We start from the raw sequence: 288358 nt of genomic DNA, 5'->3' as shown, positions 1-288358 counted from the left end.
TTAGTAGGAGCAATGCCAACAGAACAAACAATGTCCAAAGTATGACCCTTGTTATGCGTGGGAAAATTTACATTCTGAGCAAAATCAAAACATGTGAGCAGATCTAAAAAACTTTTAGCAAATGAGCAGTTGTCAGAATCAACATGAATGTTGAAATCACCAAGCAGCAGCACATTAGGGTACACCGGTATAAGAGAACTGAGCATGTCAGAAAATTCAGTAATAAAACCCTGTGATAATTTCGGTGGCCGGTAAATGAGCAAAATCAACACAGATCTGGAGGCAGAAATGAGCAGTGCAAGACATTCAAAAGAAATCAGAGGGGGAAATGGAATCGTTCTAACTTTAAGATTAGATCTGTACACCACAGCAAGTCCCCCACCCCGACCCGATTAACGCGGCTGCGATACGTATAAATAATCAGCAGGTAAAGTTTGGTTGAGTGCGATAAAATCATTAGGTTGCTGCCATGTTTCAGTCAGAAAGAACAGATCAATATTATGCTCCACAATAACTTCAGCAATGAGTGATGCTTTGTTATTAAGAGAGCGTACATTCAATAGCGCAGATTGAACGTTAGTCAGTGTTCAGTGGAGGCAGATTTATTGTTTGAACATATTGTAATGTCCGACCACTAGTTTGTGTAGACGAGTCTGGCGTTTCCAGGGTAATGCTTGGATGACACGATGACCAAAGTGTGGGAATATTGTTCAGATGCGGTTTGTAAATGAATGTGCGTCCAGAGCCTCGGTGGCAGTATTTAGGTCTCCGTAATATGCCGAGGTGGCGAAGACCTACATCATCCAATTGCACACCCGGAGAGCCAACCGCAGTTTTAGACCTGCAGTTCTAGACCTGCAGTTCTAGACGTGCCGTAGTTTTAGATGTATGTAACGTAATATCCAGATAGTGTTTTAGTATGTCGCGGGAGCAGATGGAAGAATATTTATAAGCAACAATAATATATGATAGATATATGATAATGTCTGAAGGTAATTTTTGGGTTATCGTAATGTTTATGTCATGAAGGATGAATCTGACTAGCGTTAGTGTGTCTTGGTTCGTTAGTTCTGGCTACCTTTATGGCTACTTAGTAGCTACTTTGATTAAATTTGAAACAACTTAAAGGAAGGAAATTAGCACTTACTACGCTACTATTAATACTAAAAGTAGTAAGCAAGCTAAAGTAGCATTTCCCCATCATTATTAACCCATAAGAACCCAGACTATGTTCTGAATATTGATACAATTGAGCATATTAATATATGATACACATATATTTAGTCTGCTAAATGCCATAAATGTAAATGTAAATATGATCGGTCTGAAGGTCATTTTTGTGTTATCGTAATGTTTATGTCATGAAGGATGAATCTGGCTAGCGTTAGTGTGTCTTAGTTCGTTAGTTCTGGCTACCTTTATGACTACTTTGTAGCTACTTCGACTTTGAGAGAAATGCTAGTCCTGCGAACGTAAATTTTTGCCGGGGGGGGGGGGGGGTGGTGGCGAACGTAAAATGGACAAAAATTTGTATTATATTGCGATCGATCGGTCGCCAGCGAACTGGTAACTCATTGAATCATAGATATGGATCAGAGGTAAATAAACTAGATTTTTTTTCGGCGTGAGAAATCGGATGTGTGGCGTGTGAGCGAAAAACCCCAAGTATCACATAATATTTGCTAGTTGCATGCCAATGAAGGTATACGAGTAAAATAAATCACTCCTAACATTCTGGAAACGTATGCTTACTCACTGAAAGCATCCTGACATTATGCAATTTTTGCTGATTTTTAATACAAAATAGCCTATGCCAGTAATCCAGTTGTTTAATTAAAAATAAAATATCTTCAGGAGACAAGCTGTGTGTGTAAATGACAAAATTAATCAAAACTCCCTAAAAGAACAGGGAAAATGAGGCGTACTACTTCTATTTAAATACAAAATGTGGTGTACATTATCGTTTAAAACTTGTCAAATGTTATAGATTTGGCTAAAACAATTCAGAATCAATGGGCTTATTTAACAAATAAACAATGGATTATTACAATATACAAGCCCCTGAGCCTACGGCATGCATTGGAACTGCTGGTCTAGAACTGCGGTTGGCTGTCGTTAGCTACATTCCGAGCCGCTAGGTGGCGCATGGCTAAAACTACAGCACGTCTAGAACTGCAGGTCTAAAACTGCAGGTCTAGAACTGCAGTTGGCTCTCCGGCTGTGCAATTGGATGCATCTCGCGAAGACGACGAAATGAATCAGGAAGTTTATAGTGAGTGTTACGTAGAGCGTGTAATTCACTAAAAGAGTACCTTATAGTCCTTGCAGCCATGCTAAACTCACACAGTCTTATTAACACAAACAGAAGCAGCAGCAGAAATGCGTAATCCATAAAATAAAATAAACGCCGGTAAAGATCCACGCCACAGGTAAGAACAGGTGTAGCAGACTTGAGCCGGCAGAAGCTGCCCAGTAAGAATACGATCCAGCACGAGAATGAACAAAAGGAATAAAAATACAAGCATCTAAAAAAGTATTACATTTTAAAAATACCGGAGAGGTGAACAATTTAAAAATAATAATAATGAAAATGCAAATTAGCGGGGGAGAAGCGGCAGCCAAACACGCCAGCGTACTCTCGCAACTCGGAAGCCCCAGTCACCATCACAGTCACGTACACTCACACACGTACACTCACACAAGTACACACACACACACACTTACAAGTACACACACACTTACAAGTACACACACACACGTACACACACACAAGTACACACACACACACAAGTACACACACACACACAAGTACACACACACACACAAGTACACACACAAACAAGTACGCACACACGTACACGCACACACACGACACACGCACACACAACACACACACAAGACACACATACACACACACACGTACACACACACACACACACACACGTACACACACATTTGTCCTGTAACTGCTGCCATATGATTGTTAAGTTCAGTAAAATGGTTCAGAAAAAATAAAATGAATGTTTTTATACTTTTGTTTTATGTTCTCCAAGTTCATTGTGATGTTATGGAGCTGTGGAGGTGGAATAAGTGGAATTATTATCACAATATGAAAGTGAACCAATAACTCTGTGTGTGTGTGTGTGTGTGTGTGTGTGTGTGTGTGTGTGTGTGTGTGTGTGTGCGCGCGCACGTGAGCTTGTGCGTGGGAGGCAAGGTGTGTGTGTGGGAGTGAGAGAGATGTTTGTGTTCCCATGTGTTGATGTGTAAGTGTGAGTTTTTCTCCTTCTCTCTACAGTCTGTCTGGCTGCAGTATTAGAGAGGAAGGCTGTGCTGCTCTGTGTTCAGCTCTGAGGTCAAACCCCTCATCACACCTGAGAGAGCTGAAACTGACCTACAATAAACCAGGAGACTCAGGAATGAAGCAGCTCTCTGCTCTACTGGAGAATCCACACTGTACACTGGAGAAACTAGCGTGAGTTACTGACTTACTGACTCTTTATACACACACATATCCCCATACATAAACACACACACACACACACACATACAGGATCCACACTGTACACTGGAGACCTTACAGTGAGTGTTTACACTGATTGAGTTTGTGTATAGAGTGTGAAGAGTGTGTGTTCATGTCGGATTCTGTCCCATTCTCTGTCTTACAGTATCAGACCACTTCAGTGAAGACACTCATGGGGCAGTCATGGCCTGGTGGTAGGGAACTGGTCTTGTGACCAGAGGGTCGTGGGTTTGATTCCCAGACCTGAGGCCATCTGCTCCTTGGGCGCTGGGCTAGGGCTGCCCACCGCTCTGGGCATGTGTGCACCACAGCCCCCTAGTAATCACAGGTGTGTGTTAACTGCACAGATGGGTTAATTGCGGAGGACAAATTTTGATTGCTGTGTAAAAAATCACAATTGACAAAATATGGCACTTTATACAGCGAAGAGGACAACCACACACACATACATACACATACACACACACGTGATTGTGATGATATTTTTATACTTTTGTTTTATAACCATCAACACTGTGAGAGGTGGAATAAGTGGAATTATCACAATATGAAAGTGAACCAGGAACTGTGTTTGTGTGAAGATAATGTTGTGTATTTTACTCCAATCTTTATAAAATGTAGTCTGAAGGTAATAAATATATATGAATTAAACACGTAAAGCCCAGTGTAGACCACAATTTAACCTTTAATACAGGTATTGACATCAGTTCATCCATACACACTTTACCATTTCAATGTTTCTCTTGTCCACAAATCACCAGATGAAAATCACATGCATGTAGGTATGTTTTTAGACTCCTGCATCATTAGATTACTATGAATGAATGTGTGTGTGTGTGTGTGTGTGTGTGTGTGTGTGTGTGTGTGTGTGTAGATAACTGTACATGTGGAAAGACTGTCCTGCCAAAGAGGCAACATGCAGGAAATGTCACAAACGAGGACACTTTGCAGCTGTCTGCAAGTCTAAGCAGCCTGTACACGAGGTGGCAGATGAAGAGGAACTCTGCCAGGACAGCCTGTTCCTAGGTGAGGTGAGGTCAGACAGCACTGGCTGGTACTCAGACGTCAAACTGAATGGCACAGTAGTTTCCTTTAAACTAGATACAGGGGCAGCGGTGACCGCCATTCCTACCAGACTGTATAGCTATAAAAGAGACGGCCCCCTACTGCACGCCCCCCAAAAACAGTTTGGCCCAAATTCTGCCAGGCTGGTGGTGGTAGGGAAGATTCAGTGCAGTCTTGAAAGCAAGAACAGAGATTCGACTCAGCCAGTGTTTGTCATCGATAATTTAGCCAGGCCACTGCTGGGCTCACCAGCACTTACAGCACTACACCTTGTTGAGCGAATGGAGGAAATTGACACCGGAAGTGAATGGGGAACCAGAGAAAACATTCAAAAAGAAATTCCCAAAGGTGTTCATGGGATTAGGGAGACTAGAAGGTGACTACCGTATCCGCCTGAGAGAAGATGCGGTCCCCTATGCCCTTACAACCCCTCGCCGTGTGCCAATACCCCTAACTGAAAAAGTCAAAGAGGAACTGAAAAGGATGGAGGAAATGGGGGTCATCTCCAGAATAGAGAAACCCACTGAGTGGTGTGCGGGGATTGTAGTAGTCCCAAAACCCAATGACAAAATCAGACTTTGTGTTGACCTCACCAAGCTCAATGAAAGCGTGTGCAGACCCAGGTCTTGGCGGGTCTTAAAGGGGTTATATGCCATGCAGATGATGTCCTTGTATCTGGAGAAAATACAGCAGAGCATGATGAGCGGCTCACAGCTGTCCTGACACGACTTTAAGAGGCAGGACTCACACTAAATGAGAAATGCACCTTTGCACAGTCGGAAGTTGTGTTTGTAGGACATAAAGTGAGCGCAGCAGGCATTGAACCTGACCCTGACAAAATCAGAGCCATTACAGACATGCCTGTCCCAAAGAACACAGCAGACATTAGGCGGTTTTTGGGGATGGTGACATATGTTGCGAAATTCATTCCTCACTTTGCAGATTCGATCAAACCGCTCAGAGATCTGCTGGAAAAAGACAATGATTGGACCTGGAGTCATATACAGCAGACTGCCTTTGACAAGCTCAAGAATGAGCTGACATCACCAACGGTCTTGGCTCAATACAGACCACAAGCCAAGACAAAAGTGTCTGCGGATGCATCGTCCTTTGGCCTTGGGGCAGTCTTAATGCAGAGAGAGGAAAACATGCAGTGGAGTCCAGTTGCCTACATTTCTCGGAGCCTTTCTGAGACAGAGCAATGATATGCCCAGGTGGAAAAGGAGGCACTGGCCGTGACGTCACCTGGGCCTGTGAGAGGCTAAGTTCATACCTCATTGGATTACAGTTCACAATAGAAACTGACCATAAACCCCTCCTCGCACTGTTAGGGACAAAAGCACTGGATGACTTGCCTCCCAGGATTCAGCGACAAGAGGAGCTTCTCCAGCAACTGAAGACTTATTGGGTTCACCAAGGGGAGTTACACATGAATGGTGATCTTTTGATGAAAGGACAACGTATTGTCATTCCAGAGACACTGCAAAATGAAATACTTGCCCGATTACATGAGGGACATATGGGGATATCCAAATGCAAATGCTCAGCAGTCTGTGTGGTGGTTAGGCCTGAGTGCTCAAATCACAAAAGTTGTGGCCCAGTGTGAGATATGTGCTAAGCACCAACAGCTACACCCAGAGCCGATGATACCCTCAGAGCTGCCTAAGCGGCCTTGGCAGAAAATCGGCGCAGATATGTTTTACTGGCAAAATGACTCTTATTTACTTGTAGTAGACTACTATTCAAGATATATTGAAATAATGAAGACACCTATAACTACGTCAGCAGGGGTAATTAATGGCTTGAAATCTATTTTTGCTAGACATGGGGTGCCTGAAATTTTGCTAACAGATAATGGACCTCAGTTTTCTTCTAGCTCTTTCTCCTCTTTTGCTACAGACTACGACTTCAGACACGTCACCAGCAGCCCATACTTTGCCCAGAGCAACGGGGAGGCAGAATGGGCTGTTAAAACTGTGAAAAGCCTCTTGAAGAAGAACACCGACCCCTACAAAGACCTGTTGGCATACCGGCTCACACCGCTGCATCAAGGCCCTTCACCGGCTGAACTCCTAATGGGCGGAAGGCTGCGCTCACCATTGCCAGTCTCACCGGGACAACTTAAACCACAATGGCCAAACCAAAAGAAATTTGCAGACAAGGACCAGGAGTTAAAACAGGCACAGACACTGGCCTACAATAAAAGGCATAGAGCTGGGGTCAGGCCAGAGCTAAACGCAGGTCAGCGGGTCTGGATTACAAACACCCACGAGCCTGCTACAGTGCTGAGAGAAGCAGACACTCCCCGTTCCTTTGTCGTGGAGACCGATTCGGAAGAGGTGAGAAGAAACAAGGCACATCTCAGACCCTTACCAGATATACAAACCCCTGCACAGACTGCGGGAGAGACAGAACAGACAGCAGGACCAGAAGAGAGAGAGGGAGAACAGGTGGAAAGGGCTCAACCAAGGAGGGAGGTGAAGGCACCAGCATGCCTAAAGACTATGTACATTAGTAAGACAGAATAATTGAAAGGGTGTGAAATGTTATTTTGGGTTTTTTCTCAGTAGTCCTGTTATAAGTGTCAGACTATAGGTTTTCAGTAGTTCATGTTTTTGTTTAAGATTTTATCACTACGTTGGGGAAGGGGAGATGTGGTGAGTTGTGGTCCTCTGGGCGTTCTGTACTGAAGGCGGGATTATGTACATGTATGGTCACAGGTGGAAAAGGAGAGTTAAGTAAACTATGCCTGCCGGCTAAAGACAAGCTGTAGTCCGAGTCCTTCCTGACTAATCTACAAATTACTACAATGTTAATGCATTTATATGCAGAAAATAGATGTATGTTGGTGCAATAAACATACAGATCTGAATTCATTTAAAATGTGTTCTTATTGAGAATAACTTGTAGTGTCTTTCATATCCAATTATTTGAAGAGTGTGGTCATGTGACCCTCCAATAATAGTGCTGAAAAAAATGTTGGCCCTCTTTATCATGGAAGTTGCCCATCCCTGATGTAGAAAATGACCAACGTCTTTACAATCTGATTTCGTTCATCTGCCACCATCTAGTGGTCAAAGGGGGCACAGCGCTCCATTTGATCTGGGCTGTTGGGCAACAGGTGTTTGTTTGGGAAGAGTGAAATAAATGTATCCTAAATAAAGTACTGAACTACGTATTTCTAATGGTTACAGATGTCAGTTATGCTGTTTATGAAATAAACAAACTGTCTCACTTGTCCTTATTGTTCACCCAAAGGTACAAAGTGAACTTCATTTCACAGGTGTAGAAAAAGGCCCCTAGAGCTCAGAGGGTCTTTAAACAGCTCAAAGCACAGCTCAAATCACAGCTCAAAACACAGCTAAAGCAGCTCAAAACACAGCTTTAAACTCAGCTTTGAACACAGCTCGAAACTGTTTTAAACACACCTTTAACCACAGCTTTAACCTTATACTGCATGCACTATCCGTGGCGGCCATTTTGAGACATTCTTTACGTTTTTCAGATTCTTGTACTAGTTCACTTTAAAACTAGATATCTCAAGTTGTGCATATAGGAAAATGATTATTCAGGGCTCAAACTGAAGCAGATAGTAGGGGGAACATATTGATTCACTTCAATATCATATTCCCATAATTTTGTTTTATTTTAGAGCAGGGCTGGTGCTAGGGGGGGGGGGGGGGCTGAGCCCCCCCAAATTGTGTCTTTGCCCCCCCAAGCACAATGCAAGCAACGGCTATTTTTCTCTTAACCAATCGCAAAAAATGCATTTTGCTTTACAGCGTGAAGATATTTCCTTGCTTATTCCTGATTGGCTCTGAGTCATATAAAAGTTGGCAGACCGCCCCAAACAGTTCAGTTCGGCAGTATATGTTCTGTTAGTGTGGGCGAAAGGCAGGTAAACACTGGTAAACTGAAAAATACTGGTAAACACTGGTCAGTGTTTAAACTGATCACATGGTGATATTTGCTTAACTGTGGTTCTTCGTGGCTTTAATGTTACTTACCTCTTACATAGGTGTTGCTTAAATTATTTTATTAGCCGTTAGCGGTTATTAACTAGGGGTGGGTATCACCTCTGATTTCCCATTTCAATTCGATTTCGATTCACAAGGTCCCGATTCGATTCGATCCGATTCAATATCGATTTTTGTAGGGACATTTCAGTTACAATAAAAAGTGTAGTTTGGGGGAGGGGGTCGCAGGTTTGATTCCCAGACCTGAGGCCATGACTGAGGTGCCCCTGAGCAAGGCCCTAACCCTCAATTGCTCACTTGTATAAAAATGATATAAAAATGTAAGTCGCTCTGGATAAGGGTGTCTGCCAAATGCCATAAATGTAAAAATGTTGCCAACTTTTCAAGATCGCTTGGAGTGAGATTTGAACCTGGAGGGGGGTGGCGGTGTAAAATGGACACAAATTAAGTATTATATCGTGATCGATCGCTCGCCAGTGGTTGGCGCCAGAGCGAACTAGTAACTCATTGAATCATAGATGTGGATCAGAGGTACATTTTTTTACTCTTGCTGCAGCCATGCTTAACTGATCACCCCAGCCAAGTGACGGTGCTCGAGAAAATAAAATGATCTCGCGAGATAAAACGCGAGCCGTTAAAACGGTACGCATATGCAGGGAAAATGGGCTAATTCTAAAGATCGATCTCAGGTTTCATAAATCGATATTGAATCATTCAAATGAAGATCGATTTGAATCGAAAGATCGATTTTTTAAACACACCCCTAAACATAAGTTTAAACATAAGTTCTTTTCATTAGGGTTCTGGACCCGTAGTATTGTTAACCTTTTAAATCCTGTAAGGCGCTTTGTGACAACATGTGTTGTGAAAAGCGCTATACAAATAAACTGATTGATTGATTGATTGATAAGTACATGATTACACTGAAACACACTACTTCAGTATTGTAGTCCTTCTGCTTAGTCAGAATGACATGTACTAAATCATAAAGTTCATAATGATCTCTTATAATAACTAAACATGATCTAATCAATAATTTCTGTCACACTGTACAGCCCATTAGAACCTCAGACCCAGTAAAGAAACGATTTGGGTCATTATGAAGCCTCACATCTGTCCTGAGTTTCTCAATATAACTCACGTTCACACTGTTCTCCTCACAGCTGCAGCGCGACTTCTGTAAGAACAACACAGCAACATCAGCAGCAACCCACACAGTGGACCAGATTTTAGGAACATGATCAATCTTATGTAGAAACCCCAGAGGGATAAATGTGTCTTGCACTTCTCACCTCATCCATAGGAGGGCAGCAACGAGTACCAGAAACAAACCCAAAAACCAACCCAGCCAAGCCCACAGGAAGTACATATATAGACACAGACTACACGTACATACACAGACAGCCAAGCCCACAGGAAGTACATATATAGACACAGACTACACGTACATACACAGACAGCCAAGCCCCAGGAAGTACATATATAGACACAGACTACACGTACATACACAGACAGCCAAGCCCACAGGAAGTACATATATAGACACAGACTACACGTACATACACAGACAGCCAAGCCCACAGGAAGTACATATATAGACACAGACTACACGTACATACACAGACAGCCAAGCCCACAGGAAGTACATATATAGACACAGACTACACATACATACACAGACAGCCAAGCCCACAGGAAGTACATATATAGACACAGACTACACGTACATACACAGACAGCCAAGCCCACAGGAAGTACATATATAGACACAGACTACACATACATACACAGACAGCCAAGCCCACAGGAAGTACATATATAGACACAGACTACACATACATACACAGACAGCCAAGCCCACAGGAAGTACATATATAGACACAGACTACACATACATACACAGACAGCCAAGCCCACAGGAAGTACATATATAGACACAGACTACACGTACATACACAGACAGCCAAGCCCACAGGAAGTACATATATAGACACAGACTACACGTACATACACAGACGGCCACTCCCACAGGAAGTACATATATAGACACAGACTACACGTACATACACAGACAGCCACGCCCACAGGAAGTACATATATAGACACAGACTACACGTACATACACAGACGGCCACGCCCACAGGAAGTACATATATAGACACAGACTACACGTACATACACAGACGGCCACTCCCACAGGAAGTACATATATAGACACAGACTACACATACATACAAAGACAGCCACGCCCACAGGAAGTACATATATAGACACAGACTACACATACATACACAGACAGCCAAGTCCACAGGAAGTACTTATATAGACACAGACTACACATATACATATGCCTGAAGGGGTCCGGGGCAGAACCATGACAGGTTTAAACCTGCGCTAAGTACTAAGAGCAATGGAAGGCTGAGCTTTAGGTAATATATAATACGGATTATATAAACAGATGCTAGAGATTAATGCTGTGGAAATTTGGGTGGGGATCTCTACACCTTAATGTATAAATGATACATGTGGTGAAACAAATAAATCATTAATAATAATAATAATAATAAACTTTATTTGTATAGCACCTTTCATACATACATGCAACTCAAAGTGCTTTACGGAATAAATTTAAAACATTAAAAGTAGGCAAAGATAAAAAGACAAAGGAAAATATTAAGAAATGAAAGATTAAAAAGCAAATAACATAATAAAATAATGTAATAAAGTGAATAAAGTAAATAAGATGGAACAGATTTAGAGTTGCTTAACTAAAACTAAAAGCTAAAAAGCAGATCTAAACAGGAAGGTTTTGAGACTCTTCTTAAAGCTGTGCAGGGATGAAATGCCTCTGAGCTCTTCAGGAAGAGAGTTCCAGAGCTTTGGGCCATAGTGGCTAAAAGCCCCCTCACCAATCTTTAATCGGCTTTTAGGAATCACCAGTACATTACTGTTTGAAGACCTGCGAGACCTGACTGGAACATATCTAACCATCATTTCACTGAGTTAAAGAGGGGCAAGACCATTCTGACAGGTAACCAGTGCAGTGAGTGGAGTGCAGGTGTAATATGATCTCTCTTTCTCCTGCGGGTCAGAACCCTTGCAGCCGCGTTCTGAACTCGCTGTAGGTGCGAAATGGAGCTCTTTGGAAGAGCAGATAGAACAGCGTTACAATAATCTAACCTTGATGATGATTATACTTAAATCATTATACTTTCCTAGAACAGCCATTCAAACATAGAAAAAAAAACATTTCTACAGTACATATAACTATACCAATAACAAAGACATACTGTACAATGCACTCATGTTTTGAATTGTTACGAATTGACCAGGCAGAGAGGGATCCAAATGCGGAAGAACACCGCTTTTATTGAAATGAGACGCTGGTACAGAAACAGGCAGGTGAATCACGAGTACTAGGATCAGTAGTAACAACGTTTTCTTGGCGTGGTCAGGACAGTCCAGGGTCATGCCGGGGGAGCAGAAGTCAGGAGGTACAGAGGGACTAGACAGGAGACAAGGTCGGGGACGTAAGCGAGGGTCAGGACACAGGAGAGCAGACAGGTAATAGAAAGGCTTGGTACGCGGCATGAGTCGGCAATACTTCGCGACTGAGACGTGCTGGGGAAGGTGTATAAGTGTGACTGAAAGGGGGCGTGGTAATGAGGGGCAGGTGAGGCTGGTTAGGGAAGATCAGGTGGCATTCCTTACATGAATTTACAGTCTTCTGAACTCCCAGCACTCTGCAGTGTTCAAAACCAGACAACACCAGTTTACTCCAGACACTTCAAATGAGTCACTACAACACACATTACATTATCATTCCACATTACAACTAAAATACTACCAACATAATGTCCAGTCATGGATCACACAAGTCTGGCTGCATGCTTGCATAATGAATATTACTGACACATTTCTAACATACACACTGTTGTTAGAGAGGAACAACCAAAGACCTTTTACGGTAGTAAAGTGGTCCAACGTCACCAGAGTCGGTGAGGGTGTTACGCTGCTTATGTGTGGGGTTTGCGTTTATGGACCAGGCTGTAGATCTGAGACGGGTCATCAGCTCCTTCAGATCTGTGGAACACACAGAGAGGATTGTGTCACTAGCAGAGCGGAACACATTTATGTGTCATTTCTTTGGGAAACGTAATCAGCTGCAGCATTGTAAACATTAGTTCCCTGGTCTTGTGAACGGAGGGTCGTGGGTTCAACTCCCAGGCCTGAGGCCATGAATGAGGTGCCCTTGTGCAAGGCACCTAACCCCAACTAATCCCCGGGTGCTGGGCTAGGTGTAACGACGGTGGGTAGGGACGAACACACCGCGTTAGAGAGAGCAAGGGAGAGGTGGAACCAAGTGCCACAAAACGGCAGAACTAAAAGGAGCACCTAAATGGACGCGGACTTCTCAACGCGAAAAAAGAAATAAAGCAAACCAAGGACGCCAGGGGAAGTAGCTGGCTGTAGCAATAAAAGCTGCTCAAACAAAAAACCCTTCCCACACAAACAGCAACGGGATAGGAAGGGAAACAGGTTGAGGAAAACTTGAGAGAGGTCAGTAAGCGACGCAGGAGATAGCAACTCAAAAAGAACAGGGAAAACAGACAGGAGAGGTAGGTGATGGGACACCTACAGACGTAAACGTAGCAAGAGAAAACAGGGAGAGGCTGAGAACGCAACGGCATAACCAAAACGAATCAGCAATGATCTGTCTCCACGAGCTTCCTTAAGAAGCCATGGCAACAGGTGAGACAGATCATTGCTGATTGCGTTGCTGGAGTCTGGGGCTGGCTCGGGTGCTCCTTGTGGAGGTAGATGGTGCGGCGTCCGAGTCAGGCCTGGCTCGGGTGCTCCTTGTGGAGGTAGATGGCACGGCGTCCGGGCCAGCCCTGACACTAGGGCTGCCCACCGCTCTGGGCATTTGTGCACCACAGCTCCCTAGTAATCACTAGTGTATGTGTTCTAACTGCACAGATGGGAAAATGGGGAGGACAAATTGCGGTGAAAAATCACAATTGACAAATATAGCACATTTTACATTTAAAATTATAGTAGGTGTAATGACATAATATGCTCACTGGGTGGCAGCAGTGTGACTGCCAAAGTTCATCTAACCACATACTGAAGCGCCAATACGTCTGGAGGACAGAGACACTTCCTGTGTGGGGGTGCAGGTGAAATAAACGATGGTGTAAATGTCATCCTGGTCGTCTATGAAAGCCACCTGCATGAGGTCAGAGGTCATGGTCAGAGCTGAGATGTCAGATATGTGTCATGCAGAGACAGAAATACTCAGGACAGAATGGAACATGAGATTTCAGATGTTCTCTGTGTGTAGTGATGTAAAGTCTGTCACTGTAAAGTCTGCCACTGTAAAGTCTGTCACTGCCTGTACAGTCCAGTAAAACCTCAGACCCAGTAAAGAAACCATTTGGGTCATTATGAAGCCTCAAGTCTGTCCTGAGTTTCTCACTAAAACTCACGTTCACACTGTTCTCCTCACGTCTGCTCCTGGGAGCTGCAGCTCGACTTCTGTAAGAACACCACAGAAACATCAGCAGAAACATCTGACCCACGTAGTGGACCAGAGTTTATGAACATGATCAATCTTATGAAGAAACCCCAGAGGAATAAATGTGTCTTGCATTTCTCACCTCATCCACAGGAGGGCAGCAACAAGTACCAGAAACAAACCCACAGTGACTCCAGCAGCTGTAAACGTCACAGCTGTGTTATCTGCAACAGTGAGAAGACTTTACACACACGTGTAAGACTTTACACACACGTGTTACACACGGTCAGTGACAGACGGGACTCTGGGAGGGTCTCAACATGTCACTGAACATATTACACTCCCAACACAAGAGGATCTCACACAGCAAACTGCACCTACATAACACGTCCAGCAGGGCGGCGGTGGAGTTGTGCTGTCCTAGCTGGTTGTGAGCGGTGCAGTAGTAGAGTCCACTGTGCTGGGAGTTGATGTTGGTGATGCTGTAGTTCTGGCCTGTTCCCAGCAGTGTGTCTGCAGCTGCTCTCTGCTTAAACCAGGAGTAGTTGAGAACAGGAGGGTTTAAATCACTGCTGCAGGTCAGAGTCACTGAACCTCCCTCCACTCTCTCTCCAGAGGGAACCACCACTGCTCTGGTGTCTCTAGGGGAATCTGTTTGGGAGATTAATATAGTTTTCCATGTTATTGTTGTTAATGAGGTCCTTTAGTTACAGCACACAAATAACACAAGTAGTTGATCATTTTGTGTGGGTTGTGTGTGTTGTAAACTGCACTCACACACTGCAGGAGAGGTGATGTTCTCATGTCCTTCAACACAACAGCTGTATCTGTCTACACATCTGTCTGCAGGTACAGAGCAGGAGACGGATGTGCAGTCAGACATTCGCTGTCCGTTCCTGAACCAGATGTAGGTGGGGTTGTTGGACAGAGCACAGGTGGAGCTACAGGTCAGGTTATTTACACCACGCCCGTCTGACACTGTAACCGTTAGACCTGTGAGTGATTTTATTAACAAAGTTTAGGTATTATTTCATAAAACATTTTTGTGATAAAACATTTTAGTTCATGTTATTACCTGTGAACATGGACGTAATTTTGATTTCAAAAGTGGGGGGGACATGGATTCGTCGCTATTTAAATATTTGGTTTTAACCGTAAAAACTGGGGGGGACCAAAGCCGGCTTTTGAAAAAGTGGGGGGGACATGTCCCCCCCGTCCCCCCCCAAAATTACGTCCGTGCCTGTGAACAATTACCTGTGACAGACAGAGTGACTCCAGGTTCACCAGTGTATTTACCCGTAGGATCATCAGTGTAGAATCTGAACTTGTATGTGTGAGCATCACTCTCTCTCAGGTGAGTGAGTGTCATACTACTGGTGTTCTGGGAGTTCTGTCTATACTGCACTCTCCCAGAATACCCCTCTTCCTGTCTCACATCCACAGGGTCAGTACCAGACCTGTTAATGACCCAGAATGAGTTTGTCACTGTGAGTCCTGCAGGGTATTTGTAGGAGCAGGAGAGCTGAACAGATGATCCTTTGAGAGCACACACACGTTCATGAGTGTAAGTTACACCCCATATGTCTTCACCCAGCACACCTGGAACACACACAGTCTCAGTCAGCACAAAATTACAATTATGATGGCAACATTGAAACATTTATGACTGAAATAAAAAAATGGTGTCTGGTGAAGAAACAAGAGACTCATGTGTAACACGTTCTCTGTGAATCTACAGGTGAAAATGAAGATTCTTTATAGTCAGAGCTGGCCCCAGGGCGGATCCTCCAGTCGCCACCAGGAGGAGCCCACGAGCCAGACCTCAAGCTAATCAGCGGTGATGGCCTGCACCTGTCGTCCTGGGTTTATTAGGATGATAGACACAGTGCCTCACCGCTGAGTTGTCTGCCTTCTATGTCGTCAACCTCCAGCCCTTTTCTCTGTTGTATGTTCACAGTGTCTCGTCACCCTGCCTCTTGCTTGTTGCAGTTATTTTGTTTATTACACTGTCTACTCCCACTCCCTGGCCTCTCTCAACTTTCCGCTGTTATTCTTCCTATCCGTTTGGTTTTGGGGAAGGGTTTTTTTTCTTTGTGGCGTTTGACAGCTAGCCAGCAACTTCCCCTGGCGTCCTTTGTTTCTCTTTGGTTTTTTGTTTCTTCTTCCGCGATTACTTTTAGTTCTCCCTCGGCGTCGGCACTGAAATACAGCACGACGTGTCTTTGTTTTCTCGCCCCTGTATGATTGTTCAGTGCACGGACAAGGCGCTTGGGTCTGCCACCTTACGAAATCCATGGGGGATTCTGTCTCATTCCTACATCTCCCGCTCTGACACTTTATACAATTTTCAGGTTGTGCCTCTTTTTTTTGGTGTTGAGTCTTTTCACCCGACACCCTCATGTAATATGATTGGTCTAGATAACATGAGTCTACACAATAATACATAACCTGATTGGTTACAAAATACATCATCAGACCCAAACACAAAGTTGTGAGTTATTTATTAACTCATTCATATATCTTGTTGTAATGCCTGTAGCATCAAGGAGCGATAGAACGGAGACGTACTAGAACAAAGAACAAACAAGCACAAACCATAATACAACACTGAAGCGCAAACACGATTGTGGCTGAACGAGCGAACACCTCAAACATTAGCAACAACAATGACCAGCATAGACAAGACAAAACAATGGGTTTAAATACACAAGACCAAAGGAGCAACACATGATTACACTAACGAGGGGGCCGGGCTACAAAATACATGGAGGGACAAAGAATGACTGAACATGCACATGGCTACATGAACAAAACATACAAGATTGACAGCTGGGGGAGGAGCTAACCATGACACTTCATCACCAGACTACAGGACAGGGTGACCCACCCTGACAGAACTGACTTTCCATGTTCAGTACATGATTATTCTATCATGTTATGTTATGTTATTATATTCACATTACATTATTACTGCATTCTTATTTACTGTTTTAATATTGAATTTATTTTAATATTTTATGTCAGTTCTCAGTAATTGAAGCTGTCCTGTGCACATCTATCACATTCTGGATCAGAACAGACTGCACTGAACACTAAAAACACCAGAGAAGATAATAATAATAATAATAATAATAATAATAATAATAATAATAATAATGACTCATCTGTATTTCTGCAATACTTTTCATACATGCATGAAATTCAAAGTGCTTAACAGATTATAGACAATGTATTTAACGGTAGGAAGACAACTCAACACAGAGGGATCCGGGTGCAGAGAGATGTATTTATTGACACTAGTCAGAGCAGGACAGTTGGAGTTAGCTGATAATGGGAAAGAACAGTACAGGGTGCTGGAGTGTTAACCGAGAGATGAAGGCAGGCAGAAGTTAATCCTGGAGGGCTCAGGATCCGTGAGGGGGACAGACTGGACGTGTAGTGTAGGGGTGAAGAACAGGTCCATACACACGTAGACCACACAGAGGCAGAAGTTAATCCTGGAGGGCTCAGGATCCGTGAGGGGGACAGACTGGACGTGTAGTGTAGGGGTGAAGAACAGGTCCATACACACGTAGACCACACAGAGGAAGAAACACTCGGTACGCAACATGGTTGTCAATACATCGCAAAGAGAAGTTCAGGCTTAGGACTTAAATATGGGAGGGGTGACGGTAATGAGGAACAGGTGTGTCTAGTATTCCGGCGACAAGGACCCCTCACCCCCTGGACACGACTGTGTTTAACTCCTCTCCTCCTGTATCACTGAACACTGTAGACCAAAACTACCAGATACAGGAGCAGTTTCTCCCCTCAGACCCTCATCAAACTACTACTGTCACTCACTGTATAATACACACTCACTTCACTCCTGTACTAGAGTTCCTCACAGAACAAAATTCCATGTGTATATTTGGCCAATGAAACCTAATATGATTCTGTGTATTCTACTGTGTTTGTAGAAAATGTAATGTAAAAACTTACCTGTCAGTAACAGTAGGACTGAAATATTTCCTGATGTTCTGGGAGACATTGTGACCCCCCTCACACACACTGCTGATACCTGAACAGCCTCAACACTCACTCACTTAGTTTCATGTAAAATATCAAAGAATGGGCCACAGCTATAACAGACTAACACACACGTACATCCTATATCAGACTAACACACGTTGCACAGCCTATAACAGACTAACACACACGCACATCCTATAACAGACTAACACACGTTGTACAGCCTATAACAGACTAACACACACGTTGTCCATCCTATAAGAGTCAAACCCAGTGGAGTTTCACACCATCAGTGAGTCGTGTGGTTTCAGATATTTTCAGCATGTCTATCACATATCAAACGCACAGACGTTTAACTCACGAATTAGCCTGATTAACTCATCTAACTAAGCCTGACCAATTATGTGTGACAGGGGACCCTGTCACACATACTAGCAGGGTGTCAAACAGCTCTGGCCCAGGGGAGATACAGGTGGAGGCATGACCAGGTGCTCCGTGTGCTCGCTGACATCCTGGAGCAGGCCAGGAGAAGACCGCAACCACCCAAACCACAGGTACCAGCTGTACAGTTCATCAGGGCAGGAGAGCAGACGACCTCTGTGAAGAGAGCGAGGACCAACATCCTCCAGGGGGCACAAGGATGGGAGATGTCAGCTGACCTGGGTAGGAAGCTCACTTTCCCCCCTGTTGTCCAGACCACCTTGAGGCCCGACATAGTTATCTGGTCTGAGCAGGCTAAGAAGATCATCCTGGTGGAATTAACAGTGCCATGGGAGGAAGGCTGTGATGAAGCCCATGAGAGGAAGAGCCTGAAGTATCAAGACCTCATCATGGAGTGCAGGGAAAAAGGCTGGCAAGTGTGGTTATTTCCAGTGGAGGTGGGGTGTTTCCAGCACAGTCTGTATGGTCGGTGCTCACGACACTCTGCGTTGCAGGCAGAGATCACAAGGCAGCTGTGTGCAGGACTGGGGAGGCAGCAGAACGGGCCTCTTGTGGGCTGTGGTTTAAAAGGGAGGAGGAGGGCTGGAGGCCTGGAGCTGATGGGCAGTGACCTGGCCACCACTGCTGACCCGCCAACTGGAGGGTGTAGCGGTTAAGGGTCAAAACACCCAGAGAAGGTTGGGCACCGTCTGATGAAGTTGGCTCCAGGCCAAAAGCCACAGTCGTTTAAAGAGCGGCTGTATGTACGGCATCATCTGATATATGGAACAAGACGCTGTAGAACTCTCCATTAATGTTTAATTTACACAACAGACCAATATTTAACATGCAGATATCACATACTGACACGACTAAATTACATTTATGATTTTTTATGATTGTCCTGCTGGACAAGTTTTATTTCTCTCAGTAATATTCTGGAGTTCATTGTTGTCTCAATGACTAAGTTTCAAATATCCTGTGACTGCAAAACAAGCCCAACTCATCACACTGTAAGACAAGATGTGTGATAGAGGTGTTAAAAACATTTGAAACCACACGTCTATCACACATCTTGTCTTGTTACAGTCATGCCATTTAACTTGAAGTTGCAAAACTCTTCATTAGTGATTAATTTGGACATCAGGCCAATATTTAACATGCAAATGTAACTCTTATGTGACATCTGCATGTTAAATATTGGTCTGTTGTGTAAATTAAACATTAATGGAGAGTTCTGGAGCGTCAAGGCTAATTGGTGAGTTAAACGTCTGTGTGTTTGACTGATGTGTGATAGACATGCTGAAAATATCTGAAACCACACGACTCACTGATGGTGTGAGAAACTCCTCTGGGCTCCTCTGTTAGTAGCAGTTAGCTGAACAGCTCTTGTTTGACTCTTATAGGCAGTACAACATGTGTGTTAGTCTGTTATAGGATGTACGTGTGTGTTGGTCTGTTATAGGATGTACGTGTGTGTTAGTCTGTTATAGGATGTATGTGTGTGTTAGTCTGTTATAGGATGTACGTGTGTGTTGGTCTGTTATAGGATGTACGTGTGTGTTGGTCTGTTATAGGATGTACATGTGTGTTTTATAGCTGTGGCTCAATCTTTGATATTTTACATGAAACTAAGTGAGTGAGTGTTGAGGTTGTTCAGGTATCAGCTGTGTGTGTGTGTGGGGGGGGGGGGGTCACAATGTCTCCCAGAACATCAGGAAATATTTCAGTCCTGCTGTTACTGACAGGTAAGTTTTTACATTACATTTTCTACAAACACAGTAGAATACACCGAATCATATTAGGGTTCATTGGCCAAATATGCTGACACACACACAATGAATTTTGTTCTGTGAGGAACTCTAGTACAGGAGTGAAGTGAGTGTTGATTATACAGTGAGTGACTGCAGATGTTTGATGAGGGTCTGAGGGGAGAAACTGCTCCTGTATCTGGTAGTTTTGGTCTACAGTGTTCAGGGATACAGGAGGAGAGGAGTTAAACACAGTCGTGTCCAGGGGGTGAGGAGTCTGTAATTATTTTACCTGCCTGCTTCCTGGAGGGAGGACAGAGGAGCACTGATGATCTTCTGTGCTGTTCTGACTGTTCACTGATGAATTTCTTGCTCTAAATGTCAATAGCTGCATGTTCTCTGTGTCCTGTCCTGTGTCCTTATCAGTGGCGTGCACAGACATTTTGGGGGGCAAGTGCTCGGGGGGGGGGGGGGGGGGTGAAGGGCACTTTTTAGTGCACGTGGAACACTTCATTACAAAAAAAATTACAAGCACATGTTGAATGAAATTTGACATTTTATTTGTAACATTCTCTAAATGTGAGTTTTCAATGGAGAAAAGTCACGCAGCGAACTGATAAAATTTAAAATTCATATCCAGTATTAACTATACTAAGTCATGTCATTCAGTTAACTTCTGTTTACCCTCCACTGTCTGCAGGCCTTGTTGCATATATTTTGCAATTAGTAAATCAATATAGGCCTACAATTAAGACAGTAAAAGACCATACATTAGGAGAAGGAGTTATAGGCTACTGAGTGTTGTCATTACATGAATGCAGATGGGCATTTTTCACAGGTAATGGGGAACTTCCCGTTTCTTCTTTCACAAACGAATGTGTTATTTTATGTTGCCTAACAAAACCTATACAACAGAAGACGTTCAGCTTAACACATAGATTTGCAAACTCTACCTTAATTATTTGTATGTGGTCGTCCTCACATTATCTATCATTGATTTGGGTAGAGCGACTAGTTTATCAGGTGACCAGTCGGCTAAAAATGCTTAGTAGTTTGGTGCTGTATGAGACATTTTACTGCACAACAAAATGATTTCACGTTGGGTTTAGAGGGCAAACGGTACGATTTGACTTGATGTGTATGTGACCTGGCTGGTGGGGACGGGAGAAGAAGTCTATCTGTGAGCGTGTGTGCTGTGCTGAAGACGCTTCCTTCCACTCGCTGAACTGAACTGCTGCTGCAGCGCATCTGATGTTAAAGGAAGAGAGAGGTCGGGTGTGTGAGGTGGTGGCTCATTTCAGGGCATTGTTTTTAATCGCTCAGGTTTTCAAAAGATCATTTCAAACCGACCTCAGTAAAATGATAATAAAACAAAAAAAAAAAACCCCGAAGTTTTTCAAAAGGGCACTTTCGTTGATAAATGGCAGAGTTGGTGGTGCTTTAGTTCATTTATCAATTGTATGTAGTTTGTAAAGCACTTTGAATTTCATGCATAAATAAGGAGTCTATTTCTCTAAATGTATTGTCAGTTGTGTTTATGAGAATTGTCTTGTTTTAGTTTTCTTTTTCCTTAGTGTATGTTGCATGTTTTAGTTTCATTTATATTTTATTTCTTTATTTGATTTTGTAGTTTGATTTTTGTCTTCAGTCCTCTTGCAGTTCTGTCCTGTGTCTTTGTATTTTTTATTTTAAATGTTTAACTTGCTGCCTGCCACTCTTAGCCAGGACTCCCTGGAAGAAGAGCCATTGTGGCTCAATGGGATTTTTACCTGGTTAAACAAGGGTGAAATAAATAAAATAAAAAAAGGATTATGCACAAATAAAGATTAGTCATCATTATTGGGGGTGACTGATGCAGCAGACGTGGTAAATGGTGCCGTGGTTTCCATCGCACAGCACAGTACAATTAATAAGAAAACAAAGGAGCACAGCTCACAAACAGTAAAAAATCATTTTCAAAAAAAAAAAAAAAACAGCTGAAAAGCCGTTAGAAGCTGGGCAGTCCATACTGTCCCAGGGTGCCCTGCGTGTGCCCTGCATATCAGCTCACTGTGCTGTTCCCGCTTGCTCTGTGCTGCTCTGGACATTGAGGATGTGGGTTTACGTGCCACATTGCACAGTCCAGACTCCAGTCCACCGGTCCGAGGAAGCGTTGAGAAGGGAGCACTGTCCCTTTGTAGGTGGAAGTAGCGAGACGATCGTATTGTCGAGAGAGTGAGTCCGCCCTCGTATTCTTCTCACCTGGTCTATAAGTTATAAGAGAATAGTGATCACCGAGCCTGCCTGGAGTTCAGCCTCTTGGTGTTACGCAGGTTCTTATGGTCAGTTCTTACAGCAGCTCCCCGTCACCTACCCCATAATTTATCTCCGCTGGTGTGAGCCACCGGCCGTAGGCCTCCTCTCCTCTTCGTCCACTGGGACAGTACACTTCCTACTCCAACATCCGAGGCGTCAAAACAAAGGGTATACCTCAACAAAGAAAGGGTAGTTAGGGTTAGGCTGCTGCAAAATAGGGGCAGAAGTAAACGCTGCCTTCAGGTCCTGAAAGGCTTTTTCGGCTTCTTCGCCCCACCTGAGGTGTTGAGCTCCTCCATGGAGCAGGTCTGTGAGAGGCCTAACCAGGGTGCTAAGTGACTGGAAGAAATGCCGATATAATTTGGGAACACCAGGAACCACTGGAGCTCACGGCATGTCTGGTTCTGCACTTACGTGGCCACTCCCCCTCTCCTTCTGCGGGGGAGATGATAGAACGGGCGGACGGGTTTTCTTCACCTAGCGGAGTGGTCTCACTACACGGCGTAGGAAGTGGGCGTGGCAGGGCACCGCGTTTGTGTCCTGCTTACACAACAGTTCAGCTGAAAGTTCGGCTCTGAGTCCATAATAAATAAATGCGATGATAAGGGCCGGGTCATTCTACCATGTACACGCCACCATAGTGTGAAAGTCCATGGTGCACTCTGTGGTGCTACACGACCCTTGTTTAAGCAGCAGCAGCGACTGGCCACATACTCACCCCTGACGAGGGTGGTTGAATACCTCCTTAAACTCTGCAACAAACCCAGTTTAGTTCTGTAGGAGAGGTGAGGAGGTTGAATACAAGGTGGACCACCAGAACCTCGCTCTTCAGGTCAGCAGCGAGATCATAAACGCCACCTGAGCCGGATCTGGCAACGCTGGCTGGTAAGCAAAGTATATTTCACACTGCACCACAAACCCCTCACACTGGTCCAGATCCGCAGAGTAATGATCTGAACAGGTGATGTGACTTCTGGACGGCGAGGGGCTCGTGGTGCTACCAGACCATAACGGCTCTCCTGGCCTATTATTATTATAATTAACAATTATTATAATCTTCTCTGGTGTCTTTAGTGTTCAGTGCAGTCTGTTCTTGTTCCTGGTTAGTGGCTGCTCTGAACCAGAATGTGATAGATGTGCACAGTTCAATGATTGAGAACTGATATAAAATATTAAATACAATATTAAAACAGTAAACAAGAATGCAGTAATGTAATGTGAATATAATATAATCAGTACTGATGAAAGGAGAGAGTGGGTCACCCTGTACTGTATTCTGGTGTACAGGATGTATATGTACGTAACTCACAACTTTGTGTTTGGTTCTGGTGATGTATTTTGTAACCAATCAAGTTATGTATTCTTGTGTAATCTGATGTTATCTAGACCAGTCATATTACATGAGAGTGTCAGGTGAAAAGAGGGAACACCAATGTTATTTGGTCAGGAGATGCATATTTTAGAGAGCCATACCCTGTATCAAGATTCTTCATTTTCACCTGTAGATTCACAGAGAATGTGTTACACACATGAGAAGAGTCTCTGGTTTCATCACCAATTAGACACCAATTTTTTTCAATCATGTTTCAATGTTGCCATCGTAATTGTAATTTTGTGCTGACTGAGACTGTGTGTGTTCCAGGTGTGCTGGGTGAAGACATGTGGGGTGTAACTTACACTCAAGAACGTGTGTGTGTTCTCAAAGGATCATCTGTTCAGCTCTCCTGCTTCTACAAATACCCTGCAGGACTCACAGTGACAGAGTCATTCTGGTACATTAACTGGTCTGGTACTGAACCTGTGGATGTGAGACAGGAAGAGGGGTATTATGGGAGAGTGCAGTATAGAAATAAGTCCCAGAACACCTGTAGTATGACACTCACTCACCTGGGAGAGAGTGATGCTCACACATACAAGTTCAGATTCTACACTGATGATCCTACAGTTAAATTCACTGGTGAACCTGGAGTCATTCTGTCTGTCACAGGTAATTATAACATAAAACATTTTAGTTCATCATCAAAATGTTTTATGAAATAATACTAAACATTGTTAATAAAATCACTCACAGGTCTAACAGTTACAGTGTCAGATGGACTTGGTGTAAAGAACCTGATGTGTAGCTCCACCTGTGATCTGTCCAACAACCCCACCTACATCTAGTATAAGAACGGACAGCCTGTATCCAACCACAACACATGTGACCTGCGTGTGTCTGACAGTAGTGATGATGCAGGCAGCTACTCCTGTGCTGTAAGAGGACACGAGGAGCTCCGTTCTCCTGCTGTCTGTGAGACGCCCACTTTAAACTGATTCTGGTTATTTATAGTAAACATGTTCAGAGACACTTTGCTGGGTGGTGCTGATGTCAGAGTTGTGGTTTAATATTCTTGGTGTTTCTGGTTTTATTTTCCTTTACTTTCTCTGTTTCAGGTGTTTCTAAAGATTCAGATCAGAACTGCTGGAGTGTGACTTATTCTGCCTCAACTATCTGTGCTCTGATTGGCTCATCACTGGATTTACACAGTTACTTCACTTTCCCTAATAATAAGAAGGTCACAAAGTCATTCTGGTTCATTAACTGGTCTCCTGGTTCTGAGCCTGTGGATGTGAGACAGGAAGAGGGGTATTATGGGAGAGTGCAGTATAGACAGAACTCCTGGAACACCAGTAGTATGACACTCACTCACCTGAGAGAGAGTGACGCTCACACATATAAGTTCAGATTCTACACTGATGATCCTATGGGTAAATACACTGGTGTACCTGGAGTCACTCTGTCTGTCACAGGTAATTATAACATAAAACATTTTAGTTCATCATCAAAATGTTTTATTAAATAATACCTAAACATTGTTAATAAAATCACTCACAGGTCTAACGGTTACAGTGTCAGATGGACGTGGTGTAAAGAACCTGATGTGTAGCTCCACCTGTCCTCTGTCCAACAACCCCACCTACATCTGGTTCAGGAATGGACAGCCTGTATCCAACCACAACACATGTGACCTGCGTGTGTATGACAGTAGTGATGATGCAGGCAGCTACTCCTGTGCTGTAAGAGGACATGAGGAGCTCCGTTCTCCTGCTGTCTGTGAGACGCCCACTTTAAACTGATTCTGGTTATTTATAGTAAACATGTTCAGAAACACTTTGCTGGGTGGTGCAGATGTCAGAGTTGTGGTTTAATATTCTTGGTGTTTCTGGTTTTATTTTCATTTACTTTCTCTGTTTCAGGTGTTTCTAAAGATTCAGATCAGAACTGCTGGAGTGTGACTTATTCTGTCTCAACTATCTGTGCTCTGATTGGCTCATCACTGGATTTACACAGTTACTTCACTTTCCCCAATAATAAGAAGGTGACAAAGTCATTCTGGTTCATTAACTGGTCTGGTGCTGAACCTGTGGATGTGAGACAGGAAGAGGGGTATTATGGGAGAGTGCAGTATAGGCAGAACTCCCAGAACACCTGTAGTATGACACTCACTCACCTGAGAGAGAGTGACGCTCGCACATATATGTTCAGATTCTACACTGATGATCCTACAGGTAAATACACTGATGAACCTGGAGTCACTCTGTCTGTCACAGGTAATTATAACATAAAACATTTTAGTTCATCATGAAAATATTTTATGAAATAATATCTAAAAATTGTTAATAAAATCACTCACAGGTCTAACGGTTACCGTGTCAGACGGACGTGGTGTGAAGAATCTGATGTGTAGCTCCACCTGTGCTCTGTCCAACAACCCCACCTACATCTGGTTCAGGAACGGACAGAGAATGTCTGACTGCACATCCGTCTCCTGCTCTGTACCTGCAGACAGATGTGCAGACAGATACAGCTGTGCTGTTGAAGGACATGAGAACATCACCTCTCCTGCAGTGTGTGAGTGCAGTTTACAACACACACAACCCACACACAATCCACACGCAACCCATACACAACCCACACAAAATGATCAACTACTGGTGTTTTTTGTATGCTTTAACTAAAGAACCTCATTAATAAAAATAACATGGAAAACTATATTAATTTCCCAAACAGATTCCCCTAGAGGTTTAGAGGTTGTGTTTATTTTTAAAGTTAACACCGTGTTTGTGTTCAGATCCCCCTAGAAACACCAGCGCAGTGGTGGTTCCCTCTGGAGAGAGAGTGGAGGGAGGTTCAGTGACTCTGACCTGCAGCAGTGATGCAAACCCTCCTGTTCTCAACTACTCCTGGTTTAAGCAGAGAGCAGCTGCAGACACACTGCTGGGAACAGGCCAGAACTACAGCATCACCAACATCAGCTCCCAGCACAGTGGACTCTACTACTGCACCGCTCACAACCAGCTAGGACAGCACAACTCCACCGCCGCCCTGCTGGACGTGTTATGTAGGTGCAGTTTGCTGTGTGAGATCCTCTTGTGTTGGGAGTGTAATATGTTCAGTGACGTGTTGAGTTTCTCTGCTCTTCAGACCCTCCCAGAGTCCCGTCTGTTACTGTTCGTGTGTCTGGGGACTTGATCACCCTGCTGTGCTACAGTGACTCCAACCCCAACAGCACTTACACCTGGTACAGGAAGACAGGAAGTGATGTCATACCATTTGGAAATGGCACCAGCTTAAGTTTAAATGCAAGTACAGTTGGACCTTTCTACTGTGAGGTGAAGAATCGCTTTGGATCATCCAATTCAACAGAATGGCCCTTCACATCAGGTACGGTGTGGGCTGGACGGAGTTCCTACACTGGTTAGAGACACTCAGCATGTAGACTGAGGTGGTCTTGATCTCTCTTCTCTGGTTCTGTTGCATTTGAGTTCACCAAGTTCTGTGACTGATTGCATCTGTGTGTAAAGTCTTACACTTGTGTGTAAAGTCTTCTCACTGTTGCAGATAACACAATTGTGATGTATACTGCTGCTGGAGTCACTGTGGGTTTGTTTCTGGTACTCGTTGCTGCCCTCCTGTGGATGAGGCAAGAAGTGCAAGACACATTTATCCCTCTGGGGTTTCTTTATAACATTTATCATATTAATAAAATCTGGTTCACTATGTGGGTCAGATGTTTCTGCTGATGTTTCTGTGTTGTTCTTACAGAAGTCAAGATGCAGCTCCCAGGAGCAGACGTGAGGAGTGTGATATCCGTAATATCAGAGTACTGAAAACACTGACCAACGATACCTTTGTGTTGTCTTTTATTTAACATGTACTAGAACTCACAGAGATAACGTATGCTACATTTCTCCCACCTACGTGACTGAACTAACGCTAGGTTCAACTAACTCTTCTCTACCCTTGAACACTCGTAACAGTTTGGCTCTAGGGCCCCCTACTGGTTCCCCACCAATATGACTATTTACACAATCGCGATACTACATATTTCCTTCCTCTTTAAGATTTAACCTATTGGAAAACCAAAACAAACAAAAAAAAACATTTGTTGTAATATTTCTTTCTTTCGTCCTTTTACTTAACAGTATTTATTTTATAGCTCATAGTCCTGAAAGTGAGTAGGTTTTCTCACAGTCCTTTGAGACCGCCGCAAAGTCGTTTCACCGCCCAGGAAGTTGTCAGAACTATTGCGACCACTCACGGATGGCCCTTCCTGATGTACAATCCCAGAGTCCACGACAAAGTCCTTTGTCTGTTCCTCTTTTGAGACTTTAATGGTTTCAGTTCAGTCTGTGTCCAGTGATGGTGAATTTGAAACACATCAATCCAATCTCTATCTCTCTGACCTCTGACTGTTCTCATGTCTAGCCAATACCTGATCCACATGTGTTTGCACAATTTTGCCATCACCCAGTCTGATTTTGTAGGATACCAGACCAGTTACTTCTACAATGACTCCTGGAATCCATTTAGGACCATGACTGAAATTCCTTGTCATTACCACAACTCCTTCTTTGAATTCCCGACCTTGACATTGCTAGTCATGGCTTTCTTTCTGCTTATCCTGCTTACGAACCACTCTCCTCTTTAAGTCTGGATGTACCAGGTCTAGTGTTGACCTTAGTTTTCTCCCTTGTAACATCTCTGCCGGGGACTTCCCTGTTGTAGACTGTGGTGTAATCCTGTAACTGACCAACACACGAGACACTTTTGTAGAGATGTTACCTTCTCCAGCTTTTTTCATCATGTTCTTAAATGTCTGCACTGCTCTTTCTGCCAGACCATTTGAGGATGCATTGAAGGGTGCAGAAGTTACATGTTTAATTTCGTTCTTTGTCATGAATTCCCTAAACTCTGCACTCATAAAGCAAGCACCATTATCTGAAACTATCATTTCTGGGAGTCCCTGGTTGCTAAAACTTTTGCGCAGACATGCAATGGTGACAGATGAAGTAGCTGCATGCACAGGATAGACATCTAACCATTTGGAATGAGTGTCAATGACCACGAGAAACATTTGTCCCATAAGTGGTCCCGCATAGTCAATGTGTAACCGTCTCCATGGCTTATCAGGCCATTCCCATGGGTGAAGAGGAGCTACAGCTGGACATTTTTGCATTTCCTGACACATTAAACAACTTTTCACCGTAGCTTCAATGTGCTCGTCAAGCTTTGGCCACCAGAAATAACTTCTCGCTAGGGTCTTCATACGGGTAACTCCGGGATGGCATTGGTGCAGTTGGTCTAGGAGATCTTGGCGTACCTTTTTTGGCACAACCACACGAGCACCCCTCAGGATACAACCGTCGTGGACACTCAGTTCCTCCTTTCTCAACGCAAACGGAATGAACTCAGAATTCAACATTTGCTGTGGCCAACCTCTCATGATGTATTCTCTCACTCTGGCCAAAACAGGATCTCTAGTTGTCGATTTGCGCACATCATTGTCATCCACAAGTGCTATTTCCTCCAACATCAGCATACTCGTAAGCTCGCAGTGCTACTGACCACCTTTGTATCCTTGGTGATACCATTTGAGGAACTGCTTTCCTTTCATTGAAAAGGGACAAAAGAGGTTTGTGATCTGTGCATATGGTGAACTTCCTACCATACAAATACTTGTGAAAGCGTTGCACTCCAAACATCACAGCCAGTCCTTCTTTGTCCAACTGAATAATAATAATAATTGTGAATAATTTCGCTCTGCGGGTGTTAACGTTCTTGACATAAAACTAATCTGATCTGATGTGCATCTGGTGTGATAATACAGCCCCGTCCCCATAGGGGGATGCATCACATGACAGAATGAGGTCCTTCTGACTGTCATAATGCACTAACACCCCAGATGACTGGATACGCTTCTTAGAGTTCTCAAAAGCAGCCTCCTGCTCTTTTCCCCAGTGCCATTTGGTATTTCTTTTTAGCAGCTGGTGTATAGGAGCTAACAATGTTGACAGGTTTGGCAAGAACCTGTTATAATAATTCAACAATCCAAGATATGCCTTAAGCTCTGTCACATTTGTTGGTGCAGGTGCCTTCTGAATAGCACTGACCTTGTTTTTCAGTGGATGCAGACCTGTAGAATCCACTTTGTGTCCCAAGAACTCTGCTTCTTTGCCCATGAATGAGCATTTGCTTCGTTTCAGCCGCAAGCCTGCATCTTCCAACCTTTTTAGAACCTCACTTAAGGTTGTTAGATGCTCCTGGTCATTTCTGCCCGTCAGTAATATGTAATCCAGATACACGGCTACATTGGGAACTCCCTGCAGTAAACCCTCCATGATACTTTGAAAGATAGCTGGACTGGAAGAAACTCCAAAAGGAAGTCTATTCATTGCAAACAGACCCTTATGTGTGCTGATAGTGACAAAGGGCTTTGACGCTTCATCTAGAGTAACTTGTTGATAGGCATGACTTAAATCTAACTTAGTGAACTTTTCCCCACCTGCCAACTTTTCAAAGAGATCCTCTATTCTTGGGATTGGATAATGCTCTAACTTGGATACTGTTGACAGTTAGTTTGTAGTCACCGCAGATTCTCACAGAATTGTCTGGTTTCAAAACTGGCACGATAGGCGCTGCCCATTCTGCAAATTTCACTGGTTCTAGAATGTTCTCCTCTACTAGCCTATCTAACTCTGCCTCTACTTTCTGCTTCATTGCAAAAGGGACTGGTCTTGGTTTGAAAAACCTCGGAACGGCTTCTTTGTCAACATGTATCTTTGAGGGAGGGCCATTCCATGTTCCTAAACCTTCCTTGAACACCGTGCCATGCTGTGCAAGTACCTCCTGCAATGTCTGTGTAGTCCCAGCAATCTGGTTTACAGCACACCAGTCCACAGCCAGTTCTTGGATCCAGCCACGCCCTAATCAATTTGGACCTCTGCCTGCCACTACTACTACAGGTAGCTGTTTGACAATGTCCTTGTACACAACATTGACCTTTGCTACACCTAAGGTCTCTACTCTTTGTCCTGTGTATGTTTTGAGGTTTACTGAACATTTGCTTAACTCTGAAATTTGTCCCTTGTCTTCTAGTTTTAAATATTCTGCCTGTGTCAAAATGGTTACGCTACACCCAGTGTCTACTTCAAAGATGACATCGAAGTCATTAACTTTGAGCTGAAGCTTGATGGGCTCTACTTTGGGAATGTTTGTCTCTGTTAGGTTGTGCATTGTGAATATCTCTTCACTTTCACTTTCTGAATTTGGTGAGCTGACTGTTTGTTTTCCCTTTTTGTATAATTTTTTTTCCACCCCCTTCAGGTTTAGCATGATCGACCGGGAACCTCGCTCTGCACATTTTGTGTCCCAATTTTTACATTTGTGGCACTTTTCTTTTGCAATACGGCACTCCGTTGCCACGTGTTCACCTCCACATCGGTAGCAACCTGTACTTGGACGACCGCCCTCTCGTGTTTTTGGTCCTGCAAAGTTCTTGTACACCCCCATCTGCTGGTTGACCGCCATGGCAGTGTGAGACTTGTTCTGTCCCTGAATATTCTGAATATCTTTAGAAGCTGTCTCTATTGCTTGAGCGAGCTTAAGGGCTTTGTCATAGGTTAGCTCTGTCTCTGCTAACAACCTACGTTGCATGCGATCATCTGCAATACCGCAAACAAGCCTGTTCCTTAACATCTCCGCTAGCTTATCACCATAATTGCAGTGTCATGCTAGTTTACGAAGTACAGCCACGAATTCAGACACAGTCTCGTTTGGTTTCCTATTCCTAGAATTGAATTTGAACAGCTGCACGATCTCACTGGGCTTGGGGTTGTAATGTGCATTCAACAGTTCCACCAGCTCATCATAGCTTTTCTCCCCTGGCTTGATAGGGCTTAGCAAGCTTCTCATGAGGCTGTAGGCTTGACTTCCCACCGAGCTAAGAAGAATAGCACGTTTCTTAGCAGAATCCGTAATCTCGTTTGCCTCAAAAAAAGGTGACAACACTTCACAATACTCTTCCCATGACTGTTTTCCATTGTCAAAAGGAGTAAGTGTTCCTACCATTGCTGCCATATTTTGTTGTCTTCCGAAACAAAAGCCTTGTACTGTCCCAAAAAAAATTTTTTTAAAGGCTGAATCATTGTCCCAAGCTCAACAAAATGCCGGTTTCCTCGTCACCATGTGGGATATCCATAATATCAGAGTACTGAAAACACTGACCAATGATACCTTTGTTTTGTCTTTTATTTAACACGTACTAGAACTCACAGAGATAACGTATGCTACGTTTCTCCCACCTACGTGACTAAACTAACGCTAGGTTCAACTAACTCTTCTCTACCCTTGAACACTCGTAACAGTTTGGCTCTAGGTCCCCCTACTGGTTCCCCACCAGTGTTAATTTTGACAGAAATTTTTTATTTAGTTTTAGTCTTAGTCTTTTGACTAAAATGTAATTTAGTTTTAGTCATAATTTAGTCATTGATTTGTTTTTAGTCTTAGTCTAGTTTTAGTCGACTAATTATCATTAGAATTTAGTCGAATAATATCAAAATAATTTAGTTGACTAAAATATAAATGGTGTAGTAGTCATTATATACACTTGCACAAAATGAAACATTTATTAACCAGTTACAGAATATTATTTTTTGTATGTGCAATATATACAAAAACAAATTTCCAAACAACTCTATTGACCTGAACTTATAGTTATTGAGCATAACAATAACAAAACATTGATGACCAGTAGGTCCGCTCTACCTGAAAACATATGGAGTTTATGAACAATGCATATTAGATTCTATATAAAACTGTGCGCCGTAAAACAATGCCATAGCCCGCAGATGTCGTTTCATTTGTCGTATTTGTCCCGACATCATCATTCCTCATGGTTTACACAGCATCTTGTTTTTCTCAAAGTCAAAGGAGAAATGTGTCCATATATCGCCGCTCATCTATCTCCCTGCTGACATTGTCGAGTTAACGTCGAGTTTAATTTCATGAGTGACCACAGTTCACGGGCTAGTTTTGTCCTAACGGGTTCTGCGCGATGTGAAGACGTTAGTTCTGATTGGATGGTTACCCGGTTTGTCCCGCCTCTCCGTGTACGCTAAAGTAGTTACGGTTGGATCTCTTCTTAACTTATCCCTACCTTTCACAAAAATAAATCAGGTCTGATTGAATGTCGTCGCTGGCCAATATTTTCGTCTCGTTTTTATTCGTTGACGAAAATGTCCTTTAATTTCGTCATCGTTTTTATCCCTTCGTATAGTTTTAATTTAGTTATCGTCTCGTTTTCGTCATGAAAAAAGGTTCGTTGACGAAAACTATGACGAAAATTATTCGTCAACGAAATTAACACTGTTCCCCACCAATATGACTATTTACACAATCGCGATACTACAAGGAGAATAGTGTGAACGTGAGTTATGTTGAGAAACTCAGGACAGACGTGAGGCTTCATAATGACCCAAATGGTTTATTTACTGGGTCTGAGGTTCTACTGGGCTGTACAGGCAGTTGCAGACTTTACAGTGGCAGACTTTACAGTGGCAGGTTTTACAGTGGCAGGTTTTACAGTGGTAGGCTTTACATCACTACACACAGAGAACATCTGAAATCTCATGTTCCATTCTGTCCTGAGTATTTCTGTCTCTGCATGATACATATCTGACATCTCAGATCTGACCCTGACCTCAAACCTCATGCAGGTGGCCTTCCTAGACGACCAGGATGACGTTTACACCATCGTTTATTTCACCTGCACTCCCACACAGGAAGTGTCTCTGTCCTCCAGACGTATTGGTGCTTCAGTATGTGGTTAGATGAACTTTGGCAGTCACACTGCTGCCACCCAGTGAGCATATCATGTCATTACACCTACTAGAATTTTAAATGTTTACAATGCTGCAGCTGATTACATTTACCAAAGAAATGACACCCAAATTTGTTCCACTCTGCTAGTGACACAATCCTCTCTGTGTGTTCCACAGGTCTGAAGGAGCTGATGAACTGTGTCAGATCTACAAACCCAAACCCCACACATAAGCAGCGTAACACCCTCACCATGAGCTCAGAGCTCTGGTCTCTAACAGCAGAACATGCAGCAGCAGAACATGCAGAAACGTTGAATTTCAGTTTTTCAACAATCACCGTTCAGCCAGACAGGAGGGAGTCTGGTGACGTTGGACCACTTTAGTACCGTAAAAGGGATTTGGTTGTTCCTCTCTGAACACATGAGGCTGATACCAGTGTTAGTACTGGACTAGTGTTCATGCACTGAACATGCTTGAATTGTGCTTAGTTGTTAGATGTTACATATGTATCCACAATATGTTAGTTATGTCTGGACATTCTGTTAGTTTGTTGTAACCATAATGTGTAATCAGTACACAGTGTAATGGCATTCGTCTGGTCTTGTAGTAAACTCTGATCTTGGTTGGTTTGGGCTATTGTAAAGAACACTGTCATAGTACCGATTGCTAAGATAATACAAGTATGAAAATATAGTGTGCATAATGTATATTAATTTTTAGTGCTAAGTAGTAATTCAGTAGTTAGTGTTTTGCAGACGTGTGGACTCGAGTCACATGACTTGGACTCGAGTCTGACTCGAGTCATTAAACTGATGACTTGTGACTTGACTCGACAACATCACTGAAGACTTGCGACTTGACTTAGACTTTACCTTTACTGACTTGGACTTGGAATCGGACTTGAGCTTTAAGACTTGAAAATACTTGAAAACCTCATTTTAACATAATAAATAAGTAATATAGAATCACATAACTGGATCATTTTGTATTAAATGGTGCTGTAAAATGTGAACTGCTCAGCTCAGTTTATCCGTAACCAATCGGGGGAGAGGGGAGAGGGGAGAGGGGGGAGGGGGGGAGGGGGGCAGCAGCGTTGAATTTGTGCGGAGATGACAAGCAACATGCTCCCAAAAATGATCCTGTTCAATTATAAAGATTATGCTGTTGTGAATAAAATAAGAACTGCGACATGCAAGACATGTGGAGTCAGGATAAGAGATGGAGATGCAACCACTTCAAACTTTGTTCGACATTTGAGGCTGCACAAACAAAAGTAAGTCTCTGCTATGTATATTTAACATAATGCTATAACGGTTAGCTAGCTAGCTGGGATGTGATAACTCAGGGGTCGAAAATTAACTTTTACAAGGGTCCACATGAGCAACTTGACTTGTGTCAGCGGTCCGCACCAACGATAATACGAAAGCGGGGACGACGACGGACGAATGAACGAATGAAAGTCACGGGGGGGGGGGGGGGGGGGAGGAGTGACGACGACGACAATTGCGACGACATTTCAGTCAAGCGAACCGAAACACTCAAACGCCTAACGTTAGTTAGTCTGACTAACTTAATATACTACTAATCAGCTGCATCAATTGTGTTAAATATTGAAATTACATCTGGTGACTTGGGACTTGACTTGAGACTTGATTGTATTGACTTGGGACTTGACTCGAGACTTGATTGTATTGACTTGGGACTTGACTCGAGACTTGATTGTGAAGACTTGAGACTTACTTGTTACTTGCAACTTAGTGACTTGTTCACATGTCTGGTGTTTTGTCTACATATAAAGTATAAGAAGCATTTCTATATATTTTTTAATATTTTATTTGCAGTGTGACTTGTGATTTCTATAATTTGAACTTTCAAAAATTAAAGTAACTCACTTTTCAACATCACTGATTATTTCTTACAGTAATTTTGACTCTGGCTGGTTTTGCTTGGATTGTGTTTTTGTGGTTTGACCTGGACTGTTTTTTTGACCACACTGAATTCCACTATTGGCTGGTGGTAGACGCCATGCAGAGGGTTATTGTCCCATCATGGTTCCTGATCCTCCTCGTTACCATCCTCGGGTGTGAAGTTCTCACTTCAGTGTGTTTGGATCTTGGTTGATTCATCCTATTGTTGAAATTCTGTAACCCTTAAATGGTGAGCACAATAAAAGTCAGAAGCAGTTGGGTAAGATAATAGAGTAAAATGAATTTATTAAGCAAGCATGGATTTATTAAGCAAGTATGGATTAATTCCATAGACCCCTGTTACATATGCACAAGGTGTCTGCTACAAAGAGCTAATCCCCCCCTCCGAACTCTCATCTCTTATACTTTAGTTCATAAGCACCCAAGGTGTTCACGAGGTGAACATGAGGTGAATAAAGCATATGATTGGATGAACATAACGTAAATCACACATGATTGGACAAATGTATATTGGCCTCTCCCTGCAGTTCTGATGAAAGAAGAGAGTGGTTCCCTCTGGAGAGAGAGTGGAGGGAGGTTCAGTGACTCCGACCTGCAGCAGTGATGCAAACCCTCCTGTTCTCAACTACTCCTGGTTTAAGAATATTAGGGAATTCTCCCAGTTGCAGACTAGGGTGCACACACCAGTGTATTTTAGTGCCGGTCCCAAGCCCAGATAAATAGGGAGGGTTGCGTCAGGAAGGGCATCCGGTGTAAAAACTGCACCAAATCAAATGATGCGGATCAAAAACAGAAATTCCATACCGGATCGGTCGAGGCCCGGGTTAACAACGACCGCCACTGGTGCTGTTGTCCAACAGGGCATTAGTGGAAATTGGACTACTGTTGGGACAAGGAGGAGGAGGAGAGGGGGGAAGAGGGTTCTGAAGATGAAGGAGAGAAGGCAGAGCAGGAAGGTGGAGGTTAGAGTTAGAATAATGGTGGTGGTGTTCTGGATACCTGGGATGAGACTTCAAATGCAGTTAGGGATGTGGCTAGGAAGGTACTTGGTGTGACCTCAGGACAGAGGAAGATAGACAAGGAGTCGTGGTGGTGGAATGAGGAAGTTCAGGAAAGTTTGAGAGGAAAGCGGTTGGCTAAAAAGAATTGGTATTTTCAGCGAGATGAAGAAAGTAGATAGAGGTACAAGGAGATGTGTCATAAGGCAAAGAGAGCAGTGGCAGAAGCTAAAGAGAAGGTATATAGCAAGCTGTATGAGAAGTTGGACACTAAGGAAGGGGAAAAGGATCTGTACAGATTGGCCAGACCGAGAAACCATGATGGGCAGGATGTGCAGCAGGTTAGGATGATAAAGGATAAAGATGGAAATGTGTTGTCTGGTGAGGAGAGTGTCTTGGGAAGGTGGAAGGAGTATTTTGAGGAACTGATGAATCAAGAGAATGAAAGGGAAAGAAGGTTAGAAGAGGTAGAGGTTATGAATCAGGAAGTGCCTCAGGTGAGCAAGGAGGAAGTAAGGGCTGCAATTCAGAGAATGAAGTGTGGTAAGGCAGTTGGACCGGATGATGTTTGGAAATGTTTGGGAGAGACAGCAGTGGAGTTTTTGACTGGGTTATTTAACAGAATCTTGGAAGGTCAGAAGATGTTTCTGACCTTCAGGTCTTCTGGATCATCTCAGGCAAAATGATCTTTTTGAGAAGTTCCAATCAGGTTTCCGCTCTGCCCACAGCACTGAAACTGCCCTGATCAGAGTTACAAATGACCTATTAATGGCAGCAGATACTGGCTCCCCTTCACTACTTGTCCTCCTGGATCTGTCTGCAGCATTTGACCTGTTGACCATGGCATACTTCTGAACAGGCTCTGCTGCATCATTGGCATCAAAGACACAGCATTGGACTGGTTTAAATCATATCTAATGGACAGAACAGAATTTGTTGAGCTTGGGAAAGCCAGATCTCAGACTCACTTAGTGACCTGTGGAGTTCCTCAGGGATTGGTCCTTGGCCCTATCCTTTTTATTCTGTATTTATTACCACTGGGCAATGTTATCAGACGCTATGGAATATCTTTTCATTGTTATGCTGATGACCTACAACTTTACCTGAAAGTTGGCTCTTCACCATCATTAATGTCATCAACTTCTCAGTCAGCGACCCCTCTCACTAAACTTCATGGCTGCTTGGAGGAAATAAAAGTGTGGTTGGCTCATAATTTTCTTCAGCTAAACAGTGAAAAAACTGAGGTAATTATGGTTGGAACTCAACAACAGATCCGGCTATCCCATGTTTCCAGAATTACACTCTTTGGACAAGACATTTCCTTATCCTCTACAGTCAACAACCTGGGTGTTAAACTGGATTCACAGCTCACTTTTGATAGTCATATTAAACATATTTGTAAGACTGCCTATTACCATCTCAGAAATATTGCCAAGGTGCGTCCTATCCTCAGTATGTCTGATGCTGAAAGACTGGTCCATGCTTTTGTGTCCTCAAGATTGGACTACTGTAATGCTCTTCTCTTGGGGCTTCCTAGTAAGAGTATTCAGAGATTACAGTATGTTCAAAACAGTGCAGCCAGGGTCTTGATGAAGGTACGCAAAAATGAGCACATTACACCTGTTCTTCAGTCTCTTCACTGGCTCCCTGTGACTAAGAGGATTGGATACAAGGTTCTCCTTCTTACACACAAATGTGTTCATGGCCAGGCTCCCTCTTATTTAAAAGAACTGCTAGTACCACAGACACATTTACGAGCCCTTCGTTCTGTGCATCTCCACCGTCTTCTTCCAACCAGAACAAAACTTTGTACCATGGGTGACCGTGCCTTCTGTTCTGCAGCTCCACGCCTTTGGAATGCCCTGCCTGACCATCTGAGGAAGCCTCAGACAACTGATTCTTTTAAAAAGGGACTAAAGACATATCTTTTTAGGAGGACCTATGGTCAATAAGTATTATATTTTATTAGTATTATTATTTTTTTGTTGTTTTCTCTGACTATTATCTTTTAATTTATGTTTTACTCTGTAAGCACTTCGGGATTTACTATAATGGAAAGTGCATTATAAATCCAATGTATTATTATTATTATGTTTTGTTTGTTTAAGTGTTTTCGCTCCTGCGCTGCTCTCTGCCCCATCTCATGCCCATTGAAGTTTTCCTACGCTGTTTGTTCCTCTGTCCAGTTTTGTTGGTTATTTTGGAAAGGTTTTTTTGTTTTAGATTCTCTTGTTATACTGTAGAGAAACAGCTACTTCCCCCAGCGTCCTGAGTTTACTTTCTAGGTTTTGTTCATTTTTGAGGTTTCCGCATCTGTTATTTCTCTGTTTTTGTCCGTACCGTGAACAGTGTTTTTCCATTCCTCTCATTTCTTGCATCGTTTTGGCAGGTTTCAGTTCTTCATTTATTTTGTGGTTTGGCGCTTGGATTCGCCCGTTTCTGTTATAACCCTTCCAGTGTTTTTGCTACTGTACAAACTACTACGTCACAAAATGTATTTATATGTTATATTTAAACATACCGATTTCACTGTTTCATTAGGACAAAACTGCACCTACATAACACGTGGTGGTGGAGTTGTGCTGTCTAGAGGTCTGCGCGGGACTGCTTTTTTAATCCCGCTCCCGCTTGTTTTAGTCCCGCTCCCGCCCGCTCCCGCCAAAAAATCGCTTGTTTTAATCCCGCTCCCGCCCGCACCTGCCAAAAAATCGCTTGTTTTAGTCCCACTCCCGCCCGCACCGGCCAAAAAATCGCTTGTTTTAATCCCGCACCTGCCCGCCACATACACATTTCTGTCGCCCCCGCCCGCAATCCTAATATGAATTGAATTAATTAGATTTAGTACTTGAAATTTTCTTATGTATTTATTAAAACAGCAATATAGCGATGGATCGCGCTGTCCCATTTACCACAGTCCAAACACATGCCGTCAGGTGACGTACACCAACACTTTCTGATATCAATCACAACAAGCCGATTTCCCTCTCCATTAATTACAATGGAATATGACTTCCATACATCAGACTTTCCTGTAGTTGGCTTAATTGTGGTGTATTCGCCTGTTTTAATAGAATTTTCCACAGCTGAAACTGGTTGACCGTCTACAGCAGGGGTCACCATTGGCACGAGGCATAATCACTGGCACGCGACACGCTGGACCAGCATCAGCAAAAATATATATAATTTAATATAAATTATTATATTAATGAATTATACTTTCGCGAGTGACCGTAGTGCGCGACTCCGCACGCACACCTCGCGCGAACGGCGGAGGCATTTATACTTGGCGATCGATCACGATATAATACTTAATTTGTGTCCATTTACACAACAACAATTTAAACTCGCTGCCATAGTGGCACACTCATTGACTGGACATGTTAAAGTTGGCACTCCATGTCTCAAAGGTTGCCGACCCCTGGTCTACAGTCTCTGCCATTTCTGTATCAAAATGACGCACACTTCATGTTCACGTGATCAGTTGCTTAGCCAATATTTTGAATTAGTTTATTGCTTACTTACTGAATGATTGGTTGTTTTCGTCCTGTTCCTTATGCATGGAAATCATTGCGTTGTTATTATTATAATTTTCTAGACTATTAATTTGCGGGATTTTTCTACATGTATATGTGGTCCCGCTCCCGCATCGCCTGGACTAATTCAACTCCCGCTCCCGCCAATAACAATTAAATTCTGTCCCGCGCCGCAAGATATTCTGTCGGGTCCCGCGGGAGTGCAGACCTCTAGTGCTGTCCTAGCTGGTTGTGAGCGGTGCAGTAGTAGAGTCCACTGTGCTGGGAGCTGATGTTGGTGATGCTGTAGTTCTGGCCTGTTCCCAGCAGTGTGTCTGCAGCTGCTCTCTGTTTAAACCAGGAGTAGTTGAGAACAGGAGGGTTTGCATCACTGCTGCAGGTCAGAGTCACTGAACCTCCCTCCACTCTCTCTCCAGAGGGAACCACTACTGCGCTTGTGTTTCTAGGAGAATCTGTTAGGGAGATTAATATAGTTTTCCATGTTATGTCATGAGGACCTTTAGTTACAGCACACAAATAACACTAGTGGTTGATAATTATGAGTGGGTTGCGTGTGTGGGTTGTGTGTGTTGTAAACAGTGATGTCAGTAACGCGTTACTCAAATCTTACCACTTTTTTCAGTAACGAGTAATATAACGAGTTACTATTTCCAGTCTAGTAATCAGATTAAAGTTACTTATCCAAGTAACTGTGCGTTAATATTTTTTATTTTCCTTAGTAAAAATGTTTTTGCTTTCTTCTTGGCTCAGTTCTACTTTTGCGTCTGACCGTAGCGCTCGAGCCTGTGAGAGCACGAGCGCGTTCACGTCATTCTGTGCAGTGTTCTTTGTAACGATGTGATAGTGTAAAGAAATACCCCTCAAAAACAGGAGAAGGAACATTTACCTGACGAATTTTAATGTTGCATTGTGTACCAGGTTTGAAAAGTGCTGGAATTTTGCTAACATAGCCTACTTAAACATGTTTGAAATTCTAGTGTATTTCGTTTCACAACAAATAGCTGTCTGACTGAATAGTTCGCTTGTATTACGTTTACAAATAAATTTACAAATAATACCACACAGCAACACAAACGTAATGTCAGGAGATACATTGTTACTCATTTTGCTGCTGAATGTAGCTATTAAAGTAACTTGTAATCTAACGTAGTTACTTTTTAAATCAAGTAATGTGTAACGTAACTAAGTTACTTTTTAAAGGAGTAATCAGTAATCATATTACTTTTTCAGGGTAACAACCATCACTGTGTCGGGGTTGGACCCAGACGCGTTCCTCCTGCCACCACCAGGAGGAGCACGCGAGCCAGACCCGGAGGCAACCAAACGCGATAGGCTACAGCTGTTTGTAGCCTATTTAGAGTGGGCAACTTCAGATCATTGCTGAAGTTGTTTGTTGCCTATGCTCTCACAGCCCAAGCCATTTGTCTCTCGCTCTCTTCACTCCTGCGTTTCATTCGCCTGTTTTCGTTTTTCCTCTGAGTGTTCAGTCTCTCTCTATCTCCTTCTCCTGAGTTTTTGTCTTACCTCGTTTTTTCCTGTTTCCTCTCTTTTCTATGTTGGTTTGTCTGCCAGTGTTCTGGCTGACAGACCGACGGGTAACCCCGGTAGAAGTTCACGGACTTGTCCCTGAACTTCACTTCTCCTCCCTCGTCTCTTGTTTGCCTTATGACACGTTAAGCTGTACTCTGTGTGTTTTTCGTTCTCCCCCGTTTCTTCTCTGCTACGACGCGTTGATTGTAATCCGCATATATATTTTTTTGTTTACTTACCTGGTTGTCTCTGTACTTTGAGATTCCACCGTATTGTTGAGTTGTTTCCCGTTAGGGTTTTTGTTTTGTATTCCCGCTATCGCGGAGGTTTCTGTTTGCCGTTTTTGGCATTTATTATTTTGGGTTTGCACTTGAGTCCTACACACCGCAAAACCAGCGCGACACCGCCGTGTTCGGGGGTGACGCGTTACACACTGGTTGTAAATTGCACTCACACACTGCAGGAGCGGTGATGTTCTCATGTCCTTCAACACCACAGCTGTATCTGTCTACACATCTGTCTGCAGGTACAGAGCAGGAGACGGATGTGCAGTCAGACATTCGCTGTTCATTCCTGAACCAGTTCAGGGGTGGGGTTGTGGGGAGTCCTCTATTCGGGACTCAGACACGGTCTCAATGTATAAATCTCGACTAAAGACTTTTCTGTTTACTTTGGCCTTTGATTAATCTGTTACATGTTTACCACATCACATATCTTTCTTCTCCGAGGTTCAGCTGGGGAGTAATACTGCAGTCGGAGTCTACAGTACCAATATTACTGCTCTGACACGGAATGAAAACCTGGCGTTCATCACAAGACATTTACAGTGACAATATCAACACCCAGAATTTTTCATTCTAGTTACCTTATACTTAGTCTGATTGTGTGATTTGTGTGTGACTTGTGTATTCATCTGTATAATTTGTTTCTGTGTAATTTGTGTGTTAACGGGCCGCCCAATGGAGGATGAGTTCCCTTTTGAGTCTTGGTTCTCCCAAGGTTTCTTCCTCAGGAGAACCTTCCTATTTCTTCCAGCTTTCGAGAGAGGCGGTCGCACTTTATCTCTGCTTCTGCACTCCCTCCCTCCTGCCCTGCTCAGCTTAGATTCTCTGTCTTGTCTTAGTAACCTGACGCTGCTCTTCGAATTTTAACAAGAAAATGGATTTGATCAGGTGGTCTCAACGCAATTGACACTATTATTTCCACGAGGAGTCATGGTGCGGGAGAACCCACATGTCTGGACGGTACGTTCACATCATGGGGGACCTGGCGTAGTTTGTGTCTTGCGCCTCTCTCCCTGGAAGATGTTGAGGACGTGTTCTTATTTGGAACTTTGATCGCGGTGGCTCTGCTGATTGGATTAGGTGTTGCCCTGGTGTATCGGAAAGTTGATAGAGTGGAGTCAGCTATTGAGCGTCCACGTCAAGTGCCCCACATGATTGATGCGGTGGGTAGAGCTGTTGGAACACAGACTGTGACTGTTGGAAAAAGCCTGGAGACGATTGTGGATGGAATCAATGCTCTACGTGCGAAGTTGGATCAGTTGGGAGACAGCCGACTTTAAGAGGAGTTCGTGCTCAAATTCTCAAGGACGAGCTCCTTGCTAAAATTCTTCATTCTTCTTATCTGCATTGGCGCCCAAACAAATTTCTCCCAGAAGGTCGTCGTCTTGGTTACCTGCTCCTACCCCCACACAGAGACTGTCAGAGATGGCTCTCGCCTTCCACCGCGAACTTTGACACAAAAACTCTGTGCCAGGCCTCTGGCTCCCCCTCCCTCACTGAATGAATCACGCCTCTCACTGCTTACTGTCTGTGTTATCAATGCTGTATGTGCTATGGGGATTTTTTGCATGCACATGAACTGTTGTCCTGTTCGTGAGAATAATCTGTGGTCATATTTTTTTGTCTCCTCCCAATGTTATCTCTGTGTTTTTCTTTGCCTGTGAAGGTGGCGCGTCTGCGTTTGTACGCTGCGTTACGCTGTCACCGCTCTGGTTTTCCGGTGCTTAACACTGGGCCCTGGGCAAGACAGCATTTCATCTTGTACTTGTACAATGTATGATCAATAAAATCTGATCTGATCTGATCTATTCCCCACCATCATAGGGAGTTTTTCCTTGCCACTGTCACCTTTGGCTTGCTCATTAGGGATTTGGACCCATACGATTGTTGTAGCGGATACATATGTTAGTTTATGGATTATGAACAGGGCACCATCCTGATTGCTCAGGAACCAGTATTGTGATAACGGAGATAGGTGGAATATGGTTTAATCAGTCTCATTAACAAAGGGTTAAGCTCTGATTCCGCGCAGTGACCTAATACCATCAATCAAAATATGTATTTACCACCGTGACCAGATTAATGAACAAATATCAAAATTTATTAAATGGTTAATATGACAATTGATATAAAGGATAACGTGGGATGATTTGGCTCAAAGTGAAACTAAACCTATACGTGAATCTACTAATCAAACCAGATACATAATGGTAAACAACAAAGAATAGAACATTAAACAACAACAGCAAATAATCAGCAATTATATGGATTATAGATGTTTTAGAAAGAAAGTAGGATAGTATGAAGTGAAGATCCGGGCATAGATTACTATAGTAACAGCTATTGCTAAATCGGACTGGCAGGTAGAGATATAATTGGTCGATAACAGACGAACTTGCAACCCCAAACAGCACGTGAACTCTGGGTCTGACTGTGACGTTGCCCGGCATGTCCGTGCGTGAGTCCGGGGGAGGAAGGCGTGTCGACCGACGCGCGTTCAATGTCCGTTCACTCCTGAGGTGGCTGGGTCAGCTGAGTCTGTCTTTCAAGACGCTAAGACCTGGCGATGACGTCACAGTCGTGGCTGGAGGGTAGCAGTTCACTTGATGAGATGGACTTCGAAGTTAAACTAAAGTTAATTTCTATCGGCCAAACAGAAATAACTCGAATTTAACTAAGAAAGGAAGATGAGCTTGACTTTAAAACAATGAAAACAAAAGTAAGTTTGACAAAGACACAGACTAAATAAAACACTTTCTCGAGAAATAAATTATAACGAAGATCTCCTAGAAGTTGGATAAAGTTCGAACTTAATTGCGGTCTCTTGGCATCACTCCAACTCTTCTTTTCACTTCTCGAGGGACGCCTTTTAAGCAACATTTAGGGGCGTGACTGTAGTTCCCCATGAGTTGCTATTCTGGTGATCATTGGACTCTGATTCCTGAATATGCATAATCTCTGCCCGGACAGGAGGTAATCCGAGAAAGGAGAGAGAGGGAAGAAGGGAGAGAAGGGGGTTTGTGACCCTGCCCGTCTCTCAGAGATTTAGTTAATGGGAGACAAAAGCAGACTATTACAATTTCAAGACAATTGGAATTCTCTGATTCCTAAATAAATTGATTTGTATGCTCTGCCTAGATAAGTATTAATTTTTCTCTACCAGCCTATACCTTGAGCCATTCTTAATTTCCACTTCTGGACACTGAATGACACATAATGCACAGACAGGTATAAATATGAGGTCACAAAAGCACATATGAACATGGTTACATTTGGTAAGTGACACAACTTAATACATGTATATGTATATGCTTACTATAGCACATTACATTTTGATACTCGGATAGATATATAAATCTTAATTAGACATTACACTGGACTACAAGTGTATTGATAGATCTCAAATAATGTAGCACATGGATATGAGAATATGTAGGTCTCTATGACCTTGTCACGTCCAGCCCCTCCCTCCTCCCTGGTCCCGCCTAGCTCCCCGCTCCCATTCGTTCCTTCCTCTGTCTGTCACGCCCCCCTCGTTAGTGCCCACACACCTGAGTCTCGTTTCACCGTCTTGTCTCTGTGTATAAAGAACCCCGAGTGTTTCATTCCCTTGTCGGTCATTCCCTGTACGTAAGTTCCTCATTGTTCCTCAGTGGTACCTTGCTATTTGTTCATGCCTTTGCCCTTGTACCCTCTCTGTTTTGTTTCTAGTCTTTGTATGTTGGTTTGGTTCCCCCCCGTGTTTCATGCTTGTGTTTACTTCGTGCTTGTTCCTCGTCTTTGGTAATCTCTTGTAGTTTATATTTCCTTGTCTGTTTAGTTTGTAGTCTACGCTATTGTTGTCCCAGCATCATTGCTCCCCTCATTGTATACCTCCCCTCACATATGTTTCGTAGTTCTCGGTCCATTGTGGTTTTTGCGTTTACGTTTCTCTGTAGTTTAGCTTACCCGTGTCATTGGTGTTCTCTCCCTATCGTTAGCCTAGCTCCCTCTGCCTTCTGTGGTTAGTCGTGTTTGTCTCTCTCTTCATTAAAACCCTTTAAATTCTGCAATTGCGTCATGCCTGCCCGTCACAAACGTTACAGAATGACCGACCCGTTTAACGCGACGCAGCAGAACGACAACACGGTGGTTCTGTCAACACAACCGTTCGACCGAGACGCTTTCAACGAGCGGTTGGATTCTATCCAAGCTATGCTTGGAAAAGACGCTGAGGGGAAACCGGTGGCGCTACCCTCACTCTGTCTCGTCCCTGAGGTGTACGACGGTGAGAAAGGATTAGTCAGGAGCTTTCTCCTCCAATGTGAGGGTTACTTGCGATTCCTCACGGTACCCCCACCACCCGAGAGCATACAGGTCGTATTCATGCGGTCACTATTAAAGGGAAAAGCCCTAGAGTGGGCTAACATTGTCCTAGCGCACCGGGTTACGGATGCATGGACTGTGAAGGGATTTTGTCGGACGTTATGTGAAAGGTTTGGTGGAGGTGTGTATGAGTCTGCCCCTCAGTGTCGACGGGAGATACCTGCTGACCTGTTGGTCAGTAGTGGGATCGAGACCTCCACACCTCCCGACGACGCCTGCACAGCCGCCCGGCCTCCCGACGACGCCTGCACAGCCGCCCGGCCTCCCGACGACGCCTGCACAGCCGCCCGGCCTCACGACGACGCCGCCACGGCCGTCCCAGCCTACGATGACCGCATCCCGGAAGCCACTCCCCGAAGGCCCCCCAAGAATTTTTTGGGGGGACGCAGTGGCCACTCACCCCAGGAGTGGCCAGCTCGGGCCCGTGATTACGTCGGCCCGGTGGACACGCCCTCCGATGACGTCGGCCCGGTGGACACGCCCTCCGATGACGTCGGCCCGGTGGACACGCCCCCCGATGACGTCGGCCCGGCGACCTCGCCCCCCGATGACGTCGGCCCGGCGACCTCGCCCCCCGATGACGTCGGCCCGGCGACCTCGCCCCCCGATGACGTCGGTCCGGCGACCTCGCCCCCCGATGACGTCGGTCCGGCGACCTCGCCCCCCGATGACGTCTGCACGGCGACCTCGCCCTCCGATGACGTCTGCACGGCGACCTCGCCCTCCGATGACGTCTTCACGGCGACGCCACCTGTTCCCGCTCCCCGCCAGCGGGCCACGCCTGTTCCCGCTCCCCGCCAGCGGGCCCCGCCTGTTCCCGCTGCCCGCCAGCGGCCCCCGCCTGTCTCCGCTGCCCGCCAGCGGCCCCCGCCTGTTCCCTCTGCCCGCCAGCGGCCCCCGCCTGTTCCCTCTGCCCGCCAGCGGACCCCGCATGTTCCCTCTACCGGCCAACAGGTCCTGCCGGTCCCTGCGACCCGTCGCCTGGCCTCCCAGGCCCCTGCGGCCCCTCCGCCGGCCTCCCCGGTTTCCGCTGTCCCTCAGCTGAACCCGCCGGTACCCATGAACCCTTCCCCAGCTCCCCTGAACCCTCCTCCGGCTCTGCTGGTTCCCCAGGACACTCCTCAGCTTACGCCAGCCCCCACAGTGACTGCCTTGCCCGCCTGTGGGCCTGGGGCTGGTCCCATGCTGAACTGTTCAGACACTGACACTCATGTTAACCCTGTTTTACACTCGCCTGTGTTCCCTCTTTTGCCCTGTCCCCTCCCTGGTTTCCTGTTGGTCCCCGTTCCTGTGTGCGTTTCTGTCCGCGTCCACGTGCCTGTCCCTGTGTCCGTCCGTGGTAGTGTCCTCCATGTCCCTGTTCCCGTCTCTGTTCCGCAGATCGTCACCCACTTTGTTCCCTCGTCCTCCACCTGTTTGCCTCTGCATCTCAGTCCTCCCTGGTGTCCGGTCCTGTGCCCTTGACCCCATCTTGTCCAGCCCCCTTGGTCCCGCCTCCTGTGTCGACCCCCTGTCCTGTGCCGTCTGGTCCCTTTCCCACGTCACCGCCCAGTCCTTGTCCCGGTCCTCCCATACGTCTGGAGTCCGGGCCATTGTCTCCATCCTGCCCCGTGTCTGTTGTCCCTGCCCCGGCCTCGCCCGTTCGTTTCCCTCTGTGTTATGGTGTCTCTGTCCCCAGCGTCTGTCCGGCCCTCCCTGGTTGGCGTGCCCCGGAGTTGCACGCCTTGAGGGGGGGTTATGTCACGTCCAGCCCCTCCCTCCTCCCTGGTCCCGCCTAGCTCCCCGCTCCCATTCGTTCCTTCCTCTGTCTGTCACGCCCCCCTCGTTAGTGCCCACACACCTGAGTCTCGTTTCACCATCTTGTCTCTGTGTATAAAGAACCCCGAGTGTTTCATTCCCTTGTCAGACATTCCCTGTACGTAAGTTCCTCATTGTTCCTCAGTGGTACCTTGCTATTTGTTCATGCCTTTGCCCTTGTACCCTCTCTGTTTTGTTTCTAGTCTTTGTATGTTGGTTTGGTTCCCCCCCGTGTTTCATGCTTGTGTTTACTTCGTGCTTGTTCCTCGTCTTTGGTAATCTCTTGTAGTTTATATTTCCTTGTCTGTTTAGTTCGTAGTCTACGCTATTGTTGTCCCAGCATCATTGCTCCCCTCATTGTATACCTCCCCTCACATATGTTTCGTAGTTCTCGGTCCATTGTGGTTTTTGCGTTTACATTTCTCTGAAGTTTAGCTTACCCGTGTCGTTGGTGTTCTCTCCCTATCGTTAGCCTAGCTCCCTCTGCCTTCTGTGGTTAGTCGTGTTTGTCTCTCTCTTCATTAAAACCCTTTAAATTCTGCAATTGCGTCATGCCTGCCCGTCACAAACGTTACAGACCTTAACACACAGAACTTAATGAGCATGCATATCTAAACAGCAGAACACACAAGAATATGTATATGCATGCATGCCTTCACGATATAATTCAAAGCTACAAAGATAGGTGTATCTAACTACTGAAATTATAGTAATACATGGATATGCATCAATGTGGTGTGATTATATAACCACAAAGATTCTGATAACATTACTTAATGCTGAATACATGAAAGATCACGATTGGTTTCTTTATATCAACCACAGATCACATATTGTTCAATTAAGAGGTACTCTGTCCTGGTGCCTGAAGGCTGGGAAGCTGGATATTGGTTCCATGCATAATTGTCCTTTCCTTGGGTGAAAGATAGTCATGTTTGGTGTCTCTAGACTGCATCCGCCGAGCTGGTTCCTGTAGGCTGAATTCCAATTCCGTGTACAGTTCAGATTTGGAGTTACAAGGATTTCTAAAATATTGCACCTTTAGTTCTGGGTCTTAACACAAGAATTTAAGGTGTTATAAAATGGGGTCAAACCTTGGGGAATCAGATAGGCCTGTGATTTAGGTTTATGAGTGTAGACCCTTCCTGCTCTCTGTGCTCTGTGTCCTCCTGAGAAGGGTTGATCCTGGCCAGAGCACGTTAAGAGTCTTTGTTTTACTCTCAGACGATCAGATAAGTTAAGTCTTCCTAAGCTTTTTGGAGAGGAGAGCCATTAGGAGTATGAATTCCTTGGTGATTGTTACCGAGCGAAGGATCAGTGTTTATGTTTACATACACTTAAAGAGCTGTGGATGGGTTAGTCTCTTGCCTTCCAAGGTGAAAGTAATCCACTTTGTGATTTTGCAATGTCTTTGGCTGTCTCCGTTACATTGTTAACCTTGGAAATCCTTTAAAGATTGTAAAGCTGCTTTGTGACAACATGTGTTGTGAAAAGCGCTATCAGGGGTGCACTATATGACGATATAAAATCGTGAATGACTCTGTCACTGTGAGTCCTGCAGGGTATTTGTAGAAGCAGGAGAGCTGAACAGACGATCCTTTGAGAACACACACACACGTTCATGAGTGTAACACCCCACATGTCTTTACCCAGCACACCTGGAACACACACAGTCTCAGTCAGCACAAAATTACAATTATGATGGCAACATTGAAATATTTATGACTGAAAAAAAATTGGTGTCTAATTGGTGAAGAAACAAGAGACTCTTCTCATGTGTGCAACACGCTATCTGTAAATCTACAGGTGAAAATGAAGATTCTTTATACAATTTTCAGGGTGTGCCTTTCTAAAATATTCATCTCCTGACCTAATATCCTGACCTAATACCACAGCCTATAACTATCACACACGTACATCCTATAACAGACTAACACACACATACAGCCTATATCAGACTAACACACATCTACAGCCTATAACAGACTAACACACACGTACAGTCTATAACAGATTAACAAACATGTTGTACATCAGGGGTGCCCACAGTTTTCAGCTTGCGAGCTACTTATAAGATGACCAAGTCAGAAAGATCTACCGGGGGTGGCGGCGAACGTAATTTGTTGAGCGGGGGGGGCGTGGCGAAATTTGTTGAGCGGGGGGGGGGTTGGGGGGTGGCGAACGTAATTTGTTGAGCGGGGGGGGTGGCGAACGTAATTTGTTGAGTGGATTGCAGATTGGCTACCGTGAATGTCAATCAAAATACAACCGTCAGTGCAGATGTGCGATTCATCTACTACTATTTTATGTGACGCGATCTACGCACATTCCTTCGCGATCGACCGACACTTCCTTCGACGTAAGGAGCACCCCTGTTGTACATCCTTTAAGAGTCAAACAGGAGCTGTACAGCTAACTGCTACTAATAGAGGAACCCAGAGGAGTTTCTCACACCATCAGTGAGTTGTGTAGTTTCAGATATTTTCAGCATGTCTATCACATATCAGTCAAACATAGACGTTTAATTTAACAATTAGCCTGCAGAACTCTTCGTTACTGTTTCATTTACACAACAGGACAATATTTAACATGCAGATGTCACAGTGCTGAGAATCTCACACCAGTGTGTGTTAGTCTGTTATAGGAGGTACATGTGTGTTAGTCTGTTCATCTAACTGCTAACTGCTCCTAAAAGAGGAACTCAGACTAGGTTATCTCACATCAGTGAGTTGTGTGGTTTCAAATGTTTTTCAACATGTCTATCACACATCTTGTCTTGTTACAGTCATGCCATTTAACTTGAAGTTGCAAAACTCCTCATTAGTGATTAATTTGGACATCAGGCCAATATTAACATGCAGATGTGACTCTTTTATGATTTAAATTCACGGTAAATAAATAAAACCCCCAGAACCCCAAACACAGACCAAAGGAACTGTCATCCAGTTACTGCACACTGACACGTTTCTCATCTCTGGATTATTGGTGACATCTGTTGCTCATTCATCTGTTTAAACCTGCCTTATTGTCACTGAGATGTGTTTCTACTGTTCACTGTGTACTGAACACTTCGTTGTCTGTTTTTTATTCTGACTTCTCTGAATCACTGACCATGTGTACCAAGAACACCATCACCTGAGTACGAAGAGTTCACACCTGCTCCTACCTAGAACCTACATACAGAGATCCTCCTGTTCTCACTCACGCTGTACTCACATTTACTGGGCTGTCTTCAGTGGGAATATTGTTTACTGGGCTGTCTTCAGTGGGATTAAATCATTTGGACTAGAGTGGAGGTGTGGAGGTGTGTGGGTGGAGGTGTGGGGTGGAGGTGTGTGAGTAGAGGTGTGGGGTGGAGGTGTGGAGGTGTGGGGTGGAGGTGTGTGGGTGGAGGTCTGAGTGCTGATGCGGGGTTGAAGTGTGTGGGTTGTGGTGTGAGTGGAGGTGTGTGGGTGGTGGTGTGGGGATGATGGTGTGTGTGTGACTAGAGGTGAGGGGTGGAAGTGTGTGAGTAGAGGTGTGAGTGCTGGTGTGGGGTGGAAGTGTGTGGCTGAAGGTGTGTGGGTGGTGCTGTGAGAGTGGAGGTGTGTGGGTGGAGGTGTGGGGGTAGAGGTGTATGGGTGATGGTTCATTGAGACAACAATGAACTCCAGAATATCACTGAGAGAAATAAAACTTGTCCAGCAGGACATTCATAAAAAATCATAAATGTAATTTAGTCGTGTCAGTATGTGATATCTGCATGTTAAATATTGATCTGTTGTGTAAATTAAACATTAATGAAGAGTTCTGCAGCGTCAGGCTAATTGGTGAGTTAAACGTCTGTGTGTTTGACTGATATGTGATAGACATGCCGAAAATATCTGAAACCACACGACTCATTGATGGTGTGAGAAACTCCTCTGGGTTCCTCTTTTAGTAGCAGTTAGCTGTACAGCTCCTGTTTGGCTCATATGTACAACATGTGTGTTAGTCTGTTATAGGATGTACGTGTGTGTTAGTCTGTTATAGGCTGTACATGTGTGTTAGTCTGTTATAGGCTGTATGTGTGTGTTAATCTGTTATAGTTGTGGCTCAATCTTTGATATTTTACATGAAACTAAGTGAGTGAGTGTTGAGGTTGTTCAGGTATCAGCTGTGTGTGTGTGTGTGGGGGGTCACAATGTCTTCCAGAACATCAGGAAATATTACAGTCCTGCTGTTACTGACAGGTAAGTTTTTACCTTACATTTTCTACAAACACAGTAGATACTATTATGATTGACCCCTGATGAGTGCCAGTTGACCAAGAGAAACAAGAATATAGAATCATATTAGGGCTCATTGGCCAAATATGCTGACACACACACATGGAATTTTGTTTTGTGAGGAACTCTAGTACAGGAGTGAAGTGAGCGAGCACTATACAGTGATCACTGTAGTTGTTTGATGAGGGTCTGAGGGGAAAAACTGCTCCTGTATCTGGTAGTTTTGGTCTACAGTGTTCAGTGATACAGGAGGAGAGGAGTTAAACACAGTCGTGTCCAGGGGGTGAGGGGTCTATAATTATTTTACCTGCCTGCTTCCTGGAGGGAGGGCAGAGGAGCACTGATGATCTGTGCTGTCCTGACTGATGAATTTCTTGCTCTAAATGTCAATAGCTGCAAAGTTCTCTGTGTCCTGTCATGTGTCCTTATGTTTGTTTCCTTATATTTGTATTTATTTTATTTATTATTTTTTAGCTTATATATAAATTGTCTATAGTTTGTAAAGCACTTTGAATTTTATGTGTAAATAAAGATTATGCACAAATAAAGAGTAGTTGTAACATTGAGGGAGACAGGCATGACGAGGCAAGTGCGTTGGGATCAGGGGTGGAAAGTAACGAATTACATTTACTCACGTTACTGTAATTGAGTAATTTTTATGAGTAATTTGTAATTTTCTGAGTAGTTTTTTGAAATATGTAATTTTTACTTTTACTCGAGTAAATTTTGACCTAAGTAGTTTTACATTACTGAGTAAAAAAATATTGATGGTGAAAAATTAAATGCAGACAGAAATTTAAACTTCTGAGTCCCGGAACTGAAAGTCAATTGCGTTGTCAGGGCTGGCTCGGCCTCCGCTCCTCCTAACAACACTAGAGGCACCTGAGTCAGTCCTAGACTCTCCAGGCGCAATCAGCAGTGATCCGTTGTAGCTGTCTCTATGGCTTCTTAAGGAAGCTTAGTGAAACAGATCACTACTGAATCGTTTTGGCTCACCTTCACATCCTCAGTCCTTTCTCTGTGACCTCTGGTTGCGTTTCTTGTGTTTAGGTGTCTCCCCACCTTATGCTCTCTCTCATCTCTCTTGCTTTTCTACTACTTATTCGAGTAACTATCTCCTGCGCTGCTTACTAGCCTACATCAAGTTTTCCCCCTGCTTTATCTCTTCCTATCCATTCTTTGTTTATTTTGGGAAGGGTCTTTGTTTCGTCGTCGCGTTCTGCCTGCTGCCAGTTACTTCCCCTGGAGTCCTAAGTTTCGTTTTCTCGCGTTGAGTTTTCTCTGCGTCTTTTCTATTGCATTTTTCTCCCATGTGTTTTGCGGTCGAGTTTATTTTCTATGCAAGTTTATTCTGCGTCTCGTGTGATTTTGCTGCTTATGTGTGTGTGTGTGTGTGTGTGTGTGGACGCACACACACATTTTGCTCTTTGCGTTTTGTCGGTACTTGGGTCTACTACTCTCTTGGTTTTGATGCGGTGTGTACTTGTTGGTACACCTGACGTTACATGCGTGGCCTTGCCTTGCACGCCCTTTCCATTGTCTCATAATCAGGCCATAACCCGGTGCACTTTTTTCCAAAAGGATGAGATTGTTCTATCTTTAAATCTTCCATCTATCAGGATCTGTGGGATCCTGTGGACATTTTATTGTGAAAAGTGGAATCCTGTGGGCACTGTATTTTGAATAGTTGGATCCTGTGAGCGTTTTAAATAGTTGAAGCCTGTGCACATTTTGTTTTATTTTGAGATGTGGCATCCTGTGGGCATTTTATTGTGAATTGTGGGATCCTATGAGCATTTTTTTATTTTTGAGGTGAGACCCTGTGGGCATTTTATATTGTTTTATTTTGATTTGTGGGATCCTGTGGCATTTTATTGTGAGTAGTGGAATCCTGTTACATTTTAGTTTGATTTGTGGTATCTTGTGGGTATTTAATTTTGTGTGCATTTTGTTTTTTGAATAATTTGTAATTAAAATTTTTTTATTCTTATTATAGTGTTGTCCGTTGGACAATAGGACTGAAAATTGTTTGCTCTTTATGTCAGGGCTGGCCCCAGGACGTTTCCTCCTGTCGCCACCAGGAGGAGCCCGCGAGTCAGACCACAGGCTAATCAGCGGTGATGGCATGCACTTGTCATCCTTCCTTTATAAGGACAGATGCAGTGCCTCACCGCTGAGTTGTCTGCTTCATGTCGTCAACCTCAAGCCCTCAAGCTATTTGTCTGTTCTCGGTGTTTCGCCACCCTGCCTCTCGTTTGTTTCAGTTATTTTGTTTATTACTCTGTCCATTTGAGTACTTACTTCCTGCGCCGCTCCCTGGCCTCTCTCAAGTTTTCCTCCCATTGTTATTCTTCCTGTCTGTTTGGTTTTGGTTTTTGGGAAGGGTTTTTGTTCCTGGCATCCTTTTTTTCTCTTTGGTTTTCTGTTTTCCCCATTACATGTGTCGAGTATTTCCGCGTTTGTTTTCTGTTTTCCCCCGTTTCACGTGTTGAATAGTTTTGCAATTGTTTTCAGTTCTTCCCTATTATACGCATCGAGTTTCTCCGCGATTACTTTCAGTTCACCCTCTACATTGGCACTTAAAACACAGCGCGCCGTGTCTTTGTTCCCTCACATGTGTGTTATTGTTCAGTGCATGGACGAGGCGCTTGGGTCCACCAAAATAAAACATCCGCGTCTCCTACATTTCCCGCTCTGACACTTTATGGTACAGGTTGTGATTGTCCTTGTGCTGTGAGGAAGTATGTTCCTGAGCCCAGCTGATCTTTTGCACGTGTGGATGTGCACTTAAATACGCTTTGAAATCGATTACAACAACTTGTGCTGAATTTAATTCATGACATCCTTTTTTGCATTAAATAACTGAAAGTGACCTTTACTCAAATTACATTTAAAATGAAGTAATTTTGTACTTTTGCTCAATTACAATTTTTCAGTACTCTTTCCACCTCTAGTTGGGACACACGTTTATTCTTCACTATTAAGACGCGTTCCATGGATACAGCAGCAGTTGAAAACCAAGCACACATACTCGTTCGCGTGAGAGGGTTGAGATTAGTACCAGCGTAGGCAAAGGAGGTCTGGGCATACTCAGCATACGCAAGATACGATGACCAGGTGCTGGGATGCTCGTGGTACTAAGCCCAAAGAAATCGGATGAGTTCCTGATTGGCACGTTTGGCCTGACCGTTTGCTTGTGGGTGATACCCTGATTTAAAACTTACTGTCATTTCCCTCAACCCACTCAACCCCATCGCGTATGTGGATGAGGTTGTAGGCACCGCGTAGATCAAGTTTGGTGAAGTACCAGGCCTCCCTCAGCTGTTCTCAGCTAACAGTGGGTAGGGGTGTTTCACCAAGAGGGAACTGAGCCCTTGGTAATCTACACAAGGCCTTTAACAAAGAAGACACTGACAGATCTGGCGATGTGGAAGGAGGATGTAACCCTGAGCTAGAACCTCCATGATGTCCTGCTCCATTACCTGCTCCTCTTCTTGTGACAACGGGAAGTCAAGTCAAGAGGTTTTATTGTCATTTCATCTACATATGGAGTACACGGTGAAATGAAACAACGTTCCTCCAGGACCATGGTGCAACATAAAACACAGTGCAGACAGAACATAAGTGCAACGGACAGACTGTACACGATACAGACAGTACAATATACAATATACATAGTGCAAACAGACACTTCACTAGACAGAGAAGTGTAAGACGTAGGTTCGGTTAATGCAAATTGTGCTGTGTGCAATACTGGGAGGTGATCAATTCCATGAGTCAAGTTGTCCATCCTGCTCATAGCATGATCCATGAGATGGCTGGGAGACGCTGTAGAGACACATCTGGGCAACAAGTTCACTACTGGGCAGTTCTTGAACAGTAACTAAGGTTAACCAAATGAAGAAAAACAATGAAAGAATACTAATGCATGGCTTAGATTTCACTTGGCTTTATAGAAGGGAAACAAGGTCACATGCAGGGTTAAATGCCTTTGATGGAGGAGAGGAAGTACATCAGGCATGGAGAAAGGTGTGGAGTTAGCACATGTTGGTGTTAGTCTGTTGGCTGGAACAAACCTAACAATGTTTTAAAGAAAAGATCTTGTTATATATATTAGTATAGGGCCCCTCATGTCAAAGTGACAGGTTGACCTCTAGTTGAACCCACCCCCCCCCCTCCCCCCCACCACCCCCCACCCCCCTACATCACCCCACCGTGTGACGTCATCACATCAATCAATGTCAAGACGATCAAAGTGTAAAGCAATGCTTTGATATTTTGTTTTGATAAGTTTTGATAAGCTTAATTAAAACATTATTTTGATCTTCTTTGATGTCGACTCTCCGGAGCTGTGTAACCCTAGCCACCTGCGACACACACACAAACACGCACACACACACACACAAACCCCTAGTCCACACAGAACAACGCTAAAGACACACACACACACACATACTGATGCGCTCGCACATGACCTTGACTAGCGCTGTAGGGAAACCGTTATCTGCACACACGCACACACACACACAGTCACACGCACACATACACACACGCGCCCTTAGTCACACACACACACACATACAAACACACACACACACATCCCTAGTAGCACAGAGCCGCGCATGCGCACACAAATATGCTTACTTTGAGTAACTTCAAACAAAACTCTGATGAACCAATGAGGAGGCATTCTCAACAGACCAATCCGGGGTGCGTGTCTAGCGCGCGAGCATTTAAGGAGAGAGAGGGGGAACGTTTCCTTGAGGAGTCAACATGCATTCGACTGCGGTATGCGATTGTCCGTATGCTCCTAAAAAACCTTTCACATTTCAAAAAAGAATAATCGATCCGATGTCACAGGGCGACACTCAACGCTACTGGCCTCTGAAAGATGACAGGGGTAGCGGAGGGTACCATTTTGACGAGAACACCTGCAAGGTTTCCTTCTTCACGATCCCAATTCCGTGCGTCCTCTTACCTGAAAAAGCTGCCGAGAAAGTGGAATACGATCTGTACGACTGGAAGGAGTTCCGAAGATGGCGCACAGAGTTTGAATACATTTTGGAGAGAGGAGAAGTGCCGCTTCATACCATTAAGGAGCACGAATGGAAAGGTTACAGAAGCCCGTACCACGTTTTCAACATCCGAGCGTGTATGCTCGCCGAGGGAGTAGTAGACCTCTGTTTGGCGGTGACTTGCTCGCGTAAACGCGGGGCTCCCGGAGAAGACGTCGGGAAAAATGGCGAGGTGAAGTTCGGGCGTCTCAACTGGTACCAAATGCTAAAGTATTTCGCCATGGTCGATAATCTGTTCATGAATATGATGAAAAACATGGGCATTGAAACTATTAAGACGAATCTGTACAGCATGTTTGAGGAGTGCAAAGAAGAAAAAGTCGTGCCTCTGCCGCAAGTCATCGAGGAACCCTACGAAGAAGACTCCTCCCACTCCTCATCATCCGATATAAATGAGCTGACCGTTCCCGAGCAAGACAAACTGGTCATCATCGACATGGCGAACCTAGAGGAGGATCTCGAGACCTCTTCCTCGTCGAGCTCCAATGACGGCGAAGGACCCCCTCTTTCAGATCCTGAAGATAAAGAGAACGTGCCTCCCGAAACACCTTCAGTCGAAAAAACGGCCGACGAGATAGACGGCGTTCTCAGCACGAAGGTGCTAAAGATCATTCGAACCGTGCTCGGAGCCCTGCTGGATGGGATTATCGCTAAGGATATTAAGGAAAACTGCTACGGATGCGCTATCGATCACCCGAGTCAACTTCAGCACCAATGCCTGAGTGACCCTGAACCGAGCTATTTCTATCTCAACCTACCCAAGCTGCTTAAGAAAGTGTTCAAGCCGTGGTTCCCGCAAACGGTGACCGTAGCGCTGAATATGTGCGGTATCACAAATCCTCCTCCTCACAGCAAGATCTCCGCCGCTGCTGAGGCGATGATGATGGAGCTAAAAGACGAAAGTAACATCAAAGACGCTCTGAGAGAGATTGAAGAGCAAAGTCAGGATCTGTGCGAGAACGAAGACCTGCAGGAGCGCCTTAAGGATGTCTGGACGCTGCAAGAAACCATGGCCCTTGACGAGTCGCCTGAAAAGAAGCCTCAGCATTCTGAAAATTGAGAAAACCTTGTGAGCAGGCGTGACGGTTCTACATCCGAGAACAATCAATTAATAAGGGACATGATCTCTTTGTTCAGCAACACCGTCAACGTCACAGCTTACGGACTCGCTGATGAGAGCGAGAGATTATCTGCTTTTAAAAAAAATTTTTTAACTGATGGAAATGTTCTAAACTATGGGAAACCTTGTGAGCAGGCGTGACGGTTCTACATCCGAGAACAATCAATTAATAAGGGACATGATCTCTTTGTTCAGCAACACCGTCAACGTCACAGCTTACGGACTCGCCGATGAGAGCGAGAGACTATCTACTTTAAAAAAACTAATGTGCTTAGTACGGGAATCTAGCGACCTATGGAGTTCTCTGATCTCCGAAGCCGGTAATACTAGTTATCCGGCACACACGTATATATCAAGCATTCTTTCTTACATGTTTGAAAAACCCCTTGTATGTAGAGACGCTCACCTATTATGCATTTTCACATTTGTAACCGACGTGTGTGTTTTGAAACTAAGTAAAGATGAAAAGGTTGATGTAAAAGAAGCCTTTGAACTTACTCTATCAATATTAATTGATCATAATATAAATGTAATCTCATTTGCCAAAAGTCTGTTTATAAAACTATGAAGCAATGTATTCTCAAATGTAACCTCATTTGCCAAATTCTTTTTTATAAATCTATTTTTTATTTTATTTTTTATAAATATGTATTCTCAAATGTAATCTCATAAGCCAAATTCTTTTTTTTAATTTTTTTATTTTTTATAAAACTATGTATTCTCAAATGTAATCTCATACTCCAAAAGTTTGATAATAAAACCACGAAACAATGTATTTGTTGAATCATTGTAATCGAGTCAACATGACAGAACGTTTGCTGAAAAAGATTTACTATACCCCCTCAAACCCAGGATCTTACTGAGGGGTAGAGGGTCTGCAAAGGAGCGTTGAGGAGAAGACCGGTAAAAAGGCAGATGCCAAAAAAATCAAAACCTGGTTAGCGGCGCAGGATGCGTACACGCTACATAAACCGGTCTCTGGGAAATTTAAAAGAAACAGAGTAATCGTGAAACACATTGACGAGCAATGGCAAGCCGATCTGGTAGACATGTCTGCCTTATCGGAGCATAACGACGGCGCAAAGTTCATGATAACATGTATAGATATACTATCCTAACATGTATAGATATACTATCCAAATATGCGTGGGTGCGCGTCCTAAAAAACAAGACCGGCGTCGAGGTTACCAAGGCCTTCGAATCGATTCTCAAGGAGGGTAGGGTTCCTAAAAAACTTCAGACCGATGAGGGAAAATAATTCTTTAACAACAGATTCCAGACATTAATGAAAAACAATAACATCGTTCACTTTGCTACCGGGACCGGGCAAAAAGCCTGCGTGTGTGAGCGGTTCAATAGGACGTTAAAAACCAGAATGTGGAGATACTTCACGGCAGTCAATACGAGAAAATACGTAGACGTGGTGCAAGACCTGGTTCACGCCTACAATCGCAGCTATCATAGCAGCATCAAAATGAAACCCGCAGAAGTGAACGAGGAAAACTCTTTCAAAGTTTTTAAAACCTTGTACGGATTGTTTGCACCGAGAGAGCAAAGAAAAAAATTGAGTTTCAAGTTTAAAGTCGGCGATACCGTTAGAATTTCGCGATTAAAACATCAGTTTGAGAAAGGTTACGTGCAGAACTTTACGGATGAATATTTTACAGTGTCTGAACGAATAGGGAAAGATCCTCCCGTATACAAACTGCAAGATTACGATGGAGAGAATTTACAAGGAACCTTTTACGAGCAGGAGCTGCAAAAGATTGTACTCGGTAAAGATAAAACTTTTAAAATAGAAAAGATTATATCTGAAAAGACTAGGAACCGAAAGAAGATTTGTCTGGTCAAGTGGGTCGGATGGCCGGACAAGTTTAACTCGTGGATTCCTGCCGAGGAAATCCGCGACATCGTGAAAGGATAAAAGGAGGCGTTGTACTTTTACATAAAATTATAACGCCGTAATCATGGAGGAAAGCGGATTCTTCGTTACTCTCCCGAGCAACGCTTCGAAAGACATATACCCCGATAACAGAATTTCGTGCTACAGGACGCATTTCTTAAAACCTATAGAGTTGTCTGGTGAGTGGGAGGTAGCTCTCACAGAGGTGCAATATCCTAACACGTGGTTCAATCTGCACGAGAAGAATGGCGAGGAACCTACCTTTGTAGTTAGAAGGGTAGACGGTGTGATCACAAAGTTTTTTATTCCGCAAGGGTATTATGACGACATATACCTCATCGTAAAGGAAATGAATAAGAAGCTGAAAACTTTGGACCCCGAACTAAAGTTAGAATACCGCCCGCTGAAAAACAAAATCCGACTTTCAGTGTCCTCCAAAAACTATTGTTTAGAGGTTAAAGGTAACCTTTCGCTTATTCTCGGGCTGGGGCCTCACAAATGCCTCACACAGGAAATGCCGGAGGCACCCTACCCTACGGACCTTCGCGGAGGGATTTACACATTGTTCATGTATAGCGATATTATACAATATCAGAGAGTGGGGGACAGCTTTGTGCCGTTGCTGAGATGCGTACATATAGGGGGGAATAAACACGATTTCGTCACAGTATCGTATGATAAGCCACACTACGTACGTGTTACCAAAGCTCTCATAAACGATATAACCGTCGAAATCAAATCCGACCAAAATATCGAAGTACCTTTTCAATACGGGAAAGTTATAGCTAAACTTCACTTTAGACCTGTAAAACATTCATTCTGCATTTGAAGAAAAGAAAAGAAAGAATGCATCGAACGAGTTACGGAGATCCTCAGATCTATGTGGACTACTATAAGCATCAAGCCGGAAATGGTCTTCCGGGCTTCCAAGGGTCCCCGGTCATGTATGGAGCGGGGCTCGGAGGTATGTTCAAATCGCTTTTTAGGATGGCGGTTCCCCTTATCAAAAGAGGATTCTCTATAGCAACGCCTCATTTAAAAACCGCCGCGAAAGGGATAGTAGGCGACGTGATTAGCAACTTTGTGGCCAAGAAGCAAGAGGGATCAGGACTCGCAGCCATTGCCCGCAGGAACGCTAGGTGTCCTCCCGGAAGACGCCTCACGTCATCGTATAAAAAACGCGACGTCGTCGCGAGTAAGGTCAAAGTGAAGAAAAAAACCAAACGAAGAAGCGGTAAACGATCTTCCTCCGATAACAAAAGAAAGCTGAACATCTTCTAGAACAGCTATGGCCTTTCTGCATAGTATGTCGGCCGAATGCGCCAAAACAGAATTGGATATCTTTACTCTGCCTTACACTCAAACGAGTATCGAAAAGTACGCGTACGTGGAAATACCGCCGCTTTCATCCGTTGCTGACGGAGGGGCGCCGATAGATTTTTACGTAGCGGGTAATAGCGACGATTACCTGGATCTCAACAACACTTTTTTATACCTAAGATGTAAAATCACAAACCCTGACGGAACCGACATAGCCGCCGACGCAAAGGTCGGCGTCGTGAACTACCCGATAGCCTCCCTTTTTTCACAAGTGGACGTTATGCTAGGAGACCGCCTCATCAGTCAGTCGAGTAATACGTACCCTTACAGAGCCGTCATGGAATGCCTCATGAATTACAGCAAGGACACGCTGGAGACTCAGTTTTCAAGCGGTATGTTTTACAAGGACACGGCGGGGCATATGGACGCTACGGACCCGGCGGCCCGGAACATGGGTCTCAGAAGCAGAGCCGCGTTGAGCGGTGAAAGTAGACCCTTTGATCTGATCGGATACATTCACTCCGATATATTTTTTCAGGATAAATTTTTACTGAACGGAGTCGATCTGAAAATTAAATTTGTAAGGAGTAAAGACGAGTTCTGTCTGATGAAAGAAGGACAGACGGACTACGTTATAAAAATACTAACGGCTTCTCTTTTTGTGAAAAAAGTCACCGTGTCTCCCTCGGTGAAGTTGGGCCACGCGCAGGCGCTTCTGAACGCCACGGCCAAGTACCCCGTGGAAAGGGTGTGCATGAAGACTTTCAGTTTACCCGCGGGGAGCCGCGTATGCACCCAAGAAAATCTGTTCCTGGGCCCTCTTCCAAAAACCGTCGTTATAGGAATGGTGGATAACGACGCATACGTAGGAGCCTACAATAAAAACCCCTTTAATTTCAAACACTACGACACAGAGTTTATCGCTCTCTACGTGGACGGAACCCAACATCCTGCTAAGCCTTTTCAACCGAATTTTCAAGCCGGTAACGCCGTTCGTGAATATCACTCGCTAATTCTGGCTTCGGGAAAACACCTTAAAGATCAAGCTCTTTCCATCGGTCGTCAAGAGTACGTAGGAGGCTATACATTGCTGGCTTTCAATCTATCACCCGACGATGAAGGAGGGCAGCATCTGTCGCTGATAAAGTCCGGAAATATGAGAATGGAACTCTGGTTTAAAAATCCTCTGCCGAGGACCATAAATCTCGTTATTTACGCGACGTTTGATACCATACTGCAAATAAATAACCACCGTAACGTGCTCATCGACTACCAATAAAAAAAAAAAACGCATGGACACCGGAGAACTTACAGAGGTGATGAGAACCTGCCGCGCTTTGGAGAAAGTCTTTTCGGGAGTGGTTCCTTGCGACCGGCTACCTAGCGTTAAGCTGAAACGCTTTCCCGCTATGTTTGTCGTAAACACGCACCCCAGTCATATGCCCGGGGAGCACTGGTTGGCCCTGTGTCTGAACGACGAAAGGTCCGGAGAATTTTTTGATTCTTACGGTAACCCTCCAGACTACGAACTCTTTCCTAAATCTATTTATTCGTTTATGAAAAAGAACTGCAAAGAAATAAGACATAACTCAATACAGGTTCAGAGCTATGATTCCGTTTGCTGCGGCCCTCACTGCGTTTTCTTTTTATGTCAAAGGGCTAAAGGAAGATCGTTTAATCAAGTTATATCTAATTATAAGGACGATGTAAAAATCAACGATAAAATGGTTGTAACTTTTGTCAAAGAAATGTATACTAGACTAAATAAGAGATGTTCCGTTACTTGTAATCAGCGAGCGTGTTCCGGCGAAAAGTTTAAATGCTCTGTAAAAAATTAGACGTACGCCATTTTGTCTTTTTTGTATTTTTTATTAATAAGTTGTAATTACAATGAATAAATAAACGATACAACCATATATTGTTTTTATGTCCTTAATCAAACTTCACCCATGCCGAAGAGTTGAAAGTAGAATCAAAACTCGTTGAATCGGAACTCACGGGGAGGAAACTCGTCGAGTTTTTAATGGCCGACACTTTTTGACGTACGGAGTCGTTAGGAATGGTCGAATACGGCACATTTAGTTTAGCTACCGTGTGTAGTATTTCATTCCAGCCTAGGGGGCGTCTGTCGTCGGATATCTTGTGGGTAACCGTGAGGTTTTTAATCAGGTCCAGCATGTGAGAACCTTTAATCGTTTTTCCTTGGAAAATAAGCTCTCCCTCATCATTCCACGATGCCGTGTGACCCGATTTAGCTATTTTGTCCAAAATGTAGGAGGCGTTTTTTCTGGCTCTTGCCGGAACGTTTTCGATAATCTCTTTTACCATCTCGTCCTCGGTCACGCGTATATCTACCGGTTGATCCGGTATCTGGTTGATCGGTTCCTTGGGGAGGGATAGGGTTAATCGCGCCGTTTCTTCTTCGTCTCTTTTAACGACGTTTAAAAATCTTTGCAAAGCCGCGGAGTAAAGTTTAGCCTTGTCGTAGGGATTCACGTCCGTCCTAGATAAAATGTGACGCATAACCGCGTCTAAATCATTTTCCACGGTCCGTCTTATATTTTCCTGACCCGTAGCCGCATTTTTAAACATATCTATTTGATGTTGAGGAACCAAATACATCTTCTCCGCAGTCTCCATTATCCTTTGCCCGACAGCAGGTTGCTTATAAAGGGCACGGCTACGCTGAGCAGAGGGAGAAGGAAACCTCCGTGCTGGTTAATAGCTTTTCTCTTTGTAGCTACAGAAGCTCTTTTATTCGCAAAAAGTTTTATCCACTTTTTCTGTCTTTTCAAAACACGGTACTGTTTAGCGGTCAGAGGAATGTTCCCGCAGAGCAGATTAAAAGCCAATTCGCATATAGAAAGTATGAGTTCCGGCGAAGCCTCGTGTAATATAACCTTCCTACGTCGGGGTTGTGACTTATATAAGGTTTTCAACGCGTGGAGGTTTGTCTTTAGTCGAGCCGACATTTTCTTGTTATTTGAATGCCGATGTTATTTGAATTTTTTTTTCTTCTTGGGGACGTACACGACGGGGTTCTCCCAGGAAAACGCGCTTGACCTAAGACGTAGCTCTTCTGGCGTTTGAGCTTTCAAGTCTACTAATAAATAGCCGTAAGGTTTAGAGGTGGCGTCTTGAAAGCACTCTATAAAGTATTTTGAGTTTCCGGGGTACATTTGGCGCGCCAGTACGCTGATCTGCGACTTGTCTCTGGGATTTTTAAATAAAATCATGTAGTTTGCGTTCAGGTTGATGGTTCTACTAGTCTTACCTTGAAAGAAAAGATTTTGCACCAAATACAAAACGCTCAAGTTTCTGTGATGCGTGTATTTTGTAAATGCTTTTTCAATCTCGTCGTTTTTGCTGGCATCGTTCATGAGATCATCCAAAATGAGAAGGTTAGTCCTATCTATAGGAAACAGTTGGTCATCGCACAGAGACTCGGGTATTCCTTGAACAAAGCGAACATTTATTTTGTTCGTCAAATCGTCGTACAGAGGTTGCCAACATGTATAACACCACACTATATTATCGGGAGCTTTAGACATTGTTTCATTACATTTTTCCAACAACTTTTTAATAAAAAAAGATTTTCCACAGTTACTGGGTCCACACACTATACATGAGAACGGTAGCTGAAACCTAGCATCAAAATGCACCACAGACATTTTTTAAAAAGTAACAAAAATTTCAAAATAAATAAATAAATAAAAATGTTAAAGCTTAATACCCGTAGGGCAGAGTCCTGAAATCGGGCAGCAATATGCGCTTATCGTACACGATCCTGAACCTTTTCTGTTGTGTTTTGTTTTTTAGGAGGAAGCCTATTTTATCCCTGACAATCATGTTGCGGGACGTCATTATCTCTCTAGAAAGGGAGGGGTTTTTAACGTGTTCGTCGACCAGTTCCGTCAAAGATTTCAAGTTGACTAGTTTATCGTTGGTGTAATTTAGCGTGAGCCCCTTAACCTTCATAACGTTCTCACCCTTTAATGTACGGAAACCGTACGTTTTTGGCCCTCCGCTGACAAACTCTACAATGCTATCGCCTTCAGAGAGCTCACTGGTGAGTCCCCCCAAATAATCGCTCAACGGCGGCATCCAATCTCCGTCGCGGGAGACAAACACAGCAGAATCCGTGTCTGTGTAAAGAACCCTTTTTTGCAATTTGTCCATGAGTTCGTAAAGCTCCAGTCTGGCGTAGGCGGTCGTGAAAACGCCTATGAAGACGTTTGAGACGCCGGGATCCAAGCATCTGACGTCGGCCTGTCGCCACTGCACAAGCGCTACATCGTCGTTCAAGAACGACAAGTCCCTGACTTTGATGCTCGCCGAAAACATAAACTTTAAAAAAATTTCAGGCTGCATGATCAGAGTTGTGTTCAGTCTGTCGGGCCTCTGACACATTTTTCCCCAGAGAGAATTTAGAGCTAGTTTAGCCACAGATCTCTTGACGGGGTTGTGCGTTATTTTCCCCACGTCCAGACGAATTCCTTCGCGTTCCTCGTACCCTTTCACATATTCCTTTTCGTCCGCCACACATTTAACCCAGGAGGGGTACCCGCTGCTCTCCTGTTTAGTTTTCAAAAACATTTTAATGTAATCCGCAAACAGGGTGTCGGAGCGTTGGGGGAAATGCCAGACTTCAAAGATTTTCAGCACCACGTAACCTTTTTCGACGGCTTTGATCACTTCTAGAGTGCACCAAGTACCCGTCAGGGCTCTTTCGTTGTCGCTATGCTCGCACTTTGTTAGCCATTGTAGCACGCAGGTTCTACAGAGAGGGAAGGTGAGCTTGCCGTTTACTCTGTAGGGCAGAACAGGTGCCCACAAGCCTCTGGGGGGCAGAACTTTGACTCTGACTATACCGAAATATTGATCTATCGGCAGGAAGTCCTTGAATACGACCACGGGGTGTCCGAGGGGGTAGGTCTTTGTTTTGTTGACGAACGGGTAGAGAGATGTGAAGTCGTAGTAATCGATCCTCTCCCCGGGTTGAGCCACGTAGTGTAGATTTAACGCGTTGGTTCTACCCCCAAACAAAGCGTCACGGGGGTTTAGCCTTTCTGGAAAGTCAAAAGATTTCAGAAAGCTTTTCACATTCTCGTCTGCCTTTTTCATCTCGCTCCACTCGTGTTCCCATATCACGGTCATGCGCAGATCGTAAGTGTGCTTCAAGTATTGAATTCTCGTCTTCGTTCTCTCGAGTAGACTCCCGTACGTCGCCCCTTGGGTCAGAGGGTGTTGCTCGTGCGAAGCGAAGCATTTATCACAGCCGTGATAAAAACAACCTAAAAACTCGTACGCTCTCCGCACGCCTTTGTGCTCGCTGTATCCGTCCACAGAGTATTTGCCGAATTTGACCTCCCCACCGTTCAGAGCGTGCTGAATTTTTATCTTCCGCTTTTGCACCACATACTCCAACCATTGGATAGAAGAAGACGAAAAAGATTTCTGTCCGCTGACGTAATGATCCAACTGAGGAACGGCCAGAGTGTTTGGAGAAAGAAACTTTGTTCTAAAGATTTTCATGCACACGCTGGCTATGGTGATGCAGCTGAAGGGGTCGACTTCCGTGCTTTCCAAGATCTCTTCCCTGAATATCAGACAGGCTCGCCTCAAAATCTTTACGTCGTTCTTACAGTACTTTGCCATCTCTTTCTTGAATAGAAAGATTCCTCCTTTGACCTCGTCGTACCATCGGAAGAAAACACAGAATCTTGCTGCCTTGTGCTACAATGTCAGGAGCTACCCCTTCTTTCACCAGATAGTTAAGCATGAGATAGGAATCGTATCCTCTAGCGTTGTGCGCTATGAAAATATAGTTGCTGTACGCGGGGGTGCGGAATTTCGCAAAGAATTTTTTGATGCAGTCTTCCCCGGACCACGTCCACGTTTCTCCTTTAAAATCCATGCAGCATAAAAAATTTGCAACGTGCACACCCGTTGCTTGATGGCATTCCAGATCGTAGAAGATGAGTTTGTTGCTCCGCTTTTCTTTCTCTAGAGGTTCGATAAAGCACCGATGATTAAACAAATCATCCAACTTTTCCCCGCAGAGACGGCAGCTTGGAACGGCGCATTTATGTTGCTTCTGCTCCGCAAATGATGTTTTAACCACCGTGTTACATTGTGCGCAATAGAAAGCTCGTTCGCATAATGTGTACGTAATGTTTTCATTATTCTTTTTTGGCTCCTTGTGTTTGTCATGACAGTACTGAGATCTGCACAGTCTTAGACAGTCGGGGCATTGCGTAGGCTTCTTCTGTTTGTGTTTGTGACATTCGGAATCATTACAGATGTTGCACGCGTATTTACAAGTATGATTCCTGGGGTCCTTGTAAGTAGCGTAGCAGTAATTGCAGAAGTAATCTGCGCCTAGAAGTCCCTTTATGTTTTTTACACCGTAGTAGTGGTTATCGTGTAAAAATAAGAATAATGTCAGATCATTTGGGATTTCAGAGGTTTGAAAAAAGGAATATCCTTTTTTGGAGGAGGTGCGGTGCAAGACTACAATTTTACACTTGAGATGACTCTCAAATCGATGCACGTCCGCAAACCCGACCTTATCGTGGGGGCTTAGTCCCGCATCTCTCTGTAACTGCTCAGCTATCCTGCGTATCTCAAAACGACTCCTCCCAGGATTCAGCAGCTGTGTGATGCACAGGGCAAAACACAAATTATTACCCTCGTTTTGAAAATCGTATAAATGTCTGAGTTTTTTTCTTACAACTTCGGAAAGGAGGAGGCCTGATAATTTTCTCTTCCCACCTCCCCTCGGAGCGTGTACTAATTGAATCACCAAATCAACGGCGTCGCTCGTCAAGACTTCAAGGTTGCTCTGAATGGCTTTCTCGAGAAGTGATAGAAAGGATTCTAACGCCACTCCCTCAGGGGTCACTTCAATAGGTTCTGAAATGTTTAGATTAGGGCCATGAATTTGAAAAATCATGACGTCGTTCGGTTCTACGGATTCGCGAGCAACCTCTACCATATCATCTATAATTCCCGAAACATGGTTGTGAAAATCAGAGAAACTGTTTATGTCCTCTAATGAGGAGAAATTCGCTCTTCTTCTAATTTCTGTGTTGTTAAACGTTTCTCTCTTTTTTATTGTAATATTTGGGTCCGTAGCTGTTCCACGACCGACTTGGTCGGTTTCAATATTGATCACGGGGTGAGAATAATCTGGTCTCCCCTCATCAATTTCAATCGGTGCGTTATTTTGATTATGGTTAATTAAATCTGTAAGACATCGGTCTAATTCGTGGAGACAATCGTATTGTTGTTGTTGTTCTGGTTGTACATTCTCGGGTTGGGCTTCGGGGGTTTCAACACCGTAATCGGTAGGTATTGCCAAACGTTCATTCAGATATTGTACTGTTTGAAAAACGTGAGGGGTTACTACATCCTGTAGTCCCTCATTTAACGCTGTAAGACATCGTTCTAGTTCATGGAAACAATCGTGTTGTTGTTCTGATTGTGTAATCTCCGGTCGGGCTTCGGGGGTTTCAACACCGAAATCCATAGGTATTGCCAAACGTTCATTCAGAGATTGTACTGTTTGAAACACGTGAGGGGTTACTACATCCTGTAGTCCCTCATTTAACGCCGTAAGACATCGTTCTAGTTCATGGAAACAATCGTGTTGTTGTTCTGATTGTGTAATCTCCGGTCGGGCTTCGGGGGTTTCAACACCGTAATCGGTAGGTATTGCCAAACGTTCATTCAGATATTGTACTGTTTGAAAAACGTGAGGGGTTACTACATCCTGTAGTCCCTCATTTAACGCTGTAAGACATCGTTCTAGTTCATGGAAACAATCGTGTTGTTGTTCTGATTGTGTAATCTCCGGTCGGGCTTCGGGGGTTTCAACACCGAAATCCATAGGTATTGCCAAACGTTCATTCAGAGATTGTACTGTTTGAAACACGTGAGGGGTTACTACATCCTGTAGTCCCTCATTTAACGCCGTAAGACATCGTTCTAGTTCATGGAAACAATCGTGTTGTTGTTCTGATTGTGTAATCTCCGGTCGGGCTTCGGGGGTTTCAACACCGTAATCGGTAGGTATTGCCAAACGTTCATTCAGAGATTGTACTGATTGAAAAACGTGAGGGTTCATCGTATCCTCATGCAGGTTGTCATTTATTTCTGTAAGACAATAAATTAACTCGTGTAAATCATAAATGCTTTATTAGACACGTTGGTTATATATCATGTCGTTATGGTTCATGAGTGAACTCGTGTAAATGCTTTATTAGACACATTGGTTCATGAAAGGGCCTCTCTGAAATTAAAAACGGTTTCGCTCATTAACAAATTAACGGAGCTTAACATTGCGAGCGAAGCCGAAATCACTTGGCTCTGCGTACCGTGGATACGAGCGACTTTCAGACGTTCAGCGATTACAACCGCGTCTTTGGCCCTTCGAATGAGATCAGCCATCATGAGATCCTCCTCCTCCTCCTCCACATATTGATTCGGCTCATGCTCCTGAAGTTGACCCGCCCCGTCTTCCTGATTTGAAGTCGCGCTGGCGGCTAAAGTACAGATGAGAAAACAATCTTACTATCGATTTGTGAAATCATTTAATTTCATGTCTGGTAAAACATTTAAAAAATAAAATAATATAAAAAATAAATAAAAAAACTTACGTGACGGAGGAGGTCCTCCGGGTTGTGAAGCATGTTCCTCACTGTCGAAACGCAACGAACTCGCTTCAGACAACGTTTCCCAGGCATTCGGAACCTGTTGAGTAATTATTGGAGGGGATTCTAATGCTGGAGTAGGCTCCCAGTCATTCATCGCTTGATTAATGATGTCATCATCTTTGAAAACACAAGATTGAATAATTTAGTCCAATGAGAATAATAATGATTCAAAATAATAATAATAATAATACTAATAAAAAATTAATAAATACCCGGAGAACCACGAAAAGGGTGTACAATCGCTATATGTTCGACGTCAAGATCCGTATATAATGAAATCTCTTGGTATTCAAATTCATCATCTAGATATTATGAACAATAGACATATTAATTTGGTAGAAAATGATCTGAAAAAAATCCTTATATAAGTTATATAGGATAACTAATGGAAGTTTTCTGTGAAAACTGAGATTCATTCAGAAATCATTACATTACATGCCCGCTAGATGGCGGTGTAGGATAACTAATGGAAGTTTTCTGTGAAACCTGAGATTCATTACATTACATGTCCGTTAGATGGCAGTGTAGGATAACTAATGGAAGTTTTCTGTGAAAAACCAAGGTTCATTCAGTATGGTCTTATAATGCAGGGAAGACAGTTTTAAATGTAACGTTCAAACAATATGCAATTATGACGACTTATGATGTTATCTTACTATACATATTATTGTGTTAACTCAATATACATATTATAATGTTAACTTATTATTCAACAGTTGTGAAATATAGTATAAATGTTTAATATTACATTAAAGGTTTAGCAACGTTTTATTACTTTCATAATAATACTGTAGTAATTTAATACATTCATAATAACTCTAAAGTCTTACCTCGTGTTTGAGAAGTGTTCATCTTGTGAAGACTCGCTCAGATGGGGTACTGGTCAGACTGAAACACCTAACTTCCTAGCCTCTTTTGTACATTTTCTCGGGGGGTGTGGGGGGAGATGTATTTTGTTATAATACAGTGTGTGTGTGTGTGTGTGTATGCAGGTGTATGGGATACCGATTATATGGTCTGTAATCACTGAATGGAGTTCATTCAGTGGAGAAAGTTGCCAAGGCCATACAGAGATTGTGAGCCTGAGACGCCGAGGACCCTCAGGAAATGAGTTTTAAAGATTCGACACATTTTAGAGTAGAGATAGAGGTTTAATTCAGCGTGTGTGTCTGAGACGTTGAGGCCTCCCTCTCTCTCAGGAAAAGGGAGCATACGGACAATCGCATACCGCAGTCGAATGCATGTTGACTCCTCAAGGAAACGTTCCCCCTCTCTCTCCTTAAATGCTCGCGCGCTAGACACGCACCCCGGATTGGTCTGTTGAGAATGCCTCCTCATTGGTTCATCAGAGTTTTGTTTGAAGTTACTCAAAGTAAGCATATTTGTGTGCGCATGCGCGGCTCTGTGCTACTAGGGATGTGTGTGTGTGTGTGTGTGTATGTGTGTGACTAAGGGCGCGTGTGTGTATGTGTGTGTGTGACTGTGTGTGTGTGTGCGTGTGTGCAGATAACGGTTTCCCTACAGCGCTAGTCAAGGTCATGTGCGAGCGCATCAGTATGTGTGTGTGTGTGTGTCTTTAGCGTTGTTCTGTGTGGACTAGGGGTTTGTGTGTGTGTGTGTGCGTGTTTGTGTGTGTGTCGCAGGTGGCTAGGGTTACACAGCTCCGGAGAGTCGACATCAAAGAAGATCAAAATAATGTTTTAATTAAGCTTATCAAAACTTATCAAAACAAAATATCAAAGCATTGCTTTACACTTTGATCGTCTTGACATTGATTGATGTGATGACGTCACACGGTGGGGTGATGTAGGGGGGTGGGGGGTGGTGGGGGGGAGGGGCGGGTTCAACTAGAGGTCAACCTGTCACTTTGACATGAGGGGCCCTATATAAATATATCTTGTTGAACTAAGACATTTGGGTTAATGTCCAGTTAGAGTGGTTTCTTGTGGGATCTAGTAAAATGTAAATGGGGGTTTAACTGAGGTGTAATGACTCATTCTATCCTGTGATAGACAATTATTTAAACAACCAAAATGCATTTCTAATGCTGCTATTGCTAAGTGTAGACTTGAGCATCAGGAGCTGTCATCATGCAATAACTAACATCTCTAGTGGTTCTGAAGAATAGTGTTATGCAATTTATGCCAGACTTATTTGGCCAAGTCTGCCCAAAGTCTGAGAAAATGTGAATGGCAAACAGTTTCACTAGTTGTTGGACAAAGCTGGACTGCCAAACAGTGTTCCTAAAGTTAACAGCTCTTGCTATGCTGGTAGCGAAGAAGAGTGAGGGGTAAAAGGTAGTAAAAAGGTTAGGAGGTAACACCAGGTACACCCCCCTTAGTAAAGAACCTATTGCATTGAAAGTGCAGAAATGTGAGCGGAGATGATGCCAGGAACATCTCCCTTTAAAGGGTTAAGCTGGGCGTACACTGTACGATATTTTAAATCGTGTACTCGGCTCCAGCTCAAACTGTACGACTAAATCGCAGGGTTTAAAAGTTCACAGCTCACGATTCATATACTCACACTATATGACCCGACGCTCTCATGCGACCTGACTGCTCACACTGTACGTCCTTACACCACATATCGGACTCTTGTATCCGGAACTGCATCATAAAAACGGGAGAAGAAAAAGTATAAGAGCCCAGAAGTGGAGAGACGCTCACTTGAAATGTCCACAAAAAAAAACGTGATGCCTTGGCAATTTGTGCCATTCTGTGTTTAGAAACACCTAAAAAAAGGCGACGTGCATGGACAAAGAAATGGCTGAGCAGACGCGGGTTTTCACCTCATTCACTGAAAAAGTACCATTAACTTGTGTTTTATGATGTATATTTGCAACTAGCAATTATTGCTTTCTAATCAAACAATATTTCAATGATTTCATCAAAAAAGAAATTCACTCGCACATGCGCGCGCACACAGAGGATTTTACGTCCTCTTCTGCCGTTCGCGCATGCGCAGTGCGAGAGGTTGCGGAGAGTCGGCTCGTGGAGCTGCTTCAACAGTGCGATACTCTCACGAGGAGCGATTTGAATTTCAAACATGTTTGATATTCTTGCGACACTGTGATTTCTGATCGGGAGTTGGTCATGAGGTGTGAATCACTCCTCGTTTACCTGTGTAAACTATACGATGCACGACACGCGATGGAGCTGAGACTCGGCCCAATCGCAAAAATAGTCGCACGAGTGAAAAATCGGCTGAAAATGGGCCAAAAATCGCCCAGCTTTAGAGATCTGGAAACATAGCTAGATGTTTACAGGCTGAATGTTTACATGTAACTTCATATAATGTCAGTTCTGCTTCCCCCCTGGCTCAGGCTGGAGGTCCACTAACTGATCTTTATCTATGGCTGTCCCCCCTTCCATTGATTCTGCCTCTCTTTCCACCTCTTGGCTCTGTCCCTGTGGTGAGAGTAGTGAGAGGGGCCTGCAGAAAGAACAGTGTCTGAATTTACAGGGAAAGCATAGGGAGGATCTTGGAGCTCTTTGGAGTCTCCTCCAGGCATACTGGGCTGCACAACAATCTCCCAAACTGTCTGTGTGGTCTTTCTGATCTCACGCATCGACAGGTCACCCTGGCGTGCTAAAAGTGTGACATGGGTTCTCGCACAAGGGTGGAGGTTGTGCAAAAATAGGGATTTGAAGGTTCGGTCTTCTGTGAGACCTCGCACATTTCTTCCCTGGAAAAATGTTTGCTTCAAGCGATTAAAGTAATCTCTGGGATGCTCTGAACGCTTGTGCTTAATTTTAATGGCTGACATGAATGCTGACGCTTCATCAAAGAAAGGGGGATACTCCTCAGTGAGGGCTTTGCAAAGCTGAGTGTAACTGTCCCTAATGGAGAACGGCTGTGACTCTATGAACATTTGAACAGATCTAGAGGTGGTTTTCCAAATTAGCTTCACTTTCTCTCGTTCTGTTGCATAAGGCAAGTCCGAGAGGCTACACTCAATTTCTTGGAGGTAGTCTTCAACATGGTAGTTTGAACTTGCTGGGTCAAATGGCTCCATGTCCTTGGCTAGTGAATCTAGCAGCTTTAACCGAGGGAAATGTTCATGGACATGTCTATTAGAATAGGAAGGTGGACCTTCACTATCCAAGTGGTGTAACTCTTGGTCAATAGGATGCCTACTGCCTCCTGTCTCTCTGTGCCTAGGTGGCAGTAATGAGTCTTTATGCATCTCAAGTTGGGAAATATCCGCATTTCTCCTTGAGGAAAAAGCTGTAGCATGTACGTCACTGTGCCAGCCTGTGCGTGGGTCAGTGGAATGATGCTCAGCGTTTAAGTAAGGCTTCCTAGCTGCTGTACCTGACGGGATGTCCCTGGTCTGGACATCATGCAGAGAATAAGGAGGGCCAAAAGACATAGCAGGATTAGTATTACTCTTTTTGTTACTCAAGAGTAAGGGGGCAGAAGCTAGGGACGAGTAAGAGGGCTCTGCTGACTCGTAGCAAGAGGATGCAGACGGGGCATCTGCTCTAGGAGGGTGATTCTCCACAGAAGCTTCACTCTGAGCTTCAGAAGCTGAATATGATCCATATATCATATGGATACTCTGAGGAAGAACTAGTTACATCTAATCTAAGACTCATGGGGAGTGGAGCCGGGGCCTTAGGATGTACAACAGGTGCATCATCACCTGTGGAATGCTGACCATGTTGGCTGTTGGTTACAGTACCTAGTGCAGGCCCGTAGCCAGGGAGGATCGGAAGGTTCGTTCGATCCCCCCCGTACACACATGCCCCCTCAAGATAGGTAGGCTATTCAACGAATGAATTGTTAATCTCCGGTGGATATACAGACAAACAAATAAGGACAGCAACAACAGACTCACAACAAACTTATAACAGTGTTGCCAACTCCCACGCAATGAGCGTGAGACACTCGCATTTGACTGTCTTCACACGCCATACATCCGATTTCTCACGCTGAAAAAATCTAGTTTATTTATCTCCGATCTACATCTATGATTCAATGAGTTACTAGTTCGCTCTGGCGCCAACTACTGGCGATCGATCGCTTTAGACGCAACATAGAGGAAACATATGACATAACACCCCCCCCCCCCCCCCTCGCATCAAATCTCACTCCTAGTGATTTTGAAAAGTTGGCAACCATGCTTATAATGAATAAAATATGTGTAAATTAAAAGGTTTGAAGTGCGCTCGTGTATTTAGGGGGCATTGGAGTAGAGAGGCAAATGAAGTCCACTTTTGGGGGAAAAAGATCCCCCCCATCACAATGCTGGCTACGGGCCTGCTAGTGTAGAAGGTCTAGAGGTGCCAGAACTAGTTATAAGGAAATCCTGCGCTCTCGCACGGGCAAGCTCACTCTCCCTTTGGAGGCGGGCAGTTTCTGTTAAGCCTGTATGATGTTCACTTTCGGTGAGCACGTCATTCAGCGCGTGAGTGGTCAGTTGAAGGTTGTGGCGAAGGCTCTCAACCTCAGAACTGAGCTTAGCTGTGTCCTGTTTAAGAAGTCTATTTTCCTTGCGTAGTGCCTCTACTTCTAAGCGAGCCTGCTGCTGACATAGAAGGAACATTTTAAAAACTAGATCTGGAACGGTAGGGGTCTCCTCAAAGGAGTCCTTTAGAGGTTTGTCAACTTCCTTTCTACCTGGTTCAAGCATCTGAAGGAGCTGAACAACCAAAGATTGACAAGTATTCTGCTTTAGGAAAGCCATGGTTAGTCTAAGTGTACCTATAGACTAGTTCAAAAGGGACAAAATCAAATCAGCTTCAGTACAATCTGGCTTAGCTATTGTGCCAGGACCTTGTGTCTAGCAAGTGTGTACAGGTAAAAATGGTAATTACCTAAGTAGACAAGCCAAATTGAAACTGGGGGGAAAAAAGTTGTGCTAAAGGTGATTATGGTCTGAACTAACCACTAGCACACTGGACCAAAGACTGCAACAGTGAAGTTATACAAAGACAATGAAGTCTGATAACTGCTAAATAATTATCCCAATACTTCTGCAGTACAGGGGAAATCAGTGGGATGCCACACAAGTTAAAGCAACTGAGTTACTATGGAGTAATCAGAAATTAAATGAGTAAAATAAATATACTGATCTTCAGTTGATTGCTCGAAGAATGTGAATAGTAACCAAATGGTAAACAAATTGGAACAAGGTATCACCAAACTGTAGTTACCATGTATTAGCTTTCCTCTATAGGAAGACTTAGGAAGCGCTCTGGCGCCCTCTTCTGGTGAATTTGGAGATGGTCCTATTCTAATGGCTTGAAAGCCTGTGACATGAAAATATGGTTGATATCAAACAAATATGGTTGAGCCAGAAATCTCCCTCACGCAGGGGCACCAATTATGTAGGGGTTTCACCTACTAATCCTTTAAAGTAGATAGAATTTGTTTTACCTTAATTATTAATCAGTCTCATTAATTTAGAATCAGTCTCATATTCTAATTATACCAGAACCACAAGTTTAGTTATCAATTAAAGGTAATTAATGGTTTGGTATCTGAAGGATTTAACTATGAATTCTTTGGAGGTTTTGGCAACAACCACTTTTGAATGACATCAACACAGACAATTTGGTGAAAATAAATGATACATTTATTTAAAACCAACTATCCTAAAACAAACAGTATCAACAAGGATCAGTAAATTTACAGTGAAGACTCAGCATCTAGTGTGTGTGTGTGTGTGTGTGTAAAAAGGGGAGGAGTAAGTGCGCGCTTGGGCGCGTGTGAGGAGGCGGAGTTGTAGTCTCAGTTCTCCTATGGAGAACAAAGCAACTAAAATGGCGCCGACTTTAAACAGTAGAGCAGCGCGACTGTGTTAATGAGCTCAGCTGGTTTATTCCAACGTGGTCAGAACAAAGAGTAATGGAGCTGGCTTAATAACTAAACATTAATGTGGTGTGTCTGAGAATGGGGAAGACTACAAGTTGTCTATTAATCAGATAAATACAAGATGGTGGCACAGCAAAGAGAACTTTGTATATACAAATCTTGATGAAGATTATTAAACAATGTTGAACACAAAACACTGAGAAGGTTTTAGTTAAACTTAGATAACTATGCCCATTTATTAAACTATGCCCAGCGGTTAGACTCTCACGTGTTGAGGATTTTGGGTAGTGTCGTCGTCCTCCCTGAATTAGGAGGGAATTTCCACCACAGGCTCCTCGTTGATAAAAAGCGACGTCGTCCAGGTGTGCTGGGAATCGTCCTTCTGGATATGAAGTCCAGGAATGAGAGTCTCGTTCACGGTTTAACTACAGGGAATTGATCGCCTTTGTTTCAGTTCGTGTGGCCGCGTCATCAAGCTTGATCGAAGTAGTTCGGTGAATCTGTTGTCGCGGTAACGTTGATCAGTTGATGGTTAGATTACACCGTAACTCGGGCTCATTAATTAAGTAATACGACTTTCAGCTGTTAGTCGTACCAAAGTTCGTGTGTTCTCAAAGAAAACCGGAGAGAGAGAAATGGCGGAGCCTCTCTCTAATAGGTCTAACCTCGGTGTCAGTCAAACCAGAGAGAGAGAGAGAGATATTATGGAGCCTCTCTTTAATAGGTCTAACCTATGTGTCGGTCAAACCAGAGAGAGAGAGATGAATGGCTGTTCAGGGTATTTAAACACCTGAACTGTAGACACACCCTTACTTCCGTCAAAGCAAGCTTGTTCCATGTGTTGCCAGTGGTACTGCCACCTGCTGGTTTAGCATGGTACCTACACATAGCTGAGATCGCTGTACTCTGGTGGGATCTCCCGCTTTTTCCCAGCTTCAGGGCTCTCCACGGAGGTGGACTGGAGAGGCACGGCCTGTGGAATGTGCACCTTGGAGCACAGGGGGGTCCAGCCCACTATACAGTTCCTGTCACATGACGTGTGTGGGTTGTTTGTTTTGAGTCAGGGAAGGTCCAGGGTGATGGTGTAACACATGTTAGGTACAATGTTGAATGCTATGAGCTCAGAGTGCTGCACAACACTGAAGGTTGTGTGGGGGCAGCGGTGTGTGACCAGACCAGAGCCCACAGGTCCACCGTCTAGTACTGAGATCCGTCTCAATGGGCTCAGGGGAATGAGTCGCATGCCCAGCTCCTCCACCCACACCTCCATCTGCTCCTCCACCCTCTCCTCCACCTGCTCCTCCATCTGCTCCTCCATCTGCTCCTCCACACACTCCTCACTCATCATGTTGCCGGCGGCGCCTGAGTCCACTAGAGCAGAGACAGAGTGGGAGTGGCCACTATGTGAAACATGTAGATGGTGTTGTGAACAGATGTTGTGTTGGTTCAGCACTTACGTGGCCCCTCCCCCTCTCCCTCCGCGGGGGAGATGATGGAACAGGCGGACGGGCACCACCGATCTGCATTGGATCGCTGCCGCTTGTGGCGTTTTCTTCACCTAGCGGAGTGGTCTCACTACACGGCGTAGGAAGTGGGTGTGGCAGGGCACCGCGTTCATGTCCTGCTTACACGACAGTTCAGCTGAAAGTTCAGCTCTGAGTCCATAATAAATAAATGCGTTGATAAGGGCCGGGTTATTCTACCCGCCACCATAGTGTGAAAGTCCATGGTGCACTCTGTGGTGCTACACGACCCTTGTTTAAGCCACAGCAGCGACTGGCCACATACTCAGCCCTGACCAGGGTGGTTGAAGACCTCCTTAAACTCTGCAACAAACACAGTGTAGTTCTGTAGGAGAGGTGAGGAGGTTGAGTACAAGGCAGTCCACCAGGACTGGGCTCTTCAGGTCAGCAGCGAGATCATAAACGCTACCTGAGCCGGATGTGGCAACGCTGGCTGGTAAGCAAAGTATATTTCACACTGCACCACAAACCCCTCACACTGGTCCAGATCCGCAGAGTAATGATCTGAACAGGTGATGTAACTTCTGGACGGCGAGGGGCTCGTGGTGCTACCAGACCATAACGGCTCTCCTGGCCTATTATTATTATAATTAACAATTATTATAATCTTCTCTGGTGTCTTTAGTGTTCAGTACAGTCTGTTCTTGTTCCTGGTTAGTGGCTGCTCTGATCCAGAATGTGATAAATGTGCACAGTTCAATGATTGAGAACTGATATAAAATATTAAATACAATATTAAAACAGTAAACAAGAATGCAGTAATGTAATGTTGTAACGTATGAAAGACACGGAGAGGGATCCTGGTGCAAAAGCTCAATGTTTTATTTTGTGTAGGTGTAAGCGCGTGTCGCTGGGTTGCGGTAGTCGTTTCGGTCCGAGGTCGTAGGGGGTAAGCAGAGTCCGGGAGGTATCCGTGGGTCAGGCAGGAGAGGAGGTCTAGGGAACAAGCAGAGGTCAGTACACAGAAGGAGAATAGCCAGAGAATAACGCTCAGTAGTCAACATAGTCGGCAATACTTCGCGTCTAGGAAGTGGGACGAGAGTGATTAAATATGCCAGGAATGGTGATATGAAACAGCTGTACGAGGCGCAATCAGGTGACATTCCTGACAAATGTGAATATAATATACAGAATAATCATGTAGTAAACAGGGAAGTCAGTACTGATGAAAGGAGAGAGTGGGTCACCCTGTACTGTATTCTGGTGTACAGCATGTATATAACTCACAACCAATCAAGTTATGTATTCTTGTGCAATCTGATGTTATCTGGACCAATCATATTACATGAGAGTGTCAGGTGAAATGAGGGAACACAAACCATATTTGGTCAGGAGATGCAAATCTTAGAGACACAACCAGAAAATTGTATAAAGAATCTTCATTTTCACCTGTAGATTCACAGAGAACGTGTTACACACATGAGAAGAGTCTCTGGTTTCTTCACCAATTAGACACCAATTTTTTTCAGTCATGTTTCAATGTTGCGATCATAATTGTAAAAATAGGCATATTTTGGCCTCAATAGGCAAAAGGAAGCCCAAAAGGTCCTTTAGACCTAAAAGTGAAAAGAAGCTGTTTGGGTTTGGCCAGTGTGTGCTCTACAGATAGTGTGTGATGACATCTGCGTGTGTCAGAAAGGGAGACACAGAAATAGCACATCTGGCTAGGGCTGCATCTATGTGAACAATATAGGAAGGCCTATATTGTGTCTATACATGATTGGGCCTGTATATTACAGACAGAGAGAGATTGAGGGTGCCAGAGACTATGCTTTGTTAATTCACTCCTTGCACACCTTGCACGCCTAACATGACTGCCCGTGTATTCAAAGTATGAATGTAGTCTGCAAAGCCTGGCATTACATGACTGACATGACTGGCATGACTGACATAACTGATATGACTGAAATGACATCACTGGCATGATGAACAAAAGTAATATGACTGATATGACTGACATAACTGGAATGAGTGACATGACTGGCATGACTGTAATGACATGACTGATATGACTGACATGACTTATGTCTGACATGACTGGACTGACATGACTGATATGACTGGACTGAAATGACTGACATGACTGGACTGACATGACTGTTATGACTGGACAGATATGCATACAAACTATACATACATTTAGGTAGAAGTGTGTGTGTGTGTGTGTGTGTGTGTGTGTGTGTGTGTGTGTGTGTGTGTGTGTGTGTGTGGTAGTGTATGTACTGAAACTATGACAACATATACTAATACATACATACATAAGTATACATAGAAACTATACATACATATAGGTATAAAGGTGTGTGTGTCTGTGTGTTTGTGTGAGAGAGAGAGACAAAAAAGAAGCCAAATATCAGTTTGTATGAGCATGTGTTAGTCACTGAGATATGGGTGGGTATGGCTAGGGAAGTGTCATTGTGAATGCTATAGGAAGGCCTGCTTGTGCCTGTATGTGTGTGTGCCTGGTTAATAGACACAGAGAGATCTAGGTAGCCAGAGCAATGTTTACTTGGGGCACAGAGATGGGAGGGGGAATGTGGGTGAGAGTGTGAGAGAGACTGAGAGTGTGAGTTTCAGCTTGCGTGCGTGTGAGAAGGAGAAGGTGACAGAGGGACTTTACATGCATTCTTATGCATTGTATATAATACTGCACTGTAGAGCCATACGATAACCGATTTAGATTAAACTTGACAAATTTGTTCAGGATGGGATTCTGAATGGGCTTGTGCATTTTGGTCAGAATTGGGTAAAATATGAAAGAGCTTTAAGAATATGAATATTATATGTATCGATGCTGTCCATTAAAAAAATATTTAGCAGGTATAAGTGTCCTCAAATTCAAAATCTTTGGATTGTTTTTTGATTTCACACTCTGTAGAGTATTATAAGACTTTGCTTGACATGATAGTATGAAAATCCTAGGAGGAGTATGAAAAATGATGATTTCAAACTATTATTAACTGTAAATAAACTGTGCATTTTTTAATAGGACATGTAATGGGAAAGTTGTTCGCACTACTGCAAGGAATCAAAAGAGTCCAATTGCATGTTCCCAAGTGGAATTATGTAGGGGATACACTTGCTTTTTTTGCAATAGCGCCCCCCAGTGGCCAATCGACACCCGGCTGGATTATGTCATAGGGGGCGTGCACTTGTCCACACCCAAGAGGTTTCGTGCAGATCGACCAATGGTAAGCCTGTCAAACGCGTGCCGATCACTGATTGGCCGATTACGTCAGCCATTTTGGAAGTATGGCATGTCTGCTTTAGGACCTGGTTTCCAGAGGCCCATAGATGATGTCTGTCAAGTTTCATGTGGATCGGCCAATCTGAGTGCATGGGGCAAATTTTTGCATGTTATAGCGCCCCCTAGCAGGTGAGGTATGGCAACCACTGCGAGCTGCCCCAGACCCTCACACGGAAGCTGTCTGTGAAGTGCCATCTCATTACATGCAAGTTTTCTTAAGTTAGAGTTCCATATGTGCAAAATTTACTATTGAATTTACGCCCCCTCATTTGATTGGCTTATACTGACTAGGTAGTGAAGAAATTAGCATTTTTGTTGGATACATTTTAAAGTTCAGACTCTTCTGAACGTTTTGATACCACATATGTGCATGTATGTGAAAAATCCAGGGACTAGTTCGCGCTCAAAGATGTGTGTGATTTTGCACATTATGCAAATTAACTCGAAATCTAAGTGGGCGGAGCTTAATGGTTGTATATTAATTGTCCTATTGAATTTAGTCAAGGAATGCATAGGAACTGGAATTTTGGTTCTAGGACCTACGGTGTAGGAGATATGGACAAAAAGTCAATATGGTCTGCTATAGCGCCACCATCAGGCCAATTTGGGGTCCCTGTATGGAAATCTGGTCCTTGGAGGTAACTGAACCTTTTTGCCAAGATTGGGTTTTCTAGGCATTACGGTCTAGGCTGCATGATGCATTTTATGTCAAAAAATGGGCAAAAGAATAAGAAAAATAAGAAATATAGCCGCAAGCGGCGATTGGCGGGTTCACACACCAATAGGCATTTTGGCCTCAATAGGCAAAAGGAAGCCCAAAAGGTCCTTTAGACCTAAAAGTGAAAAGAAGCTGTTTGAGTTTGGCCAGTGTGTGCTCTACAGATAGAGTGTGATGACATCTGCGTGTGTCAGAAAGGGAGACACAAAAATAGCACATCTGGCTAGAGCTGCATCTATGTGAACAGTATAGGAAGGCCTGCACTTGTCTATACATGATTGGGCCTCTATATTACTGACAGAGAGAGATTGAGGGAGCCAGAGACTATGCTTTGTTATTTCACTCCTTGTACACCTAGCACGCCTAACATGACTGCCCGTGTATTCAAAGTATGAATGTAGTCTGCAAAGCCTGGCATTACATGACTGACATGACTGGCATGACTGACATAACTGATATGACTGGCATGACTGAAATGACATCACTGGCATGATGAACAAAAGTAATATGAGTGATATGACTGACATAACTGGAATGAGTGACATGACTGGCATGACTGTAATGACATGACTGATATGACTGACATGATTTATGTCTGACATGACTGGACTAACATGACTGATATGACTGGAATGAAATGACAGACATGACTGGACTGACATGACTGTTATGACTGGACAGATATGCATACAAACTATACATACATTTAGGTAGAAGTGTGTGTGTGTGGTAGTGTATGTACTCAAACTATGACAACATACTAATACATACATACATAAGCATACATAGAAACTATACATACATGTAGGTATAAAGGTGTGTGTGTGTGTGTTTGTGTGAGAGAGAGACAAAAAACAAGCCAAATATCAGTTTGTATGAGCATGTGTTAGTCACTGAGATATGGGTGGGTATGGCTAGGGAAGTGTCATTGTGAATGCTATAGGAAGGCCTGCTTGCGCCTGTATCTGTGTGTGCCTGGTTAATAGACACAGAGAGATCTAGGTAGCCAGAGCAATGTTTACTTAGGGCACAGAGATGGGAGGGGGAATGTGGGTGAGAGTGTGAGAGAGACTGAGTGTGTGAGTTTCAGCTTGCGTGCGTGTGAGAAGGAGAAGGTGACAGAGGGACTTTACATGCATTCTTATGCATTGTATATAATACTGCACTGTAGAGCCATACGATAACCGATTTAGATGAAACTTGACAAATTTGTTCAGGATGGGATTCTGAATGGGCTTGTGCATTTTGGTCAGAATTGGGTAAAATATGAAAGAGCTTTAAGAATATGAATATTATATGTATCGATGCTGTCCATTAAAAAAATATTTAGCAGGTATAAGTGTCCTCAAATCCAAAATCTTTGGATTGTTTTTTGATTTCACACTCTGTAGAGTATTATAAGACTTTGCTTGACATGATAGTATGAAAATCCTAGGAGGAGTATGAAAAGTGATGATTTCAAACTATTATTAACTTTAAATAAACTGTGCATTTTTTAATAGGACATGTAATGGGAAAGTTGTTCGCACTACTGCAAGGAATCAAAAGAGTCCAATTGCATGTTCCCAAGTGGAATTATGTAGGGGATACACTTGCTTTTTTTGCAATAGCGCCCCCCAGTGGCCAATCGACACCCGGCTGGATTATGTCATAGGGGGCGTGCACTTGTCCACACCCAAGAGGTTTCGTGCAGATCGACCAATGGTAAGCCTGTCAAACGCGTGCCGATCACTGATTGGCCGATTACGTCAGCCATTTTGGAAGTATGGCATGTCTGCTTTAGGACCTGGTTTCCAGAGGCCCATAGATGATGTCTGTCAAGTTTCATGTGGATCGGCCAATCTGAGTGCATGGGGCAAATTTTTGCATGTTATAGCGCCCCCTAGCAGGTGAGGTATGGCAACCTCTGCGAGCTGCCCCAGACCCTCACACGGAAGCTGTCTGTGAAGTGCCATCTCATTACATGCAAGTTTTCTTAAGTTAGAGCTCCATATGTGCAAAATTTACTATTGAATTTACGCCCCCTCATTTGATTGGCTTATACTGACTAGGTAGTAAAGAAATTAGCATTTTTGTTGGATACATTTTAAAGTTCAGACTCTTCTGAACGTTTTGATACCACATATGTGCATGTCTGTGAAAAATCCAGGGACTAGTTCACGCTCAAAGATGTGTGTGATTTTGCACATTATGCAAATTAACTCGAAATCTAAGTGGGCGGAGCTTAATGGTTGTATATTAATTGTCCTATTGAATTTAGTCAAGGAATGCATAGGAACTGGAATTTTGGTTCTAGGACCTACGGTGTAGGAGATATGGACAAAAAGTCAATATGCTCTGCTATAGCGCCACCATCAGGCCAATTTGGGTCCCTGTATGGGAATCTGGTCCTTGGAGTTAACTGAACCTTTTTGCCAAGATTGGGTTTTCTAGGCATTACGGTCTAGGCTGCACGATGCATTTTATGTCAAAAAAGAATAAGAAGAAAAATAAGAAAAATACCAGCAATTACAATAGGGTTCCCACACTGTGTGTGTGAACCCTAATGACTGAGACTGTGTGTGTTCCAGGTGTGCTGGGTGAAGACATGTGGGGTGTGACTTACACTCATGAACGTGTGTGTGTTCTCAAAGGATCATCTGTTCAGCTCTCCTGCTCCTACAAATATCCTGCAGGACTCACAGTGACAGAGTCATTCTGGCACATTAACTGGTCTGGTACTGAACCTGTGGATGTGAGACAGGAAGAGGGGTATTATGGGAGAGTGCAGTATGGACAGAACTCCCAGAACACCTGTAGTATGACACTCACTCACCTGAGAGAGAGTGACGCTCGCACATATATGTTCAGATTCTACACTGATGATCCTACAGGTAAATACTATGGTCAACCTGGAGTCACTCTGTCTGTCACAGGTAATTATAACATAAAACATTTTAGTTCATCATCAAAATGTTTTATGAAACAATACTAAACATTGTTAATAAAATCACTCACAGGTCTAACGGTTACAGTGTCAGACGGACATGGTGTAAAGAACCTGATGTGTAACTCCACCTGTGATCTGTCCAACAACCCCACCTACATCTGGTTCAGGAACGGACAGCCTGTATCCAACCACAACACACTTGTCCTGCGTGTGTATGACAGTAGTTGGAATGCAGGCAGCTACTCCTGTGCTGTAAGAGGACATGAGGAACTCCGTTCTCCTGCTGTCTGTGAGACACCCACTTTAAACTGATTCTGGTTATTTATAGTAAACATGTTCAGAGACACTTTGCTGGGTGGTGATGTCAAAGTTGTGGTTTAATATTCTTGGTGTTTCTGGTTTTGTTTTCATTTACTTTCTCTGTTTCAGGTGTTTCTAAAGATTCAGATCAGAACTGCTGGAGTGTCACTTATTCTGCCTTAACTATCTGTGCTCTGATTGGCTCATCACTGGATTTACACAGTAACTTCACTTTCCCTAATAATAAGAAGGTGACAAAGTCATTCTGGCACATTAACTGGTCTCCTGGTTCTGAGCCTGTGGATGTGAGACAGGAAGAGGGGTATTATGGGAGAGTGCAGTATAGAAATAACTCCCAGAACACCTGTAGTATGACACTCACTCACCTGAGAGAGAGTGACGCTCACACATATAAGTTCAGATTCTACACTGATGATTCTACAGGTAAATTCACTGGTGAACCTGGAGTCACTCTGACTGTCACAGGTAATTTTAACATAAAACATTTTAGTTCATCATCAAAATGTTTTATGAAATAATACTAAACATTGTTAATAAAATCACTCACAGGTCTAACGGTTACAGTGTCAGACGGACGTGATGTAAAGAACCTGATGTGTAGCTCCACCTGTGTTCTGTCCAACAACCCCACCTACATCTGGTTCAGGAACGGACAGCCTGTATCCAACCACAACACACGTGACCTGCCTGTGTCTGACAGTAGTGATGATGCAGGCAGCTACTCCTGTGCTATAAGAGGACATGAGGAGCTCCGTTCTCCTGCTGTCTGTGAGACGCCCACTTTAAACTGATTCTGGTTATTTATAGTAAACATGTTCAGAGACACTGTGCTGGGTGGTGCTGATGTCAGAGTTGTGGTATAACATTAATATTCTTGGTATTTCTGGTTTTGTTTTCATTTACATTCTGTGTTTCAGGTGTTTCTAAAGACTCAGGTCAGATGAGCTGCTGGAGTGTGACTTATTCTGTCTCAACTATCTGTGCTCTGAATGGCTCATCACTGGATTTACACAGTTACTTCACTTTCCCTAATAATAAGAAGGTGACAAAGTCATTCTGGTACATTAACTGGTCTGATTCTTACCCTGTGGATGTGAGACAGGAAGAGGGGTATTATGGGAGAGTGCAGTATAGAAATAACTCCCAGAACACCTGTAGTATGACATTCACTCACCTGAGAGAGAGTGACGCTCACACATATAAGTTCAGATTCTACACTGATGATTCTACAGGTAAATTCACTGGTGAACCTGGAGTCACTCTGTCTGTCACAGGTAATTATAACATAAAACATTTTAGTTCTTCATCTAAATGTTTTATGAAATAATACTTAAACATTGTTAATAAAATCACTCACAGGTCTAACGGTTACAGTGTCAGATGGACGTGGTGTAAAGAACCTGATGTGTAGCTCCACCTGTGCTCTGTCCAGCAACTCCACCTACATCTGGTTCAGGAACGGACAGCGAATGTCTGACTGCACATCCGTCTCCTGCTCTGTACCTGCAGACAGATGTGCAGACAGATACAGCTGTGGTGTTGAAGGACATGAGAACATCACCTCTCCTGCAGTGTGTAAGTGCAGTTTACACACACACAACCCACACACAACCCACACGCAACCCACACGCAACCAACACGCAACCAACACACAACCCACACGCAACCCACTCATAATTATCAACACTAGTGTTATTTGTTAGCTGTAACTAAAGCACCAAATTAACAACAATAACATGAAAACTGTATTAATCTCCCAAACAGATTCCCCTAGAGGTTTAGAGGTTGTGTTTATTTTTAAAGTTAACACCGTGTTTGTGTTCAGATTCTCCTAGAAACACCAGCACAGTGGTGGTTCCCTCTGGAGAGAGAGTGGAGGGAGGTTCAGTGACTCTGACCTGCAGCAGTGATGCAAACCCTCCTGTTCTCAACTACTCCTGGTTTAAGCAGAGAGCAGCTGCAGACACACTGCTGGGAACAGGCCAGAACTACAGCATCACCAACATCAGCTCCCAGCACAGTGGACTCTACTACTGCACCGCTCACAACCAGCTAGGACAGCACAACTCCACCGCCGCCCTGCTGGACGTGTTATGTAGGTGCAGTTTGCTGTGTGAGATCCTCTTGTGTTGGGAGTGTAATATGTTCAGTGACGTGTTGAGTTTCTCTGCTCTTCAGACCCTCCCAGAGTCCCGTCTGTTACTGACCGTGTGTCTGGGGACTTGATCACCCTGCTGTGCTACAGTGACTCCAACCCCAACAGCACTTACACCTGGTACAGGAAGACAGGAAGTGATGTCATACCTATTGGAAATGGCACCAGTTTAACTTTAAATGCAAGTACAGTTGGACCTTTCTACTGTGAGGTGAAGAATCGCTTTGGATCATCCAATTCAACAGAATGGCCCTTCACATCAGGTACGGTGTGGGCTGGGCGGAGTTCCTACACTGGTTAGAGACACTCAGCATGCAGACTGAGGTGGTCTTGATCTCTCTTCTCTGGTTCTGTTGCATTTGAGTTCACTGAGTTCTGTGACTGATTGCATGTGTGTAATGTCTTATACGTGTGTTTAAAGTCTTCTCACTATTGCAGATAACATAGCTGTGATGTATACAGTTGCTGGAGTCACTGTGGGGTTGTTTCTGGTACTCGTCACTGCCCTCCTGTGGATGAGGTGAGAAAGTGCAAGACACATTTATCCCTCTAAAGTTTCTTCATAAGATTTATCGTATTCATAAACTCTGGTCCACTACGTGGGTCAGATGTTTCTGCTGATGTTTCTGTGGTGTTCTTGTAGAAGTCGAGCTGCAGCTCCCAGGAGCAAACATGAAGAGATCAGTGTGAACGTGAGTTATAGTGAGAAACTCAGGACAGACGTGAGGCTTCATAATGACCCAAATGGTTTCTTTACTGGGTCTGAGGTTCTACTGGGCTGTACAGGCAGTGGCAGACTTTACAGTGGTAGACTTTACAGTGGTATGTTTTACTGTGGTAGGTTTCTCTTTCTCTCTCAGCATGACTCTACTCCTGTGTATGGAAACATCTCTGCCCTGGCCATGACCTCTGACCCCACACACTCACAATTCTCAACTGACCAGGATGATGTTCAGTATGGCACTGTATATTTCACACGAAACCACACACAGGAAGTGTCTCCATCGGCAACCACAAGACATATACCTGGCCCACCAGAGGAAGAGGATGTTCAATATGCTTCTGTGAACTTCAAGAGACACTCTGCTGCCACCCTGTGAGCATATCATGCCATTACACCTACTAGAATTATAAAATGTTTACTCTGTGGCTGATTCTGATAAATGGTACATAAATTCATTCCACAGGTCTGAAGGAGCTGATGACCCGTGTCAGATCTACAGCCAGGTCCATAAACCCAAACCCCACACATAAGCAGCGTAACCGTGAGCTCAGAGCTCTGGTCTCTAACAGCAGAACATGCAGCCGCTCTGGATCCTGGAGAAACGCCGACAGGTTGAATTTCAGTTTTCCAACAATCACCGTTCAGCCAGACAGGAGGGAGTCTGGTGACGTTGGACCACTTTACTACCGTAAAAGGACTTTGGTTGTTCCTCTCTGAACACAGGAGGCTGATACCAGTGTTAGTACTGGACTAATGTTCATGCACTGAACATGCTTGAATTGTGCTTAGTTGTTAGATGTTACATGTGTATCCGCAATATGTTAATTATGTCTGGACATTCTGTTAGTTTGTTTTAACCGTAATGTGTAATCAGTACACAGTGTAATACAAGTATGAAAATATAGTGTGCATATTGAATCTTAATTTTTTGTGCTAAGTAGTAACTCAGTAGTTATTGTTTTGTCTACATATAAAGTATAAGAAGCATTTCTATATCTTATTTTATATTTTCTTTGCAGTGTGACTTGTGATTTCTATAATTTGAACTTTCAAAAATGAAAGTAACTTTGTCACTTTTCAATATCACTGATTATTTCTTATAGTAATTCTGATTCTGGCTGGTTTTGCTTGGATTGTATTTTTGACCACACTGAATTCCACTATTGGCTGGTGGTAGACGCCATGCAGAGGGTTATTGTCCTATCATGGTTCCTGATCCTCCTCGTTACCATCCTCGGGTGTGAAGTTCTCACTTCAGTGTGTTTGGATCTTGGTTGATTCATCCTGGATATTCACCCATATTCCCCCTTCACTAGTGCACAGTCTGCATGTTGGATTTGGGATGAAACCACCTGTCACTCACATCAGTGTTTTATTCTTTATTCTGTTTTTGTTTCCCATGTGTTTCTCCTGCCCCTCCCATGACATTTGTGACTCCGCCCCCTGATTATCATTCCCACCTGCTTCTAGTTGTTTCTCTTGTTAGTTCAGTGTATTTAAACCCTCTTCTTTGTCTTGTTTGGTGCTGGTTATTGAATGTATTTGTTTTTTTGGTATCTGACTGCTAGTAAGTATTGAGATCTTTCTCATTATTGTTTGTCTGTATTGTAATCTTTGTGTTATTTCCAGTTTATGTTGTAAAGTGCACACTAGTGATCACTAGAGGGGTGTGGTACCCAGGCCCAGTGCCAGTGTAGCAGTTGGGGTTAAGTGCCTTGTTCAAGGACACTTCAGTCATGGCCTTGGGAATCAAACTCACAACTCTCCGGTCATAAGACCAGACCAATTTGGATTCATTTATCTGTTCTTGCTGTATCTTGCTTCTCTTGTTTGTCCATCTGTTTCCTTCTTTTAATTAAAACACCTTCACTTGTGATTCACTCACAGTTCTGACTCGACCCCAGTGTGTTAGACGCACCTTTTATTTAATTGAATTCATTGAGTTAATTTAAAAACCTGAAAGACTAAAAAAAAAGCCTAACGTTTCTCTGGTCAACACTAAAGATTGACTGGCTGCACATGCTTCTTAGCACCTGACACATCGCCTCCTGTTCTTGCTCCGCCCCCTGACACGCCCCTCATTATGACTGATGCTTGTCCTGCTTTTCTGGACAATGTTACGTTCGTTCTTGGTTTGTTTATCCTTGGCTCCTTGTGCTCTGTACACCTAGTTTAACACGCAGCTCTCTCTGACTTACATTTTATTAATCACATTTTTCTTTTTATTAATGTTTTAATTTGTCTACCAGTTCTTGGTAAAGCACTTTGGTTTTACAGTTTCATGTCCCTAACCATCTGGTGTATGTAGCCTACTGCTACTTCTGATCACTCATCTCCTCTCCCTCTAACTCTAAATCTAAAGCTCTGAGGTTCTTAATCTATCTGCCCATTTTGTCTGTTTTCTGCTTATCTAAAACTGCAGGGCTTTCAAAACTGATTTAGCTTCTCTTCCTTGACGTCACTTACCTCACCAAGTCAGCGTTTCTGTCTCTGCTGTGAAACCCAGATCTGTGTTATCCACTGTGCTCTCTGGTTCATTAGAAGAACTGGCAGATGTCTGGAGCATTCCTCACATTCTCCCAACACCGAACTAGAAACAAGGCTGCTGTGATCTCTGTACATCATACTTTTCTGAAATATTAAATTGTGTAGATCATAAATCTGATCAGCTTTTTATCTACTGTTAAAAGGGCTGGTGTCTCTAACCTGTCACATCAGTCTGTAACTTACAAACCATTATGTTCCACCTGCTCTGAGATTAGGACCTGTTACCCCATTATTAAGAAATAATGGCTTTCTTAAAAACAGTGTTATAGGCTGACATACATATGACACTAAAACAAATATACGGCTTTTACATTGTGGTGTGAAGTGTAGGGTTGGGGTTATAACTACAATCATCTGACTTCACACTTGCACTCAACTCACCTGATCCAGGTAACAGGCTTTTATACAGAGTTGTATAGTAACGAAGTAGAACTACTTCACTACTGTACTTAAGTACTAAAATGCTGTATCAGTACTTTACTGGAGTATTATTTTTTTCTCCTACTTCCACTTTTACTTCACTACATATTTTCCATCAGTTTAATACTTTTACTCCGATAAATTTTTTACGTGCTGTATAGTTACTCGTTACAATTGTAAACATGTTAGCTGGCGCTGTCACCGGGTCAAGCGATCAGGCTGTCTTATGAGAAAACTGCGCATGCTCCGGTCGCGTCTCGTTTACTCTGCTGCTGCCTTCACTCAACACTTGAGCTTCGTAATCTAGGTTCACTTGACACGTCGTGACTGCCGCAAGGGTCTGCGCAGCAAAAATGATCGCACACGGTCGCGTCGCGAGGTCGTGCACCTCTCGATTTTTGTGCGAGCGAAGTTACAAGGTGGAATTCATGCACTTGTACGGCACTTTGAAGGTCCATTTTCAGTATTTTCCAGCACCTTCAGCTTTATTTACATATAATTTACTTTAATAATTTATAATTTACTTATACTTTACTTAATTTACATATAATTTACACATACTCGAAACAGTGGCGGATGCAGCCGGCAGTTTTTGGACCACCCAGGCCCGCCCGTAGATCCGCCCCTGACTCGATATTATTCCAAATAATTCGCTTTTTATCTCATTAAGAGATGGTACCGTGTTTGGTAACAGCAGAAGAATAAGTGTATTACATAAGCTTGTTAGCTGTAACGTTCTGCGCGGGGCAGAACAGGGAGGCGGACACAAACGCTGAGAAGAGCGAGATTTATTCAGGGAAATTCCAAAAGCAGTGTTAAACGGACAGGCATGGGTCAAACCGGGAGGGCAGCCAGAACAAGAAAAGACAACAGGCATATTCAGACAAGAAACGACGAGGGGGGAAAACACGGAACAGGCAGATGTAAACGGATAACAAAACGCAAAGCTCAAACTTACGAACAGGTGTGACGGGTTTTAAACAAAAAGACCGATACGGACATGGGAGACACAGGGACTTTTATACACAGAACTAAACTAGGGACAGGTGATGACAATGACACAGGGGCGTGGTAACAAACGAGGAATCATCAAATAAACGAGCAGGGCGGGACAAACAGGCAGGGAACACAGACATGAGGGAACCCAGAGTGACAGCTACGAGAGGGGGCGTTGCCCTACGTGACATTAGCATTTTAATGTACATATTTTGGCACCTTCAACATCGAGTGATCGTGGCGGTGAGGAAGGAGACCACCCTGGCCCTACCTAGACAGTGTTTGCGTTTGCTGGAGTGAAGGTAAATTCCTAAAGGATGAAGTGCCATCTCTGCCTCCCTAAAGAGGGTGAAATATTGGCCTTGAAAAATTCACCTTCGAACTTGAAGAAACACATCAATGTAAGTTATAAATATAACGCACAGAAGACACACCAGCTTGAGCTGTCGGTAAGCGCTAGTTAGGTTAGATATCTTGGCTAACTAACCTAATTATGTTCATGACGTGCTGCAGTATTCACTTATTAGCTGGCAGTCATAAAGGCGATGTCATGCTGAGTTGTGTTTTTAGCAACAGTAAGCAGTGTCTCTCTTCATACTGACTAATCATGTGCCCATTTTTATAGTGTAGTGTTTTTATAGGGTAAGGGCATATATTGAGGGTAAACGCAGGGCAGTACGCTCACCCTTAGAATCCGATGGATGGATTTTACATACGAAATACACCTCGTTTTCTCAGCTAAATTAAGGCAAACTTGTACTTGTGCCTCAAACCTACGACGTAGCGGGACATAGGTTATCTATTTTTTGCGTACGAAGTGTTAAGCCCGGTTTTTTAAGTTGCTACTTATTTGTACATAAAGAACACTTTGGAGCAAACCAAACTGCACTCACACACTGCAGGAGAGGTGATGTTCTCATAAAGAACTATTTGTGGTCTTTGACATCTTTGATTTGTAAGTGATATATAAAAACAATTGATCAAACTTTGACGGATTTCTTTAATTAATTCAAAACACAATACTTGTACTTTTTACTTTCAGTACTTGAGTAATAAATTTTAGAATAACCTACTTGCAATACTTAATTACAAAAAATGTTTTTAAAGAACACTTCAACTTCTCAAGTCAATTTTTTGATAGAGTACTTGTACTTTTACTCAAGTATGGGTCTCGAATACTTTATACAACACTGCCTACCTGCTTGTGTGTAGGGGTTTTTAGTTATGATACTTGACTAACCTACCTGCTTGCGTGTGTAGGGGTTTTAGTTATGAGATATAACTAACCTACCTGCTTGCTTACAACCAAGGACGGAAAGAGGTGCAGAAGAAGGATTATTGTGCACAAAACTTAATATAATATCTGACTCCAAATTATAGTTGATAAGAATCTAAAAGAACTCACTTCTCAAATAGATCAGATACTGAGCGGTGCAGGCTGAGGATGTGGAAGAAGAAAGAGGAAGCCAAGAAGAAGAGGAAAAGAAGAACCCTGCACCCACAAACCTCCAGTATCTCAAAGGGACAGCAGTCACAAAAACCAGGTTAACCAATGGTGATCTGGTTGTTTGTAAAGACAACCGAGGACATTTGAATACAGAGTGCATTTCCACACAGGACTGCCACCTTTGGGGTGAAGTCTACAAACCTTCTCAGGGAGTGATGGAACTCTTATCCCAGTTTACAACAAGCTGAAAAATGAGACTAAACATGCCACACAAACACACTGATATAACTAAAAATACAAATGGTCAGTTTTATCCCATTTCTATGGGAACCTCTTGAGGTTAACCACCATTTGTTGCCCCCCATGGTGTTATGGAGGAGCACCAGATCCTGTATCACACACAGGAACACATCTCACCACTCCTACACACTTTCATTCCATATATGTACAAATAATCTGTGATGCAAAAATGTGCCTTACTAATGTAGTGGAACGGTGGCCTGGATCAACCCATGATTGACATTTCCAACTTAGAATAATTCATTTTAAACATGGTTAATTGGTAAATTACTTAGGAGACTGTGGCTATGTGCTCAAGACATAGCTGATGACCCTTTGTAATTCACAGACTGACCGGGAGCGGAGATACAATCTCTCCATTCTCCACCCGGTCAGTCGTGGAGAGGGCGATTGGGCAGCTGAAAAGCCGGTGGCGCTGGCTGGAGGAAACTCCTTTGGTGCAGGGCAAATTTAAATGAATTTGCATATTAATAGGGGGGCGTGCCACAGGAGGAGTCAGCCACTCTCTCGTGTGCGCTCTATTCCACGTTCTGCCAATGTGCCTGGATTCCAGCGTAAGCACAGTTTGATACATCCGGATTTTTTTTGCTTACGCCATTTTCTGAATGTGTCCGTACGCCAGGTTTCAGCAAGAAATCCATGCAAGTCTTTGTACATGAGGCCCCAGAGCTCTGAGCTCATGGTGAGGGTGTTGCGCCGCTTGTGTGTGGGGTTTGCGTTTATAAGATAAAATAAGATAATCCTTTATTGATCCCACAACGGGGAAATTTGCAATATTACAGCAGCAGAGAGGGACAGAGAAAGAAAGTATAAACAATATATAAGATAAATAATTAAAAACAAATGTATGTACACTGGTTTACAAAATATATGATATTGAAAAATATAATAATTTTATGCATGGTTAATATTGCACATAGAAGTACTGAATATTTCATATTTGCCATATTGATTGCACATTGTTTGGCATGTGGTATCAATGTTAAACATTAACTACAGATTATTGAGTGCAGTGCGTGTTGAACAGTCTGACGGTGTGTGGAAGGAAGGACCTGCGGTATCTCTCCTTCACGCACCGCGGGTGCAGCAGCCGGGCACTGAAGGAGCTGCTCAGTGTGGTCAGAGAGTGGTGCATGGGGTGGGACAGGTTCTTTAGCATGTGTTTTAGCTTAGACCTCATTCTCCTGTCTCCCACCACCTCCACTGGGTCAAGACCTGGTCTTAGTCTTCATTCTCCTGTCTCCCACCACCTCCACTGGGTCAAGACCTGGTCTTAGTCCTCATTCTCCTGTCTCCCACCACCTCCACTGGGTCAAGACCTGGTCTTAGTCCTCATTCTCCTGTCTCCCACCACCTCCACTGGGTCAAGACCTGGTCTTAGTCCTCATTCTCCTGTCTCCCACCACCTCCACTGGGTCAAGAGGACACCCGAGGACAGAGCTGGACTTCCTTATGATCCTGTCCAGTCTCTTCCTGTCAGCGGTGGAGATGCTGCTACCCCAGCAGACCACTCCATAAAATATGGTTGATCCTTAGGAGATACAGTCTGCTCTGGCCCTTCCTGTAGAGAGCAGCTGTGTTGTCAGTCCAGTCCAGCTTGTTGTTAAGGTGGACACCAAGGTATTTATAGGACCTCACGATCTCAATGTCTGTGCCCTGGATGTTTACAGGCACAGGATGAGAGTGTTTAGTCCTGCAGAAATCCACCACCAGTTCTTTAGTTTTGCCTGCATTGATCTACAGGCGGTTATTCTGGCACCATGTCACAAAGTCCTGTGTCAGTCCTCTGTACTCCCCGTCATCTCCATCACTGATGAGGCCGACGATAGCAGAGTCATCAGAGAACTTCTGCAGGTGGCAGCTGGTAGAACTGTACTGTAAATCTGCAGTGTAGAGGGTGAACAAGAAGGGAGCAAGAACTGTTCCCTGTGGAGCCCCCGTGCTGCAGACAACAGTGTCACACTGACAGCCCTGTGTCCTCACGTACTGCGGTCGGTTGGTGAGGTAGGGGAGACCAGGGACATCACACTTTTTGTGATTTTTCCAATAAATCAAAAACCATTTACACTGGAATAGTCAATTTGCTCTATTATGAACTTCAATGTGTCAAATACTGAAACAATGTATTTAAGTGGGTTTATGAAATACGTTGTAGGTACCATGCCTCCACAGACAAAGGAAGGGGGGTGCTCCCCCTAGGTGCATGGCCCACGTCAGGACGGATGCGGAACTACGTCATCAGACGAATCCCCTTTAAAAGGGGGGATCCCCCTTTGTTCGTTCTCTCTACCTGGCTGCATCAAAGTAGCTACCTAGAGACGAAGAGCGCGCACACCTTCGGGAACAAAGCGGTATTGGTTCTGCACTCGAATCCTGTGCAGCACGCGACGCAAGAAGTAACTAGTTCGCTACTTTTATTTCTTTTGCGGAGTTCGCTAAAACCAATCGCTTCAGCTAGCCGACGATTAAGAACTGTTTGAACGTTCGCGCGACGGCCGGACCTCCGCGAGTTCATCTTAACGTCGACAGCGACCACTTCCCCGGGACACCACGCAACGGACCATCGAGGGACCGCCGATTGAACGGCCACCACAGCTTCCCCTGGACGGAGCAACGCGATCCAGCGGAACCTTCTTCACGAAAGCGCACGAAGGAGTCCTCCTCAAGAGGCTACCTGGCCTACTGCGCGGGCCGCGGACTGAACAACTCAAAGTAAGACTGTGCATCTGGGCAGACTTAGAACAATATCTTGTTTTACTGCTTTCTGTGTGCTTAGATCGATGCTTTGTGAACGCTTGTTTGCAGTGGTGTTTATAATCACGTTCATGTTAAACCGTACTCTGTTTAAGGCTTAAAGAGATATTCTGTTCAAAGCTTAAATAGGTATTCTGTTTAAACTTGTTCGATTATTCCCACTGATTCTTTTATTTCGTATAACTGTTAAACGTGTGTCCCACTATACGCTCGTTGGGGCTGTATAGTGACCGACGATACCGTGTCTTAGTTGGAGGAAATTTGCGTTGTTTGTGGCTGTAGTGAGAACTCGGTTTAAGTTTCGCGCCATCGAGTTTCCCTTTGTCTCAAAGATCTCCTCCCCCATACGCACGTACACACGCACGCGCATCCGCGCGCACTCGAAGACACGCACGCGCATCCGCGCGCACTCGAAGACACGCACGCGCATCCGCGCACACTCGAATACACGCACGCGCATCCGCGCACACTCGAATACACATCCACACACACACACCCGCACACACACACACACACACACACACACACACACACACACACTAGCCAACCCTCCTGTCCCCTTTGTTTGCTATGCTTTTATTACTATGCTTTGTGATCAATAAATGTTTTTATGTTTAAATACTGTCGTTTGAGTCGTTGCTTCTCTGTTACAACCTGAAGCCAGAACTATTATTTGAACTGTAACCTTCAGATTTATAGTTTGTTAATCAAACAATTTGGGCTACGGGAGTTGACCACAATTAGTGGCGACCTTAGTTAAATGAGTTTATATAAAATTTGGGTAAATTTAACACGGTCTGAACTCCCACCATTTCGTAGGTAATTTTATGAGACTGATTACTAAATAAATTTGGCCAGCACCTACATAATTGGTGCGCCGCGTGAGGGATAGTTGCTTGGCTTCAGTTGTAACCGCGACAACGACTGCGCAGTAACAACCGCATAGTTAAAGGTATATACACCCATCCCGCCACTAGGTGGCGCCAAAATCTAAAAACAAAGGTTTTGTTTCATATACACTCATCCATACCGGATAACACTAGATGTAATTTCAACACATAACTACATCACATTTTCTCTAAGAATAACAACTAACCATACTTCTCTAATTTGATCAGTGCTAATTAATGAGCAACCACCTTTTACTGTCGAATCTTATTAATTAGGACTTTTGTTGATCACATCTGGGGTGTTGTTATTCAGTAACCATTGACTGGTAATGAATTAACTAAGTTATATTGATAAGCATTGATGTTTTGATATACTGATGTTGATTGAATTCAGAGTAGCCTTTTCACCTAACTGAAAGTTCGGTTGCTTGCTCCTGTTGAATAGAATTTAATGCTGGTACACATCACTGGAGGTAGCTAGCGTGTGTGCTAACTGTAGTCCACCCTTGCCGCAACTAGAATAGATCCCTTAGCCGCTCCAGTACATTGGGTTTGCAGAAGTTGCTGCTCCTCGCTTGTTGCCCTATTTGATATAGTCAAGGCTTGGTGCTAGCTTCATATTCCCTTTTAATACACTGCTTATGGTTCCTATTTGAGACATTCAAGGCTTGGTGCTAACGTCCTACACCGTTTGAGTACATTGCTGGTCCCCATCTGATAGATTCAAGGTTTGCTGCTAGCTTCAGATTCCTTTTGAGTACATGCTTGTTGTCGTTTGACCTAGTCAAGGCTTAGTGCTGGTCCTATACACGTTGAGTACAGTGCATAGCCTGCTTGCCCCTAGGAGAACTGAGCCCTAGTCATAGGCCTGAGAATGAGCACAGCATCAGCATCCCGACGCAACTCTGGGGAGCAACCCCAGCAACCCCCTCACATCTCCCTTCCCAACCTGATCAGCCAACTCATCCGGCTGCCTGAAGAAGAGGAGAACAGCATCCAGCAATATTCCAGGGAGGACTGTGAGAGGAAGATAGGTGAAATGGTGGCTTTTATCCAGCAAGCTTCTGAGGTCAACATTCAGGAGGCCATTGGTCGAATATTCCTGCTCTTCCACAAGAAAACCAGGATGGAGCTAGATGCCCTGCAGGAGGAGGTGGATGACCTGACCAGTGCGCGACAGAGGCAGGAGGATGCCGGCTCGGGAGGTGAGAGCGACCTGGAAGTGAGGTCCATAGTGGAGGCAGTCAGCAGGATGTCCCTTCGCTCCCAGAACCCCAGAGATGGCCATGTCGTGCCTCCCCTGGAGCCAATACCATCTCGCTGGGACTCACGAGGTACCAGACAACCCAGCCTACGCCTCAGTCCGCCACGGCCAGCAGTATCAAGGACTGCTCCACGCCACCACACTTCAGGTTATGACTCAGAGGAGGAACACCTTGAAGAGCTCCGCCCAATACGGGCTCCCCGAACCCCCTCCAGGGTTCTCACGTCCCGCCACGCGCCTGAGAGACCCCGAACTACGCATCAGCACTACTCCTCCTCCATGTCCCCCTTTTTCTTCTCACCCCCACGACGAGAGTCAACTCGCTGCTCCTACCGCTCTGACGCTCAGCACCAGGAACAAGTTCGCTTTGCTGACCAACAGCGGAAGGGCCTCCTAGATGCGCGGAGAGCTGCACACTCCAGACCTCCCTACCAGGACTTCAGAGACTACGGTCCTGATGACTACTCCCCGGAAAGAGAAGAGCCCCTGCACCACGGCAGATATGACGGACGCATCCTCCAGTCTCCTCAGCGTGGCAGGTACGAGCCACATCACTATAGCTTCGCCCGAGAACCAAGACCTAGTGATGCCCCACGCCTGAAGCAGCTGGACGCCCTCGCCAAAGACATTGAGCGCTTTGATCCAGAGAAGCGTGACCACAACATTGAAGACTACCTCAGAGAGATAAGGCACTGTCTTCTCGACCTACCTCACTCCACCCACAGAGAGAGAGTCAAGTTAATCTGGAAGACGACTTCCAGATCAGTCCACGCATTCATAGAGGCCCAGCCAGCGGACACCCGTGACGACTTTGACCTGCTCTGTGAAGCCCTAGCAGAGGAATACTCCCCTTTTGCAGATGAAACCTCTGCGACCATTTCAGCCATCCAAATTAAGCATGGCCGCCACGAACATCCCCGCGACTTCTACACTCGCCTGAGACACGCCTACTTCCAAGGAAGAAATGGCCCAGGACTGGAAGAAGACAGAGCCTTCAAGTCACTCTTCCTGCACAACCTGCATCCATGCGTGCGCACCCACGTGACTCTCCTCACCCGGCAAGGTGACCCATCCATGCGTGACATTCGGAAGATGGCACAGATGGCCTGGGAGACAATCGTCCGACCTGGGGATAAGAGAGAAGAGAATCCCCGAGTACTTGCCACGCAGGACTCCGCTGGCGAATCCCTAGGATTAGAAGGATCAGAGGTACCGAATAGCAGCCGGGTCCCCCATGGGGCTACCATGTCTCACAGCTCCCACTTCGAGAGGAAGCCAAGGGATTGGAAAGATGGACACCAACAGTCAAAGGTGGGTGACCGACACCAATCAAGGGCTCACCAGAAGGGCCGTGACAACCAGTACTCCTCCCGTGAGCCTAAGCGATCACCCCGAGAGAACAGATGGGACAGCCGGAATCGGACCTCTCGACCCCAAGAACACAGAGACCGAGGCAGAGGTCTAGAGCATGAGTCACAAGCCACCGCCGAATTAAGGACAGAGCTTCAGCTTCTCAAGGACACAATCGCAAAGATGTCCCAGGAGAAGGATTTGAGCACAAACCAGTCCTCCAAGGACAGCGAGAAACGCCCTCGTGAGGACGGTGGAGGCCCCTCAGTCGCGTGACTAGGCCAAGAACCCTCCCCACCACCATCTCGAGTCTATCTCGTTGGCTGGCGAAAGGAACCGTCAAGCAAGAACACCCTGCCACCGGCTGCGGAACAAACTCCCTCCGTCCTTTCTGTCTCCTCCTCCCCACTCCTGCAGTTCCTTGGAGACCTGGTCCGGAAAGGCAGCGCCCAACGCATCTACACCAAGGTCCTCATAGAAGATCACCTAAGTGTCAATGCGCTGTTGGATACCGGGTCAGAAATCAGCCTCATATGCACAGACACATTCGCCACTGTGAGACAGGCCTCACTCGCCATGGGGAGATGCCTCAACATTGAGTCCTGTCAGCTTAGCATCACCAGCTATACGCAGGACCACGCCCCAATCAACCAGAGAGCTTGGTTGGAGTTCACACTCCAAGAGATGAAACTCGTGCACCCGGTATACATCTCTAAATTCGACACAGAACAGCTACTCATCGGTCAAGACCTGCTGGATAGACTGGCTCCTCTGATTGACTGCCGCCGTGGGCAGTTATGGGCCCAAGTCACAGTCCCCAAGCCTGTCGGTGACCGAGCTAAAGGATACAACTGTGACATGATAACCACTCTCCAAGCACAAAGGAACCCACAGACTACACCCAGCCAAGGCTCAAGAGATCCAGGGGATGACGCTTCTAATGAGGGGAACCGCACACACTCAGCAAGCGCACGCCCAATGTCGCCCCAGTGTCGGACTTGGCCAACCGGACTCTCTCACCACCACGAAACCTTCCTCTGCACATTTGAAGAGAGCATTGCTCACCCCCAGATCACAGGGGGCATCGTGGTAAACGGCACAGCCATCCCAGACGTGCTGTTAGCATGGTGGTCAGAGAAATCTGCTGTCAGCCAAGACCTATTTGAAACTCTGAGCAGCTGTAACACTCCTCCTGCGTTTGTGGCTAACAGCCACAAGTTCCCAACTCTCCAGTCGCCAAAACACCATGTCAAGGCTATAGGAATCTGTGCTCTCTCTCTCACCATTGGGAAGAAACAATTCGTGCATTACATGAGTGTAGTTCCTAACCTGACCCCTCCCGTCCTGGTGGGGGCAGATGCTTTGGTTCGCCTCGGAGCGCGAATAGACACTATTAACAACATACTCTGGTCCCAAGCACACATTGGAAACCAGTTGGTGAGCCCTGAACTGGAACAAATGCGGTCAGGGCAAACGATTCCCCAAGCATGTCAGGTGGCGAACGAGTTTGACTTGATTGTCCCTGCCAGGTCGGCCGGCACCCCGATTCGACTCATGGTTCTGAGAGGGCAGAAGTTCAACTGCCCACAGGCTTTCTTCCAGCCTGCACCATGTTTCCTTGAGCTGAACCTCACCACATGTGGTACTCCTCTCCTTGAATTGACCAGTCGTTCAGCTTACCTTCTGGTACAGAATCCCACTAACTGTACTATCCAGGTGCCTGCTCGTACAACGTTGGGCTATTTGATCGACAGCACATTCCATGACTTTGAGCTGTCCATCCCCGTGATTGGCGAGTTGCCAAGCCTACTTGAAGGTCCCCAGATTCACGACGACGTGTTCTTTACCCTGCCTTCAAGAATGATAGCCATCGTTCCAGACAGGATGCCAGGCTCGATTTGTCGAGTTGATCTCAGTAAGAGGAACGAGATGCTTGTGTATGCAGTCATGCATAGTAGTCAGACCCAACCTTCTGTGAATGAGCTGACCACTGACCTTCCCAAGGAACCCTACCCAGGGTTTGAAGAGGAGATCCAGCAGCAACTCTCTAAAGCAGACGCCCTGACGACAGACTCCCAGCGAGAACAGCTCCGAGACTTGTTCCACGACTTCGAACAAATCTTTTCCAGAGATGCCTATGACTGTGGAGTTACCGACCTCCACACTGTGCGCATACCCACCGACCCGACAGCACCCCCAACATTCATCCGACAATACAGAATTCCACTCTCCGCGTACGAGTCCATTCAAGAAATCCTAAACTCTCTGCTGGAAAAAGGGATCATTCGGGAGTGTAACTCAACCTACAACTCTCCGTTGTGGCCAGTACTAAAGCCGTCAGGAAAATGGCGCCTGACCATTGATTACCGGCAGCTGAATAAGCAAGTCCCCCTTTCCCGTTGGCCTATGATCCATTTGGATCAGGAGCTTGCCAAGGTCAGAAATGCTCACTTCTTTTCCACGGTGGATGTGTCAAACGGGTTCTGGACTATGAAGGTGGACCCGTCTGACCAGTACAAGCTGGCTTTCTCATTCGGTAATCGGCAGTTTACATGGAACCGGTGCCCCTTTGGGTACTCCAACTCCCCAGCAGAGTTTAACATTTTCCTCCACAAGGCAATGAGTGATGCATCCACTCGGGGAAACCTAATCTATGTGGACGATGTCCTTATGCGGAGCCAGACATTTGAAAGCCACATTACAGAAATTCGCTACGTGCTCACCCAACTTTCGAGAGCTGGTGCGAAACTCTCCCTCACTAAAGGACAATGGTGCCGCAAAAAGGTGGAATATGTCGGACTCCTGATTGGAACTGGTGGCATCCAGCCTCAGTCTAGTCGGATCCAAGCGATCAAGGACATTACTGCCCCGAGAAACATTTCAGAATTACGCAGCTTCCTGGGCATTTGTAACTACTCACGGCAGTTCATTGAAGATTATGCAGAGATCTCTAGACCCCTGACGGAGTTGCTCCGCAAAGACAAGACCTTCGAGTGGGGAACAGCCCAAGAAGCCGCCTTCATCGGACTGAAGCAATGCCTCTGTACTGCTCCCTGCCTTGCTTATCCTGACTCGGACAAAGAGTTCTACCTGGAGGCAAGCTTCTCCCAACACAGTCTCAGTGCTGCCCTCTCCCAGAAGCATGACCAAGACCGACGTGTGGTCGCATATGCCAGTAAAGCTCTTAGTGGTGTCGAGCTGAAATTCTCTGACTGTGAAAAGGCCTTGCTAGCAACAGTATGGGCAGTGGAGCACTTCCGTAGCTACATCGGGGGACAAAAGGTCATAATTGAAACCTCTCACCAGCCTGTCACATTCCTGAACAGCCAACGACTTCGGGAGGGGAGAGTTTCAAACAGCCGCATCGCGACCTGGATGATGGCCTTGCAAGGCTATGAGGTAGAGGTGAAGTATGCACAAAACCAGAAGATGGCCATAAGCCAAGGATTGGCAGGTTGCGAACACTGCGAGTGTGAACATGAACCAGGGGACCCCAAGGCTATCACAACCCCCTTGCTGCCTTCAAACCATCACTTCTATGATGAAAATGTCTGTCAAGACCTCCCCAGGGCCTTCATAGATGGGTGTTCCTTTAGGCAGGACGGTGAGATGCAGGCGGGTGTGGGAGTGGTCTGGCAAAACCACCCCATCCTCAAACCTCAACACTATATGCTAGGGTCCCAGACGAGCCAGTTTGCAGAGATTGCTGCTGTGCTTATTGCGTTGCAACAAGCCAACCTAGCCGCCCTTACTGAATTTGTGATCTGCTCGGACTCTAACTACGCCCGACTCAGCTTTATTTCCCATTTCCCCGTGTGGAAGCAAAACGGAATGAAGACTGCCAGAGGGAAGGATGTCAAGCATGCCGAACTGTTCCTGGCCTGTGACAAACTTGTGAGTGATCATGGAATGAGGATCTACTGGAAGAAAGTGAAGGGACACTCCCAGGTCCCAGGGCCAGACAAAGATGGGAACGACGAAGCTGATCGACTGGCCAAGACTGGAGCAATGAGCGGTAACCCCTGGCAGTTCTCAGAAGAATGGCTCCCACAGGTAGAGGCCGGCGCTGTAAACGTAGTCACTCGGCGCCAAGCCCGGGAGGAGACTGAGCGGTCTGCCAGCAAAGACGTGGTTGTTCACCTGGGTAGGAAGCCAGGTGACGAGGACCTGGTGACTATGCAACAGCAAGACCCCGCCATCAGAGCCATCTTCCAGCTGATGTCCAAGCCCGACGATAGCCCCATCTCTCCTGAGCTGCTACAACCGTCAAGTGACCTCAATGACCTGCAGGCCGTGAGAAGCCACCTAAAGATCATCAAGGGCCTGCTGGTGTATGCCCCAAACGACCAGGAACCTCCTCGTTGGGTCGTTCCAACCGACCATAGGGGGGTGATGATGCAGCATGCCCACGACGCCCCATGCGGAGGCCACCGGAGTGCCAAAGCCACGTGTAGAACCCTCCGTGAAGTAGTCTACTGGCCCTTCATGGCCAGGGACGTCGATGAGTATGTTAAGAGCTGCCTGATCTGCTGCCAATTCCAGCCTACTCGCCCCTTACATAGGGCTCCATTGCAGAAAAGAGGGATCACTTTCCCTTGGTCCAACCTTCAAGTGGACTGGGTTGGCCCAGTCCCAAAGTCCTCCAGAGGTAACAAGTACCTCCTCACTGTAACATGTGCATTCACCAAATGGGTGGAGTGCCTTCCGGCACCAAATGACACAGCAGAAACCACAGCCGTCCTCCTGATAAACCATGTGTTTAGCCGTTGGGGCTTGCCCTTGACCATCGACTCTGATCGGGGCACCCACTTCACTGCCAGTGTAATGACGTCCTTGTGGCAGATGCTGGGTGTGGAAGCAAAGTTCCATATTGCTTATCACCCCCAGTCGTCGGGACAAGTGGAACGTGCCAACCGCACCATTGTAGGCATGTTGCGCAAGTATGTCAAGGCTAATGGCAGGGACTGGGACATCAAACTCCCCCTGGTGCTCATGGCCATCCGGTCGACCCCACATCGGTCCACAGGTGTCTCACCCTTTGAGATGATGACCGGAAGGGAGATGACCCTTCCTTTACATCTGCTCTACCGGCCAGAAGACCTGAACATTGTAGGGGCGTACACTGCCCACCAGTACGTGGCAGACCTACGCGCCCACCTCCAGGACACCTTCTCATGGGCACAGGAGAACTTGGAAGCCAGCGCCAAGGGCCAGAAGGCCTACCATGACAAAAAGGCCACTGATCGTCAATATCAAATTGGGGACAAAGTCCTGTACTTCAACTTTTCAAAACCTACCAACACACCGAAGAAGTTTCTGCCAAACTGGTCTGGCCCTCATGAAATCGTAGGCAAGCTCTCACCTGTTGCATACCGCATTAGGGTATCAAGGCCCAACCAAAGTCCGGCCTACAAGTGGGTCCACTCCAACCAAATAAGGGGGTACACGCCTCCCACAGGGGGAAGGGGGGAGCACAGACTAGTCTAGCCACACACCCCCAAATAGGGATGCATGCACCACAAAACTTATGCACTAATCCGCATGTGTCTCCATTCCTCCCTGCCTTCTGCATGCCAGAGAATAGCATCACAGGAAACTCCCATAACATGTCGCACTCCCTTGCAGGATGATCTTCAACTGGATCCTAGTTGCCGCCACTCTTCAAGCTATTCAAATGGAAGAGGTACTAGAGCCAGGACCACCTACAGGGATTGTTCTCCAAGACCACCCAGGGTTACTTCTGACCAACTGTCGCATTCATACACAAAGGATTTATGTCCGCCTAGACCCCTGGATTGCCTTCCAGAAACATCGCCTTAACCCCACACCTAATAGTAGGGGTGACCAGTTCACCCAACCACTCATTGCAGAAGCGGTCGAACATGCCCAGCGGGTCACCACACACGCTCTTGACCAGCTAAAGAAATTCTTGGTCACCAGGGAAGAACTCGGTGGAACCAAGAGGCAAAAGCGGTTCTTGGGTGGACTGCTGACTGCAGCATCTGCCATTGGCTCCCTTTTCTCGCTTGGCCTTTCTGCTGCAAACTCCATAAGTTTGGGCACCCTTAGGCAGCAAGTTCAGGACTTGGATGACGAAATGCCTGAGATCCGAAGGGAACTCGGGCTCCAGCAACAACAGCTTCGAGGACTGGGAAAAACACTGCAGGGCACGATTGTCTTACTCAACACCCACTCAGCCATCCTCAACACTACGGTCCAAGCCCTTAATCAGTTATCCCATGTAGTCGAGTCAGAACTGCTAGAGCTCAATATGGTAAAACAGTTCCTACAAGATTTATTGAATGAGGTTAGCTCCTCAATAACTAGCTTGAGCGAGGGTAGGATACCTCCTTACTTGGTCCCCATCGAGATGGTTGGTGACGTCATAAAATCAGCAACCTCCGCCACAGTTCAAACCTTGCAAGTGCATTTAGCCTATAGCCTGGGTAGCGCCGTCCCCATTTCAGTTAACCCACAAGGGATGGAAGTAGGATTTATTCTTAACCTTCCCATCATTGAGACCAACAACATCTATAGACTCAAGTCAGTACTTAATGTAGGATTCTGGCAGGGTGATATACACGTTCATGTTGAAACTCCCCCCATGCTGGCCTATCATGAGGACAACCCGACCTTGTACCTTATCCCTAATTTGGCCATGTGTACCGCCACCAAAGACATCCACTGGATTTGCCCAAGCAAACCCTTCATCAGGGAAACTGCAGATCGTCTGTGCGGCTTGCGTACTGGAGCCACAGATGAAAAGTGCAAAGCGCGTATGTCAAGTAAAGATGAGGTTGCCGAAACTAGAGTAGAAAGGGCAGGCGACAGGTGGCTTGTCAACACACCCCAGCATGAGGTTGTAATGACATATGAACGCCATGACACGGCTGTGAGGATGAGGCTCCCAAACCAGACTGTACTCATTAGGGTCCCACCAGGGGCCACTATACACTTAGATGACGCTGTCCTGTACCACCTCAGTTCTAAAAGATATGAAACAGAAATTGAGTTAGTTGATGTCTTTAGAGGCCATAGTTTGCATCTAGGAGATGCCCTTCAACAGCAACTTCTGCTGGAAGGGACTAAAACAGTGCAGGTCAGCCTGGATGAATCAGGGATCCAGACAACCTGGCTGAGCCCCATAGCAAGGAGACCTGTGGGTCAGTGGAACCTGGTTAACACAGCTGTCTTTGGCCTTGTCTTCACCGGTTGGGTCATAACTGCAGGTGTCTGTCTGATGCTCCTGAGGTACACCCGAGCTCTACACACTCGAATTGACTCACTCACAAACATCCCTCAACACCTTCGCCTTCAACCACTCGAGGCACCTCTTCCTTCCCCTCTAAGGGTAACTACCTTGACAAGGCAGTAGACCCTGACCGTTCTTCTCCACAGTTGTTTAGACATAAAACCCATACATCCCATACCTTCATTTTAATGTTAGAAAGATGCCACACCGACACTACCTAGTGCAGGTGTAGTTAGTTGCTTATAGTTTGTTGTAGATTTTGATTGCCTTTTACTTTCTTTTTCCCTCTTTATGTGTTTTTCCCCAATATTGCATGTGATCTGCACAGATGTTAGAGTAGATGTTCTGCCCAGATGATACAGTCTAAATGTTCTGCCCAGATGTCAGTCATCACTTCCTGCCCAGTGTCATGTTTCATGATCTGTCCAGATGCTGTCAGTTTGAATTATGTAGGTCAGCCGACCCAGGAGTGAAAAGGACACTGCATGGACATTGACAAGGCGCTGGGGACCAAGGTGGACGCTCACTAATCGGCGCCTGCTGGGGATGACAGGTGAACAAGCGTGCTCTGAGGGCTCTACAACTTCACCATCAGACCAAGGGGGGAATGTAGGTACCATGCCTCCACAGACAAAGGAAGGGGGGTGCTCCCCCTAGGTGCATGGCCCACGTCAGGACGGATGCGGAACTACGTCATCAGACGAATCCCCTTTAAAAGGGGGGATCCCCCTTTGTTCGTTCTCTCTACCTGGCTGCATCAAAGTAGCTACCTAGAGACGAAGAGCGCGCACACCTTCGGGAACAAAGCGGTATTGGTTCTGCACTCGAATCCTGTGCAGCACGCGACGCAAGAAGTAACTAGTTCGCTACTTTTATTTCTTTTGCGGAGTTCGCTAAAACCAATCGCTTCAGCTAGCCGACGATTAAGAACTGTTTGAACGTTCGCGCGACGGCCGGACCTCCGCGAGTTCATCTTAACGTCGACAGCGACCACTTCCCCGGGACACCACGCAACGGACCATCGAGGGACCGCCGATTGAACGGCCACCACAGCTTCCCCTGGACGGAGCAACGCGATCCAGCGGAACCTTCTTCACGAAAGCGCACGAAGGAGTCCTCCTCAAGAGGCTACCTGGCCTACTGCGCGGGCCGCGGACTGAACAACTCAAAGTAAGACTGTGCATCTGGGCAGACTTAGAACAATATCTTGTTTTACTGCTTTCTGTGTGCTTAGATCGATGCTTTGTGAACGCTTGTTTGCAGTGGTGTTTATAATCACGTTCATGTTAAACCGTACTCTGTTTAAGGCTTAAAGAGATATTCTGTTCAAAGCTTAAATAGGTATTCTGTTTAAACTTGTTCGATTATTCCCACTGATTCTTTTATTTCGTATAACTGTTAAACGTGTGTCCCACTATACGCTCGTTGGGGCTGTATAGTGACCGACGATACCGTGTCTTAGTTGGAGGAAATTTGCGTTGTTTGTGGCTGTAGTGAGAACTCGGTTTAAGTTTCGCGCCATCGAGTTTCCCTTTGTCTCAAAGATCTCCTCCCCCATACGCACGTACACACGCACGCGCATCCGCGCGCACTCGAAGACACGCACGCGCATCCGCGCGCACTCGAAGACACGCACGCGCATCCGCGCACACTCGAATACACGCACGCGCATCCGCGCACACTCGAATACACATCCACACACACACACCCGCACACACACACACACACACACACACACACACACACACACACTAGCCAACCCTCCTGTCCCCTTTGTTTGCTATGCTTTTATTACTATGCTTTGTGATCAATAAATGTTTTTATGTTTAAATACTGTCGTTTGAGTCGTTGCTTCTCTGTTACAACCTGAAGCCAGAACTATTATTTGAACTGTAACCTTCAGATTTATAGTTTGTTAATCAAACAATTTGGGCTACGGGAGTTGACCACAATTAGTGGCGACCTTAGTTAAATGAGTTTATATAAAATTTGGGTAAATTTAACACGGTCTGAACTCCCACCATTTCGTAGGTAATTTTATGAGACTGATTACTAAATAAATTTGGCCAGCACCTACAACGTATAGGTTGCAAAATTGATTTAAATACAGTCACTCCACTGTTACAACTGTCCCTGGGTACAGGGACGGTTGTAACACATGCCAGGGACGGTTGTAACGTCCAAAATTTACTTAATTAATCAAATACTCAAAATGAAAAAGATTATTTATCATTCATGTTATTGTGACTATTAATTTCTTTTTTTAAAATTAGTCCTAATTACTTTCACACCACATGACAAAAAAAGAGGGAAAGGCTCAGACACCACACATGGTGTGATGGGAGGATGAAGACACCACACATGGTGTGATGGGAGGATGAAGACACCACACATGGTGTGATGGGGGGATGAAGACACCACACATGGTGTGATGGGAGGATGAAGACACCACACATGGTGTGATGGGAAAATGTAGGTTCAGACACCACACATGGTGTGATGGGAGGATGAAGACACCACACATGGTGTGATGGGAGGATGAAGGTTCAGGCACCACACATGGTGTGATGGGAGGATGAAGACACCACACATGGTGTGATGGGGAGGATGAAGGTTCAGGCACCACACATGGTGTGATGGGAGGATGAAGGTTTAGACACCACACATGGTGTGATGGGAAAATGTAGGTTCAGACACCACACATGGTGTGATGGGAGGATGAAGGTTCCACACATGGTGTGATGGGAGGATGAAGGTTCAGACACCACACATGGTGTGATGGGAGGATGAAGGTTCAGATACCACACATGGTGTGATGGGAGGATGAAGGTTCAGGCACCACACATGGTGTAATGGGAGGATGAAGGTTCAGACACCACACATGGTGTGATGGGGGGATGAAGGTTCAGACACCACACATGGTGTGATGGGAGGATGAAGGTTCAGACACCACACATGGTGTGATGGGAGGATGAAGGTTCAGACACCACACAAGGTGTGATGGGAGGATGAAGGTTCAGATACCACACATGGTGTGATGGGAGGATGAAGGTTCAGGCACCACACATGGTGTAATGGGAGGATGAAGACACCACACATGGTGCGATGGGGGGATGAAGGTTCAGACACCACACATGGTGTGATGGAAGGATGAAGGTTCAGACACCACACATGGTGCGATGGGGAGGATGAAGGTTCAGACACCACACATGGTGTGATGGAAGGATGAAGGTTCAGACACCACACAAGGTGTGATGGGAGGATGAAGGTTCAGATACCACACATGGTGTGATGGGAGGATGAAGGTTCAGGCACCACACATGGTGTGATGGGAGGATGAAGGTTCAGGCACCACACATGGTGTGATGGGAGGATGAAGACACCACACATGGTGTGATGGGGAGGATGAAGGTTCAGACACCACACATGGTGTGATGGGGGGATGAAGGTTCAGACACCACACATGGTGTGATGGGAGGATGAAGGTTCAGACACCACACATGGTGTGATGGGAGGATGAAGGTTCAGACACCACACATGGTGTGATGGGAGGATGAAGGTTCAGACACCACACAAGGTGTGATGGGAGGATGAAGGTTCAGACACCACACATGGTGTGATGGGAGGATGAAGGTTCAGACACCACACATGGTGTGATGGGGAGGATGAAGACACCACACATGGTGTGATGGGGAGGATGAAGACACCACACATGGTGTGATGGGAGGATGAAGACACCACACATGGTGTGATGGGAGGATGAAGACACCACACATGGTGTGATGGGGGGATGAAGGTTCAGACACCACACATGGTGTGATGGAAGGATGAAGGTTCAGACACCACACATGGTGCGATGGGGAGGATGAAGGTTCAGACACCACACATGGTGTGATGGAAGGATGAAGGTTCAGACACCACACATGGTGTGATGGGGAGGATGAAGGTTCAGACACCACACATGGTGTGATGGGGAGGATGAAGGTTCAGACACCACACATGGTGTGATGGGGAGGATGAAGGTTCAGACACCACACATGGTGTGATGGGGAGGATGAAGGTTCAGACACCACACATGGTGTGATGGGGAGGATGAAGGTTCAGACACCACACATGGTGTGATGGGAGGATGAAGGTTCAGGCACCACACATGGTGTGATGGGAGGATGAAGGTTCAGGCACCACACATGGTGTAATGGGAGGATGAAGGTTCAGATACCACACATGGTGTGATGGGAGGATGAAGGTTCAGACACCACACATGGTGTGATGGGAGGATGAAGGTTCAGACACCACACATGGTGTGATGGGAGGATGAAGGTTCAGACACCACACATGGTGTGATGGGGAGGATGAAGGTTCAGACACCACACATGGTGTGATGGGGAGGATGAAGGTTCAGACACCACACATGGTGTGATGGGAGGATGAAGGTTCAGATACCACACATGTGATCGGAGGATGAAGGTTCAGACACCACACATGGTGTGATGGGAGGATGAAGGTTCAGACACCACACATGGTGTGATGGGAGGATGAAGGTTCAGACACCACACAAGGTGTGATGGGAGGATGAAGGTTCAGACACCACACATGGTGTGATGGGGAGGATGAAGGTTCAGACACCACACATGGTGTGATGGGGAGGATGAAGGTTCAGACACCACACATGGTGTGATGGGGAGGATGAAGGTTCAGACACCACACATGGTGTGATGGGAGGATGAAGACACCACACATGGTGTGATGGGGAGGATGAAGGTTCAGACACCACACATGGTGTGATGGGGGGATGAAGGTTCAGACACCACACATGGTGTGATGGGAGGATGAAGGTTCAGACACCACACATGGTGTGATGGGGAGGATGAAGGTTCAGACACCACACATGGTGTGATGGAAGGATGAAGGTTCAGACACCACACATGGTGTGATGGGGAGGATGAAGGTTCAGACACCACACATGGTGTGATGGGGAGGATGAAGGTTCAGACACCACACATGGTGTAATGGGAGGATGAAGGTTCAGACACCACACATGTGATGGGAGGATGAAGGTTCAGACACCACACATGGTGTGATGGGAGGATGAAGGTTCAGACACCACACAAGGTGTGATGGGAGGATGAAGGTTCAGACACCACACAAGGTGTGATGGGAGGATGAAGGTTCAGACACCACACATGGTGTGATGGGAGGATGAAGGTTCAGATACCACACATGGTGTGATGGGAGGATGAAGGTTCAGGCACCACACATGGTGTGATGGAAGGATGAAGGTTCAGACACCACACATGGTGCGATGGGGAGGATGAAGGTTCAGACACCACACATGGTGTGATGGAAGGATGAAGGTTCAGACACCACACATGGTGTGATGGGAGGATGAAGGTTCAGACACCACACATGGTGTGATGGGGAGGATGAAGGTTCAGACACCACACATGGTGTGATGGGAGGATGAAGACACCACACATGGTGTGATGGGGGGATGAAGGTTTAGACACCACACATGGTGTGATGGGAGGATGAAGGTTCAGACACCACACATGGTGTGATGGGGAGGATGAAGGTTCAGACACCACACATGGTGTGATGGGAGGATGAAGGTTCAGACACCACACATGGTGTGATGGGAGGATGAAGGTTCAGGCACCACACATGGTGTAATGGGAGGATGAAGGTTCAGATACCACACATGGTGTAATGGGAGGATGAAGGTTCAGACACCACACATGTGATGGGAGGATGAAGGTTCAGACACCACACATGGTGTGATGGGAGGATGAAGGTTCAGACACCACACAAGGTGTGATGGGAGGATGAAGGTTCAGACACCACACAAGGTGTGATGGGAGGATGAAGGTTCAGATACCACACATGGTGTGATGGGAGGATGAAGGTTCAGGCACCACACATGGTGTAATGGGAGGATGAAGACACCACACATGGTGTGATGGGGGGATGAAGGTTCAGACACCACACATGGTGTGATGGAAGGATGAAGGTTCAGACACCACACATGGTGCGATGGGGAGGATGAAGGTTCAGACACCACACATGGTGTGATGGAAGGATGAAGGTTCAGACACCACACAAGGTGTGATGGGAGGATGAAGGTTCAGATACCACACATGGTGTGATGGGAGGATGAAGGTTCAGGCACCACACATGGTGTGATGGGAGGATGAAGACACCACACATGGTGTGATGGGGGGATGAAGGTTCAGACACCACACATGGTGTGATGGAAGGATGAAGGTTCAGACACCACACATGGTGCGATGGGGAGGATGAAGGTTCAGACACCACACATGGTGTGATGGGGAGGATGAAGGTTCAGACACCACACATGGTGTGATGGGGAGGATGAAGGTTCAGACACCACACATGGTGTGATGGGGAGGATGAAGGTTCAGACACCACACATGGTGTGATGGGAGGATGAAGGTTCCACACATGGTGTGATGGGAGGATGAAGGTTCAGACACCACACATGGTGTGATGGGAGGATGAAGGTTCAGACACCACACATGGTGTGATGGGAGGATGAAGGTTCAGGCACCACACATGGTGTGATGGGAGGATGAAGGTTCAGACACCACACATGGTGTGATGGGGGGATGAAGGTTCAGACACCACACATGGTGTGATGGGCAGGATGCTGCAGGTGGTGTGTAGGATGCCACTGTTGCCACAGTGGGTGTTGGAGCTGTAATACATGCAACTGCATTCACTGCAGCTACAGTGGAAGATGGTTGTAACAAGGCATTACAATCGCCCCAGTATCACCAGTTATGTTTTCACCTCATGTGAACGAGTCTGACTGCTAGTTGGACACATGTTAATCAATTCTATTCTATTCTATTAGCTTACTCAACAGTGATTCTAATATTACTTGTTTGGATTCATAGATATTTGATCTCAGGACAGTATCCAAAAAATACCTCTGATAGAACAGTAAAATTTTTACATCAAAAAAACACTTTTGGTGATTACTTTCTCTGGGAGTTTCAAATGTGGCTCCTTTTTTGTTAGCATGTGCACAGTGAGTGTAATCGCTCTAGCTTGTTTCTGTTTGGAGGAATTCAAGGTGTTACAGCCGTCCCATGTTACAACTGTTCCTGGTCTCCCCTACTAATAGAGGAACCCAGAGGAGTTACTCACACCATCAGTGAGTCGTGTGGTTTCAGATATTTTCAGCATGTCCATCACTTATCAGTCAAACACACAGACGTTTAACTCACCAATTAGCTTCAGAACTGTAACCCTAGCAAGTCTAGGGGCATTTTTGCTGTTTAAGCATGGTTACATAAATGTGTCTCTAAACATACTTAATTATAGCATTTTACCCACATGTCTCATATCAAAATGTTCAGAACAATCTCAGCTCTCTTCCTAATGAGGTTACATTGACTTAGAGTATTGCATAAATAAATAATATGGTGCTAAACCTGGAAATTTTCAAAAATTCTTTCACATTTTATATGAAATTACACATTTACTGAAAGAGATCAATATTATTGTTGCTTGAAATATGTTTGTTCAAGGGTTTGCTTCACAAAAATAGTGAAACATGTAATATATATAGTAGTATACAAGTATAAAGTAGTGTACAGAAATTTGTACACCCTAAACTACAGAAATCTCAAACTACAGGCTAGTCAGCTTAGCCAAAACCATATTCACTCATCTAGATTATTATATACCAGAGGTGGGACCAAGTCAGTGTTTTGCAAGTCTCAAGTAAGTCCAAGTCTTTATCCTCAAGTCCCGAGTCAAGTCTCAAGCAAAGAGAGTCAAGGCAAGTCAAGTCTCGAGTCAAGACATGCAACCGTCAAGTCAAGTCCCAAGTCTGAAACTTGGAATTTCAAGTCCTTTCGAGTCTTTTTTTTTTTTTTTTACAGGCACCAACGCTTTACGAATGCTACGCTGATGCGTTTCTTTACTCGTTTTGTTGGTGTCCGCCAGCCAAAAGATGACAGATCATTTACATTTTATCTTCTCTTAATTACATAAATGTACTTAAACAAGAATGTTTCGTTACTTCATTTTACACGAAAATAGCAAGCTTCATCGTAAGCAAGATGCTATCATTACGAATGGTTATTCTAAACATTTGGATAAAATGTTTAAATATAGACTAATAAAAGGTTAGGGTTATTTTTTCATTGTTTTCTGTTATTGTGGGGTCACGGTGTAGGCTACTATTGTTACCTGGAGATTCAGTGGGGTCACATTCTGATGGCTGCCGTCAGAATTGGTGACCCCAGTTAAAAAGGCTCACCTGTACATCCCATTCATGATTTCTTTGTTGGCTGCAATGGTGAGGGGATGGTAAATCTTGTTTAAGTACATTTATGTAATTAAGAGACGATAAATGTAAATATAAACATCTGTCATATTTTGGCTCGTGGACACCAACAAAACGAGTAAAGAAAGTGCATCAGCGTAGTTTACGTAGCATTCATAAAGCGTTTGTGCCTCTGAACAGAAACTGTGAAATAGCGCCCCCTGTGGTCACAAAACTCGACGGTCACAGAATCTGGTGTAACGCCGGTCTGCGTCAGGACGGAAATGAAATTAATGGGGCGCACATTATAAATATTAATATGCATTTTAAAATTTAGATTTGGGGTAAAAAAATATCAAGTCTTTGCAAGTAAACAGGTTCAAGTCCAATTCAAGTCCCAAGTTATTGGTGTAAAAGTCCAAGTCAAGTCCAAGTCTCTGAATATTTTTTCAAGTCAAGTCAAAAGTCTTAATATTAATGACTCGAGTCTGACTCGAGTCCAAGTCATGTGACTCGAGTCCCCACCTCTGTTATATACTATACTTTCACAAAGCAAACATATAGGCAAAACACAAATACGAAATAATAAAAAAATAAGTAAAAATAATTTTATAAAGAATAAATTACGAATTTTGCACAGAAGCAGTTTTTAGCTAGCCAGCCAGCTAGCCAGGAGGCTAGCTAGACAGCTAGTAACACATCGCGAGCCGATCTGCGATCGTCTGCTATTATAGTGAGCAATATTGCAAAATAACATTCATTTAGCCTTCGATCTGTTATACTTTTCATAAAACCCTTCAGGAAATCAACATAGGTTCATAACCGCTATGTAGTAGTAGTAAGGGCTATTAGTAGTAGTAGTAAACTACTGAGCAAAACCGGTTTGTTTACCTCAGGCGTCAAAAAGCGGCCAAAACTTCCGCAAAGGGCGATATGTTTCCTGAGGTCGTAGGTCATCGGGTCATCGGTCATGAGTCTCTCCTCAGGCCTACAATATGGGGGTCATCAGTAGACGCTAGCTAGCTAGATGCTACATAGAACTACAAACAGGACTACAGTACACCATCGCAAAATTCGCGACTCTATCTGTGATCGCCCGCTATTATAGTGATCGATATTGCATTTAGTCATCGATCGTTTATATTTTTCATAAACCCCTCAGGAAATCAACACAGGTTCATCAGTAGACGCTAGCTAGCCAGATGCTAGCTAGCTGCTAGCTAGCGAACTAACTACACGAGACCATCGCGAAATTCGCGACCCTATCTGTGATCGCCCGCTATTATAGTGATCAATATTGCAAAATAACATTCATTTAGTCATCGATCAACAACATACCTTCATCATCGCCATGTAGATAAGTAGACGCTAGCTCGCTAGCTAGCGGCCGTCAAAGTCTGTATTTCCGTGTTTGTCCGAGGTGAAACGGATCTAATGCCGTCCTAAAACCCTCCTACATCCGTAAAGGGCGATGTGAGTGATGTCAGCGGTCATGTAATGACTGACACTTGAATCCGCCAGTCACAGCAGTCACAGGCAGTCACACCGGGGGAGCAATCAACCCCCCTCCGTGCAAGCCATAAAAGGATTAGCCATATACGGGCGTGCTTCAACTCGGTCATGTATTGCCATCTTGTGGCCAGTCTGCTCAAGCATGAATTAACATTTAAAGGGACAGTTTCCAGTTTTCAAAAACGTATGAACCGTGTGTCTGCGATGTTGTATCGCTGAGATATTAATAACATTAATGTATATACTCGCACGGCGGCCATCTTTGACGCAGGGGTGCGTCAGTAGACCTGTGTTTAATTTACACAACAGGCCAATATTTAACATGCAGATGTCACAGCGATGAAAATCTCACACCAGTGTGTTAGTCTGTTATAGGCTGTATGTGTGTTAGTCTGTTCATCTAACTGTAACTGCTCCTAAAAGAGGAACTCAGACAAGTTTCTCACACCAGTGAGTCGTGTGGTTTCAAATGTTTTCAACACATCTATCACACATCTTGTCTTGTTACAGTCATGCCATTTAACTTGAAGTTGCAAAACTCCTCATTAGTGATTTATTTGGGCATTAGGCCAGTATTTAACATGCAAATGTGACTCTCTTATGATTTAAATTCACGGTAAATAAATAAAACCCCCAGAACCCCAAACACAGACCAAAGGAACTGTCACCCAGTTACTGCACACTGACACGTTTCTCATCTCTGGATTATTGGTGACATCTGTTGCTCATTCCCTCTATCTGTTTAAACCTTATTGTCACTGAGATGTGTTTCTACTGTTCACTGTGTACTGAACACTTTGTTGTCTGTTTGTTATTCTGACTTCTCTGAATCACTGACCATGTGTACCAAGAACACCATCACCTGAGTACGAAGAATTCACACCTGCTCCTACCTAGAACCTACATACAGAGATCCTCCTGTTCTCACTCATGCTGTACTCACATTTACTGGGATGTCTTCAGTGGGAGTATTGTTTACTGGGCTGTCTTCAGTTGGATTAAATCATTTGGACTAGATTGGAGGTGTGTTAGTGGAGGTGTGTGAGTGGTGGTGTATAAGTGGTGGTGTGTGGGTGATGGTGTGATCAGTGGAGGTGTAGGAGTGGAGGTGTGGGGGTTGTGTGTGTGTGTGTGTGTGTGTGGAGGTGTGTGAGTGGTGGTGTGTGGGTGATGGTGTGATCGGTGGAGGTGTGTGGGTGGAGGTGTGAGGATGATGGTGTGATGAGTTGGGCTTGTTTTGCAGTCACATGATGTTTGATACTTGCAGTCAACAATGAACTCTAGAATATTACTGAGAGAAATAAAACTTGTCCAGCAGGACAATTATAAAAAATAAAGGTAATTTAGTCGTGTCAGTATGTGATATCTGCATGTTAAATATTGGTCTGTTGTGTAAATTAAACATTAATGGACAGTTCTGCAGGCTAATTGGTGAGTTAAACGTCTGTGTGTTTGACTGATATGTGATAGACATGCTGAAAATATCTAAAACCACACGACTCACTGATGGTGTGAGAAACTCCACTGGGTTCCTCTATTAGTAGCAGTTAGCTGAACAGCTCCTGTTTGACTCTTATAGGCTGTACAACATGTGTGTTAATCTGTTATAGGATGTACGTGTGTGTTAGTCTGTTATAGGATGTACGTGTGTGTTAGTCTGTTATAGGCTGTACGTGTGTGACAGTCTGTTATAGGCTGTATGTGTGTGTTAGTCTGTTATAGGATGTACATGTGTGTTAGTCTGTTATAGTTGTGGCTCATTCTTTGATATTTTACATGAAACTAAGTGAGTATTGAGGCTGTTCAGGTATCATCTGTGTGTGTGGGGGGTGGTCACAATGTCTTCCAGAACATCAGGATATATTGCAGTCCTGCTGTTACTGACAGGTAAGTTTTTACATTACATTTTCTACATACACAGTAGATACTGTTATGAATGACCCCTGATGAGTGCCACTTGACTAAGAGAAACAGAAAAAAATAGAAGATATTGACATCAGAATCATATTAGGGTTCATTGGCCAAATATGCTGACACACACAAGGAATTTTGTTCTGTGAGGAACTCTAGTACAGGAGTGAAGTGAGTGTGCATTATACAGTGAGTGACTGTAGTTGTTTGATGAGGGTCTGAGGGGAGAAACTGCTCCTGTATCTGGTAGTTTTGGTCTACAGTGTTCAGTGATACAGGAGGAGAGGAGTTAAACACAGTCGTGTCCAGGGGTTGAGGGGTCTGTAATTATTTTACCTGCCTGCTTCCTGGAGGGAGGGCAGAGGACCACTGATGATCTTCTCTGGCAACACGGTGGCTTGGTGGTTAGCACATTTGCCTCTCAGCACTGGGGTCTTGGGTTCAAGTCTCTATCTGAGTGGAGTTTCCATGTTCTCCCTGTGTCTGCGTGGGTTTCCTCCGGGGTCTCCGGTTTCCTCCCACAGTCCAAAAACATGGAGGTTAGGTAAATTGGCATTCCCTGACAAATTCTCCCTGAGTGTATGTCTGTGTCTCTATGTTCAATAAAAAAAGTAGTGTCTGAGTGTGTGTGTGTGTGTGCTTGTATGCCCAGTGGTGGATGGTGCTCTGTCACTAGGGACTGTCCTCTCTCCCCTTCCTGCACCCCATTCAGTCCCCCAGGGGGCTGTGGATCCCAGTAGAGAGTACGCTGTGCGCAATTGGCTGCCGCTTCTCGCCGGTGTGTGTGTGTGATTGGTTGTCTGTGACTTGTACCTGTGTTAAATTGTAAAGCCCCTTGGGTATTCAGAAAGGCGCTATATAAATTGAACATTCATTCATTCATTCATTCTGCTGTTCTGACTGTTCACTGATGAATTTCTTGCTCTGTCAATAGCTGCATTCTTAATTGGATATTTAAGTTGTTGAGAGATTGCCTCCGCCCCCGTATTCTTCTCACCTGGTCTATAAGTTATAAGAGAAGAGTGATCACCGAGCCTGCCTGGAGTTCAGCTTCTTGGTGTTATGCAGGTTCTTATGGTCAGTTCTTACAGCAGCTCCCTGTCACCTACCCCGCTGGTGTGAGCTACGGGCCGTTGGCCTCCTCTACTCTTCGTCCGTTGGGACAGTACAGCTCCTACTCCAACATAAGAGGCGTCGAAAGAAAGAATGTGTATACCTCGATGTTACAACTACTAGCTTCAGGACACGACCCAATGCTCAAAATAATAAACAAAACGTCCATAACCAAAACAATATCGACTACGTTACCTAAAGCCTGTTCAAACAAAAGTAAATAAAATACAATAACCTACCCTAACTTCCTTTAACAAAACAAAGAGAACTGGATAAACAAAAAGAGCGTCGTAGTCCTTTCTTCCCGTTTGGGCCGTATTAACAGTCATAAACTATTTACACGAATATTTATACATATGCACTCACACACACACACTATATATATATATATATATATATATATATATATATATATATATATATATATATATATAGTCACGTTGAGGACCCCGGCCCCTCCCTTTTGGTCGTGTGTTTACGTAGTCTATGTGCATCGTCTGCGTCTGTGGATATTTCGTGGTGATAGCTATGTCATGTGATAATCCGTCTCACCTGTGAATCGTCTCATAATCAACTGGGGTTAATGTGGTTTGTTTATTTAATGTGCGCTCGCGCAGTGTCCTGTGCTCGTCGTTGTCTAAAGTCTACCCGTTGAGTGTTTGTGTATGTTTCTCGTGCGCTATTGCGCAACTTCAGTGGAGATTAAAAGTGACGTCTGTCATAAAAACCGAGGATTCTGTGTCTCGTCCTTGGCTGCGCCCGAACGTCACAGAACGACGAGCCAACCAGAGACACCCATCATGCCGGGCTACAAAAGCAAGCCCAAGAAGGGCAAGAAGCCTAACAAGCGGCATCCCCACTCTTCGTCTTCTTCCCCACGCCGCGGGGTTTCGCCGACACTGGCGCAGCTCAGGGAGGACCCGGAGTGTGCGTACCTGCTGTGCGCAGCTCGGAGGACCTCCATACCCGAGCTGGCGGAGGAGTATCGCCAGACGGCTGCACGGGTGTGGCGGGAGAGACATCCTTCGCCTGCCCGTGAGCTCTCGCCTATACGGGTCAGCGTCCCCGAGCTCTATGGCGAGACAGGGACGTCACCAGAGGGCGAGCTCGGGGAGGACCCTCCCTGCAGTGAGGAGGATGGAACACCCCCGCACCGCGACGCCGCGCCACCGCCAGGACAGCTGGAACGAGACCCGCAGTGCACCGCCCTGCTAAAGATGGCTCGGGAAACCTCCAGCCCCGAGTGGGCGGTGGTGTTCCGCCAGGAGGCAGTGAGGGGCTGGCTGGACAGACACATGTCTCCTCCCCACGCCCTCTCGTCTCAGAGGGTAGACGCCTGCACCGTCAGCGCTACCGCGTCAACCCCGGAGGAGGAGTTCGGTGAGGGGGATTCCCCTGGCGAGGGGGAGGAGCAGGAAGAGGTGGAAGCCGCCTACCCTCCGTCGTTCGATGACGCGTCCACCGTGGACTACGGTGGAGAGGGAGCGGACTACCCTCCGTCGTTTGACGACGCGTCCACCGTGGACTACGGTGGAGAGGGAGTGGACTACCCCCCTCGCTCGACGACGCGTCCACCGTGGACTACGGTGGAGAGGGTGCGGACTACCCCCCGTTGCTCGACGACGCGTCCACCGTAGACTACGGGGAGGAGGAGGAGGAGGAGTCCGAGGAAGAGGACTATCCCCCTCCGCCCGTAGGTCCCTCTTCCGTCATAGAGGGCGGGGAGGAAGACGACCGTCCTCTGTCCGTGTACTCAGGCGTCTCTGAGTACACGGACAGCGAACTGTGCTCGGAGGAGGAGGACGGTCCACCCTCCTCTGAGTGTTCTGCGGGGACTGTGAAGGGGAGATGGACCCCGTCCGCGGATCGCTCAGGAGGAGAGAGCATGGACTGCTCCCGGGGTGGCAGCCCAGAGCAGCCCATGAAATGGAGCCGTGGCAGCGAGACGGAGGAAATGGAAGTGGACATCCCAGACGGCCAGCCGAGGGGAGAGTCCGTCCGCCGCGCCGCACCGGGCGCGTCAGCCCGCCGCGCTGCACCCGATGGAGGGAACGCAGCGAAAGCAGGAGGAGGACTGCCCAATGCAGCACCAGCAGCGCCGGATCTCTCTCCTCTACTCGCGCTCCTCCTGGCGCGAAGCCTGGTGCCTGTTTCATGTTTGTCAGTCCCAATTTTGTGAGTTTTCCCGTCTGTGTGTCAAATCCCCTTTTCCCGTTTATTCCTCTGTGTGTGAGCGTGCCTGTTTGTGTGTTTGTGAATGTGCCGTTTAATGTGTTTAACGTCTTTTCCCCCGTCTTCCCAGGGAGGGTGTGCTAGGCGATTCGTGATGGACGCTTCGCCAAGGGCAGTCACCTCCCAGACGCAGGACTGAGCGCGTCGGATCCGCCCATTGTCGTGGGTTCGGGGCACTCGGTCCTGTTGGCACCCCGGGACGGGTAGTGCCCTTGGAGGGGGCGTCTGTCACGTTGAGGACCCCGGCCCCTCCCTTTTGGGCGTGTGTTTACGTAGTCTACGTGCATCGTCTGCGTCTGTGGATATTTCGTGGTGATAGCTATGTCATGTGATAATCCGTCTCACCTGTGAATCGTCTCATAATCACCTGGGGTTAATGTGGTTTGTTTATTTAATGTGCGCTCGCGCAGTGTCCTGTGCTCGTCGTTGTCTAAAGTCTACCCGTTGAGTGTTTGTGTATGTTTCTCGTGCGCTATTGCGCAACTTCAGTGGAGATTAAAAGTGACGTCTGTCATAAAAACCGAGGATTCTGTGTCTCGTCCTTGGCTGCGCCCGAACGTCACAATATATATATATATATATATATATATATATATATATATATATATAAAATCAGTGATTTTTGAGATAAGGGACAAAACACGTCTGCCAGATAAAACTCAAATAAATACAAATAACCAAAAGACTAACCAGGTCTCATAATATTACAATAAGTGAAACATAATTAAAAATAATATAAAATTAAATATCATAACTACCATCATCATACAATTAAGTCAATAATTTAATGAATATAAAAATATACCGTTTAATAAAAAACATACCTTAATATGCTTTTAAGTTGACATCGTCAGGCATTTTTTTTTTTTATAAAAAAAAAAAACAGGAGTTATTGTGGTCAGCTCACACACTATGGACCCCTTTCCCACTTCCTGTTTCTTCCACATGCCACAAGACCACTGTAGCTCTGGTAAGTTTTCAGTATTCTTTTCACTTCATACTTATTTGATAATAGCTGGTGTGTCACAACCATAGTGTATCAACAACAAAATCAATTAAATGCAAGATCAGTTTGAATTTATTTTAAATAAAGGCTGAATTTCAGTAGTTTATAGATGCCAAAAGCAACTGATGATAAACAAGATGGCTCCTGCCAGAAATACATGTGTTAAAAGAGGTGGTAGGGTATTTTGTCAACTCCGTCAGCTGTCAACACCATCAGGATTTGTGTCTGACGGTGTTGATCCTTTCTCTGATTGTGTTGACAAATGACACTAAAGTGTGTTATTTAACTATGTTATGTAGATGATATTAACATTTCATTAATATTACTTCCTATGTATTTTACTGCTATTTCTATTGTACAGATTTATGCGTAGATTGTCAAGCTAGAATGGCAAAAGGGAAGCTGTCAGTAGAGGAGCGTAAGAGAACGAACAGGGAGTATCAAAAAAGGAGAGAAAAAATGAATAGCCAGCATGAGCTGAAGGAGAAAATAGAGGCAAAGGTGGAGAAATAGGGTGAAGGAGGGGAAAATAAAAAATATCAGGGATTTGGAAGAAAGAGCAAAGAGGCAAAAGAGAAGGTTTTGGAAACAAGCACAGAGAGAATCAAGAGAACGCAGAAAAAGAGCACAGGAAGGACAGCAGAATCTAGACACCCCTCCAGAGAGTCCTTTAGATGTTTGAGGAGCCAATGAGTAGTAGGCAGCTACAGGCCCGTAGCCAGCATTGTGATGGGGGGGATCTTTTTCCCCCAAAAGTGGAGTGGGGGGGGGGGGTTATGTCTTATATGTTTCCTCTATGCTGCGCCTATAGCGATCGATCGCCAGTGGTTGGCGCCAGAGCGAACTAGTAACTAGAAAGGGTTTTCCATCCACCGAGTTTTTGAGCATTTTGAAAATGCGCATGAAAAAAGCTGGATGGAAAAAGACCAAAATTCGAAAAAAGCCCCAAATATCGCAAAAAGATGTTTACGCTAGGAGGAGGTGGAAAAGTTAGCCTATCGCATCGCCAAAATTCGGAAAAACTGGATGGAAAAGGGTTTTTCGCATAAACGATGACGTATCATGCCTCAAGTCAAGTGGTTCTGTACATGATCGCGATGTAAAGATGGCAAATGCATACAAAAACAGTTCTGGAGAGAGCAAAAATTGAATTTAACTTCTCCATGTAAAGAAAAGAAAAAGAAAAAAATGTTTCACAACCTCAACGTGCAAAAATGCGTAACTGCCAGATGGACGTAAAACCACTATTGTTTGGCGTCCTCTCACGTGATCTAAAGTTTATTCGCATAACTGTAATGAATGGAAACAAGGCTTAATTCACATTTTTTTTCTGCCGAAACTTGGAAATTGCGCATTATTTTTTCGAAAGGTTTGGATGGAAACCCGAATCATAGATGTAGATCGAAGATAAATAAACTAGATTTTTTTCAGCGTGAGAAATCGGATGCATGGCGTGAGAGCGTGCGAAAACGGTCAAATGCGCGTGTCTCACGCTCATTGCGTGAGAGTTGGCAACACTGTTATAAGTTTGTTGTGAGTTTGTTGTTGCTGTCCTTATTTGTTTGTCTGTATATTCACCGGAGATTAACAATTCATTCATTGAATAGCCTACCTATCTTGAGGGGCATGTGTGTACGGAGGGAGGGTGCGGGGGAGGGGGGGGGATCGACCGAACCCTTCGATCCCCCCTGGCTACGGGCCTGAGCTAGTTGCTGGTGAAAAGGTAAGATCTAGAACTAGACAAAGACATTCTAGAGAGATTGAAGCCCTGAAAGACAAACTTGATAAGTTACAAAAAGAGAAAGATAAGCTGAGAAAGAAACTTGAACGCAGAAAACAAGATCAATATGAGATGACACAAGACTCACCTCGGACCCAAACACAGATGATGCTTCAAGGGAGCAAACTCAGAAACCCTTTAATTAAAAGAACGCTGCTCTTCCACCATGTGTTGACTTCAGAGCTGAAAAGAACTGCTCCTAATGCTCACAGAAGAGTATCGCAGCTCTCTATGTCTGGGCGAATACTCAAAAAATATCGTCTCATGCATCGGGTTCGTGAGTTTGGCTTGAGTTACAAAATGCTGGGAGAAAAGATGCCAAAACAAAGAAAGCCTGGTTTCCTCCAGACCATCTCCTCAAGTGTTCACCATTTTTTGGAAAATAATGCAAGAATAACAACTGATAAGCAAGACACCATCACTAGGAATAAAGTAAAGTGTCAAAGGATGATTCTGGAAGACATTATGCAAAACCTTCACCATGCATTTATCCAACAAAACCCAAACATTAAACTTAGTTATTCATCCTTCTGTGCATTACGTCCCTTTTATATAACATCACCAAGAGCCTCAGATCGAAAGACATGTCAATGTCAGTACCACGAAAATGCAAAATTGATGCTTGAGGTTCTGAAGTCATTCAAAGCTGTCATCCAGCAAACTTGAAGAGACATTCCAAGTTGTGTGTTGTTCTCCAGCTAGTGAATCTTGCCTTTTACGTTGTGTTAACAAATACTCAAGTCTTTCTCCAGAGCAAGAGAAAACCCAAGTGGAGTGGAAGCAGTGGAAACGTGTAAAAGAGTGAACAAATGATGGAGCTCACACTAAACTTGAGAAGAACACCGGCACACTGCTAGAGCTTTTCATTCTCTACCAACAGAATTTAAGAAATGAAACAATTACGCATGTCCACTTAGTTCAAAATCAAACCAAGGAGTACAGGAACTTGATAAGAGATTGTAATGAAACCACAGTTATTGTGCATGTTGACTTCTCTGAGGCCTGGAAATGTAAATACAGCTCAGAAGTACAGGCTTGTCACTATGAACAAAGCCTCCCACAGGTCACACTTCATACAGGCATGTTTCACACCAAGCATGAAAAAGTAGGATTCTGTGCAATCTCTGAGTCCAAGCACCAGGATGCAGCAGCTATTTGGGCCTATATGGATCAAGTCCTGAAAGATATTCTCACCAGATTTCCAAACATTAACACAGTTCACTTCTGGTCTGATGGTCCAAGCAAACAATACAAAAACAAAAAGAACTTTCTTCTCCTCTCTCTTGTCCCTCCATGACTGGGATTCAAGAATGCCACATGGAATTATTTCCCTACATCCCATGGCAAGGGTGCCCCAGATGGCATCGGGGCAACAGTGAAGAGATGTGCTGACAGTATTGTGCTGAGAGGTCAGGACATTGTGGATGCCAGAGCATTTTATGAGATGGTGTCCAGAAACCTAAGTGGTGTCAAGCTACAGTACGTCACAAATGATGACCTCCAGTCTTATGACCGTCTACTCTTACAACCCCTGAAACCCATCACAGGAACAAGGAAGATGCATCAAGTGGTAGCTCCTGGGAATATCATTGAATCAGAATCAGAATCACCTTTATTGTCACTATAATTTACATTACAATGAAATTTGATTCTACTCCAAAGGTGCTTGCCAGTACAGTAGATAAACACACGACATAAAACATACTCTATAAATTGAGGTAGTGCTGCATATACATGTTTCGTGGATTACTTGCGTGATATTTTGAATATTGCACAAGCTATATTACAATGTATGTTACAAATATTGCACATATTACAGATATTGCACATATTGCCCGTGGGAGTTATTTACATGGGTTATATTTCACATGGCTTGGGAATTTACATTTAGTGCAGTGATGGCTCTAGGATAAAAGCTGTCCCTGAGCCTAGGGAATATTCAGGAAGTATATTGTAGGGAATATTGTAGTGAGCTACAGATCTGCCAGTGTTTCAGTCCCGCTATTCATTCTTTTGATGGCATCTCACAGGACCTAGATGAGCATGAGGGTTCAATGGCTGTAGAAATACGTCCTCTGGAGATGTTGATGGAGGCCATGGAGAGAGAGCCCAGCAGTGGACCTATGGGCACAACAACTACAATAGAGCCTGGTGATGTTCAGACTGGAGATTGGCTTGTTGTCATGTATGAGGATCAGTGGTGGCTGTCTAAAGCCTTAACAATTGACCAAGAGCACCAAGATGTCCAGGTTGATTTTTTTCACCCACATGGGCCACATGTTGGGTTTCAACAAAGACAAGGATGTTGGGATGTCTGCTTTGTGCCATTACCAAATGTTCTAGTCAAGCTCAATGACCCATCATCACCAGTTTGTACAAGCAGAACCAGGAAATATACCAAATATCTGCAGAAGTCATGGACTTCATAGATGAGGAACTCATTAATAAACGAGTCCATTGACTGCCCTGAGCAGTGAAAATCTGTGACGTTTCTAAACTTTTATACCACAATTATACAAAAGTATTTTGTCCAAGGATGTTTTAAAATGATGAATGGTATAAATTGATGTTCTCTTGTTACGTTTGGGACGGGCAGGCATGACGCAAATGCGGAATTCAGGGGGTTTTAATAAGGAGAGTAACAATCACGACTATAACAAGAAGGCAGAGGGAGCTAAACAAAACCATGGGGGGAGGACACCAACTAAACAGGTAAGCTAAACAGGGAATGTTAACGTATAAACCATAACAAACCGAGAACTGAGTAAGCACACGGAGGGGAAGAACATAACGAGGGGAGCAAAAGATACAAGGATAACACAACAGTTAACAATGACTAAGCGAGTAAAGAAACACGGAACTACAAAGGATTACAAAAGACTAGGGATATGCATAAGGAAAACAAAAACGCTAAACATGTGAAGACAAAACCAGCGAAGGCTAAGAATGAAGCAGGGAGGGAGAACTAGAACCATAACATGAACAGACTAAGAAGCAGGGCAAAGGAGAAACGAGGGACTACACACAAGAACAATAGCATAAACAATCTATAGGCAACAGCGAGGACTCACGTACAGGGAATGACCGACAACGGAGAACAACACTAGGGGGTTTTTATACACAGAGACAAGACGGTGAAACAAGACTCAGGTGTGCGAGACTAACGATGAGGGCGTGACAGACAGACGGAGGGACGAATGGGAGCGGGAGCTAGGCGGGACCAGGGAGGAGGGAGGGGCTGGACGTGACAAATATCTTAATCCCTCAAGGATTCCTAATAAAATTGTTGCATTTCCAAAATAAATGAGTAATTTTCATGCTTCTAAATATCACTGTTTCTTATGGAGATTAAATACAAACTTTTCAAATATATGTGACCTTAACTGTAATAATTCCCACTGAATAATCTACCTTTTAAAAAGAGATATAAAGTGATATAATTAATTTGTTCATAAAACAGAGAACAAAGAAACTGCAAAGAGTCAAAATATCTGAAATAGGTTAATTCAAAATGTATTTCTTTACATCTCTATGTGTCTGATGGTGTTGACAAAAATCTAGTACTGATTCCACAAACATGTAAATTATAAAATAATGTTACACTTGGGAGGTTGTTCCAAAACATGGTAAGATAGCCAAAGCCTCATTCAACATGAAAAGATTAAAAAAATAATCAAGAAATATTTTTAGAAAGTTAATACCTGTTTTGTGATCAAGAATCACTGATATATATATATAAACTAAGGATGAAAATCCTTAGTTGAATACACCCCTAGTATATATTGTATGTATATATATACAGTATATATATATATATATATATATATATATATATATATATATATATATATATATATATACTGTATATATATACATACAATATATACTAGGGGTGTATTCAACTAAGGATTTTCATAGTCTAATCTGATTCGTCAACTTTTCCCTTTAGTCGACTAATAGTCGAATCAGGTTTATTTTTTTATTTTTTTTATTTAGAGCACCTTAAACGGGATCCCGTTCTCATTCAGGACTTTTTTCCTCTTCAAAGTAAAAACCTAAAACACTCAGATAAATGAATAAACACGGTAAGTTGGCTTTATTCAGCTTTTATTTATTTACTTATTTATTTTTTAATGAAACGTTAGAGAACATTAACCGTCAGAGCGCAATGCGCATATCGAACTGTCAAATAAAATATGCCTGTCTGAAAATATTTTTTTAAAATGCCACACAACAGCAAAAAAATATAAGGAAAGGTTCAAGTAACGTGGTTTTAAAAGCAAACAACAAAAAATGTTTATAGGCCTACTTGCCGAGATGCACCGTGACGAGACGCGACGACACGACCGAAACGACAAATGGCTGAACTGTTTTTTTCGCCTTACGCGTTTTAAATGGTATGCCATGTTGGTTGTTGTCGCGCGAAATGAAAGACGTTGATGACATAACTTGCACTTTACTTTGTTTGATTCATCTTTATCTTTTTCAAAATACTTTTGAAGTTTTTTAGTAGCCATTATAATCTCGGCAGATGCTGCGCGTATTCTGTAGCGTGTTCAGCGCCGCTCGTTTGGATTGTGGAACAGTAGGGTGTGATTTATTAATGTGTAGTAAGGAAGACGCCTATTGTTAATGTGCAAACATAATTTTAAATATTTATTAACAGAAATTAGGATGATTTTATTTGACAAAAGGCTATATATAACGAAAACAAAGACATTTCATGTAACAACTAATGCTTAGCTGCATCCTTGGGCATCCCCATGCAGTTAGAATGGTACATTCGACGATGACGTTCATAGTCGACTAGGGGGTATAGTCGAATCAGCGACTATTGCAGGTCACCCCTAATATATACATCAGCTACCAAACCAAAAGGGGCAATTTCAGACTCGAGATTGGGGTACAATATTACTCAAACAAACCGGGAGGTCAGATCACAGATATTAGCAACTACACACGTAACTACACCAAACTACACCAGACACCAAAGTGGAGAAAGATTCTCCTTGTCTCATTGCATTGTGGGTCTTTTAAAGGCGGAACTGTGGGTCTTGGGCAGAAAACAGCCAATCTGGATTAACCAGGAAGAGAGAGAGAGACATGGTGGGAGGAGAGACACATCTGGACCTGGAGCGTCAGACACGAACAACACAACGACCAACATTGGTCGTAACACTCGACAAAGAAAGGGTAGTTAAGGTTAGGCTGCTGCAAAATAGGGGCAGAAGTAAACACTGCCTTCAGGTCCTGAAAGGCTTTTTCGGCTTCTTCGCCCCACCTGAGGTGTTGAGCTCCACCATGGAGCAGGTCTGTGAGGGGCCTAACCAGGGTGCTAAGTGACTGGAAGAAATGCTGATAGAAATTGGGGAACACCAGGAACCACTGGAGCTCACGGCAAGTTTGGGGTCTTTTCCAACCAATCACTGCCTCCATCTTGCATTGTTGCATGCGTACGGAGCCCAGCCTAATAATGTACCTCAGTGAGGTGAAACTCACACTTCTCAAGCTTGTAATACAACTGATTGCACAAGAAAAACTCCCTCAAAACCTCACTGATGAACGCCTTTAACACTGAGGGAGCTGTGGCGAGGCCATACGGCAGCACTCTGGCCCATGGTGGTACTAAAGGCCGACTTCCACTCAACCCCCTCGCGGATGTGGATGAGGTTGTAGGCACCACGTAGATCAAGTTTGGTGAAGTAATCCGCCTCCCTCAGCTGCTCTAGTGCGGCTGGCACCAATGGCGGTGGGTAGGGGTGTTTCACCAAGAGGGAACTGAGCCCTTGGTAATATATACAAGGTCTTTAACAAAGAAGACACTGGCAGATCTGGTGATGTGGAAGGAGAATGTAACCCTGAGCTAGAACCTCCATGATGTCCTGCTTCATTACCTGCTCCTCCTCTTGTGACAACGGGAAGATTCTACACCTGGGCAGCACTTCCCCCTCATGGAGGTTAATAGCACAGTCCCAGGCCCTGTGAGGTGGCAACTGTTTGGCTTTAACCGGGCTGAACACATCACTGAGGTCGCTGTACTCTGGTGGGATCTCCTGTTTTTTCCCAGCCTCAGGGCTCTCTCTGCACTTACGTGGCCCCTCCCCCTCTCCTTCTGCGGGGGAGATGATTGAACAGGCGGACAGGCACCGTTGATCTGCACTGGATCGCTGCCGCTCGTTTCGTTTTCTTCACCTAGCGGAGTGGTCTCAGTACGCAGCGTAGGAAGTGGGCATGGCAGGGCACCGCGTTTGTGTCCTGCTTACACGACAGTTCAGCTGAAAGTTCAGCTTTGAGTGCATAATAAATAAATGCGTTGATATGGGTCGGGTCATTCTACCATGTACCCGCCGCAATAGTGTGAAAGTCCATGGTGCACTCTGTGGTGCTACATGACCCTTGTTTAAGCAGCAGCAACGACTGGCCACATACTCACCCCTGACGAGGGTGGTTGAATACCTCCTTAAACTCTGCAACAAACCCAGTGTAGTTCTGTAGGAGAGACGAGGGGGCTGAATACAAGGTGGTCCACCAGGCTCTTCTGGTCAGCAGTGAGATCATAAACGCCACCTGAGTCGGATCTGGTAACGCTGGCTGGTAAGCGAAGTATATTTCACACTGCACCACAAACCCCTCACACTGCTCCAGATCCCCCGAGTAATGATCTGAACAGGTGATGTGACTTCTGTACGGCGAGGGGCTCGTGGTGCTACCAGAACCTGCTCGGGTGGTGAGCTACTGTACGCAACTGTCAAGGTTGCCCATAACGGCTGGCCTGGCCTATTATTATTATAATTAACAATTATTATAATCTTCTCTGGTGTCTTTAGTGTTCAGTACAGTCTGTTCTTGTTCCTGGTTAGTGGCTCTGATCCAGAATGTGATAGATGTTTACAGGACAGGTTCAATGACTGAGAACTGACATGAAATATTAAAATAAATACAATATTAAAACAGTAAATAAAAATGCACTAATGTAATGTGAATATAATATACAGAATAATCATGTACTAAACATGGAAATCAGTACTGATGAAAGGAGAGAGTGGATCACCCTGTACTGTAGTCTGGTGTACCGCATGTATATGTATGAATTAGTAACTCACAACCAATCAAGTTATGTATTCTTGTGTAATCTGATGTTATCTGGACCAATCATATTACATGAGAGTGTCAGGTGAAAAGAGGGAACACCAATGTTATTTGGTCAGGAGATGCATATTTTAGAGAGGCATACCCTGTATCAAGAATCTTCATTTTCACCTGTAGATTCACAGAGAACATGTTACACACATGAGAAGAGTCTCTTGTTTCTTCACCAATTAGACACCAATTTTTTTCAGTCATGTTTCAATGTTGCCATCGTAATTGTAATTTTGTGCCTGACTGAGACTGTGTGTGTTCCAGGTGTGCTGGGTGAAGACATGTGGAGTGTAACTTACACTCATGAACGTGTGTGTGTTCTCAAAGGATCATCTGTTCAGCTCTCCTGCTCCTACAAATATCCTGCAGGACTCACAGTGACAAAGTCATTCTGGTTCATTAACTGGTCTGGTACTGAACCTGTGGATGTGAGACAGGAAGAGAGGTATTATGGGAGAGTGCAGTATGGACAGAACTCCCAGAACACCTGTAGTATGACACTCACTCACCTGAGAGAGAGTGACGCTCACACATATAAGTTCAGATTCTACACTGATAATTCTACGGGTAAATACACTGAGGAACCTGGAGTCACTCTGTCTGTCACAGGTAATTATAACATAAAACATTTTAGTTCATCATCAAAATGTTTTATGAAATATTACATAAACATTGTTAATAAAATCACTCACAGGTCTAACGGTTACAGTGTCAGACGGACGTGGTGTAAAGAATCTGATGTGTAGCTCCACCTGTGATCTGTCCAACAACCCCACCTACGTCTGGTTCAGGAACGGACGGCCTGTATCCAACCACAACACACCTGACCTGCGTGTGTATGACAGTAGTGATGGTGCAGGCAGCTACTCCTGTGCTGTAATAGGACATGAGGAGCTCCGTTCTCCTGCTGTCTGTGAGACGCCCACTTTAAACTGATTCTGGTTATTTATAGTAAACATGTTCAGAAACACTTTGCTGGGTGGTGCTGATGTCAGAGTTGTGGTTTAATATTCTTGGTGTTTCTGGTTTTGTTTTCATTTACTTTCTCTGTTTCAGGTGTTTCTAAAGATTCAGATCAGAACTGCTGGAGTGTGACTTATTCTGTCTCAACTATCTGTGCTCTGATTGGCTCATCACTGGATTTACACAGTTACTTCAATTTCCCTAATATTAAGAAGGTGACAAAGTCATTCTGGCACATTAACTGGTCTCCTGGTTCTGAGCCTGTGGATGTGAGACAGGAACAGGGGTATTATGGGAGAGTGCAGTATAGAAATAAGTCCCAGAACACCTGTAGTATGACACTCACTCAACTGAGAGAGAGTGACGCTCACACATATAAGTTCAGATTCTACACTGATGATCCTACAGGTAAATTCACTGGTGAACCTGGAGTCATTCTGTCTGTCACAGGTAATTATAACATAAAACATTTTAGTTCAACATCAAAATGTTTTATGAAATAATACTAAACATTGTTAATAAAATCACTCACAGGTCTAACGGTTACAGTGTCAGATGGACGTGGTGTAAAGAACCTGATGTGTAGCTCCACCTGTCCTCTGTCCAACAACCCCACCTACATCTGGTTCAGGAACGGACAGAGAATGTCTAACTGCACATCCGTCTCCTGCTCTGTACCTGCAGACAGATGTGCAGACAGATACAGCTGTGGTGTTGAAGGACATGAGAACATCACCTCTCCTGCAGTGTGTGAGTGCAGTTTACAACAAACACAACCTACACGCAACCCACACACAACCTCACACACAACCCACACACAACCTACACCCAACCCACTCGCAACCCACACACAATCAACACGCAACCCTCACGCAACCCACAAGCATTCCACACAACAACCCACACAGCAACCCACAAGCAAACCACACGCAAACCACACACAAACAACACGCAACCCACACACGCAACCCACACGCAACCTCACACGCAACCCTCACACAACAACCCACACAGCAACCCACACAGCAACCCACACAGCAACCCACACACAATCCACACACAACCCACTCATAATTATCAACCACTAGTGTTATTTGTGTGCTGTAACTAAAGTACCTCATTAATAACAATAACATGGAAAACTATATTAATCTCCCAAGCAGATTCCCCTAGAGGTTTAGAGGTTGTGTTTATTTTTAAAGTTAAATCTGTTTGTGTTCAGATTCCCCTAGAAACACCAGCGCAGTGGTGGTTCCCTCTGGAGAGAGAGTGGAGGGAGGTTCAGTGACTCTGACCTGCAGCAGTGATGCAAACCCTCCTGTTCTCAACTACTCCTGGTTTAAGCAGAGAGCAGCTGCAGACACACTGCTGGGAACAGGCCAGAACTACAGCATCACCAACATCAGCTCCCAGCACAGTGGACTCTACTACTGCACCGCTCACAACCAGCTAGGACAGCACAACTCCACCGCCGCCTTGCTGGACGTGTTATGTAGGTGCAGTTTTCGCCTTGAAACAGTGAATTCAGTATGTTTAAAATATAACATAGTGACGTGCATGAAAAAGGCAACATCTTTTTGACCAATGACACTTCTTTATTGGCAAACAGCTTTCTCACAAATACAAACAGACTGAGAGCTTCACTGTATAATGACAGAAGTGATTAATTTCTCCAACAACCTCCATCATGGTGCTTTACGCTAAACCCTACTTACGGCTCTAAGAGTCCAGTGGCATTAACCATGGTTAATAACACACAATATAGTGCCAGAACAACAATATCCATCAATTATGTTGGTGAACAAGAACCCGCGGTGCATGATGGGAGGTGGACGCAAGCCCCGCCTCTCCTGTTACCTCTCACACACAAGCCCCGCCTCTCCTGTTACCTCTCACACACACTGTGATTGCAGACCACCACCACCATCAGCAACCCTGCTCAGACCTGGTACAAGCACCTTCTAGCAGCCGCTCCACAGTGGTAGTGACGCTCTGATCAGTTACTGCATACACTTCTGGCCATTTGAGGAAAAAGTCCATACCCACGAGCACATAGTGGTTTACAACGTCAGTGCAGGAGAACGGAGTAGTTGCCCGGCTGTAGTATATAATTACTCTCTTGTGTCAGGGTTGGACCCAGGCACATGCCTCCTGCCGCCACTAGGCGGAGCACGCGAGCTAGACCTGGGGGCAATCAGGCACAATAGGCTGCAGGTGTTTGCAGCCTACTTAAGGCGAGCAACTTCAGCAGTCCTTTGCTGAAGTTGTTAGTTGTTGTTGCACTCGCAGCCTAAGCCAGTTACTCTTGCAGTGACTTATTTCTCTCAGTCTTCCGTTTCTCCCCTGAGTGTTCTCAGGTTTTGTCTCTCGTACGTTCTGTTTGTTTCTTCCCACTCTGTTCTATGTCGGTTTGTCTACCAGTGTTCTGGTGGACAGGCTGACAGGTAATCTGGTAGAAGCTTAGGTCTTGCCTACCTAAGCTTCATCTATTTTATTTCTCCTTTTGACATGTTGAGTTTCTCTGTGTAGTTCTTCTGTTGTTCCCTCTGGGTTTTTTGTTTTCGTTTTCCCGCTGTCGCGGAGGTTTCAGTTTGGCTGTTTTTTGCCGTTTTGCTTTTAGTGGGTTTGCACTTGAGTCCTACACTCCTCGAAACCATCGCGACACCACCGTGTTCAGGGGTGCCGCGTTACATCTTGCACTTGTGACAACACTGCCCCAATCCCCAGATGTGTCCATGTCTACAATGAACTGTCCACTCACCTGGGGAAGGCCCAGCACAGGAGTGGTGTACATCACCAGAACACCCCATCATCCTCATCAGACCACCAAAAGACCAGAACAACAATACGCCTTTAGAAGTCAGCTGGTGCAGGGGAGTACCACCCCCTCCTTGACACCCCGAATGAACCTGTGGTAATAGGAGGACAATCCCAGGAATCTCCTGAGTTCCTCTGTGTTGGATGGTGTGGGCCATTTTTGTACTGCCTTAACCTTTTCTGAGTCAGTAGCCACACCTTCACCACTGACCACGTGCCCCAGGAACTCGACTTCCTGCTGGAGGAGATGACATTTTTTGGGATGGAGTTGCAGGTTAGGAGCTCTGATGGCCAGAAACACTTGTTCTAGGTAGGCCACGGCTCCATCAAAACTTGGAGCGTGCATGAGCAGATCGTCCAGATAGACTATGTATCGCTCCCGCGGCGTCCAGCTAGAACTCGTTCCATTAAGTGCTTGAAGGTGGCTGGGGCATTGCACTACCCAAACGGCATCACGCTAAACTGCCACAACCTCGTCCCCAAGGTGAACGCCATCTTCTCCCTAGCGTCTGGTGTGAGCACCACCTGCCAGTTTCCACTACGGAGGTCCAGTGAGCTGAACCATGACAACCCAGCGACCTTATCCAGCGTGTCATTGATGCAGGGCAGGGGGTAGGCATCTGCCTTGGTGACCGCATTGAAACGGCGATAGTCCACCCAGAACCGTCAGCTATCATCCTTCTTTGTCACTGGTACCACCAGTGCCCATGGGCTGTTGGATGGCTCAATAACCCCAGCCTCCTCCATCTCTCTGGGCTTCTATTTCACTGCCTGATGTTTAGCGGGGGGAGGTGGTACGGGTGCAGCCGGATGGGTTGTTCTGGTTCGGTTGTTCTGGTGTCGATGGCGTGTTGCAGCAGGTCCGCCTGGGTTCAGTCCTCCTCCAGGGCTGTGAACACATCCACATGAACCTCCAGCAGCTCCCACAGTCTCTGGTTCTCACTGTGGCTGAGACCCTCCCTGGTCCACAACTCTCACACGCCCTCCCAGTTGGCACTGGATGACACGGCTACGTGGGCTGGGGTTCCGCACAGGTGTCCTTGATATGGTGGCTCTGGTCTTCTCCGTCTGTGGCCTCTCTTACCACTTGAGTGGGCTGCATCTATGGGGCCACTGCACCTGCAGCCTGGTTCCCATCACTGCGATTGCAGAGTTCGGTCTTCATAATATAAATACAGTTATGATGGAATTTTATCAAACTGAGTTCAGTAACATTTATCAACTACAACTGAATCAAACAGAGTTCAGTTCCACTAATCAGCACATCCCCCCCAAAAAAATCTTGAACATTATGAACACTACATTATATTGTCAACAAAATTTAAAATACCTTCCTTAACAACCAGGGATCTAAACTGGCCAAATTGATGTTGTAAAAATTATAGAGTTAATTAAACAGAGACAATTTGCATCTGTGAAAAGATCACTGATAGAGACGTATATTCATTTTTCAGAAGAGTTACTAAATGCAAAAATTAGGGTGTATAATGGAACACGCAATTGGCCTGTGAGCTAAACATACAGATTTGGCATTTACTGCAAAACCAGCATAAACATTTAGTTTTTATTAATTTGTTTTCTAAATGCATTTAAAACACTATCTATACAGTTTTAATGCAGGTTAAGGTTGATGTTCAAGGCTGTGGCTAGAGTTACACATTAAAGCTTGGATTAAATGTTTACAGGTTGGGATTCATGTTTATTTTTAAAGTTAACACCGTGTTTGTGTTCAGATTCCCCTAGAGGTTTAGAGGTTGTGTTTATTTTTAAAGTTAACACCGTGTTTGTGTTCAGATTCCCCTAGAGACACCAGTGCAGTGGTGGTTCCCTCTGGAGAGAGAGTGGAGGGAGGTTCAGTGACTCTGACCTGCAGCAGTGATGCAAACCCTCCTGTTCTCAACTACTCCTGGTTTAAGCAGAGAGCAGCTGCAGACACACTGCTGGGAACAGGCCAGAACTACAGCATCACCAACATCAGCTCCCAGCACAGTGGACTCTACTACTGCACCGCTCACAACCAGCTAGGACAGCACAACTCCACCGCCGCCCTGCTGGACGTGTTATGTAGGTGCAGTTTGCTGTGTGAGATCCTCTTGTGTTGGGAGTGTAATATGTTCAGTGACGTGTTGAGTTTCTCTGCTCTTCAGACCCTCCCAGAGTCCCGTCTGTTACTGACCGTGTGTCTGGGGACTTGATCACCCTGCTGTGCTACAGTGACTCCAACCCCAACAGCACTTACACCTGGTACAGGAAGACAGGAAGTGATGTCATACCTATTGAAAATGGCACCAGTTTAACTTTAAATGCAAGTACAGTTGGACCTTTCTACTGTGAGGTGAAGAATCACTTTGGATCATCCAATTCAACAGAATGGTCCTTCACAGCAGGTACGGTGTGGGCTGGGCGGAGTTCGTACACTGGTTAGAGACACTCAGCATGTAGACTGAGGTGGTCTTGATCTCTCTTCTCTGGTTCTGTTGCATTTGAGTTCACTGAGTTCTGTGACTGCACGTTTGTTTAAAGTCTTACATATGTGTGTAAAGTCTTCTCACTGTTGCAGATAACACAACTGTGATGTATACAGCTGCTGGAGTCACTGTGGGTTTGTTTCTGGTACTCGTTGCTGCCCTCCTGTGGATGAGGTGAGAAGTGCAAGACACATTTATCCCTCTGAAGTTGCTTCATAACATTTATCATATTCATAAAATCTGGTCCACTATGTGGGTCAGATGTTTCTGCTGATGTTTCTGTGGTGTTCTTGTAGAAGTCAAGCTGCAGCTCCCAGGAGCAGACGTGAGGAGAACAGTGTGAAACTCAGGACAGACGTGAGGCTTCATAATGACCCAAATGGTTTCTTTACTGGGTCTGAGGTTCTACTGGGCTGTACAGGCAGTGACAGATTTTACAGTGGCAGACTTTACAGTGGCAGGTTTTACAGTGGCAGGTTTTACAGTGGTAGGTTTCTCTTTCTCTCTCAGCATGACTCTACTCCTGTGTATGGAAACAGCTCTGCACTGGCCATGACCTCTGACCCCACACACTCAGAATTCCCAACTGACCAGGATGATGTTCAGTATGGCACTGTATATTTCACACGAAACCAGACACAGGAAGTGTCTCCATCGGCAACCACAAGACATATACCTGGCCCACCAGAGGAAGAGGACGTTCAATATGCTTCTGTGAACTTCAAGAGACTCTCTGCTGCCACCCTGTGAGCATATCATGCCATTACACCTACTAGAATTATAAAATGTTTACTCTGTGGCTGATTCTGATAAATGGTTCATAAATTCGTTCCACAGGTCTGCAGGAGCTGATGACCCGTGTCAGATCTACAGTCAGGTCCATAAACCCAAACCCCACACATAAGCAACGTAACACCCTCACCGTGAGCTCAGAGCTCTGGTCTCTAACAGCAGAACATGCAGCAGCTCTGGATCCTGGAGAAACGCTGAGATGTTGAATTTCAGTTTTCCAACAATCACCGTTCAGCCAGACAGGAGGGAGTCGGTGACGTTGGACCACTTTACTACCGTAAAAGGGATTTGGTTGTTCCTCTCTGAACACAGGAGGCTGATACCAGTGTTAGTACTGGACTAGTGTTCATGCACCGAACATGCTTGAATTGTGCTTAGTTGTTAGATGTTACATATGTATCCACAATATGTTAGTTATGTCTGGACATTCTGTTAGTTTGTTTTAACCGTAATATGTAATCAGTACACAGTGTAATGGCATTTGTCTGGTGTTGTAGTAAACTCTGATCTTAGTTGGTTTGGGCTATTGTAAAGAACATTGTCATATTACTGATTGCTAAGGTAATACAAGTATGAAAATATAGTGTGCATATTGAATCTTAATTTTTTGTGCTAAGTAGTAATTCACTAGTTAGTGTTTTGTCTACATATAAAGTATAAGAAGCATTTCTATATCTTATTTTATATTTTACTTGCAGTGTGACTTGTGATTTTTATAATTTGAACTTTCAAAAATGAAAGTAACTTTGTCACTTTTCAACATTACTGATTATTTCTTACAGTAATTTTGACTCTGGCTGGTTTTGCTTGAATTGTATTTTTGTGGTTTGACCTGGACTGTTTTTTGACCACACTGAATTCCACTATTGGCTGGTGGTAGACGCCATGCAGAGGGTTATTGTCCCATCATGGTTCCTGATTCTCCTCGTTACCATCCTCGGGTGTGAAGTTCTCACTTCAGTGTGTTTGGATCTTGGTTGATTCATCCTGGATAGTCACCCATATTCCCCCTTCACTAGTGCACAGTCTGCATGTTGTATTTGGGATGAAACCATGTTTTATTCATGTTTTATTTTTTATTCTTTATTCTGTTTTGTTTCCCATGTGTTTCTCCTGCCACGCCCATGCCATTTGTAACTCCGCCCCCTGATTATCATTCCCACCTGCTTCTAGTTGTTTCTCTTGTTAGTTCAGTGTATTTAAACCCTCTTCTTTATCTTGTTTGGTGCTGGTTATTGAATGTAGCTGTTTTTTGTAGTATCTGACTGCAAGTAAGTATTGAGATCTTTCTGATTATTGTTTGTCTGTATTGTAACCTGTGTGTTATTTCCAGCTCATGTTGTAAAGTGCACACTAGTGATCACTAGGGGGGTGTGGTACCCTGGCCCAGTGCCAAGGGAGCTGTCATGGCCTTGGTCCTGGGAATCGAACCCACAACCCTCTGGTCATAAGACCAGTTCCCTAACCACCAGACTGCCCCATTTTGATTCATTTATCTGTTCTTGCTGTATCGGTTCCTGTGTTTGTCCATCTGTTTCTTTCTTTTAATTAAAACACCTTCACTCGTGATTCACTCACACTTCTGACTTGACCCCAGTGTGTTAGACGCACCTTTTAATTTCATTGAATCGGCTAAGAAACAAAACTGAAACCATTTACCTCCACGTCTAGTAGTTTTAAATTAAATACCTAACAATACCCCTAAAAAACTAAATTTGAAATATCCAATAACCAAGTGTGACCATTTAAATTATCATTAAAAACCATCTGAATATAATGACGAATTTACTAATAAGTTTATAGCGGTATTTTTATTAAACATATATAATCATAAACAGAGAACTATGGTCACGGATGGGCATTTCACAGGCGGTTTATAACCAGAATGTCCAGATGCTAGTATTGTTCGCTAATGCTTAATTTTTTGACATGTGGGCAGGAAAGGCTATAACTGTATATGCTGCGCGCTATGAGACATTACTGGGTGTGGTCATACTCCGTGTTTGTTTACAGGTGAGCAAATATTCTGGGTTTAACTTTGTCGTGTTCATTTTATTTTGTTTCATGACGAGGAAATTGACTGCTAAGTGTTAGCAGAATAAAACATGCGGTTGCGGTCAGTGGCGGAGCCAGAGGCCCCCCCCCCCCCAACAGAGCCCGTGCCACCTCACTGGAAATTGTAATTTTAACCACTGGCGATTGGTCGATCGCGATATAATACTTAATTTGTGTCGATTTTATACTCTCCAAACCCCCCCCCTCGTCAACAATTTACACTCGCTCAAGATCGAATCTCTTCTCAAGTGATCTTGGCAACCCTGAATATGTGCTTCCTTTCGTTCATCATTTGTATATGGACCCTCTGATAAAGCCTTGGTCACCCTTTGGCCACCCCTTGAAAAAAAGTCTAGCTCTGGTCGCGGTAATCCTCAAGTTGAACTATAAGACGGGATGATTGTGTCTACTGTGATGTTGTTATTGATGTAATTGCTTGAATGATGCAATTTGAGAGCTCACTGCATCACGCACTGCATCATACATTCACATCATATTAAGTGAATGTATATTGAGTATTATGCATTGGTATCCGCGGCAGAATAGACCATACACTGCTGCGAGAAAGGCTATAAATGGATTTGCTGCACGCTATGAGACATTACTGGATGTGGTCATATTCCCAGGGTTGCCAAATTTTCAAGATCGCTTGGAGTGTGATTTGAACCTGGAGTGGGTGGCGAGTGTAAATTGTTGAGCGGGGTGGGGGGGGGGTTGGCGCCAGAGTGAACTAGTAACTCATTGAATCATATATGTGGATCAAAGATAAATAAACTGGATTTTTTTTTTTTTGCGTGAGAAATCGGAAGTGTGGCGTGAGAGCGTGTGAAGACGGTCAAATGCGTGTGTCTCACGCTCAATGCGTGAGAGTTGGCAACCCTGCATCCCATGAAAAAAGTTAACCTTTATTGTCATTACACATTGTACTTGTACATTGCGCAACGAAATTGGATTACAACCCCCTCCCCCTCTTGGTGCAATAGAAAATAGAATTTAAAAAATTAAATAGAAAAATATAAAATATAAACAATTAAAATTACTAAAAGCTATGATGTAGTGCACATTTGTATTTTAGCAGCAGGTCTGAGAGGAAGTTTCTTATCCAACTGCAGATGGTGTAAGTAAGACCAATGTCCATAAGTTTGACAGTCAGTCTGTCTGGGAGTATGGTGTTGAAAGCAGAGCTAAAATCAACCCAGAGCAGCCTGGCATAGTGTCCCTGCAGTTCCAGGTGGGAGATGGTGGCATGGAGCGCTGTTGCTATGGCATCTTCTGGTGATCTGTTTGCTCTGTATGCAAACTGAAGTGGGTCGAGGGTAACTGGGAGGCAAGACCTGATGTGGTGCCGCACCAGTTTATCAAAACACTTCATGATGACTGGTGTCAGGGCGACTGGTCTGAAATCATTTAGGCCGCCGATGCTGGCCTGTTTTGGGATTGGCACAGTTGTGGCTGATTTCAGACATGGCGGGATGAAGGACTGGGATAGGGATGCGTTGAAGATCTTGGTAATGACTCCAGCCAGCTGCTCTTCACATTCTCTGAGGACCCATCCAGTGACTCCATCTGGTCCAGCAGCCTTCCTGGGGTTCACCACCTTCATTGTTCTCCTCACCTCATGTTCATCCACCGTGAAGCTATAATCACTGCAGTCGAATGGTGTAGCTGCTGCTGTTCCTGAACTTTCCTTGTCGAAACATGCAAAGACGTGGTTCAGCCGCTCCGCCAGAGTTGGGTCATCGTTTGCCTTTGCTGTGTTGCTGGACTTGTAGTGGGTGAGATGTTGGACCCCTGCCACACTTGTCTTGCGTTGTTGTTGTTGAAGTGGTCCTCTATCTGCCTTTTGTATTCCAATTTGGCTTTCCTAATCCCCCTCTTCAGGTCCGCTCTGGTGGCGCTGTACTGTGCCTCATCCCCAGACCTGAAAGCTGTGTCACGTTGCCTCAGAAGGACCTGGACTTTATTCATCCAGAGTCTCTGGTTGTGGAGTAGAGTGTTCGTTTAACACACCATTTACTGCTGTGAAACAACATTAAAGAGAAGTCTGTCATCCACAACCTGGTGTCTGTCGTGACTGGGGACGGGGACGTGGACCATAGGTCACACCTGCATCTAGTTTGTCCTTGTTTGTTCATGTATTTAATCCCTGTGTTCTGTCTTCCTGGTTGTTACATTTTGAGCAGAGGCGGTTCTTTAATTAGGCAAACCTAGGCATTTCCCTAGGGCAGGGGTCGGCAACCCCAAATGTTGAAAGAGCCATATTGGTCCAAAAAAACAAAAAACGAAAGATGTCTGGAACCGCATAAAATGTAAAGCCTTATATAAGCCTTATAATGAAGACAACACATGATGTATGTATCTATATTAGCCTACTATCAAAATGACAAGTTAAGTTAGCTACAAATCTACAAGTCAAAGCTACAAGCTACAAGTCAAAATGACAAGTAAGTTAGCTACAAATACATAATGAGCATTAATGATTAAATATTTATTCTCCGTGCAGTGTGTTCTGTAGAGAACGACGCACCACGTGACTCCTCCGTTATAGGACGCTGCCTCAAGTTTAACTTCATTACAATATTATTGAATTATGTTTCATTGATTTGATAAAATTAAAGAAATTCAATAAATAAATCCGATTTTTTATGTCATTTTTTATTTTTATGATTCGAAAAAACAACAACACAATGGAACGTGCATAACATGCCCCTTATCTGGGCACTAAACAAAGTACGATAAAACGCAGGCTCCGTTTATAAAAATAAAACCGCAACCCGTTTAATGTGTCAGACGTTTGAATTTGGACACCCATAAATCTTTGTCAGCTATATCAGCAATTTCCATTTCAAGGTCAGCTTGATTTACTCCTGGAAATGTGCTCAACAAGGATGGATCAATCTCCAATGGGGTGACAGGAAAAGAGAGTGTAATTTTTTCCTTTTGGAAATAGCAAAATCTGCTCCCAAATTCAATTTGCATATCAATGATCACACCTTGTAAATAATCATGGTTGAGTGTGTGATCATGATGGGCTTCTTTGAATTCTCTCTAGGAGGGGAAGTGGGAGAGTGTGCCTCGCTGTACATCTCTGGCAAAGACAGTCAGCTTGCGCTCAAATGACAAAACAGCTTCAAGCATTTGCAGTGCAGTGTTTCCCCGCCCCTGGAGACTTTCATTCAGCTTGTTTAGGTGGCTTGTCATATCCACAAAAAAGTGCAGTTTTTCGAGCCACTCGTATCGTCCAGTTGCGGGTAGTTCATATTAATGAACACATATTAATAATATAACTAGGGTAGCGTTCTTTCACTTGCGCAACATTGCCAAAATTAGAAACATATTAAATATTAGTGATGCAGAAAAACTAATCCATGCATTCATATCCTCTCGTTTAGATTATTGCAACAGTCTCCTAGCTGGATGTTCTGGTAAATCGATAAACAAACTCCAGCTGGTTCAGAACGCTGCAGCACGAGTTTTAACAAAAACTAAAAAGTTTGATCACAATCTTAGTGAACTTATTGAACAATATAACCCAGCACGTTCACTTCGTTCACAGGACGCAGGGTTATTAACTGTTCCTAGGATCAAAAAGATCACAGCAGGTGGAAGAGCCTTTTCTTTTAAAGCTCCACAATTGTGGAATAATCTTCCTGCCTCTATTCGGGACTCAGACACAGTCTCAATGTTTAAAACTTGATTAAAGACTCTTCTGTTTAGTTTGGCCTTTGATTAATCTGTTACATATTTACTACATCTCGTATCTTTTCTCCGAGGTTCACCTGGAGAGTAACATTGCAGTCAGAGCCTACAATACCAGCATCGCTGCTCCAACACGGAATGAAAGCCTGGCGTTCATCAACAGACATTTACAGTGACAATATCATAACCCAGAACTTTCATTTTTACCTTTACTTAGTCTGATTGTGTGATTTGTGTGTGACTTGTGTATTTGTCTGTATTTTGTGTAATTTGTGTGTTAACGGGCCGCCCAATGGAGGATGGGTTCCCTTTTGAGTCTTGGTTCTCCCAAGGTTTCTTCCTAATCCCCACCATCATAGGGAGTTTTTCCTCGCCACTGTCGCCTTTGGCTTGCTCATTAGGGTTCTGGACCCATAGTATTGTTAACCTTGTAAATCCTGTAAAGCGCTTTGTGACATGTGTTGTGAAAAGCGCTATACAAATAAACTTTGATTGATTGATTGAGTTCAGGTCTTTGCTTTTTAGGAATGTTTTCACGTGTTATAAACAAGCGACAAAGTGACGCAAAACCTCACCCTGGACAGCCATCAGACTTTGTTGTGTAGCAGTAGATCGGAATATACACTTTCAACTTCATCAAGCAAAGCACGGAACTGATCTCGATGACAAGGTTCATCACCGCCATACACTCCGATGAGAATGTTTGTGCACACAGCTATGGCGCAAATCTTCGTTGACATAAATGTTGAAATTTAATTTTATTTATTCTACACATGCTTACAGCATGTTAAGAATGTTGGTGCCATGTTTGTCTCAAAAAAAACAAAAACTATATTTCTCTCCCCCATCTTTTTACATTTTCATACATTTTTGAAAAAGCTCCAAGGAGCCGCTAGGGCAGCGCCAAAGAGCCGCGGGTTTACCGACCCCCGGCCTAGGGCCTTGACCAAATCTGTCCTCCATAGGGGCCCCCAAATCTGACCATCCCAGCTACAGTAAATACACACAAAAAATGTTAATTTGTTACTTATGTAAAGAAAAAACATTTAAAAAACGACAGAAATATCAGTAGAATACAGAATTAATGTCTAAATACTAATTGTCCAAACACACATACCCCCCTCCATTGCTTGCATTGAACTAGTCCATAATATGATGACGTAGCAATGTGCGACACGACGTGACTTCAAACCAAAACAGCGGGAACTGTACGCGACTAGAGTGAAAGCTGTCACAGTGAACATGAAGCGGAGTTATGAAAGTGGTTCTGCTAAACGAAAGAAATGGGCAAAGAGCAAAAGAATCGCAGACGCACTGCCAAAATTTACCTCCTTTTTTTACACCTCCTGCTGCTACAGCATCCGCTGTAGCTCCTGAACCCGTGTCATGTTCAGGCTGCGGTGTTGAGGAACATGAGGTGGTGTTTATGGAAGCTGAAGCAGAGGAAGATGAAGATTATTTGGTTGTAAGTCCTACACTGATTAGTCACAAGCAGAAAACTTACTAAACCAAGGACAATAACATTTCGTATTTTTCCCCATACACAAAAGCTACATTTGCTTTAGTGAAAACTACAAACTTAAAAGACCATGTTTATTGTAAGGCCTTTTTAAAACATCCACCAACATTACTGTATGCACTAAGCAAAACAAAAACATAGAACAAATCAAACATTATTTTTTTGGGCTGCACATTATATCAGTTTAGCATCAATAATGTAATATTTTTTCAGTGTACCAGGAGCAGTGGAGACAATTTAATAATAGGTGACGACCCTGCACATTGGCCAGATAAGTTGATAGACTCTGAGCGTTGTTCAATCGTACAGAAAGGACCAGTGCAAATACAAGAAAAATTTCCACAGAACAAACAGGGCAGACGATTTACAAACATGTACTACTGTTTGAACAAGAAGAATGGCGAAAAAATCCAAAGGTCCTGGCTTGTGTACAGCAAGACGAAAGACTGCGCAGTTTGCTTCTGTTGTCGGCTCTTTGGCGATTACAACAAGCAGCGGTTCAGCTCAGATAGAACAAACGATTGGAAAAATTTATCAATCTTCCTAAAACAGAGATCACCAACAGGCGGATCGCGGTCCGGATCCGGACCCGAACACAGTCCTGTCCGGACCCAATCTCAGAATAAATTGTTAAAAATATTTCTTAATTTTGATGGGAGAATTAATTTTAAACCGGAGCATTTATTTCAGCGCTATTGAAAAAAACACTCCGTCACGAGTGTTAAGTTCACCGCCACCCCCGCTCAACAACTTAGGTTCGACCCCCCCCCTCCTGTCCCCCGGACCGCTGGTCAGAGCTATCTGCCAAATTTGGCCCGCGGAACAATATAGTTGATTACCCCTGTCCTAAAAGCTTCTGTTGTCGGTGTCAGGAACAGCACATAATCATCGTGCAGATGCGGTTCACCTGCCGCTCATGGCCCCTCCCCTTCGCAACTATTTAAGCTTCCCCCACTCTCTTCCAGGTTGCGAAGTATTGTTGCCATGCCACGTACCAAGCGTTCTCTCTGTGTTTCTGCTTTCCTGTGTACTGACCTCTGCTCTCCTCCTAGACCTCGTCCCCTGCCTAGTCCCTCTGTACCTCCTGGCTTCTGTCTCACCGGCGTGACTCTGGACTGTCCTGACTACGATTACTACACTCCTGCACAACACACCCTGAACGGAGTAACACCTGTTTGATAGCTCTGTTGTCGTTGTTTCAATAAAAGTGGCTATTATCCGCACTTGGATCCTTGTCTGCCTGATTAGTACGTTACAGTCGGCTGTTTGGCGATTGCAACAAGCAGCGGTTCAGCTCCGATGGCACAAACTATTGGAAAAAATGATCAACCTTCCTAAAAGATCACGAGAAGTTTGGCGATCATCTTGTGAATATGGCTGCTTGGAGAACACTTCATCAACGGCTTCAAACAGGTAAAGCCATAGATAATGTGAACCAAGAGCTGTTTGTAAACAAAGTGAACAAATGGAGAGAGATTCTCAAACAACTGATTGCCATTATTACACACCTGGCCGAGCGCAACTTAGCTTTTCGAGGCCATTCAGAGAAGCTGTATAAGCATGGCAATGGAAATTTCCTAGGCCAAGTTCAACTGATGGCTCAGTTTGACCCTGTAATGAGGGACCATGTGAAGAGGGTAGCTGAAAAGCAGTCCATGAGAGTTACTTCAGTAAAATGATTCAAAATGAGTTGATTTGCTTGGTTGGAAGCTGTGTGACGAAAACAATAGTGGAGAGGGTGAAGAAGTCCAAATACTTCAGTGTGATCATGGACTGCACCCCGGATGTCAGCCATGGTGAGCAGCTGTCCGTGGTGCTGAGGGTTGTGGACTGTAAGCCTGGCGAAGGAGTGTCCATTCATGAGCACTTTGTTGGCTTTCTCCTGGCAGAGGACACAACTGGGAAAGGCCTACTCCAGTTGTTTTTGGGACACCTGCAGACACTAAATTTGGATCTTGCTGATTGTCGTGGGCAATCCTACGACAACGGCAGTAACATGCAGGGGAAGAAACAGGGGGTCCAGAGCAGAATCCTGGAGCTTAACAACCAAGCACTCTGTGTCCCATGTGCCAGCCACACATTGAATCTGGTGGTTGGTGATGCTGCCAAGTCTTCTGTGACAGCTTTAATTTTTTTGGACTGTTACAGCGACAGTATGCTCTTCTCAGTGCTTCAGTTCACCGGTGGACAATCCTTCAAAAATATGTGACGGTTTTTACCATTAAACCTCTCAGTGCAACATGATGGGAGGCTAGGGTGGAGTCAGTGAAAGCTGTCCGATACCAGCTGCCTGAAATTTTGGATGCCCTGACCGAGTTTGCTAAGGAGAAGCAGGACTCTGAATGTGCCTCCAATGCCAACAGCATTCACAAAGAGATGAAGAAATGGCCTTTCCTGGTGAGTACTGTTATATGGTACAATGTCGTATTTCACATAAACAAAGTCAGCAAGCTATTGCAGAGCCCCAGTGTGTCAGTGGAGGTGATGAGGAGAGAGGTCCTTGCAGTGATGGCATCTCTGAAAGATTATCGAGAGGATGGATTCAACTCTGCTAAAACAGATGCCGGGGAGATTGCAGAGAAGATTGATTTGGAGATGGCCTGGCCAGAGATGCGCCAGAGAAAGAAAAAAAGGCAGTTTGAGTATGAGGGGAGAGAGGAGACAGTGTGTCCTGCAGAAGATCATTTCAGAAGGGAGTTTTTCCTGCATATGGTGGACACAACCCTGGTCACAATCAGGGAGAGATTTTCACACATGGAGGGTGTTTTTGAGCTATATGGTTTCCTGTACTCCACTGACCAGATGCAAAATGTCATGCAGGGAAAGGAATTAGATGAATGTTGCCACAGGCTCGAGAGGAAAATGAATGATGTTGATGCAGAGGACCTAAAGCAGGAAATAATTCATGCAGTCAAATCATTCCCCCCACACGTCTCTTCGCCTTTCCAGATGCTGGATTATGTGTACAGGGAAAACATCCTTGACACTCACCCAAATTTGAGTATTGCACTGAGACTACTGCTCAGTCTCCCTGTGACTGTGGCATCAGGCCAAAGAAGTTTCTCATCCCGTACATTTATCCTATGTTGCACTTTTGTGTTGCACATAAACACACACTCACACATACACATACATCACAGTCATTTGTGCTATAGGTCTTGGTACACTTTCTGCTTTACTTTGCTGTGGTCATTCGAGCTGGTTGTGGTTTTTTTTTTTTTTTCTTCCCCTGCCCTTCTGTCTTTTCCCTTTTTATTCTTTCTCTCCCTTGGTCCACCTAACCCCAATAATTATCACTTTGCATATTGTTATCACTATATTATACATAATTGTTATAATTGTCATTTGAACTGTACATAAAAGTAAAGTTGTCCTCCAAAGATGGGGGGTGGGGGTGGGCCATTAATAAAAATAAAAAAAAAGAAGTTTCTCATCACTAAAACGACTCAAGACTTACCTGAGATCCACCATGTCTCAACACCACCTGTCTGCCCTGTCTGTTATCTCTATTGAACGTGACATCACAAAAACACTGGACATGGACTCAGTGATCTGAGTACACACTGAATACACACAGATCACGTTAAAGACAAGCAACAAACACTACGAACACACACACTAAATACACGTAGCCTAACAAGCACCACGTGAAACACATTAGTCTAACAAGACAAGTGAACACACACACCCATCCACACCCACGGACGTACATATAAAGACATGGACAACATTAACACACTCCCGAAGGGAGGGGTTTGGGGCTGTGGCGTAACAGAGCCCCCCACCAAGGGCACTACCCGTCCCGGGGTGCCCATTGCATCAACAAAGCCCCGGACTCACGAAGATGAGCGGATCGGGAGCCGCCGCAATTGCGCACACCCGGGAGAAGACGACCCGCGGTGGAGAGCCTGCCACACACCAGCCTAGAACACACCCCCCCCCCCCCCCCGCGAAGACAGGGGGAAACACGTTAGACCACACAGGCACGTTCACAAAAATACAAAAAGGCACATGTAACACGAAGGGCACGAAGGGGAAAAAGGGATTGGGGAGAAACACTGGGACAGACAAAAACACAGGCACAGGAATCATGGGAAACAGGAGACCAGGCTTCCACGCCTGTAACCCCGCAAATGAGGAAAAGGGCAGTCCTGGAGTGAAGGGCTTCGACCCCGATCCTTCTCCCTTCTGTCCTCTCGCGGAGCCCCACGGTCGCTCCCCCACATTGGTAGCTGCAGTGGGCTGCGCCGGTTCCGGTTTCTGGGCAGAACGGCGTGTGGTCCCTCTAGACGACACTGGAGGGCGCTGTCCGACGCGAGGCTGCCTAGGTGTACTGGGAGTTCTATGTACTGCCTCGTGTGGGTGCTCTGCTGAGGTGTACCTGAGCCATGCTCCGGGAGTGGAGGCTGTACGCGGCGATTCCCACCTTGCCTCCTCAAACTCCATCTCCTCCTCTGAGGAGCAGTAGCTCCTCATGCTGGTGGCCTCAGGCGTACCACCCTCCGGACAGTCCATACTCTCCTCTGAGGAAGATCGCGGAGCGTCCTTGGCCCAGTGATCCCTCCTCCACGACCTCACCGTCCCGTCAGAGCTCTGAAGAGGGCAGGCTCTCCGCCTCCTCTCCCGAGCTTGCTCTGTCTTCTGAGCCTTCGGGCCGAGGGGAACCGGTTACTTCCCCATACTCGTACGGCGGGGCGCTGACACTCTCGCCACACTCCTGTGGGTCAGCCGCATACTCTGACGGGGGAGGGCTGATGTCATCCCCCTCATAATAAACAGTGCTCTCTGAGCACACTGGGTGGAATGCTCCTCTTCCTCCCCGAACTCCTCCTCCGGCGGCGCAAACACCACCTCTCCGGTGGCGAGCATGACGTCTCTCTCCGTGCCTACGTGCACCTCTCTTGCCAGGGGGGAGGAGTCCCTCGCCGACTGACAGGCACGGTTCGACCGGTCTTCTTCCGCGAGGCTGCGGTTGTAGCCTGCCAGTCCCTCCTCCTCAGCCTCGCGAGCAAGTCGCTGGAAGTAGGCGATCCTACGCTCTTCCAGACTCTCCGAGGCCACCTCCGGTACGTCGCACTGCGCACCGGGTGAGGGCGTGCGATGGGACCTGGGAGAGGGAGCACGTTGGTGCTTTCCCTTCTTTGTCCCATGCCTGCTCGTCCTCTTCCCTAATGGCCGGAATCCTGGCATCCTTACTGCTCGTCTTTCTGTAACGGGTGCGAGGGAGTCGAGTATACAAAGACAAGGTGCGTTCACAGAAAGGCTACGTTTTATTCAAACGACACAGAACACGCTCACGGCGTGCTGAAACAACAAGCAAACACGCAACAGTTCTCACACTAAACAATACACACAGAACACGTTAAAGACGAGCAACAAACACTACGAACACACACACTAAATACACGTAGCCTAACAAGCACCGCGTGAAACACATTAGTCTAACGAGACAAGTGAACGCACACACACCCAGCCACACCCACAGACGTACATCTAAAGACATGGGCAACATTAACACACGCCCGAAGGGAGGGGTTTGGGGATGTAGCGTAACATAATGCTCCATGATTCACCTGGTGTTGATTTATGTCATAGTGAGAAGACAACACGGGAAAAGACGGATGAAACACAGTGTATTGAGGCTTTTGAGAAGACGACGACAGTAGGACGTTGTGTTTACAAATGCTTTCTGTCTCGCTCCACACACACACACACACACACACACACACACACACACACATACATATTCAGCTTTGCCACTCACTCACACACTGAACCATTGCGATGCCTGTCTCTCACTCACACACAAAGTGTTTGTATTCTAGTTCTGTTAAGCGTAACATCATTTTGTATCCCTGGCACTGGATATATTATTTGATTTCACATGTACTTGTTTCATTAAAACATGGCTCTGAATAAACACATCATTTTTGCAAATGCTGGAGCAATGTGAAACTGATTTTACTGTGGAGAGTTGAGACCATTGTTAATGGCAGTGCACTATTGGTTTATTGCCATTCTTTAATCTCAGTTTAAAGCAAGGGTATTGGGATGGTTATTTGGTTTATGTGTGTGTTTCAAGAATGAATTGTTTATGTTTTGCCTAGGGCCCCAAAATGGCTAGATCCGCCCCTGGACTCGGCCACTGTGTATCGGCCACTGGCTTAAATCATCCCGACGAGCCCCAAACCGCCATTTGTTGCCTTTGTTAAAATTAAGATGGTTCATAAATTTTGTTCGAAAATTATGTTGAGTGAAAGATACTAGCCGACATCCAGCTAGACGGCTCTAAATTACTAGTTCAGAATACTGTTTAGCGATAACGTCGGATTCTGATTATAGGAGGGTACGTGAATCTACAGTGGTAGACCATTAACGACAGCACTGTAAATTTAAAGGATTTATTATTATAGATTATGGTTATGAGTGAATGTTCCTCCATCAGCGTAATTAAACCACTGTGAGTGAGTGGCATCACATTTGTAGGATTTGAGACGTCAGTGAATTGGTTTTGTGTCACGGTGGGTCAGCCCAGACGCCACCAGAGGGCGCACACACACACTCACTCACGAACACACACGCCCACCTCATCACAGTACACACCCTCTCATTCCTGGACACTCCCACCATCACAATCACCCGAGTACTGACACCTGTCACTTAATCAGGTTTGGGCTGTATAAATCCCCACAAGTCGTGTTGTCCAGTGTTGTGCATTCAGCCTGTATCCTCACCTCACTATGTGGGATAATCTGCTCTGCACTTCAGACTTCTGCCTATTTGTGGACTTTCTGCTGTTCTTCATTCGTTTAAGTATTCCTTTGTGTTTGTCCTGCCAAGTGTCCTGAGTATTTGTGTTATTCTAAGTGTGGATAATAAAGTCTTTCACTCACAGCCTCTGTCTCCTGCTGTCTCTGTCCCGGTGTCACATTATGGAGACAAACACATCACACATAGTTCTCACTGCCCTATGCATCACCAAGAAAACCATCCTCATTAATTGGAAATCAGAAAAAGATCTGCATATTACCCATTATTACTTGATGACATTAGTCTGGAGGGAATGTCTTCTTCCTCTAAAAACCAGTAGGAGTAATTTAATACTCTTTGGTTCCCACTGATCAGTTCCATTACTTAGTCGGGGTGGATGGCAGTGGTTTCATCTCCCGGTGGCCTAGCAGGTAGCTGGGGATTGACCCTGGGGGGGGCTGCTTGTTTCAATTACTTCCTGGGGCTGGAGGGCTGCATTTGAAGACCAGGGGTGTCTGTGTGCTTGTCCTGGTTGATGGTGGTGGGGGGCTCAGGGGGGCATTGCCTCTTAGTCTTGGGTGTGGGGTGGGGGGTGCGTGGGGGGCAGGTGCAAAAAAAAAAAAAAACGTGTCATGTATGGAATAGTCATCAGTGAAGACCAACATGAGCACTGCCACATAGAGCCCCTTCTACAGGACAACAGTATCCTGACTAGCTGTCTAACGTGTCTAACAGCTGTCTGATATGTGCACTGGTATCTCAAACCACCAGCATCTACAGAGGCTCGCGAGACCAACTGAGAAGATCATCAGGGTCTCTCCACACACCATCAATACCTCCTACCACAAACACTGGATTCACGTGACCACCAGCATTCTCAAAGTCTCTTCAGATGTTTACCCCTATCCTGCTGGTACAGATGTTTACCCCTATCCTGCTGGTACAGATGTTTACCCCTATCCTGCTGGTACAGATGTTTACTCCTATCCTGCTGGTACAGATGTTTACTCCTATCCTGCTGGTACAGATGTTTACCCCTATCCTGCTGGTACAGATGTTTACTCCTATCCTGCTGGTACAGATGTTTACCCCTATCCTGCTGGTACAGATGTTTACCCCTATCCTGCTGTACAGATGTTTACTCCTATCCTGCTGGTACAGATGTTTACCCCTATCCTGCTGGTACAGATGTTTACCCCTATCCTGCTGGTACAGATGTTTACTCCTATCCTGGTACAGATGTTTACTCCTATCCTGCTGGTACAGATGTTTACTCCTATCCTGCTGGTACAGATGTTTACTCCTATACTGCTGGTACAGATGTTTACCCCTATCCTGCTGGTACAGATGTTTACCCCTATCCTGCTGGTACAGATGTTTACTCCTATCCTGGTACAGATGTTTACTCCTATCCTGCTGGTACAGATGTTTACTCCTATCCTGCTGGTACAGATGTTTACCCCTATCCTGCTGGTACAGATGTTTACTCCTATCCTGCTGGTACAGATACAGTTCATCAGTACACAGTTAAACAGCACTGACACAGGCCTCAATCTGCAGTCTGAACATCCCCCTCTGTTTGGACTGATCTCTGATCAGTTCATCAGTACACAGTTAAACAGCAGTCTGAACATCCCCCTCTGTTTGGACTGATCTCTGATCAGTTAATCAATGAATAGACTGTAAAACACTCTTAGCTGGGCAGGTCTGTTCCTCCACTGTAATTTTGAACAGGAGGGGCCTCTGATCTTGGAGCTGCATTGTCATGTCTGGCTCCGCCTCTGTCCTCTTAGTCTGGTTTCAGTGGGTGCATCTCAATTCAGGGGCTGCAGTCCACGAAGTGTGCATTTGTAGGCCGGTTTGCGAAGACTAGACTGTCTCATTTAACAGCCGTGAGATGCAGCCTTCGAAGTGTGTGGCCTCCGTGGGCTGCGGTCTACGTAGGCTGCAGCCCCTGAATTGAGAAACACCCCGTGTTTTTCAGATCCCTCCTTCTTGTGTGTAACCCCGCCCCTCATTAGCATTACCAGGTGTTTGTTCTTAGTTTTCCTTGGTTTGTCCTGTGTAGTTTGTGCTGGTCATTGTTTTGTGTTTCAGCCCTGTGGTTCGTGTCTGTAAGTCTTCTACAGCTGTTTGGTGTAGTCTTTGTAAAATATTACATATGAATAACTCACTGTCAGATTTGACCTTGGTTATTTATATGACCCTGATTTTGGATTGTCCTTCACGACACCTCGCTCTGCTCAGCACATGAATCCCCCTCATTGCTCCCAGACACCACGGGTGTTACATGCAGCTACACTGTTCTCAGATCAGAGAGGTGTCATTTATTTACAGTAGTTCTGTATGTTGTGTATGATACAACATGTGTGTACTTGTAGCAGTCTGGCTGCATTCCTCACCTGTGAACCACTTACCTGTGAGCCACTCTGGTGCTGTTATTAAGCAGTGGGAGATTAACCTGAATCTGGAGTCTCCACCTCCTACAGAGTCACATGAGAAACTGAACAGAACAAACAGATTCAGATCAAAGTGAGAGAGACTGAGCAGGATCATCATTTAATGAGACACATGAATCTATTTCAGAGGAACACGGTGAGTATGTGAGTCTGTGATAGATAATACAGACAGTAGTAATAGAACTCCTAGTGTTAGTGTAGTCAGACAGTAGTAATAGAACTCCTAGTGTTAGTGTAGTCAGACAGTAGTAATAGAACTCCTAGTGTTAGTGGAGACAGACAGTAGTAATATAACACCTAATTTTAGTGTAGTCAGACAGTAGTAATAGAACTCCTAGTGTTAGTGTAGTCAGACAGTAGTAATAGAATTCCTAGTGTTAGTGTAGTCAGACAGTAGTAATAGAACTAGTGTTAGTGTAGTCAGACAGTAGTAATAGAACTCCTAGTGTTAGTGTAATCAGACAGTAGTACTAGAACTCCTAGTGTTAGTGTAGTCAGACAGTAGTAATAGAACTCCTAGTGTTAGTGGAGACAGACAGTAGTAATAGAACTCCTAGTGTTAGTGTAGTCAGACAGTAGTAATGGAACTCCTTGTGTTAGTGTAGTCAGACAGTAGTAATAGAACTCCTAGTGTTAGTGTAGTCAGACAGTAGTAATAGAACTCCTAGTGTTAGTGTAGTCAGACAGTAGTAATAGAACTCCTAGTGTTAGTGTAGTCAGACAGTAGTAATAGAACTCCTAGAGTTAGTGTAGTCAGACAGTAGTAATAGAACTCCTAGTGTTAGTGTAGTCAGACAGTAGTAATAGAACTCCTAATGTTAATCTGTTATATTGTGCTTTGGTGGTTTGTGTCTGTGTTTATAACACTGTAATTTGCTGTGAATTTTTACCTTGAAGTTTTGTAGAGGAGTTAGTATGATTTTCTTATTCTTAGGTTGTGAACAAGTCACATTTGGGGCATGGCAGCTACTTTATTTGAGAAACATTTCAAAGTCAAAGTGAACTTTACTGTCATCCAAACAGCTGAATGAAATTACATTTCTCTAGACTCCAATATGCAAATACAGTATATTCCAAAAGGGCACTTAAGACTACACATATTAGACAAGAAATAAAGATTTTAAAATAAATTATCTGTAGAGAATTTGTATTTACGGAAAATCTATATTCCCAATGTTATAGTGCAGTATATACAGTATGATACAGTACAGAGTATATTCAGTATGTACAGTATAATATAGTATGTACTTGTAACAGATGGCCCCGCCCCCTGCTCTATCACATTCTTGGTGTAACGAACCAACCAGGCAGACAAGGATCCAAATGTGGAATATAGTTGCTTTTATTAGAGACGTGAATACAGAACACCTGAATGGACGAATAACTCCGCTGAGCGTATGTGGTGTATGGGTTAGTCGTAGTCGAGGTCAGGGCGTCCAGGGTCACGGCGGGTAGACAGAAGGATGAAAGTACAGTGGGACTAGGCTGGGAACGAGGTCTGGAACGAGAGCAGAGGTCGGTACACAGGAGGGACAGAACGCTTGGTATGTGGCATGGCAACAATACTTCACAACCCAGAAGTGAGAGGGGGAAGATTAAGTAGTTGTGAAAAGGGTGGAGTAACGAGCAGCAGGTGTACAGAATATTCCGGGAGGTCACGTGCTGTTCTTAACATTTGGTTTCCCCTTCTGTCGTGTTTTCTGTGTTTTCTTTCCCCACCTTAGTTCAGCCTCTTGTTCTAGTAATGAGGTTCACCTGTGTCTCGTGTTTGTCTTCACTCGTGTATTTAAACCCCTCATTCTCACTCCAGCTTGGACGCTCATTGATTGTTGTTCTCCTGTTGCGTTTCCTCTGTTTGACAGTTTCCTGGACTCTTGCTTCCGTATTTATTCCCTTTGTATTCCGGTTTGTGTTTTAGTCCCTCTCTGTCCTCTCTGTCAGTTTTGTGTTCTGTTTTCCTCTGTGTTGTTTAGTTCCTACAGCCTGGTGCCCCTTGTGTTCTTCAGTGAAGTCGGTAGATTAGGTAAGTCGTTATAGATTTGTCCTGTTTCCCCTCTACGTTTTGTGCACTTGTGTGTTACTCTTAGTTTCAGTTTTTCCTTTATTCGTTGTCTCTACCTTTAGTCTGTTTCGGTGTTTGTTTGTCCTAATGTTTGATATGCTGCCTGGTGTCTGTTCCAATGTGAACTGATCATAACTGATCACTGGTGTCTATCGTACTGTCTATTAAGTCTCTTCACGTGTTTGTACTGAAAGTTATTCTGTTTAGTGTTAATCTGGCTGGTTTGTATGTCACTATTTGTACTGAAAGTTATTCTGTTTAGTGTTAATCTGGCTGGTTTGTATGTCACTATTTGTACTGAAAGTTATTCTGTTTAGTGTTAATCTGGCTGGTTTGTATGTCACTATTTGTACTGAAAGTTATTGTGTTTAATGTTAATCTGACTGGTTTGTATGTCACTATTTGTACTGAAAGTTATGCTGTTTAGTGTTAATCTGGCTGGTTTGTATGTCAAATCAAATCAAATCAAAGTTTATTTGTATAGCGCTTTTCACAACACATGTTGTCACAAAGCGCTTTACAGGATTTAAAAGGTTAACAATACTATGGGTCCAGAACCCTAATGAGCAAGCCAAAGGCGACAGTGGCGAGGAAAAACTCCCTATGATGGTGGGGAATAGGAAGAAACCTCGGGAGAACCAAGACTCAAAAGGGAACCCATCCTCCATTGGGCGGCCCGTTAACACACAAATTACACAAAATACAGACAAATACACAAGCCACACACAAATCACACAATCAGACTAAGTAAAGGTAAAAATGAAAGTTCTGGGTTTTGATATTGTCATTGTAAATGTCTGTTGATGAACGCCAGGCTTTCATTCCATGTCGGAGCAGTGATGCTGGTATTGTAGGCTCCGACTGCAGTGTTACTCTCCAGGTGAACCTTGGAGAAAAGATACGAGATGTAGTAAATATGTAACAAATTAATCAAAGGCCAAACTAAACAGATGAGTCTTTAATCGAGTTTTAAACATTGAGACTGTGTCTGAGTCCCGAATAGAGGCAGGAAGATTATTCCACAATTGTGGAGCTTTAAAAGAAAAGGCTCTTCCACCTGCTGTGATCTTTTTGATCCTAGGAACAGTTAATAACCCTGCGTCCTGTGAGCGAAGTGAACGCGCTGGGTTATATTGTTCAATAAGTTCACTAAGATAGTCTGGAGCTAAGCCATGCAGCGTTTTATATGTTAATAAAAGTATTTTATAGTCAATACGGAATCTAATTGGCAGCCAGTGTAATGACGATAGTACGGGACTAATGTGATCAAACTTTTTAGTTTTTGTTAAAACTCGTGCTGCTGCGTTCTGAACCAGCTGGAGTTTGTTTATCGATTTACCAGAACATCCAGCTAAGAGACTGTTGCAATAGTCTAAACGAGAGGATATGAATGCATGGATTAGTTTTTCTGCATCACTAGTATTTAATATGTTTCTAATTTTGGCAATGTTGCGCAAGTGAAAGAACGCTACCCTAGTTATATTATTAATATGTGTATTGAACGAGAGATCTGGGTCTATTGTGACGCCCAAGTTCTTTACCTCTGCGCTGGGGGTTATAGTAAAAGAATGTAGATTCAATGCTACATTATGTATCTTGTCTCTCGCAGCCCTAGACCCAACTATTATTAATTCTGTTTTATCGGGATTTAGTGCTAGAAAGTTACACGCCATCCAATGTTTAATCTCTTCTACACATTTCTCTATTTTACTGTTTGCGCCTAAATCATCGGGTTTTGCCGATAAATATAGCTGAGTGTCGTCTGCGTAGGAATGGAAACTGATGTCGTGCTTATGCATAATCTCGCCTAGGGGTAACATGTACAGTGTGAATAGGAGTGGTCCTAGGACTGTCCCTTGTGGGACACCGTATTTAACCTGCACAGATTTAGAGGTTTTATTATTAACACTTACACATTGGAAGCGGTCAGTCAAATATGATCTAAACCAGGAGAGTGCGACTCCTTTAATACCTACCGTGTTTTCTAGTCTATCCAGCAAAATGTTGTGGTCTACAGTATCAAAAGCTGCACTAAGATCTAACAGTACAAGGAACGAGACTAGCCCATTATCGGCCGATATTAGTAAATCATTCACTACCCTGAGTAAAGCTGTTTCAGTGCTGTGGTTTGGTCTAAATCCTGATTGGAACTTTTCATGGATACTATTTGATTGGAGATGGTGGTTTAACTGATTGGAAACTGCTTTTTCTAAAATTTTAGAGATAAATGGGAGATTAGAAATGGGTCTATAGTTGGCTAGAATCTGCGGATCTAGATTCTGTTTTTTAATCAAGGGTCTAATTACGGCGCATTTTAATTGTTTGGGCACGTACCCTAGGTTAAGGGAACAGTTAATCATATTAAGTAAGGGCCCTGCAATGGCTGGGAGTAGGTCTTTAAATAGACGGGTTGGAACTGGGTCGAATATACATGATGTAGGCTTAGATGAATTAATCAGTGTTGTGAGCTCTTTTTGCGATATAGGATCGAAGACATTTAGCTCGGTAATATTTTTGGATGCATAGTTACTAATAACTAAACTACTGGGGTTGGATTGGAGGTTAGGCTGCAATGTATTATGACTCTGTAGTCGGATATTATCTATTTTATTATTAAAAAAGTTTAAAAATTCATCGCTAGTGTGTGTAAGTGTTGTATTAGAACTAGTGTCGTTGATATTTCTTGTTAGTTTTGATACAGTCGCGAAGAGAAATCTAGGGTTATTTTTGTTGTTTTCTATTAGTGTCGAATAGTATGCGGCTCTAGCTTTTATTAAGGCATGTTTGTATTTGACTATGGCGTCTTTCCATGTGATTCTAAACACTTCTAGTGAGGTGGATCTCCATTTTCGCTCCGCTGCTCGAGCTGCCTGTTTTAGAAGACGGGTGTGGTCGTCATACCATGGTGCAAGCTTTTTCTCCCTAATTAATTTTGTTTTAACTGGAGCTACACTGTCTAAGGTATTGCTGAGTGTGTAATAAAACTGTTGTGTTGCCTGTTCTAATTCATTGGGCTGCAGTGGCATAGTGTTCGGTAGCTCTGGTAGTAAGTTTATAAATGTTGCTGCAGTGTCGGATGTGATAGTGCGCGTGGTTTTTGTATGGCGCATCTGATGTACATCGTATAAAGCCATTTCATATATTAGTAGGGAATGATCTGAAATGTCACTATTTGTACTGAAAGTTATTGTGTTTAGTATTAATCTGGCTGGTTTGTATGTTACTATTTGTACTGAAAGTTATTCTGTTTAGTGTTAATCTGGCTGGTTTGTATGCCACTATTTGTACTGAAAGTTATTCTGTTTAGTGTTAATCTGGCTGGTTTGTATGTCACTATTTGTACTGAAAGTTATTGTGTTTAGTGTTAATCTGGCTGGTTTGTATGTCACTATTTGTACTGAAAGTTATTCTGTTTAGTGTTAATCTGGCTGGTTTGTACTTCACTATTTGTACTGAAAGTTATTCTGTTTAGTGTTAATCTGGCTGGTTTGTATGTCACTATTTGTACTGAAAGTTATTGTGTTTAGTGTTAATCTGGCTGGTTTGTATGTCACTATTTGTACTGAAAGTTATTGTGTTTAGTGTTAATCTGGCTGGTTTGTATGTCACTATTTGTACTGAAAGTTATTGTGTTTAGTGTTAATCTGGCTGGTTTGTATGTCACTATTTGTACTGAAAGTTATTGTGTTTAGTGTTAATCTGGCTGGTTTGTATGTCACTATTTGTACTGAAAGTTATTGTGTTTAGTGTTAATCTGGCTGGTTTGTATGCCACTATTTGTACTGAAAGTTATTGTGTTTAGTGTTAATCTGGCTGGTTTGTATGCCACTGTGCCCTAAGCATCAGTGTAATTCTTCTTTACAGATTGACTATGTGTCCCTTGTGTCCCTTCAGTAGAGAAAGACTCTGAAAAGGCCAATAAACCCTTGTTCTCTCAGCTTTTGTGTTTGTCCACTTATCTGCATGTGGCTAGAACATTACAATACTGCATATACTCTGAACTGTATCATACAGAATGACACTGTACAGAGTACATACAGTATAGACACTATGATACAGTACAGAGTACATACAGAATATACAGTGCAGTGTACAGTGGGGAAAATAAGTATTTAGTCAGTCACCAATTGTGCAAGTTCATAGGTCTACCTATGTGACATCATAGGTAGACCTCAACTATGAGAGACAAAATGTGAAAAAAAATTGAGAAAATCATTTTGTCTGACTTTTAAAGAATTTATTTGCAAATGATGGTGGAAAATAAGTATTTGGTAAATAACAAAAGTTCATTTCAATACTTTGTTGTATATCCTCTGTTGGCAATGACAGAGGTCAAACGTTTTCTGTAAGTCTTCACAAGGTTGGCACACACTGTTGCTGGTATGTTGGCCCATTCCTCCATGCAGATCTCCTCTAGAGCAGTGATGTTTTGGGGCTGTCGGCGGGCAACACGGACTTTTAACTCCCTCCAAAGGTTTTCGATGGGGTTGAGATGGGGAGACTGGCTAGGCCACTCCAGGACTTTGAAATGTTTCTTACGAAGCCACTCCTTTGTTGCCCTGGCAGTGTGCTTGGGATCATTGTCATGCTGAAAGACCCAGCCACGTTTCATCTTCATTGCCCTTGCTGATGGAAGGAGGTTTGCACCCAAAATCTCACAATACATGGCCCCATTCATTCTTTCATGTACACGGACCAGTCGTCCTGGTCCCTTTGCAGAGAAACAGCCCCAAAGCATGATGTTGCCACCCCCATGCTTCACAGTTGGTATGGTGTTCTTTGGATGCAACTCAGCATTCACTGTCCTCCAAACACGACGAGTTGTGTTTTTACCAAATAGTTCTACTTTGGTTTCATCTGACCATATGACATTCTCCCAATACTCTTCTGGAACATCCAAATGCTCTCTAGCAAACTTCAGACGTGCCTGGATATGAACTGGCTTAAGCAGAGGGACACGTCTGGCACTGCAAGATCTGAGTCCCTGGCGTCGTAGTGTGTTGCTGATGGTAGCCTTTGTAACGTTGGTCCCAGCTTTCTGCAGGTCATTCACTAGATCCCCCCTTGTGGTTCTGGGATTTTTCCTCACCGTTCTTGTGATCATTTTGACCCTACGGGCTGAGATCTTGCGTGGAGCCCCAGATCGAGGGAGATTAGTAGTGGTCTTGTAGGTTGTTGAGGGCTTTAAACTTCTACCTACCACTTTAGCCCAGCGTGTTCGTTTGATGGGAAGGAGATAGCAGGAACCACCGTCCCAAAATTATAGCAATAACAAAAAGGCCTTTATTAAAACAGGGATATCTCTGGGGATCTCACATCCTAACATCAGAAAGACCCAACACGTGTTTGTACATGCCGTCTTTATATACGATTTCTCCGCCCCCAAACGCTTAGATCTTCTTCTATACCTTACATGGTGTTGTTGTTCGAGCAAACATGATTTTGCTGTTCAAGCAGACATGACTTTTCCATTTGTTTCAACATATTAGAATATCTGTTCAAAAGGATGCTGTCCTACACCGGTATGTTGTACTTCTCCTTTATCAGTCTAACACTGCAGTCCTCAACTTCCCGTTGACCGGGTCATCTTCCCTTTGAAACTCCTTACACATCATGATTTCCTAAGGCCCTTCTTAGGGTTTACAGCTTAAACACATCTAATGCAGTAGTTATATTTAATTACTATATTATGTTAATGGTAAGCAAAATATTATTGTAGCTAATGCTATTGCTAAGCAAAAATAAACCCAAAATCACAACAAGGTCTTCCATTTTCTGATTATTGCTCCCACAGTAGATTTCTTCACACCAAGCTGCTTGCCTATTGCAGATTCAGTCTTCCCAGCCTGGTGCAGGTCTACAATTCGGTTTCTGGTGTCCTCCGACAGCTCTTTCGTCTTCACCATAGTGGAGTTTGGAGTGTGACTGTTTGAGGTTGTGGGCAGGTGTCTTTTATACTGTTAACGACTTCAAACAGGTGCCATTAATACAGGTAATGAGTGGGGGAAAGAGGAGCCTCTTAAAAAAGTTACAGGTCTGTGACAGCCAGAAATCTTGCTTGTTTGTAGGTGACCAAATACTTATTTTCCACCATTTATTTGCAAATAAATTCTTTAAAAGTCAGACAAAATGATTTTCTCAATTTTTTTTTCACATTTTGTCTCTCATAGTTGAGGTCTACCTATGATGTCAATTACAGGCCTCTCTCATCTTTTTAAGTGGGAGAACTTGCACAATTGGTGACTGACTAAATACTTATTTTCCCCACTGTATATAGTATGTAGGAGGAGGAGGAGCTAATGAGGAGAGTTACACCATCATCACTAGGGGAGGAGCTAATGAGGAGTTATACCATCATCATTAGGGGAGGAGCTAATGGAGTGGTAGACTGTCATCAGTGAATTTATTTACCAGTTCAGTTTTCTTTTCTCTACTCCTAAATTTAAAAGATTACTGGAAACATCATTTGATGGGATCTGAATTAATGTATTCGTATGTGAAAGAACCTTTATTATGGGATTGAACTGTGTACTAAAAATATGAACCTGCTCACAGCCAACCATCTACAAACTTATCCTGTATTTTTTTTTTTATTTTATTCAAACATTATTATATTATTCAAATAATAAAATATAATTTGCTGTTTGTTTACTATTTAATAATTGTTTAATAATGCTGACTAGGGGTGACCTGCAATAGTCGCTGATTCTACTATAGTCGACTATACCCCCTAATCGACTATGAACGTCATAGTCGAATGTACCATTCTAACTGCATGGAGGTGCCCAAGGATGCAGCTAAGCATTAGTTGTTACATGAAATGTCTTTGTTTTCGTTATATATAGCCTTTTCTCAAATAAAATCATCCTAATTTCTGTTAATAAATATTTAAAAATGATGTTTGCGCATTAACAATAGGCATCTTACTTACTACACATTAATAAATCACACCCTGCAGTTGCACAATCCAAATGAGCGGAGCTGAACACGCTACATCTGCCGAGATTATAATGGCTACTAAAAAAACGTCAAAAGTATTTTGAAAAAGATAAAGATGAATCAAACAAAGTAAAGTGCAAGTTATGTCATCAACGTCTTTCATTTCGCACGACAATAACCAGCATGGCATACCATTTACAACGCGTAAGGTGAAAAAAAAAAACAGTTCAGCCGTTTGTCGTTTCGGTAGTGTCGTGTCTCTCGTCGCGGTGCGTCTCGGCAAGTAGACCTATAAATTTTTTTTGTTGTTGTTTGCTTTTTAAACCCCGTTACTTGAACCTTTCCTTATATTTTCTTTTTTTTTTTTTTTTTTTATGGCCCACCTCCACCCCCCCATCTTTGGAGGACAACTTTGTTTTTATGTACAGATTTAAATGGCAATTGTAACAATTTTGTATAATATATAGTGTAGTGATAACAATATATAATATAGTGATAACAATATGCAAAGTGATAATTATTGGGGTTAGGTGGACCAAGAAAAGAGGGGGAGAGAAAGAATAAAAAAGGAAAAGACAAAGAGGCAGGAAAAGAAAGAAAGAAAAGAAAAATTATAATAATAATAATAAAAAATAAAATAATAATAATAATAATAATAAAATAAAACACGCAACCAGCTCAAATGGCCACTGCAAAGAAGAACAGAAAGTAAACTAAATACATATAGTACAAATGAGTGCGATGTATGGGTGTGTGTGAGTGTGTGTTTATTTGCAACCTAAAAGTGCAACATAGGATAGATGTATGGAATGTACTTACCAGCAAGGGTGGATAGCTGCGACAACACTCCCCCAGAGGCCAGAGGTGAGCAGAGAAAGACCCGGGAATCCCACCCGCCCACGGCCCCCCATGGAGCGGTGGAGTACCAGAGCCGCACTTCCCAGAAACCCTCACATGCCCGCCCCCGCAGGTGGGAGAGAGAGACCCCGGACAGCGCCCCACCAGTCAAGAAGCGCAGGTCCAGGGGAACCGGAGGGAACAGAGCCCCCCCCCCCAGGATGCCCCCCCGTCATGGGCCAGCGGCAGAGCCACGGCGCCACTCGCCCGGAAAGCCACCCACCACCCGGCAGGGCCCACCTCCCGCCCAGGAGCACCCGGCCGCCCCGAACCACAACCGCCCAGGGGAGCGGGCCAACCGTCCCCATGCCGGGGGGCCAAGCCGGACCCCGGAACCCCAAGGCGCCCCCCCTCTGGAGTGGTGCAGTAATCTCAGGGGAGCATCCAGGAGTGAACCGGGCACGACCAGCCCCCGACCCCGAACCAGCTGTCCTCACCCACACACCCAAACCCAGATCCACATTCGCCCCTACACACCCCCACCATGCACACACCCACCCCCACACACATACACATACACTCAAATTCACCCTCACACGCAGACCCCACACACATACACCCACACGCACATTCTCCCCGACACAAATTCCCTCACACACTCGACCACACCCATACACACTCCTGCGCACACACACACACCCCCAAAATTACCCACACATGGCCACACATCCCCTCCCTCCAACACGCACCCACCCATCCACCCACTCAAAAAGAAACAAGGACAAAGACACACACCTATCCAAACCAGCACGCCCTCTGCGGCGGGGGCGAATGGCTGGACCAGCAAGGACCGGCGGCAGTCCCAGGAAGCCACCAGCCCAGTCCCGCTCCGGCGACCCCACCCCCGCCCCAGCAGGAAACGGGTGAAGGAAGGCCTTCCCACCCCTCCACCCCCAGTGCTGTGTTGTGTGTAGGTGTTGGTGTATATGCATGTATGGTAGTGTATGATACTATGGTGCAGTTAAAATTGAGGGGACAGGTGCTAGGACAAATGTGGGCAAAGCACCGGGCCACTGGGCAGTGTATGTCCACACCGTCCCCTCAAAGGCCCTCAATGTCTAAAGTGCCGTAAAAAAACTGAGGTACAGACAGTGGTGAGGAGACGGGTGAACCATGGTAGCAGGCCCACCTCGTCAACCTCTGAGTACATGCCTGCCCCCAGAATCCTAAATGTACAAGGACTGTGTGTGTGTGTGTGTGTGTGTGTGTGTGTGTGGGGAAGGGGGGGTGGGGGGGGTGGGGGGGGGGGGGTGGGAATGCTTGGGTCCAGAGGAAAGGGTCCTCTGGAAGAGGAGAGCCAGCTTGCTAGCTGGCTCATTGAGCACCGAGCTTCGCTGCCCCCCCAGCTCAAGGCAGGGAGTGGTCGACCCGGGGAGACCAGGGCGGCAACCCTCCCCACCACCACATCCAAGCCCAGATCCACACCACCCCCACCACAGAGAGCAGCCGGTCCGCACATCCACATACACCTAGACACACATTTCCTTCACACACGTATGCACTCACACACATTTAACCCATAAATATATACATATATATGCACATACATACATACATATATATATATATATATATATGTATATATATATATATATATATATATATATATATATGTATATGTATATATATATATATATATATATATATATATATATATATATATATATATATATATTAGTGGTGGGACTTTAACGCGTAAATTTTTTTAATTAATTAATTTAATTAATTACAGGATTAATTAATTACAGGAAAATTAACGCACTAAAAAAATTAACGCATTTTAACGCATTTAACGCATGAGACACTTTTGCACCGTGGAATGTTTCTCAGTGCACGAGTTCCAGACATACAGATATGGACGCGATGAACAATAAAGCTGGGCGTACACTGTGCGATTTTTGGCCCATTTTCAGCCGATTTTTCACTCGTGCGACTATTTTTGTGATCGGGCCGAGTTTCGGCTCAATCGCGTGTCATGCATCGTATAGTTTACACAGGTAAACGAGGAGCGATTCACACCTCACGACCAACTCCCGATCAGAAATCACAGCGTCGCAAGAATATCAAACATGTTTGAAATTCAAATCGCTCCTCGTGAGAGTATTGCACTGTTGAAGCAGCTCCACGAGCCGACTCTCCCTGCGATTTAGTCGTACAGTTTGAGCTGGAGCTGAGTACACGATTTAAAATATCGTACAGTGTACGCCCGGCTTTAGATCATGATGAAGATTACTGGAGAGGCTATGCTGGTGGATGGGAAATTTAAATACAAGAAACTTCCAGATGATAGTACAAACACAAATAGTGTTATTTGCACTTTATGTAGGAAGGAGTTCGCTTATCACAGGAGCACTCCCACCCTTCGTTACCACCTCAACGCAAAACATGTTGGGGCTAACGCGCAGGTCAGTAGGCTAATGATAACTTAGCTGCTAAATGTATTCCTAGTACGATAGGGTGACCAAACGTCCGTATTTCCCGGGACATGTCTGTATTTCACATCCTGTCCCGGGCGTCCCGGGTTTTTTTTAAAGTGAGGAAATGTCCTGGCTTTTAAATTACCTTCATTGGATCATTAAGACTGGATTAAACTTTTGCGAGTGGCCGTAGCACACGACTTCGCACGCGTTTATACATGACGCGTCACATTATTTGCAGTGTTGTTCGCTCTCTGTGGTCAAAGATAAAGGCTTACAAGAAGCGCTGCACATTGCGTCAACTGATGCAAGTTACAAACTACCGTCCAGAAAGACAATGTCGAAGAAGCAGCTGTATGATGAGGAAAGGGAAGTAAAACAGGTTATTGTGAAGAGCGCCACAAATGTGGCTCTGACTGGGGATCACTGGACCTCTGTTAGCAACAAGAATTATCTTGGTGTGACAGCTCATATTATAGATGATGAATGAAAGATCCAGTCATTTGCTTTGAGCATGCAGAAGACCACTTCTAGGCACTATGGAGATGTCTGTGGCAGAGGCCTGGGAAATTAAAGAAAAAAATACCATCTAAAATGGTATTAAAAAACATCTCCTGATTTACTTCAATTCTTCCAATATCCTGAGCAAAACTCCCAAAATTAAACAACATTTTTGGTCAGAATTTCCAGTGTTCTGAACTGTTTTCTGCACTCATCTATTGGTCTGTGTAGTAGACTGGGGGGAAAATAAATGTTGAAGATTATGTTCATTGATTCATTCATCATTCAAACTTAAATTAATATTTCTCATGTTAAATACTGAAATGCGATTAAAATGCGATTAATTTCGATTAATTAATTACAAAGCTTCCGATTAATTCGATTAATTTTTTTAATCGCGTCCCACCCCTAATATATATATATATATATAAATATATACATACACCTACATACGTACATACATATACATCTACCCATACATATACACCCACACACACTAGTCCCATATACACAACACCCCTGTGTATGCAGCCACAACCATACCAATCGCACAGTGATCAAACGATGACAGACATCAACAGCATTGAGGACATGCTGGTCGGAATCCGGAACCCTACCTCCCGGCCCACCCCAGACATCCCCACCAGCCACCACCCCACTCCCACCGCCCAGGCACCTCAGAGCCCCCAGGCCCAGACCCAACGCCCCGACACAAGGCCGACCGACCCACCCCACTCAGCGGTGCGGCCGCCGCGGCACAGGTCCCCCCCGCACGGGCAGGGCCCTAGCTCGGGGCCGGGGGGCCCCAGGCAGCGGGCCCCGCCACCCGGCCCCGCAGGGGAGGTCAGCCACCCCGCCGAGGGCCAGCATCTGCTCCCCCCGCACCCCGGCCCCACACCCCAGAGCCCAGAGGGAGCGCCACCCAAGCCCCCCCCCCCCCCCCCACCACCGCCCGCCAGGGCAAGCACATGCCATCCCAGGTCGGCAGCACCGGCCCTCCAGCCCAGAAAGTGGCCGGCACGAGCAGTCTCCCCGGGGTCGACCCCCAGCCACCAACCGGCCCTCCAGGAGCTGAAGTCCCCGCCAACCACCCCGACTAGCTAATGGAACTGATCAGTGGGAACCAAAGAGAGTTAAATTCCTCCAACTGGTCTTTAGAGGAAGCAGACATTCTCTCCAGACAGATGTGATCGAGTAATAAATTTTTGTAATGAGTAATATGCAGGTTCTTTTTCGTTTTCCAATTGATGAGAATGGTTTTCTTCGCGATGCATAGGGCAGTGAGAACTAAGTGTGATATGTTTGCCTCTGTATCTAATTCACTGACGTCTCCTAGGATGCACAGTCTGGGGGAAGTTGGGATGCAGCTTTTAAGCCCCGTGGACAATTCTACACATACCTTCTTCCAGAATTCCTGAACAGGCCTACAGTCCCATATAGCATGCATATAGTTATCAATTATATTGCCTGTACAGTGGGTGCATATGTTTGATTGTGCTAGGCCCATTTGGAACATCCTTTGTCCTGTATAGTGTGTTCTATGAAGGACTTTGTATTGTATAAGTTGTAAGTTGGGGCTTTTACTTATTTTGAAGATATTTGTACATATGTCAGTCCAGAAATGTTGATCTGGATTAATAAATAGATCTCGTTCCCATTTGGCTATCGGAAGGGAGATTGAGTCATCAAATTTTAACAATAATTTATACAATTTTGATAATAATTTAGGAGTATATAGATTAAAAAATTCAGTTATCCATGCTGATATTTCTAAATTCAGTTGATTGCGGTTGAATCTTTGTTGAATGATGGATTTTAATTGTTGATATTCCAGAAATCTACTGTTGTTTATTCCATATTCTGATACAAGTTCCTGAAATGTGACAAAGTTTCCATCTTTAATAACATGTTCTAAATTTTTTATTCCCTTGTCATGCCATGATGAAAAATGTAGTACTTTCTTGTTCTGACAGATGTCTGGATTGTTCCAAATGGGTGTTAGTTTGCATGGGATGAGTGGAGACCGAGTTAATTTAAGGAATTCCCACCAGGCTGTCAGTGAAGTATTTATACTAATGCTTTTAAAACAGTCCTGACGGTTAATATTAGAACTAATGTAAGGTAGGTCTGAGAGTTTTATTTTCCCGCAGAATGCTTGTTCTAGGTCCAACCATGGCCTGTCTATTAAGTCGTGTTTGACCCATTTTAAAATGTACTGTAATCTATTGGCTAAGAAATATTGATAAAAATTTGGTAATTCTAAGCCACCATTGCGTTTTGGCTTTTGCAAGGTTTTCATACTTATTCTTGATGGCTTGTTTTTCCATAGAAATTTTGAGATGTTTGAATCTAAGGATTTAAACCAAGCAGCAGAGGGTTTATTTGGGATTAGTGAGAATAAATATTTAACTTTGGGTAGAACCATCATTTTAATGGTAGCCACTCTCCCCATGAGTGATATAGGTAAAGCGTTCCAACGTGTGAGATCATCTTCTATTGTTTTTAATAGAGGGATATGATTTAACTGCACCAAGTCTAACAGTTTAGCAGAGACATGTATGCCTAAATATCTAATATTACCTGATTGTAGTGGAGTGTTGGTCGTGTTCTGGTAACTACAGTTGTGATCAAATTTATTCAACCCCCAATGCTGCGAAGGGTTTTATGGAATTTAGTGCACATTTGTAATTGTGTTCATAATGAAATCTTACAAGGACTTGTTAAAGAACTAAATGCAACTAAGATAGCATCAATTTTTTTTGTCATAAAGTATTAAATGGCCTTTTTGTGATTTCTTCATTGACACAATTATTCAACCCCTTTACGACTACCACTCCTAAGAACAGAGGTTCATTCCAGTGTTTTCTATCAGGTATTGAAAACATCTGTGGATGTCAACGAGCAGCAATCAAGCATGATAAGCACCAATTAGGCAGATTTAAAAGGACTGTGATACTCAGCTCCTTCTAGACATCTACTGGTGTGTTTCCAAGCATGGTGAAGGCAAGAGAATGGTCCCAGAAGACAAGAGAAGAGGTTATTGCTCTTCACAAGAATGGCAATGGATATAAAAAGATTGCGAAGTTGTTAAATATTCCAAGAGACACTATCGGAAGTATCATTCGCAAGTTCAAGTTAAAGGGCACAGTGGAAACGTTACCTGGTCGTGGCAGAAAGAAGATCCTGACCGCGACTGCTGTGCGCTACCTGAAGCGTAATGTGGAGAAAAATCCCCGCGTGACTGCTAAGGAACTGAAAAAAGACCTGTCAGATGTGGGCACTGAAGTTTCAGCTCAGACAATAAGGCACGCACTGCATAACGAAGACCTCCATGCCAGAACGCCCAGACGCACCCCCTTGCTGACTCCAAAGAACAAGAAAAGTCGACTGCAGTATGCCAAAAGTCATGTGGACAAGCCACAAAGGTTTTGGAACAGTGTACTGTGGTCAGATGAAACTAAATTAGAACTGTTTGGGACAATGGACCAGCGCTATGTTTGGAGAAGGAAGAACCAGGCTTATGAACAAAAGAACACCTTGCCTACTGTGAAGCATGGCGGGGGGTCAATTATGCTTTGGGGCTGTTTTGCTTCTAATGGTACAGGAAAGCTTCAACGTGTGCAGGGTACCATGAATTCCCTTCAGTACCAGGAGATCTTGGAGGAAAATGTGATGGAGTCAGTCACAAACCTGCGGCTTGGGAGACGTTGGTCCTTCCAACAGGACAATGATCCGAAGCACACATCCAAGTCCACTAGAGCATGGTTGAACATGAAAGGCTGGAACATTCTAGAGTGGCCATCGCAATCACCAGACTTAAATCCAATTGAGAACCTCTGGTGGGACCTAAAGAAGGCAGTTGCAGTGCGCAAGCCTAAGAATGTGACTGAACTGGAGGCTTTTGCCCATGAAGAATGGGCTAAGATACCCATAGGTCGCTGCAAGACACTTGTGTCAAGCTATGCTTCACGCTTGAAAGCTGTCATAACTGGAAAAGGATGTTGTACTAAGTACTAAAAAATAATGTCACTAGGGGGTTGAATAAAACTGATAATGATGTGAGCACAGTAAAGACATTTGTGGTTATTCCATCATAAATATTATGTTATGTTTGTCTAATTTATAAGTGCCTCTTTGATATAATTGTAAATAAGATGACTGAAATGATCAAAATCAATGTCAAACTGGCCAAAACACTTTATTTCAGTGGGGGTTGAATAAATTTGATCACAACTGTACAATTTATAGGCAAAACTGTTGATTTGCCCCAGTTGATGGAATATTCTGTTATAGAAGAGAAGCTGTCTAAGTTTGATTGTATTCGGAAGGGAAGCTTGTGTGTTCTGCAGAAAAAGTAATACATCATCTGCGTAGAGACTTATCTTATGGTTTGTGGTTCCTGTGTTAATTCCTGTAATATTTGCATTTTGTCGAATTGCTGCTGCTAATGGCTCAATGAAGAGAACGAAAAGTGAGGGTGATAGTGGGCAGCCCTGCCTGGTGCCCCTCTGCAGAGTGAAGCTTTGTGAGGTGATGTTGTTTGTCCTAACCCGTGCATTAGGAGAACTATGTAAGGCTTTGATCCAGTTTATGAAGGATGGGCCAAATCCAAATTTGTGTAGAACTGCTAATAAATATTTCCAGTTTACCCGGTCAAATGCTTTTTCTGCATCTAAAGATACAATGGTAGTCTCTAATTTGTTAATTGTGCAGTAATCTATTATGTTTATTAGTCTGCGTGTATTGTTAGCAGATTGTCTACCCTTGATAAAACCTGTTTGGGCTGGATGTATTATAAGTGGGGTGATTTTCTCTAGTCTTCTGGCAAGTGTTTTGCAAATAATTTTAAGGTCTACGTTTATGAGTGAAATGGGGCGATAGCTGGAAGGAAGTGTAGGGTCTTTGCCTGGCTTTAGAAGTACACTGATGTTAGCAGAATTCATGTCTGGAGACAGGACATGATCTTTTTGAATTTGAGTGACCATTCTAAAAAAGGTTGGTTCTAGCACAGACCAAAATTCTTTGTAGAATTCTACAGGAAATCCATCTGGTCCTGGAGCTTTGTTATTTGGTAGCTGCTGTAGGGCTTCATGTAATTCGGGCAGAGCAAGTGGTGAATCCAGTGCAACAATTTGTTCGTTTTCCAGCTTTGGGAGATTTATATTATTAATAAATTCTTCAATAGCTGAATCAGATGGATTAATCTGTGATGCATACAAAGCTTTATAAAACTCTTTAAAAGCTTTATTTGTTGTGGGTCGTGAATAATGCTACCTGTTGAGTTCTTAATAGAGGAGATAGTTGTTTTTTCCTTATTAAGCTTTAACTGATTAGTAAGGAATTTTCCAGATTTATTGCCATGTTCAAAATTCTGCCAACGCAGTCTTTGCAGTAAAAATTGTGTCTTTTTATCTATTATTTCATTTAATTCCAGTTTGAGTTTCCTCAGCTTGTTCATTGTGTGTTCTTGTGGTGAAGCAGCATGGGCAGCTTCTAAAGATTTTATTTTTTCTTCCAATTCTAATACCTGTGTTTTTTCTTTATTCTTCTTATGTGTGCAGTAGGATATTATTTTCCCCCGCATTACTGCCTTCCCTGCTTCCCAAAGAACACACGGAGAGGTACCTGGTAGATCGTTATATTCTAAATATGTTGCCCATTCTTTTTTGAAGTAATTAATGAAATCTTGTTCCTTAAGTAATGATGTATTTAATCTCCAGTTCCTCGTTGCTGGTGTGGTTCTTTTCTGTGTCAAAGAGAGAGAGACCGGTGCATGGTCACTGATAGTGATAGGATGAATACGAGTGTCTGTGACATCTGTCATAATAGAATTGCTAACTAAGAAGTTGTCTATACGAGAATGTGAGTGGTGTACTGCTGAAAAAAGGTGTGATCCCGGAGAGTGGGGTGTTGTGAACGCCACACATCAGAGAGCCCAAAATCGTTCATATATTGTTTTAGGGTGTCTACAGACTGCCAGTTCCTTTGACTCACTGCTGTACTGAGCCTGTCAATATCTGGATCAAGTGCCAAGTTGAAGTCTCCTCCTATTATTAGTTTGGTGTCAGAGTGATCAGAGAGTGCAGTGAAAATATTGTGGAAAAAGGAGGGGTCGTCAACATTCGGTCCATATATGTTAGCAAAACATAAACGCATATTTAGAATGGATAGGTTAAGTATTATATATCTACCATCTGGATCTGTTATATTGTTGCTAATGGAAAAGCTTATCCTTTTGTTAATTAATATGGCCACCCCCCTTTGTTTTGAGTTGTAACAGGCTGAGTACAAGTGTGGGAACTGAGGAGAGGTCAGTGTGTATGTAGGTGTTTCAGACATATGTGTTTCCTGTAGAAAGACAATATCTGCTCGTAAGTCCTTTAGCCGATTAAAAATTTTCAATCTCTTTTCCCTCGAACCAGTTCCACGTACATTCCATGTGACGAACTTCAGTGAACTCATGTTAAAACTACTTGTTTGAGTGTTGGATGGTTGCTAAAGGTGTGTGTGTTGCACTTCTGTGTAGTATGCCTGTGTTGAATGTTTCGTGTATGTGTCTGCGTCTGCGCTATATGCCTGAGTGTATGTCTGTGCCTGCTTGAATTGGTCATGTGTGTGTATCCCCTGTGTGTTAGTGTGAGATTGTGCTATATGTCTACGTGTGTGTCTGTTTTGCATACCTGCCTGCATGAGCGTGTGTGTGTGCACACAATAGCCTACATTGCAGTCTTGAAAGTGGGTGAACAAATTGCCGGGTGAGTGTAGAAAGAGAAAAAGAGAGGGGAAGGGAAGAGGAAAAGGTGACGTACACTAAAAGTGCATAGCCTATACAACAAAAAAAGTATAAACAACTAGGACTTATGACGGAAAACATACGGTACGGTGCTAATTAGACCGGCATTAGTTAATTAAACTTAGACATGTCATTGTTCTAGGCGAAAAGTAATGTGTAGTAAGGAGTTGGTGTCGGTGTTGATACAGTTCACCTGTTTAGAACAGCCATGGTGTTGTGTTGGTGTCGCGGTAGAGTTGACCGTTCACGTAGAGTTTATCCACTGATATCACAGCCCGGGAACCTGCCTGGATGAAACTCTTGCGTATGGGAAACAAGACCTTGCGTCGCTCCAGGATTTCTTTGGGGAACTGATCGTTAATACTGAAGTTGGTTCCCTTCAGCTCCCGGCCACGGCTCTTCAGCAGTTCTTTATGTTTGAAATGTTCAAATTTTGCCACGATCGGTCTGGGTCTCCGCGCCTCTGGCCGTTTCCCCCCAAGGCGGTGAACGCGGTGAAAGCTGATGTTTTTGACGGTTGCCTCTGAGATTTTTAGGTGAGTCTGTATACCCAGCTAACAAAAAAACGTCCCGAGGACGTCCCGCGAACCAACACTGCGAACGTCCTCTGGACGTTTTTTTGTAGGGTCGCCAAAATGTTTCAGGGGACGTTCAGTGGACGTTACAAAGGACGTTTGTAGGACCACCTGGAAACATCCAGAGGACAATGAGCGGACGTTTAAGGAACGTCCTTTAAACGTCTCTTATGTGTTAAATTGTTTAGGTCTACTTCTTATGTTACTTCTAAAACAACTTAGATTTTATTGATTTAGTAAATCCGGGTATTGCATATGGAATAAAAATGAACACACAAGAAGTGATAGGCTGTAAACAAGTTATTATTTTTTATTTGAAATGCGAAAAAAGTGTCTGATGTGCGCATTTTGAATGCCGTTTCAAGCCTCCTTTTCACACGTTTCTTGGGGTGAAGCCTAAAATAGACAAAGATACACGTTTGTTAACATTTAATTTTGTGACCTCTAGTTATAATAAAGCGTTCGATAAATGAAGTAATTTGAACGTTTTGCTTGAAGAACATCAGCTACTCAAATCAATGCTAACCCAGCTAGGTAGCTATAGTTGGCATTAACTTGTTAATGTGGCTAGCTACTTATAGCGAATGCTATCGTCGGCTGTTATCTGTGGCTGAGACCATCAACATCAGTTAACGTTACTTACTATTGAAGTCTTAATGCAGTGATTCATATAACTTTATCATTTGGTAGCGTAGCGTAGTGATAATTTAGCTCTAGCCATGACCATATAGAAATAATGTCCAGCCACAGATGGGCATCCGTTTTTGGTACAACTGTTTGATTTTGCTGATCGGGTTTTATGATTATCCAGAGGGGTTAGCTGAGGGTTTATTAAAATCACCTCATACATTAGCCGCAACTCAGAAGATAAATTTACTAAGATATGTATTTACTAGCTAACCATATTTTTATCAAATGTAGGTGACTCACCTTGAATTTAAAATAACGGCTTCTGTCAGAATATTCATGTTAGCTAACGTTCCTACGTCGCGAGAAGACGGCTCGTGCGTTTATGTTCCCGCTTGCTAATCCTCTAGTGAGTAAAACTCTAAATCAGCTGACTGCCTTTCACGCACGCACCATGACAACGGTCGCGGGACCACGTCCGGACGTTCTCAAACGTTCTCTAAATGTAACAAAAATAACGTTATTTCAACGACTATACGGGGACGTCACCGAACGTCCTGTGAATGTATCTTTGGGAACGTTCCGCCAGGACTTCGAGGGGACCTGCTGGGAACGTCCGTTATGGCCTAGGAACGTCCTATCGCGAACGTTATAAAAAACCTCTAATAAGAACGTCCGCGAACGTCCCCGGGACGTTCACTGTTTGCTGGGTAAAAGTTTTCACCGTAGTCTCGGGGTCTTCGTCCGCCTTCTCCGGGATACCTGCAAATATAAGATTGTCTCTCATACTGCGGGACTGTAGATCGATGATAGTTTCTTTAATTTTTTTGTTTTCTTCAGAGAGTCGGGTCATTCCCTCGGTTCACCGACTCTCTGAGAACCGTGTTTTCAGCCTTATATTTTCTTGCTGTTGTGTGGCAATTTTTTTATATTTTCAGGCAGGCATATTTTATTTAAAATATTTTTGACATTTTGCACTTTGATATGCGCAATGCGCACTGACGGTTAATGTTCTCTAACGTTTCATAAAAAATAAATAAGTAAATAAATAAAAGCTGAATAAAGCCAACCTACCATGTTTATTCATTTATCTGAGTGTTTTAGGTTTTTATTTTGAAGAGGAAAAAAGTCCTGAATGAGAACGGGATCCCGTTTAAGGTGCTCTAAATAAATAATAATAATAATAATAAACCCGATTCGACTATTAGTCGACTAAAGGGAAAAGCTGACGAATCAGATGAAAATCCTTAGTTGAATACACCCCTAATGCTGACTGCAGATCTCAGTGAATAAACAAACTGTGAGATACACTGACCTGTGTCATACTCTGGGTGGTGCTATTTCACACATGTGAAACACTAACTTATTTAATGCCATCCTCATATGTTGATGTTTAGTGGTGTTGGCGAAGTAACGTCTGATTAGAAGATGGCGGGATCTACTCCAGTCCAGACCAACATCACAGATCAGACCAACATCACAGATCAGACCAACATCTCAGCTCAGACAGGAGGGAACGTCTGTGCTCCTCAGCTCCAAGGGAATCAGATTAATGGACCAGTGAACATGAACATTACATATGGAGGTAAGAGATGAATCTGAATGTTTAGATGATCAGAGACCACAGTTAATATTTATTTATAATTACTGGGTTTATATATATACGAAGGTCATGAATACAATTCTCACAGTTGTAAATCTTCTTTCTAAGATCATTATCAGCTGTTTGGTATCATTGATTAATCAGACTCCTGACTGTAATTCTACAAAATGTCTGACTTTGTGCAAGTGGATGTGGAAGAATTGAAGACACAGGGTGGTCACACAAATTTGATCTGATTTAGAGTTGACTGTAATGTTGGGGAGCTGGGAGGTGAACACAATATCTGAGAAGAACACGTTTTATTTACAGGGACTCCAGTAACATCTGGAAGCCCAGCTGTGCTGACAGGGAGAGGAGAGGGGTGGGGAGGGATTATGAACAAAATAACTAAACCCATGATGGAGACGAGATTAAAATATAACAGGAGAACTATCGGTAACAGTTGTACGCTAAACGGGAACTCGATGAACATAAGAATACAAAACAACCACAAAACGAAAAACCAACAACCACTTAGACAGAATAGACACATAGAATAAACACTTTATACTACGAACACTAAAGCTGACAAAAAAACTAGCAATGATACACATACTTAACAAAACATGGACAAGGGAAGTTCAACCACAGAACAACATGGACACATGCACTAGCACTAACCAGAACATAGAACAACATGGACACGTGCACTAGCACTAACCAGGCTGTGAGTGAGCACAAGAGTCTCAGAATTACATGAACATGAGAGCAAGTGAACTTACACCAAATGATACATGACAATAAACACATAGACCTACAAGGAAAGACTCGAACATGCAGGGAATATAAACCCAACTACTCACAAGGATAAACCAGGAACAGCTGACAAAACTCAACATATGGCGGGAAAACAGAAGGAAAACTAAGGCAACCAAAACAACAGCGGAACTAATGGTGCATTTCCACACGGGCCTGCTTGGCGCGGTACGGTTCGATACGGATCGATTCGCAACGAAGTGGTACGGTCGCGTTGTATTTACATTACAATGGTGGACCACCACAATGTGGGTGGAGTCGCTGTTGGCGCGCGGGTTGTAGTGTCGTGACATCATTTGTATGCGACCACAACACCGTACAACAATGGACGAGATGGCGATGGAAGGACTCGTGTACCTTGTGCTAGGGTTATGGCTTTTATTCCGGAAACGTGCAAATGAAGAGAGCAAGAGAAGGTTGCAGTTTGCGAGACGCACGACACAAGAAAAGGAGCGGAGACTCCTTGAGACCATACAGCAGTATCAGGCCGAGTCGCTCTCCTGTGTCGCAACTAGGGTTGCAGCGGTAACCGGTTTTACGGTATACCACGGTATTAAAATACACGGTTATCATACCGTGTGCGTTTGCTTATTACCGGTAAAAAGCAAGCCAGCGGAGAAACTAACCCGCGCATGCGCAACTCCGCTCTGGTTCAGCTACTCAGCACAGCGGTGAGAATGGCAGAAAGCGTATCAGACTTAACAATTTTTTTAACAAAAAAAGCTAAACTAAAGTCAGCGGCGAAAATGACGTAATCGCGGTGGCTCCGCCCGTGCGCGAGGGTCTCACGCGCTGTCGATTCGCGAGGTCGTGCACCTCTCGAATTTTGTAACTTTGCGCGCGCCGCGACTCAGCGCAATGAACAAAGTCATGTTTGCAGGATTCATACACCTTTACAAGGTGGAATTAAAGCACTTGTACGTAACTTTAAAGGTCCGTTTCAATATCTCTCAGCACCTTAAACTTAATAAAGGTAAATATATTACCTTAAAAAAGGTAAATATTATATCGAGTACATATACTCGAAATAATTCGCTTTTTCATCACATTATTTAATGGTTGTTTATTTTCAAAACGCCCAATCTTAACGTCTTCACGTTTTCTCATGTTTCATCCTGGAATTACAAGAGGCTCGTATTTGTTAACGTAATACGAGAGAACTGTGCGGAGTCGCGCTACGGTCACTAGTGAAAAGAATAAACCTAGCTTTTTATGGTCCTTGCTTTCACTGGATGTGAAAGACGCCATTAATTTACATGCGTTCATTTTCAAATTCTAACGTGCCTGTTTTTCATATGTTAAAACCAGACTCGGTGTGAAAGCCTTAAAATAGAAATCTCTATTGTGAGGGTCATGTCAGAAATAAATCATCTCTTTCTGCAGTATCTGGTTATATTCTAACTTGGCAGTACAACGGACGTTTACAACAGTTGTTGATCAGACACTGACCCAGGCTGAGTTTATCAGATATTAAATAATTTAAACTTAAATAATTGTACTGAAATCCATGATTTAGGTTTCTCTAATTTTGCAGTATTTATATAAACATGTTTACAGCTTATTTTTTTTTAAAGGAGGCATTTTGTATACAATAGTTCCAGGTTTCTACAATAAATAGTTAATTGAACAAAAAAAACTTGTTGTAATTTCTTTAAGGGTCAGTGTATCTTTTAATAATATACAAACTAACTGTGATACCGTGATAACCGTGATACCGCGGTATTTTCTGAGACGGTTATCATACCGTGAAAATTTCATACCGTTGCAACCCTAGTCGCAACCTGTGACGACACTCCCTGGCCAATCAGTGTCATGCTGTTCTTCCACGTCATAGAAGTTTTCCGCTTTGGAACGGTTAGAACCTCGAGCGAGTAGGTATGAAAAAAGTACCTGAAGGTACCGGAAAACTTGTACCTGGTACTAATGGAAACACTCACAAACTGTCGCGAATTGAACCGTACCGCGCCAAGCAGGCCCGTGTGGAAATGCGCCATAAGAGAACACGCACCACACAGGGGTAGAGGGCGGGGCCAGACGTGACACATGAAAGCACCACACAGGGATAGAGGGCAGGGCCAGACGTGACACATGAACGCACCACACAGGGGTGAAGGGCGGGGCCAGACGTGACACACGAAAGCACCACACAGGGGTAGAGAGCGGGGCCAGACGTGACGCATGAAAGCACCACACGGGAAGAGGGCGGGGCCAGAAGTGACACATGAAAGCACCACACGGGAAGAGGGCGGGGCCAGACGTGACACATGAAAGCACCACATGGGGTAGAGGGCGGGGTCAGACGTGACACATGAAAGCACCACATGGGGTAGAGGGCGGGGTCAGACGTAACACATGAAAGCACCACACACAGGTAGAGGGCGGGGCCAGACCTGACACATGAAAGCACCACACAGGGGTAGAGGGCGGGGTCAGACGTGACACATGAAAGCACCACACAGGGGTAGAGGGCGGGGCCAGACCTGACACATGAAAGCACCACACAGGGGTAGAGGGCGGGGCCAGACGTGACACATGAACACACCACACAGGGGTAGAGGGTGGGGCCAGACATGACACATGAAAGCACCACACAGGGGTAGAGGGCGGGGCCAGATGTGACTGATTGTTTTCATTCATTTTGTTAATGACTATGAATGTCATAGTCGAATGTACCATTCTAACTGCATGGGGGTGCCCAAGGATGCAGCTAAGCATTAGTTGTTACATGAAATGTCTTTGTTTTCGTTATATATAGCCTTTTGTAAAAATAAAATCATCCTAATTTCTGTTAAGAAATACATAAAGTTGAAAAACAAAGATGAATCAAACAAAGTAAAGTGCAAGTTATGTCATCAACGTCTTTCATTTCGCACAACAACAACCAACATGGCATACCATTTAAAATGCGTAAGGCGAAAAAAAAGTCTCAAGTCTCAAGTCTTCACAATCAAGTCTCGAGTCAAGTCCCAAGTCAATACAATCAAGTCTCGAGTCAAGTCCCAAGTCAATACAATCAAGTCTCGAGTCAAGTCCCAAGTCTTAAACTTCAAGTCCTAGTCAAGTCACGAGATGTAATTTCAATATTTAACACAATTGATGCAGTTGATTAGTAGTATATTAAGTTAGTCAGACTATAACGTTAGGCGTTTCGGTTCGCTTGAGTGAAATGTCGCAATTGTCGTCGTCGTCACCTACACCCCCCCCCCCTCTCTCTCTCGCGTCCGTCCGTCCCCCGGTATCCACTTTCGAATTATCGTTGGTGCGGACCGCTGACAAAAGTCAAGTTGCTCATGTGGACCCTTGTAAAAGTTAATTTTCGACCCCTGAGTTATCACATCCCAGCTAGCTAGCTAACCGTTATAGGATTATGTGAAATATACATAGCAGAGACTTACTTTTGTTTGTGCAGCCTCAAATGTCGAACAAAGTTTGAAGTGGCTGCATCTCCATCTCTTATCCTGACTCCACATGTCTTGCATGTCACAGTTCTTTTCACAACAGCATAATCTTTATGATTGAACAGGATAATTTTTGGGAGCATGTTGCTTGTCCTCTCTGCACAAATTCAACGCTGCTGCCCCCTCCCCCTCCGATCGGCTGCACAGGCATGAAAATCTGTCACCTTTCGGCGAAATTCGCCGTTTTGAAGTTGAAAAGGGTGACCTACGTGAATCGTGTAGATCCGATGAGTTTTTTGTTGGGGGGGGGTCGGGAGATATATTTTAATTATCATATTTAATTATCATATTGACTTAATAAGCAAACAGAGCACTTCCGAAATCGGCAATTCCAATGAAACAGTGGCCAGCAGTTTCCACCCAGAACCTTCATAGAGGCCAAATTGCGTTTCAATCATACGAACGTTCTTCATTCATGTTATTCATTTACTGCTAAGCGGGACGAGAAGCAGGACCTAGTGCTACACCGGGGACAAGTCAGAAGAGCATACATTTACCACTACATTTACCAGATCGTACATTTACCACTACATTTACCAGATCGGACATTTACCACTACATTTACCAGATCAGACATTTACCACTACATTTACCACATCATACATTTACCACTACATTTACCACATTGTACATTTACCACTACATTTACCAGATCGTATATTTACCACTACATTTACCAGATCGTACATTTACCACTACATTTACCACATCGTACATTTACCACTACATTTACCAGATCGTACATTTACCAGATCGTACATTTCCCAGTGGATTTAATTGGGTTATTAATGGTTTCAATCGTTTTCATATTTTGCGGTAAAACAAAGTTACTGCCGTTCGCTACAGCGTTCAACACTGTCAGATCTAGCCACAAGCTCTTGTGATAAATAGGTAGATGGGCCTGTTAAGTTCGCGTCAACCCCGTGTAGTTAACGGTGACATAAAATAAACAAGATTTTTTTCTAGTTTGTCTGTAGTTGTAACTGGTGAATCCAGGGACGTGTGATAACATTCGCACCAGGGCTGAAAAGGTTGAAAATGAAGTAGTAAACTCTTGTCGTTTGAGTCTACCCTCTGCTTTAGCCCATGTTAGAAAATAAAAACACGTGAACCTGGTATTTTTACACTCATTTTCGCCGCTGATGTTACTTATTGGTTCATTAAGACGTAATGGTTTTTACTGAGCCATCTGGAATGGCGAAAGCGGCTTCTCGCGTTTACGATCTGGCTCCATACATTGAATCCATTGACAAGACAGTCAAAAAAAAATTTTTTTTAATGGATTTTACTATATTTTACGGAGCCCGTAAGGTGACATCATGTAAAAAAAATAATAACGCTTGGCCACGACTTATTAACGCATGGGAACGAGATACTAATGTCGCCTTTCACACGCGGCAACAAAGTTTATTTTTTCACAGCAAAGCAAGCAGATCCCAGGGATGTTCGCGAACTGACTGCCCAAGGAAGGTAAACCTGGTTTTATATAAAGTAATACTTAATTATCTTGTTCGCACGTGTTAATTATCTCGTTCGCACGCGTTAGTAAGTCGTGGCCACGCGTTATTATATTTTTTACATGATGTCACCTTACGGGCTCAGTAATATTTGGCATCACCTGTCGCTGTACCCCCGTACACCAGCAGCCCCCCCCCGTCGCCGTATCCCCATGACGTCACATGTCAACGCCCCCCCCACATGTCAACGCCCCGTCGCCGTATCCCCATGACGTCACATGCCCCGCCCCCCGGTCTTCTCACCTTTTTAACCCCTGACCCATTTTCATGCCTGGCTGCAGAACTTCACCTGTAGGTTACGGATAAACTGAGCTGAGCAGTTCACATTTTACAGCACCATTTAATACAAAATGATCCAGTTATGTAATTCTATATTACTTATTTATTATTTTAAAATAAGGATTTCAAGTCTTTTCAAGTCTTAAAGCTCAAGTCCGATTCCAAGTCTAAGTCAGTAAATGTAAAGTCTAAGTCAAGTCGCAAGTCTTCAGTGATGTTGTCGAGTCAAGTCACAAGTCATCAGTTTAGTGACTCGAGTCGGACTCAAGTCCAAATCATGTGACTCGAGTCCACACGTCTGGCTTTTAAACCCCATTACTTGAACATTTCCTTGTATTTTTTTGCTGTTGTGTGGCAATTTTTTTAATATTTTCAGGCAGGCATATTTTATTTATAATATTTTTGACATTTTGCACAGTGCCTGTCAGACAGTTCGATATGCGAAATGCGCTCTGACGGTTAATGTTCTCTAACGTTTCATAAAAAAATTAATAGGTAAATAAATAAAAGCTAAGTAAAGCCAACCTACCGTGTTTATTCATTTATCTAAGTGTTTTAGGTTTTTACTTTGAAGAGGAAAAAAGTCCTGAATGAGAACCAGATCCCGTTTAAGGTGCTCTAAATGAAATAAAAATAAACCCAATTCGACTATTAGTCGACTAAAGGGAAAAGCTGACGAATCAGATTCGACTATGAAAATCCTTAGTTGAATACACCCCTACTATTAACACATGTATTTTAAAAGCATTCTTACTTGGCATTTCCCCCACACCTGCCCCAAACCTTATATAAACACATTATATATATATAGTATATAAAACAAATGAATACAGCAGTTCTCATAGCTGCAAATCCTTTTTTATACAAAGTTAATTATGTTAATAACGTTGGTATTTTCCACTGTTCTCTCCTCCAGTTCAGGAAAAGTCCAGTTCCAGCACCATCCCAGTTCAGACTGGAGGATCTTCAGGGAGTCCTGCACTCAGTGAAGGTCTGTTTATACATGTAACGTTTGGGCAAGGTAGGCTGGACACAAGTGTGGACTCTGAAGGAGTTTAATAACAAAACAACCAACACTACACAGAATATACTGACATAAAACAAAGACAAACCAAACAGTAATCAAATACACCAACTAACACTAAAGGAGAACATTAATACACAGAACAGGGGAGACATAAAGACATTAAAGACATGGACCAGCAAGATTACACACAGCATCAAAACTAGTGGAACTTACAATAACTCACAAAACAACAGACTAAACACAGGACAAATACACTGAATAAAACACAGAACCAAACGAGACTCACCTGAAAACAATGAGGAGGGGGCGGGGTTCAAGGTGGGGCATGAAGTCAGACACAATAAGAGATTTCAAAATAAAAGCACACAAAGAGGGGTTGCTGTGGGGACCATGCCAATACATGTCGCTGATTATGTACTGAAGATCACATCTGAATATACATATCACTGATTATGTACTGAAGATCACATCTGAATATACACATCACTGATTATGTACTGAAGATCACATCTGAATATACACATCACTGATTATGTACTGAAGATCACATCTGAATATACACATCACTGATTATGTACTGAAGATCACATCTGAATATACACATCACTGATTATGTACTGAAGATCACATCTGAATATACACATCACTGATTATGTACTGAAGATCACATCTGAATATACACATCACTGATTATGTACTGAAGATCACATCTGAATATACACATCACTGATTATGTACTGAAGATCACATCTGAATATACACATCACTGATTATGTACTGAAGATCACATCTGAATATACACATCACTGATTATGTACTGAAGATCACATCTGAATATACACATCACTGATTATGTAGTGAAGATCACATCTGAATATACACATCACTGATTATGTAGTGAAGATCACATCTGAATATCCACATCACTGATATATTGAAGAAGATGCAAACACACAGGACACTTTACACCAGGGGTGTCCAAAATTTTTGTCCAGATTTGGTGTGGTGGACATGTGTGGGGGCCACACCCATTCAGCCTGGCATTCTGGGGAGGGGGGCACAGTGTATAGCAGGGATGCCCAACCTTTTTTTAACCAAGATCTACTTTTGAAGTTGATCTACCAAGTCAAACACAAGGGCCGGGTGATAATTTAAACAAGGAACCCCAATCACAGTTCAAATGTAGTTGTTTTTTTATTTGCACAGGTGGAGAATAAGCAGTAAATCCAACAAATGAGGAAATGATCAATGTGTCAAAAATAGGTTGTCAAAACAGAACAAGAATCTCACAAGAACTTCACACCATTATCTCTCTTAGCCACACACACACACACACACACACACACACACACACACACACACACACACACCAAAACTCCAGAAAAGGCTGGGCAGTCAAAAAACCCAAATCTAAATAAAAGAACAAGTAATTCCACAGATTAACACACACACACACACACACACACACACACACACACACACACACACACACACACACACACACAATAACTCTAGAAATGATGACTTCAAAGCAGGAAGGAGAAGATAAGTCCAATATTTAAGAACGCTAAACTTCATTGGGCGGTGGCACTGGCAGGGAAACCGGCAGATGGATTTTAATTCAACTGCAAAACAGATCAGAATCTGGAAAAAATCGGAACATACTTTTCTAAGTATATGGATATGAATATGTGTAATTCAAGATAGTAACATACTCTTCTAAGTCCAGTAGCTATATGGATATGAATAGGCATATGCCTAATTCAAGATGAGAATAATAAAAAAAAACACTTCTCTACCTTAGTCGGACTTCTGGCACTGGGAGGAGTCAGCTCCCTCCGGTTCAAATCTCACTCCAAGTGATCTTGAAAAGTTGGCAACCCTGAGCATACCTCTTGTGAACGGTGAGAAAATGTCGCTCCAAATTCCCCTTCTTCGGAATGGCCACAATAGCATTACAGATCAGACACACCGATTTTGAATTTGAATAAGTTAAAAAGTAGTCCTCTTCCCACTCGCGATGAACGTGGTCATTTTTAGCTTTTTTGGCTTCCGCCATTATCTCCTGAGCTGTCACCATTCCGGCTTCTTCGTTTTAGAGTCCCTGGTTACAAACTAGCAACCATGGCAAACCATACCCAGCATTCATCAGAAAAGCAGAAAAGGTTGTGTAAATAATTAATTATATTTTTGTATCTTATTATTATGAAAATATATACTGGCCTCTCATGAACGATGGTTTGATTAGTTTTTTTTTTTTTTTTGTCAGAGCCTTAAATACATGGTTACATGGTAACACTTCTCGCGATCGACTGAAACTCCGCCTGCGATCGACTGGTAGACCGCGATCGACTGGTTGGGCACCCCTGGTGTTTAGTATAGTATAGTATAGTATCGTATAGTATACACTGCCATCTTCTGGTGAAATATAAAATGCTACGGTCAACAGAGGCTGTGGGCCAGAAAATTTGAACATTACCCACACTTTGGACAAAATCACACAGGACAGTGACGATGACACAATCACAGAGGAGAGTGCAATCAATCTTGCATCATCATAGTCTATATAGAGGTACTGTACGATTACGCAATAATACACTCAAGGTTTGTGCTATAACGTGTAATATTGGCACTGTTGTGCTGCGGTCGTAGGCACAAGGCCGCAGGGCGAGTCCCGTAGATCAGCACAACAGGGCCAATATTACACGTTATAGCACGAACCTTGAGTGTATTATTGCGATTATACCACAATTCCATTATCGCTGTTTATTGAAAGATTTTGAGTTAAAGAGGATGAGAAAATACGACCTGTTTGGTTAAAAACACTCCGCCAGTTAAAATAGTTCCATTCAATGGCTCACTGCTAAACTTTCACAACACTGGAACAGCCTTACCCAATACATATTATAGAGGTAAATATACACAAAAACAACTGTTGATAAAATTGTATTTATTAAAATACTAAAATCGACTGCAATGTCGTTGCTCTTTAACCAGGATGTAAATACATTAAGAGCCCAGGACGTTTGTTTTACGGTATTAACTTCGTTTCTCTGCATTTCCAGCTCATCCAAATCATTGTTTGTAAGCGTGACAAACCTTGGCTCATTGGAGGAATCAGGCTGGTCATTTATAGCTTCATCCTCCAGTTTCAGATCGAAACAAATGCTTTCGAAGCCAATAGATTTAACAAACTCCCTGTAATTCATTTTGATAATGTTGCTGCTTGTTTGTAGTTGCGTTGTTGCGATGTCAGAGGAAAGGGCTGCCATGATTACAACTGCTAAAAACGTATCTTCCAACCAAGGAAGAATGATGAGAACTCAAGAGTGTGAAGACAGAACTCAAGACTGTAGAGAGGAGGAATAGAGGAGACTCAGCAGACAGCCCTTAAGATCTCTTTAACTAACACTGACCACCAGGGGGCCTGTGAGCTGCTCTCCAGTGGGCTGGGTGACAGGTGTGGCTGATCTGTGTCTCCCTCTGGTGGCCAAAAATGGCTTAGCCCAAGCTGAGCTGTTGCATGTTACAAACAATTTTGGATCAGACATCTTTGATTAGCATAGAAACACTTTAGTAAATCTGTAGTAAAACACTTTAGATTTGCATTATCTGACTGAGAAACAATAGACAAGCATTACACTGTTCATACGTTATCTTCATAATAAAACACATTTGAAGTATTTTACAGCTATTAACACATACTGTTTAATCATATCTCAATAAAAAGAATTTAGAAGAGCCTTCAGCAAGGTTATAATAGTTTTGGCTTTTTCATTATAGTTTAATTTTTATTTCATTGTGACTTTTTTTCTAATTCAGTTAGTTTTAATTAGATTTTAGAGCATGTAGTAGCCTTTTGTCCAATGTATCTTTTTGACTGCTACTGGTGACTGAGCTGGATTTGTCTTGACGCGTGCAGGTGAATGATGAGGAGAAGTTGATGTTTTTTGTTTGCTCATTTAATACAGATAAGGATAGTTTACAACAAAGACATCACTGAGAGTGTAACTACAATGCAATCCAGTATGCACGATCCACACACTCCTGCTCACTCCACACAGTCCACATGGTCCATACGTTCCACACGGTCAAAAGACTGTTTGCCCTCTCAGCCACACCGCCTGATTGCCCTCTGAGCCCTTTAAGGCCTTCCCCCTGGGCTCCGCCTTCAATAGCGCAGCCTTCCTCTAGGTGGAGACAAATCCACCTGTGGCCAAGGTAATCATAATTCCTCACTCACTCTCTGTCAGTCCCACTAAAAAGAAAGGTTCTGACCACAGGAAATGGTCAGAAACAACATGGAAGTCAATTTGGCTCCTACAGAGCATGTTTGCTAGTTTTTATTAGTTTAAAAAAAAATTTTAAAGCTTAGTTTTAGTTTAGTTTTCATTAGTTCTAGTATTAGTTTTAGTTTTTTTTTAATACTTTGGGTTATTTGTCAGGTGCAGGATTCAAAAAGTCCAAAGTAAATAAAAAGTGTAATAAAAACTCATCAAAAGATACCATAAAAAAATGCATTCAATTACTGTTGAACAACCAACAGTCCACAAGATAGAAGCCTTAAGTGCAAAATGTGTAATAATGCTGAAAATTGCCAGACTGAGACAGACATGAACAGGAGCATAAACCTATTTTGGTTCGTGTGAAAAGCCAAACGTTTTGAAAGGCAATCGAGTAGTGTTGACACCTGTCCCGCTTTTCACGTGCCTGTCCCGGTTTGTCCCAGTTTTTCTTCTTTTTAATATTCGGTCCCGGCAAAAAACTAGGTTAGTTCAAACCACGATCCAGACTGTTTCTGCACACTTTAAATCTGTTTTTTTCTCGCTGTGTCCATTTTAAACCCCTCCGGTAACATTTCACGTTCGCCAATCGCTCAACAACTTGCGTTCGCCAATCGCTCAACAACTTACGTTCACACACCCCCCCCGCTCAACAACTTACGTTTCGGCGGAGCTACTAAGAGGCTAGTTTGTTAAGGTACTGACAGTTAGCCCTCTTGTGTGAGCTTTGAGATTCGTGGGGTTTTTCCTCTTGAGAACTACTCCACATATTTCATCACTTGTTTCCACTGCAAGAGATGTCTTTCTCGTAGTCATATTTTTAAAAAATCCCATACAGGACTCGCCGTTTTCTCCCAACTTTTGTTGTCGTAATTTTGCTAGCTATTTTAACAAAGGCTTACCTAGCTAGCTACATTTAAAGAGTTTTTCTAATTCAATCCCATTCGATGTAATAAGATATACTGTCTAACTACAGTGTTATTCCCTTCGTCTCTTACCAGGTGATGTTTAGTCTATCTTGGTGAATCGTTTTGAGACATATGACTGCATCATTTAGTTCACCCATGATAAAATCGCCTACTTATCACTAGGTAGTCGTTTCTTATATCATGAGTAAAGAGGTAAATGCTCTTTAAATGTAGCTAGCTAGCTAGGTATTTAGCGAGCAGGAGCTCTAAACAAGTGACGGACCTTGAACGAGGCTGAAGTTGGTTCCACCTTAAAAAATAATGCGGTAGTTTCATTATGTCGCCGCGATAGAATGTATTGTACGTTTCTATGACTGTATCCAGGGCTTAATTTGAGCCGGATCCTGGCGGAACAGGATCCGGGAACTCTTTAATTTTAAAGCGTGCATTCCGGTAATTGTCTGCCTCGATCCGATAACATTTGTTGGCCGCAGGGTTGCCAACTCTCACGCATTCCGTGAGTTACTAGTTCGCTAGCTCTGGCGCCAACCACCGGCAATATAATACTCAATCTGTGTCCATTTTACGCCCCCCCCCCCCCCCCCGCTCAACAACTTGTCTTCCCCCCCCCCCCCCCCCCCCCCCTCAACAACTTACTTTCGCCAATGGCACCCCCTACCCCCACCCTCGCTCAGGTTAAAATGCGTTCTGGCATCGTTTGATTTACAAATTAAAGCCCTGGCTGTATCTCCTGATTCTTACATCGTCTCGGAAATCTGACGAGCAGGTTTGATTGATATCATTCTATCATTCTATCGCCTGACATGCCAAGTTCACAGGACAATAAAAAAAATATTCTACATTAAAAAAACCTTCTTCTGGATTTATACAGTCACTTAGGTGGTCAATCAAACCTGTTCGTCAGATTTCTGAGACGATGTAAAAATCAGGAGATACAGCCATAGAAACGTACAATACATTCAATCGCGGCGACATAATGAAACTACAGCATTATTTTTTAAGGTGGAACGGAAAGTGCTAATAAGACACTGGCGAATAAGGAACCAACTTCAGCCTCGTGGACCTTGAGGTGTCGTGTATGCTTCTGCCAGCTAATATAAAACTTCTACTGAAAAAAATTGATTTAATATCAGTCCACAAGACTTATAAATAAACTGACAAACACGAAAAACGAAGGGTATCCTATCTATAATTTCAGTGCGTTTTAGTTAGTTTTCTAAACATGTAATATAGTTACAGTTAGTTATCATTTTTTCCTTTTAATTACCATTATTTATTTCAGGTAACGAAAATATTTTTTCAATATCAGTTTTCGTTTTTTCGTTCGTTTATAACCTTGGCCTTCAGCATTTAAATGCTTGTAGAATAATTATTTGTGAGAACATTATAGTTGCCACATTTCATGTCAATTGTGATTTGCACCGCAATCAAAATTTGTCCTCCGCATTTACCCATCTGTGCAGTCAGAACACACACACACACACACACACTAGTGATTACTAGGGGGCTGTGGTGCACACATGTCCAGAGCGGTGGGCAGCCCTAGCCCAGCACCCAGGGAGCAGTTGGGGTTAGGTGTCTTGCTCAAGTCATGGCGTCAGGCCTGGGAATCAAACCCACGACCCTCCGGTCACAACCCACAATTCCCTAACCACCAGACCATGACCATATAGATTATTGATCTTGATGTCAAATAAATACATTTTTACTATTTACTATCAGCATATCTGAAGGTGGCATAGTTCATGTTGGTTTAGTGCAAACAAATAAAATTACTGTCATCATGTGTTTCTGTTGTTTTAGAGATGATATCTGCATATCAGCAAAAGCTCAAACGCAAACTACTGGAGAAATACAAAAAAATTCATGAAGGAATCTCAGATCATGGAAGCTCAATTCTTCTGAATGAGATCTTCACAGAGCTCTACATCACAGAGGGAGGGAGTGGAAACATCAATAATGAACATGAGGTGAGACAGATTGAGACAGCATCCAGGAGACCAGCAACACAGGGGACACCCATCAAATGTAATGACCTCTTTAAAGACAAACCCATCAGAACAGTGCTGACTAAAGGAGTTGCTGGAATTGGGAAAACAGTCTCTGTGCAGAAGTTCATTCTGGACTGGGCTGAAGGAAGAGCCAATCAGGACGTCCGCTTCATATTTCCACTTCCTTTTAGGGAGCTGAATTTGATAAAGAAGGAAAAGAATCTGATGGATTTGCTTCATCACTTTTTCCCAGAAACAAAAACATTACAGTTAATAGACTGTGATGCTTATAAAGTCATTTTTATCTTTGATGGTCTGGATGAGTGTCGACTTCCTCTAGATTTCCATAACAATGAGAGCTTATCGGACATAACGGAGTCGACCTCAGTGGATGTGCTGCTGACAAACCTCATCAAGGGGGATCTGCTTCTCTCTGCTCTCCTCTGGATAACCTCTCGACCAGCAGCAACAAATCAGATCCCTCCTGAGTGTGTTGACATGGTAACAGAGGTACGAGGGTTCAGTGGCCCTCAGAAAGAGGAGTACTTCAGGAAGAGAATCAGTGATCAGATCCTGGCCAATAAAATCATTTCACACATGAAGTCATCAAGAAGCCTCTACATCATGTGTCACATTCCAGTCTTCTGTTGGATTGCAGCAACTGTTCTAGAGAGCATGTTGGGTGAAGCAGAGAGTGGAGAGATCCCCAAGACTCTGACTCAGATGTTCACACAATTTCTGATCTTTCAGATCAAATACAAGAACAGAAAGTACCATGGAAAAACTGACACTGATCCTCACCAGACTAGAAATATTGTTCTGGCACTGGGAAAACTGGCTTTCCAACAGCTGGAAAAGGGCAACCTGATCTTCTATGAGGAAGAGCTGAGAGATTGTGGCATTGATGTCAAAGAAGTGTCCGTGTACTCAGGAGTGTGTACCCAGATCTTCAGAAAGGAGTTTGAACTGGAGAAGGTGTTCAGCTTTGTACATCTGAGTGTTCAGGAGTTTCTGGCTGCTTTATATGCATTTCTCTCCTTCATCTCCAACAACACAAATGTGTTGGAACAGAAAAAGAAAAGACTCTTTAAAAGATCAACAATGTCAACAATGTCTGTCTTCCTTAAGAACGCAGTGGACAAGGCCTTACAGAGTGAGAATGGACACCTGGACCTTTTCCTCCGCTTCCTTCTGGGTCTCTCACTGGAGTCCAATCAGACTCTCTTACGAGGTCTACTGACACAGACAGGAAGCAGCTCTCACAGCACAGAGGAAACAGTCAAGTACATCAAGGAGAAGATCAGGAAGAAGCTCTCTCCAGAGAAATCCATCAATCTGTTCCACTGTCTGAATGAACTGAATGATCATTCTCTAGTGCAGGAAGTTCAGACATACCTGAACGGAGAAGATTACAATAATCTCCGTGGAGCTAAACTCTCTCCTGCTCAGTGGTCAGCTCTGGTGTTTGTGTTGCTGAACTCAGAAGAGGAGCTAGATGAGTTTGTCCTGAGTAAATATTACCGATCAGAGGAATGTCTACGGAGACTGATGCCAGTGGTCACAGCATCCAGAAAAGCTGAGTGAGTATTTTTATAAAGACATTACAGCACTGGGGGGAGTTTCCCAAAAGCATCATAGAATCAGTACAAAATCATAATAAGACTTGTAACACTGTAGGGAGTTTCTGTACTGGGGTTATTGATCCCTCCCACCAACAATTGAAACAGATAAATTAGAAATAATAATGTGTTGGTGTAAGGTCATGAATATGCATAACCAATTTAATACAATTACTGACTTTAGCATTTACATTACATGATGTTATCTGAACAACAGAGATTCACACACATTTCCTATAGCACAAGACTGATTAGCATAACACAACTGCACATTACAACTTGTTATATGAGACAATACATGTTAGAAATGACAGAAATGCAGCATACAGAGTACAACCTGAATGTTACCTAATAGATGGACAGAAGGGGAAAGTAAGAGTGAGAGAGAGAAAGAGAAAGAGAGAGGGGGAGAGAGGTGGGGGACTGAGAGGGAGGGAGAGAGAGAAACTACACAACACAAACTCCAATGCTATTTGACCCTAAATTGAGACTACACATTAGTGACCTACATGACAACAATAAATGAGAAGAAACTGAGGATGATGATGATAATGGCTCAGTGAGCTCAGTCTGGTCATTGAAATTGGCCGACACAGTCAGAGCTGGTTACACAGAGAGACCAGACTGTGTTCCCACTGTAATCTCTCAGTAGTGGAGACAGAGCTGGTTACACAGAGAGACCAGACTGTGTTCCCACTGTGATCTCTCAGTGGTGCAGACAGAGCTGGTTACACAGAGAGACCAGACTGTGTTCCCACTGTGATCTCTCAGTGGTGCAGACAGAGCTGGTTACACAGAGAGACCAGACTGTGTTCTCACTGTGATCTCTCAGTGGTGGAGACAGAGCTGGTTACACAGAGAGACCAGACTGTGTTCCCACTGTGATCTCTCAGTGGTGGAGACAGAGCTGGTTACACAGAGAGACCAGACTGTGTTCCCACTGTGATCTCTCAGTGGTGCAGACAGAGCTGGTTACACAGAGAGACCAGACTGTGTTCCCACTGTGATCTCTCAGTGGTGCAGACAGAGCTGCACTTTCTTACTGAATGTTCTAAATTTGACCCCATTATAAATTAATTCTACAGGAAGGTAATGAGCGTCTCCCCTGAGTTCCAGCGCTGCAGTCACATTGAGAAAACCAGTGAGGACAAGAAAACAGATGATGATGATGATGATGATGATGATGATGATGATTATTATTATATTTTAATATTATTACTATGCTATTATATTATTATTATTATTATTATATTAAATTACATTATTATTACATATTTAGAAATCATCTTGACTTATTTTCCTGTTTTCCTATTTAAGTAATAACTCAATAATGCAAATAACGCAATTTCTAGTGCTCTATAATTGTGTCTATAACACTCTCTATAACACTCTCTATAATTGTGTCTATAACATTCTCTATAATTGTGTCTATAACACTCTCTATAATTGTGTCTATAATTGTGTCTATAACACTCTCTATAATTGTGTCTATAACAGTCTATAACACTCTCTATAATTGTGTCTATAACACTCTCTATAATTGTGTCTATAATTGTGTCTATAATACTGTCTATAATTGTGTCTATAATACTGTCTATAATTGTGTCTATAATACTCTCTATAATTGTGTCTATAACACTCTATAATTGTGTCTATAACACTATAATTGTGTATATAACACTCTATAATTGTGTCTATAATTGTGTATATAACACTGTCTATAATTGTGTCTATAACTCTCTATAATTGTGTCTATAATTGTGTCTATAACACTCTCTATAATTGTGTCTATAATTGTGTCTATAACACTCTCTATAATTGTGTCTATAATTGTGTATATAACACTCTCTATAATTGTGTCTATAATTGTGTCAATAACACTGTCTATAACACTCTCTATAATTGTGTCTATAATTGTGTCTATAACACTCTCTATAATTGTGTCTATAATTGTGTCTATAACACTCTCTATAATTGTGTCTATAATTGTGTCTATAACACTCTCTATAATTGTGTCTATAATTGTGTCTATAACACTCTCTATAATTGTGTCTATAATTGTGTCTATAACACTCTCTATAATTGTGTCTATAACTCTCTATAATTGTGTCTATAATTGTGTCTATAACACTCTCTATAATTGTGTCTATAATTGTGTCTATAACAGTGTCTGTGCCTCGTGGGAACCATTCCCACTCTCCAGTTAGCTAAACACCTCCACACAAAAGGTCACAGACACCAGGATGGGTTCAGACCCGTTTTTATATGGCAGGTGTGAAATTGTAAATGTAAATACAATTTACATGCTTTAGTATGCACATATACATAGTGGTTATGAATTCAGATTCAATATAAATTCAATATAAATCACAATATAACAATAATATAATCAATAATATAATCAATAATATAATATATCAGATTCAATATAAATCACACTAATTCTTTACATCGCTACACGATTCGTTAGATAACTCCTTATGACACGGATTAACCACTTACATGTTTCATAAGTAATTATTATTTATAATTATAACACCTATAACACAGTTTTACCTGGAATACTTACAGGGAATGCCTTCATGAACTTAACAGCTACAAAACAATACCCAGCCGTCTCTGCACCGCATGGTCTGAACAATTACTTCCTGGTTTCAACTTAAAGGGCCAGGCTACAAGTTACATTAATGGTGGAGACAGAACAGTGTCTATAATATTGTCTATAACACTGTCTATAACACTATCTATAATACTGTCTATAACACTGTCTATAATTGTGTCTATAATACTGTCTATAATATTGTCTATAACACTGTCTATAATACTGTATAATACTGTCTATAACACTGTCTATAATTATGTCTAAAATACTGTCTATAACAGTGTCTATAATACTGTCTGTAACACTGTCTATAATTGTGTCTGTAGTGGTTATTTCCTGTCCTGTTGGCCACGCCCTCCAGGTAGCAACACCTGTTCTTATCCACGTGGCCCATCCACTGCAACCAATAGGTGGAGCACACTCAAACAAAAAAGAAGAACACATGAAAAACAAAAACATACACATGAATAACCGTTTTGGCTCCTACACATCCGGCCCCTAAATGTTTAGTTTACAACAAAACATTTAAATGATATAATACGCAAGGAGCCAATGAATGAGAGAAAAAAGACGCACTTTACTTTCTAGGATCCTTCTAGGAGTAAGCAGAGCTTCGTCCTGTCCTGGATGTCCCCATATACGGGGTCAGAAAGCACCCTCACTTGCCTTTACAAGAATGCAACAAGATCTATAAACTGAGGTTTGCTATTTTGATTCTCCTGAAACTCACACACAAAGGAACGCCATCTTTCTCTGAGTTTATATGGCAGCTTCATGATCAAGAGTTTCATATTTGCAATAAGCAGAACATATTTTGAATTCATCACCATAATGTTCCAGTAGCAAGGATTTTGCCCTTTGATATCCTCTGTCTGGGCTCATGTGAAGACAACTTCTGACAAGAGCTTTGGGATGCCCACTTGTGTACTGATCAAGAAAATACAGCCTATCTGCACTATTATCAGTCTTTGGCTCAATCACATTTTCAAACGCTCTGAGGAATGGCCGGTACAATAAAACATCACCATTGAAGATTGGGATGTCTCTATGCGGGAGAGTAGAACATTGTTGCTGCTTAACAAGAAGGGATGTTATCTCATTTTGACATTGAAGGATGTTACTACATTTTATTGAGAAGACTAGAGGTCTGAACTGAACTTGTTTTCTTGTTTACAGCAAGTGGACACCATCCCTAGGACGAACACTTGGGGTTTGTGCCACAGAAAGGGCATTAAAAACGTTGCTTAATGACAGGAATTCACTCTCTTCCTGTTTTGTTAACATCTCAGCATAATATGCATTCATAGCATCCGTACCACACATTGGCTGCCTTTCAGCTGGTGGGCCTGGTCGTGGGTTCTTTGGTTGTAACTGTCTTTCAGCTGGTGGGCCTGGTCGCGGGTTCTTTGGTTGTAACTGTCTTTCAGCTGGTGGGCCTGGTTGCGGGTTCTTTGGTTGTAACTTGGCTGTTGGACTGGTCAACACAGCTGATTGTTCTTCAGTAGACCTGAGAATGACAAGTTTAGACGATGAAGCAACTAACTGTGTTTTTAGTTCCAGGGCTTCAAGTTTTTGTTTTAGTAATTGTAGTTCTTTGTTCAGTGCCTCCTCCTTTTCCTCCAGATCATGCTTTTCTTTCAGTGCCGCCATCTTGATGTCAAGATGTCTCTTAGAACATCGTCACTTTGGATTCACAAGGATTCACAAGATGGCTGCTGGTTTGAGAGGGGTGTGTAGATCTGGTCTGCAATCTAGTGACTATCTAATGAATATCTCAAAAACAACTAAACATCCAAGTATATTTTGAAGTTTTGTTGTTTGATAGTCAATTAATGATTAGATCTGCAAGATCATTTCTGCTAATTTTCACCCTTTAAGCAGTTTTGATTATATGTGCCTGAACAACTGGTAAAGGCCTTATGGATTACTAGGACTCTCAGTAACTACCAGGCAGTTAAAATGGCTCCAAGTTGGACTAAAGACATGGAAGAAGTTAAGGCATCTTTGAATTTCATGTCAGAAGAGCTCAGCAAGGTCGTGAAGCAACAGACAAGTTTGATGCATTTGATTGGAGAAATTCAACAACTGAAAGTAATTATCAAAGAAAAGGATGAAAAGATAGAAGAGTTGGAAAAAAGAGTGGAGGACTTGGAACAATACACAAAAAAGGAGGATGTGGTGATATCTGGACTTAAGACTAAATACCGCACATATGCAAGAGCAATGGCAGAAGATAAAGGGGAAGATGCACCTCCAGATGATCTACTCTCACTTGAGCAGCAAGTTATCAAGTTTTTTAGAAGTAAAGACATTTTGCTGGATAGTAAAACTATTGCTGCTTGTCACACAATACTGCAAAAGCGAAATGCAAGTTCAGACAAACCAAATAAAATACCAAGGATTATCATTCGATTTGTGAGTACAAAATATAAAACTGAATTGCTAAAAGCTGGGAAAAAAACTTAAGGGTACGAATGTGTTTGTGAATGAACACCTTACAAAGAAGAATGCAGAGATAGCTTACCTAGCAAGGATTCTGAAGAAGGAGAACAAAATACAAGCTACATGGACTAGGAATTGTAAAATATTTATCAAACTTAATGGGTCCCCTGAGCCTGCTAAAGTATTAGTAATCAAAAATGTTTCTGAGCTGGAGAAATATAGATGACACATATGACAATGGGTGAAAGTGGACACTTTAAGTGTTTGGATTTGAAAGATTACAAGTCGTATGATATAGAAGCTGATATAGATCCAGAGACAAATTTCAGTTATAATACTAAACACCATTGTGAATATTATTCTGAAGATAATTTCAATGTGGGGCTGGGAGGGTTTTCATTAGTTAATTTTAATAGTAGGAGTATGCAAAGTAATTTTTCTAAAATAAAAACATATTTGCAAACATTCAACGAGAAATTTAGTGTGGTAGCAATATCAAAAACTTGGTTAACTGAGGGAAATGAATTACTGGATGGCTTAGACGGATATCGAATGTTTAGTCAAAATAGAAATAATAAAAGGGGTGGTGGTGTTGCACTGTTTGTTAGGTCAGAAATGAAATGCAAGGTTTTTGCTAAAATGACATTTTCAGTTGAAAACTTGTTAGAGTGTTTATCTGTTCAAATTGAGGGTAATGGATCTGAGAATATGTTAATTAGCTGTGTCTATCGAAGTCCAGGCTCAAGTATAGATGAATTTAATGAGAAAATATCAGAGATGTACGAGAGGTGTAATGAGAAATTTATGTGTATTTGTGGGGATTTCAATATTGATTTGTTAAAATATAATGAGCATATCAAAACAACTGAATTTGTAAACTCAATGTATGGCTTAGGTTTTTATCCATTGATATTAAGACTTACTCGGATAACTAAAGACAGTGCCTCATTAATTGATAATATTTTCATAAATAAATTTAAAGACAAAAAGTGGATTATTGATAACTGATATTACTGATCATTTGCCAGTGTTTACTGTGTTGGATATTAGTCCGTTTAATTTAAATTTGACAGCCAATTTTTAAGGCAACGAGAGTAAAATTACCTGAAGCTGTGGAAAGTATGAAAGCAGAATTATTAACTTATAATTGGGAAAATGTTTATGTTGATGATGTAAATGACTCATATAATGTGTTTATGGAAATATTTGGAAGTATCTACAATTATTATTGTCCCTTTAAAAAATATAAACAGACATTGATAAACAGAATGAATCCCTGGATGACAAGGAGTCTGGAGTATTCTTGTAAAAAGAAAAATAGGTTATATAGAGATTTTATTAAGTGTCCAACTCAGGAAAAAGAAAAAATATATAAAGTATATAAAAATAAATTAACGTCAGTGTTGAGAAAGCAAAAAGAGTATTATTATGATCAACTACTACAAAAACACAAATATAATATTAAAGAAACCTGGAAGGTAATTAATAGTGTTATTAAAAATCATAGGGACAGAGATTTTCCTATATATATTAAATATGAAAATACCACAATAGAAAATAAAGAGGATATTGTTGAAGTCTTTAATCAGTTTTTTGTTAGTATTGGTCCTAATTTAAACAATGAGTTGCCAAAGATTAATGATGGAAAAGTAAATTATACATTTAATAATATAAATACAATGTTTCTTGCAGGAGTGAGTGAAAGTGAAGTCATTGAAGTAGTTAAAAAATTTAAAAATAAAAAATCTATGGACAATAATGATATTGATATGGCTATTGTGAAAGATGTTATTTATTGTATTATTAAACCTCTTACTCATATTTGTAATAGATCATTTTTAACTGGAATGTTCCCTGACAAAATGAAAATAGCCAAAGTGTTTCCAGTCTATAAAAGTGGTGATAAGCAAATCTTGACAAATTATACACCTATATCATTACTACCACAATTTTCAAAAATTCTGGAAAAGATCTTTGTAAAAAGACTGGACTCCTTTCTTGATAAGAACAATATTTTAAATGCGCACCAGTACGGCTTTAGGGAAAACTGCTCCACAACTTTAGCTGTTATGGAATTTGTGGAACATGTTGCCGCAGCAATTGACCAGAAACTTAATACAGTGGGTGTGTTCATTGATCTACGTAAGGCATTTGATACTATTGACCATGTATGGCTCCTGGAGAAATGTGAGCATTATGGCTTACGTGGGATTACACACCAGTGGCTAAAGAGTTATTTGAGTAATAGGTCACAATATGTACAAATTAATGACACAAAGTCACAAATTAAAACCATTAAATGTGGCCTACCTCAAGGGTCAGTTTTGGGGCCTAAATTATTTATACTTTATTTAAATTATATCTTTACAGTATCCAATAATTTGAAATTTATAATGTTCGCTGATGACACAAACTTTTTCTTTTCTGGTAAGGATATGGATGAATTAATAAAAATAGTAGGGAAAGAACTAGCTGGGTTAAAGAAGTGGTTTGATTATAATAAGTTATCCTTAAATGAAAACAAAACCAAATACATGATATTTTCTGGTAATAGAAACTATCATAATGTACAATTGCACATAAATGGGGTTGAAATTGAAAGGGTTTATGAAACCAAATTCTTAGGAATAATTCTGGACAATAAACTTAGTTGGAAGCCTCATATTGAATATATTAGAAATAAAATATCAAAAACAATTGGAATACTGTTTAAAATAAAAGATTTAATAAATGTAAAAGGCTTGTATATTATATACTCCTCCTTGATTATGCCTTATTTGTCATTTGTCATGTTCAGAAATATGGGGAAATGCAAATAAAACAACTATTGCAGTATTAGTTCAGTTACAAAAAAAAAGCCATTAGGATTATTAATAGAGTGGGATATTGTGAACCAACTAATACACTTTTTATTCAAAGTAATATCTTAAAATTTGAGGACACCGTATATATAAAAATATTAGAAATAATGTATAAAGCATTGAATAAAACTCTTCCTTCTGGGATTCTGAAGTTATTTAAGTTAAGAGAGAGTGAATATAATTTACGCGGTTTGTTAATTTTTGAACATGCTAAAGAGAAAAGTAAAGGTAAATCTAGATGTGTTTCAGTTATTGGTGAAAGAAATGAATTGAAAGATGAGCTCAAGTTATCTTCTTCTTTGGTGAGATTTAAAAGAGACTTAAAAAGTAAAATTATAAAAGGTTATACTTTTATGTAGATTTATATTTGTATATTGTATATATGTAATGTATGTATACATATGTGCATGTGAATGTGTATGCATATATTTAATTTGTATGTATATATGTAGAATATCCTTCTGTTTGTAGACTGAGAGTATTTGAATAGGGTAGGCAAGTATAAGCCTTGGCTTCAGCATACTCTCTTTTTTTTGGTAATTATTGATTTGTATTTGTAAATGATGTTCCTTGTTTATATTTGTAATTGTAAAAATTATCAAAAAATAAATCTGAATCTGAATCTTGATCATGATGGCTGCTCTTTCTGCCTCTGCACATATCTTTGCAGACACAACAGAGGAAACCCTTGATCAGGATACAGCACTGGAAACTTGAGATACGCTGTCCTTGGGATCGACCTCCACCTCTTGGGGTTCAACACTTCTTGAAACCTCAGATAGCCACTCAGATACAGACAAAAGAAAAACATTAATTTCTGCCATTTTAGGTTAAAACCAGTCACATTCATTTTGCTTTGCCTCATCCTCAGTCAACAGCTCATGATAAGCCCTGTGTATGGCTTTAAAGTCACCCAACAATTGTACATACTTCAGATGATTTTCTTTTACTTCCTGTACACGTCACATCTTCCATAAGTTCAACCAATATGTTTTTTCTTCTAGTTAAATGTGCAAGTTTTCCTTTTCTAGCATGCTTTAACTTGGTTGCCTGTTCTCTGTCTTCTCTTCCTAGGTCAGTGTTTAAGGGACTAGGCCTGACTTCTTCCTCCCACGTATTCATAGGATCAGCCATGCTTGTTTGTTAACTGCTTATCGTGAATTCATCCAACAATCCATAATCCACTCCTATAGCAGATCCTTTAAAATTTGAATGACATCACAAAATCCACTCCAATAGACATCCTCAGTTCTCAAATCAAACAGTGCTTTCCGAAGGCAGAGAGGGAAGTTCGTACCATGATCTCAAACAACCAGTCCAGACCAAGTGCCCCTCAGTTCCCATCCAGCTCATCCTTTTCTCACAATCTTCATCATTTCATGTTGAAGTTCTTTACTTGCTGGATGGATGCTATAGAAGAGGTCTTTGACTTGTTGTAGTGGTTATTTCCTGTCCTGTTGATAACCACTATGGTGGCTAAGCAAAAATGTCTGACTCTTCACATCCAAAAAAGATCCAAGGTCCACAGAAATTTGTTGTCCAACTTGAGAAATTATTTATTGTAAATAATAAACATAATGTTTTAGAAACTCCAAACATAACTGAAACTAAGGATTACAACTTAAACCAAAGATTACAACTGAAACAAAAGAAGAGAGAGGTGCATTGTCTGTGGCAGCCTGGCCTTCAGGATGTGAGGTCAAATACCTCTTCCTGCTTTGGCCACGCCCTCCAGGTAGCAACACCTGTTCTTATCCACGTGGCCCATCCACTGCAACCAATAGGTGGAGCACACTCAAACAAAAAAGAAGAACACATGAAAAAACAAAAACATACACATGAATAACCGTTTTGGCTCCTACAGTGTCTGTAACTCTGTCTGTAATTGTGTATATAATACTGTCTATAACACTGTCTATAATTGTGTCTATAACACTGTCTGTAACTCTGTCTGTAATCTCTTATCTATGTTATATTTATTTTTAGGTGTTTCATATTAGTTGCTTTGGCAACAGTGTATTTTATTACATTTATGCCAATAAAGAATTGTTGAACGAGAGAGAGAGAGAGAGAGAGAGAGAGAGAGAGAGATACAGACAGACCAGTGTTTGACACCACTGACCAATCACAACTCACCACATACTGACCAATCACAACTCACCACATGCTGACCAATCACAACTCACCACATACTGACCAATCACAACTCACCACATGCTGACCAATCACAACTTTGTTCTCCTCTATGGGTGTTTGTATTACCATGTTTTGGGTCTGTCTGGGTTCATGTGCTTCCTGTTGGATTCTGGGGGGAGGTGAGAGACAGTGAGGCGTGCGTGTGTGTGTGTGTGTGTGTGTGTGTGTGTGTGTGTGTGTGTGTGTGTGTGTGTGTGTGTGTGTGTGTGTGCGTGCGCACGTGAGCTTGTGCGTGTGAGGCGACGTGTGTGTGTGGGAGTGAGAGAGATGTTTGTGTTCATGTGTGTGTTGATGTGTAAGTGTGAGGAGTTTTTCTCCTTCTCTCTACAGTCTGTCTGGCTGCAGTATTAGAGAGGAAGGCTGTGCTGCTCTGTGTTCAGCTCTGAGGTCAAACCCCTCATCACACCTGAGAGAGCTGAATCTGAACCTCAATGAACCAGGAGACTCAGGAGTGAAGCAGCTCTCTGCTCTACTGGAGGATCCACACTGTACACTGGAGAAACTAGAGTGAGTTACTGACTCTTTACACACACACAAACATATATACACACACACATATACACACACACATCCTGTAACTGCTGCCATATGATTGTTAAGTTCAGTAAAATGGTTCAGAAAAAATAAAATGAATGTTTTTATACTTATGTTTTATGTTCTCCAAGTTCATTGTGGTGTTATGGAGCTGTGGAGGTGGGATAAGTGGAATTATTATCACAATATGAAAGTGAACCAGTAACTCTGTGTGTGTGTGTGTGTGTGTGTGTGTGTGTGTGTGTGTGTGTGTGTGTGTGTGTGTGTGTGTGTGTGTGTGTGTGTGTGCGCACACGTGAGCTTGTGCGTGTGAAGCAAGGTGTGTGTGTGTGAGAGTGAGAGAGATGTTTGTGTTCATGTATGTGTTGATGTGTAAGTGTGAGTTTTTCTCCTCTCTACAGTCTGTCTAGGTGCAGTATTAGAGAGGAAGGCTGTGCTGCTCTGTGTTCAGCTCTGAGGTCAAACCCCTCATCACAGCTGAGAGAGCTGAATCTGGAAAACAATGAACCAGGAGACTCAGGAGTGAAGCAGCTCTCTGCTCTACTGGAGGATCCACACTGTACACTGGAGAAACTAGAGTGAGTTACTGACTTACTGACTCTTTATACACACACACACAAATACACACACACTCACACACTCAACACACGTACACACGCAAATACACACACACTCAACACACGCACACACTCAACACACGTACACATGCAAACACACACACACGTACACACACACACACACACAAGTACACACACACACACACTTGTCCTGTAACTGCTGCCATATGATTGTTAAGTTCAGTAAAATGGTTCAGAAAAAAATAAAATGAATGTTTTTATACTTTTGTTTTATGTTCTCCAAGTTCATTGTGATGTTATGGAGCTGTGGAGGTGGAATAAGTGGAATTATTATCACAATATGAAAGTGAACCAGTAACTGTGTGTGTGTGTGTGTGTGTGTGTGTGTGTGTGTGTGTGTGTGTGTGTGTGTGTGTGTGTGTGTGTGTGTGTGTGTGTGTGTGTGTGTGTGTGTGTGTGTGTGCGCACGTGAGCTTGTGCGTGTGAGGCAAGGTGTGTGTGTGGGAGTGGGAGAGATGTTTGTGTTCATGTGTGTTGATGTGTAAGTGTGAGTTTTTCTCCTTCTCTCTACAGTCTGTCTTACTGCAGTATTAGAGAGGAAGGCTGTGCTGCTCTGTGTTCAGCTCTGAGGTCAAACCCCTCATCACACCTGAGAGAGCTGAAACTGCACCACAATAAACCAGGAGACTCAGGAGTGAAGCAGCTCTCTGCTCTACTGGAGGATCCACACTGTACACTGGAGAAACTAGAGTGAGTTACTGACTTACTGACTCTTTATACACACACGCACACACACGCACATACAGACACGCACATACACACACGCACATACACACACGCACATACACACACGCACATACACACACGCACATACACACACACACATCCCCACACACACACGTACACACACACGTAAACACACACACGTGTACACACACACACGTACACACACACATACATACACACACACACACACACACACGCACACACACACATCCTGTAACTGCTGCCATATGATTGTTAAGTTCAGTAAAATGGTTCAGAAAAAATAAAATGAATGTTTTTATACTTTTGTTTTATGTTCTCCAAGTTCATTGTGATGTTATGGAGCTGTGGAGGTGGAATAAGTGAAATTATTAGCACAATATGAAAGTGAACCAGAAACACTGTGTGTGTGTATGTGTGTGTGCACGCGCACGTGACCTTGTGCGTGTGAGGCAAGGTGTGTGTGTGGGAGTGAGAGAGATGTTTGTGTTCATGTGTGTGTTGATGTGTAAGCGTGAGTTTTTCTCCTTCTCTCTACAGTCTGTTTGACTGCAGTATTAGAGAGGAAGGCTGTGCTGCTCTGTGTTCAGCTCTGAGGTCAAACCCCTCATCACACCTGAGAGAGCTGAAACTGAACTGGAATAAACCAGGAGACTCAGGAGTGAAGCAGCTCTCTGCTCTACTGGAGGATCCACACTGTACACTGGAGAAACTAGAGTGAGTTACTGACTTACTGACTCTTTATACACACACACACACACACACACACACACACACACACACACACACACACACACACACATCCCCACACACACACACACACTAAAACACACACGTACACACACACGCACACACACATGTACAGACTAGGGATGTACATCTTCACCACTAAGCTAGATTCGATACACATCTCAATTCACTGCCACCAATGCGATATAACTGCGATACTCTGAAACCCCTTGTCGATACGATGCGATACAAATCACTCCTGTTCATGATATGATGCGATTAAAAAATGATTGGTAACGATATGACTTATTATATGAGGATTCGGTTTGATAAGTTAGTTGAGGTTTGAGGATGTATTGGCCTAACCCATCAGTTTTCTTAACTCAATAGCACAATTCTACTTTACTCTCTATTAACATAGTGAATTATTCTGCCCCTGCTTGTGTGTGTGTGGCTACTAGCTCGGCAGATAGACAACAGTTTCTCAAGAAAAGCCGGATGCCGAAGTTCTCTTCAAAAGCTTTACTCAAGACTCACTGTAAAACTATAAAGCAGACATACAAAATATATCTTAGTTACCTTCGTTTCCTTAGTGCAATTGTGTAACACTGTACATTAATGGGAACCGAACTGTTAGCTTAAAGGCTAACGTCTATGGAAAAATCCATATATATGCTAGCGGTTAGCATTTACAGTTAACTGAAGGAATATATAACTTATTTTCGTTCCTTAACCAAGGTTTACATCAGACGTAATCTCAGTATAAAGTTATACAACAACTAAACACAATAATACTCACAGGCAAATGTTTTCCTGGTCATATAATGCAGAGAAAGAACTGTGACTGTTTCGTTCCTTCATACAACCCGAACTAACTACGGGAACACTGAAGGCTCAAATGAATGTTACTGCAACAAGTTCTGACCACTAGAGGTCCCCAATGTTTCCTTATGTTAATAACAGAACATCACACTCCTCGCCTGTTATAATGCTTTATAACACTATTCCCCTTTGATGAGTAAAATAACCTCGGAGACAGGCCTAGAATAAACCTTCTGATTACCCTGTCTGACTACCCTTATATCCACTTTGCGGACTTTGGAGTCTTTGCTGGGAATGGCATTCACCACCACTCCAACAGGTCACTCGTTCCTCTTGACTTGAGTGTCTTTTAGGAGCACAACATCCCCTTCTGACAGGTTTGGCTTGTCCACATGCCACTTTCGTCTTGGCTGAAGTGATGTCAGATACTCTTGACGCCAGCGTTTCCAGAATGCATCAGCCAAAGCCTGGACCTGTTTCCACTGCTTGCTGTAGAGATCTTTGAGGTTGTACTCTCCTGGTGGTGGCGACACTGGATCAATCTTCTGTGTCAAGAGCATTGCAGGTGACAGAACAGTGGGCATATCTGGATCGGAAGAGACGGGAACCAGAGGTCTGGCATTCATGATGGCCATAACTTCAGACATGAGAGTCACCAGAACCTCATGAGTCAGGTGAAGTGTTTTTGTCTTAAGCAGCAGGGCATCTAGAATTCTACGAGCGACACCTATCATCCGCTCCCACACTCCACCCATGTGTGAGGAGTGAGGAGGGTTGAATGTCCATGTGCTGCCTCGGTCTTGAAGATAAGTTGTTAGTTTGGGGTCTTCAGAGTTTATTTTAAGCTCCTTGCATGCCCCAACGAAATTTGTTCCTCGGTCAGAACGGAAGAGATGAACAGGACCACGGACAGCTGTGAATCTTCTCAGTGCACTTACAAAGCTTGAGGATGACAGAGACTCAAGCACTTCAATGTGCACAGCTCTTGAAACAAGGCAGGTGAAGATGACCGCCCAACGTTTATTCTCTGCGATGCCACCCCGAGTTCGTCTTGCACTGATGATCCAGGGGCCAAATACTTCGACACCCACATTTGTGAATGGAGGACCTGGATTGAGTCGTTCAGCAGGTAGGTTTGACATATTCTGTTCTTCCATTCTTCCTCTTAACTTGTTACAAATCACACATTTACGTATGATGTTTGACACCAGTCTTTTGCCTCCAATGAGCCACAGACCAGCAGAACGGACAGCACCTTCTGTAAGATGCCTGCCTTGATGTGCGACCTGTTCATGGTAATGCCTTACCAATAAGGTAGCTATGTGGTGCTTCTTGGGGACAATGATCGGGTGTTTCTCTTCCCAGGGTATGTCAGCCAAAGAGATGCGCCCTCCGAGTCTCAGCAGACCATCTGCATCCACAACGGGGTTCAGCTTCCTCAGAGGACTGGACTTGGGAAGGACATCACCTCTGGAAACATGTTTAAACTCTTCTGCAAATGCATCATGTTGAGCATTTCTTATAATTATTAGTTTTGCTTGTGTCAGTGCATCCGTCTTGCCATCTAAACATTTTAGACAGGACCTCACCTTGTGTATGAGCTTGGCTAAAGCCCTACTGAGTGTCTTCCAACTGGAGAAGCGCTCAAATCGGTGTGACCCCAACCCACCTTCAGAGACCTTGACTGTGAAAGCTGTAACCTGCTGTGGGCGTATATCTTTGTCTGCATCAGGGTCAATAAGATCAAATGCCTCTGGTTGTGAGTAGGTGTCTCTGGACAGGAAAGCTGGGCCTTTAAGCCAGCTGGTGTCCTTCAACACAGCCGCTGGCACTGAGCGGGTCCCATGGTCTGCAGGGTTGTGTTCTGTGCTGACAAACTGCCACTGTTCAGGGCTTGTGGACCTCCTGATGCGGGCAACTCTGTTGGCTACGTATACATAAAATCTTCTGCTTGTGTTGTGGATGTAGCCTAAAACAATCCGACTGTCTGTGTAGAATGTGATCTTGTGGATGTCTATGTCCAGCTCATCAATGATCAACTCTGCCATTTCAGTGGCCAAGACAGCAGCACAAAGTTCCAATCGAGGAATGGTATGTGGAGGATGCGGGGCCAGTTTTGACTTGCCCATGAGAAATCCAACGTGACTGTTTCCCTCTGTGTCTGTTGCTTTGAGGTAGGCCACTGCTGATATGGCCATAGTGGATGCATCAGAGAAGACACAAATCTCCCTATATTTTGTTGAGCACAGAGAGATGGGCACATAGGTTCTATGTATCTGAAGCTGTTCAAGCTCGCAAAGTGAGTCAGTCCACAGTTTCCACTGTTCTTCCTTTAACGCTGGTAGAGGATCATCCCATTCAGCATTTTCGGTGGACAGCTCTCTAACCAAAGCTTTCCCTTGAATAGTTACGGGTGACACATATCCCAGGGGATCATAAAGTCCGTTGACAGTAGACAAGATTCCCCTTCTAGTGAACGGCTTCTGTTCTCTAGATACGCGAAAGGTGAAAGTGTCAGACTGCAGGTTCCAGGTAAGTCCTAGACTCCGTTGTAGTGGCAAGGGGTCTACAGTTAACTCCAAATCCACTAGGTTTTTGGCTCTCTCTTCAGGGGGAAATGCGTCCATCACAACACGGCTGTTGGATGCTATTTTGTGTAATTTGATGCTTGACTCTGCTAGCATTACTTTTGTACTTTTCAGGACCGAGATGGCTTCGCCTTCACTGGGGAATGAGGAAAGCCCATCATCGACATAGAAGTTCCTCATGATAAATTGCTTAGCTTCAGCACCATGTTCTTTCTCCCCAAACAAGGCTGCTTTCCTCAGGCCATATATGGCTACCGCAGGGGATGGAGAATTTCCAAAGACATGCACTTTCATGCGGTACTCTATTATCTGCTTGTTTGGGTCATTCTCTTTAAACCACAAAAATCTCAGAAAATCTCGATCTTCTTCTTTGACAATGAAACAATAAAACATCTGTTGTATATCCGCTGTCACGGCTATGGGCTCTTTGCGAAAGCGCATGAGGACTCCCAGCAAGCTATTGTTCATGTCAGGCCCCCGGAGAAGAACATCGTTGAGGGAAAGGCCTTCGTACTTGGCGCTGGAGTCAAACACCACGCGGATCTGGTCTTTTTTCTGTGGGTGATAAACACCAAAGATTGGCAAGTACCAGCGTTCTTGTTGTGATGTCAGTGCTGGAGCGGGTTCTGCTTGGTCTGCATCGAACATTGCTTGCATGAATTTGAAGAAGTGTTCCTTCATGCCTTGTTTCTTTTCCAGCATGCGGCGCAGGGACATGAGACGATTGTTGGCATGTTGTATGTTGTTGGGTAGACGCGGTCTGTTTGGTTTGAAGGGCAGGGGTGCTACCCAACAGTTCGCTTCATCCATGTAAACGTCTCTGTCCATGAGGTCGAGGAAAAGCGCATCTTCAATAGACGTGCCAAGCTTGTCATCATGCTGTGTTTTTTGAAACACATTCCAGCCCAAGCTCTCTACCTTCTCTTTTACAACTAGACTACTAGTGCATGGGCTGAGAAAGGAGTGGCGTCCGCTGGCGAGTACACTGGTTTTGAACGCACTGACACTATTTGTTCTGTGAGTTCTTCCTAGACACACGTCTCCGATGATCACCCATCCAAGGTCTAGCCGCTGGGCGAACGGAGCACTATGAGGGCCATTACACTGTTCTCGTACCTTGTGTGCCTGGATCACGTCCCTTCCAAGAAGAAGCAGAATAGACGCATCTGGATCTACGGCTGGAATTTTGTCCACTAGATGCTCCAGATGAGGATGATGATTGGCTACTTCTGGCGATGGTATTTCAGACCTGTCTTCTGGCAGCATGTCGCACTCAATCAAGACAGGCAGCGGGATTTGTGTGTTGCCATCTAGCGATTCCACAATGAAGTTGCTGGCACGTCGTCCTGTAGTCTTGAATGACCCTGAGCATGTTTTCAGAGTGTATGCTGATCCTTCTCCTTTAATGTCGAAGTGCTCAAAGAACTCTGTTCTGCCCAGTGACTTGTTGCTCTGTTCATCAAGAACCGCATAGATCTTTATAGCTTTGTCTCTCTGCCTTGCCGGATACACAAGCACAAGACAGATTTTGGAGCATGACCTTGAGGTGTTAACACTGCCACATACTTTTGTGCATCTGGGATTTACTGATAGGGTGGCTTCCCCTTCCTGTGACTGCTCCCCGCCATGGTCTGTACTAATTTGTCGTGCCTCAGCCTTCCATGGGGCAGGTCCTGGATGCAGTGCTGAGAGATGTCTATCACTGTTACACTCTTTACACTGCACGAGTTTGACACAGTCCTTGGCCATGTGGGTAGTTGATGCACAGCACCTGAAACAGATGTGTTTTTCCTTCAGATATGCTTTCCTTTCATCCAATGTTTTGTTTCTGAAGCCGCGGCACTTTCTCAGAGGATGTGGCTTATTATGTAAGGGGCACTGCTTGTCGGGACTATCATCAGGTTGGGTTGTCACAGCATCGCCCCTGTCGTTGTTGCTAGCTGAGACTTCAGTCCTTCTCACAACCACTGACGTTCTCATCTGGTTACTGGTTAAGCTACACTTTTCTGTTTTGGCCGCGCACCATGATCCTGTTATGCTGGCGAAGCTAGGGTCATTGCGTGTTTTTGCTTGTTCACAGATGAAGTTTACGAAGACTGAGAATGGTGGGTAAGGAACCCTGTGTAGTTCTTTGTAGCGTGATCCTACAGTGATCCACTTTTCTTGAAGGGTGTGTGGGAGTTTCTGGACTATGGGACTGACCCCACGGGAGGTGTTGAGGTATGAGAGGCCAGGTAAGTGCCCATCCACTTTAGCTGCTTCGAGCTCCATGAGAATGTCTCCAAGTTCCCTTAGTTTATGATTATCCTTGACTGAGATTTTAGGGAAATCTTCAACCTTTTTGAGGAGGGCGTCCTCAATCACCTCTGGTGAGCCATAAACATCTTCCAGTCTCTGCCATAACATCCTTTGGCCTGAAGATGGGTCATGAATGTGTACTGCTCTGATTCTTTTAGCCTGCTCACATGATGATGGCCCAAGCCATTTGCACAGCAAATCAAGTTGCTCTCTAGCAGAGAGCTTTAGATCTTCAGTGGAGCTGAGAAAAGACGCTTTCCAGGCCCAGTAGTTCTCTGGCTTATCATCAAACTTCAGCAGGCCTGAACTCATCAATTCACGTCGCATCAAGTACTTCCCTAGGTCAGCTGTTGCCGTTGGACCGGATGGGCTAGCATTGTACATGGGGAAATAATGTGTTTGATATGGCTGGGAAGGTTTGTATTCATTGCTGGTATGGGTAATATTGTGGTTTAATTCCCTTTTGATGTATGGTTTATTTTGTGCAGTGCTAGTATGCTGTTGTGAAGTCCAGGTGGCTTGTTCCTGGGACAAGTGATGTGGAGCTAACTCAACAAACTCATGGTCACTGACCTCACTTGATGGCATATCACCTTGATTCCTGCAGCTCTGAACACCGTTGTCCATGATAGGCTGGCGCACTGGTGAAAGTGAGGTTATAGGTGGCTTCGCATCAAGGAGTGATGTTGTGAATAAGTTTAATGAATCAGCTGTTACACTCTGGTAGGACTGGAGACCTGGCTGTTGAACGGACATCTGTGCTGCAGCGTTTTCACCATATGGTTCGGCTGGGTTTTGAGGCAGAATTATTTTCCTTTGTCGAGGTAGGCTCATTCGATCATAATCTTCAGCAGCTGCCTCTAGTATTTCAGCTTCTGCCTGAGCGGCTGCGGCCGCCTTTTCCATTCTCAATTCATGCAAATTAGCTTGAATGATAGATTGCTGCTTTAACATCTCTGCCTCCTGTTTGGCGAAGGCCAGTTCTGCACGCGTAGCTTCAGCTTTAGCTCGTGCTTTCAAGGCAAGGGAGCTAGCTACAGACAGTTTGCTGGTTCGTGAGCAGCTGGATACTTGTGATCGCGTTTCCAGATCCTCAAAATCCACATCTTCTTTGTTCTGTGTCATGATAATAGCTTGTGTCTGTTTTCTAATCATAGGTTGGAGGAGCGTTGACCGTTGGAAGAGTTGCCTTTTTACTATTCTGCCCCTGCTTGTGTGTGTGTGGCTACTAGCTCGGCAGATAGACAACAGTTTCTCAAGAAAAGCCGGATGCCGAAGTTCTCTTCAAAAGCTTTACTCAAGACTCAATGTAAAACTATAAAGCAGACATACAAAATATATCTTAGTTACCTTCGTTTCCTTAGTGCAATTGTGTAACACTGTACATTAATGGGAACCGAACTGTTAGCTTAAAGGCTAACGTCTATGGAAAAATCCATATATATGCTAGCGGTTAGCATTTACAGTTAACTGAAGGAATATATAACTTATTTTCGTTCCTTAACCAAGGTTTACATCAGACGTAATCTCAGTATAAAGTTATACAACAACTAAACACAATAATACTCACAGGCAAATGTTTTCCTGGTCATATAATGCAGAGAAAGAACTGTGACTGTTTCGTTCCTTCATACAACCCGAACTAACTACGGGAACACTGAAGGCTCAAATGAATGTTACTGCAACAAGTTCTGACCACTAGAGGTCCCCAATGTTTCCTTATGTTAATAACAGAACATCACAGTGAATATTATGATCTGCAACACTACTGTCTGCTAGACTTACAAGGGGGTAGCGGCTGCAGAGATGTCCACACCGTGCCGTCTTTTCATGTGTGTCACCAGGTTCGTTGTGCTACTAACGTATTTGATAGCCCCACGGCATTGTTGGCAGATTGCGTGCGTCTTGTCAAGTTGACCACATCGCTTAAAAAACCCGAAATATTGCCACACGTTTGATTTGTGTGTCTTTTTTAGTGCATTAAATATCTTTGTCGTTGCTAATACTCTTGTTTCCCTCCATCTTTGTGGTGTATGTCTGCGTGTTTGCGTCAGTAGCCTACCTGAGGACACGATGGTGCATTTATGTTGCCTCGAAAAAAAAAGAAATCAATAAAAAATATGTTGCCTCTGAAAATGTTAGAATAAGGAATAGATACTGGAAAACAAAACACCCGATTTAATCATGGTATTTGCCGATGCAAAAAGGCTTGAGGCGATGCATCGTGAATTCGCCCGCAAATTAAACCTGATGCACGTTGAATCTACCGGTGCAGTCGAATCGCAGACATGTTGTACCATCTCCACATCCCTAGTACACACACATGTACACACACACACACACGTACACACACACACACACACACTCTCACACACACACACACTTTTCCTGTAACTGCTGCCATATGATTGTTAAGTTCAATAAAATGGTTCAGAAAAAATAAAATGAATGTTTTTATACTTTTGTTTTATGTTCTCCAAGTTCATTGTGATGTTATGGAGCTGTGGAGGTGGAATAAGTGGAATTATTGTCACAATATGAAAGTGAACCAGTAACTCTGTATGTGTGTGTGTGTGTGTGTGCGCACACGTGAGCTTGTGCGTGTGAGGCAAGGTGTGTGTGTGGGAGTAAGAGAGATGTTTGTGTTCATGTGTGTGTTGATGTGTAAGTGTGAGTTTTTCTCCTTCTCTCTACAGTCTGTCTATCTGCAGTATTATAGAGGAAGACTGTGCTGCTCTGTGTTCAGCTCTGAGGTCAAACCCCTCATCACACCTGAGAGAGCTGAAACTGAACGACAATAAACTAGGAGACTCAGGAGTGAAGCAGCTCTCTGCTCTACTGGAGGATCCACACTGTACACTGGAGAAACTAGAGTGAGTTACTGACTCTTTACACACACACACACACACACAAATACACACACGTGCAAATACACACAAACACACACACAGACACAAATACACACGCACGCGCACGCACGTACACACACGCACGTACACACACCTACATGTACACACACGCACGTACACACACCTACATGTACACACACACACCTACACACACATACACCTACACACACACACCTACACACACACTTGTCCTGTAACTGCTGCCATATGATTGTTAAGTTCAGTAAAATGGTTCAGAAAAAATAAAATGAATGCTTTTATACTTTTATTTTATGTTCTCCAAGTTCATTGTCATGTTATGGAGCTGTGGAGGTGGAATAAGTGGAATTATTATCACAATATGAAAGTGAACCAGTAACTTTGTGTGTGTGTGTGTGTGTGTGTGTGTGTGTGTGTGTGTGTGTGTGTGTGTGTGAGTGCACGTGAGCTTGTGCGTGTGAGGCAAGGTGTGTGTGTGGGAGTGAGAGAGATGTTTGTGTTCATGTGTGTGTTGATGTGCAAGTGTGAGTTTTTCTCCTTCTCTCTACAGTCTGTCTCACTGCAGTATTACAGAGGAAGGCTGTGCTGCTCTGTGTTCAGCTCTGATGTCAAACCCCTCATCACACCTGAGAGAGCTGAAACTGAACTACAATAAACCAGGAGACTCAGGAGTGAAGCAGCTCTCTGCTCTACTGGAGGATCCACACTGTACACTGGAGAAACTAGCGTGAGTTACTGACTTACTGACTCTTTATACACACACAAATATACCCATACATAAACACACACACACACACACACACACACACACACACACACACACACAGGATCCACACTGTACACTGGAGACCCTACAGTGAGTGTTTACACTGATTGAGTTTGTGTATAGAGTGTGATGAGTGTGTGTTCATGTCTGATTCTGTCCTATTCTTTGTCTTACAGTATCAGACCACTTCAGTGAAGACACTGAAGTTGATCTGACCTGATCTGAGTCTCTCATGGGGCAGTCATGGCCTGGTGGTAGGGAACTGGTCTTGGGACTGGAGGGTCGTGGGTTTGATTCCCAGGCCTGAGGTCATGACTGAGGTGCCCTTGAGCAAGGCACCTAACCCCAACTGCTCCCCGGGCGCCGGGCTAGGTCTGCCCACCGCTCTGGGCATGTGTGCACCTCAGCCCCCTCGTAATCACTGGTGTGTGTTAACTGCACAGATGGGTTAAATGCGGAGGACAAATTTCGATTGCTGTATAAAAAATCACAATTGACAAAATATGGCACTTTATACAGCGAAGAGGACAACCACACACACACACACATACACACACACACGTGATTGTGATGATATTTTTATACTTTTGTTTTATGTTCTCCAAGTTCATAACCATCAACAGTGAGAGGTTGAATAAGTGGAATTATCACAATATGAAAGTGAACCAGGAACTGTTTTTGTGTGAAGATAATGTGTATTTTACTCCAATCTTTATAAAATGTAGTCTGAAGGTAATAAATATATATGAATTAAACATGTAAAACCCTGTGTAGACCATAATTTAACCCTTAATACAGGTATTGACATCAGTTCATCCATACACACTTTATCATTTCATGTTTCTCGTCCACAAATCACCAGATGAAAATCACTGTACATGTGGGTATGTTTTTAGACTCCTGCATCATTACATTATTATGAATGAATGAGTGTGTGTGTGTGTGTAGATAACTGTACATGTAGGTGTGTTTTTAGACTCCTACATCATTAGATTATTATGAATGAATGAGTGTGTGTGTGTGTGTGTGTGTGAAGATAACTGTACATGTGGGTATGTTTTTAGACTCCCGCATCATTAGATTATTATGAATGAATGTGTGTGTGTGTAAATAACTGTACATGTAGGTGTGTTTTTAGACTCCTACATCATTAGATTATTATGAATGAATATGTGTGTGTGTGTGTGGATAACTGTACATGTAGGTGTTTTTAGACTCCTACATCATTAGATTATTATGAATGAGTGTGTTTGTGTGTAGATAACTGTAAATGTAGGTGTGTTTTTAGACTCCTACATCATTAGATTATTATGAATGAATGTGTGTGTGTGTGTGTGTAGATAACTTTACATGTAGGTGTGTTTTTAGACTCCTACATCATTAGATTATTATGAATGTGTGTGTGTGTAGGTGTGTTTTTAGACTCCTACATCATTAGATTATTATGAATGTGTGTGTGTGTGTGTGTGTGCAGATAACTGTACATGTAGGTGTGTTTTTAGACTCCTACATCATTAGATTATTATGAATGAATGTGTGTGTGTGTGTGTGTGTGTGTGTGTGTGTGTGTGTGTGTGTGTGTATAGATAACTGTACATGTAGGTATGTTTTTAGACTCCTGTCTAAACTCCTGTCGGTGTTGTTCCTTGCCCGGTTATCCCGCCCTGCGTGTCTGTTGTCCTGGTTTCCCTCTGTCTGCCACGCCCGTGTCGTCATTGTGTTCAGTTGTGTCTAGTTTAGTCCTGTGTATTTGTATCTCTGTGTTTCGCCCGTTGTCGGTTGTTTGTGGTTTGTTCGGTTTTGTGGATTATCTGTCATCGCTGTTCTGGTATTTTCCGTCTTCGTTGTGTTTCTCCGTTGTGAATGGCTCTCCTGTTGTAACGCTTTGGTGGTGTGGATATCAGTCTCCACTCCAAACCCGAATGGAGCTTTGCAAAAACAACATAAACGAGCAGGACCAAGCAGTCTGTCGGTGGGTCGTACCGAGGAAAAACTAACTAAAACTATGCAGGCTACAGTTATAAAGAAGTGTGTCCTCTTTGGGTCCGACACAGAGATACGGTCTCTGGTCCGACAGAGATGTAGACTGTGAAAAAATGCGATATTTTTCGCTTGGCCATTTTCAACGCTTAGCGATTAGCGCTCCGCTGCTTTGCAAGTCAGGCTGGTAATCAGATTCCCGCATTTGTTGATGGGGAGTGAAATAATTATATTACTCGCAAATTTAAATTTATGGTCGCGATTGCGACGATTTTAGTCGCAATCTGGAGCCCTGGCATGTCTGACGGGTGCCTCTCTGTCTTTTTTCAGGATAAAAGGTGAGTACAAAATTAGAAGAGTAGCATATTAATTTTTTTACAAACTGTCCACGACCCACCCAGAACGTGTCCGCGACCCACTTTTGGGTCGCGACCCACCAGTTGAGAATCTCTAGAGGACATGGCAGTGAGTTAGTGTTGCCACCTGTCCCGGTTTTCCCGGGACTGTCCCGGTTTTCACGTGCCTGTCCCGGTTTTCCCGGGCTGTCCCGGTTTTTCTTCTTTTTAATATTCGGTCCCCGCAAAAAAAAACGCGGTTAGTTCAAACCACAATTCTGACTGTTTCTGCACACTTTAAATCTGTTTTTTTCTCTCGCTGTGTTCATTTTAAACCCCTCCGGTAACGTTTTACGTTCAACACCCCCCCCCCCCCCCCCCCCGTCAACAGATTACACTCGCCATGTGTCAGTATGACAGTGTCCTTGTTTTTTGTCAGACCTAGGTAGCAACCCCACAGTGAGTACATCACATATAGTAGGACATTCAACGTCTTAGACACAGAGGCGGCATGTGTTCCTGTGATGACACCAGGGATTCCCTGAAAACCACTAACTGTGGCAGTTCTAGATGGCGACCGAATGGCCTGCGGGGCAGGCCGGGTAGTCTGTGACCCACGGAGACCTCCCTTGGCTCGCAGATGCGACCTTGGTGCAGATGCTACAGCCTCAGGGTCGGACCAATCATGTTTCCAATGCTCGGCATTATTTTAACATATATTATTTATATATTATATATAGTTCAGTCTCAATATATTATTTATAGTTCAGTCTCACAACACTCTCTCGCTGTGTCCTTAGGAGGTGGGTTATTATTGGACACAATCGTGATAAAGAGCTGGCACCTACTTTAACGGAGCTAGTCTCCTCTAAGTGAACTGCGCCCACACGAAGAGTGTGCGACTTACAAGGCATACCGAACTCTTAACTGAAACACTAACGAATGAATACAACGGACCACAGCGACTTCTCAGCGTTTCTCCAGGATCCAGAGCTGCTGCATGTTCTGCTGTTAGAGACCAGAGCTCTGAGCTCACGGTGAGGGTGTTGCGCTGCTTATGTGTGGGGTTTGGGTTTATGGACCTGACTGTAGATCTGAGATGGGTCATCAGCTCCTTCAGACCTGTGGAGAACACAGAGAGGATTGTGTCACTAGCAGAGCGGAACACATTTATGTGTCATTTCTTTGGGAAACGTAATCAGCTGCAGCATTGTAAACATTTAAAATTCTAGTAGGTGTAATGACATGATATGCTCACTGGGTGGCAGTAGTGTGCCAAAGTTCATCTAACCACATACTGAAGTGCCTAGATGTCTGGAGGACAGAGACACTTCCTGTGTGGGGGTGCAGGTAAAATAAACGATGGTGTAAACGTCATCCTGGTCATCTAGGAAAGGCACCTGCATGAGGTCAGAGGTCATGGTCAGATCTGAGATGTCAGATATGTGTCATGCAGAGACAGAAATACTTAGGACAGAATGGGACATGAGACTTCAGATGTTCTCTGTGTGTAGTAATGTAAAGCCTGCCACTGTAAAACCTGTCACTGTAAAACCTGTCACTGTAAAGCCTACCACTGTAAAGCCTACCACTGTAAAACCTGCCACTGTAAAGCCTACCACTGTAAAACCTGCCACTGTAAAGTCTGTCACTGCTTGTACAGCCCAGTAGAACCTCAGACCCAGTGAAAATTTGGGTCATTATGAGTTTCTCACTACAGTATCACTCATGTTCACACTGTTCTCCTCACATCAGCTCCTGAAAGCTCGACTTCTGTAAGAACAACACAAACATCAGCAGAAACATCTTACCCACATAGTGGACCAGAGTTTATGAATATGGTCAAGCTTATGAAGAAACCCCAGAGGAATAAATGTGTCTTCAAGTTCATTTGTCATTTGCACATCATGTGGGGACATACATTTAAATGCTTTGGGTGAGGCTCAGACAATAATAACTCTACAGCAGGGCAGCATCACATATAGTGGCAAAAACAGTACAAAAACAATACAAATTGCATTTAGCAACAACGAATACACAAGAGAATATACACAAAACAGGCACCCAAATAGATATATATATACATATATACATGAGATATGCAGGAGGCCATATGTAGAAACTTTTGCATAGTCAGAATATCTCAGAAACCCAAAGTGAGAAGTTGTCCATAGCAGCAATATCAGAATAAATAAAGTAAATAAAATTTGGGTCTTCCATCCTCACAGTTTGTTCAGAAGCCTGACAGTCTGTGGATAGAAGCTGTTCAGTAGCCGGGTTGTTCTAGCTTGTGTCTTGCACTTCTCGCCTCATCCACAGGAGGGCAGCAACGAGTACCAGAAACAAACCCACAGTGACTCCAGCAGCTGTATACGTCACAGCTGTGTTATCTGCAACAGTGAGAAGACTTTACACACATGTGTAAGACTTTACACACACGTGTGAACAGTTACAGAACTCAGTGAACTCAAATGCAACAGAACCAGAGAAGAGAGATCAAGACCACCTCAGTCTACATACTGAAGAGTGTTTTCCATCCACCGAGTTTTTGCGCATTTTGAAAATGCGCATGAAAAAAACTGGATGGAAAAAGACCAAAATTCGAAAAAAGCCCCAAATATCGCAAAAAGATTTTTACGCTAGGAGGAGGTGGAAAAGTTAGACTATCACATCGCCAAAATTCAGAAAAACTGGATGGAAAAGGGTTTTTCGCATAAACGATGACGTATCATGCCTCAAGTCATGTGGTTCTGTACACGATCGCGATGTAAAAATGGCAAATGCATACAAAAACAGTTCTGGAGAGAGCAAAAATGGAATTTAACTTCTCCATGTATAGAAAAGAAAAAGAAAAAAATGTTTCAAAACCTCAACGTGCAAAAATGCGTAACTGCCAGATGGACGTAAAACCACTATTGTTTGGCGTCCTCTCACGTGATCTAAAGTTTATTCGCATAACTGTAATGAATGGAAACAAGGCTTAATTCGCATTTTTTTCTGCCGAAACTTGGAAATTGCGCATTATTTTTTCGAAAGGTTTGGATGGAAACCCGGCTAGAGTGTCTCTAATCAGCGTAGGAACTCTGCCCAGCCCACACCGTACCTGATGTGAAAGACCATTCTCAACTTTAAAATAAACATGAATGCCAACCTCTAAATATTTAAGCCAATCTTTAATGTATAACTCTAGCCACAGAAAAAATGTTGTTTTAAATGCATTTATTCTGGTTTTGCAGTAAACGCCAAAACTGTATGCTTGGCTCACAGGCCAATTGCATGTTCATTTTTACACCCTAATTTTTGCAGTTATTAACACTTCTGAAAAACGTATATCTGTCTCTATCAGTGATCTTTTCACAGATGCAGGTTGTCTTTATTTAATTAACTCCATAATTTTTATAACATCTATTTGGCCAGTTTCGAATCTTCAGTTTTGTTGACATTGTAGTGTTGGTTAAAAGGTTTTTTTTACAATGGATATGTGCTGCTAAGTGGAACTGAACTCAGTTTGATGAAATGCCATCACAAAGGTGTCAGGGCTGGCTCCAGGGTTGTGCCATCTTCCACCACCGGGGGAGCTCACGAACCAGCTCTCATCAGCGCAATCAGCGGTGATGACCTGCACCTGTGTTTCTCCCCACTTAAGGAAGACAGATGCAGTGTCTGACCCTACGCTATGTGCTTGTAGCCGGCCTTCTGTCTCAGTACTGTGTTGCGTTTTCTTGGTGTCTCGTTCTCTCTCTCTCTCTCTCTCTTCTCCCCCCCCCCCCCCCCCCCCCCCCCCCAAGTTTCTGTTTGTTCAAGTGTTTTCAGTCCTGCGCTGCTCTCTGGCCCATCTCAAGCCCATCAAAGTTTTCCTTCGCTGTTTGTTCCTCTGTCCAGTTTTGTTGATTATTTTGGGGAGGTTTTTTTGTTTTAGACTCTCTCACTACAGAGAGCCAGCTACTTCCCCCGGCGTCCTGAGTTCGCTTTCTAGGTTTTGTTTATTTTTGAGGTTTCCGCATCTTTTCTGTTATTTCTGTGTTTTTGCCCAGGCTGTGAACAGTGTTTTTCCATTCCTCTCATTTCTTGCATCGTTTTGGCAGGTTTCAGTTCTTCATTTATTTTGTGGTTTGGCGCTTGGATATGCCCGTTTCTGTTATAACCCTCACAGTGTTTTTGCTACTGTACAAACAGTACTGTACACAACTGTACTGTTGTGAGCGGTGCAGTAGTAGAGTCCACTGTGCTGGGAGCTGATGTTGGTGATGCTATAGTTCTGGCCTGTTCCCAGCAGTGTGTCTGCAGCTGCTCTCTGCTTAAACCAGGAGTAGATGAGAACAGGAGGGTTTGCATCACTGCTGCAGGTCAGAGTCACTGAACCTCCCTCCACTCTCTCTCCAGAGGGAATCACCACTGCACTGGTGTTTCTAGGGGAATCTGTTTGGGAGATTAATACAGTTTTGCAAGTTATTGTTATTAATGAGGTGCTTTAGTTACAGCACACAAATAACACTAGTGGTTGATAATTATGTGTGGGTTGCGTGTGGGTTGTGTGTTTTGTAAACAGTGATGTCACTAAGTTACTCAAATCTTACCACTTTTTTCAGTAAGGAGTAATATAATGAGTTATTATTTCCAGTCCAGTAATCAGATTGAAGTTACTTATCCAAGTAACTGTGCGTTACTATTTTTATTTTCCTTAGTAAAAATGTTTTTGCTTTATTCTTTACTTAGTTCTACTTTTGACCGTAGCGCTCGACTACGCACGCTGTGCATGAACCTGTGAGAGCGCGAGCATGTCATTCTGTGCAGTGTCCTCCGTAACGATATGTGGTAGTGTAAAGAAACATCCCCCAAAAACAGGAGCATTTACCTGACCAATTTTAATGTTGGATTGTGTTCCAGGTTTGAAAAGTGCTGGAATTTTGGCTAACGTAGCCTACTTGAAAATGCTTGAAATTGTAATTGTATTTGGTTTTGCAACAAATTGCTGTCTGACTGAACAGTTCGCTTGTATTACGTCAGAAGATACTGTTAAAAATGCACTTCCAATAAAGTATTGGAAAAACTCATTTTGCTGCTGAATGTAACTATTAAAGTAACTTGTAATCTAACATAGTTACTTTTTAAATCAAGTAATATGTAACATAACTAAGTTACTTTTTAAAGGAGTAATCATATTACTTTTTCAAGGTAACTAAGCCATCACTGGTTGTAAACTGCACTCACACACTGCAGGAGAGGTGATGTTCTCATGTCCTTCAACACCACAGCTGTATCTGTCTACACATCTGTCTGCAGATACAGAGCAGGAGACGGATGTGCAGTCAGACATTCTCTGTCCGTTCCTGAACCAGATGTAGGTGGGGTTGTTGGACAGAGGACAGGTGGAGCTACACATCAGGTTCTTTACACCAAGTCCGTCTGACACTGTAACCGTTAGACCTGTGAGTGATTTTATTAACAATGTTTAGTATTATTTCATAAAACATTCTGATGATGAACTAAAGTGTTTTATGTTATGGACAATTACCTGTGACAGACAGAGTGACTCCAGGTTCACCAGTTTATTTAACTGTAGGATCATCAGTGTAGAAGCTGAACTTATATGTGTGAGCGTCACTCTCTCTCAGGTGAGTGAGTGTCATACTACAGGTGTTCTGGGAGTTCTGTCCATACTGCACTTTCCCATAATACCCCTCTTCCTGTCTCACATCCACAGGTTCAGCACCAGACCAGTTAATGAACCAGAATGACTCTGTCACTGTGCGTCCTGCAGGATATTTGTATGAGCAGGAGAACTGAACAGATGATCCTTTGAGAGCACACACACGTTCATGAGTGTAAGTTACACCCCACATGTCTTCACCCAGCACACCTGGAACACACACAGTCTCAGTCAGGCACAAAATTACAATTATGATCGCAACACTGAAATATTTATGACTGAAATAAAATTGTTGTCTAATTGGTGAAGAAACAACTCTTCTCATGTGTGTAACACGTTCTCTGTGAATCTACAGGTGAAAATGAAGATTCTTTATACAATTTTCAGGGTGTGCCTTTCTAAAATATTAATCTTCTGACCTAATATCCTGACCTAATACCACAGCCTATAACTATCACACACGTACATCCTATAACAAACTAACACACACATACAGCCTATATCAGACTAACACACATGTACAGCCTATAACAAACTATCACACACGTACAGCCTATAACAGACTAACACACATGTTGTACATCCTATAAGAGTCAAACAGGAGATGTTCAGCTAACTGCTACTAATAGAGGAACCCAGTGGAGTTTCTCACACCATCAGTGAGTCGTGTGGTTTCAGATTTTTTCAGAATGTCCATCACACATCAATCAAACACACAGACGTTTAACTCAACAATTAGCCTGACGCTGCAGAACTCTTTGTTAATGTTTCATTTACACAACAGTACATTATTTAACATGCAGATGTCACAGCGATGAGAATCTCACACCAGCGTTTTAGTCTGTTATAGACTGTACGTGTGTGTTAGTCTGTTATAGGCTGTATGTGTGTGTTAGTGTAACGTACTAATCAGGCAGACAAGGATCCAAGTGCGGATAATAGCCGCTTTTATTGAAACACCGATCACAGACTACTCCGTGCAGGGGTATGGTAATCATAGTCAGGACAGTCCAGGGTCACGCCGGTGAGACAGAAGCCAGGAGGTTCAGAGGGACTAGGCAGGGGACGAAGCCTAGGAGGAGAGCAGAGGTCGGTACACGGAAAAGCAGTAACACGGAGAGAACGCTTGATACGTGGCATGGCAACAATATTCACAACCCGGAAGAGAGAGGGGGAAGCTTAAATAGTTGCAAAGGGGAGGGGCCATGAGCGGCGGGTGAACCGCATCTGCACGATGATTAGGTGCTGTTCCTGACAGTTAGTCTGATCTTCTAACTGTAACTGCTCTTAAAAGAGGAACTCAGACAAGTTTGTCTTACACCAGGGAGAATCTCACACCAGTGAGTCGTGTTGTTTCAAATGTTTTCAACATGTCTATCACACATCTTGTCTTGTTACAGTCATGCCATTTAACTTGAAGTTGCAAAATTCTTTATTAGTGATTAATTTGGACATCAGGCCAATATTTAACATGCAAATGTGACTCTTTTATGATTTAAATTCACAGTAAATAAATAGAACCCCCAGAACCCCAAACACAGACCAAAGGAACTGTCACCCAGTTACTGCACACTGACACGTTTCTCATCTCTGGATTATTGGTGACATCTGTTGCTCATTCCCTCTATCTGTTTAAACCTTATTGTCACTGAGATGTGTTTCTACTGTTCACTGTGTACTGAACACTTTGTTGTTTGTTATTCTGACTTCTCTGAATCACTGACCATGTGTACCAAGAACACTATCACCTGAGTACGAAGAGTTCACACCTGCTCCTACCTAGAACCTACATACAGAGATCCTCCTGTTCTCACTCACACTGTACTCACATTTACTGGGATGTCTTTAGTGGGAGTATTGTTTACTGGGCTTTCTTCAGTTGGATTTAATCCTTTGGACTAGAGTGCAGGTGTGTGAGTGGTGGTGTGTGGGTGGAGGTGTGGGGGTGATGGTGTGATTAGTGGAGGTGTGGGGTGGTGGTGTGATCAGTGGAGGTGTGGGGTGGTGGTGTGTGGGTGGAGGTGTGGGGTTGAAGGTGTGTGGGTGGAGTTATGTAGGTGGAGGTGTAGGAGTGGAGGTGTGGGGGTGAAGGTGTGTGGGTGGAGGTGTGTGAGTGGAGCTGTGAAGGTGTTGGGGTGGAGGTGTGGGGTTGAAGGTGTGTAAGTGGAGGTGTGTGGGTGGAGGTATGTAGGTGGAGGTGTGAGTGAGTGGAGGTGTGTGGGTGGAGGTGTAGGAGTGGAGGTGTGGGGATGATGGCGTGATGAGTTGGGCTTGTTTTGCAGTCACAGGATGTTTGATACTTGCAGGCATTAAGAAAACACTGAACTCCAGAATATTACTGAGAGAAATAAAAGTTGTCCAGGACAATCATAAAAAATCATAAATGTCATTTAGTCGTGTCGGTATGTGATATCTGCATGTTAAATATTGGTCTGTTGTGTAAATTAAACATTAACGAAGAGTTCTGCAGCGTCAGGCTAATTGTTGAGTTAACGTCTGTGTGTTTGATGTGTGATGGACATTCTGAAAATATCTGAAATCACACGACTCACTGATGGTGTGAGAAACTCCACTGGGTTCCTCTATTAGTAGCAGTTAGCTGAACAGATCCTGTTTGACTCTTATAGGATGTACAACATGTGTCTTAATCTGTTATAGACTGTACGTGTGTGTTGGTCTGTTATAGGATGTACGTGTGTGTTAGTCTGTTATAGGCTGTACGTGTGTTACGCGTGTCTTTTATAATTGTGGCTCATTCTTTGATATTTTACATGAAACTAAGTGAGTGAGTGTTGACGCTGTTCAGGTATCAGCTGTGTGTGTGTGGGGGAGGGGGGGGTCACAATGTCTCCCACAATTTCAGGAAATATTACAGTCCTGCTGTTACTGACAGGTAAGTTTTTACATTACATTTTCTACATACACAGTAGATACTGTTATTAATGACCCCTGACAGGAGCCACGTGACCAAGAGAAACGTAAGAAATCATATTAGGGTTCATTGGCCAAATATGCTGACACACACAGGTCACATGTCTCTTATGTTTATTTTCTTCAATTTGCATTTATTTTAATAATTATTTTAATTGTTCATATCATTTTTAGCTTATTTATAAATTGTATATATCAAAACAAAATCAAACAAGCAAAATTAAAACAAGAAGGTTTGCTGTGGGGCAGAGGTGGAAAGAGTACTGAAAAATTGTAATTGAGTAAAAGTATCTTTATTTTGCCTAAAATCTACTCAGAGTAAAAGTAAAATTACCCATCTCAAAATTTACTCGAGTAAAAGTACAAAATTACTTTATTTAAAATGTAATTTGAGTAAAAGTTACTTAGTTACTTTCAGTAATTTTATGCATGGATGAATCATGAACCAAATTCAGCACAAGTTGTTTTAATCGATTTCAAAGTGTATTTAAGTGCACATCCACACTTGCAAAAAGATCAGCTGGGCTCAGGAACATACTTCCTCACAGCACAAGGACAATCACAACCTGTACCATAAAGTGCAAACTATTTTCAGTCCTATTGTCAAACGGACAACACTATGATAAGAATAAAGAAATTTAAATTACAAATTATTCAAAAAACAAAATGCACACAAAATTAAGTGCCCACAAGATGCCACAAATCAAACTAAAATTCAACAGAATTCCAGTACTCACAATAAAATGCCCACAGGATCCCACATCAAAAATTTAAAAATGCTCATAGGATCCCACAATTTAAAAGTAAGTGCTCACAGGATCCAACTATTCAAAATACAGTGGCCACCGGATCCCACTATTCACAATAAAATGCCCACAGGTTGCCACAACTCAAAATAAAAAATAAAATGACCACAGGATACCACATCTCAAAATAAAACAAAATGCGCACAGGATTCCACTATTTAAAATACTCACATTATTTTTTTTACTCAGTAATGTGAGGGCGTTCAAATGTAGTGAAGTAAAACTACTTGGGTCAAAATGTATTCAAGTAAAAGTAAAAATTACATATTTCAAAAACTACTCAGAAAATTACAAATTACTCATAAAAAGTACTCAATTACAGTAATGTGAGTAAATGTAATTAGTTACTTTCCTCCCCTGCCGTGGGGAACGTAACACATGTTCAGTCATTCTTTGTCCCTCCTCGTATTTTGTAGCCTCGTTAGTGTAATCATGTGTTGCTCCTTTGGTCTTGTGTATTTAAACCTCTTGTTTTGTCTTGTCTGTGCTGGTCATTGTTGTTGCTAATGTATGAGGTGTTTGCTCATTCAGGCACATGTACGATCGTGTTTCATGTACGATCATGTTTAGTAGTTGTGCTTCAGTGTTATTTGATGGTTTGTGCTTGTTTGTTCTTTGTGTTGTAGTACGTCTCCGCTCTACCGCTTCTTCATGCTACAGGCATTACAACAAGATATATAACTCACAACTTTGTGTTTGGTTCTGATGATGTATTTTGTAACCAATCAGGTTATATATTCTTGTGTAATCTTGTGTTATCTAGACCAGTGGTTCTCAAACTGTGGTACGCGTACCACTGGTGGTACGCAGAGCACCCCGCGGTGGTACGCCAGATGAGCTCGGAAAATAAAAGATGCTTTGAGTTTTTTTTTTTTTTTTTTTTTTTTACACAACACATTTTTTTAATTAAAACAGAATTATGACAAGTCCTGAAATTCAGAAACTAAAAGGGATGACTCGTATTATTTGCGGAGAAAATGTCGCTAAACAGCTCGATCTGGTGCATCTTTCAAACGACACAGTCACTCGCAGAATTGATGAAATGGCGAACAACGTCAGACAAACATTGACCGAGAGAATTAAAATGAGTAAATGCTTCTCACTGCAGTTAGATGAATCCATAGATGTCGCAGATTTAGCCAACTTGCTCGTTTCCGTGCGATATGAGTATGAGGGCATGTCGCACGAAGACTTTTTGTGCTGTAAACCCCTACCAACACGAACTACAGGAGAACTACATTATAACATATGTGTGTAATGAGCAGGGTTGCCAACTTTCACGCATTGAGCGTGAGACACACTCATTTGACCGTCTTCACACGCCACACATCCGATTTCTCACGCCGACAAAAAAAATATAGTTTATTTACCTCTGATCCACATCTATGATTCAATGAGTTACTAGTTCGCTCTGGCACCAACCACCGCGATATAATACTTATCTTGTGTCCATTTTACATCCTCCCGGTAACAATTTACGTTCGCTAACCCCCCGTCAACAACTTAAACTCGCCAAACAGCTTTTTCTTTTTTTTTTTTTTTGGGGGGGGGGGGGGGGGGTGGTACGTGGAGGTTTTTCGTTTGACAGTTGGTGGTACTTTGTGTAAAAAGTTTGAGAACCACTGATCTAGACCAATCATATTACATGAGGGTGTCAGATGAAAAGAGGGAACACCAATCATATTAGGTCAGGAGATGCATATTTTAGAGAGGTACACTGTGAAAATTGTATAAAGAATCTTCATTTTCACCTGTAGATTCACAGAGAACGTGTTACACACATGAGAAGAGTCTCTGGTTTCTTCACCAATTATACACCAATTTTATTTCAGTCAAAAATATTTCAATGTTGCAATCGTAATTGTAATTTTGTGCTGACTGAGACTGTGTGTGTTCCAGGTGTGCTGGGTGAAGACATGTGGGGTGTAACTTACACTCATGAACGTGTGTGTGTTCTCAAAGGATCATCTGTTCAGCTCTCCTGCTCCTACAAATACCCTGCAGGACTCACAGTGACAGAGTCATTCTGGTACATTAACTGGTCTGGTACTGAACCTGTGGATGTGAGACAGGAAGAGGGGTATTATGGGAGAGTGCAGTATAGACAGAACTCCCAGAACAACTGTAGTATGACACTCACTCACCTGAGAGAGAGTGACGCTCACACATATAAGTTCAGATTCTACACTGATGATCCTACAGGTAAATACACTGGTGAACCTGGAGTCACTCTGTCTGTCACAGGTAATTGTCCATAACATAAAACACTTTAGTTCATCATCAAACTTTTTAATGAAATGATACCTAACCATTGTTAATAAAATCACTCACAGGTCTAAAGGTTACAATGTCAGATGGACATGGTGTAAAGACCCTGATGTGTAGCTCCACCTGTCCTCTGTCCAACAACCCCACCTACATCTGGTTCAGGAACGGACGGCCTGTATCCAACCACAACACACGTGACCTGCGTGTGTATGGCAGTAGTGTGGATGCAGGCAGCTACTCCTGTGCTGTAAGAGGACACGAGGAACTCCGTTCTCCTGCTGTCTGTGAGACGCCCACTTTAAACTGATTCTGCTTATTTATAGTAAACATGTTCAGAGACACTTTGCTGGGTGGTGCAGATGTCAGAGTTGTGGTTTAAGTGTTTCTGGTTTTGTTTTCATTTACTTTCTCTGTTTCAGGTGTTCCTAAAGATTCAGATCAGATGAGCTGCTGGAGTGTGACTTATTCTGCCTCAACTATCTGTGCTCTGATTGGCTCATCACTGGATTTAAACAGTTACTTCACTTTCCCTAATAATAAGAAGGTGACAAAGTCATTCTGGTTCATTAACTGGTCTGGTGCAAAGACTGTGGATGTGAAACAGGAAGAGGGGTATTATGGGAGAGTGCAGTATAGACAGAACTCCCAGAACACCTGTAATATGACACTCACTCACCTGAGAGAGAGTGACGCTCGCATATATAAGTTCAGATTCCTTACTGATGATCCTAAAGGTAAATACACTGGTGAACCTGGAGTCACTCTGTCTGTCACAGGTAATTATAACATAAAACACTTTAGTTCATCATCAAAATGTTTCATGAAATAATACATAAACTGTGTTAATAAAATCATTCACAGGTCTAACAGTTACAGTGTCAGATGGACTTGGTGTAAAGAACCTGATGTGTAGCTCCACCTGTGCTCTGTCCAACAACCCCATCTACATCTGGTTCAGGAACGGACAGCCTGTATTCAACCACAACACACGTGACCTGCGTGTGTATGACAGTAGTGATGATGCAGGCAGCTACTCCTGTGCTGTAAGAGGACATGAGGAACTCCGTTCTCCTGCTGTCTGTGAGACGCCCACTTTAAACTGATTCTGGTTATTTATAGTAAACATGTTCAGAGACACTTTGCTGGGTGATGCTGATGTCAGAGTTGTGGTTTAATATTCTTGGTGTTTCTGGTTTTGTTTTCATTTACTTTCTGTGTTTCAGGTGTTTCCAAAGATTCAGATCAGAACTGCTGGAGTGTGACTTATTCTGTCTCAACTATCTGTGCTCTGAATGACTCATCACTGGATTTGCACAGTTACTTCACTTTCCCTAATAATAAGAAGGTGACAAAGTCATTCTGGCACATTAACTGGTCTGATTCTTACCCTGTGGATGTGAGACAGGAAGAGGGGTATTATGGGAGAGTGCAGTATAGACAGAACTCCCAGAACACCTGTAGTATGACACTCACTCACCTGAGAGAGAGTGACGCTCGCACATATATGTTCAGATTCTACACTGATGATCCTACAGGTAAATACACTGGTGAACCTGGAGTCACTCTGTCTGTCACAGGTAATTGTCCATAACATAAAACATTTTAGTTCATCATCAAAATGTTTTATGAAATATTACCTAAACATTGTTAATAAAATCACTCACAGGTTTAAAGGTTACAGTGTCAGATGGACGTGGTGTAAAGAACCTGATGTGTAGCTCCACCTGTGTTCTGTCCAACAACCCCACTTACATCTGGTTCAGGAACGGACAGAGAATGTCTGACTGCACATCCGTCTCCTGCTCTGTACCTGCAGACAGATGTGTAGACAGATACAGCTGTGGTGTTGAAGGACATGAGAACATCACCTCTCCTGCAGTGTGTGAGTGCAGTTTACAACACGCAACCCACACGCAACCCACACTCAACCCACTCACAACACACAACCCTCACGCAACCCACACACAACCCACTCATAATTATCAACACTAGTGTTATTTGTTTGCTGTAACTAAATCACCAAATTAACAACAATAACATGGAAACCTGTATTAATCTCCCAAACAGATTCCCCTAGAGACAATTAAATGTTTAGAGGTTGAGATTCATGTTTATTTTTAAAGTTAACACCGTGTTTGTGTTCAGATCCCCCTAGAAACACCAGCGCAGTGGTGGTTCCCTCTGGAGAGAGAGTGGAGGGAGGTTCAGTGACTCTGACCTGCAGCAGTGATGCAAACCCTCCTGTTCTCAAATACTCCTGGTTTAAGCAAAGAGCAGCTGCAGACACACTGCTGGGAACAGGCCAGAACTACAGCATCACCAACATCAGCTCCCAGCACAGTGGACTCTACTACTGCACCGCTCTCAACCAGCTAGGACAGCACAACTCCACCGCCGCCCTGCTGGACGTGTTATGTAGGTGCAGTTTTGGCCTTGAAACAGTGAATTCAGTTTAAATATAACATATTGTGACGTACATGAAGAAGGCAACATCTTTTTGACCAATGACACTTTTTTATTGGCAAACAGCTTTCTCACAAATACAAACAGACTGAGAGCTTCACTGTATAACGACAGAGAAGTGATTAATTTCTCTAACAACCTCCATCATGGTGCTTTACGCTAACCCCCACTTATGGCTCTAAGAGTCCGGTGGCATTAACCACGGTTAATAACAACACACCAAGGTTATGATAGTTTTGATGGATTTTTCATTATAGTTTAGTTTTTATTTCATTGTGACTTTTTTTCTTATTCAGTTAGTTTTAATTAGTTTTTAGAGCATGTTTGCTAGTTTTTAATAGTTTTAATATTTTTTTAAAGCTTAGTTTAAGGTTAGTTTTCATTAGTTCTAGTATTAGTTTTAGTTTTTTTATACTTTGGGTTATTTGTCAGGTGCAGGATTCAAAAAGTTCAAAGTAAATATTGTGTAATAAAAACTCCATTAATGGTAACATAACCATTGTTAAAAATGCATTCAATTAAACAACCAACAGTCCACAAGATAGAAGCCTTAAGTGCAAAATGTGTAATATTGCTGCTGAAAATTTCCAGACTAGAACAGACACGAACATAGGAGCGTAACCCTATTTTGGTTCATGTGAAAATCCAAATTTTTGAAGGCAATTGAGTCACACGGTCATGTTGACATCCAGTCTGAACACATAAACTAGTGCATCCACCCGCTTCCGGTTTTTCAGCTATTTGATCACTGGTGAAAATGGTCCATTAAGGTTCTCCTTCCCGGTGCTATCTAGCCGGGATGGTGCTTCTCTTTCGGCAGAGCTACTCAGAGGCTAGCTTGCCAAGGTACTGACAGTTAGCCCTCTTGTGTGAGCTTTGAGATTCGTGGGTGTTTTCCTTGAGAATATATATACTCCATATATTTTATCACCTGTTTCCACTACAAGACATGAAGTCTTTCTAGTAGTCATATAAAAAAAATCTCCCATCTTTTGTTGTTGTAATTTTGCAGGCTAGCATGGCAAGCAGGAGCTCTAAACAAGAGACGTGACGGACCATGAGGTGTCTTACGCTTCTGCCAGCTAATATAAAACTTCTAGTGAAAAAAATCGATTTCATTTCAGTCCACAAGACTTATAAATAAACTGACAAACACAAAAACAAAGGGTATCCTCTCTATAATTTCATACGTTTTAGTTAGTTTTCTAAACATGTAATATAGTTACAGTTAGTTATAATTTTTTTCTTTTAATTACCGTTATTATTTATTTCAGTTAACGTAAATGTTTTTTCAATATCAGTTTTAGTTTTTTCGTTCGTTTTCGTTAACAATTATAACCTTGCAACACATGATATAGTGCCAGAACAACAATATCCATCAATTAAGTTGGTGAACAAGAACTCGCGGTGCATGATGGGAGGTGGACGCAAGCCCCGCCTCTCCTCTTACCTCTCACACACAAGCCCCGCCTCTCCTGTTACATCTCACACACAAGCCCTGCCTCTCCTCTTACCTCTCACACACAAGCCCCGCCTCTCCTCTTACATCTCACACACAAGCCCGGTTGTTCTGGTGTTGATGGCGTGTTGCAGCAGGTCCGTGTGGGTTCAGTCCTCCTCCAGGGCTGTGAACACGTCTACATGCACCTCCAGCAGCTCCCACAGTCTCTGGCTCTCACTGTCGCTGAGACCCTCCCTGGTCCACAACTCTCACATGGCCTCCCAGTTGGTACTGGCCCTCACGGCTACGTGGGCTGGGGTTCCACACAGGTGTCCTTGATATGGTGGCTCTGGTCTTCTCCGGTTGTGGCCTCTCTTACCACTTGAGTGGGCTGCATCTATGGGGCCACTGCACCTGCAGCCTGGTTCCCATCACTGCGATTGCAGAGTTCAGTCTTCACAATATAAATACAGTTATGATGGCATTTTATCAAACTGAGTTCAGTACCATTTATCAACTACAACTGAATCAAACTGAGTTCAGTTCTACTAATCAGCACATCCCCATTGTAAAACATCTTTCTATAAACACTACATTATATTGTCAACAAAATTTTAAATACCTTCGTTAACAACCAGAGTTCTAAACTGGCCAAATTGATGTTGTAAAAATTATAGAGTTAATTAAACAGAGACAACCTGCATCTCTGAAAAGATTACTGATAGAGACAGATATACATTTTTCAGAAGAGTTACTAAATGCAAAAATTAGGGTGTAAAATTGAACACGCAATTGGCCTGTGAGCCAAACATACAGATTTGGCATTTACTGCAAAACCATTTAATTTTTTTTTAAACATGTAATTTTTATTCGTTTGTTTTCTAAATGCATTTAAAACAACATCTGTACAGTTTTAATGCAGGTTAAGGTTGATGTCCAAGGCTGTGGCTAGAGTTACACATTAAAGCTTGGGTTAAATGTTTAGAGGTTGGGATTCATGTTTATTTTTAAAGTTTGTGTTCAGATTCCCCTAGAAACACCAACGCTATGGTGGTTCCCTCTGGAGAGAGAGTGGAGGGAGGTTCAGTGACTCTGACCTGCAGCAGTGATGCAAACCCTCCTGTTCTCAACTACTCCTGGTTTAAGCAGAGAGCAGCTGCAGACACACTGCTGGGAACAGGCCAGAACTATAGCATCACCAACATCAGCTCCCAGCACAGTGGACTCTACTACTGCACCGCTCACAACCAGCTAGGACAGCACAACTCCACCGCTGCCCTGTTGGACGTGTTATGTAGGTGCAGTTTTGTCCTAATGAAACAGTGAATTCGGTATGTTTAAATATAACATATAAATACATTTATGATGTCATTTTATCAAACTAAGTACAGTTCCACTTAGCACAGCTCCATTGTAAAAAATCTTTCAACCAACACAATATAATGTCAACAAAACTGAAAATACCTTCGTTAAAAACCAGAGTTCTAAACTGGCCAAATGGATGTTGTAAAAATGATGGAGTTAATTAAACAGAGACAATTTGCATCTGTGAAAAGATCACCGATAGAGACATATATTCATTTTTCAGAAGAGTTAATAAATGCAAAAATTAGTGTCTAAAACTGAACACACAATTGGCCTGTGAAGCAGCATCATTAAAAATCTGATATTGCTGAATTACACACATTTGGCGTTTATTGCAAAACCAGCATATACATTTGTTTTTATTCATTTATTTTCTAAATGCACTTAAAGCAACATCTATACAGTTTTAATGCAGGTTAAGGTTGATGTTCAAGGCTGTAACGGACTATATCAACTTCTGCACGGACACTGTTGTTCCAGTCAGGAAAGTACGCTGTTTTCCAAACAACAAGCACTGGATTACTAAAGACCTAAAGGGGCTACTCAATAGGAAAAAACTTGCCTTCCATGCAAACGACAAGGAACAACTGAGGCTGGTGCAGAAGGAGCTGAAACGGAGGCTGAGAGAGAGCAAGGAGGCCTACAGGAGAAAGCTGGAGGGAAAGCTCCAGCAAAACAACACAAGGGAGGTGTGGACTGGCATGAAGCAGATTACTGGCTTTAAGGGAAGATAGCAGACAGTTGGAGGCAGCGTGGATGAAGCCAATAAGCTGAACATATTCTTTAACAGATTCAGCACAACACCCCTCCCTCCCATCCTTGCACCATTGCCCCATGCTCTACCACTCACGCAAACAGTCTACCTCAATGCACAGCCATTAACACAGGCAACACAGCAATCACCCCCTCAATGGAGACACTCCCTCCTAATTCACCTCACAACCATCAACACAGCAATCACCACAAACAATAGAAACACCACCCACCCACTTAGTGGTGACGACTGGTCAGGTGAAGAGGCAACTGGAGAAGCTGAGGTTGGGCAAAGCCACAGGACCTGACAACATCAGCACGAGGGTCCTGAAAGTGTGTGCTGCCCAACTCTGTGGGATATTTCAGCACCTCTTTAACCTTAGCATACAGCAACAGAGGGTACCAGTGCTATGGAAGACTTCATGCCTGGTTCCCATCCCCAAAAAAATCCACCACCACCTCTTTGAATGACTTCAGATCTGTGGCCCTCACATCACATGTTATGAAGGTCATGGAAAGAATTGTGCTGGCTTATTTAAGACCTCAAGTAAGCATTTTTATGGATCCCTTGCAGTTTGCATACCAGCAACGGGTCAGTGTGGATGATGCAGTGATTTACCTACTGCAGAAGGCACATGCACACCTAGACAACAACAGCAACTCCACTGTAAGAGTCACTTTCTTCGACTTTTCAAGTGCATTCAACACCATCCAACCTCTTAAACTTAGAGGGAAAATGGACAGGATGCAGGTGGACAGGTCGACTGTTGCCTGGGTCATGGACTACCTGTCTGAACGACCCCAGTATGTGCAAATGGGATCCAGTCGGTCTGAGTGCTTAGTCAGCAACATGGAGCACCACAAGGAATGGTCCTTTCCCCATTCCTTTTCACCCTGTACACCAGACTTCCAGTATAAGTCTGACCTCTGCCACCTACAGAAATTCTCTGATGACTCTGTGGTGGTAGGATGCATCAAGGATGACAGGGATGGAGAGTACAGAGACCTAGTGGACAGGTTCGTCATGTGGTGTGAGGAGAACCATCTGACCCTCAATGTGGCTAAAACCAAGGAAATGGTGGTTGACTTCAGGAGGAGGAAGACAATAACCAGGCCTGTCAACATCAACATCAGTTGCGCCTTCCTCCTGTATTGAAACATGTACCCTGGTTCCTTCTCCGTCTATGCCCGCTATGGGAAAGCGGGCGGAGAAGGCGCTACAGGAGACGGGGTAAGCGTAGTGGTGCGTCAGTGAAGCGTAAGCATTACCTGGTAGCACGTTTGCTGAGGAATCCTGGCTACAGATGCAAAAACCCGACACTGGACAACAGGCGATGGGCTGATAAACATCTTCTCAAGGTTGGGTATCGCTCTGTTACCCCTGTTGTCCCCGGTCATTTTGTACAATGTTCCTGGTTTCAAAGACGTGGTCCTGCTCGTCGAGGTGTGGACTACAGTAATCTTCGTATGCTAGGATATGCCCCTCAGCCAAACGATTCTCCTACGTTGACCAGGTTGGCTCTGGTTAACGCTAGATCCGTGGCTAACAAGACATTCATTCTGAAGGATTTTTATGCCACTCATTCTCTGGATTTTCTACTCATCACGGAAACTTGGCTGGCGGATGGTGAGCTGAGTGCTTTTTCGGAGCTGGCCTCAGCCAGTGACTATTACCTTCACTCCCCTCGTTTGTCAGGTCGAGGTGGCGGCTTGGCCACGGTTTATAGAAACACTTTTTCTTGCCGTCAGGTAAAAACTGAGATGTACTCTAGTTTTGAACTACAACTATTTGAAGTGAGCCTGTCTCCTCCGGTTCTTTGTGGCTTGATTTACTGCCCACCGAAATATAATAAGGATTTTATGAATGATTTTTCGGACTTCCTGGCTGAATGTGTCACGAGAAATGATAATATCCTTATTATGGGCGATTTTAATATACATGTTTGCTGTTCTGACTCTCCTTTGGTTAATGAGTTTTTGTATCTTATTGATTCTTTTAACTTCCAACAACTGGTTAGAGGCCCTACGCATGAATGGGGGCATACGTTGGACTTGGTTTTGACACATGGCTTGCCTGTTTGTTGTGCACGGACATTTGAAACCAACTTTTCTGATCATTTTCCTGTTTTGATTGAAACTGAACTGTCACAGAATCCTGTAAAGCCGGATGTATGTGTCTCTAAGCATCGAATGATTAATTTGTCCACTGTGGAGCAGTTTGTACGTTGTTATCAGGACAACACGACTGTTTTAACTGATAACTGTTTGATGAGTTATCCTGATTTTTTACTTTCTGAGTTTAACTTTATTTGTCTTGACATTTTAGATAATATTGCTCCACTGACCAGTAAGCGGCTTAAGCCAGCATCATCTGAACCTTGGCTCAGTGCAGAGACTAGAGAACAGAGGCGCTTATGTAGAAAAGCGGAACGTAAATGGCAGAAGGATAAGCTGCAGGTTTCTTATGATGCCTTAAGGCAATCTCTAACTGACTATCAGTCTGCTGTAAAGGCTGCTAAATCTGCTTACCTCTCAAGTATTGTTGCTAGAAACTGTCATAGACCCCAGATTTTATTTCATACCATTAACTCTGTGCTTAATCCCCCTAATGTTTGTTCACTAGTTGGCTCAGTTGAACAGTCTGTGAACAGTTTTAAAGATTTTTTGTTGACAAGATTGTGACTATCAGATCACTAGTTAATGGTGCCACTGATTCTACTGAGGCTGTCTCCCCTTCGGGGCTTTTGCACCATTCTGAACCAGTGACACTTGCTGAGGTTCGAGATATAGTTAAGGCTGTGAAGCCCTCTAACTGTTTTCTTGACACAATTCCATTTCGGATCCTGAAGGAGGGTTTTGATACCATGGGCATGAGTATTCTGACGATTGTTAATAGTAGTCTTTGTTCTGGTATTGTGCCTATGGATTTTAAACACGCTATTGTTGAACCTGTCCTTAAAAAGCAAGGTTTAGAGCCTACCACTGTCTTATTTTGTCAGCTCCAGTCTTTTATTGAGAAAACAGGAATCTCAGAAATTTTTCAGTCCGGGTTTAAGCCGGGTCATAGTACAGAAACAGCCCTTTTACAGGTCTTAAATGACCTTTTAACCTGCATGGACACTGGAGACTCTGCGATGCTCCTGCTATTGGATCTCAGTGCAGCATTTGATACTGTGAACCATAGCATCCTGTTGCAACGCTTGTAAAACATGGTGGGCATAGGAGGCACTGTTCTGGAATGGTTTAGATCCTATTTGACTAATAGAAGTTTTAGTGTTAAAATAGGTGAAGCCCAGTCTGCTAAGGCCAATTTGTTGACTGGTGTTCCTCAGGGCTCGGTTCTTGGACCGCTCCTATTTTCACTTTATATGCTTCCTCTGGGGTCTATTTTTGATAAATACGGCATACAGTTTCACTGTTATGCGGACGACACCCAGATCTATCTTCCCGTTAAGAGAGACTCGACATGTCCCCCAAAGGTCTTGATGGATTGTTTGCATGAGGTCAAGGTATGGATGTCCTCAAATTTTCTTTGTTTAAATGAACAGAAAACTGAGGTCATAGTTTTTGGTGCCCCTGCTGGCTTTGATTTAGGCCCATTGCATGGGTATGAAAAATCTGCTGTGAAAAATCTTGGAGTCATATTTGATGCCAATCTGGCCTTTGATAAACAAGTGGCAAATGTTGTTAGAACTAGTTTCTACCATCTTCGTCAACTGGTTAAGATTAGGCCTTTTCTCTCAATGAAGGATTTTGAGACAACCATACATGCATTTGTAACCACTCGATTGGATTACTGTAACTCACTGTATGCTGGTATCAATAAGCAACTTTTGAGGTCTCTTCAGTTGGTTCAAAATGTGGCTACCCGCCTTCTAACTCGAACACCCAGGAGGGATCATATATCTCCCATTTTGGCTGCCCTTCACTGGCTGCCGGTTTGATTTGAGATTGATTTCAAGATTTTATTGTTGGTTTTTAAGGCTTTGCATGGCCTTGCCCCTCTCTATTTGTCTGCTCTCTTAACGCTCTACGTCCCGAGACGTTCGTTAAGATCTGCAGATCAGTTTCTCTTTGTCATTCCCAAGTCCAGACTAAAGTGTAGAGGTGACCGCTCTATTGCTGCTTACGCCCCTCGTCTCTGGAATGCCCTCCCTTACCACTTAAGGTCCATGCTAAATATAGATGCTTTTAAATTGCAATTGAAAACTCATTTATTTGCTATTGCATATCAGGAGTGATGGTTGTATTTTAGGGCTGATTCTTTTATGTTGGTGTATATGTTTCTTGTTTGTTGTTTTATTTACATTTTTGTTTGATGGCAACTCTTTTGATCGCATTTTATGTGACTATTTTATCTGTTTGTATATTTATGTGCTTTTTGTGTACAGCACCTTGGTCAACTTCGTTGTTTTGAAGTGTGCTTTATAAATTAAAATGACTTGACTTGACATCAAGGGTCAGAACGTGGAGATGGTGGACAATTACAAATACCTGGGAGTTGTTCTGGACAACAGACTGGACTGGAAGGCTAACTCAGAGGCTGTGTACAAGAAAGGAATGAGCAGACTCTACTTTCTGAGGAAGCTCAGGTCCTTCAATGTGTGCAGCAAGATGCTGGAACTCTTCTACCAGTGTGATGTTGCGAGTGCCCTCTTCTTTGCTGCAGTATGCTGGGGAGGCAGCATTAGGAAAGGAGATGCAGCCAAGCTCAACAAACTGATCAGGAAGGCTGGTTCAGTAATGGGCTGCTCTCTGAAGGGCTTCGAGGTTGTTATAGAGAGGAGGACCTCTCTATAAAAAAACTCACTGCCATCATGGAGAACCCCTTCCACCCCCTGCATGACACACTGACTACGCAGCGGAGCACTTTCAGTAACAGGCTCCTTCAGCTTCGCTGCAACAAGGAACGGTACAGGAGATCATTCCTCCCAACAGCGATCACACTGTACAACAATTCACCATTCTCAGGAACACTCTTACTGTGACTTTACTACTTACCAACCAAAGGCTCACATTAAACAGAGGACTCAGGACACTGCTAAACCCTCTAGGGTCACACAGCAGACTACACTTTGCACTGCACTTTGCACCTTGATACAACTTTACATAACACTTATTTGCACACATTAGGTCTTAGTTTTCTTATTTAAAGTACTATATTATTCTATTGTGTATTTAATTCCTGACTTTCTTTGCATTGCTGCTGTAATAATTGACTTTCCCCCCGGGGATTAATAAAGTTATCTATCTATCTATCTATCTATCTATCTATCTATCTATCTATCTATCTATCTATCTATCTATCTATCTATCTATCTATCTATCTATCTATCTGTGGCAAGAGTTACACATTAAAGCTTGGACTAAATGTTTAGAGGTTAGGATTCATGTTTATTTTTAAAGTTAACACCGTGTTTGTGTTTAGATTCCCCTAGAGACACCAGCGCAGTGGTGAATCCCTCTGGAGAGAGAGTGGAGGGAGGTTCAGTGACTCTGACCTGCAGCAGTGATGCAAACCCTCCTGTTCTCAACTACTCCTGGTTTAAGCAGAGAGCAGCTGCAGACACACTGCTGGGAACAGGCCAGAACTACAGCATCACCAACATCAGCTCCCAGCACAGTGGACTCTACTACTGCACCGCTCACAACCAGCTAGGACAGCACAACTCCACCGCCGCCCTGCTGGACGTGTTATGTAGGTGCAGTTTGCTGTGTGAGATCCTCTTGTGTTGGGAGTGTAATATGTTCAGTGACGTGTTGAGTTTCTCTGCTCTTCAGACCCTCCCAGAGTCCCGTCTGTTACTGTTCGTGTGTCTGGGGACTTGATCACTTAATCACCCTGCAACCTGTGTTATGTAGATGCAGTTGTGGCCTTGAAACAGTGAATTCAATATGTTTAAATATAACATAGTGACATGCATGAAGAAGGCAACATCTTTTTGACCAATGACAGTTCTTCATTGGCAAACAGCTTTCTCACAAACACAAACAGACTGAGAGGTTCACTGTATAATGATCAGAGGTGGAGAGAGTACTGAACAATTGTAATTGAGTAAAATTATCTTTACTTTGCCTAAATTCTACTCAGAGTAAAAGTAAAATTAACCATCTCAAAATTTACTCGAGTAAAAGTACAAAATTACTTCATTTAAAATGTAATTTGAGTAAAAGTTACTTACTTACTTTCAGTTATTTAATGCAAAAAAGGATGTAATGAATCAAATTCAGCACAAGTTGTTTTAATCGATTTCAAAGCGTATTTAAGTGCACATCCACACTTGCAAAAGATCAACTGGGCTCAGGAACATACTTCCTCACAGCACAAGGACAATTACAACCTGTACCATAAAGTGCAAACAACACCATGATAAGAATAAAGAAATTTTAATTACAAATTATTCAAAAAGCAAAATGCTCACAAAATTAAATACCCACAAGATACCACAAATCAAACTAAAATGCAACAGGATTCCACTACTCACAATAAAATGCTACAGGATCCCACAACTCAAAATAAAACAATATAAGATGCCCACAGGGTCTCACCTCAAAAATAAAAACAAGTGCTCACAGGATCCAACTTTTCACAATAAAATACCCACAGCATGTCACAACTCAAAATAAAATATTAAATGACCACAGGATGCCACAACTCAAAATAAAACAAAATGCGCACAGGATTCCACTATCTAAAACGCTCACATGATCCAACTATTCAAAATACAGTGCCCACAGGATTCCACTTTTCACAATAAAATGTCCACAGGATCCCACAGATCCTGATAGATAGAAGATTTAAAGATAGAACAATCTCATTCTTTTGGAAAAAAGTGCACCGGGTTACGGCCTGATTATGAGACAATGGAAAGGGCGCGCAAGGCAAGGCCACACACGTAACGTCGTAGTAAATAAACTCGACCGCAAAACACACGGGAGAAAAATGCAACAGAAAAGACTCAGAGAAAACTCTACGCGAGAAAACGAAACTTAGGACTCCAGGAGAAGTAACTGGCAGCAGGCAGAACGCCACGACGAAACAAAAACCCTTCCCAAAATAAACAAAGAACAGATAGGAAGAGATAAAGCAGGGGGAAAACTTGATGTAGGCTAGTAAGCAGCGCAGGAGATAGTTACTTGAATAAGTAGTAGAAAAGCAAGAGTGATAGGAGAGATGAGAGAGAGTGCATAAGGTGGCCAGACACCTAAACACAAGAAACGCAACCAGTGAAGGCGAGCCAAAACGATTCAGCAATGATCCGTTTCACTAAGCTTCCTTAAGAAGCCATAGAGACAGCTAAAACGGATCACTGCTGATTGCGCCTGGAGAGTCTAGGACTGACTCGGGTGCCTCTAGTGTTGTTAGGAGGAGCGGCAGCCGAGCCAGCCCTGACAACCCAATTGACTTTCAGTTCCGGAACTCAGAAGTTTACATTTCTGCCCGCATTTAATTTTTCACCATCAATATTTTTTTACTCAGTAACGTGAGGGGGTTCAAATGTAACGAAGTAAAACTACTTAGGTCAAAATTTACTCAAATAAAAGTAAAAATTACATATTTCAAAAACTATTCAGAAAATTATAAATTACTCATAAAAAGTACTCAATTACAGTAACGCAAGTAAATTAATTAATTCATTTATTATTAATGACCACACAAGAAGTTGGTGGAATTTGCTTCCGGTACAGCATAACATACTCACATCTCTGTGTCAAAAGAAAAAAACAAATCCATAAATACAACTACAATATATAGACATAGACAAACAATTCTTTCAGATCATACATTGATTTAGTCACCGCACAGCAGTTGGAAAGAAACTGTTTTTGAGTCTGACTGATTTTGTTGGTAGGGACCTATAGCGTCTTCCAGAAGGCATGCGTGTAAACAAGTGATATGCAGGGTGAGAGGGGTCTAAAGTGATCTTTTTGGCTCGTTGTATGATGCGTTTTTGATACAGTGTGTCTATGGATGGGAGGGTGTGGCCAGTGATTTTGGATGATTTATCTATTATACATTGTAGTTTATTTCGTGAATGCTTATCCAGATTTCCGTACCAAACTATTATGGATGAGGTAAGTATGCTTTGAATGATTCCTGTGTAAAACTGAAGGAGGATGTTCGGCCTGATTCTAAATTTTTTCAGTTGTCTGAGGAAAAATAGTCTTTTATTGGCTTTTTTGTATATTTGGTTTGAATGCTTTCTTCATTTGAGTGAACTACTGATGTATGTACCAAGGAATTTGAATGAGTCTGTGATGGTAATAGGCTGAGTGGAGATGAGGATGGATGTTTTGTAAGTAGGTGAGCGTGAAAAATCGACTATTAGTTCCTGTGTTTTTGATGTATTAAGCTGTAAATTGTTGTTTTGGCACCAAGTGACTGCTTGGTTGACCTGTTCACGATAATGATATTCGTTATTGTTACTGATGAGTCCAATTATTGTTGTATCGTCTGCATATTTAAGAATGGAGACTGAACTGTGAGTGGATGTGAGAGTGTTTGTGTAAAGTGAAAAGAACCATGGTGAAAGAACACAACCCTGGGGGGCACCTGTACTTAGGGTTGGGATGAGAGGCTACCCATCCTGACTCTCTGTGTTCTTTGTGACAGGAAACTGTGAATCCAGTAACATAGGTTAATATCAATGTCCATGTCCATAAGTTTATTGAAGAGGATGACTGGGTTGATAGTATTGAAAGCGGAGCTGAAATCAATAAACAATATCCGGGCATAGGTGTTTGGGGATTCTAGGTGTTGCATAATCCTGTAGAGAGCCAGGTTAACTGTATCTTCAACGGATCTATTAGACCGGTAAGCAAACTGGTAATTGTCCATGAGATGAGAAGTAAGTTATTTCAAGTGTGAGAGTATGATTCGTTCAAATGATTTCATAACAACGGATGTAAGAGCGATAGGTCTGTAATCATTAAGACACGATATTTTGTTAGTTTTTGGTACAGGGATGATAACTGAGTCCTTAAAACATTTTGGAACTGTACACTGACTGAGAGAACAATTGAAGATAAAAGTAAAAATTGGAGCTAGCTGAGCTGCACAGTGTTTTAAAACAGCTGGGGTGACTCCATCAGGGCCCGCTGCTTTCCTCTTTTTATTTTTACTAAAAGAGGCTCTCACTTCCTCCTCCTGAATGTAAAACTGAGGTAATGGTGGAGGGACTGGAGTCAGAATAGAAGGGATAGGCTGCTGTTCAAATCTGCCATAGAAGTTATTTAGTGTGTCTGGTAGGTCTCTATTACTGTCTAGTGAAGGGCAGGGCCTTTTTTTTGTAACTAGTCATGTTTTTTATTTTTTGCCAAATTGATTTAGTGTCATTAGATGTTATTTGCTGTTCTAATCTGTGTGCGTATTTGGATTTGGCTTTCCTAATCGCAGCTCTGAGTTCATATTTAGCTGTATTATATTGCTCTTTATTTCCCTCTATAAAAGCAGTATTCTTTTTCTTGCGAAGGAGTTGAATGTCTTTTGTGAACCAAGGTTTGTTGTTGCTGTGTATTTTCACCATTTTGGTGGGGATACACATCTCCACACAAATGTTGACGTATGCCGTCACTGTGTCCGTCAGCTCGTCCAGATTGGCCGCAGCTGCGCTGAATACGTCCCAATCAGTGCACTCAAAGCAGCCTCTCAAGGTGTTAATGCAAGAGCTGGACCAGCAATGGATAGTTTTTGATTTTACATAATTGGATTTAAGTTTTTGCCTGTATTTTGGGATGAGCAGTAGAGTGGCATGGTCCGACCTCCCCAGCGGAGCCCTCGAGAAAGACCGGTAGGCACCGCTAATCGGGACGTAGCAGTGGTCGAGGGTGTTAGCGCCTCTACTCGGACAAGTAACCTGTTGAATGTAGTTTGGAAGGTCCGCAGACAGGTTGGCATGATTGAAATCACCCAGTGCAACTACAGTTGTGTCAGGATGTGAGGTTTTCCACAGAGGTTATGTATGTTGCCAGTTCCGAGATGGCTACATTGGCGTTGGTGGACGGAGGAATGTAAACACCAATCAAAGTCACTGAGGCGAACTCTCTGGGAAGATAGTACGGTCTGCATTTGACAGAAATATATTCCAGGTGAGGACTGCAGTAACTGTTGAGTTCTGTATTGTTGTTACACCAGCGCTGGTTTATCATAACACATATACCACCACCTTTGGATTTCTTGGACAGCTTAACTGACCTGTCGGCCCGATGTAGAGAGAATCCGGGTGGGGTTACTGCCAGGTCAGGCACAGTGGCACAGTAGTTTGTGGCTAGAATCTCTGCAGGAATAGCAGTGATCGTGGCTTCATCGATTCCATAGGGAATGTCTCTGAGGGAGAGCAACTCCCAGTGGGTGTATGTTGCACAAAAAGACTTGTAAAAAAATGTAATTCATTACTTTCCACCCTTGATAACGACAGAGAAGTGCTTAATTTCTCTAACAACCTGCGTCATGGTGCTTTACGTTAAACCCCACTTACGGCTCTAAGAATCCGGTGGCATTAACCACGGTTAATAACAACACACAGTATAGTGCCAGAACAACAATATCCATCTATTATGTTGGTGAACAAGAACTCACGGTGCATGATGGGAGGTGGACACAAGCCCCGGTGTCCTTGATATGGTGGCTCTGGTCTTCTCCGGTTGTGGCCTCTCTTACCACTTGAGTGGGCTGCATCTATGGGGCCACTGCACCTGCAGCCTGGTTCCCATCACTGCGATTGCAGAGTTCGGTCTTCATAATATAAATACAGTTATGATGGCATTTTATCAAACTGAGTTCAGTACCATTTATCAACTACAACTGAACCAAACTGAGTTCAGTTCTACTAATCAGCACATCCCCATTGTAAAACGTCTTTCTATGAACACTACATTATATTGTCAACAAAATTTTAAATACCTTTGTTAACAACCAGAGTTCTAAACTGGCCAAATTGATGTTGTAAAAAAAGAGTTAATTAAACAGAGACAACCTGCATCTCTGAAAAGATTACTGATAGAGACAGATATACATTTTTCAGAAGAATTACTAAATGCAAAAATTAGGGTGTAAAATTGAACACGCAATTGGCCTGTGAGCCAAACATACAGATTTGGCATTTACTGCAAAACCATTTAATTTTTTTTTAAACATGTAATTTTTATTCGTTTGTTTTCTAAATGCATTTAAAACAACATCTGTACAGTTTTAATGCAGGTTAAGGTTGATGTCCAAGGCTGTGGCTAGAGTTACACATTAAAGCTTGGGTTAAATGTTGGAGGTTGGGATTCATGTTTATTTTTAAAGTTTGTGTTCAGATTCCCCTAGAAACACCAACGCAATGGTGGTTCCCTCTGGAGAGAGAGTGGAGGGAGGTTCAGTGACTCTGACCTGCAGCAGTGATGCAAACCCTCCTGTTCTCAACTACTCCTGGTTTAAGCAGAGAGCAGCTGCAGACACACTGCTAGGAACAGGCCAGAACTACAGCATCACCAACATCAGCTCCCAGCACAGTGGACTCTACTACTGCACCGCTCACAACCAGCTAGGACAGCACAACTCCACCACCGCCCTGCTGGACGTGTTATGTAGGTGCAGTTTTGTCCTAATGAAACAGTGAATTCAGTATGTTTAAATATAACATATAAATACATTTATGATGCCATTTTATCAAACTAAGTACAGTTCCACTTAGCACAGCTCCATTGTAAAAAATTATTCAACCAACACAATATAATGTCAATAAAACTGAAAATACCTTCGTTAAAAACCAGAGTTCTAAACTGGCCAAATGGATGTTGTAAAAATGATGGAGTTAATTAAACAGAGACAATTTGCATCTGTGAAAAGATCACCGATAGAGACATATATTCATTTTTCAGAAGAGTTAATAAATGCAAAAATTAGTGTCTAAAACTGAACACACAATTGGCCTGTGAAGCAGCATCATTAAAAATCTGATATTTCTGAATTACACACATTTGGCGTTTATTGCAAAACCAGCATATACATTTGTTTTTATTCATTTATTTTCTAAATGCACTTAAAGCAACATCTATACAGTTTTAATGCAGGTTAAGGTAGATATTCAAGGCTGTAACGGACTATATCAACTTCTGCACGGACACTGTTGTTCCAGTCAGGAAAGTACGCTGTTTTCCAAACAACAAGCACTGAATTACTAAAGACCTAAAGGGGCTACTCAATAGGAAAAAACTTGCCTTCCATGCAAACGACAAGGAACAACTGAGGCTGGTGCAGAAGGAGCTGAAACGGAGGCTGAGAGAGAGCAAGGAGGCCTACAGGAGAAAGCTGGAGGGAAAGCTCCAGCAAAACAACACAAGGGAGGTGTGGACTGGCATGAAGCAGATTACTGGCTTTAAGGGAAGATAGCAGACAGTTGGAGGCAGCGTGGATGAAGCCAATAAGCTGAACATATTCTTTAACAGATTCAGCACAACACCCCTCCCTCCCATCCTTGCACCATTGCCCCATGCTCTACCACTCACACATACAGTCCACCTCAATGCACAGCCATTACCACAGGCAACACAGCAATCACCAAGAACAATGGAGACACCCCCTCCTAACCTATTCACGTCACAACCATCAACACAGCAATCACCACAAACAATAGAAACACCACCCACCCACTTAGTGGTGACGACTGGTCAGGTGAAGAGGCAACTGGAGAAGCTGAGGCTGGGCAAAGCAACAGGACCTGACAACATCAGCACAAGGGTCCTGAAAGTGTGTGCTGCCCAACTCTGTGGGATATTTCAGCACCTCTTTAACCTTAGCATACAGCAACAGAGGGTACCAGTGCTATGGAAGACATCATGCCTGGTTCCCATCCCAAAAAATCTACCACCACCTCCTTGAATGACTTTAGACCTTTGACCCTCACATCACATGTTATGAAGGTCATGGAAAGAATTGTGCTGGCTTATTTAAGACCTCAAGTAAGCATTTTTATGGATCCCTTGCAGTTTGCATACCAGCAACGGGTCAGTGTGGATGATGCAGTGATTTACCTACTGCAGAAGGCACATGCACACCTAGACAACAACAGCAACTCCACTGTAAGAGTCACTTTCTTCGACTTTTCAAGTGCATTCAACACCATCCAACCTCTTAAACTTAGAGGGAAAATGGACAGGATGCAGGTGGACAGGTCGACTGTTGCCTGGGTCATGGACTACCTGTCTGAACGACCCCAGTATGTGCAAATGGGATCCAGTCGGTCTGAGTGCTTAGTCAGCAACGTTGGAGCACCACAAGGAATGGTCCTTTCCCCATTCCTTTTCACCCTGTACACCACAGACTTCCAGTATAAGTCTGACCTCTGCCACCTGCAGAAATTCTCTGATGACTCTGTGGTGGTAGGATGCATCAAGAATGACAGGGATGGAGAGTACAGAGACCTAGTGGACAGGTTCGTCACGTGGTGTGAGGAGAACCATCTGACCCTCAATGTGGCTAAAACCAAGGAAATGGTGGTTGACTTCAGGAGGAGGAAGACAATAACCAGGCCTGTCAACATCAACATCAGTTGCGCCTTCCTCCTGTATTGAAACATGTACCCTGGTTCCTTCTCCGTCTATGCCCGCTATGGGAAAGCGGGCGGAGAAGGCGCTACAGGAGACGGGGTAAGCGTAGTGGTGCGTCAGTGAAGCGTAAGCATTACCTGGTAGCACGTTTGCTGAGGAATCCTGGCTACAGATGCAAAAACCCGACACTGGACAACAGGCGATGGGCTGATAAACATCTTCTCAAGGTTGGGTATCGCTCTGTTACCCCTGTTGTCCCCGGTCATTTTGTACAATGTTCCTGGTTTCAAAGACGTGGTCCTGCTCGTCGAGGTGTGGACTACAGTAATCTTCGTATGCTGGGATATGCCCCTTAGCCAAACGATTCTCCTTCGTTGACCAGGTTGGCTCTGGTTAACGCTAGATCCGTGGCTAACAAGACATTCATTCTGAAGGATTTTTATGCCACTCATTCTCTGGATTTTCTACTCATCACGGAAACTTGGCTGGCGGATGGTGAGCTGAGTGCGTTTTCGGAGCTGGCCTCAGCCATTGACTATTACCTTCACTCCCCTCGTTTGTCGGGTCGAGGTGGCGGCTTGGCCACGGTTTATAGAAACACTTTTTCTTGCCGTCAGGTAAAAACTGAGATGTACTCTAGTTTTGAACTACAACTATTTGAAGTGAGCCTGTCTCCTCCGGTTCTTTGTGGCTTGATTTATCGCCCACCGAAATATAATAAGGATTTTATTAATGATTTTTCGGACTTCCTGGCTGAATGTGTCACGAGAAATGATAATATCCTTATTATGGGCGATTTTAATATACATGTTTGCTGTTCTGACTCTCCTTTGGTTAATGAGTTTTTGTATCTTATTGATTCTTTTAACTTCCAACAACTGGTTAGAGGCCCTACGCATGAACGGGGGCATACGTTGGACTTGGTTTTAACACATGGCTTGCCTGTTTGTTGTGCACGGACATTTGAAACCAACTTTTCTGATCATTTTCCTGTTTTGATTGAAACTGAACTGTCACAGAATCCTGTAAAGCCGGATGTATGTGTCTCTAAGCATCGAATGATTAATTCGTCCACTGTGGAGCAGTTTGTACGTTGTTATCAGGACAACACGACTATTTTAACTGATAACTGTTTGATGAGTTATCCTGATTTTTTACTTTCTGAGTTTAACTTTATTTGTCTTGACATTTTAGATAATATTGCTCCACTGACCAGTAAGCGGCTTAAGCCAGCATCATCTGAACCTTGGCTCAGTGCAGAGACTAGAGAACAGAGGCGCTTATGTAGAAAAGCGGAACGTAAATGGCAGAAGGATAAGCTGCAGGTTTCTTATGATGCCTTAAGGCAATCTCTAACTGACTATCAGTCTGCTGTAAAGGCTGCTAAATCTGCTTACCTCTCAAGTATTGTTGCTAGAAACTGTCATAGACCCCAGATTTTATTTCATACCATTAACTCTGTGCTTAATCCCCCTAATGTTTGTCCACTAGTTGGCTCAGTTGAACAGTCTGTGAACAGTTTTAAAGATTTTTTGTTGACAAGATTGTGACTATCAGATCACTAGTTAATGGTGCCACTGATTCTACTGAGGCTGTCTCCCCTTCGGGGCTTTTGCACCATTTTGAACCAGTGACACTTGCTGAGGTTCGAGATATAGTTAAGGCTGTGAAGCCCTCTAACTGTTTTCTTGACACAATTCCATTTCGGATCCTGAAGGAGGGTTTTGATACCATGGGCATGAGTATTCTGACGATTGTTAATAGTAGTCTTTGTTCTGGTATTGTGCCTATGGATTTTAAACACGCTATTGTTGAACCTGTCCTTAAAAAGCAAGGTTTAGAGCCTACCACTGTCTTATTTTGTCAGCTCCAGTCTTTTATTGAGAAAACAGGAATCTCAGAAATTTTTCAGTCCGGGTTTAAGCCGGGTCATAGTACAGAAACAGCCCTTTTACAGGTCTTAAATGACCTTTTAACCTGCATGGACACTGGAGACTCTGCGATGCTCCTGCTATTGGATCTCAGTGCAGCATTTGATACTGTGAACCATAGCATCCTGTTGCAACGCTTGTAAAACATGGTGGGCATAGGAGGCACTGTTCTGGAATGGTTTAGATCCTATTTGACTAATAGAAGTTTTAGTGTTAAAATAGGTGAAGCCCAGTCTGCTAAGGCCAATTTGTTGACTGGTGTTCCTCAGGGCTCGGTTCTTGGACCGCTCCTATTTTCACTTTATATGCTTCCTCTGGGGTCTATTTTTGATAAATACGGCATACAGTTTCACTGTTATGCGGACGACACCCAGATCTATCTTCCCGTTAAGAGAGACTCGACATGTCCCCCAAAGGTCTTGATGGATTGTTTGCATGAGGTCAAGGTATGGATGTCCTCAAATTTTCTTTGTTTAAATGAACAGAAAACTGAGGTCATAGTTTTTGGTGCCCCTGCTGGCTTTGATTTAGGCCCATTGCATGGGTATGAAAAATCTGCTGTGAAAAATCTTGGAGTCATATTTGATGCCAATCTGGCCTTTGATAAACAAGTGGCAAATGTTGTTAGAACTAGTTTCTACCATCTTCGTCAACTGGTTAAGATTAGGCCTTTTCTCTCAATGAAGGATTTTGAGACAACCATACATGCATTTGTAACCACTCGATTGGATTACTGTAACTCACTGTATGCTGGTATCAATAAGCAACTTTTGAGGTCTCTTCAGTTGGTTCAAAATGTGGCTACCCGCCTTCTAACTCGAACACCCAGGAGGGAGCATATATCTCCCATTTTGGCTGCCCTTCACTGGCTGCTGGTTCGATTTCGGATTGATTTCAAGATTTTATTGTTGGTTTTTAAGGCTTTGCATGGCCTTGCCCCTCTCTATTTGTCTGCTCTCTTAACGCTCTACGTCCCGAGACGTTCGTTAAGATCTGCAGATCAGTTTCTCTTTGTCATTCCCAAGTCCAGACTAAAGTGTAGAGGTGACCGCTCTATTGCTGCTTACGCCCCTCGTCTCTGGAATGCCCTCCCTTACCACTTAAGGTCCATGCTAAATATAGATGCTTTTAAATTGCAATTGAAAACTCATTTATTTGCTATTGCATATCAGGAGTGATGGTTGTATTTTAGGGCTGATTCTTTTATGTTGGTGTATATGTTTCTTGTTTGTTGTTTTATTTACATTTTTGTTTGATGGCAACTCTTTTGATCGCATTTTATGTGACTATTTTATCTGTTTGTATATTTATGTGCTTTTTGTGTACAGCACCTTGGTCAACTTCGTTGTTTTGAAGTGTGCTTTATAAATTAAAATGACTTGACTTGACATCAAGGGTCAGAACGTGGAGATGGTGGACAATTACAAATACCTGGGAGTTGTTCTAGACAACAGACTGGACTGGAAGGCTAACTCAGAGGCTGTGTACAAGAAAGGAATGAGCAGACTCTACTTTCTGAGGAAGCTCAGGTCCTTCAATGTGTGCAGCAAGATGCAGGAACTCTTCTACCAGTGTGTTGTTGCGAGTGCCCTCTTCTTTGCTGCAGTACGCTGGGGAGGCAGCATCAGGAAAGGAGATGCAGCCAAGCTCAACAAACTGATCAGGAAGGCCGGTTCAGTAATGGGCTGCTCTCTGGAGGGCTTCGAGGTTGTTATAGAGAGGAGGACCTCTCTATAAAAAAACTCACTGCCATCATGGAGAACCCCTTCCACCCCCTGCATGACACACTGACTACGCAGCGGAGCACTTTCAGTAACAGGCTCCTTCAGCTTCGCTGCAACAAGGAACGGTACAGGAGATCATTCCTCCCAACAGCGATCACACTGTACAACAATTCACCATTCTCAGGAACACTCTTACTGTGACTTTACTACTTACCAACCAAAGGCTCACATTAAACAGAGGACTCAGGACACTGCTAAACCCTCTAGGGTCACACAGCAGACTACACTTTGCACTGCACTTTGCACCTTGATACAACTTTACATAACACTTATTTGCACACATTAGGTCTTAGTTTTCTTATTTAAAGTACTATATTATTCTATTGTGTATTTAATTCCTGACTTTCTTTGCATTGCTGCTGTAATAATTGACTTTCCCCCCGGGGATTAATAAAGTTATCTATCTATCTATCTATCTATCTATCTATCTATCTATCTATCTATCTATCTATCTGTGGCAAGAGTTACACATTAAAGCTTGGACTAAATGTTTAGAGGTTAGGATTCATGTTTATTTTTAAAGTTAACACCGTGTTTGTGTTTAGATTCCCCTAGAGACACCAGCGCAGTGGTGAATCCCTCTGGAGAGAGAGTGGAGGGAGGTTCAGTGACTCTGACCTGCAGCAGTGATGCAAACCCTCCTGTTCTCAACTACTCCTGGTTTAAGGAGAGAGCAGCTGCAGACACACTGCTGGGAACAGGCCAGAACTACAGCATCATCAACATCAGCTCCCAGCACAGTGGACTCTACTACTGCACCGCTCACAACCAGCTAGGACAGCACAACTCCACCGCCGCCCTGCTGGACGTGTTATGTAGGTGCAGTTTGCTGTGTGAGATCCTCTTGTGTTGGGAGTGTAATATGTTCAGTGACGTGTTGATTTTCTCTGCTCCTCAGACCCTCCCAGAGTCCCGTCTGTTACTGTTCGTGTGTCTGGGGACTTGATCACTTAATCACCCTGCAACCTGTGTTATGTAGATGCAGTTGTGGCCTTGAAACAGTGAATTCAATATGTTTAAATATAACATAGTGACATGCATGAAGAAGGCAACATCTTTTTGACCAATGACAGTTCTTCATTGGCAAACAGCTTTCTCACAAACACAAACAGACTGAGAGGTTCACTGTATAATGATCAGAGGTGGAGAGAGTACTGAACAATTGTAATTGAGTAAAATTATCTTTACTTTGCCTAAATTCTACTCAGAGTAAAAGTAAAATTAACCATCTCAAAATTTACTCGAGTAAAAGTACAAAATTACTTCATTTAAAATGTAATTTGAGTAAAAGTTACTTACTTACTTTCAGTTATTTAATGCAAAAAAGGATGTAATGAATCAAATTCAGCACAAGTTGTTTTAATCGATTTCAAAGCGTATTTAAGTGCACATCCACACTTGCAAAAGATCAACTGGGCTCAGGAACATACTTCCTCACAGCACAAGGACAATTACAACCTGTACCATAAAGTGCAAACAACACCATGATAAGAATAAAGAAATTTTAATTACAAATTATTCAAAAAGCAAAATGCTCACAAAATTAAATACCCACAAGATACCACAAATCAAACTAAAATGCAACAGGATTCCACTACTCACAATAAAATGCTACAGGATCCCACAACTCAAAATAAAACAATATAAGATGCCCACAGGGTCTCACCTCAAAAATAAAAACAAGTGCTCACAGGATCCAACTTTTCACAATAAAATACCCACAGCATGTCACAACTCAAAATAAAATATTAAATGACCACAGGATGCCACAACTCAAAATAAAACAAAATGCGCACAGGATTCCACTATTTAAAACGCTCACATGATCCAACTATTCAAAATACAGTGCCCACAGGATTCCACTTTTCACAATAAAATGTCCACAGGATCCCACAGATCCTGATAGATAGAAGATTTAAAGATAGAACAATCTCATTCTTTTGGAAAAAAGTGCACCGGGTTACGGCCTGATTATGAGACAATGGAAAGGGCGCGCAAGGCAAGGCCACACACGTAACGTCGTAGTAAATAAACTCGACCGCAAAACACACGGGAGAAAAATGCAACAGAAAAGACTCAGAGAAAACTCTACGCGAGAAAACGAAACTTAGGACTCCAGGAGAAGTAACTGGCAGCAGGCAGAACGCCACGACGAAACAAAAACCCTTCCCAAAATAAACAAAGAACAGATAGGAAGAGATAAAGCAGGGGGAAAACTTGATGTAGGCTAGTAAGCAGCGCAGGAGATAGTTACTTGAATAAGTAGTAGAAAAGCAAGAGTGATAGGAGAGATGAGAGAGAGTGCATAAGGTGGCCAGACACCTAAACACAAGAAACGCAACCAGTGAAGGCGAGCCAAAACGATTCAGCAATGATCCGTTTCACTAAGCTTCCTTAAGAAGCCATAGAGACAGCTAAAACGGATCACTGCTGATTGCGCCTGGAGAGTCTAGGACTGACTCGGGTGCCTCTAGTGTTGTTAGGAGGAGCGGCAGCCGAGCCAGCCCTGACAACCCAATTGACTTTCAGTTCCGGAACTCAGAAGTTTACATTTCTGCCCGCATTTAATTTTTCACCATCAATATTTTTTTACTCAGTAACGTGAGGGGGTTCAAATGTAACGAAGTAAAACTACTTAGGTCAAAATTTACTCAAATAAAAGTAAAAATTACATATTTCAAAAACTATTCAGAAAATTATAAATTACTCATAAAAAGTACTCAATTACAGTAACGCAAGTAAATTAATTAATTCATTTATTATTAATGACCACACAAGAAGTTGGTGGAATTTGCTTCCGGTACAGCATAACATACTCACATCTCTGTGTCAAAAGAAAAAAACAAATCCATAAATACAACTACAATATATAGACATAGACAAACAATTCTTTCAGATCATACATTGATTTAGTCACCGCACAGCAGTTGGAAAGAAACTGTTTTTGAGTCTGACTGATTTTGTTGGTAGGGACCTATAGCGTCTTCCAGAAGGCATGCGTGTAAACAAGTGATATGCAGGGTGAGAGGGGTCTAAAGTGATCTTTTTGGCTCGTTGTATGATGCGTTTTTGATACAGTGTGTCTATGGATGGGAGGGTGTGGCCAGTGATTTTGGATGATTTATCTATTATACATTGTAGTTTATTTCGTGAATGCTTATCCAGATTTCCGTACCAAACTATTATGGATGAGGTAAGTATGCTTTGAATGATTCCTGTGTAAAACTGAAGGAGGATGTTCGGCCTGATTCTAAATTTTTTCAGTTGTCTGAGGAAAAATAGTCTTTTATTGGCTTTTTTGTATATTTGGTTTGAATGCTTTCTTCATTTGAGTGAACTACTGATGTATGTACCAAGGAATTTGAATGAGTCTGTGATGGTAATAGGCTGAGTGGAGATGAGGATGGATGTTTTGTAAGTAGGTGAGCGTGAAAAATCGACTATTAGTTCCTGTGTTTTTGATGTATTAAGCTGTAAATTGTTGTTTTGGCACCAAGTGACTGCTTGGTTGACCTGTTCACGATAATGATATTCGTTATTGTTACTGATGAGTCCAATTATTGTTGTATCGTCTGCATATTTAAGAATGGAGACTGAACTGTGAGTGGATGTGAGAGTGTTTGTGTAAAGTGAAAAGAACCATGGTGAAAGAACACAACCCTGGGGGGCACCTGTACTTAGGGTTGGGATGAGAGGCTACCCATCCTGACTCTCTGTGTTCTTTGTGACAGGAAACTGTGAATCCAGTAACATAGGTTAATATCAATGTCCATGTCCATAAGTTTATTGAAGAGGATGACTGGGTTGATAGTATTGAAAGCGGAGCTGAAATCAATAAACAATATCCGGGCATAGGTGTTTGGGGATTCTAGGTGTTGCATAATCCTGTAGAGAGCCAGGTTAACTGTATCTTCAACGGATCTATTAGACCGGTAAGCAAACTGGTAATTGTCCATGAGATGAGAAGTAAGTTATTTCAAGTGTGAGAGTATGATTCGTTCAAATGATTTCATAACAACGGATGTAAGAGCGATAGGTCTGTAATCATTAAGACACGATATTTTGTTAGTTTTTGGTACAGGGATGATAACTGAGTCCTTAAAACATTTTGGAACTGTACACTGACTGAGAGAACAATTGAAGATAAAAGTAAAAATTGGAGCTAGCTGAGCTGCACAGTGTTTTAAAACAGCTGGGGTGACTCCATCAGGGCCCGCTGCTTTCCTCTTTTTATTTTTACTAAAAGAGGCTCTCACTTCCTCCTCCTGAATGTAAAACTGAGGTAATGGTGGAGGGACTGGAGTCAGAATAGAAGGGATAGGCTGCTGTTCAAATCTGCCATAGAAGTTATTTAGTGTGTCTGGTAGGTCTCTATTACTGTCTAGTGAAGGGCAGGGCCTTTTTTTTGTAACTAGTCATGTTTTTTATTTTTTGCCAAATTGATTTAGTGTCATTAGATGTTATTTGCTGTTCTAATCTGTGTGCGTATTTGGATTTGGCTTTCCTAATCGCAGCTCTGAGTTCATATTTAGCTGTATTATATTGCTCTTTATTTCCCTCTATAAAAGCAGTATTCTTTTTCTTGCGAAGGAGTTGAATGTCTTTTGTGAACCAAGGTTTGTTGTTGCTGTGTATTTTCACCATTTTGGTGGGGATACACATCTCCACACAAATGTTGACGTATGCCGTCACTGTGTCCGTCAGCTCGTCCAGATTGGCCGCAGCTGCGCTGAATACGTCCCAATCAGTGCACTCAAAGCAGCCTCTCAAGGTGTTAATGCAAGAGCTGGACCAGCAATGGATAGTTTTTGATTTTACATAATTGGATTTAAGTTTTTGCCTGTATTTTGGGATGAGCAGTAGAGTGGCATGGTCCGACCTCCCCAGCGGAGCCCTCGGGAAAGACCGGTAGGCACCGCTAATCGGGACGTAGCAGTGGTCGAGGGTGTTAGCGCCTCTACTCGGACAAGTAACCTGTTGAATGTAGTTTGGAAGGTCCGCAGACAGGTTGGCATGATTGAAATCACCCAGTGCAACTACAGTTGTGTCAGGATGTGAGGTTTTCCACAGAGGTTATGTATGTTGCCAGTTCCGAGATGGCTACATTGGCGTTGGTGGACGGAGGAATGTAAACACCAATCAAAGTCACTGAGGCGAACTCTCTGGGAAGATAGTACGGTCTGCATTTGACAGAAATATATTCCAGGTGAGGACTGCAGTAACTGTTGAGTTCTGTATTGTTGTTACACCAGCGCTGGTTTATCATAACACATATACCACCACCTTTGGATTTCTTGGACAGCTTAACTGACCTGTCGGCCCGATGTAGAGAGAATCCGGGTGGGGTTACTGCCAGGTCAGGCACAGTGGCACAGTAGTTTGTGGCTAGAATCTCTGCAGGAATAGCAGTGATCGTGGCTTCATCGATTCCATAGGGAATGTCTCTGAGGGAGAGCAACTCCCAGTGGGTGTATGTTGCACAAAAAGACTTGTAAAAAAATGTAATTCATTACTTTCCACCCTTGATAACGACAGAGAAGTGCTTAATTTCTCTAACAACCTGCGTCATGGTGCTTTACGTTAAACCCCACTTACGGCTCTAAGAATCCGGTGGCATTAACCACGGTTAATAACAACACACAGTATAGTGCCAGAACAACAATATCCATCTATTATGTTGGTGAACAAGAACTCATGGTGCATGATGGGAGGTGGACACAAGCCCCGGTGTCCTTGATATGGTGGCTCTGGTCTTCTCCGGTTGTGGCCTCTTTTACCACTTGAGTGGGCTGCATCTATGGGGCCACTGCACCTGCAGCCTGGTTCCCATCACTGCGATTGCAGAGTTCGGTCTTCACAATATAAATACAGTTATGATGGCATTTTATCAAACTGAGTTCAGTACCATTTATCAACTACAACTGAACCAAACTGAGTTCAGTTCTACTAATCAGCACATCCCCATTGTAAAACATCTTTCTATGAACACTACATTATATTGTCAACAAAATTTTAAATACCTTTGTTAACAACCAGAGTTCTAAACTGGCCAAATTGATGTTGTAAAAAATTATAGAGTTAATTAAACAGAGACAACCTGCATCTCTGAAAAGATTACTGATAGAGACAGATATACATTTTTCAGAAGAGTTACTAAATGCAAAAATTAGGGTGTAAAATTGAACACGCAATTGGCCTGTGAGCCAAACATACAGATTTGGCATTTACTGCAAAACCATTTAATTTTTTTTTAAACATGTAATTTTTATTCGTTTGTTTTCTAAATGCATTTAAAACAACATCTAAACAGTTTTAATGCAGGTTAAGGTTGATGTTCAAGGCTGTGGCTAGAGTTACACATTAAAGCTTGGGTTAAATGTTTAGAGGTTTGGATTCATGTTTATTTTTAAAGTTTGTGTTTAGATTCCCCTAGAAACACCAGTGCAGTGGTGGTTCCCTCTGGAGAGAGAGTGGAGGGAGGTTCAGTGACTCTGACCTGCAGCAGTGATGCAAACCCTCCTGTTCTCAACTACTCCTGGTTTAAGCAGAGAGCAGCTGCAGACACACTGCTGGGAACAGGCCAGAACTACAGCATCACCAACATCAGCTCCCAGCACAGTGGACTCTACTACTGCACCGCTCACAACCAGCTAGGACAGCACAACTCCACCACCGCCCTGCTGGACGTGTTATGTAGGTGCAGTTTTGTCCTAATGAAACAGTGAATTCAGCATGTTTAAATATAACATATAAATACATTTATGATGCCATTTTATCAAACTAAGTACAGTTCCACTTAGCACAGCTCCATTGTAAAAAATCTTTCAACCAACACAATATAATGTCAACAAAACTGAAAATACCTTCGTTAAAAACCAGAGTTCTAAACTGGCCAAATGGATGTTGTAAAAATGATGGAGTTAATTAAACAGAGACAGTTTGCATCTGTGAAAAGATCACTGATAGAGACATATATTCATTTTTCAGAAGAGTTAATAAATGCAAAAATTAGTGTCTAAAACTGAACACACAATTGGCCTGTGAAGCAGCATCATTAAAAATCTGATATTTCTGAATTACACACATTTGGCGTTTATTGCAAAACGAGCATATACATTTGTTTTTTTTCATTTATTTTCTAAATGCACTTAAGGCAACATCTATACAGTTTTAATGCAGGTTAAGGTTGATGTTCAATGCTGTGGCTAGAGTTACACATTAAAGCTTGGGTTAAATGTTTAGAGGTTTGGATTCATGTTTATTTTTAAAGTTTGTGTTTAGATTCCCCTAGAAACACCAGCACAGTGGTGGTTCCCTCTGGAGAGAGAGTGGAGGGAGGTTCAGTGACTCTGACCTGCAGCAGTGATGCAAACCCTCCTGTTCTCAACTACTCCTGGTTTAAGCAGAGAGCAGCTGCAGACACACTGCTGGGAACAGGCCAGAACTACAGCATCACCAACATCAGCTCCCAGCACAGTGGACTCTACTACTGCACCGCTCACAACCAGCTAGGACAGCACAACTCCACCGCCGCCCTGCTGGACGTGTTATGTAGGTGCAGTTTGCTGTGTGAGATCCTCTTGTGTTGGGAGTGTAATATGTTCAGTGACGTGTTGAGTTTCTCTGCTCTTCAGACCCTCCCAGAGTCCCGTCTGTTACTGACCGTGTGTCTGGGGACTTGATCACCCTGCTGTGCTACAGTGACTCCAACCCCAACAGCACTTACACCTGGTACAGGAAGACAGGAAGTGATGTCATACCTATTGGAAATGGCACCAGATTAACTTTAAATGCAAGTACAGTTGGACCTTTCTACTGTGAGGTGAAGAATCGCTTTGGATCATCCAATTCAACAGAATGGCCCTTCACATCAGGTACGGTGTGGGCTGGACGGAGTTCCTACACTGGTTAGAGACACTCAGCATGTAGACTGAGGTGGTCTTGATCTCTCTTCTCTGGTTCTGTTGCATTTGAGTTCACTGAGTTCTGTGAGTGATCGCATGTGTGTGTAAAGTCTTACACGTGTGTGTAAAGTCTTCTCACTGTTGTAGATAACACAACTGTGATGTATACAGCTGCTGGAGTCACTGTGGGTTTGTTTCTGTTACTTGTTGCTGCCCTCCTGTGGATGAGGTGAGAAGTGCAAGACACATTTACCCCTCTAAAGTTTCTTCATAAGATTTATCGTATTCATAAACTCTGGTCCACTACGTGGGTCAGATGTTTCTGCTGATGTTTCTGTGGTGTTCTTGTAGAAGTCGAGCTGCAGCTCCCAGGAGCAAACGTGAGGAGATCAGTGTGAACGTGAGTTATAGTGAGAAACTCAGGACAGACGTGAGACTCCATAATGACCCAAACGGTTTCTTTACTGGGTCTGAGGTTCTACTGGGCTGTACAGGCAGTGACAGACTTTACAGTGGCAAGTTTTACTGTGGTATGTTTTACAGTGGCAGGTTTCTCTTTCTCTCTCAGCATGACTCTACTCCTGTGTATGGAAACATCTCTGCCCTGGCCATGACCTCTGACCCCACACACTCACAATTCTCAACTGACCAGGATGATGTTCAGTATGGCACTGTATATTTCACACGAAACCAGACACAGGAAGTGTCTCCATCGGCAACCACAAGACATATACCTAGCCCACCAGAGGAAGAGGACGTTCAATATGCTTCTGTGAACTTCAAGAGACACTCTGCTGCCACCCTGTGAGCATATCATGCCATTACACCTACTAGAATTATAAAATGTTTACTCTGTGGCTGATTCTGATAAATGGTTCATAAATTCATTCCACAGGTCTGAAGGAGCTGATGACCCGTGTCAGATCTACAGTCAGGTCCATAAACCCAAACCCCACACATAAGCAGAGTAACACCCTCACCGTGAGCTCAGAGCTCTGGTCTCTAACAGCAGAACATGCAGCAGCTCTGGATCCTGGAGAAACGCTGAGAAGTTGAATTTCAGTTTTCCAACAATCACCGTTCAGCCAGACAGGAGGGAGTCTGGTGACGTTGGACCACTTTACTACCGTAAAAGGGCTTTGGTTGTTTCTCTCTGAACACAGGAGGCTGATACCAGTGTTAATACTGGACTAATGTTCATGCACTGAACATGCTTGAATTGTGCTTAGTTGTTAGATGTTACATATGTTTCCACAATATTTATGGATATGTATGGATATGTTATGTCTGGACATTCTGTTAGTTTGTTTTAACCATAATGTGTAATCAGTACACAGTGTAATGGCATTCGTCTGGTGTTTGTAGTAAACTCTGATCTTGGTTGGTTTGGGCTATTGTAAAGAACATTGTCATAGTACCGATTGCTAAGATAATACAAGTATGTAAATATAGTGTGCATATTGAATCTTAATTTTTAGTGCTAAGTAGTAATTCAGTAGTTAGTGTTTTGTCTACATGTAAAGTATAAGAAGCATTTCTATATTTTATTTTATATTTTATTTGCAGTGTGACTTGTGATTTCTATAATTTGAACTTTCAAAAATTAAAGTAACTTTGTCACTTTTCAACATTACTGATTATTTCTTACAGTAATTTTGACTCTGGCTGGTTTTGCTTGGATTGTATTTTTGTGGTTTGACCTGGACTGTTTTTTTGACCACACTGAATTCCACTATTAGCTGGTGGTAGACGCCATGCAGAGGGTTATTGTCCCATCATGGTTCCTGATCCTCCTCATTACCATCCTCAGGTGTGAAGTTCTCACTTCAGTGTGTTTGGATCTTGGTTGATTCATCCTGGATATTCACCCATATTCCCCCTTCACTAGTGCACAGTCTGCATGTTGGATTTGGGATGAAACCACCTGTCACTCACATCAGTGTTTTATTCTTTATTCTGTTTTTGTTTCCCATGTGTTTCTCCTGCCACGCCCATGTCATTTGTAACGCCGCCCCCTGATTATCATTCCCACCTGCTTCTAGTTGTTTCTCTTGTTAGTCCAGTGTATTTAAACCCTCTTCTTTTTCTTGTTTGGTGCTGGTTATTGAATGTAGCTGTTTTTTTTAGTATCTGACTGCAAGTAAGTATTGAGAGCTTTCTGATTATTGTTTGTCTGTATTGAAACCTGTGTGTTATTTCCAGCTCATGTTGTAAAGTGCACATTAGTGATCACTAGGGGGGTGTGGTACCCTGGCCCAGTGCCAAGGGAGCTGTCATGGCCTTGGACCTGGTAATGGAACCCACAACCCTCTGGTCATAAGACCAGTTCCCTAACCACCAGACTGCCCCATTTTGATTCATTTATCTGTTCTTGCTGTATCGGTTCCCGTGTTTGTCCACCTTTTTCCTTCTTTTAATTAAAACACCTTCACTCGTGATTCACTCACACTTCTGACTCAACCCCAGTGTGTTAGACGCACCTTTTACTTCATTGAATCGGCTAAGATACAAAACTGAAACCGTTTACCTCCACATCTAGTAGTTTTAAATTAAATACCCAACAATACCAAGTGTGACCATTTAAAAGATCAACAAATCAGTATTCCCTGTCCCCTTGTTTCAGTTTCTGTCTCATGTACACATTCACACCTCCTAGTTTGTCCTTTTTAGTTCATGTATTTAAGCCCTGTGTTCTTCCTGGTTGTCAGATTTTGTGTACTTATGTTCCTGGTGTTTTGTGGTTCACTAGCTTTTTGGAAGTTTTGCTCTAATTTGGTATTTTATTATATACTCCCTGCTTTATTAGTGTTTTGTTATTGGTGTTTATCTGATTTAACCTTGTTTGATGTTCTCTTTTCTGATTTATTTTAATAAATCACAGTAGACAGTGTGCAGTCCTTCCTAAACCTGTTATAAACTTATTTTCTCAATTGTCAGATTTCTGATTTGATGCACATTTGAGCAGTTTAATTTAAAAAGCCTGAACGACAAAATTTGTACGTTTCTCTGCTCAACTCTTAAAAATTGACTGGCTGCACATGCTTCTCAGCACCTGACACATCACCTCCTGTTCTTGCTCCGCCCCCTGACACGCCCCTCATTATGACTGACGCTTGTCCTGCTCTTCTGAACAATGTTACGTTCGTTCTTGGTTTGTTTATCTTTGGCTCCTTGTGCTCTGTAGACACAGCTGAACACACAGCTCTCTCTGACTTAATTTTATTAATTACATTTTTTTAAAAATAAATGTTTTAATTTGTCTAAACTTTGGTTTTACACAGTTTCATGTCCCTAACCATCTGGTTTATGTACTGCCACTTCTGATCACTCATCACCTCTCTCTCTCTCTCTCTCCCCCCCCCCAACTCTAAAGGGCTGACATGTCTAACTTGTCACATCAGTCTGTAACTTACAAACCATTATGTTCCACCTGCTCTGAGATTAGGACCTGTTACCCCATTATTAAGAAATCATGGTTTTCTTAAAAACAGTGTGTTATAGGCTGACGTACATATGACACTAAAACAAATGTACGGCTTTTACGTTGTGAAGTGTAGGGTTGGGGTCATAACTACGATCATCTGACTTCACACTTGCACTCAACACACCTGATCCAGGTAACAGGCTTTTATCACACAACCTTGATTAGCTGGACACGGTGCCTTCTAAATATTTGTTTGGTGCAGAGTGTGTGGGTATCAGTTAGGATGTCTGTGTGCGTGTCAGCACCGTGTAGCACAGCTGTGGAATGCTGCCTGACCTGTTACAGGTACCCTGGCCACGCCCCCAAACCCAGCCCAGACACACGCACTTCCTCACTGGACATGTGGACACGGATACTTGGAACGGCTCTGTTCTGCAGTGCGGGGGCGGAACCACAGTTGCTAAACGTCTAGTTCAAGTCTGTTTATCTGAAACATTTTGGGTTGAAGGAGTTCTGAAGAGTTCAGTGTGTGTGGATTTCATCCAACTGTCCAGCCAAACCGGCCTCACCACAGCAGACAGAACTACTTCCTCGCAACGCTTTCATGGAATTCCAGGATTACTGTAATTCCTAGAAGAGTGTGTCTTCCCCTGCTCCTGACGCCAGCTTCAGTGGAGGACGTACCTTCAGACCAGCGCTCACCTTCTCTAAGGTAAGAACATTCCCCTGTTCATTATGATCACGCTTTTGCCATTAGTCATTATCACAGAGATATTTCAGTGCGGCTTTTGTGAAGGAAGCTATTTTAAGATGATGACGCATTAGAATGTATGTTTGGATGGTGCATAAATTTTATATCATTTGTTTTTCTCAACACTGTTAAAAGAAAATGTGGAAACACCAAATGTATTGAATTGCTCTAAACACACCTGACCATTTAACAGGCTTATGATCAGGTAACAGGTTTTGATATAAAAGCTTTGGTTAGCTGCTTGAGGATGCAGGTGTGAAATACTGTCTTAAATGTCGAGAGATTTATTGGTCCTTAAGGGCATAGGATTCTGAAAACAATTAATTTTTTTAGTCCCGATTGTGTAGTGGATAATAGGGAATTAGTTTAAATCCATTATTGCTCAATTTCTCAGTCTGATCCATAGAAGCTCAGCATGGGCCATCTGAGAGACATCTTGCAAAAGATCTGTTGTGTTTTGTGTCTGTGTAGTACAAACATATAACAGGTTTAGGACAGACTTTAGAAACGGTCTTACTGCCTGCCATATTCATATTCAGTTTAATCTTTTAATCTGCAGGTGTGTGTGTGTATTTGTAATACATGTTTTGACGAAACATCTATAGAAACACTGCAGAAAGCCCGGTTTATTTTCTGGGTGTTAACTTCTGATACAATATGTTGGTCAGTAATCAATTTTAAATTTGACAGATAACTAATGAAAATATTAACTAACTCGAAGGTTTCTCTGCCCATCTAATATAATGTCAACATTGTAGTTAAGATTTTAGCCTGACAGGATTCTTAATACTGACCTGTAGTTACATGACGATGTGTATTTGATAGATTCTACAAAACGCGTCTGTAAGTCCCTCTGGACAAGGCCGTCTTCCAAACGCTGTAAATAGTTAAAGTCTACAGTTGCAAGACTAACTGTGCAAATAAGATCCTGAGTTCTGTCCAGACCCCAGAGGTGCTGACGTTACAGCATTAGCACAAAAGCATCGCCCTTTCAATTCCCTGAACATGGACCAGGTAGTCAAGAAGCTCAGATGAACCTTCTGGACTGTAGAGTGACACTCTGAAAAATGATTAAATTCTTAAAACATAATTTAAATGTTAAAGCTATTAATTAAACAGCAATTTATTGATGATTTTGTCATGTTACTTTGTGTCATGTGTCATGTGATTGTGTCATGATGTTTGACTTTGTATTTTTGTGTTACATATTTACTCCAGAACTACTTTCATAGTTGTGTAAATTTGTTTACATGGATAATTTATCAATCCTTGTCAGATTAACATTCATGGGGTCCATCAGTGAGATTTATTTTGAGTTTAATTTTGTTTTGCATTCCCTGACAGAATTTCGAGCATTCAACCATGCAGCATGGGGCGAACGTCGTGGGTTCACGCTCCTGTCCCGTCAGGTTCTTGGGGCAGGATTACGATAAGCTGCACCAGGACTTTGTCCGGCACAGAGCCAGATTCCTGGACAGTTCGTTCCCGCCAGAGCAGAGCTCCATTGGCCCAGGGATTCTGTCTGCTCGGGAAGCGGCTAGTGTGGTCTGGATTAGACCAACGGTACTCCACTGTTGTGCTCTAAACACATTATTTTGCTGTGGGATCGTTAGCATTGACCTGTAATTCCTCACCGTGCAGTAGGAGGTCTCAGTCATACTTATTATGATTATATAAATTGGACATTTTTTTCTCCCTCTCTTTACAGAAAATGATAAATAATCCACAACTAGTCATAGGTGGGGAGTCGAGGTTCGATTACACCCAGGGAGAACTTGGTGAGTTTAACCCTGTTTAGAGAATGACTGCATCCTTTCTCACAGTGGCTAAATATTTTTTCTCTTTAGGAAACTGCTGGTTTCTGGCTGCAATTGGAGCCATTACGTTTCAGAAAGACATCATGGATCAGGTTGTTCCAGCAGGTCAGACATTCACGAAGGATTATGCAGGAATTTTTCACTTTAGGGTAAGTAACATTCCATGTGGGTTTACCTCATCTACTTTCATGTATAAACATAGTATGCCAAATAAAGTTCATTTTCTCAGACTAGCATAGAATTTCTCTGCACTGGACGTAATGTTTCTCTCATTTTCCGTGTCTGGTTTCTACTTTGATGAATTTGTTGTTTGTAACGTTGAACATCTGTGCTGATCCTCCATGTTTCCTCACAGTTCTGGAGATTTGGGAAGTGGGTTGACGTCGTCATAGACGACAAATTGCCAACAATCAATGGAAGACTCATTTTTGTGCACTGCAAAACCCTCAATGAGTTCTGGCCTGCACTGCTGGAGAAGGCTTACGCCAAGTAGGTCCAGAAGCTGGATACTCATGTTACAACTACATTTAGAAACATAATATTACCTTGACTCCTCCCTTTGGGCGTGTCCATGAGTGTGGTACAGCCCCTGACTCCTCCCTTCATGCGTGTCTGGATTGGTCTATGTATGTGTTTACATCCAGGTATCCCGTGTGTCTGTGTGTGTGTGTGTGTGTGTATCTGTATCATCTGTCTCTTGTCTTTTTATTATGTGGTACACTTGTTGGTTGTTGTCTTCTGCATGTGTGTGTCAGTGTTGCGTTTTTGTGTCTAGTCTTGTGTGTTCTCTCTCTAGCACTAATGCTAACGTAAAAAAAAACATTGTACTGCATGCTGCACTCAGTGTGCTGCCAAACGTCACAGTAACATGAACCCTAACACTGTTGGATGGCATGGGTGTACTAATGTGTGTGGCATGAAGAGTCAAATCATGTGTTTGATTATTTCATGTGTGTATTTCTCATTTTGTGTTTGTGTTTTTTGTGTATGTGTTTTTCTCACTGTGTGTCTTTTCCAGACTGTGTGGTTCTTATGCAGACATGAGTGGTGGCTATGTGTCCGAGGCGCTGACCGATTTCACGGGCGGTGTGCACATGACGCTGAGACTCGCTGAGGGTCACCCTGAGCTCTGGAACCTGATGTACAGTGCAGCCCGATACAAGTCTGTCATGGGCTGTGGCACTCCTCCGGGGGTAAGCACACTCCTCACCTGGGCCACATTCACTCATCAGGGGGTAAGCACACTCCTCACCTGGGCCACATTCACTCCTCAGGGGGTAAGCACACTCCTCACCTGGGCCACATTCACTCCTCAGTGGGTAAGCACACTCCTCACCTGGGCCACATTCACTCCTCAGGGGGTAAGCACACTCCTCGTCTAAGCCACATTCACTCCTCAGGGGGTAAGCACACTCCTCGTCTAAGCCACATTCACTCCTCAGGGGGTAAGCACACTCCTCGTCTGGGCCACATTCACTCCTCAGGGGGTAAGCACACTCCTCGTCTGGGCCACATTCACTCCTCAGGGGGTAAGCACACTCCTCGTCTAAGCCACATTCACTCCTCAGGGGGTAAGCACACTCCTCGTCTGGGCCACATTCACTCCTCAGGGGGTAAGCACACTCCTCGTCTGGGCCACATTCACTCCTCAGGGGGTAAGCACACTCCTCGTCTGGGCCACATTCACTCCTCAGGGGGTAAGCACACTCCTCGTCTGGGCCACATTCACTCCTCAGGGGGTAAGCACACTCCTCGTCTGGGCCACATTCACTCCTCAGGGGGTAAGCACACTCCTCGTCTGGGCCACATTCACTCCTCAGGGGGTAAGCACACTCCTCGTCTGGGCCACATTCACTCCTCAGGGGGTAAGCACACTCCTCGTCTGGGCCACATTCACTCCTCCGGGGGTAAGCACACTCCTCGTCTGGGCAACATTCACTCCTCCGGGGGTAAGCACACTCCTCGTCTGGGCAACATTCACTCCTCCGGGGGTAAGCACACTCCTCGTCTGGGCAACATTCACTCCTCCGGTGGTAAGCACACTCCTCGTCTGGGCCACATTGACTGCTTTTCACCTGAGTCATGTGCAGTCTGGGCTGTAGTGATATACAGTAGTAGTCTGGGCTGAAGTCTGACTGTAGTCTGGGCTGAAGTCTGACTGTAGTCTGGGCTGTATTTCATCAGTAGTCTGACTGTAGTCTGGGGTGTATTTTGTCAATAGTCTGGGGTGTAGTCAGGACTCACCTTTCTTTAGCCCAGAATGGACAAACTACGCATTGGCTCTAGAAAGTGCCTTTGGCATTAGAAAAGAGAGATCATATTACACCTGCACTCCACTCACTGCACTGGTTACCTGTCAGCTTTAGAATAGATTTTAAGGTTCTAGTCATGGTTTTTAAATGTCTTCATGGTCTTGCTCCTCCTCCACTCAGGTCTTCAAACAGTAATCTACAGCATTTCATCCCTGCACAGCTTCAAGAACAGTCTCAAAACATTCCTGTTTAGATCTGCTTTTAGAAACTCTCAATCTTATTTACTTTATTACATTATGTTGTCTATTATTTTATAATTTGTCACTATATTTCATTATTTTGTGTTTGTTTCCTTTTTATCTTTTAATTTCTTTTAATATTTTATTTTTGTCTTCTTATCTTTGCTTCCTTTTAATGTTTCTTTTTTATTTATTCTGTAAAACACTTTGAGTTGCATGTATGTATGAAAGGTGCTATACAAATAAAGATTATTATTATTATTATTATTACATTAACATGCCGGTTTGAGTGGAAAACATAGAAAGAAGGCCAGTCAGTGGTTGCTGTTGGGTGCCGAGCGAGCATTTTGTGTTGTGAGATATTTGAAGTCCCAAATGTTCATCAAATGTACACCAAACGATGTGGGGCTGAATCCTCGATGTGAAAGAAACGAAAATGTGAAGGAGGAAAACTAGATGCTACATTCTGGTCCTTTAAATAAACAACTCGTATTTTGTCCTCAACATTTTCAAGAAGAAGGAATTTTCTGGTCTGTCTGACATCAAAAGAGACTCTGCACACAACTGTATTGTGGTACATTTTTGTTCGGGCATCTTGACACCTTTTGTTTCGTGTGTGAACAGACCACACCTGCCAACACAGAGCTGTCTAACGGCATAGTGGAGGGCCACGCCTACACCGTGACAGGAGTCACCAAGGTGAGCTGCTCTTTTTACTGATAGATTGACTGATTTTAATTGAATTGATCAGCATTTGGTTTGGATGGTAGGATGATTGGTTTACTGGTTGATTAATGTCATGTGATCATTACAGCTAAAATACAGTATACAGACAAGTACACTTTAAATTATCTTTCAACTACACCTGTTTAACAGGTGATGAGCCATAGTGAATCAGTTAAACTGGTGAGGGTCCTTAACCCGTGGGGACACACAGAATGGAACGGAAACTGGAGTGACGGGTAAGAGGTCCTACAGTGTTGGACACTACGCTGACGTCCTTCTGGGATCCAGTCATATCCTCCATATTTAACAGGTTTTCATATACCTGAGTGTTTAGTAACTGAAAGTCCATGTGGTTCTCATTTACATACATACACGCTGTGCAGTGTGCCAAAATTGGAACATGCTGAAACAAAACGCACTTTACACACTTTACACACACACACACACACACACACACACACACACACACACACACCCACACATTCTTCCCTTTACACACACACCCATTCTAGCCTTTACACACACAAACACACACACACTCACTGAGTGAGAAATGATTTTGTGCTTTGTAGCAAGCACAAAGAAATTAATGAAACCTGAGAACCCAGGGCTACTGACATTTATATCTGAATTTTGAAAGGAAACATTAAAAAGTGTGTGTGTGTGTGTGTGTGTGTGTGTGTGTGTGTGTGTGTGTGTGTGTGTGTGTGTGTGTGTGTCCCTAAATCTATTCTCCAGGTCCCCGCTGTGGAATACGGTCAGTGAAGAGAATCGCACCAGGTGGTTCCACAGTAAAGAAGATGGAGAATTCTGGTAGGTGCATCACCCCTTCCCTTCCAAACACTCCAGAGCCCCTAGACCCTGGACTCCTGCAGTCTGGACTCCTGCAGTCTGGACTCCTACAGTCTGGACTCCTGTAGCCACGACACCTTTCTCCTCCATCAGGATGTCGATGGAGGACTTCTGTGGAAGCTTCGCCACCTTGGATATCTGCTGCTTCAGTGCTGCGTTCCTTGATGGTTCATCCCCGGGAACCTGGACCTCAGCACAGTACGAAGACTGCTGGGACACTAACACATCTGGTGGCTCCATGGGCCACATGGGTGTGTACACACACTCTCTCTCTCTCTCTCTCTCTCTCACACACACACACACTCACACACACATCTCTCTCTCTCTCTCTCTCTCTCTCTCTCTCTCTCTCTCTCTCTCTCTCACACACACTCACACACACACACTCACACACACACACACACACGGTGGGAACAGCTCACTTCTGACGATGGGCTAAACAGGTGTTTACACTCACACATGCAGGGTGAGACCAAGAATTAGATTAGATTTAGTATCTCCAGTCATCACTGGAGTTTGTTTGATCTAAAATGAGAAATAAACAATAAATAAATGTAGGTACCATGCCTCCACAGACAAAGGAAGGGGGGTGCTCCCCCTAGGCGCATGGCCCACGTCAGGACGGATGTGGAACTACGTCATCAGACGAATCCCCTTTAAAAGGGGGGATCCCCCTTTGTTCGTTCTCTCTACCTGGCTGCATCAAAGTAGCTACCTAGAGACGAAGAGCGCGCACACCTTCGGGAACAAAGCGATATTGGTTCTGCACTCGGACCCTGTGCAGCACGCGACGCAAGAAGTAACTAGTTCGCTACTTTTATTTCTTTTGCGGAGTTCGCTAAAACCAATCGCTTCAGCTAGCCGACGATTAAGAACGGTTTGAACATTCGCGCGACGGCCGGACCTCCGCGAGTTCATCTTAACGTCGACAGCGACCACTTCCCCGGGACACCACGCAACGGACCATCGAGGGACCGCCGATTGAACGGCCACCACAGCTTCCCCTGGACGGAGCAACGCGATCCAGCGGAACCTTCTTCACGAAAGCGCACGAAGGAGTCCTCCTCAAGAGGCTACCTGGCCTACTGCGCGGGCCGCGGACTGAACAACTCAAAGTAAGACTGTGCATCTGGGCAGACTTAGAACAATATCTTGTTTTACTGCTTTCTGTGTGCTTAGATCGATGCTTTGTGAACGCTTGTTTGCAGTGGTGTTTATAATCACGTTCATGTTAAACCGTACTCTGTTTAAGGCTTAAAGAGATATTCTGTTCAAAGCTTAAATAGGTATTCTGTTTAAACTTGTTCGATTATTCCCACTGATTCTTTATTTCGTATAACTGTTAAACGTGTGTCCCACTATACGCTCGTTGGGGCTGTATAGTGACCGACGATACCGTGTCTTAGTTGGAGGAAATTTGCGTTGTTTGTGGCTGTAGTGAGAACTCGGTTTAAGTTTCGCGCCATCGAGTTTCCCTTTGTCTCAAAGATCTCCTCCCCCATACGCACGTACACACGCACGCGCATCCGCGCGCACTCGAAGACACGCACGCGCATCCGCGCGCACTCGAATACACGCACGCGCATCCGCGCACACTCGAATACACATCCACACACACACACCCGCATACCTACACACACACACACACACACACACACACACACACACACACACACACACACACACACACTAGCCAACCCTCCTGTCCCCTTTGTTTGCTATGCTTTTATTACTATGCTTTGTGATCAATAAATGTTTTTATGTTTAAATACTGTCGTTTGAGTCGTTGCTTCTCTGTTACAACCTGAAGCCAGAACTATTATTTGAACTGTAACCTTCAGATTTATAGTTTGTTAATCAAACAATTTGGGCTACGGGAGTTGACCACAATTAGTGGCGACCTTAGTTAAATGAGTTTATATAAAATTTGGGTAAATTTAACACTGTCTGAACTCCCACCATTTCGTAGGTAATTTTATGAGACTGATTACTAAATAAATTTGGCCAGCACCTACATAATTGGTGCGCCGCGTGAGGGATAGTTGCTTGGCTTCAGTTGTAACTGCGACAACGACTGCGCAGTAACAACCGCATAGTTAAAGGTATATACACCCATCCCGCCACTAGGTGGCGCCAAAATCTAAAAACAAAGGTTTTGTTTCATATACACTCATCCATACCGGATAACACTAGATGTAATTTCAACACATAAATACATCACATTTTCTCTAAGAATAACAACTAACCATACTTCTCTAATTTGATCAGTGCTAATTAATGAGCAACCACCTTTTACTGTCGAATCTTATTAATTAGGACTTTTGTTGATCACATCTGGGGTGTTGTTATTCAGTAACCATTGACTGGTAATGAATTAACTAAGTTATATTGATAAGCATTGATGTTTTGATATACTGATGTTGATTGAATTCAGAGTAGCCTTTTCACCTAACTGAAAGTTCGGTTGCTTGCCCCTGTTGAATAGAGTTTAATGCTGGTACACATCACTGGAGGTAGCTAGCGTGTGTGCTAACTGTAGTCCACCCTTGCCGCAACTAGAATAGATCCCTTAGCCGCTCCAGTACATTGGGTTTGCAGAAGTTGCTGCTCCTCGCTTGTTGCCCTATTTGATATAGTCAAGGCTTGGTGCTAGCTTCATATTCCCTTTTAATACACTGCTTATGGTTCCTATTTGAGACATTCAAGGCTTGGTGCTAACGTCCTACACCGTTTGAGTACATTGCTGGTCCCCATCTGATAGATTCAAGGTTTGCTGCTAGCTTCAGATTCCTTTTGAGTACATGCTTGTTGTCGTTTGACCCAGTCAAGGCTTAGTGCTGGTCCTATACACGTTGAGTACAGTGCATAGCCTGCTTGCCCCTAGGAGAACTGAGCCCTAGTCATAGGCCTGAGAATGAGCACAGCATCAGCATCCCGACGCAACTCTGGGGAGCAACCCCAGCAACCCCCTCACATCTCCCTTCCCAACCTGATCAGCCAACTCATCCGGCTGCCTGAAGAAGAGGAGAACAGCATCCAGCAATATTCCAGGGAGGACTGTGAGAGGAAGATAGGTGAAATGGTGGCTTTTATCCAGCAAGCTTCTGAGGTCAACATTCAGGAGGCCATTGGTCGAATATTCCTGCTCTTCCACAAGAAAACCAGGATGGAGCTAGATGCCCTGCAGGAGGAGGTGGATGACCTGACCAGTGCGCGACAGAGGCAGGAGGATGCCGGCTCGGGAGGTGAGAGCGACCTGGAAGTGAGGTCCATAGTGGAGGCAGTCAGCAGGATGTCCCTTCGCTCCCAGAACCCCAGAGATGGCCATGTCGTGCCTCCCCTGGAGCCAATACCATCTCGCTGGGACTCACGAGGTACCAGACAACCCAGCCTACGCCTCAGTCCGCCACGGCCAGCAGTATCAAGGACTGCTCCACGCCACCACACTTCAGGTTATGACTCAGAGGAGGAACACCTTGAAGAGCTCCGCCCAATACGGGCTCCCCGAACCCCCTCCAGGGTTCTCACGTCCCGCCACGCGCCTGAGAGACCCCGAACTACGCATCAGCACTACTCCTCCTCCATGTCCCCCTTTTTCTTCTCACCCCCACGACGAGAGTCAACTCGCTGCTCCTACCGCTCTGACGCTCAGCACCAGGAACAAGTTCGCTTTGCTGACCAACAGCGGAAGGGCCTCCTAGATGCGCGGAGAGCTGCACACTCCAGACCTCCCTACCAGGACTTCAGAGACTACGGTCCTGATGACTACTCCCCGGAAAGAGAAGAGCCCCTGCACCACGGCAGATATGACGGACGCATCCTCCAGTCTCCTCAGCGTGGCAGGTGCGAGCCACATCACTATAGCTTTGCCCGAGAACTAAGACCTAGTGATGCCCCACGCCTAAAGCAGCTGGACGCCCTCGCCAAAGACATTGAGCGCTTTGATCCAGAGAAGCGCGACCACAACGTTGAAGACTACCTCAGAGAGATAAGGCATTGTCTTCTCGACCTGCCTCACTCCACTCACAGAGAGAAAGTCAAATTAATCTGGAAGACGACTTCCAGATCGGTCCATGCATTCATAGAGGCCCAGCCAGCCAACACCCGTGATGACTTTGATCTGCTCTGTGAAGCTCTAGCAGAGGAATACTCCCCGTTTGCGGATGAGACCTCTGCGACCATTTCAGCCATCCAAATCAAGCATGGCCGCCACGAACATCCCCGTGACTTCTACACCCGCCTGAGACACGCCTACTTCCAAGGAAGAAATGGCCCAGGACTGGAAGAAGACAGAGCCTTCAAGTCACTCTTCCTGCACAACCTGCATCCATGCGTGCGCACCCACGTGACTCTCCTCACCCGGCAAGGTGACCCATCCATGCGTGACATTCGGAAGATGGCACAGATGGCCTGGGAGACAATCGTCCGACCTGGGGATAAGAGAGAAGAGAATCCCCAAGTACTCGCCATGCAGAACTCCGCAAGCAAACCCATAGAATTGGAGGACGCGGAAGTACCAAATGGTAACCATGTCCACCATGGGGCTAGCCTGTCTCATCGCTCCCACTTGGAAAAAAAGCTAAGGGATTGGAGAGATGGACACAAACAGTCCAAGGGGGGTGATCTACACCAGTCAAGGGCACCCCAGAAGAGCCGTGGCAACCACTACTCCTCCCATGAGCCTAAGCGATCACCTAGAGAGAACAGATGGGACAACCAGGATCGGACCTCTCGACGCCAAGAACACAGAGACCGAGGCAGAAGTCCAGAGACAGAGTCACAAGACACTGCTGAATTAAGGATGGAGCTTCAGCTTCTCAAGGATGCAATCACAAAGATGTCCCAGGAGAAGGACATGAACACCAACCGGCCAACCAAGGACCGTGAGAAACGCTCTTGTGAAGATGGAGGCCCCTCAGTCGCATGACTAGGCCGAGAACCCTCCTCAACACTACCCCGGATCCATCTCATTGGCTGGGGAAGGGAACCATCAAGTGAGAACGCACCGCCACCAGCTGCAGAGCAAACTTCATCCAGTCTTTCTGCTTCTTCCTCTCCACTCCTGCAGTTCCAGGGAGACCTGGTCCAGAAAGGCAGCGCCCAACGCATCTGTACCAGTGTCCTCCAAGAAGATCACCCAAGTGTCAACACGCTACTGGGTACCGGATCGGAGATCAGCCTCATCTGCACAGTCACATTCTCCACCATGAGACAGGCCTCACTCGCCATGGGGAGATGCCTCAACATTGAGTCCCGTCAGCTTAGCACCACCTGCTATAAGCAAGACCATGCCCCAACCAACCAGAGAGCTTGGTTTGAGTTCACACTCCCAGAGATGAAGCACGTGGACCCAGTCAACACCTCTAAATTTGGCGCGGAACAGCTGCTCAGCGGTCAAGACCTGCTCGATAGGCTGGCTCCTCTGATCAGGTGGTCATGGACCCAAGTCACAGTCTGTAAGCCTGTCAGTGACAGGACTAAGACATACAACTGTGACTGGAGAACAATTCCCCAAGCATGTCAGGTGGTAAACGGGTTGAACTTGACTGTCCCAACTAGGTCGGCTAGCGTTCCGTTTCGACTCATGGTCTTGAGAAGACAGAAGTTTGACTGCCCAGGGGGTTTCTTTCATCCCGCACCGTGGTTCCAACCTGTTGCGAATGAGATGAACACTGACCTTCCCAAAGAACCTTACCCAGGGTTTGAGGAGGAGATCCGGCAGCAACCCTCTGAAGAAGCTGATATCCTGACAACAGACCTTAATCAACAAAAGCTGCGAGGACCGGGAAAAGCACTGCAGGGCATGATCATCTTACTCAACGCTACCGCCCAGACCTTTAATCATCTATACCATGTAGTTGAGTCAGAACTTGTAGAGCTCAGTAGGGTTAAACAGTTCCTACAGGATGCACTGAATGAGGTTAGTTCCTCGATAACTAGCCTGAGCAAGGGTAGGATACCTCCTTACTCTGTCCCCATTGAAATAGTCGGAGGCATAAAGTCAGCAACTGTCACCACAGATGGAAAGTGCAAGGCCCTTATGTCAAGTAAGGGTGATGTCACCGAAACTAGAGTAGAAACGGCAGGTGACGGGTGTCTTGTTAACACACCCCAGCATGAGGGTGTAATGACGTATGAACGCCATGACACGGCTATGAGGATGAGGCTCCCAAACCAGACTGTACTCATTAGGGTCCCACCAGGGGCCACTATACACTTAGATGACGCTGTCCTGTACCACCTCAGTTCTAAAAGATACGAAACAGAAATTGAGTTAGTTGATGTCTTTAGAGGCCATAGTTTGCACCTAGGAGATGCCCTTCAACAGCAGCTTCTGCTGGAAGGGACTAAAACAGTGCAGGTCAGCCTGGACGAATCAGGGATCCAGACAACCTGGCTGAGCCCCATAGCAAGGAGGCCTGTGGGTCAGTGGAACCTGGTTAACACAGCTGTCCTTGGCCTTGTCTTCACCGGTTGGGTCATAACTGCAGGCGTCTGCCTGATGCTCCTGAGGTACACCCAAGCTCTAAACACTCTAATTGACTCACTCACTAACACTCCTCAACACCTTCGCCTTCAACCACTTGAGGCACCTCTTCCTTCCCCTCTAAAGGTAACTACCCTGACAAGGCAGTAAACCCTGACCGTTCCTCTCCACATTTGTATAGATATAAAAACCATACCCTTATCTCAATGATAGGAGGCCACACCGACACTACCTAGTGTAGTTAGTTGCTTATAGTTTGTTGTATATTTTGATTGTTTATTTTCTTTTTCTATCTTTGGTGTGTATTTTCTCCCAATATTGCATGTGATCTGCACAGACGTTAGAGTAGATGTTCTGCCCAGATGATACAGTCTAAATGTTCTGCCCAGATGTCAGTCATCACTTCCTGCCCAGTGTCATGTTTCATGATCTGCCCAGATGCTGTCAGTCTTGAATGTTTAGGTCAGTCGACCCAGGAGTGAAAAGGATACTGCATGGACATTGATAAGGCGCTGGGGACCAAGGTGGACGCTCACTAATCGGCGCCTGCTGTGGATGACAGGTGAACAGCGTGCTCTGAGGGCTCTACAACTTCACCATCAGACCAAGGGGGGAATGTAGGTACCATGCCTCCACAGACAAAGGAAGGGGGGTGCTCCCCCTAGGCGCATGGCCCACGTCAGGACGGATGTGGAACTACGTCATCAGACGAATCCCCTTTAAAAGGGGGGATCCCCCTTTGTTCGTTCTCTCTACCTGGCTGCATCAAAGTAGCTACCTAGAGACGAAGAGCGCGCACACCTTCGGGAACAAAGCGATATTGGTTCTGCACTCGGACCCTGTGCAGCACGCGACGCAAGAAGTAACTAGTTCGCTACTTTTATTTCTTTTGCGGAGTTCGCTAAAACCAATCGCTTCAGCTAGCCGACGATTAAGAACGGTTTGAACATTCGCGCGACGGCCGGACCTCCGCGAGTTCATCTTAACGTCGACAGCGACCACTTCCCCGGGACACCACGCAACGGACCATCGAGGGACCGCCGATTGAACGGCCACCACAGCTTCCCCTGGACGGAGCAACGCGATCCAGCGGAACCTTCTTCACGAAAGCGCACGAAGGAGTCCTCCTCAAGAGGCTACCTGGCCTACTGCGCGGGCCGCGGACTGAACAACTCAAAGTAAGACTGTGCATCTGGGCAGACTTAGAACAATATCTTGTTTTACTGCTTTCTGTGTGCTTAGATCGATGCTTTGTGAACGCTTGTTTGCAGTGGTGTTTATAATCACGTTCATGTTAAACCGTACTCTGTTTAAGGCTTAAAGAGATATTCTGTTCAAAGCTTAAATAGGTATTCTGTTTAAACTTGTTCGATTATTCCCACTGATTCTTTATTTCGTATAACTGTTAAACGTGTGTCCCACTATACGCTCGTTGGGGCTGTATAGTGACCGACGATACCGTGTCTTAGTTGGAGGAAATTTGCGTTGTTTGTGGCTGTAGTGAGAACTCGGTTTAAGTTTCGCGCCATCGAGTTTCCCTTTGTCTCAAAGATCTCCTCCCCCATACGCACGTACACACGCACGCGCATCCGCGCGCACTCGAAGACACGCACGCGCATCCGCGCGCACTCGAATACACGCACGCGCATCCGCGCACACTCGAATACACATCCACACACACACACCCGCATACCTACACACACACACACACACACACACACACACACACACACACACACACACACACACTAGCCAACCCTCCTGTCCCCTTTGTTTGCTATGCTTTTATTACTATGCTTTGTGATCAATAAATGTTTTTATGTTTAAATACTGTCGTTTGAGTCGTTGCTTCTCTGTTACAACCTGAAGCCAGAACTATTATTTGAACTGTAACCTTCAGATTTATAGTTTGTTAATCAAACAATTTGGGCTACGGGAGTTGACCACAATTAGTGGCGACCTTAGTTAAATGAGTTTATATAAAATTTGGGTAAATTTAACACTGTCTGAACTCCCACCATTTCGTAGGTAATTTTATGAGACTGATTACTAAATAAATTTGGCCAGCACCTACATAAATAACCAACCAAATAAATAAATAAATAAAGTCAAAGTCAAATTTATTTTTATAGCGCTTCACAACACATGTTGTCACAAAGCAGCTTTACAATCATATGGGTCCAGAACCCTAATGAGCAAGCCAAAGGCGACAGTGGCAAGGAAAAACTCCCTATGATGGTGGGGATTAGGAAGAAACCTCGGGAAGACCAAGACTCCAAAGGGAACCCATCCACCATTGGGCGGCCCGTTAGCACAAGTCCGTGGTGCACAGGATGGTTCTACAGATAATGTTTAAGGTCCTTGTTCCCCGGCCAAGTAGTCACAGTCACTTCGGTGTAGATGGTGAACCTCAGGTGGGAGCTAGCATGTCCTCTTGTGGAAATGGCACATCCAAAGAAAGAAAGAACAGATGTCGGTTCTGTCCCATAGATACTGCAGATTAATACCTGTAGCTCAGAAGCAGTTCAAATCTGTGAGCCTGGAAGAAACATTTCTCATGAATAAAAATAAAATACAAACATCTGACTTTTAAAAGTTGATTTTACTGCTAACAGATATTATGTACATTTTTTATAAATAAATCGTACCAAGTGTTTCAGTAGATATAAAATTAAATGAGAAAATAAACGTAAAATAAAGATACATTATGTTCTTCAGGTTACTTTGCTTCATTCAGTGTGTGATGTTACAGCCTCACAGTCACTTGTGGCTGGATTAAATTCACAAGTTATGAGGTTACTGGATTATGCTGGTGTATGGAAGGATATATTTGTCTTGTAATACAATACTTTCATATTACCTGAAAGTCCTTTATCATTAATAAATCAATAGAAATACTTTCAAATGGTGATTTAAAAATGTCATCAATATTTGACATTAAAATTGGAGAATTTTCATTTGATACATTGCAGGACTTATTTCTGGCATTGAGTGACAGACAATTACAGCATTCTGTGATCTGTGAACTGGGAAAACTCTCCACAGCAGTCTGGGGGATCATATCTGCACCTACATTACCTGTGAATATGACGTATAGCTGTAACCTATTCCAGAGAGCTTCTGGAGGAACCCCCAGTACCGGGTGAAGATCCCAGCGTTGAGTCCAGACAGCCAGGAGACACAGGGGTGGAATCTGCTAGTGTCTCTCATGCAGAAACCAGTGGGCAAGCACAGAGACTTACAGCCACGCCTCCATATTGGACTTGGTGTCTTCCCTGTTAGTGTCCCTCATTCTTTTGGACATTTGTTTCTGTTAAGCCATTTTAAACTTCTTGCATATGGATAATATGAAGAAATAAACAGAACAGAGAAATTGTTTGGCTTAAATCAAAATTTTATTTATTGTATAAAAATGAATTTTCTCTCTGCTTTTACAGGTGCCACCTGGGGTATGTATGACTTGAATGTATAAACATTTTTTCTTTTTTGTTTGTTACAGAATTGCATGTGCTTTTATTTTGAAATGATTATGGGTATAGATGCCTATTGCTGGATGTTTCACTTTCTGTTCTACTCTTCAGATGAAGGACCAGAAGGGGTTTCCAGCCTCCTTCTTTGCCTCTAACGCCCCTGTGAGGGAAGCTGAGGCCTGCATCAACACACGTGAGGTGATGGAGTCCTTCAGGCTGAGTCCTGGAGCGTACCTCATCGTGCCTTACACCAGAAACCCCAACGAAACCAGCTCCTTCATCCTCACTGTCCACTCAAAGTAGGATACACCTTTACCCTCCAAAAACACACGCTGCAAATTTACAATAAGAAATAGCGACCTGAAGTAAATTAACACACAGCTGCAGAATAACTGATGGTTTCTCCATTAATTCAGAAGAGTTTGAAGGCTGCAGTTGACATTTCATTGCTGTCAGGTTCATAGACCGAGCACAAAGAGTCGTGTGTATGTGGACATATAGATTTATGATGGTTTTAGTCACCACGACTGTGTGATTGTATATTAGTCACCAAGACAGAGACTGAAATGTAAAATAATGCTGTTATTCTGTTCATCTTGATTCCAGGAGTAAATATGACCACTAAAGAAGATCTTCTAAAGAAGATTGTAGCAAGAGTATCCAGACAAAAACACCTCTCTAAATCAATACCTCTCTATGTGACTGCAATAAAGAAACACGTAAACACACCACACACTACAGTGTTTAAGTATTTGTACAGTGTACTGGCCACACCCTCTGCCATGTGTCATTACCCAGACTGCCACACACTTGTTTTGTTTGTGCCCACTCATTCCTGTATGTTATATGTTCTCCTGTATTTCATTGATTTGCGTTTCCAACACTTGTGTTTGTAGATCTTGTAGTATCTCATTTGTAGTTTAATCCATCTTGGCTGTGGTTTACAGTACTGTGATCTTGTCTTTTGTGCTGTACTCTTCCCCTCTCTGTACTACAGCGAGTCTTGTGCACTTGTGTCCTCTGCGTGTGGCTCCACAGGCATTAGCAGAATGACTCAGCTCATCTGGGAAGCCATGGGGTCTCATCCTAACCAATCACTAACTAGCAAGCTCATGAATAAATATACATGCAAATCATTTTTTCATTAAGCTAATATAAAACATTCAAGTTAATCAAATGAATTATAAACATTTTGTAATATATGAACCTTATTTAATTTAATTTGGAACTGTGACTATGTTCAACTTTTGGAAATTTGTAAGATTTGCAAAATTGTAGCTGACCACTTTGGTAATATCTATACCTTAAAAATGTTTTGACTGATTTTAATTGTAATAAGAATACAGTAACAAATTCCAGTGGCAAAATCATTAAATGTAAAAAAAAATTTAATGCAAAAGTTTTATTTATTTTTCAGAAGATTAAAACTACTGTTCATTCCTCAACAGAAAAAAAACTCCAGGAGGTTTTATGTAGCTACACCAGCAGCAATGCTCAATTGCTCAATTGGTAGTTATCTGAACATCAGGTCAGCAGTATACACAAAATTATTGGAAGAAGAATAATATCCTGTGAAGAAATAATGTGTGTGGGGTTTAGATATGTTCTTAGCTGTGATAGTTGTGATATTACTGCTTATCTGTTCACACTCGTGTCCAGTTATCAGTGTTGGACAATAATACCATACCACTTTATTTATAAAGCACTTTAAAAACAACAATAATGCTGACCAAAATGCTGTACACAGTACATAAAAGAAAACAGGGAAAGTAATTAAAATGACACAAGGATATAAAACAAACACAAGATTTGGAGCTAAAACAGTCTTTTAAAACAGTTAAAAGAGTCGTTACACTGATTTAAAAGCCAAGTCATAAAAATGTTTAAATGGGTTTTAAAAACACTGAATGAGGGAGCCTGCCTGATGTACTGTGGTAACTCATCCCAAAGTTTTGGAGCCTGCATGCAAACGCCCGATCCCCTCTAAGTTTGCGATGTGTCTTTGGAACAGTTTAAAGCATCTGGTCAGCTGATCTAAGGGACCGAGTTGGAACATATGGTTCAGATGTTAGTTCATGCTAACCCTAGCATGGGGCAAGTCTGTTATGAGTTTTAAAAGCAAATACCAGAATTTAAAAATGGATTCTTAAGTGAATTGGGAGCCAGTGAAGAGCAGCTAAAATTGGTGTGATGTGCTCTCGCCTTCTTGTACCAGTTAAAAAACGGGCCGCGGTGTTCTGCACAAGCTGTAGACGGGTCATGGAGGCCTGACTTATTCCAGTCAATAGTGAGTTACAATAGTCCAGGCGAGATGTTATAAAAGCATGTATTACTGTTTCCAGATTATGTCTAGAGAGTAGAAGTTTGATTAGAGGGAGGGCATTTAGTAATGAACTAAATGTAATTCATTACTATAATTCATTTTTTTGTTGTTGTTTTTTTTACGTTATTTCCCTTTTTTGTAACTTTTACTTTTACTCCACTACATTTGAAAGTGAAATATCTTACTTTTTACTCCAGTACATTATGCGAAATCTGTTACTTCAGACTTCAGACATGTGTTCAACAAAGTAACAAAAGAAGCACAAAGTACATGCACCAATCAGCGTTGGGCTCAACGGCGGTAAGTGCACCAATCATCATACAGTTCAACAGTAATACAACAGCATACACGCATTTATGTTAGAAAACAAATAATATTTAGCATGGTGCTAAAACAGTTAGCAGGTAGCTGCTAGCTGATATTTTGTCTTAAATTTGTGCTTTTGCATATGCTAAAGTAATCTAAAGTATTCTGCAATAACTAAATTATTCTGTATCCTATTTTTATGGTGCAGTAAAATACAGGAAACTTTTATTTTATTCATCAAATAGAAGGAGATTGTTATCTGGATGTGCAATTCCAAATATATCTTTAACCAAAATTTATTGTTTATTCACAAGAAGTTACTAGCCTTGGTGGTACCAAACAGAAATGACAATTGTTCAAAAGTCAATCAATGCATATGGCCACATTGACAACAATTAGTTACAGGGTGTTTTTAATTCCATCTAAATTTATCTTTGGCTTCTAATTCTTGTCTCATTGTGTCTAACTCTTCTTCTTTCATTTCTAACTCTTGTGTTATCATAATCTCTTTATCTCTCTCTTCCAGTTTAAATCTTTTTCTCTCAGTCATATCCTCTAGTTCGTGTTTAAGGATCTCTATTTGTTCATCCCTCTCTCCTAGTTTCTGTTTCTTTCTCAGTCATATCCTCTAGTTCCTGTTTAGGGTCTCTATTTGTTCATCCCTCTTTCCTAGTTTCTGTTTCTTTCTCTCAGTCATATCCTCTAGTTCCTGTTTTGGGTCTCTATTTGTTCATCCCTCTCTCCTAGTTTCTGTCTCTTTCTAGGCTATCACTTAATTTTTCTCTTCCAGTTCTTCTCTCATTCTCTCAATCTCAGCGTTCGAGTTTCTGCCTAATTTTCTTTTCTTCTGCCTAATCTTTCCATCTCCTTCCTATAGTTCCTGTCTCATTCTCTCAATCTGATCATCTCTCTAGCTTCTGTCGGGGCCGGCTCCAGGGCTGGTCCTTCTGTCGCCACCAGGAGGAGCTCACGAGCCAGTCACATGCTGCTGCAGTTCTGGCCCTCGTCATACTGGAGGTGATCTACAGTGATATACAGATACAGATATTCCCCACTGGATGAACCTGTAGAGCTTCTAACATTGTTTTGGTTCCTATCATATGCTGTCATTTAGTTTGCTGTAGCTTGCATTAGTGCTGGGTGGTATGACCAAAATTCTATATCACGGTATTTTTCGAAATTATATCGGTTTCACGGTATTTGACAGTTTTTTCCCCCCCCATGCATGATGTATTAACTGCAATGATTATGAAAAGAATTACTGTAGTAGAGTGGTTAAGAGTACCCTATTCCACTGTTAGAAAAATGTCTCCACCTAAGTATTAGCTACATGTAATACAGATTTGCATGGCCCCACATGATCAGTTTTCAAATGGTAGCACTAAAGTAGTGAATGAATCATATAGCATGACCTTTTATTTAAAACATTTTTTCAGACAGCATCAAAGCTAATTATTTCCAATCATTTCGACCATATGTGTATTTGTATAAATATGTAACATAATTAAGCTGAAAGGTTCCGTACAAGCGTGGCCGGCGCCACGGGGGCACTTACGTTCGCCACCCCCCCCCCCCCCCCACCCCCCCCCGCTCAACAACTTACGTTCGCCCCCCCCGAAATTTTCTGACGCCCTCTCACTGTATATGTTCTGGCGCCGGCCCTGCGTACAAGTGCTTGAATTGCACCTTGTAAAGGTGTATAAACCCTGCAAAAATAACTTGGCGCAAAACACAGTGCTGCAGAGCAGCACACGCAAAGTTACAAAAATCGAGAGGCGCACAAGCTCGACATGCGACAGTAGAGCCACCGCGATTGCGTCATTTTTGCCGCACGAGAGTCACATGAACAGTGTTCACAGACTCATCACCAGTTTTGACGGACATGAGTCCAGGAAGTTCAGAGACAGAGCCTGTCAAACCGGCACAGCACGGACGTCAAAGGCATCTGCTTCACAAATAAGACTCCACCCAACAGTGAATGGGAGGTGTAACCAGGCAACAGCCCTCACACACTTAGCAACTACTGTCATTCTTCTCAGTGGAAAGAGGTGGAAGACAAGCGTGTCTTTTTTGTTTTGTGAGGATGTATTGTTTCAGCATTAGGTCTGTCAGTTAATACTGGAAACCTCTATCTTTTAATTCTGTAAACCTGTATCTTACCTGATCCACTTCACACATGCAGCTATGTTCAGTGTGAAGCTTCCATGATTTATTCACTGAATGAGTTCCTGTGCATTAATACCCCAAACCTCCTCTCCAAGAGCCTCTGGAGAACTACCAGATGTGAATAAAGACAATGATAACTATTACACACAATGTTCTTTTATTGGAATAACTCAGTTTATAAAATGTCACTGTAAATAAAAGGCTAGGCAATATAAAGAACTGATAGATTTACAGTGCGACAAACCCACAAGTCAAACCATCATATGATTACAACCAATGAAAAACCATCAGCACAACCATAAAACAAAACACTGACTCACAAGAATTGGAGGGTTCAAACCCATCCAACACTCCCACAAAATAAACCAATCAAAGCAGACAAATAAGTAAACACTACAAACTCATTAGACAGTCACATAAGAAAATAAATAAATGTAAATGTTCCATATTCTGTCAATTGTGATTTTTCCCCACAATCGAAATTTGTCCTCTGCATTTACCCATCTGTGCAATTAGAACAGACACACACTAGTGATTACTAGGGGGCTGTAGTGCACACGTGCCCAGAGCAGTGGGCACCAGGGGAGCAGTTGGGGTTAGGTGCCTTTCTCAAGGGCACCTCAGTCATGGCCTCAGGTCTGGGAATCAAACCCACGACCCTCCGGTCACAAGACCAGTTCCCTACCACAGGACCATGACTGCCCCAGCAGTGAATGTGAGTAAATACTACATTCCTAAAAAAACCCTCCAGACTTGTTCAGCTTAGTGTAAGTTACTGTGGTCCTATGTTAGCTCCTACATGTCTCCACTGACTGGCATCATGGTCTCTCAACATTCAAATAAACAACATGAACTCACAGAGGCTGTAACTCCACTGACCACAGTAATGTGCACCTACAAGAGAAACCACATCTCACCTGGCATTTAAAGCAGATTCCCGATCCGCACGCGCACCCACACACACACCTACACCCTGGGCCAGTGACTGATGCTGCAGTATTAAAATCAGAGGTTTTCAGAATGATCTTTCAGTCGTTTTCCTATTAGAGCTGCACAAGTCTGCACTATCATTCACCTGTGCTGTTCTGTACATATGTATGTATGTGTCTTAATGACCATGTATTTATGTACTTTATTAAATGATAAACCTGCCCTGTATTAATGCTGAGTATAGCTTATGATTTTGTGGTTAGAGGACTGAGGACAGTAAACAGACACCTGTTTAAACAACCCTGCATCTGGCTTTCTGTCAAAACTCATCAGTAATTAGAGAAAGGAATCTTGGTGTTCCTGACTGATTGTTTTTTCCTAAGGAGTTTCCTTGGCATAATAT

At 43.5% G+C, this 288358-nt stretch overlaps 6 protein-coding genes and 1 long non-coding RNA gene across 12 annotated transcripts; all 7 read left to right on the top strand.

Moving 5' to 3' along the window:
* The first annotated feature begins 20213 nt into the window (after nt 1-20213).
* On the top strand, nt 20214-38506 carry LOC143487656 (uncharacterized). Its single transcript, XM_076986710.1, has 9 exons — nt 20214-20262; nt 24994-25350; nt 25436-25654; nt 25798-26151; nt 26237-26452; nt 26673-26942; nt 27026-27045; nt 36170-36304; nt 38471-38506. The coding sequence occupies exons 1-9, from the start codon at nt 20214-20216 to the stop codon at nt 38504-38506; spliced, it is 1656 nt and encodes a 551-aa protein (XP_076842825.1).
* On the top strand, nt 27083-34407 carry LOC143487645 (uncharacterized). The gene is made up of 5 exons (XR_013124323.1): nt 27083-27265; nt 27443-27524; nt 27647-27704; nt 33598-33743; nt 33880-34407. It is a non-coding gene; the product is annotated as an uncharacterized LOC143487645 (long non-coding RNA).
* Nucleotides 38507-61788: 23282 nt separating the features above from the next.
* On the top strand, nt 61789-63081 carry LOC143487655 (uncharacterized protein F54H12.2-like). The gene has a single exon (XM_076986708.1). It carries the CDS (start codon nt 61789-61791, stop codon nt 63079-63081), a length of 1293 nt encoding a protein of 430 aa, XP_076842823.1.
* A 22293-nt stretch (nt 63082-85374) lies between these two features.
* Nucleotides 85375-263920, top strand: LOC143487654 (sialoadhesin-like). Its single transcript, XM_076986707.1, has 21 exons — nt 85375-85744; nt 85829-86047; nt 86188-86544; nt 86629-86847; nt 86997-87353; nt 87439-87654; nt 87905-88174; nt 135351-135620; nt 138740-139009; nt 233184-233453; nt 235967-236236; nt 242489-242758; nt 248362-248631; nt 254854-255123; nt 260732-261001; nt 261590-261859; nt 261943-262189; nt 262343-262441; nt 262564-262612; nt 262781-263016; nt 263108-263920. Exons 1-21 carry the CDS (start codon nt 85375-85377, stop codon nt 263172-263174), a joined length of 5136 nt encoding a protein of 1711 aa, XP_076842822.1. The 3' UTR covers nt 263175-263920.
* LOC143487725 (uncharacterized) lies at nt 139089-141262 on the top strand (the record flags this gene model as incomplete). The annotated part of the gene is made up of 5 exons (XM_076986845.1): nt 139089-139332; nt 139506-139587; nt 139710-139770; nt 139924-140159; nt 140251-141262. Coding segments are annotated over 5 exons (690 nt in total), but the record flags the coding sequence as incomplete, so codon positions are not given.
* On the top strand, nt 156689-217832 carry LOC143487641 (NACHT, LRR and PYD domains-containing protein 3-like). 6 transcript variants are annotated; one of them, XM_076986692.1, is made up of 11 exons: nt 156689-156823; nt 178896-179083; nt 186067-186141; nt 193193-194960; nt 205431-205607; nt 206036-206212; nt 206786-206962; nt 207518-207694; nt 216111-216287; nt 216853-217029; nt 217245-217832. In XM_076986692.1, the coding sequence occupies exons 2-11, from the start codon at nt 178927-178929 to the stop codon at nt 217261-217263; spliced, it is 3081 nt and encodes a 1026-aa protein (XP_076842807.1). In that variant the 5' UTR covers nt 156689-156823; nt 178896-178926; the 3' UTR covers nt 217264-217832. The 6 variants fall into 6 exon arrangements, with proteins under 6 accessions (XP_076842807.1, XP_076842811.1, XP_076842809.1 ...); XM_076986691.1 differs by lacking the exon at nt 156689-156823 and adding an exon at nt 158104-158710; XM_076986693.1 differs by lacking the exon at nt 156689-156823 and adding an exon at nt 168344-168990.
* Nucleotides 263921-264056: 136 nt separating the features above from the next.
* On the top strand, nt 264057-282958 carry LOC143487646 (calpain-2 catalytic subunit-like). Its single transcript, XM_076986705.1, has 15 exons — nt 264057-264352; nt 265982-266348; nt 267732-267950; nt 268096-268165; nt 268235-268353; nt 268560-268693; nt 269223-269397; nt 271320-271394; nt 271572-271657; nt 272160-272234; nt 272367-272524; nt 281874-282037; nt 282198-282209; nt 282342-282529; nt 282837-282958. Exons 3-15 carry the CDS (start codon nt 267750-267752, stop codon nt 282853-282855), a joined length of 1476 nt encoding a protein of 491 aa, XP_076842820.1. The 5' UTR covers nt 264057-264352; nt 265982-266348; nt 267732-267749; the 3' UTR covers nt 282856-282958.
* The last annotated feature ends 5400 nt before the right edge of the window (nt 282959-288358 follow it).

Source organism: Brachyhypopomus gauderio, unplaced genomic scaffold, assembly GCF_052324685.1.
Source record: "Brachyhypopomus gauderio isolate BG-103 unplaced genomic scaffold, BGAUD_0.2 sc49, whole genome shotgun sequence".
Classification (NCBI taxonomy): Eukaryota; Metazoa; Chordata; class Actinopteri; order Gymnotiformes; family Hypopomidae; genus Brachyhypopomus; species Brachyhypopomus gauderio.
This window is presented reverse-complemented; position numbering and strand designations above follow the sequence as displayed.

Bases quoted from the DNA above. Each gene is read 5' to 3' on its own strand.
- LOC143487656 (XM_076986710.1), top strand. From the start codon at position 20,214: ATGTCTCCCAGAACATCAGGAAATATTTCAGTCCTGCTGTTACTGACA. The intron at 20,263-24,993 runs GTAAGTTTTTAC...TCTCTGTTTCAG, and splicing joins AGTCCTGCTGTTACTGACAG to GTGTTTCTAAAGATTCAGAT. The intron at 26,943-27,025 runs GTAGGTGCAGTT...TCTGCTCTTCAG, and splicing joins CGCCCTGCTGGACGTGTTAT to ACCCTCCCAGAGTCCCGTCT.
- LOC143487655 (XM_076986708.1), top strand. From the start codon at position 61,789: ATGTCGGCCGAATGCGCCAAAACAGAATTGGATATCTTTACTCTGCCT.
- LOC143487654 (XM_076986707.1), top strand. From the start codon at position 85,375: ATGACTGAGACTGTGTGTGTTCCAGGTGTGCTGGGTGAAGACATGTGG. The intron at 88,175-135,350 runs GTAGGTGCAGTT...GTTTGTGTTCAG, and splicing joins CGCCCTGCTGGACGTGTTAT to ATTCCCCTAGAAACACCAGC. The intron at 248,632-254,853 runs GTAGGTGCAGTT...GTTTGTGTTTAG, and splicing joins CGCCCTGCTGGACGTGTTAT to ATTCCCCTAGAGACACCAGC.
- LOC143487641 (XM_076986692.1), top strand. From the start codon at position 178,927: ATGGCGGGATCTACTCCAGTCCAGACCAACATCACAGATCAGACCAAC. The intron at 186,142-193,192 runs GTCTGTTTATAC...CTGTTGTTTTAG, and splicing joins GAGTCCTGCACTCAGTGAAG to AGATGATATCTGCATATCAG. The intron at 194,961-205,430 runs GTGAGTATTTTT...TTCTCTCTACAG, and splicing joins ACAGCATCCAGAAAAGCTGA to TCTGTCTGGCTGCAGTATTA.
- LOC143487646 (XM_076986705.1), top strand. From the start codon at position 267,750: ATGCAGCATGGGGCGAACGTCGTGGGTTCACGCTCCTGTCCCGTCAGG. The intron at 267,951-268,095 runs GTACTCCACTGT...CTCTCTTTACAG, and splicing joins TGGTCTGGATTAGACCAACG to AAAATGATAAATAATCCACA. The intron at 272,525-281,873 runs GTGTGTACACAC...AACCTATTCCAG, and splicing joins TGGCTCCATGGGCCACATGG to AGAGCTTCTGGAGGAACCCC.